Raw genomic sequence first — 288,358 nt, 5'->3', positions numbered from 1 at the left:
TTAGCGAGAGTTTAACGACGGTCCCTGGGATTCCCCAAGGCAGAGGCCAGTCCTTCTTTGTATGAATTACTCTTAGCTCCAGCTGGGGAGGGTGGGGGCGGCGAGGAGGCGGCCCAGCGGGGAAGTATAGAATCTTCCCTTTACGGTTCCTGGTTTAACTGCAAAGATGCTGTGGAGATTTCGAGTATTCTTCTCCTCGGCCATATCCCTCCAGTTCTTAGCCTAGTCCTCCCGAAGGTCCGGGACAGCCCCTTTGAGCCGCTTCCTCCGCTCGTCGCAGGTCTGTCCCGGGCTGGCTCCTCCCCGGTCCCTGCCTTCAGATCCCCTCCGGGCTAGAGAGAAGTACAAGGCCCCAGCACTCAGGGCCGGGAGGGTCGGAGGACGCAAAGGGCCGCCTTCGCAGCCCGAGAATCCGTTAAGGGCTTCACCTCGGTGGCGGTGACTAGGACGAATATGATCTTGGGCTGGCCTCTTGGCTTTTTCCATTTAAAGCCCGCTGCTTTTATCGAAGCCCGTATCACACGTTCACCCCATATGGTACTCCAGACGTCTGGTTTTTCAGTTTAGAATAGATTTCAATCCCACACTTTGCCTTTTAACTCTAGTTTTATTACGCTATAAAAAGACCCTGTGTGTTTCTACTCTCGTGGTACATTTTCTTTCCAGTGTACACTCATTTGATTGCTAGAATGAGAAACCTAAAAAGAATTTTTCAGATTCAGTCTTTCCACATGATCTCATGTAGAAACTAAGATCTACAGCATCAGAAAGCTTATCCACCCAATTAACTATTCCAAACACTTGCTGTGAAATCACTCCTAAAAAGTAGCCTATCCCATTTAAATAAATGAATTCATTTTCTGTCGTCCTATTGATTCTAAGTAAATTTTAGCATAAATCGAGGATAAAACCAGCTGAGTCCTTTTTGGTTGACAATCAGGGCAGACGGAGAAATACTCCTTTCAAGAAAGAACTTTTAGGGGCGCCTGGGTGGCTCAGTGGCTTAAGCCTCTGCCTTCGGCTCGGGTGCTGGGATCGAGTCCAGCATCGAGCTCTCCGCTCTGTCTCTCTGCCTGCCTCTCTGCCTACCTGTGATCTCTCTCTGATAAATAAATAAATAAATAAATAAATAAATAAATGAATGAATGAATGAAAGAACTTTTATTTTCAATGAGCTAGTTACTATATCAGTATGTCTCTTCCATGTGTGGAACATCACTGCAACTCCTCCAGCCAATCTATTAACAATTGCTTGAAACCTACTATGTGTCCAGGGCTAAGGGAAGTTCTGTGGCATGTGCAAAAGAAAGACTTCCTTTTGGGGAGGAACCCACAATCAATTTGGAAGAGGAAAACTAATATAAAAAACAACTGGGAAGCAGTTAAAGGCAAACTTGATGGTGCTTACTTACTTTCTATTTCATTGTAGAATAGCTTTCAGTTACTTCTCACCACCCAAATCCTTTTTTTTCTTTGTAAATAAAATAAGTCTTTCAGAATAACCTTGCTATATATTTTTGTTTTACCACTCTTTGTAGATATAAATTTCTAAAAATAAGTTTTCTTTATTCATTAGCAGGTATCTAGCTTTCTCTTTTTAACTTTGAGTTTTCATGAAAGAAACTAGGTCATATTTAAGGTAACTTAGAAATTCACATAACTAATCTTTTTCCAGCAAAAAGCATTTTCTATGTCTATATTTCTAGCTTCTTTCCTTTCATAAATTCTTTTTTAACATTGCATTTTCCTAGTGCCCTTACCCAGTCATATACATGTGAAATAAAATCATCTTGGTATGCTAGTCAATGTTTGTAATATAATAAAAATGTAAGAAATACCAATTAAAATCAGTCACTACCAATAGAACAATGCAAATACCTCTGCTCTTATTTCCTTGGAAATATTAATGACTATTCTCTTTGAAACTGAATTCCCACAATTGGTCATATTTGTACATCATAGTAATATGAAATGTACCCTGTGTTATTCAGATTAAGACTAGGATGCCACACTAGATTTATTTTCTTTTTTGTTTTTTTTTTAATTTTTTTAAAGATTTTATTTATTTGACAGAGAGAGCACAAGCAGGGTTAGCGGGAGAGGGGGAAGCAGGTTCCCCACTGAGCAGGGAACCCAATGCAGGACTGGATTCCAGGACCCTGAGATCATGACCTGAGCTGAAAGCAGTCACTTTAACTGACTGAGTCACCCAGGCATCCCTAGATTTATTATTTTCCATGCCTTCTTAAGCAAACCTCGAATGGGTTAGGTTTGAACATTATTAGAGGGATGCCTGGGTGGCTCAGTTGGTTAAGCCGCTGCCTTCGGCTCAGGTCATGATCCCAGGGTCCTGGGATCGAGTCCTACATCGGGCTCCTTGTTCAGTGGGGAGCCTGCTTCCCTCTCTGCCTCTGCCTGCCTCTCTGCCTGCTTGTGTTCTCCCTCCCTCTCTCTCTGACAAATAAAATCTTAAAAAAAAAAAAATGAACATTATTGGAGATAATACTAGGTCATATAAATATTTTAACAGGAATAGCAAATTTTGGAAAAGTAAACAAAGGGTTAGTGACATGAGGGAAGGGAACAAACACCAAAGAAGACTAAAAGTTGAGTACTTGAAAGCTTTACATGGAATCCAAAACTGTAATCAACCTCTAATCTAAGAAAAGTCAAAATGAAAGTGGATGCTGGTAAGAGGGGAAGTATCAAAGATGATTTTCATTTAATAAAATAAAAGTGAGAAAAGTGACCTCTGAAATCTGCACAATTCAATAAAATGTGACATTGCAAACAAGTATGTTTATACAATCCTAAAATTGTAATAATTGGAGATATGTGTACTTTCAGTTGAATTATTGTTTGAAAATAGGGACTTACTATAATTCTAACAGTATTTCTTTAAAGATTTTATTTATATATTGGAGAGAGAGTGAGCAAGAGAGAGAGAAGGAGCAGGTGGAGGGGCAGAGGGAGGAGAAGCAGACTTCCTACTGTGAGCTGGGAGCCTGATGTGGGGACTTGATCCCAGGACTCTGGGATCACAAGGGGGGCCAAAGGCAGTTGCTTAACCGACTGAGCCACCCATGTGCCCCTAACAGTAATTTTTATAGATATGTGTGTGTATTCAGCACTATGCTGGACACTGGAATTCTTTAACGGATGCACACAAACATTTCCACGGGAGCTTGTAAAAACTACCAACTCCTGACTCACCTTTTAATTTTGCTAGTACTTCCTCCTTATAGCTCTTTAGGATGGTGGAAAAAAAAAAATAATCCAGTATTGCAAATAAAGTAACAAAATGGTCTAAGAATGTTCCAAGAGCAAATAAAGACAGCCGAACTTGGCATTATTATGCCTAGGAGAGAAAGGAAAATTAAAGAAATATGACTCCAAAGCCATCCCAGATTGTAGGCAAGTTTTCTCCAAGGTTCTGTGATTGCAGGTAAGTATATAAAGTATATAAGGTACTTATAAATACCTTATAGAGGATCCTTTTTAAAATACAATCTAAGGAAAAGCAAGATGATACATAATTCCTTAATTTCTATCTAAGTAACCTACTGGGCACCACTGACTTGTTGCTCTTATTCATGTCGCGATAATGGTCCAGACTTTTGAAGGGTGGGGGCATCTCGAGCTATATTGAGAATTAGATTTAGATAGTAGCCGCAGGCCTTTTCTCGGAGGGCAGAGGTCCCGGACCTTCTCACCTTGGTCCGGGCCAGAGCGCAACGAGAACGCGAGTCTCCGGGAGTCACGCGCAGCTCCGGGCGCACCCAGATTCAGAGGAAGGGGGTCTGGGCGGCGCCGGTAGTACGCCGCGGTTCCCGGCGGCGAGGAGGACACCGGGCCGCCTTTCCCTGGCGCCCGCTCGCCCGCTCCCGGGGCCGAGCGACCCGCGCTGGCTGTGTGCTGGGACACCTGTAGGCGACCCGGGACCCGCCGGTTCGGGTCCCGGCAGCACAGAGGCTACCCCGGCCCGCCCCCGGACACGCCCCCCACTTTGAGGTCACTTTCTTGGATCCTCTGACTGCGGAAGAAAGCGCGCAGGAGGAGACAGAAAACCCCACGTGGCTCAGGGTGGGGGTCGGTTCTCGTTACCTTGGCGTGGCCACTGAGGCAAATATTCTGTATTTTGAAAAGCCGTTTTCCCTAGCCCCCGTGTTTTGAGCATGATCCCAGTGCAGTTTCTCTCCCCACGACTTTATAGCAGATACGGTATGCCCTTTACTAACTTGAAGTTAAAAAGGTAACAGTAACATTGTTGAGATTGGTAAATAATAGTTTGGGGTTGTAATCTAAGATCGCATTTTGTTTAAGATTTTCCTTAAAGTTGTTCATACCATTTACAGTAGCAAACTGTTAAAATACATTGTAGTAAACATCTGCATGACCCCTCTTAGGGGGAAAAAAAGGATTTTAATTATTAACTTAGTAAAGGGGTGAACTGCAATAGTTCTTTGATATCTATAATTGTGGTTCACCAAACATCTTTCAGTATTGGCTAATCACTCTGCTATTGGGCCTAATTTAAAACAGCTTTAAGTAATTACATTTTGCTGTGGCTTGACGCTTTTTCATCTTGCCTGTGCCAGGTGAAAATGATCTTTAAAGGGGTATTTTAGAATATGATTAAGCTAAGGAATTATTTGGATTGAGAATCCAAGTAAAATGATACTTCCGTGTGCCAGGCACTGTTCTAATATTTGCAATATTTAGTGAAATCCCATCACCAACATTTTACAGATGGGGAACTTATAGGCAACTGATAGTGTATAGATAATAAGCAAATGCAGACATATATATATATATATATATATTTTTTTTAAAGATTTATTTATTTATTTGACACAGAGAGATACAGCAAGAGAGGGAACACAAGCAGGGGTAGTGGGAGAGGGAGAAGAAGCAAGTTCCTGGCGGAGCAGGGAACCCAAGGGAGCCCAATGCCAGCTGGATCCCGGGACCCGGGGATGATTACCTGAGCCAAAGGCAGATGCTTAACAGCTGGCCACCCAGGTACACCAACATATATTCTTTTTAAAAATTTCACTTTTGGGGGGCTCCTGGGTGGCTCAGTGGGTTGAAGCCTCTGCCTTCGGCTCAGGTCATGATCCCAGGGTTCTGGGATCGAGCCCCGCGTCGGGCTCTCTGCTTGGCAGGGAGCCTGCTTCCCCCTCTCTCTCTCTCTGCCTGCCTCTCTGCCTACTTGTGATCTCTGTCTGTCAAATAAATAAATAAAATCTTTAAAAAAAAATTCTCACTTTTTTGCACAAAATGTTAAAATACAATATATCATGTTGCTTCCTTTGCTTAATACATCTTGCAGATCTTATGAGTGCTTTAGGGCCCGGCAAAGAACATCGGAAACCCAGTAATCTGCCCAGAGTGCTATCTGTAACTTTTACAAGCAGGTCTAGGCAGCCTAGAAAATGAAAATAGCAGTGGCGTTGGAGTCAGAAAATCAGGGATTCAGTGTTTGATCTGCTACTTACAGATGTGTGGTAGCCAGCAGTTCTTGGTTTCTCAGTGCATCTGTATTATGAGTCTGTTTGTCATTTATATTTAGTGCTTACCTCACAATTCTAATATGCAATGACATGAAAAGATAAGGGGGCATTCAATTATCTAGGAAAGATGGTGTTTCTAGAAGCTTTTTGGAGAACACCTGCCCTCAATTGTTAGTGTTATGACACTAACCTGACTCAGTAAAGAACATGAACTTATTAGAACCTTTTTGTTTGTAAAATTTTGAGATAGCTAATACATGTACATGGTGAAACATTGTACAGATGTTATACAGTGAAATGTTACTCTCTTTTTTTTTTTTTGTTACTCTCTTTTTTAAAAAATCAGTTTAAAAAGTCTGAAGACTATGCCAAGAAAATTAACTAAAGCTATTTCTACAACTGTTCTCATGATTCTAAGAGCAGTGCCCACCGGAATAAATGCTCTCTCATTCAGTATGAAAAAATAATATTCCCTCACTCACTATTTTGTGAATCTGCATTTTTTTTTAAAGATTTTATTTATTTATTTGACAGACAGAGATCACAAGTAGGCAGAGAGGCAGGCAGAGAGAGAGGCGGAAGCAGGCTCCCTGCCGAGCAGAGAGCCCGATGCGGGGCTTGATCCCAGGTCCCTGGGATCATGACCTGAGCTGAAGGCAGAGGTTTTAACCCACTGAGCCACCCAGGCGCCCCTCTAGTCCCACTTATTGACAAGACTGTCTTTCCCACTGAATTTCAGTGGTGCCCTTGTTTTCCAATCAATTTCTACAAAAAATAATCTTCCTGGGATTTTGATTGGGATTGCAGTTAAGCATGTGTTCCATTTACTTACCCCCATAATCTCAGCAATATGAGACTTCCAATTCTATAACATGGTATATTACTTGATTGATATATATATCTTTAATTTCTCTTCTTGAATATATATATATATATATATATATTTTTTTTTTTTTTAATTTTATTTATTTATTTGACAGACAGAGATCACAAGTAGGCAGAGAGGCAGGCAGAGAGAGAGGAAGGGAAGCAGGCTCCCTGCTGAGCAGAGAGCCCAACGCGGGACTCGATCCCAGGACCCTGAGATCATGACCCGAGCCGAAGGCAGCGGCCCAACCCACTGAGCCACCCAGGCGCCCCTGAATCTGCATTTTTTAAGCAATATATGCACTTTCAATATTTCTATGTCTTCATAGGTAACATAGTGGAAAGAACACTGGACTAAAGAGCTGGAGTCTATTCCTAGCAATTTTATTTACTAGTTGTATGATCTTGAATACATCATCCTTGAGCTCATCATGCTATCATATAATATCTAATATTACCTATTCACAGAACTGATCATAAGAGGGGCACCTGGATGGCTCAACGGTTAACTGGCTTCCTTTGGCTCAGGTCCTGATCCCAGATTAATCCCTGCATCAGGCTCCCTTCTCAGCGGGGAGTCTGCTTTTCCCAATCCCTCTGCCCTTCCCCCACCCATGCTTGTGCACTCTCTCTCCCTCTCAAATAAATAAATTAAATATTTTTAAAAGAACTGATCATAAGGATTAAATGAGATAATGTATCTAAAGATGCAGACTATTTTTATAAATGTTAATGCTCATTTTAATTAGAAAATAATCATTAACTCTTTCAAAAAAGCAAGAAAAATCTGTTCAAAATATAGAGGCAATATACCCATGTCATTATTCATCCTAATGACTACTCTTTGGTCCATTTCATTTAAATATTAGAACCATATAGATTCACCAATACGTATGACATACACTGTGTGTGTTCTCTAAGTGGCAGGGACTTTTGAATTATGGCATTCATTATATGTTGGTAATTGTAGAGGACTTCAGAGGTTAGTTTTTATTCATCCAACTATCAAACATTCACTGAGCCTAAAGTGTGTGCCAGGCACTTAGCTAGACACAGTGCCAGACGCTGAAGAGAGAAAACGGTCACTGTTCGTGTGTGCAGCAGAGCCCTGGACAGGGAGAGAGGGGACACTAACAGAGTTGCCTCCAGGGGAATGTGAAGCACCCACAGTGCTTTTGAGCACTCACGAGGGACTCAGACCGGGAGAGGGGAAGAGGACAGCAGCAGGGAAATCTTCTCAGAGTCCAGTCTTACCTTGGCTGGTTAGGAACTGTGGGAATCAGCCAGCGAAGGACCCCACGGAGGGGGTGATATTTTGGGTGACTGCCTTAGAAAAGAAGGTGGGATGAAGAGTTTGCTCCTCTGCAGATAGGAGCAGAGAGTGAGATAAAACTGTTTGGTATTCACTGAGGCCCCCAAGGAATGTGTGTAGAATAGTGGGGCTTCAAAGACAGACAGATGTGGGTGCCGTCTGGCATCCATCACTTACTGGCTCTGGGCAAGGTATTCGGTTTCTTTAAGCTTCGGCTCTCTCATCTGTAGAAAAGAAGCCAATAATACCTACCTCATAAGACTGCTATGAATATTAGATAAGAAAATGGTTTTTTCACCGAGTTAGAGCAGTAATTGTCAGGGAGTTGTTTGTTTTTACCCATTGTCTATAATGTATAGCGCTTTCAGAGTGAGGCAGCTCTGAAGTCAGAAAGCCTCCACTCAAATCCCTGTGGGCTCTCCCACTGCTAGTGAGGGGATGTTTGGCAAGTGATCTAACGTCTTTAAGCTCAGATTTCATATCTATAAAGTGCAGACAATAATAAATAACATCTGCCCCAGAGGATTGTGGTGAAGATCAAATAACTCAATCAACGTAAACTACTTAACCCAGTGCCTTGGCACCTGGTAAACATTCAATAAATCTTAATTGTTGCTTGTTATTTTATTTTTTCTTATTTGGGAGTCCTCATTAACTGGAATCTTGTCATAGATTGAAGTTTCCTTTCCAAGAAAATGCCACAATTGCCTTGCTCTCAGCTCTGTGTTTAGCATCCCTACATTTTAAGTTTGCTTATTAATTTTTCTCATAGTCCCGTTTCTGGAATCTTAAAGATGCCATGTTTTAAATAATTGTAAAGTTAGAAATGTTAAAGAAAACAGTTTTTCTTTGACTTCGATTTCTTAGAATTAAAGGTAGCATAAACCATCACTCCTAATTCTAAAGCCCTGTCACATCCTTGTACTTTCTAAGATTAAATGTCCTGCATCTTTAAAAAAAGAATTAGTGTAGTATCTTCGAAATTATTCTTATGCTATCTCTGTTTTTCTAGTATATCTGCTTTTTGTAGTTGGTGTTGTTGCTTTAAAAACATTTTTTTAGGGTGCTTGGGTGGCTCAGTTGATTAAGAGTCTGACTCTTGGTTTTGGCTCAGGTCGTGATCTCAGGGCTGTGAAATTGAGCCCCACAATGAACTCTTCACTCAGCGGGGAGTCTGCTAGAGATTCTGTCTCTTCTCCTCCCTCTGCCCCTTCCCCCACCCCTCCAATAAATAAATTAATAAATAAATCTTGTGGAAAAAAAAAGCAAAACAAACAAATGAACAAATTGAAAGTGCTCAGAGAAAGATAGGGGAACACATATATGGAAGCAACAGCTGAAATGACTCTGAACATCTCATCAAAAGGATGGAGGCAAGGAGGTAGAGGAACCTTATCTTAAAGTTCTGAAAGGAAAAAATGATCACACCAGTCAACTGCAAATTCTATATCTAGCGAAAATATCCTTTATGAATGAAGGTGATAAAATCATAATGAGATTCTACTACACACCCACCAAAATGGCTAAAATTTAAAAGACTGAAAATACCAACTTTTGGCAGACATTTGGGACCCTCACACAGCTGGTGAGCATGTGAAATGGTACATTCTCTTAGAAAAACAGTTTGGCAACTGTTTTTAACTCCTAACAAATTAAACATGCATTTATCATGTGACCATCCTTTGCACTACTAGGTGTTTATCCAAGAGAAATGAAAGCACATGTCCATACACAGATGTGGGGCCAAACACTCATAGCAGCTTTATTTGTAATCACCAAAAACTGAAAAAAAGCCAATTGCCCACCAACAATTTGGATAAACAAATGATGGTATATCCATACAATAGAAAACTACTCAGCAGTAAAGAAGAATGAACTATAGATACATGTAACACCATGAATAATATTCAAAATAATTGTGCTGATTGAAGCAGCAATCCCAAAAAAAGAATATATTCTGAATCATTCTTCCTTGATATAAAATTCTAGAACATACAAATTAATCTGTGGTAACAGAAAGCACATTAATGGTTGCTAGGGGATGGGGAAGGGGAAAAGGAGGATAGAGAAGAAGGATTACAAAGAGAAACAAGGAAGCTTTGGGGGATGATGAATATATTTGTGTTCTTGATTGTGATGATGGTTTCATGGGTGAAAACTTATCAAATTGTATACTTTATATGCAATATCAGATGACAATCATACCTCAATAAAATTAAGAAAAATAGAGAAAAAACTCCCAACAAACAAGAAAGGAAACAAAATAGATAAGTTTTTAGATATATATGTGTATGTATATATATCCTAATTTTTATATATATATCCTAATATGTACAAAAACTAAGAGAATTTGTTGCCAGCAGATTTGCATTATGAGAAATGCTATAGGATATTCTTTGAGCTGAAGAGAAATAATACCAAATGGAAAGTCAAATCTTCAGAAAGAAATAAAATGGAAATGATAAATATCATTTAATATAAAATGGTTAATATAGGTTAATATAAAAGACTGTCTTTCCTCCTAATATCTTTAAAATACATAAAACTACTTAAAGCACAAATTTTGGGATGCCTGGGCAGCTCAGTTAGTTAAGCAGCTGCCTTCAGCTCAGGTCATGATCCCAGGGTCCCAGGATGGAATCCCAAGTCAGATTCCTTCCTCAGTGGGGAGCCTGCTTCTCCCTCTGCCTCTTTCTGCCTGCTGTTCCCCCTGCTTGTGCACTCTCTCTCTCTCTTGCTCTCTCTCTGACAAATAAATAAAATCTTAAAAAAAAAAAAAGCAAAAAATTTAACATTACCTTACAGGGTTCATAATATATGTAGATTGAGTGCATGTAGCAATTACAGCGTAAAGGACAGGTTTGGAGGTGAATGGGCCTATGGTGTCGCAAACCTTTTAAACTGTACAAAAAGCAGATATTAACTCTGTGTGGATTGTGAAAAGTTAAGTATGTCTACTATAACCCCTAGGGCAAATACTAAAAACATAACACAAGGAGATAATGCTAAAAAGCCATTAGATAAAGTGAAATTCTTAAAGAATTTTTAAACAATCTAAAAGAAGAGGAGCAAAAAGCAGATGGGACAAAGAATACAAATAGTAAAATGATAGGCATAAATCCAACTTTTTTTATAATCACAATAAATGTTAATGGACTAAACACTCCAATCATAAGCAGAGTTTGTTGGAATGGATGAAAAAAATAGCAAGACCCAAGTATATGCTATTTACAAGAGACACATTTTATTTATTTATTTTTAAAGATTTTATTTATTTATTTGACAGAGGGATAGAGATCACAAGTAGGCAGAGAGGCAGGCAGAGGGAGAGGGAGAGGGAGAAGCAGGCTCCCTGCTGAGCAAGGAGCCCAATGTGGGGCTCAATCCCAGGACCCTGGGATCATGACCTGAGCCGAAGGCAGAGGCTTAACATGTTGAGCCACCCAGGCATCCCAAGACACATTTTAAATATTAAAAAACTGTTAACTTATTATGTGAATAGAATTCATGTATTTTAGCAAACTGGAAATTACTTTTAAACTTTCCCTATCTCAATCACTGTACCAATAAGACAGGAAATAATTATACCGTCCAAGATTGTAGTGGTTAAAAATAATTAACTGGTGGGAACCTGGGTGGCTCAGTTGGTTAGGTGTCTGCCTTCAGCTCAGGTCATGATCTCTGGGGGCCTGGGATGGAGTCCCATAGCAGGCTCCCTGCTCAGTGGGGAGCCTGCTTCTCCCTCTCCCTCTGCTGCTTCCCAGGCTTGTTCTCTCTCTCTGTCAAATAAATAAAATCTTTTAAAAAATAATTAAATGGTTATAATGGACTTTGCAAATACTGTATAGTGACATTAACATTTCCTTATAATAATAATTACTCAATATATATTATTTTACCCTAGTCATTCCATTGTTCCACTCTGAACAAACTCAACAATGTTTAATGTAAACTGTAAGGGCCTGCTTAGCCAGAGCCAGCCATTTTGTTGTTTATGCAGTAAACTTAGATTGACCCTGCCCCCACAGAGGAACTTACTTAGAAACAAGTCTGGGAAACCAGAAAAATATGACTGACCAGCCCCTGATAACAGAGCTCATATACCAGGACATGTCAGGTCAGGGTGAGGTAACAGAGCCCAGAATACAAGGATGAGCCAAGCCAGGTGGAGACATCCAATCAGGAAAGCACCTCCCTAACCACCCAAGAATGTGGGCCCTGCCTTTTGGGCACCAATTCTGACCAGAGTGATAGGCTAGTTCAAATAACTACTATAAGGTGAATTGTAATTCAATTGGCCACCTGTGTGTGGCCAGGCTCGACCACATGGCCTTTACTCTATAAAAGTTAGTCTGTGGGGCACCTGGGTGGCTCAGTGGGTTAAAGCCTCTGCCTTCAGCTTAGGTCATGGTCCCAGGGTCCTGGGATTGAGCCCCACATCGGGCTCTCTGCTTGGCGGGGAGCCTGCTTCCCCCTCTCTGTCTGCTTGCCTCTCTGCCTACTTGTGATCTCTGTCTGTCAAATAAATAAATAAATCTTAAAAAAAAAAAAAAAAAAAAAAAGTTACTCTGTGAGGCTGGGGAGGGGTTGCCTCTTTGCAAGAGACAGCCCTGGCCGGACAGTTTGATTCTCGATGCTTGGCGCGAAATAAACTTTGCTTGACCTTCGCTTTGTATCAGCCTCGCTCCTTTGACCGTGGACCCAACATAAACATTTTCTTTTTTTAAAAAAAGATTTTATTTATTAATTTCACAGAGAGAGAGAGAGAAAGCATGAGCAAGGGGAGCAGCAGGCAGAGGGAGAGGGAGAGAAGTGGGCTCCCTGCTGAGCAGGAAACCTGACGTGGGATTTGATCCCAGGATCCTGGGATCATGACCTGAGCTGAAGGCAGACACTTATCTGACTGAGCACCCAAGTGCCTCCGAATTAAGTTGGCTTCCATCAGATTCTTCCTGTGGTTGAAAATATTTTATTCTGACACTGAACTTCAGCAATCAAATGAAGCAGATGAGAGTCAGCCAGCAGAAGGAATGTATTATTATTTTCCTAACCTGAAGCAAAACTTGTCTGCAGAAACCCTCTTTAGATGTCCTCATGTCCACTGTATGAAAGGAGTGTGGAAGAAGATTAAAAAACATGCAGCTACAGAATGGAACCTGGGAGCCTTAAGGGTCAGAATGCTTAATTGGAATTAGAAGACAGGATTCTGTGAAACTGGGAGAAATGCAATTTGTCTTGGTTAATCATAAAATGAAGCAATAGCACAGGAATATTTTGCTCACACAACTTTTTGTATGGCACAAATGGCCACAGGAGTTCATAAGATGAGCAAAGGAGAGGGGCACCTGGGTGGCTTGGTGGGTTAAAGCCTCTGCCTTCGGCTCAGGTCATGATCTTAGGGTTCTGTGATTGAGCCCCGCATCGGGCTCTCTGCTCAGCAGGGAGTCTGCTTTCTCCTCTCTCTCTCTGCCTGCTTCTCTGTCTACTTGTGATCTCCATCTGTCAAATAAATAAATAAAATCTTTAAAAAAAAAAAAAGATGAGCAAAGGAGAGGACTCAAGCACGCTGGCTCACCTCCTCCCTCAGTTGTCATTTCATACACTGCATTCCCAGAGTGATCCTCTCCATCACATCTAAAAAGGTTCCCCCTTATAGCCCCTTCTTTGTTTCCTTCTTAAAACTTATTGCAACATGTAATTATCTTATTCATTTGGCTACAATTTCAGCATTGTCTCCTCTACTAGAATGTAAATTTCATGAGAACAAAAATCTTGTCTGATTTTTTTTTTTCACCATGGTATCTGGTACCTTCTGGTCTGACACATAGTAGATGGTCAGTAAACATTTATTGAATGAATGAACAAAGAGGAAATCTGGGACTGCATTCTACTTCTCCTCAAGTAAATTTTTTCCACTGACACATTTATGCTTGATCCAACTTGAGAATTAACCAACCAATCAACCATAAAAACCTTTCTTTAGTATTACAGATCATTCCAAAATTCTTATGTTTTCCAGTAGCCTTCCTAATGTACCCTGGTCTTTTTCTTGTTTGAACTTGGATTTGGCCGTGATCATATAGTGGTTAGTACTCTGCGTTGTGAACTTGGATTTGCACTATTATTTCTTGTTTGAATTTTTTTTTTTTTTTTTAAATAGGCTCCATGCCTACCCTGGGGCTTGAACCCACAACCCTGAGATCAAGAGTCATATGCTCTACCCATTGAGACAGCCAGGTGCTCCTCTTGTTTAATTTATTTAGATTTGCCTAGGAGTGACAGGTTGCCCCCAGCCCGGAGGACAAGGAACATCCCTAGACATCACTGTTGTGATATCTGCTTAGCAAATAGAGAATGACACTTTCATGTGACCTAAAAAAAAAGGGGGGGGGGAGTTGATTACACCCATAACTGAGATTGGCCTAGAAAGAAGTAGAGGGTAGTAAGGGCTGAGGGAGCTTAATGAGAACAAAGACATGCCCCTATTTCTTCATCTATCCCCCCAACCCCTTCATTGATTATCCCTTTATTCAGCAATCATAGCATTTACTAAGCTCAGACCTATACCAGAACTGTTCTGAATGTTTTATGCATGTTAATTAAACTAATCCTTACAGTTACCCTAAGGGTTCGTACTGTTATAATACCCAGTTTATAAATAAGAAAACTGACAACCATTTCTTAAGCATTATTGCTCAGTGGTCTTTGAGAAAGAGCTGACAATCTTTTTAGAGTCACATAGATAATGTTACAAAAATGATGATAATTTTCTAAATCGTTTTTGACATATGTCATCATGATGAAACAGTATTTAAGCAAAATTACATACGCTGTCCTAGAATTAGGGGAAGTGTTGCATATAATACATGTTAGGACAAAGTCAGTGCTAAGCAGGAGAAATGAGCCAAGTGCTGCACTGCAGGGAGGAAGCCAGAGGAGTGGTAAGAGCATGGTATTGGGGCTGGAGAGATCTGGGATGGAATCAGGTCTCTTAGGCAGGGTACATAAGCATCAGTTTTTATACCTGTGAAATGAAAGTTAACAAAGCCTCTAGCAGTCTTCCCTGAATTCCCCACACTGGGCTGAGTGCCCCCTGCTGTGCCTCTCCATCACATTTTGCAATGCTTGCATATCATTTGCCACATTGAAAGTACTTTGGATAGAACCATCTCTTCCTTAGATTATAAATTCCTCAGGGCAACAGTGTCTGAGGGTGTTCTCTGCTCCCCAAAAGCAGAGTGAACACCCCGCTTCTAGTTAAATCTGACTGGCACCTCTCGCTCTCTCTAAAAAAGCAAAAACATTACTTCCCCCCACAAACTCCCACAAGTCTTTGCATATTTAGCTGTTCCTAAATTATTTTTTGCCGTTATCTAAGTAAGCATGGAATTGAACCCCTGAGGTTAAGAGCAGGGGGTTCCTTTTAGAAGTGAAAAGATAGATTACTGAGTCGAAAAATAACCAGAATATACATAATAGTAGTGGAGAAAAGGTACAGAAAGTCAAGCTGAAAATTGCAAACAAGATACAAAAGTAGGGTCTCATACTGTGATCACATCACTTTGAGGTCCTAATGGGCAGGATTAGAGATTGTAAAACACGACAATTATAGTCACTAATTTCTACGCCAAGGCAATTTTTGCTTTAATTTGTTGAAAAAAATTTTTGAAGTCCAAGGTTAAACTCTTAAAGCCACAGAGAGTTTCTTCTATAATGTCCAACTAGAAATAAGGGGAAACATTTCCATCAGATAGAATGCTCAGTTGATTGGTAGAGAATCAGAACATGGTTTTATCACAGTACGATGTAAAGCACAGATTACTGAAATGCAAATGTCTGCATGAAATAACTGATCTCAACATAAATGGGTTGCTTTGTTCTGGTTTATGGTTATTCCCATGTTGTCTTTTTGGGATTTATCAGTGACCCCTGAGTACTGCTTAAAGATTTCAGTGAGAGCAAATGAAAGCACTTGGCACATATTGAAACAATACCCCCCCCCCCACCAAACAATACTTTTCTTACAGAAGGCTGCTTTAAGCAAATCGACACAGGATGATAATCTACAGACGTGAAGAAGGTAGAGCCTCCAGGGACTAGATGAGTCCTCACACCATCCTCAGGGACACGAGTTTCTTTTACTCTACACATACCATAATTAGTTATATAGGTGGCTATTTTTAGAAGCAGGCTCTCTTTTTACAAAAGGATTTTCTTTATTATGAATGCCTTTCCCTCCTTGGCTCTCTTACCCAGCATTAACAAACAGGCCCAGGAAGGACAGTCGTGTCCTACAACACAGGCTTTGCAAATTTGGACTCCCTACTGGATCACATTAAGATTCACACATAGTTCATCATGATATATGCATCATCTTCGATTGGTGATGTGACCATGATTACTTTTAAGGACTTTTTTTTTTTTTTTTTTTGAGCAGTTGTTGTTACTGTTGTCTTAGGTTCACAGTAAAATTGAGAGGAAGGTACAGAGATTTCTGGTATATGGTCCCCTCTCACACACAGCTTCCCCCAGTATCTGCATCCCCCACCAGAGTGGTACATTTGTGGGTTTTTAAAAATTTTTTATTAAAAAATATGTTTTTATATACTTTTAATATTTTATTTTTTATTTGACAGAAAGAGAGCATGCTGGAGAGAGCACAAGAGGGAGAAACAGGGGATGCCTGGGTGGCTCAATTGGTTAAGCCACTGCCTTCGGCTCAGGTCATGATCCCAGGATTCTGGGATCAAGTCCCACAACAGTCTCCTTGCTCAGCAGGGAGCCTGCTTCTCTCTCTGCCTCTGCTTGCTTGTGCTCTCTCTCTCTCTCTCTCTCTCTCTGACAAATATATGAATAAATAAAATCCTTTAAAAATTAAAAAAAAAAAAGAAGAAGGAGAAACAGGCTCCCCACTGAGCAGGGAACTCGATGAGGGACTTAATCCCAGGACCCTGAGATCATGACCTTAACCGACTGAGCCAAACAGGGGTCACTGGAGTGGTACATTTGTTACAATTGATGAACCTACATTGACGCGTCATTATCACCCAAAGTCCATACTTAAATCAGGGTTCCTTCTTGGTGTTACACGTTCCATGGGTTTGGACAAATGTTTAATGACATATATCTACCATGATGGTATCCTACAGAATAGTTTCCCTGCCCTAAAAGTCCTCTCTGCTTTGTCGATTCATACCTTTGCCCTCAATCCCTGGCAAGCTCTGTTTTTTTTTTTTTTTACAGCCTCCATAGTTTTGCCTTTCCCAGAATGTCATGGTTAAAATCATACAGTATGTAGCACTTTCAGATTGGCTTCTTTCACTTAATAATGTGAATTTAAGTTTCTTCTATGTTCTTTCATGGTTTGATAACTCATTTCTTTTTAGGGAAATTATATTTCATTGTCTGGATGTACCACAGTTTATTTATCAATTCACTGTCTGAAGGACATCTTAGTTGCTTCCAAGTTTTGGTGGACCATGTTTTTTGTACTAAAAAATAAGTAATTCAAGTAAGCAACATTAGAGATTTAAAAAATATATGTATTTTGGGTCTCTGAAACAAAAAATAAAAGTTAATACCAGTGGATTTGAAAAGATATTCTGCCAAACTCAGGAAAATTTTGAGACTCTTTCAAAATAGATATTTATATCTAGAAACAACACTTGGTTAAGCACAAGTAAGCCAAATTTCAGTAATTTTGTCCTAGTTTGAGTGCATTTAAGCACAAAGATTAGTATTATGTTCCTAGACTGTTTTGATAATGCTTAATAAACAAAGGGAAACTACACTGGTAGATTGTTACTTTACTCTAAATTTGTTGAATATAAAAGAAATACCAAAAAAAAGAAAGAAAGAAAGAAAGAAGAATAAAGAAGTACTAATGGGCAAGGGAAAAAGAAAGAAAGAAGATTAAAGAAGTACTAATGGGCAAGGGAAAAAAAAAGAAAGAAAGAAGTACTAATGGGCAAGGAAATTTATTAAATGAGTGAGAATATATGGTAAGGGAGAGAATATGGGAAAGTAGGGACTCATATACTTTTGGTGGGGCTGAGAATCAATGCAGTCTTTTTTTTTTTAAGGCAATTTGGAAAACTTTGCTAAAATTTTAAGTAGCATACCCTTTGATGAAGTTTCTACAGATTTGTCCTATGTAAGATACACAAGCGCTATATGTAAAGATGCTGACAACATATCAAATGAAGAAAACAATTTGCAATAATAGCAGTGATCCCTTTAAATACAGACTTGTATAAAACCAGAATATCTCAAAGGGTTTCTCCAAAATGTGTTAAGTGATCACCTCCTCAAAGTGGGATTGGGGTTTTACTAGTTTTCTATTACTGTATGACAAATTACCAAACTCAGGGACAGAAACTAACACCTAGTGCATTATTTTATAGTTTCTAGAGGTTAGAAGTCAGGCTGGGGTGCCTTGGTTTTCTGTGCAGAGAATCACAGGCTGAAATCTAATTGTCAGCCAGGTGGAGTTCTCATGTGGAACCACTTCCAAACTCATTCAAGCTGGCTGCGATGCTGTGATTTAGAGTAAGAAATATGTATTTGGTCTCCATTGAATCTCTATCACAGAGCTCCTAAAAACCCTTGGAATTTCCTATGTGATGAGAGCAGTAAGGATGCCTTTTGTTATGTTAATAAGGTCATTCTTGGACCTTGCCTCTGGGTGGGGGCTGGTTGCCAGGAGACAAATCCTGCGCTTAGAGGGTTGGAACTTTTAGTCCCACCCCCTGACCTTCAGAGAAGGGCTAGGGCTGGAGGTTGAATCAATCACCAAGGGCCAAGGATTAAATCTGTTATGTGATGAGTCCTCCATAAAAACGTAGAAGGACGGGTTTCGGAGTTTCCCAGTGCAGGTAAGTTTGGGGAGAGTGTTGCACTTGGAGGGGGTATGGAAGCTTCCCATCCCTTTCTTATACTTTGCCTTGGGCATCTCTTCCATCTAGCTCTTCCTGAGTTATATCCTTTTATAATAAACTGGTAATCTTTTAATACGTTTCTCCGAGTTTTATGAGCCACTCCAGCAAATTAATTGAACCCAAAGTTAGGTGGTGGGGGTTGTTGGAACCTCCAATTTATAACCATGGGTCTGAAGCAGAGGTGGTAATCTGGGCTTGCGACTAGCATCTCAAGTTGGGGGGTACAGTCTCGTAGGAATGAGCCCCTAACCTGTGGGATCTGATGCTACTCCAGGGTATAGTATATACACAATATATATATTCTTCCGGAATTGAGTTGAGGGGTGCCTGGCTTGCTCAGTCTGTAGAGTGTAAGTCACTTGGTCTCTGGGTTGTAAACTCAAGCTCTGCATTGGGCAAAGAGCTAACTTTTTCAAAAAGTGGGTGGGGCGCCTCCCTGGCTGAGTCAGTGAAACACATGACTCTTTTTTTTTTTTTTTTTTTGAGGGGGAGAGGGGGAGTGAGTCAGAGGGAGAGATGATCTGAAGCGGAGTCCTCACTGAGCACAGGGCCAGGTGCAGGGCTCCATCTTAACAACCTTTGGGATCATTACCTGAACTAAGACCAAAAGTCAGGTGCTTAACCAACTGAGCCATCCAGGCACGCACCACAGCATGTAACTCTTGATGTCAGGGTTATGTATTCAAGCCCCATGTTGGGTGTAGAGATTACTTAAAACTACAACAACAACAGCTTAAAGAAAAAAAAAAAAAAAGAATTGTAGGATAGAACTCCAGCTGGTGTCTGAGAATTGCTTGGTGGTGTGGGGAAAGTACACTCCGCCCCCCTCCCGCCGCCCCCCCCCCAGCCATGGGACTTGGCAACCAGACTCTTTACAGGTAGAATTCCGTTTACTTGTAAAACTGAGGTTCCATTTTCTTGCTGCCGGTCAGTGAGGGCTGCTTGCTCTTAACTCCCAGAAGCTGTCCGAGTTCTGTGTCAGGTGGTCCCTTCCATCAGGTGTGTCTAATCCTCATCTTGTAAACTTACCATTTCCTCTTCCATCAGCCGGAGAAAACTTTGATTTTAAAGGGCTCATGTGATTAGGTCCAGCTCATACAGTCTATGCTGTTAACTACCATGAGTAAAATCCCTCTTCTTTAATGTTCCTGGATGTCAAGGACATGCACACCAAGGAGACAGGAAATCTTGGGAGCCATCTAAGAATTTTGCCCTCCACAAAGATGGAGGTAAAATGAGGAGAATTTTTATTTTGTGCTTTATACATATTTGTAAGGTTTGCCTTGGGGGGAAAGAATATGCATCACTTTTTGTAATTCACAATGTCTGGAAGGATATACCCTAATATTTTAACAATGGCTAGAAGGAATTAGATTTTTTTTTTTTTTTTTAAGATTTTATTTTAGGGCACCTGGTGCCTCAGTTATTAAGCGTCTGCCTTCTGCTCAGGTCATGATCCCAGGGTCCTGGTATTAAGCTCCGCATCAGGCTCCCTGCACATTGGGAAGCCTGCTTCTCCCTCTCCCACTCCCCCAGCGTGTGTTCCCTCTTACTGTGTCTGTCTCTGTCAAATAAACAAAATCTTAAAAAAAAAAAAAAGATTTTATTTTAAAGTAATATCTATATCCAGTGTGGGGCTCAAACTTAGAACCTTGAGATCAAGAGTTGCGTGTTCCGCTGACTGACCCAGCCAGGCATCCTCTAAAGTTTTTATTATTTTTTAATTTAAATTTTTTAAAAGTAGGCTCTATGCCCAGCGTGGGGCTTGAATGCACGACCCTGAAATTAAGAGTCACATGTTCTACCAGCTGAGTCAGCCAGGCATCCCAGGAATAAGATTTTTTTTTTAATATAACCATATGGTAACCAACTTTTTAATCATGTAACTATAAGAATATAAAGTTATTTCCATTTTAAAATTTAAAAAAATTCATGCTGGTCATAGACCAAAAAAGCTAACAGTTTGTACTGGTGCCATTTTGGCTAATGATAGCTCTTTGCTGTGGTTGTAAATATACATCTTGATAATGTGTCATGGCCAAGATATGAAACTATGAATGCATTTAAGAAGAGTGTGGATACATTCCTGAATGATACACACACAGGTTGTCAGAAGCACTGCAAGTAGGTAGCGTCAAGGGAGGAAACTCACCTGAAGATTTAGGTTACAGCGTCCTTGGACCTGCTGGAAGCAGGTCTCACACATTTCCTATAGCTCTTGCCTCTCGTCTGTCAAATGAGGGCATTAGACCAGATGAACCCTCGGATCCATGTGTTTTGCTCAGTCCTTTTGAGATTGGTGCCATGGTTTCTAACAAAATTCTCCTAGTGTTAGCCATCCTAAATAAACACAAGCTGGGAGGATTATTAGCCTGATGCTGAGAAGTGGGTTTCATGTGTTTTTGAATGATCAGCATGTTCCAGAAAGGAAGGATTGACACTGGATTAATCTAGGAAAATAAAGTACAAATACAAAATTTGGGGGCACCTGGGTGGCTCAGTCGGTTAAGCGTCTGCATTTGGCTCGGGTCATGATGCCAAAGTCCTGGGATCGAGCCCTGTGTATGGCTACGTGCTCAGCGGAGACTCTGCTTCGCCCTCTGCCCCTCCCTGTGCTTACGCTCTCTCTGTCTCTCTTTCTCTCTCTCAAATAAATAAATAAATAAATAAAACCTCAAAATAAAAAAACAGGTAAAAACAAAAACAAAAAAAAAAATTTGACTGAAAACCAGAACAAGCAGGTCAGACACCAAGAATCACAGGACTTTGGAAGGTGACAAGGGAAGGAGTCTCTCATAGGAGCCCTTACAATTTAAAGGTCTGAAGAATACAAATTTTTAAAAAATTTTTATTTATTTATTTTGTTTCAGAGAGAGAGAGAGAGAAAGAACACAAGGGGGAGTGACAGGCAGGAGAGAAGCAGGCTCCCTGCTGAGCAGGGAGTGGGATGTAGGACTCAATTCCAGGACCCTGAGATCATGACCTGTGCTGAAGGCACTTAACAGACATCCAGGCATCCCTGAAGAACACAGATATTTTTCATCCCATTCAAAGAAAACAGGCTTCTTCTCAGTCAATAGCGAGTAACCCACTCTTGCTCAGGAAGAGAGAATGGGGGGGTGGGGGAAGAGAGCATGTGTTCGGGTCATTTCATATTTTTTATATGTAGGTCAGGAAGCAAAATCCCTAAGTTCAGGGTAACACACAGCAAAAACAAACTGCTAAACTAGATTGATTTTGTATTTTCTGTTCTTCTCCAGCAGGTCTTTGTTTCCTGAAAGGAAGGGCTGATGCTGATTAATTGACAAAAACACATTTGGAACGATAAAGTACTTCCCACACATTCCTGGCCATCCAGGCACTTAGCAGTTGACATTCTTCTCTCTCCTACACCCACCTCCCTCCTCAATAAGGTCCGAAGCCCTCATTAGGACACAACAAAATCCTTATCCTTGCTGGGGTCAGGAGTCACGTTTTAATAAATAAAACATCTTAATCTAATGAAAAGAGCTGGGGCCTGGGAGTCAGTGATTCCAGACTCTCCCGTTAACTATTTCACTCCTTCATTTGCCAAATGTATTACTGAGCACTTACTGTGTGCCTCGGTAGGCTGTTCTAGGTACCAGGCATGCAGAAGGGAATCAAGCCAAGTCCCTGTCCTCCTGGAGATTTTTTTCTAGTGGAGGGGAGGTTGACAGTAAAGAAGTCAAGGTAGAGTTTGGCAGATGGAGATGAGCGCTATGGAGGAGATTGGGGAGTGTGGCAATGGGGGCGAGGTAAGGGGTTCTCAGAGGTGACTTATATCAGAATCACCTAGGAGTAAGACTCTTGTTAAAATACAGACTGATTAGGGGCGCCGGGGTGGCTCAGTGGGTTAAAGCCTCTGCCAGGGTCCTAGGATAGAGCCCCAAAATGGACTCTCTGCTCAGCAGGGAGCCTGCTCCCCCCCCCCCTGCCTGCCTCTCTGACTACTTGTGATCTCTGTCAAATAAGTGAATAAAATCTTAAATACAGACTGATCGAAAACAAGACAATTTGGTGTACACTCCCCCAGAGTTTCCGATTCAGTAGGTCTCAGGTGGGGGCTTGAAAATCTGCATTTCTGTCAAGTTCCCAGGTGATGCTTATGCTGTGGGTCCAGGGACACTTAACCAACTGGGTCACCCCGGCACCTCTGTACCTCATATTCTGTGAGGCATAGTAAGCCCTCAATTGTTTTTTAGAAAGATGAATGAATGAGGGGCACCTGGGTGGTTCAGTTGGTTAAGCGTTTGCCTTTGGCTCAGGTCATGATCCCAAGCTCCTGGGATTGAGCCCCACATTGGGCTCCTTGCTCAGTGGGGCGTCTGCTTCTCTCTGTTTACCCTGCTCATTCTCTCTTCCTATCTCTCTCTCTCAATTAAATAAAATCTTAAAAAAAAAATGAATGAATGAATGAAATATTTGTTTTTACATAGAACTGTACAACATCAGCAACGAAACCACATTTGTATGAAGTTTCTTTTGCCCATTTTCTTATTTGATTCTCTGAATATTCCTGTTTGTTAAGATCAATTATTCTCTCTTTTTGTTGTTGTTGTTGTTGGAGTATAGTTGACACGCAGTGCTACATTGATTTCAGGTATACAATTTAGTGATTTGACAAATTTACACATTATGCTAGGTCTGCCACAAGCAGAGCTACCATCTATCCCGGAACATTGCTATTACAATATCATTGACTATATTCCTTACTCTGTGCCTTTTATCCCCAAGACTTTTCATTCTCTTTTTCAAAGGGGGACAAAAAGGCCCTAAGAGGTGAAGTAGTGTGACGATGCTGTATGGCTTGTAAGGGGCTGAGGTGGGTCTTCAGCCAGTCCCGACATCAAGAGCCCAGAGTCTTTGCACTATATCATGCTCCTCCATTACTGAGCTTATGTGAAGGATAGTCTTTACAAGTTATTAAAATGAAATTGTCTCTGACAGAAATGCTCTGAAGTTGAATTATGATGAAGGCTGTGCAATTCAGTAAATGAACTAAAGTCATTGAAACCTGTACTTAAAATGAGTGAACTTTGTGATTATATAAATTATTTCTCAATAAAATTATTTTATTTAATTAATTTTTTAAAAGATTTTATTTATTCATTTGAGAGAGAGAGAGCAGGAGCAGGGGGAGGGGCAAAGGGAGAGGGAGAAGCAGAAGCAGAGCAGGGAGCCAGATGCAGGGCTCGATCCCCGGACCCTGGGATCACAACCTGAGCTGAAGGTAGACACTCAACCAACTCAGCCACCCAGGTGCCCCAATAAAATTGTTTTAAAAAATAAAATTATCTCAACTACTCATCCCTCTTCCCAAATCATTGTAATTCTTTTGGCAAGATGCCATTAAAATCTCAAATTCCTTTCTAAAGCCCTCAAGTCACTAAGTCACCATGTTTTTATATGGATTAAGATGATCTCCTTGACCAAATTCTAGCCACACTCACCTGGGCCCTCTACTCAACTAGACCTCAACCTTGGTCTATAAAGGCTTGAACAAAATACTAACTTAATTCCTTTCTCTTTTTTTTTTTAAGATTTTATTTATTTATTTGAGAGAGAGCATGTGTGAGGGGAGGAGCAGAGAGGGAGGGAGAAGGACAAGCAGACTCTGTGTTAAGCATAGAGGCATGCATGGGCTCCATCCCAGGACCCCAAGATCATGACTGAAGCTGAAATCAAGAATCAGACACTCAACCCACTGAGCCATCCAGGCTCCCCAATACTAAATATGTTTCTAACAGCTCAGGGTCACATCCTTAGGATGACCTTGCCTCCCCCTTAAAGTGCCTGACTGAGAAAACTCAAGTCTGCTAAGAGAGTTTACTATTTGTTGCAGCCAACACCTGAAGATAATTCCCCTGTCTCCTGGCCTCTGTGGATGGATAGGAGCCTAGCTTCCATAAGAGCCAGTTAATAAAGCCAGAGGGGTTTCACATGGACCAGCCCCCCTTTCCTACATTTTGTAATTTTTCACTTCTCTGACTCTACTGAATCTTCATTCATATCCCTCCCTATTCCTTTATTCTCCGTTTAAAATGTCCAGTCACCTCTGTATAAGTTCAAGTTTAATTCAGTTCACACTGAGCTCTTTCTGATTACAATGGTATATCACTGATTAAAATGTCCTCACCATTTTAATCAGTGTCCAGCTTTGTTCATCTTTGACAATATGTGCACAAAATATACATTGTCTCACATATACAGTTAATTTGATTTACGCATTGGGCATCCCGTCATGTTTAGTGACATTTTAAGTCATGACTGTGTTGCTAGAAATCACATGATTAGTTTTGAGTTCCCAAAGCTGAAATAACCTTTTTCTAAGAAACAATAGTGAAAAAGAAGTTCTTAGGGCACCTGGGTGGCTCAATTGGTTGAGCAGCTGCCTTCGGCTCAGGTCATGATCTCCAGGTCCTAGGATCTAGTCCCACATCAGGCTCCCTGCTTAGCAGGGAGTCTGCTTCTCCCTCTGACCCTCCTCCCTCTCATGCTCGCTCGCTCTCATTCTTTCGCTCTCAAATAAACAAAGTTAAAAAAAAAAAAAAAGTCCTTAGACTCCAGCAGGGAGAAGAGGATATCATTCACATTGCTCTGACCACTATTTTGCTTCTCCAAGTTCCTGATTTATTTATCGTGTACTTTTTGGGGGGTTTGTTTTTTGGTCTTGGTATTTGTTTTGTAGTTTGGGTTCTAAAGTTTGAGTTTGAGAATTGAAGAGTAATTGATTACTACCTCAAAAAGGATAAAAATAGCCACAAAGAATGAGCTTGAAGAGGTTAAGTATCTCGTCTCCTTTTTGTGCTGTACAGAAAGCATAGGGTCTTGTACTTTCCTCATTGAAAATAATTAAATTTTTGAAATAACCCAGAGAGAACTTTTTAAGGGGTAGGAGAGTAAGGTTTATTGTGGTTAACTAAATATAACATGATATTTTCATTTTAACATTTCCTAAGTATACAATTCAGTGGCATTGAATACATCCACAATGTTGGGTAACCATCCACTATCTATACCTAGAAGTTTTTTGTCATCCCCCAGCAAAAACTCTGTACCCATTAAACAACAATTCTCCCCTGGGGCTAATAAAAAAAAAAAAAAACAATAACAATTCTCCCACCTGCTTCTCTCCCTAGGTCCTGGTAACCTCTATTCTTTCTACAGAGATAGCATTTTAAATACAAGATTCTTATTTTATTTTCAATTTGTTTGTTTGTTTTAGCAATCTCTACACCCAATGTAACGCTTGAACTTACAACCCCGAAATCAAGAATCGTGTGCTCTTCTGACTGAGCCAGCCAGGCACTCTTTAAAGACTAGGTTCTTATAATTTAAGTTTTGAAACAGTTCAGGAAAGCATTTTTATGTACCTTATCCTTAGGGGTGAGTCTGACACTTACCAAGCCTTTTATACACTATATTCTGATGTCAGAGCTGGCAAAACGGCTGTGCATGAGATATGTATCATGGTTGGCCTTTGGTCTTCAACTCTGGTTCCTGACACAGCTCCTAAGCTCTTTGGGATTTCCTGGGTGGAATGATGTTTTCTGTCTGTTTTCTGCTCTTATGGGGCAATACCTGGTGGGCTCCTGGAGAGCTTCAGCACAAGGGCTGGTTACCAGAAAGACCAAACCACAATTAGAAGGTGGCACTTTCGGCCCCACCCCCATCTGGGAATGGGAGAGGGGCTGGAGATTGAGTTAATGATTGATCATCGATTGTTGTGATGAAACCTTCATAAAAATCTAAGAAGTTTTGAGAGCTTCTGGGCTGCTGAGCACTTGGAGGTGGTGCTGGGAGGATGGCCCATCTGGAGAGGATATGGAAGCTTCTCTCCCTTTTTCCAGACCTTGCTCTATGAATCTCTTTAACTGGCTATTCATCTGTATTTTTTACCGTAGCCTTTATAATAAGCCAGTAAACTAGGGTGCCTGGATGGCTCGGTCATTTGGGCATCTGCTTTTGGCTCAGGTCATGATCTCAGGATCCTGGGATCAAGCCCCGTGTCTGGCTCCCTGCTTGTTTGGGAGTCTGCTTCTCCCTCTGCCCCACTCCCCAACTCGTGTTCTTTCTCTTGCTTGCTCTGCTCTCTCTCTGAATTAAATTTTTAAAAAAAATTTAAATAAATAAATAAAAATAAACGAGTCAATTTAAGTAAGTGTTCCCCTGAGTCCTGTGAGCCATTTTAAGAAATTATCAAACCCCTCAAAGGTTTATGGGAACCCATCTGGCTGGTTGGCGTCTGAAGCTGGAGGCAGTCTTGTGAGACTGAGCACTTAATCATGGGATCCGATGCTGAGTCCAGATAGATAGTGTCTGGGTTGAACTGAATGGAATGGGAGGGCGTTCAGCTGGCCTCAGGAAAACCCACACATCTGGTGTTAGGGTGAAGAAAATGCAGTGTAAGAGTGAAGGAAAATGGGGCGCCTGGGTGGCCCAGTCGTTGGGCATCTGCCTTTGGCTCAGGTCATGGTCCCAGGGTCCTGGGATGGGGCCCCACATTGGACTCCCTGCTAAGTGGGAACCTGCTTCTCCCTCTCCCACTCCCCCTGCTTGTGTCCCTTCTCTCACTGTGTCTCTGTCAAATAAATAAATAAAATCTTTTTTAAAAAAAGGTGAAGGAAAATGGGAATTTGTTCTCAGACATCAAATAACATGAAAACGACAACAACGTATTATTTGGAAGCCTTTTTTCCCCCTATATCATTTACTGTGGGCTGTTCAAGGCCAAAGAACATACTGATTTCTATCATTGGCTTCTATTCACATCCTCTTGGCCAGTTCTTCATTTCTTCCTCTAACATGTTGAGTGCCACACAGAAGGCCATGAGAATGTTTGACTACCGCAGCGGAGGACTGAACCTTCATCGGCGGCCACCTGCATGCTTGTGCTATGCGGTCGTGCTCCTAGTGGTTTTTTTCTCAGCCATTCCCCAAAGAGAAGTTTTCAGAAAACATTTATCATGACAACTTTTATATGTCTTTAAAACTCAGTAGCTCAGTGGATTAAAGCCTCTGCCTTTGGCTCGGGCTTTAACGAGCCAAAGGCAGAGGTGCTGGGATCGAGCCCTGCATCGGGCTCTCTGCTCAGCGGGGAGCCTGCTTCCTTCTCTCTCTCTCTGCCTGCCTCTCTGATCTCTGTCTGTCAAACAAATAAATAAAATCTTTAAAAAAAACAAAACAAAACAAAACTCACAGGCTCAATTGCACCTCCAAGAGTCCCGGGGTGGACCACAGGCCCCTCCCTTCCTTGGCGCCATGTGGAAAAAAAAGCAGAATCTTACCTGATTCCATGAAATTCAATAGTGAATATTAACAATGTATTAAGAATAATATATTTTACGTTAAGTCGTTTATTGAGCTCAGTGTATACCTCTTTCGTAACCTCTACCAAGGGTTGGCAAAGGACCTGAGAGGAAGTGTTTTTGGCTTTGCCGGCCCTGCGGTCTCTGTTATACCTAAGTAACTAAGTCACTGTAGTTGCCTAGCAGCCATAGATGATACAGGAATGATGAGTGTGGCTGCGTCCCAAAGGACACTGAAAGTAAAATTTCATATAATTTTCATGTCACAAAAAGTTATTCTTTTGATTCATTTTCAACTCTTTAAAAATGCTAAAACCTCTCTTAGCTCTCAGGCTCAACCACACTGAGCAGTTGGATTTGGCCTGTGGGCTCCAGTAGTTTCCCCACCTCTGTCCTCTACTAATATATTGTTTGCACTGAGGTCTTGATAGCTTATTCAGACCCAGTGAGTTTCACAGTTGATGAAATCCTAACATTTCATTACGATGTCATGTTCCACTCATGTTTGAACAGTGAAAGTTCTGATCAAAAAACAAGATCTTACTCAAGTTCTTGTTCTTTAAGATAGGACTATAAAATGCACTTGAAGGAACAGCCTTGCTCATTATTCTTTTCCAATAACTCCTTTTTTGAAGTTACTCACACCGTGGGTCCCCCAGTAGGCGTGATCTCATTCTCTGTACCCTCCAAATCCATTCACACTTTGACCCACTTAATCGCTTTTCAACTTTATCTTCATCAGTGTTGAACTACCCCAGTACAGGAAAAGTAGTTTTGTAATAACCTCATTAAATAGCTAGGGTTTTTGTTGGTGGTGTTTTCTTTCTAAGCAGAAACATTACTCAATTTGTGTGGCTTATGTTGCAACAGGGAGAGTTTGGTGAGTCAATATGACCTCATGAGTAGCTTTCATTAAAATTCAAACCAGTTGGTAATTTGGAGAATGAGAATACAATACTATAGGCAATCGGAGTTTAGTGCCTATTGAGTGCTTTGCTAGGTTCCGTGGAGACCGAAAAGAACCGTATCTATAAGGAGCTTACAGTTCAGTGGGAAGGATAAGATGGAATGTACAAGAAACCACAATGAATTCATTATTAATTCATTGAGAACTCCCATTTGCCACAACTAACTGCATTACATATCATATCATTTGGTCCTAACGTAGAGCAGGGATAATTTCTTCTTCCTACTACCCTCTTAGGCTCTCAGGCTTGAGCCCTGTAAATTAGACTGACAAAAGGTGGACTGACAGGAGGAAAGCCTGCAGGTTTTATATAACTCCATTTGTGTGTGACATGGAAGCCTCATAAGGAAATGAAGACCTGAAGAAACAAAGCTAGGCGTTTTTATACTAGGTTTGATAAAGAGTAGAAAGTTGGAGGAAAATGCCATAGGACAAAGAGTATGAGTTTAGCTGAGTGGAGGAACGTGGCAAGGCCTGTTCAGATTCCTCTCTACATTCCTCTGCCTTTGAAGATAAAGATAGTCCTTTCCTTCCATTTCAGGGAGGGTGCCTCTCGCTAGAGGGTCTTATGACCTGCTTCAGGGAAGAAGGTGTTGGTCAGAAAGTCTTTATACCGGCTGCTTCTGGAACTCCTTCAGTTTGAAATATTCAGTAATGCAAAGGGGCCACATTTGGGGGTAGTATGTTCTGAACCCTGTCATTTGCAACTATTAAATGAGTTATTGTAACCATTTCACAGGTAAGGACACTGAGGCAATGAGAAAATTTTTTCAAAAGATTTTATTTATTTGAGAGAGAGAGAGAGAGAGAAAACATGAGCAGGGGGAGGGGCAGAGGGAGAAGCAAGCTCCCTGTTGAGCAGGGAGCCCCATGTGGGGCTCTATCCCAGGACCCTGAGATCATAACCCTGGTTGTGGGGGGACCCAGCTGTTTAACTGACTGAGCCACCCATGTGTCCTGGCAATGAGAAATTTTTTTTTTATACAGATTTTATGTATTTATTTGAGAGAGAGTGCTAAAGTGAGAGAGATCAGAGGGAGAAAGAGAAGCAGATTCACTGGTGAACAGAGAGCCCGATACGGGGCTTGATCCCAGGACCCTGAGATCGTGACCTGACCCAAAGGCAGAGGGTCAACTGACTGAGCCACTCACGTGCCCCAGCAATGAGAAATTTTAAAAAATCACTCAAAGTGACAACTCACAAGTGACTGCTTGACTCCAAAGCAAATTCTTTTGCCCCTTTACCACTCATATTATCTAGTTTAATTTCCTGATTAACATGGAGTTAACATGGAAAAAAAAAACTCTATTAACATAGAGTTAACATGGAAAAAATAACTTATTTATTTCCTAATTCAGTGACCTATGAATAGCTATTGCTAAATTCACCTTACTGAGAATAATATGTTTAGGCAAAAAGATCATGCTGATATAAGTTCATACCAGACAATCTGACCTACAGGAATATGTTTTGTATGGGGCTAAACACTGTAAAGAAAACACATTTACGTTAAAATTAGAAACATTTTATCTGGTGGTGCCTGGCTGGTTGGCTCAGTAGGAAGAGTAGGCAACTCTTGATGTTGGGGTTGTGAGTTCAAGCCCCACATTAGGTGTAGAAATTACTTCAATAAATAAAAATAAACTTAAGAATTTTTAAATCTAAATTTAATTACAATTTTAAAATAAAACTACAGTGCTAGAATCCATGAAGGAAGGTAGACATGTGATTTAATGCCTGCATGTTTGCAGAGATCATTTAAGTCAGTCCCCAGAAGACATGACAAGAGGCCTCTGAGTTTTGTTTATTGGTGAATGGAAAGAAACCAGAATGTCTCCTACTTAGATTTTTTAAAGTCTTGGCTCCTTTTATTGAGGTCTGGAAAGACCAGCTGGTCAGTACTGATAGCATCATCTATAGGTCAAGGCCAAGCTGCCACCAAGATATTCAACCAGCCTGCTTAGTACTATGCTACATACCCGAACTCCTAGGAATTAGAATGAAGGGCTCAGAGGATGACAATCCCATGAAGAGCTTTGTCCAGAGAAATAGTGAGGTTAGGAAATACTACTTTAGGCACAGAAAGGACAAAGAGGAAGAGAACCGGGCCTAGGGGAGGCCAGCAAAACTCATCAAGATTATGTTACCACATGGTGTGATTCACAGGTAACAAAGTACTTAGGTTATTTTTCCTTTAAGTTTATTTATTTGTTTATTTTGATAATCTCTATACCCAATGTGGGGCTTGAATTCATGACCCTGAGATCAAGTATTGCATGCTCTTCTGACTGAGCCAGCCAGGTGCCCCTGTACTTAGGTTATTTATTTTAAAGATTTTGTCAGAGAGAGAAAGAGAGCACAAGCAGGGGGAGCAACAGGCAGAGGGAGAGGGAGAAGCAGGCTCCCCGCTGAGCAAGGAGCCTGATGGAGGGTACTTGATCTCGAGGACCTCGGGATCATGACTTGAGCTGAAGGCAGAGGCTTAACTGACTGAGCCACCCAGGTGTCCCATTAGGTTATTTTTTAAAACAGATCTTCTGGGGTACCTGGGTGGCTCAGTTGGTTAAGCTTCTACTTCTGCTCAGATTATGAGCCCCGGGATCCTGGGATGGAGTCCTACTTTGACCTCCAACCTTGGCTCCTTGCTCAGCGGGGACTCTGCTCCTCCTTCTGCCTCTGGCTCTCCCCCTCCCCTATGGAAACCCCCCCCCCCCCACACACATTCTCTCTCTCTCTCTCTCTCTCTCAAATAAATAAATAAAAGCTTTAAAAAATAAAATAAAATAAATCTTCTACTGAGTGAGAGGATATGGGAATTCTCAGTACTATCTTGGCAAATTTTCTGTGAATCTAAAATTATTCCAAAATACAATTAAAAAAAATCTTTTAATGAGATCTTCACTATTTCTCACTTCCTTTGGTGGGGAGGTGCGAAGCAACTCCCTTCACTAACAATGGTTTCTATAAGCTCCAGGAAACCCTACCAGGCATTTACCATTAGAAGTAAAACCGTGGGAAAGTACCCCAACAAGTAAGCCATCCTATGTGTAAACATTAATCAGTATCTGTTCCCACTTGGGAATGAATTTTAGTTTTCTGTTTTTTGTTGTTTTTTTTTTAAAGATTTTGTTTATTTATTTGACACAGAGAGAAGTCACAATTAGGCAGAAAAGCAGGCGGGGGTGGGGGGGTGAGGGGTGGGGGGAAGCAGTCTCCCTGCCAAGCAGAGAGCCAGATGCGGGCCTCGATCCCAGGACTCTGAGATCATGACCTGAGCCGAAAGCAGAGGTTTAACCCAGGCGCCCAAATTTTAGTTTTAATTTTATTTGTATTGTTAGTGTAATGAACTTTTTCTAGCTCATCTGTAAAACATAGACTATTAAAGATTCCATTATTTACATTTTTAAACAATTTAAGCCTTATGATAACAAGGAAAGGGAAAGGGTTATAACAGACACATTCTAATGACTTACATACGTAAAACCCAAGTATTTCCTTGAGATCCAAACCTAACAGAAGTAAGAGCTTAATTACCAAAGTGAAGTCTTTACAGAGTTTCCAACTCTTTCCAGTAAATGATTTACAAAGAAATAAACCTTTGTTAAGGGCAAATGAACATTTATTTACTGAGGCCCAAGTGTTTTACAAATACTGTCTCATTTCATTTTCAGAAAAGGGCCTGACGGTGTGATAGCTATTTTCCAGTTTGCTGAGAGGGAACAAAGATTCAAGGGACATTAACCCTTTATAGATCTGCAGCTAATAACAGGCTTGGATCCTCAGTCTGACATATTCCAAAGCCTTTTGCCACCCCCCCAGAAGGTTTAACAAGAAATGTAACACTACCCTTCTGATCTAAAATGACATTCTTCCTCCGGTGTCTACACTGGGAGTCCCATATATTGGTATCACTTTTTGGATACATTAGAGAATGGTGTATTTATGGAAACAAACTAAAGCGAAAATTCTTGATTCATCCTCCATTTTATGACTGAAGTATCCAAGAAGAAAAACAAAACAAAACAAAAACAAAAACCCAGCAGGTACACAAGACAGAAAACAGAAAGTAAGTAATTCTCAAATAAACTGGTAATGCTAAGTATGTCCCACAGAAAATTAATGCAAAATGTTCCTTGGGGGAGAAAAAAGCCCTTTTTGGTGAAATAAGTTTGAGAAATTTGGCATACAATCTCTACTGGGATATTAGCATTGGACATTAGCTTAGTAAAGGCTCTGAAAAGTCCTGTAATCAAAAATCTGTTGGGGGCGCCTGGGTGGCTCAGTTGTTAAGCATCTGCCCTTGGCTCAGGTCATGATCCCAGAGCCCTGGGAAATCCCGCATCTGGCTCCCTGCTCTGCGGGAAGCCTGCTTCTCTCTCTCCCACTCCCCCTGCTTGTGTTCCCTCTCTTGCTGTCTTTCTCTGTCAAATAAATAAGTAAAATCTTAAAAAAAAAAAAAATCTTCTTCCCACTGTTGTACCCAAGTTTTCGCGTCTGAGAGACCACCAAGGAGCCAAGCACTGATGCAATCACATGAGGGTTTATTCGACAAGCTTAAGCTTGGGCCCAAGTATACCCGACACAGCGTAGTAGGGACTTAGACCCTGAGCTTAGTTTAAGGCAAGGGTATTTATGGGTTCCTGTTACTAAAGCAGGGTTGGGGGTCTCCGGAACCAAAGCAGGGTGGGGCTTCCTGGAACTAAAGTAGGGTGGGGCTTCCTGGAACTAAAGTAAAGTAAGGAAAGTTCAGCCCTTGGGCACAGGGGTCTGAGATGGCTGTACTTATGCTAAGGCTAAACCTTAGGTGGGATGGCCTTAATTTTTCTGGGCCTCCACACCACTTAAGTGATTGCTAAATTTTAGTGCCATGCAGTGTTTCTTCTTCTTCTTCTTCTTTTTTTTCCCCATGCAGAGTTTCTTAAACTGAGGTCAATGACTGATATACATTAATATTACCCAGGATATAGGCTTACACTGCAAATTTTGGGGCCCTGCCCAACCTCAGATCCATTGGGTAACAGTCTCTGGGGAGGGGCCTGGAAATCTGCCCATTTAACCAGCTTCCCCAAGTAATTCTATATACTTTCTAGCATGAAAAAAACAGTTGGTATTTTTCAATTCTCTATCCACACTTCTAAACTCATGCTCTCCCACCTCTGTTGCTAAGAACTCTCACCATTGATCACTTCACTTTGGTGGAACTTTGTGGGCAGCCTTGAACTCCAGGTTGCTAGGGAAGCGAGAGTTTCCAGTTTAGAAATGCAAATAATATCAGTCACCGGAGTTAGGAATTACAGATCACTCTTAAATGCAAACCGGCACAATTCCTTAGCTTTTACCTTTCATTGTTTCAGTTGGCTCCTGGGATAGATGAATGTACTTGGCCTTCTTAGATAGTCGAGAAGCTTTCAACACTTACTAATGCTATCTATGATATAAATGTTTTCCACCTCTCCTTCCCCTTTCATCTGTTTTCATTTTTCTTCCTCTTTAGGGTCCCTTTTTCCTCTCCAGAAGTCCTAGAAAGTGATACACTGAAATGTTAACATTGGTTGTCTCTAGTTAATCGGGCTGCGAACAGGGGATTTTCTTTTTCTTTCGCCCTACTTTCTACTTTCAGGTTTGTCAATGTTAAGTCAATCAGTAAATTTAAAAACACGTGTATGACGGGGCGCCTGAGTGGCTCAGTTGGTTAAGTGTCTGACTCTTGGTTTTGGCTCAGGTCACCTTCTCAGGGTTGTAAGACTGAGCCCCATATTGGGCTCAGAGCTCAATATGGAGTCCATTTGTCCCTCTCCCTCTGATCTTCCCACCCTCCTCCCAGCCCGCATGTGAGCGTGCTCGCTCTCTCTCTCTCTCTCTCTCTCTCGGATCAATAAAATCTTAACAAAACACACGTGTATGAGAATGGAGCTATCTATGGAAGGAACCCCCCAAACCACCGGCCACTTAAAAGGAGGGGGAGCAATTACTTTGTATCTTTGTGTTTCTTCACCTGTTAAGTGTATTTTTTGAAAATAGCAAAGGAAAATTATAACTGTTTCTTTAGTTGTTTTTTTTTTCCTCTTTCTCTCTTTCTTCTTCTTCTTCTTTTGCCCTCTTTCCCTCTTTCTCTTGGTGGTCCCATCTTCTCCCCCCAGCTGTGAATTCTGTTAGGGAAGCAGCTGGATGGCACTTGCTGGAATGAAAGACTCACTGTCTGGTCTCGCTCTGTAAGTATAGACCACACTGCATTTATGTATAGCCTCTTTCTCCTGGAGGATTGAGATTCCTCTTTATTATTCCACTGCTATTTTTAACATCCCTACAGGGGATGGAGAAAGCCAGTCCCTGCATCTTTGAGCCTGTCCTAAATCTCCAGTTTCCCTTGGATCCTATAACACAGATCATCTGCAGGTGGTTTAAAGAAAGTGGTCTTAGAAAATCATTTCATTTCTTCCTTCCTTTCTTTCTTTCTTTTTTTTTTTCTTTTAAGATTTTCTTTATTTGTTTGAGAGAGACAGAACACATGTTGGGGGAAAGGGACAGAGGGAGAAGCACACTCCCCACTGCACAAGGAGCCCCATGAGGGGCTCAATCCCAGAACTCTGGGAATGCAGTTGCTTAAAGACTGAGCCACCCAGGTGTCCCAATATCCATCTTATACTAAAGGAGCCAGACCTCTTTGTTAGGAAAGGCCTTGGGGAAAGCAGGAAAATAGGTGTATATTGATTTGTTTGGGGGGAAAGGTCTTATCCTCATCTTCATCCTCTAGGCATGAATGAAGAAAGCCCCAGAGCGTGACCAGCGCAGGACCTCCCGGCAGAGGCGGAAAACTCCTGCAGGATCGGATGCTCCAGTCTCTCAAGCCCCGGGCCAAGTGGCCTTGATAATTTCCCTCATTGCTCTAGAGACTGTTAATTTTTCAGTCAGTACTTGAAACCATGCTCTAATTGTACACTGAGCGCAGAGGGAGAAGCTCAATCAGCCCCAGGAGAAGGCGCCGCGGGGCGCGGCCTGGTTGGCCTCGACTGTCGCCAAGAGGGCTGCGGCTGCCCTTGAGCTGTTCTTGAGAGCGGAAAATGAACAGCCCAGAAGCGAAACCGCTGCAGCAGCCTTGCTGTGCCTTTCTCTGTAATAGGGAAATTAACGTGGACTCTAAAGGCAGTGCTCATTTTTAGGTATATGGGTATTATTGTAGCTCTCTCAAGTTGAGGCTTTTCCTAGAAGTGTGAAAACCTCATTGAGGTATTTTAAACTGGTATTAACAGCAGAAGTCCCTTGAGTCTTCAGAAAAATGGGAAAATCGTTTTAGGCCTTTTCACTCTGATCTGTAGCTATGGGGGTACATTTATATTATAGTTGTTCCTCGTTTCTAAAGGGCTCCCCCTCTATCAAGCTACTAAGGGTAGAGACTTCAACCACACTTGCCCTCAACTTTCTCTTGATTTGGGATTACTCTTTTACATTAGAGGCTAGTGGGAGAGAGTTCAGTGACACACAGAAAATAAGTTTTATTTTTATTTATTTATTTTTAAGATTTCATTTATTTGAGAGAGAGACAGTGAGAGCACAAGATGGGAGACGGTCAGAGGGAGAGGCAGACTCCTGGTGGAACTAGGAGCCCAATGCGGGACTCAATCCTGCAACTCTGGGATCATGCCCTGAGCCAAAGACAGTTGCTTAACAAACTGAGCCACCCAGGCACCCAGAAAGTTAGTTTTAATCTGGGTTTTAGGTTGATAGGAATAATTGCAACTTGAATTGCCCAGTATGCTTATAAACCGAAAGTAGAGAGATTGGAAACCTCACTGTCTGCTACATTTATATGTAAGAGAAAAACCTAAGTGAGACCAGATCTCTAATCAATAGTAACTTGTATGCAGACTTGTTCCTGTTAAAAGAACTAAAAAACTAGCCGAGTAAACTCTCCGGTGTTCCAATTCTTAAAAAGAAATCCATAGGCCCCAAATGGAATCACCAAACTGGGGCTTAATACCTCATCTAATCGCAGTTTCAACCTTCCTCAGAAATGTAGTCTTAACTAGTCAGTCAAGAATTTTCTGATCAGGGGCGCCTGGGTGGCTCAGTGGGTTGAAGCCTCTGCCTTTGGCTCAGGTCATGATCCCAGGGTCCTGGGATCGAGCTCCGCGTTGGGCTCTCTGCTCAGCGGGGAGCCTGCTTCCTCCTCTCTCTCTGCCTCTCTGCCTACTTGTGATCTCTGTCTGTCAAGTGGATGAATAAAATCTTTTAAAAAAAAAAAAAAGAGTTTTCTGATCAGTGCCAATGAGGTAATCTGTTACTGGGGCCTTCAGCATCCCTCAGTGGAGGAAAAATTCCCCCCAAAAAAGGCCCCCCCCCCCCCCCCGCCCCCGCCCCATCCCTGCCCTTTCCCCTAAGGGAAAGTGACCTTGCCTGGAACAATTCTTTCTTTTCTTTCACTAATAATAGTCTTGTCCCACCCTCCTTCCTATAAAAACCTTCCATTTTGTACTACTCCTCCCAGCCGCCCCCTCTACTTGCTGGGTGAGATGCTGACCAATTCTTGAGTTAAGAAAGCCAATTAGATCTTCAAATTTACTCAGTTGAATTTTTTCTTTTCTTTTCTTTTCTTTTTTTTTTTTTTTTTTGAATTTTTTCTTTTTTAACACAAAGAATGGCTACGGGTGTCCTCCGCCCGCCTTAATCCACCCAATATGTCCGCAGTGTCCTTAGCATTCGTGATTCGGAAACACAAAGACCAGGGCCTTCGTGGGCATGGGTTGATGGCACCGAAGGAGACAAGGGTGAACGTGAAGTGGTAAGTATTCTAGTATGGTATTAACGGGCTCGCTACATCTTCCTTTCTCAAAATAGGTGATTTCTGGTCACCTCAAGGACAAGATGACATGCAGTGTATAGGACTGAGCTGAGCAAGCTGTCTTGCTCTGCCCAGCAGAGCTGCCATGTGCTGGGAGAAAAGCCACAGTCCCCTGGGCAGGGGTGGGAGGGGGCGTGGGGTGGGGGGATGGGGAGGCAGAGCAGCCCTGGGGGCCGCGGGAAGCATTTTACCTCCACAGAAGACAAAGGCTGATTTATTCTGTATTTTTTTTCTTCACTGATTTTGACCTCTGCTGTCACTGTTCTCCTCTTTTTCCATCCTCCTTCCCCACTCAACCGCTTCCTATCTCCTCACTAAACAAAAACAATAAATGTACCATGCTTGTTAAGTCCTAGACTGGGCTGCGCACTAGGGGATGGGCTTGGTTTGTAAGGTGCTAGAATCTAGTGTTCCACTTGGTCTTATTTCCTTCTGGACAGAAGACTACAAGGCAAGCCTCCCACTTTCTATCCTTATCTCTCTCTTTCCTTTTCTAAATTCTAGTCTGAATGGTAACTGACTTGACCTAGAACCTGATTTTTCTCCATGTTGACTCATTAACGAAATGAACACAAACGTAACGCTCCATTGATCTAGGATCCATGGCATCGTCACAGAAACCAGGAAAAGACCCCAAGAAGTATTGGAACTTTGAAGGTTTTTTAAAAAAACATTACGTGGTCGTAGGCCTAAAATATTCTGTGAGGGAAATACTCTTGTTGGTCATTTTAAATACCAGGGAAATTAAGATGTGAGGATTGAGGTGATTGTCTAAGTTTTCCACCACACAAAGTACCAGAACGAAGAGTCGATGCCGGTCCTTGACTATTGACTATTAGTCCTGGACTCTTCCCACACCACCATCACCGCTAGGTTTTTGAACAGACAGTACACATGACAAAATATCATGTTTCCTTTTCTTTTTAAATCACTTAACCTTAGGATTAACCAATCTCCTGCCCTCTTTTGCTTTGTGTTTTTATACCATCCTGTCCTCCAGAGGGAGAATGCTTATATTCTTTGAGTAACCTCTGTACCTAAGCACCCAAATGCTATGTTTAGGGGCAGATACTTTTAAGAAGAAAACTCAGTGGCTATTTCAGGTGAAAAAGTGTGCTTTGTCCGCAGATAGAAATGGAGAGAATCAGGCACCCAAAGGTGAAATAAGAGAGTGAGCAGCTGGGGTGCCTGGGTGGCTCAGTCGGTTGAGCGTCTGCCTTCCACTGGGTTCATGATTCCAGAGTCCTGCATTGGGATCCCTGCATGGCCGGGAGTTTGCTTCTCCCTTTGTGCACAATCCCACTTGTGCTCTCTCTCTCTTTCTCTCAAACAAATAAAACCTTAAAAAAAAAAAAGAGAACGAGCAGTTTCTAGAATTTTCTACTTCTCTCCTTCAAGAACTGCTAATTATCTTTGCTTAGAACCATAATAGAAATTAGAGATATTCCTTAAAAAAAAAAAAAGCAACACCTAAAAAACACTTGCCTTTACTCTTCAAAGTCTCTTAAATCCAGCTTCACCCAATTTCTAACCCTATTTCTGTCATTGGGATGGGCAGAGGCAAATTTTATATATGATAATTATAGTTCTATAATTTTCTGTGCAAAATTAAAAATGGCTTATGGTAAAGTCATTCAAATAGCTAAAGATCAAAATCTCAGGAAATGCCCTAATCCCGCCTCTCCTTTACCTTTGTCTTCCTGATACTTGTCTGTTGCATTTCAGAGGGAACAACTAAGTGTTGGTGCTAACAGCTCAAGTTTCATCTCTAAAGTTTAGATTTTCTAAATTATGGAAGCCTTTAACATTTTAACCATTGACCCCAGACATTTGACAAATGTCTCTTTGTAACTGGAAATTTATCATGGCTACTTAGAAAATAATCATGTCCGCAATATTGTTCACCTGCCACTGAAAATTTTCAGAGGGATTGAGTTTATCTAATAGTTTATGAGTACCTAGTATACCCAGGAAACAATCTGGGTGTCCTTAAGAACACTCTTAAGGACAATAACCTCAGTGATCTTATCAGAAGGTGGATGGGTGGGGGGCTCTTGGGTGGCTCAGTCAGTTGGGCATCGGCCTTTGGCTCCATTCATGATCATGGTGTTGGATTGAGCCCAGCGTCAGGCTTCCTGCTCAACTGCTTCTCTCTCTCCCTCTGCTTCTCTCCCTGCTTGTGTTCTCTCTCTCTTAAATAACTAAATTAAATTAAAAAAAAAATACTGCATTTCCCTTCTGTGACTTATTTGTCAATCAGGAAAATACAAAGACCGTATGTATCTGAAATTTGGTGATGTATTTGAGAGGGTGGAAAGGAATGATAATTATCATGGTGAAGAATAGTTACATCTGTTGTAAAAATCTTCAAAATACTGAATCAATGTTCTTGAAAAAATGGGATGGATTCCTCCAAGAGGGAATGAATTTCCTGTTAATGGAGGCATTCTAAAACATTCTAAAACAAGATAGACAATCAGTTGGCCAGGATGTTGGTGAATAGTATTAAAAATTCACCAGGTCGGTGAATAGTATTAAAAAAGAAACAACAGATCCAAAATGGAGTCACTTGTGGTAAGACCCACACCAACAAACCAACACTTAATACCTAACTTAATTACAGTTTCAGCCTCTCCCCCAGAATGTGACCTTTAACTAGTCAATCTGGAATTAACTGATTAGCACTAGTGAAGTAATCAACCCCCCCCTCCCATGAGGGGCTCGATCCTATGACCCTGAGATTATAACCTGAGCCAAAGGCAGACACTTAACTGACTGAGCACCCAGGTGCCCCCTGCAGTATGAGTCACTGAGTTCATCAGGGACAAGTAATCACTACTTTAAAAAAAAAAAAAAATGTGGGGGCACCTGGGTGGCTCAGTGGGTTAAAGCCTCTGCCTTAGGCTCAGGTCATGATCTTAGGGTCCTGGGATTGAGCCCCGCATCGGGCTCTTTGCTCAGCAGGGAGTCTGCTTCCTCCTCTCTCTCTGCCTGCCTCTCTGACTACTTGTGATCTCTGTCTCTGTCAAGTAAATAAAATCTTAAAAAAAGTGCCTGTAATCTATCCCTTTTAATAATCCATTATAAATCTTCTCAAGATTCATAGTCAAACTCACTGATGTCAATGATTATTTGAGTTTGGTAAGCGTAGAAAAGAGGGTGCTCTCCTGAAGTTAGAAAATGGGAATGGGTCTTACCAAAATTAGGCTTACAGAGGGGTGCCTGGCTGGATCAGTGGGTAGAACATGCAACTCTTGACTGTTGATCTCTAGTTCATGAATTCAAGCCCCACGTTGGGCCTAGCGCTTATGTGTAAAAAATGAAAAAAAAATTAGGCCTAAAGAAAAGTGCCACCAGACATTTGGAATTCGTGATTCAGACCCTGGGTTTTAATCAATGATTACAGGTAAAACCATCTTTTTCTCCTCCTACAAAAGGGGAAAAATATCTCTCAGTGTTTCTTACTCTGTGACCTATCCAAATATCCAAATGGTTTAGGTTAACATATGCTCCAAGAACTAATCAAGATCTCTGGGATGGGACCCAAATCTGCATTTCAATCGAATACCCAGGAAGTTTTGATACCAAGATTTGAGAAAACTACATCTAATCAGTAAATAAAATGTATTTGACATTAGTTCTGCTTTGTCAAAAACTATCAGTTTTTAAATTATTTAAGTGATTTTCGACAAAGAAATTGCTTTGAAATTTGTCACATAATAACCTTTGTATCCTGGGGCATCTGGGTGGTTCAGTCAGTTAAGCACCTGTCTTCCGCTTAGGTCATGATCCCAGGGTCCTAGGATGGAGTCCCACATGGGGTTCCTTGCTCAGTGGGTGGCCTGCTGCTTGTCTCCCTCTGTCTGCCACTCCCCCTGCTTGTATGCACTCTCTAACAAATAAATAAATCTTAAAAAACAAAACAAACGTTTGTATCCTGAGAGCCTAGTGTAGTGTTTGATTTTTGTTAGTGTGTGCAAAAAGGTGATTTTGTTAAAGCACAGGGACAGGACCCGCGGGCAGAAAGAACTGCCTAAAATAGTGTTGGATTCTTAACAGATGCTCTTAAATAACAAATAGATATTTGTTAAATGAATGTAGAATAGATATTTGTTGAATAAATGAATGAATGGTCTTACGGATGATCTTCTAGGAAATAAAGTTGATTCCCAAATTACAATGGACAAATATGACTAACAGTTATCTTGTAGGTCTTCTAAAAAGTACCAACATTGACATATTTTGCTGCCTTGACCAGGCAAATACTATTTAAATAATTATTAGCCAAATTCATAAGATACAGTATGGGAGCCTGTGTGCAGGAAATGGACTATGGAAAACAATCATAATCCTAAAGTCAGTTTTTTGGAGGAGACAGAACTGAACTGAGTTCTAGATGCTTAGTTTATAATAAGCAAAGTGGAGAAGCAAAACTTTCAGGGAGGGTGTCACCTTAGGCCAGAAACAGTGGGAAAGTTGCTTGATTAAGCTGAGAGTGGGAAGTCTCAGGGAGTAAAATGGGGAAGGGAGTGAGCTCAAGATCATGGAGAGCCGTGAAGATCACACAGAAGTATAAACTTGACCCAGTAGCAAATAAGGAGCTGCTGAGGGTTTTATAAGGTGAATAACCTGAGGAAAATAATGTATAAGTAAGTTAGCCGGGAAATGCCAATAATAAAATTGGTTTCCTGCTTATTGGGGGCCTGATGTGTGCCAGGCACCAGGCCTGCCCAACAGTCCTAAGAGAAAAAGAGTTATTGTTCTGACTTAACAGTATTATAAAATGAGACTCTGAGAGATCAGGTGCCTGGTTGAGCGAAAGAGTTAGTAAAAGGCTAAGCAGGTATCCACACGTGGGTCTGTGTCCCCCAAATTTTCTCTTTAGAACAGGTATTGAAGTATGGTGCACCAGCCAAATCCAGCCCACTGCCTATTTTTATACAGCCCTCATGGTAAGAATGGCGTTTACATTTTTAGAGGGGAAGGGAGGAGTGCCTGGGTGGCTCAGTTGATTAATCGTCTGACTTCGTCTCAGGCCATGATCTTGTGGTCCTGGGATTGAGCCCCACAGTGGGCTCCCTGCTCAGCGGGGAGACTGCTTCTCCCTCTCCCTCTGCTGCTCCCCTGCTTGTGCGATCTCTGCCTCTGTCAAATGAATAAATAAAATTTTAAGAAGTGGGGCGTGTGGGTGGCTCAGTTGGTTAAGCAACTGCCTTCAGCTCAGGTCGTGATCCTGGAGTCCTGGGATCAAGTCCCACATTAGGTTCCCTGCTCAGGGGAGAGTCTGCTTCTCCCTCTGACTTCTCCCCTCTCGTGTTCTCTCTCTCTCAAATAAATACATAAAATCTCAAAAAAAAAAAAAAAATCTCTAAGAAGTGATTAAATAAAAAGGGGGAAAAATCAAAAAAAAAATTCCCTAACATGAAATATTCTATGATGTTCACATTTCAGTGCCTAAATAAAGTTTTATTGGAACATAGCCACACCCATGAAGTTACCTGTTAGTCTGATTTCATGCTACAATGGCAGAATCAAATAGTTGGACAGAGACTATTGCCTCCAGAGCCTGAAATTTTACTATCAGGTCCCTTACAGGAAGTCTATAGACTCTTGCCGTAGAGCTTTGCTACTCTAAGTACGGTCTCTAGAGCAGGAGCAAGGAGTGTCATCTGGGAGTTTGTTAAAAGGGCCATCTCAGGCTCCACCCCAAACCTGCTGAATCCAACTTTGCGTTTTAGCAAGATACGAATGATTTGCATGCACAGTCAAGTATAAGCACTGTGATAACGAGAGTGCTGTGGGTGAGTCTAGCAACGAGGACAGTGGGTGGTTTAAGATTAGAAGACAGAGGGGAAAGGGGCAGGGTTGACAGACATTTGAAGAATGTTTGCCATTTAACTGTGCACAGGCAGCCACACATTACTGCCCGAGGCCTTTGGGATTCCTGCATATAAATATGTGGAGAATAGAAAGCCATATACAAGTTAACATACAAATCTGCACCACTTCTTGTAATTAAAGTGTGCATTGACGTGGCATTTTGAAGAAAGCTGAACAGGAGAATAATTGAATTAGCTGGTATGCAACTTCCCATCTCCAGTCTCCATTTGTGATTTGCAGACAGAGAAAGGGCTTTCTGACACCAGCAGGAGTGCCCGTTGCACTAGAAATTGGTCTGAAGCATTGCTGTAGGGTTGTTTAAGAGATGGTCGAATATTTTTGCTAAAGCATTTTTGCAAATGCTAGAATAGTGAAGAAGTTGGTGTTACCTGCAATCTTCCCTCAAACATACTCTACAAGGGAAAGTAGAACTCTCCACTTTCTAATTGGCTTTTTAACGATGAAATTCAAAGAAGAGTTTAATGCCCTCTAATTTGAAACCACACTGAAGTTTAGAGCAATACCCTGTTATTACATGCCATTCAACATCACAATATTTCCATTCTCTGAGACTATAGTCCCAGTTTACTTCTAGAAATTAACAAACTATCTAGGACAATTTTGCATTTGTTCAATTAGTGAGGAATGTGTGGCGTCCCAAGATGTACAGATAAATAAGACAGAACAAAAGTGTTTGAATTCAAGAAGTTGACAGTCTCAAGGGAAGATAGGCATGTCGAATAACAACAGAACAACATTTTGGACCAGCACAGAGAATGGAACAAATGTCTGAATGGAAATGCTGAGAAAGATACAGAAAATTTATTTGAGAAACTTTTTTATTTTAAAGCATCTATCTATACTTTTAACTTTTTTCTTTTTAAAGATTTTATATATTTATCAGAGAGAGAGCATGAGCGAGCGCACAAGCAGGGGAAGTAGGAGGCAGAGGAAGTAGGCTCCCCGCTGAGCAAGGAGCCATCCCAGAATCCTGGGATCATGACCTCAGCTGAAGGCAGATGCTTACCCAAAGGAGCCACCCAGGGGTCCCTACTCTTAACTTTTTATTATGGAAAAGTTCAAACCTGCAAAAGTAGAAGGAATGGGAGAATAATTCTTCCCCCATCCCCTATTTTCTTAGCATGCATCCATCAGATGAAACTATTTTCTTTTTACTTAAAAGATAGTTTATATATATGTAAACTCATGCTCTCTCATTCTCAAATAAATAATATATATATTATATATGTGTGTATACACACACACACACACACACACACACACACACACACACACACACGGGTACAAGCAGAGAGAGCGGCAGAGGGAGAGGGAGAAGCAGGCTCCAGGGTGAGCAGGGCTCCTGATGCGGGCTTTTTCACAGAACCCTGGGATCATGACCCGAGCTGAAGTCAGATGCTTAACTGATGGAGCCACCCCAGGCACCCCTATACCTAAAATTTTAATTCCAGTGTAGGTAACATACAGTGTTTCATTATCATCAGATTCAACGATTAAGAATGCATGTAAGTCTTCTTTCATCTTACTCCTTCTCACCCCTCTCTACTGAAGTATTTTGAAGCACATGTCAGACATTATAACATTTTGAGGGAAAGTGATGTGTCTTTGAGATCGATTTCGAAGGATGCTTATGAGCCCAGCACCCTGAGACAGAGGCTAGGGGGCCTCCAAGTGGAACACCGCCAGGAGGGCAGGAGACAGGAAATCACAGTCCAGATCCGTCTGGCTCGAGGGAGGAATTTTACAGATATTCGTGGGAAATAAGGTTGAAAGGAGAGGTAAGCTAGAATGTGTAGGCTCTGTGAGGGCAAGAACTGTGGTTATCTTCTTTGTCCCTGTACACGTTGAGTCCCCACAGTGCTCGGACACGGAGTGGTGCTCAAAGGCTGTGGAAAGAATACGTCCTCGAAAATGAAGGCAGATTAGGGTGGTTTTAGAAAGCTAGGGTGTTGCCCGTTATTCTGGAGCCATTGAATTCGTTTAATTAATTGGGGAGTGGGTTAACGTGATTAAATGGTGTTTCTGGAAGATGAATTCAAACAGAAGCAAATATATTTGTAAGTAGGCCGACTTCCACCTGAGGACTGGTGCTGTGGGGCCTTAGCAACCACCGGACTCCAAGCAGCTCTCAGCTGAGTCTGCAGAAATCATTAACTTCACGGAAACTTTTTCTTTTTTTTTAACTTTTAAAACAATGATACTTTTCTGATTTTTAAAAACCAGTTTCAGGGGCTCTTGGGTGGCTCAGTCGTTAAGTGTCTGCCTTCTGCTGCCTTCTGCTCAAGTCATGATCCCAGCATCCTGGGATTGAGTCCCACATCCAGCACCCTGCTCAGTGGGGGCCTGCTTCTCCCTCTCTCACTCCCCCTGCTTGTGTTCCCTCTCTCACTGTGTCTCTGTCAAATAAATGAATAAAATCTTAAGATAAACCAAAACCCGGTTTCATAGCATTAACCTCAGGATAAGGTAGTAAAAGAAAGCATGAAAAAAAAAGCATGAAAAATATTTTTAAAGTCCTCTATAGTGGTAGCAAACAGCAATATTTCCACAAAATATTTAAAAATACAAGCTGTGGTGGTTTTTTATAATGTGATATCCTCCTCCCTTGAGGGAAGCAGGATAACTGCAGTGATTCCTGGGAGAGCCACCTCCTGAGGGTGTCCCTGGCCTGGTCTTGGTTCCCAGGGGAAAATCAGGTTTCCTGGGCTCAGCCAGCTTTGTGGCAACTTGAGTTTGTGCAAGAGAGCAGGGTACAAAGAGCACATGTACTGCTTCAGTTTGCATTCATATGGTCTGTTAACACATTCCTGGAAAAATTGCTTAGAGGTTGGTGATGTGTGGGTAAGTTGAAAGTTGAGTGAGAAGAAGCCAAGCAGAGGGGACCAGCGGTGGGACGCATAGCATTTGGACTGTCAAGGGTGGTGCATTGAGGTAGAAAGTGGATTCTTGCAACAGGCCATTTGGGGATGCCTGGTTCCAAAGGATAAAAGTCTTTATCCTGGAGCTCCTGCTGGGGCTTCCAGCATCTTAAGCAAGCCTTACTCCCACTGCGGGTCTCGAACTCAACAACACTGAGATCAAGAATTGCTTCCTCTACCAACTGAGCCATTCAGGCGCCCTTTCCCAGCACTTCAGTGTGGAGGTTTTCATACCTTAGGAGGCATCCACATCACCTAGAGTCCAGGTCAAAACACAGATTGCGGGGCCCCAGAGTTTCTGATTCTGTAGGTCTCAGTGGGGCTTGATAATCCGCATTTTTATGAGTTTCCAAGTGATTTTGATTCTATTGGCCCCTTTGAATATGATGACTTTCTCTTTTTTTTTGAAGTTTTACTTATTTAAGTAATCTACACCCAACGTAGGGCTCGAACTCACAACCCTGAGATCAAGAGTCAGAGTGTCAAATGCTCTTCCAACTGAGCCAGCCAGGTGCCCCCCTTCTTTCTTTTTTTAGATTTTTTTTTTTTTTTTTTTTTTAGTGATCTCTACACCCAACATGGAACTTGAACTCACAACCCCAAGATCAAGAGTCACATGCTCCACCAACTGAGCCAGTCAGACACCCCGAATATGATGACTTTCTTAACAAATCATCTGTCTTAGAGATCAGACCTAGAAACCTAGTAGCTTGCCAATAGTCACAAATCATGTTCAGGGCCAGTTCTGCATTCTCCCAAACCTCTCCCTGCCCTGAATCCTGCCAGGTTTAAAACATTGAGAAGAGGTTATTTCCTAGTCATTTTGCACTATTATGTCTCTCAGTTTATGTTCATGTTTAATGGCAATAGTTGAATGAGTATGTTTTTAGATATAAGAATGTCCTTATAAGCCAAGAATACCACTACATAGATTGTAGGATAATTTCAAGGAATGCATAGTTATAAAGTGGAATATTAGACGGTTCTCATAATAGGACTACTGTCTGAGAGCAGGTTGAATCCTGTGGGCTCCAGGAGAATTCCAGTTATAGTTAATCTTGCCATACCTCCTCATTACGTAACTTGCCATTTTCTCTGGCTCCCTGGGTGTTGCTGTTTTCCCCTCTGCTCAGCTTAATATACACACTGGCTTTCAATATCTGGAAAGCTTATGGGAACAGGGCAATTTGGGAACAGAATGTCAGGATTCAAACAAGGCATGGTAAGCAAGCAGGCTTTCAATCAAAGTGTTCCATCGTAAAATTACTACCTCTGTATTGAGCTTGCTCTAAGCTCCAAAAACCAGGGACTCAGCAGGGCCAAGGGCCCCAGCATGTTGGCCCACCTCTGTTGGGCAGACATAACCAGCAGTCTCCCTGTTGAACTTAATGGGTGCTTGGTTAGATGATTCTTCTTTGGGTGTCTGCATTTTACTTCTCCATTTGGCTATAAGTTCCTAGTGTCACATAAGCAATGATTTAAAGTACAGCTTTGTTGTGTCATGTACGTTCATTGCATCATTCATTTGTTCAGTCTCAGCTACTCCTTTGCTAAACATAGATTCAGTGTCAAGGTGCCACACTCTGCGTTAGAACTACAAAGATGAGTACATTATAGTTTTAGACTGCTAGGGGCTTTCAGGGTCCTAGAGGAGACAAGATAGGGAAGCAGCTAATTCCAAAGATATGAAGGTTTTGTTTGTTTGTTTTCTAGAGAGGGAGAGAGGTGGAGAGGGAGAGAGGTGGGGAGGAGCAGAGGGAAAGGGGGAGAGAGAGAGAGAGAGAATCTGAAGCAGACTCCACACCCAGCGTGGAGCTTGATCTCACAACCCTGAGTTGAAATCAAGAGTCAGGCGCTTGGGGCGCCTGGGTGGCTCAGTGGGTTAAGCCGCTGCCTTCGGCTCAGGTCATGATCTCAGGTTCCTGGGATCGAGTCCCGCATCGGGCTCTCTGCTCAGCAGGGAGCCTGCTTCCCTCTCTCTCTGCCTGCCTCTCTGCCTACTTGTGAATTCTGTCTGTCAAATAAATAAATAAAATCTTTAAAAAAAAAAAAAAAAAGAGTCAGGCGCTTAATGGACTGAGCCACCCAGGTGCTCCCAAAGATGTGAATATTGAAATGGAAGTATGTACAATAACCAATGGAGTAAGGAGTGCTCAGAGAAATTCCCCAGAGGAGTTGACAATGGACCTGAGTCTTGGCAGATGAGTGGAGACATTCTAATCTAGACCAAAGGAACAATACATGTAAAGGCAAGATTAGAAAGAGAATGAGTTACTCAGCATGGCTACCTTGCAGGGTGTGGCTAGGGAGTGGGAGCAAATGGGACCAGAAAGACAAGTAAGGACATCAAATAAAACCATTGCACCCATAACCAGATATACCAGCTTTTGTCCTGGATATTATAAGTTGGAATAGATTGGTTAAATAAAATTAGGGAAATTTGGGGCACCTGGGTGGCTCAGTGGATTAGGTTAAGCCTCTGCCTTCGGCTCAGGTCATGATCTCAGGGTCCTGGGATCGAGCCCCACATCGGGCTCTCTGCTCAGCAGGGAGCCTGCTTCCCTGCACTCCCTCTCTGTCTGCCTCCCTGCATACTTGTGATCCCTGTCTGTCAAATAAATAAATAAATAAAATCTTAAAAAAAAAAAGGAAAATTTCAGGAAGTGTGAGAGAAGTAGCTGTGTAAATTTTAATTTTAACCTTAAAGACAATTTGCCATTGTTCATAAGAAAACTGAGAACAAGTATTCAGCTAAATGTGTATTAGGAAGGGCAGTCTTAGTGATCAAAAAAGCTCAGTACTCTGTAGACAGACTCAACTATCTTATTTCAGCCATACTTTTTGGATATTATAACCATAATAAGGTTCTTAGCAAAAGGAGTTTGTTCTCATGGACCAAACAGTATAAATCTTCGAGTCTATAGACCTTTGTTCTCTCAGCACAGGAACCATGCCATGGGACTGATTTGTTGGAATATCGGTATTAAAAAGTTCCATATTTTTCAAGGCTTCTTTTTTTTTTTTTTATTTGACAGACAGATCACAAGCAGGCAGGGAGGCAGGCAGAGAGAGAGAGGAGGAGGAGGCAGGCTCCCTGCGGAACAGAGAGCCCGACGCGGGACTTGATCCCAGGACCCTGGGATCATGACCCGAGCCGAAGGCAGAGGCTTTAACCACTGAGCCACCCAGGTGCCCCAAAAAGTTCCCATATTTTTCAAAGTTGTATTTACAGTCTTGAATATCTAGAGAATGTTTGCCTTTTCTTTTTGCATTTTTAGTATATGTGTCTTAGTCTACTTGAGCTGCTATAGATGATGGAATACCATAGACTGGATGGCTTATGAACATTTCTTTTGTGCAATTCTGGAGGTTGAGAAGTCCAAGATCAAGATGCTGACAGCTTTGGTGTCTGGTGAGAGCCCTCTTCCTGGTTCATGTCATGTTGCTGTGTCTTCACATGGCCAAAGGGGCAGAGGAGTTCTCTGGGATCTCTTTTATAAGGGCATTAATAGCATTCATGGGCTCTTCCTTCATGAAGCCTAATAGCCTCCCAAAGGCCCACCTCTAAATGTCATCGCGTTGAGATGAAGTTCCAAGATAGGTATTTTGGGGGAACCACAACCATGCAGTCTATAGCAATATGTAGCAAAGCACGGCTCTTCTCTGATCTGTGGCTATCAGATTTTTCTTATACACGTAGAATTACAACATTCAGAGAAAGTTATGTCTAGCCCCAAAGAGAAAGAGTGATAAGAACCAGTCTTGGAGTGGAGAGGAGGTTCTGGTTGTTGGTGAAGGCTTAGAGAGAAACCAGAATCTTCCATTCATATGAATTTACTCAGTAGTTAACATTTACAAAACATTATTAAGTCCCACAATAAGCCAGGCGTGAGGCTTGATGAGGAGGCAGAGATAAGGGCCTGGCTCCTGCCCTCAGAGAGCTCAAAACCTAGGGTAACGAGAAGTTACAATGAAATGCAATAAGTAATTTAGCAGAAGTCACCCCAGAGTGTCCCAGAGATACAGGGAAATAGGTCTAACCCAATGTTGGGGATGGAGTGTATGAAGAGTTTAGAGGCATAAATATGTATCCACGAGATACTGATACTTGACTTAAGTCTTTTCAAAAATTATCATTTAAAAAGATGTTGTTTTATGAAATGTTTCCAACATTGAAAAGTATAGAAAATAATGACAAACATATGACCATCACCCAGATTTAACAGTTGGTAATATGGGTATCAGCTAATTATCTGCACTTTTCAGTATTTGAAATGTTTCACAAAATAGGAGTTAGATCCTGCACTCTGGCAAGCTCTTTGCAATTAGATGCTATAAATGTTTTTTTGGGGGGGGGGTGACACCCTGACTATAAACTTTACATCTTAGTAAACCTTTTGGATCTGCAACTTCATTTGGCCTTCACTCCAGTCCCCAGCAGCATGCAGGACAAGTATTTGAGGCGTCATTTTGTAAATCAGGAACCAGAGGCACAGAGAGAAAGAGTAAGTGCTATAAGGAGGCCTGGGTGGCTCCATCAGTTAAGCATCTGCATTTGACTCAGGTCATAATCTCAAGGTCTTGGGATGGAGTGCTGCCTCAGGTTCCCTGCTCATCGGGGAGTCTGCTTCTCCCTCTCTGTCTGCCTGTTGCTCCCCTGCTTGTGCTTTCTCAAATAAATAAATAAATAAATAAAATCTTAAAAAAAATTGCTGTAAGAACATACAACTTCTTAAAAATGCTTGTATTTGTCATTTATTCTTCAGACAGCGTTCCTGAGTATGTAGTAGCTTCTGGGTATGAGAAGTTAATGGGGGGGGGGCTGGGTGGCTCAGTGGGTTACACGTCTGTCTTCAGCTCAGGTCATCATCTCAGGGTCCTGGGATCGAGTCTGGCATCCGACTCCTTGCTCTGTGGGGAGTCTGCTCCTCCCCCTGTTTGTGTTCTCTCTCTCTGACAAAATAAAAGCTTTAAAAAAAATTACCGGAGCTTTTCTTTGGTAAAAAAAAAAAAAAAAAAAAAAAATCCTAACAGTGAATATTTATAGCACTTAATAGCTTACAATTGGTTTCACACGCGCTGTAGAAGGGAAGCCTTACAAAGCTGTGAGACGGATGGCAAAGGCTCCTTTCAGAGAGGAGAGGAAACTGAGGCTCAGAGAGGAGAGGAAACTGAGGCTCAGAGAGGCCTCACGCTCTGCTTCCTGGTGCGCAGCACTGAGTGGCCTATCTCCAGTCCCGGAGCTCCACTCTCCCCTCCACACCGCAGTGTTGTTAGTTTTCCGCCCACGGTGAGCTCCGTATACCCTCCAAGGCAGAGGGGAGGGAAGCTAGCTTCCGTGGAGCTCTGCCTTCCCTTCAGGTTTTGGGGCTGTAGGACCCGTGCACCGTGCGCGAACTGTGAAGTCGGCCGGGAGCGGGTTCATTCACACCCGGTGGCCGCGTACAAGCCGCACACGGAGATCCGAGTTCATGAACGTTTTCCTCTCCCGCGTGGCATTTTTTCGTCCATTTTCCCCGTTGGTGCTCTTCGGTTTATGGCCCTGTGGTTGGTCGTGCTCCTGTCAGTCTTTCTGACCCTTCCTCCACATTCCTCACACCAGCCCTTGCCCTGGGACACCCGATCCTATCTTCAGCAGCCTGCCAGGAAACCGAAAGCATGGCTCCCCAGAGCTGCCTTTTGACAAAGGGCTCTCGCCTGTCCAGCTTTGGACCAGACCCAGGGTCTGTGGGGTCCAGGAGAGGTGATGAAGGGCTGTGACAAATGCCTGGCCTGGCAGATGGGGCAAACGCTGGCGGGCTGGGGAGTGCCGGACAGCTGTAGCTGCCCGGAGAAGGGACATCTGTGCCACAGATGAGGCCTGTCGCTGAGCCGATCTACCTGGTGCGTTGAGGCCTGCACAAACACCACCATTTTTGGGGATCTTTACCTCGAATCCACTGGCAGTGCCCACCCTCCTACGGTGCCTGGAAGAGATATTCAGAAGAATTAGCTAAATATCTTTCTTGAGGGGCATCTTGGTAATGAGGCCTGGGCCTAGAGAGCCTGCAGACCTGGATTCAAGGCTTGGCTCTGATGTTGGGGTGTTCTGGGTGCTGCAGAAAACTGACCCGGGGGCACCTGGGTGGCTCAGTTGATTAAGCGACTGCCTTCGGCTCAGATCATGATCCTAGAGTCCCAGGATCCGGTCCCGCATCGGGAATCCCTGCTCAGCAGGGAGTCTGCTGCTTCCCCTGACCCTCTCCCTTCTCATGCTCTCTCTCTCTCACTTCTCTCAAGTAAATAAATAAAATCTTAAAAAAAAAAAAAAAGAAAACTGACTCGGTCTGGCTTACACCAAAGGGAAATTTATTATTTTTCCTAAGCAGAAGTAGGCTGAGATTGGGGCTCTCTGATCCGAGGCTCACTGATGTCATTAAGGACACACGGTTTTTTTTTCTGTCTGCCCACTCCTACCATCCTCGATGTTGGTGTCATCCTAACACCAGTCCGGCCACTCCCCTTTCATGGTGCCCACACGACTGCCCTGAAGGCTGCCAGGCAGTCCGAGCTACTGTCTTCCCCGATCACTACCAGCAGGCAGACGATCCTCCTGGACAGAGACTGTAAATCTGCATCAGTGTGATGGGCACAGTTGAGGTCTCCAGCCTACACACTCCTGGACCCATATGATTGCCATGAGAATGACATGTCGATGGGCTCAAACCTGCCTTGTCTGGTAAGGAAGCTACTGACAATGTGTGGATACTGGGCACTTGAAATGTGTCCGATTTGCATTAAGATATGCTCTAACTGTAAAATATTCATGAAGTTCCAAACACTTCTGTCTCTGTCTCCCTTTCAGAAGTAAAATACCTCTTTAGGTTTTTATATTGATCACACAGTGAAATGACATTTGGGGTATATTTGGTTTAAACATTTATTAAAATTAACTCTACCTGTTTATTTACTTATCTATTTAATTTTTTAAATGCAGGACCACATTGACTAAATTTTTTAAAAAAATTTTAATTCCAGTCTAGTTAACATAAAGTGTTAGATTAGTTTCAGGTGTACAGTATAGTACACAAACAAGTCTATATCCACCTGTTTAGTTTTACTTTTTAAATTTGGCTACTGGAAAATTTAAAATGACACATGCCACTTGTCTTCAGTTTCTCTTGGGTAGCACTGGCTCAGATCAGGGTCTACTTCTAGAACTAGAGAGGGACAGATAATCTGAGTAAAATCATGGTTTTTTTAGAAGGAAGAAGTCTTTCCTTCTTGAAATAACACATGATTTTTCTTTGCAGATATTTAACAGGATGGGCAAACAATGCGGGGCTATACATTCACTGAGAACTATTTATGTGAAAATGTGCTGTGCTAAGTGTTGTGGGGGAAAGAAATTGCTGACTGAGTAGGGCAGATAAGATATGTAGGCATGTGAGTGGTGCAGATAATAAAGGCTGTAGGATTTCAGGCTTTGGAGAGAGAGTTTCTGTCTTGTGGTAAAATGGAATGTCAGTTTGATCTGAGCCTTGAAGGAGGTGGGGGTTAATAAGAGAAGTCAAGTGGTGAGAGTTGGCTTGGGAGGCATTCTAGGTAAAGGGAAAAGCACAGAGAAAATGCTGAGGCAGGGAAGTATAAACTAGGGTTTTTTAGTTTAGCTGAAGCCGAAGGTTAGGGAAAAAGAAGACAAAGTCACACTGCTTAAAGTCTACACCACTGGGGTGAATCCTAGTAGCAGCTTTATTCTGGGATGCCTGATACGAACATTTATTAAAGAGGTATGGGCAACAGTAAAACAGATCCTTTTTTAATTTTTTTTTTTAAGATTTTATTTGTTTATTTGTCAGAGAGAGAGAGTACGCACAAGCAGGCAGAGTGGCAGGCAGAGGCAGAGAGAGAAGCAGGCTCCCTGCCGAGCAAGGAACCTGTTGCAGGACATGATCCCAGGACCCTGAGATCATGACCTAAGCCAAAGGCAGCGGTTAACTGACTGAGCCACCCAGGTGTCCCAGTAAAACACATCCTTAAGTCACTTAGCAAATGAGCTAAATTAACCCAGGCCACATCTCTCCCAGTGCCCGTATGAAAACTTCACGGGTCAGATCAGTATAGTTTAGTGCTTGGGTGCATTGACGCTGGCCTGGGATTTAATACTGGGTCCCTATCCCATCTGTGCAATTTATTAGAGGTGATATTTTGGGCAATTTACTTAACCTTTCTGCCTCAGGTCCTCCATCTGTAAGATAGGAATGATAACAATATACTTCATAGTATATATTATATATATATATATATATAGTAAGTATATGTTATACATAAATATGTATATATATATAATACATTAAGTGTATAATATATATAAAGTTCTTAGAACAATGGTGCATGCACAAAGTATGAGCTCTAAAAGTCTGTTAAGAAAAGATACTCCTGGGTGGCTCAGTGGTTAAGCGTCTGCCTTCAGCTCAGTTCATGATCCCAGGGTCCTCGGATTGAGTCCCACAACTGGCTCCTTGCTCCCCGGGATTGCCTGCATCTCCTTCTGCCTGGTGTTCCCCTTCTTGTGCTCTCTCTAATAAATAAAATCCTTAAAAACTATTTATGAAAGTTTGTTGTAAAAAATTGGTTTGGCTATTGCCAAGTACACCACGCAAGACAGAAGAATGCCACTGCTAGAAAAAAAATCTGTTTCCAAAATCTGCATATATGTAAGTAATAACTCTAACTATATAGGTGTCTATCAAGATATAAACTATACACATATGTACATAAAGGTAATGCACAGAGAGAATCCCATGGGAAGAAATCGCATTGCTAGGTCAGTCTGGCAGAGTGAGGCTGGTTCCACATTCCCTGCAACATTTGCCTACTCTGCTTTGCTGATGTCCACAGAAATTGTTGCAGCGTTTACAAATAAATTTTCAAGTATTGAACAAAAGCGGTGCAAAATACACCAAGCGAGGTCCGAGTGTTCTTAACAAAATAGGGTATTTTTCTTTTCTTTCTTCTTTTTTGTTAATAGGGTATTTTTCAAAATGCAGTGCTGAATTGGGCTTTATTTCCTTTTAAAATTGCACCTCCACGGGGTGCCTGGGTGGCTCAGTGGGCTGGGCCTCTGCCTTCAGCTCGGGTCATGATCTCAGGGTCCTGGGATCGAGCCCCGCATGGGGGGCTCTCTGCTCGGTGGGGAGCCTGCTTCCCCCGTCTCTCTCTGCCTGCCTCTCTTCCTACTTGTGATCTCTCTCTCTCTCTGTCAAATAAATAAATAAAATATTAAAAAAAATTTGCACCTCCACGTGCTTCACTCTCTCTCCCCTTCCCTTTCACTAGGAGAGTATAAGAGGTGCAGAATGTTTTCTGAATTTGGAGAAATTAAGACAAATTGCTCAAATTCCTCCAAGGTGACCCTGTATGCCTACTGGTATCCTGGTTTGCCTCAGACGTTTTTGTTGTTGTTGTTGTTGCTGTTTGTTTTTTGTTTTTTCCTGTTGTCTGGGTGCAATCACTCTTTTCCTCTCAGAAGTCTTGTTTTGGCTGGTAAACGGCAGGGTCCTCTCATCTATAGGAAAGGGAAAACATTGCATGTATTAGTGTATCTGGGTTTAAGAGTATTAGTGTATGGGGGTTAGGGTGTACTCAGAGGTCCAGAGGGAGGTTTAGGGGGTAACTTTTGAGTTTGATCCTGGGCTTCTAAGCTGACAGGAATCTCTCCTGGGCAGGCTGCAGGGTCACCTGGACATCCTGAGTCAGGGCATGGCCAATGGGTTGGATGCCTACGCCATGACTCCTTCCTCCAGCAGGTCCTTATGGGCCTTCCCGACACTCCAGTCCACACTGGGAGCTGGCACAACCCTCAGGGATTGCGTGGGCTGCCCCAGGGTGCGCTGGAGATGCCAGGACAGCTTAGCTCTGGCTTGTCTTGGGGGTACCTGCAGAACTTTGCGGAGATGTTCACATCCCTTTACATCCCACGCACCGATAAACATGTCCACAGTAAAAACCCGGCCATTTAAAGCATTCAATTGATTTTCTAATCTTGGCTGGAGCTGCTATTATATTCCTCGAGAGTAACTGAGTCTGGGACAAGAAATCCCAAACTAACACATCCTGTGGTAGCAGAAATGATCTCCTAACCAACAGGCCTAGGGCCAGCTTCATCCAGGAGACCCTGTTCCCTGCTGCAAGGACAAATTCGTGTCTCGTGAGATCCACGCGGGCCTCCCCCAAATTGAGCGTTCGCTCAATATTCTGTCCTGGTCTGGAAGCAAAGGTTTGCTATGAGGGGCCCTAGTATCCTTTTTCAGGTTAGTTTTCGGACGAGTTAAGGAAACGTGTGCAGGGTTCTGCCTACTGGCCTGGCTGGAAGTGGGGGGGACGGTGGTTGCTCGCGGGGAAGGGTCTCCTAGTGTCTGTGGTTTGCGACTGCGGTGACCTCGCCTTGGAAAATTAAGCCGAAAAGCTCTTGTTTTCAGGTCCCATAACTTGTGTGGATTTTACAAAATCATCATCGTTATACTGTAATCTTAAGAGCTAGTTCTGCATTTTAGGCTAAAAAGCAAGAAAAGAGGGTTAAGTAATCACTTTTCTTTTTTAAATTATTACTGTTTTTTTGTTTTGTTTTGTTTTGTTTTAGCGTCCCCGCTGCCGCGAGCTCCAGGCAGCCCCGCGGGTGTAGACACCGCCTGCGGACCGGTGGAGGGGCCCTGATGTGACTTTCCATTGTTCGGGAGGCCCGCGCCAGCCGCGCGGCCGGGGCTGAGTCATTGTAAATTCTTCTCTTTGTGTTTTCTCTCCGTGAGCGCGCAGAGATGGTTGCTCGAATTGTCATCTTTCCTCGGACGGAAGAAATCTAGTCTCTGAGAATTCTGATTCACGAGTCAGCGAAAACCTGAGTCAAAGCCAAGTTTCCGGAGCGCTCGGAATATGGGCTCCACCCTATGGGAAGGGCCCACGGCGCGGGTTTGGCCGCCAAGTGGCTGCGAGGGGGAGGATGTCTCCGGTGTCCGCGGCGAGAGGATCCGCGCGCCGGGCGTGGGCGGGGAGACCGCGGCGCATGCCAGGCTTTTGAAGAAGGAGTATGAATGTGTGTATATGCACTTCAAGCCTCAGTTCTTTGAAACAGGATTTCTTAGAAATATAAAATCCTTACGATGAAAATGGTAGACCTTATCCTGGAGGGAGGGAGTGGAGAGCACTGCAGAACTCAGTGGCGTCGTCCACAGCGTCTCGTTTTCTGGCAAGTAAATATGGGTCATTTGGCATGGCCTGTGGCCTGACGTGAATATCAACAAGGGCCACTTTGTAGGCCACGGAAATCACTTTATGCCCAGGCTGAGGTGTGAAGTTCGAAGGGTGATGAAGCCGGGGACAGGGTACTCCAGCCAGTGCCGGAGACCGCGGGTTTCGTGTTGAAAAGCCAGGGGAACCGGCATTTCCGGCTGACCCCTGAGCGGTTTTTTGTTTAGCTCTTCTTCTTCTTTTTTTTAATAATTTTTTTTCTCATTGAAAAAAATAGAACTTTTCTTTTCAAAAACTTAAATAAAAAAGCTCAAAAGAGAAAAGAAATTTAAGTTGCTTATTATCCCACTCTCCAGAAATAATTACTGTTATCATTGTGGTGCATGTGTTCAGGTCTTTTTTTCTTTCTTTGCATATTTTATTTAAACAAAAATGGAATCACTATATTCAGGAAAGTTGAAAACACATGCCCACACAAAAACACCTATATGTGAATGCTCATAGAAGCATTATTCCTAACTGCCAAAAAAACAGAAACAATCCAAAATATGTTCATCAACTGGTGAATGAATAGACAAGAAGTGGTATATCCATTTAAGGGAATATTATTTGGGAATAAAAAGAATAAAGTGCTGATACACACTACAACAGAGATGAACTTTGAAAACATTATGCTAAGAAAGAAGCCAGACACACAGACCACATGTTATGTGATTCCATTTATACGAAATGTCCAGAATAGTCATATTTATAGAGACTGAGAGTAGATCAGTGGTTGGCAGGGGCTGGAAGGTGGGGGGAAATGGGGAATGACAGCTAATGTATACTGAGCTAATGTATACTGAGGCGATGCAATATTCTGGAGTTGGATATGGGACAGTGGCACGACTCTGCGAATACACTAAAAACTACTGAATTGTACACTTCTTTAAAAAAAATTTCTATTTATTCATTTGAGAGAGAGAGTGACAGAGAGCACAAGTGGGGGAGGAGCAGAGAGGGAGGGAGAGGCAGACTCTCTGCTGAGCGGGGAGCCCCATGCAGGCTCCATCCCAGGGAGATCATGACCTGAGCTGAAGGCAGATGCTTAACCATCTGAGCCACCCATGTGCCCCGAATTGTACACTTTTATTTATTTATTTTTATAATTTCTTTTGGCACAACACCATTTTTTTAAAAAAAGATTTTTATTTATTTTTCAGAGAAAGAGAAGAAGCAGGGGGAGCAACAGGCAGAGCAGGCAGAGGGAGAAGCAGACACCCAGGCAGACAACTGACTGAGCCACACAGGCGCCCCTGTGCTTTTTTTTTTTAAAGATTTCATCTATTTATTTGAGAGACAGACAGAGATCATGAGAGGGAAGAGATCAGAGGGAGAAGCAGACTCCCCGCCCAGCAGGGAGCCTGATGTGGGACTTGATGTGGGACTGGATCCTGGGACTTTAGGATCATGACCCAAGCTGAAGGCAGTTGCTTAACCAACTGAGCCACCCAGGTACCCCTACCCCTGTACACTTTTAAAAAGATGGATTTCTGTAAAAAAAAAAAAAAAAGCTGTCATGAAAAATTAACCTAGGGACGCCTGGGTGGCTCGGTGATTAAGCATCTGCCTTCGGCTCAGTTCATGATCCCAGAGTCCTGGGATCAAGTCCCACATCCGTCTCCTTCCTCCGCGGGGAGCCTGCTTCTCCCTCTGCCTGTTTTGCTTGCAGCTCTCTGTGCTTCTGCTCTCTCTCTGACAAATAAATAAAATAAAATCTAAAAAAAAAATTAACCTAAAATGTAATTGTGCTGTACCTGGTAATATATTATCAATATTTCTCTAACATTCCCAGTAACTGCCCTTCTGTGATTTTTGTTTGTTTTTGTTTTTAGTAATCTCTATACCCAATGTGGGACTCACACTCAAAATCCCAAGATCAAGAGTTGCATGCCCTTCTGAATGAGCCCGCCAGGTGCCCCTGACACTTTTAGTTACCAAAGTGATGCACATTCATTGTTAAAAAAAAAAAAAAAAAAATTGAATAATGAAGAAGAGTGACAATTAGTGAAGTATTTCTTCCTCTGCCCATCATTGACATTTTTAGAGTACTGTTTAAAAATTGCTTTTATGATGGGTGCCTGGGTGATTCAGTTGGTTAAGCGACTGCCTTCAGCTCAGGTCATGATCTTGGAGTCCCAGATCAAGTCCTGCATCAGGCTCCCTGCTTAGCAGGGAGTCTGTTTCTCCCTTTGACCCCCCCCCCAACTCATGCTCGCTCTCTCTGCCTCTCAAATAAATAAAATCTTTAAAAAATACTACTTTTATCTTATTCTCTCCTGTTCATAGATGTTTATCTTCAGGACAAGCCCACTTTCTTGTTTTAATTTTCCCCTTCCCCTCATCTCTACTCTCATGCTCCTTCCCTGCACTGCCAACCACTCTAATGTGTATACTGTATGTTCTCTCTCTCTCTCTCTCTCTCTCTCTCTTTTTAAGATTTTATTCATTTATTTGACAGAGAGACAGCGAGAGAGAGAGAGAGAGAGAGAGAACAAGCAAGGGGAGTGGGCGAGGGAGAAGCAGGCCTTCTGCCAAGCTGGGAGCCTGACTTGGGGCTCAATCAATCCCAGGACCCTGGGATCATGACCTGAGCCAAAGGCAAACGCTTAATGACTGAGCCACCCAGGTGCCCCATACTGTGTGTTCTTAATTATGCAAGTATCCTTGCACAATATCACATTTTTTGTATAGGTTTTTAACTTTTGGAAGTCGTGTAGTGCTGTAAGTCTTCTTACTCAACACTTTTCGAGGTCTCAGCATGTTCACGAGTGCTCTTATGTCATGGTAGATACCCACCACATTTAACTTAGGTTTCCCTACTGAGGGACATCTACGTTGCCTCCAACTCCATCACAATAAACAGTGGCATATTTGCTCCCTTAAATATGAGCAAGAATCATTCTTCGACATATACCCAGGTGTGGGGCATTGCACGGGCTCAAAGGACATACTCTCATGCAAGTACAAACATTTCTCTTTCTGGAACAGTTATGCCAGTTTATATTCTCTCTGCTCTCCTTATGGACAAGAATTTTCATCTCCCCACACCCTTTGCTAACAGCTGGTAGCATCAAACTTTCTAATTTTTGCCAATCTGGTGGTTCTAAAGTAGTCTCTCATTATAGTTTTTGTTTACATTTCTGTTTGTTTCTATTAATTACTAGGGTGTTTGATCATCTCTCCGTGTACTTGTTTGATATCTAGTCCTCTGTTAAGTGAATCGTCTATTCGTTATTTGCTCATTTTTCTCTTGGGTTTTCTGACTTTTTCTTGTTGACCTGCAGGAGCTTTTTGAATATTCTAGATAGTAATCTCTTGTACTGACAAGATGTTGCAATCTCTCCTCTGGTCTGTCATCCATTTACTTTGGTTTCTTCTGCTGAACACAGGTACTTAGTATTGTGAAATCCACCTAATTTTGGCGCTATTTCTAGTCTCTATAGATATTTTCTAATTTTTTTTTCTATTTAGCTCCTAATTTTACATTGCTACTATTAACAAACCTTTTCTGTGTATTTATCAACACATACATAATTTGGCAACAAAAATAGGATAAAACAATGTATATAGTTAGGTAACTCCTTTTCATCCCCCAATAAAACGTATGGACTGTCTTCTATCTTTCCTTTAAGATTTTATTTATTTATTTGACAGAGAGAAAGAGGGAGAGAACACAAGCAGGGGGAGCAGCAGACAGAGGGAGAGGGAGAAGCAGGCTTCCCCGCTGAGCAGGGCTCAATCCCAGGATCCTGGGACCACGACCTAAGCCCAAGGCAGACGCTCAACTGACTGAGCCACCCAGGCGTCCCTCTTCTATATTTCCATTCAGATTTTTCTCACTTTTTAATGTCTGCATAGTATTCTCTTCTATGAATATACCATTACTTATTTAAGGATGTTCTTATCGATGGAAAATTGACAGTATTAGAAAAAGTGCTTAGTGCTTGTTCAAGTATTTTTTAGGCTAGATAACCCTAAGTAGAATTGCCAGTTCAATGAATATATTTAATTTTGACTTACAAATTACATTACAAAAATGTTGTAAGGCTTTTTACGCCCAGCAACAGTGTTCAAACATGATTTCTAATGGCGAGAGCATAGCATAGGATAAAAAGAGAGTCTGCTGTAACATCAGAGAAACCTGGTTTGAATCTTATCTCTGCCACTCAGCTGTGTGACTTTCTTGGTCTCCTCATCTGTAAATGGTGGCTCTGATGCATTCCCGGTAGGGCTGAGGGGAGAGTTCAGTCAACGTCAAATGTAGAGCCCTCATACAGTATCAGACACTAATTCTCTACTCTGGGAAACTTATAAATATTGTTATTTATAATATTATGACATGAAATGCTTCTATACCCAGTTTTGAACATGTCTTCACTTTTTCCTCAGGTAATTTAGTTTTTATTCAGTTGGCAGTCTCAGTCGTGCTTCAATCCATTCCACCCTCTTCTTCTTTCCAGTCTCCTCAGACTCAACGAAAGGAAACGAAAGGGAACTCAGAAGATTTAGTAGAGTGCACCTCCTGCCTGTCCACTCCGCTGGCCAGTCTAAACCCGGTGAGAGAAAATCACCATTGTTCTTCATCAGCCTCGTTAAGTTCCGTTTTATCGTGTTGGTCAAAACGCAAGGGCAGAAAAAAGAGCTGGTGTCTGAGAGACTCTCCCAAAAAGAACAGAGGCCTGGGGCAGGGGCAATGACTCTGCAGCTACCATTCTTGCCAACAGCAAAGACTAAAAATGGGTGATGGTTAGAGCCGTCCCTGAGAGGGAGCCTGTCACAGAAGGAGGAAGTGAGGATGGTGTGGAAGGGACGTGTAGAAAATACAGGTAGGTTTTGGGACTTATTTCTCTCTCCTGTATTCTGAACTTTCACTTCCCAATGGGAACAGAGATCCCCCCGCCCCCCCCGCCCCCCAGTTCTAGCTTCCCGTCCTGTAATTGGAAACAGCAAGGTTTATGGAACCAAGACTGGAGTATCAACAGCTCTTCTGGAGGGAACCTCCTCCTCAGTAACAGCCCAGGATGGGAGTGCTGGTCTGTTGCACTACACCAGTGTCCTAGTCATTGCAAACTTCAAACTAGCATGTCAGTAGAAATCATGAATTCAGTGTTTTCACAGAAGCAACTGGATTGGGTCCTGGCACAATTATAGGAAACATTGAGAAAATTCATAGAACAAACTTAGAATAATGAAATATTACCAAATATCATCCATGGAATGAAGATAATGATACAACATGTTCCCAGCTGGAGTCTTGCTGAGCCAGGGCTAATTTTACAACTAGGAGAAGGTAAAAATCTTAAGTGTGCCTTTATGCACAAGGCTTCTTAGAGGATCTTTTCAATTAATAAGAGACAACTTTGGGGGTGCCTGGGTGGCTCAGTCGGTTAGGTGTTCAACTCTTGATTTCCGTTCAGGTCATGATCTCAGGGTTGTGAGATGGAACCCCATGTCGGGCTCTGTGTTGGGCTTGGTGCCTGCTTGAGATTCTCTCTCTCCGTCTGCTCCTCTCCACTTGTGCTCTCTCTCTCTCTCTAAAAAAAAAGAAAAGAAAAGAAAAAAAACAGTTTTGTCTTTCAAATAATAATTTGATTCCGTGCTAGAAACAGATATTAAGGATTTTTTTTTTGGCCTACTGTAATGATTAAAGCCAGTGAGCTGGGGCAGCTGAGTGGCTCAGTCATTGAGCTTCTGCCTTCGGCTCAGGTCATGATCTGGGGGTCCTGGGATCGAGCCCCATATCTGGATCCCTGCTCAGCGGGAAGCCTGCTTCTCCCTCTACCATTCCCCCTGCTTGTGTCCCCTCTCTTGCTGTCTCTCTTTCTCTCTCTCTCTCAAATACATACATACATAAAATCTTAAATAAATAAATAAAGCCAGTGGGCTTATTTGGTTTTAGTTGGCATTGGGAGGCTGAGTCCCTCGGGGCCAAAGATCTCTCCTTTAACAGTCAGAGAATGTGTCTCTGATCCCAGCTTTAAACAGGTCTTGTCCCTGCCTTTGCCAGTTGGTTGTATGAAGTGAGGGGAGCTGTGTGCCAGCGCTGTACAAACGCTCTTGCCCCTCTGTGGCGCTCTGTATTGGGTAAGGATCACAAAGACAACCCTGTGAATGTCCCGGGATCAACTTCCTGCCGCGGACGGCAGAATGATTCAAAGCACTGCAGACATCTGAAAGAGCTTCTTGGTGTTAAAAAAAAGAAAAGAAAAGAAAAGAAAAGGGCATTATAGCAGATACTGTGTAGGTAATTTATCCAATATGCACACTAGACTTTCCGGTCACCACATCCCCGATCCTTCAACCAGAACGGTTCTTGAGTGTGAAAAAGACCAGACTGTTCCATCCAGATCACCTTCAATCTCAAGTTCCAGACTGTGGCGTGAGTGTGAAGTCGTTACAATGCTCATAACCGGGGCTGTTGGTGGTGAGAAATGCAGGGCCACACAGGAAGACGGGGGTCAGTATGCACCCTTGATGCTGGGAGGCCATAACTTTTTTGAAATGCTTGCTTCTGCCCCAAAGAGCACTTCAAGAAAAGCTTTAATGCGACGTGTGGGAGAGTAGGGCTCCCCCTGCCTGCCGCAGAGCGGCCTCTCCTGGCTTGAAGGCCTGTGAGGGGAAGCAGGGTTGTGCAAGAATGGCTTCTCGCTCTACCGGCACCGACCGCCAGTGACGTGGAGCTTCTGAGTTTCCTCCTCCTCCAACATCAAGATAAAGTGAAAGTAAACAGGCGCTTGGAAAATTACTAGTGTTTTTCCTCATCAGAGCACACGAAAAAGGGTGGCAGAGAATTTGTTACATGCCATTTGTTTTTAGCATGGGTGTCCTCACAGCTTTCCAGAGTAGGAGCTTCTAGAAAGTGCTTTCTGTATTACTCAATCTTTAGAGCACAAACTTCTACATTTGGCTTTTCTGCTTCTGGTTGCTATAAAAGGCAGAGGCGTCTGAAAGGGCTTTGTGATCCATCTTCATTTACATTTCTATGAGAGAGATAATATATTCTTTCACTGATATTAGACATTTATCCCAGTCTATTCATCTGAGGCAGTAACCGGTGCTTTTCCAGAGGGGAACCAGGCCACTTCCTCTGGCGCTCTTCCTGCCTTCTCGATACCCTTATCGATATTTTCCTGTTCAGGGAATTTTATTTAGGACAGTGATAATCTGCCCTTAGGAGATTCCTGACTTTGCACCAGAGTCTAAATTAAAACATCTCCATTTCTGATATCTTGAAAATGAAACACAGGCTGCAGCAAGAGGGACCTGACAATGCTTAGTACAGACCTGTGGGCTTCCGTCTTTGTCTCCATTTCTTTCCTAACTCTGATTCTCAAGGTTGGCTGGCTCACTCATTCACGCTGGATTTGATTGTTGGGTGGATAATGACGTTTTTACATGGAAGGTGTCAAAGGCTGGAACCTATGAAGAAAAATGTTTGATAAATTAGAACATGAGCTTGATGAGGGAAGGGATTTGCTTTTCTTTACTGTTGTACCTCAGGTGCAAAGAACAGAGCCTGGCTCATAATGAATGCTCAATAAATATTTGTTGTGCATTAACTGGGTAAGTATTTTGCTTATCTAGAACTAAGCTATTCTCAAATACTTACAAAACCATTTACCAATGACTGCCAGTTATACATACTTTGAGGCTAGCACATCATTTTTTCATTAAAAGCTGTTGCTGTTGGCACATGCATTTAATTTTTTTTTTTTTTGAGAAAAGAACAACACAGGAGATGAAAATTCAATGTGTAGTCCGTTTAACCAAAGGGTGATTTACTAAATATTTTTTAAGCAAGTAAAATATTGAAACAAAGTATATATTGTTATGAGGGAGACCATGCTGAGATGAATCAAATGTACCTCGCCCTCAAGATACTTTCGATGGGGGCGCCTGGGTGGCTCAGTGGGTTAAAGCCTCTGCCTTCGGCTCAGTTCATGGTCCCGGGGTCCTGGGATGGAGCCCCACATCCGGCTCTCTCAGGGAGAGAGGGAGCAGGGAGCCTGCTTCCTCCTCTCTCTCTGCCTGCCTCTCTGCCTACTTGTGATCTCTGTCTGTCAAATAAATAAATAAAATCTTAAAAAAAAAAGATACTTTCGATGAATGTAATAGGGAGATTAACCACAAACACATTCATACATATTATAAAGAAAAGGCCATGGAGAAGAAAGCAGTCCAGGGAATCTGCCAGAGCTCCAGGAAGGCCGGCAGGGAAGGAAAGGACTGTGTCAAATGCATATCTGTATCCTTATTGCCTAGCAAAGAGTAGATATTCTTGTCGAATGAATGAATGAATGATCTTTTCCTGAGATTAAAATAAAAAAAAAAACTGAAGATAAATAATATGTTTCAGTGGATCAGAGGAAGAGCCCACATCTAGATCAGGGAGATTGGAGGAAGTCAAGGGTCATGAAGGAGGTGGGGATGAAGAGTGAATTTCCAGGTCCAAGGAATGGATTTGGTAAAGGTATGGAGGGGAGGGACAATGTATAGCGCGTCGGGGAAGAGTTTAGTAGCCAGATGTACCTTCAACAAAGTGTGGGGCATGAGGGTGGAGTAGGTGGAGGGAGGAGGGCAGGTTGCTGGGTAGGCAATGGGAAGCCAGGGGATTCAGCTTGGGGGAGCATCCTGATCAGGGCAATGAGGTGTGTTGAGACCAATAACCCAGCACAAGTGGGAAATTGGACAGAAGATCAGACTCCAGGCAGTGAGACCATTAACTGTTCTATTCTAGGTGGAAACAAAAGTCACAGAGTTCTTATTTAGAAGATGGGAGAGTGATTAAAAAAAAAAAAATTCTAGAGACTTGAAAAACTGGAATGGAAAATACTAGTGGTTAATTCTACATGATGTTGGGGGTGGGGTGGAGGCGGACGGAGGAGGAGGAATGAAAAATGAGTCCAGGCCCAAGCCGAAGTGATTGGGGAAACGGAGCTCCTAGCAAGAGTGAGAAAAGTGGCGGGAACAGCGGGTTTTATTAGGGGTGGAGGTGGAGGTGAGGGAGAGAGGTTGGATTTAAAGTCCCAAGTGTGAAGAAGATAACCAGATGGGGATGTCCAGTGGGCAGCTGAAAATCTGGTGGTGATTACGCAGTAGCTTGAGCAACAGGTGTTTTGTTTATTTAAATGATGCTTTAATTTAAACAGTCATACTGCCACATGTGGTAAGGTGAAAATTAATTCTCCTTCCTACCCCTGGTTGCCTATTTTTCTCTCTCCAGGCCACCACTCTTTCGGTTTCTTGAATATCATGGTAGAGATACTCTGTATGTATTTGTGGTTTTATGTCCCCAGAAGAATTTCATACTTTTGTTTTTAAAGGTTAGAAAAGACTTGAGTGTCTTCGAGACAGATGGAAAAGAACGAGAAGAGAGGTGGAGATTGAAGAAGCAAATTACAGAGGAATTACTAAATGAAGAGCTTAGAGCGGTAGGAGAGGGTACTGTCTGTGGTGTAGGCATATGCTTCAGGGAGAAGAGCGGGCCCTCTGCAGAGCTAGGAAGGGCAGGATGATGGCAATAGAGATTCCTCATGCTATCTCCCTTAGATGGCCCGAGTCTCCTTGGCCTGGTGGTGGCACAGGAAGGGGCCCGGGGAGGTAGCCTGGTGGCTTGAGGAGGACGGCAGAGATGTCACATAGCCACTCAAGATACTAGAGAATACCATAGGACTGTCAGATCCAAAAACCAATCCAAAAATGTTTATTGTGATGATTTACAAAAGAAATATCACCATAGCAATGTAAAGCTATTTACAGATTTAAAAATAAATTTACAGAAATGTATCCACATCATATTACATGAATCAGTTTTACTTAAAATGTTACAGGTAGTGTTGAACAAACATAGCAAAACATAAATCAAGTTCTAAACCACATAAATGCCCTCCAAGCATGCTCAAGAGCCACTGGAAGGTGGTTCGGAGGAAAAACTGGAAAATAGGACTTTAGCAACCGGAAGTAAGGATGATTCCACTACTGGTTGTAGGTGATGGGGCCAAATAAAAGTCACTTCAATTTTCAACTGAAACCAGAAGCTTACATGTAGACAAATGGAAAAAAAAATGTGAGTTTTAAGAAAATTTTTTTACTTATTCTGGCGAAGCCCAGAGAACACAGAGAGTTGGAAATTTATGTTCTAATCCTCGTGAAAGTAGTTTTAATCAAGGATGATTTTATTCGTGGCTAATTGGGCATCGCACCATTCTCTTGAAGGTTTACATGCCAATCAATGTTCCAGTGTGTGGGGGGGGGCGGGGAAGGGAAAGTGTGAGGATTTGTATGGAGACTGTGGAGGTGCCTCTTGCTGCCCTGGGGCCTGCTCGCATCTTTCTCGACACATTAACAACGCCCAGGGGAAGAACACCATCTGAAGACCTGGCGCTGACCTTGGCCTTGGATGCCGCCTCTGATAAATGCTGGGCAGCGTCCCTGCCGTCAGGGAGGGAATGCTTGGCTGCTGCCCGGGCATGCTTCCCGTGTGGTTGCCAGGCCAGATTGTACCGTGGCTGGCAGCTCTGTGGAGATGCTACCGTTTGAGACCTAAGTGTCAGGGGCTGTGGTCAACAAATAATTCATATGAGGAAAGTAGTAAAAAACAAGGGTTTACCAAGACCTGAGAATTATTATGTAGTTGAATTAAGCAAAGGTATAGAGGGGTCCATTCAACTCATTCCTTCAAGAATGCCCCTTAAAAATCAATAGAACTCCCCTACTTTATGTTGCCTGATTTACAGCCAGATATATGACCCTCAAGTCTAAGTTACAGGATACATGTTATTAATGATTAAAAATAGCGAATTTTACTAATCTGGCAACTTGTGACATTTCATGATTACAAGCCTTAAAAATTTCATCCATTTTTTTCTTATATAGACTGCATACACATTTAAAATATCAAAGGCACTTTTAGGTTACATGATAAACAAAAATACTTCAATAGAGACAGGATTATTTATTGGTTCCTTCAGTTTCTGTGCCCATGTCGATCATCGAGAGCCCAGTTTTGCACTTCACCTTTGGCAAATAGCGAGAAGAAAATGGCACCAAACACATTGATAGCAGCAGCGATGTAGAAAACTGTTTGCCATTCTCTAATAGTGTTCTACAGGGAGAAAGAGAAACATGCACATGAAAAAAAATTTTGTTTATAGTCAGCTTTATAGAAAAGGTGGGATCACAAGACTGTTACAACAAGCCTCATGATGAAAACAACCCAAGCTCCCTCAACAGTGAAACTGTGATATATTTGCTCAGTGGAATACTATACAGCAACTAAAATGAATGAGCTACAAGGTAGATGCATCTCACTAACGAAATATTAAACAGAAGCCAGACACAAAAGAGTACGTATTAAATGACTGCATTTTTATCAAACTCGATTATATAAAAGCTCAAAATTACACAAAACTAATCCATAGTGTTAAAAGTAGGAATAGGGGGGCGCCTGGGTGGCTCAGTGGGTTAAAGCCTCTGCCTTCGGCTCAGGTCATGATCTCAGGGTCCTGGGATCAAGCCCCACATCGGGCTCTCTGCTCAGCGGGGAGCCTGCTTCCTCCTCCCTCTCTGCCTGCCTCTCTGCCTACTTGTGATCTGTCTCTGTCAAAGAAAGAAATAAAATCTTCAAAAAAAAAAAAAGTAGGAATAGGGGCTCCTCTTGGTAGGGTGAAAGGGGAATGGCAACCAGGAGCACCCAGAGGCTTTGCGAGAGAGGTAACGTCTCGTTTCTCGACGGGTGTTGGTTACATGAGTGTGTGAACATTCATCCAGCTGTATACTTAGGATCTGTGTATTTCTACACCAACATTTACTCAAAGTTTACTCAAAATAAAACATGGCATGGCTTTCAGTCATGTGGTACTAGGAAAGCAATATGCTTGCCCATCATCTCCCTAGTTCTTAGGTGGGAGATATAAGCCAGATCAAGAAAGGATGAGTTAAAATGGGTTTTGAATTTCAAGTTTGAGGCCCAGCACAGAGAACTCCTGATTGACGAGCAAAACAGGACATGGATGGGATCTGCCAGTTAAGCGATCAACAAAACACAATTGTTTAGCGTATAATACAGTGGTATAAAAACATCAGGCAGTTAGCTAATTTCTGGGTCATGTGACTAACTTAAACAACCATTTTTTGGATTTTGCAATGTCAGTCTAACCAGAATGCTACATCTGCAGCATGGAGAAAAGAAAAAGCAAGCAGGGGAATTGGCAATGAGGAAGAAAAAGGAAAGGCGCTAGGAAGTTAGTATGAGGTCATTCTTTTAGGAAAAAAGGAAAATCATGAGGAAAGACAGCACTCTGTTATGCTGATCAGAGATTCATGTATTTTGGTAAAAAAAACCCTTAGAAATCTGTCTTAAGTTTTAGTAACTATTTAGATATGCTAACAATATGTTACTTATTTGTACTTGGCTCATTCTGCAAAGTTTCTGAGGCAGTGCAGTAATTTTCAATTGTGAGCAATTACAATTGTAAAGGCAAGTATGTGTTTCTCCTTTTTTTTTTTTAAGATTTTATTTATTTTGAGAGAGAAAGAGAGTGCGTGCATGCATACATGCAGAGGGAGGGGCAGAGGGAGTGAGAGAATCCCAAGCAGACCCCACACTGAGCACAGAGCCGGATGCAGGGCTCTATCCCACCACCCCGAGGATCATGACTTGAACTGAAATCAAGAGTCTGATGCTTGGGGCACCTGGGTGGCTCAGTCGTTAGGCATCTGCCTTCAGCTCAGGTAATGATGTCAAGATCCTGAGATCAAGCCCTGCATCAAGCCCTGCATAGAGCTCTGCATTGAGCCCCTCATCGAGCCCGGCATCGGGCTCCCTGCTCAGTGGGAAGCCTGCTTCTCCCTCTCCCACTCCCCCTGCTTGTGTTCCTTCTCTTGCTGTGTCTCTCTCTGTCAAAAAATAAATAAAAAAAAATATTTAAAAAAAAGTCTGATGCTCAACTGACTCAGCCACTCAGGGATCCCTGTGTTCTCCTTTACAAAAATAATATCCATTTAATAACATTAAACAAATGCTATGATAGCCTATCCAAATCCAGTTCAGTTCCCACTTTACAAACATTCAAGACTTTAACTGAGGAATCCAGGTATTCTTAGCAGAAATACTACGATTATCCATAATAAATGAAATTAATACATGGTAGTACGTTGACTTAGGTTCCTGTGTTGCCACAGTGCTCCGCAGAGATAAGGTTAAACATTTCTGACATGTCCATATCGAGACACAGAATTCTAGGGGGGAAAAAAAATCACAACTTTCCCAATATCCGTTTCTATTAAGTGAGAGAACATAGTAACAAGGAGGCTTGGATTCATTTAAGTAAGGAATCAGAAATGGTGGGAGCAGGGGTGCCTGGGTGGCTCAGTCTGCCAAGCGACCGACTTTTGATTTTGGCTCAGGTCATGATCTCAGGGTCCTGGGATAAACCCTCACGTGAGGCTCCCCGCTCAACGGGGAGTCTGCTTGTCTCCTTCTGCCCTTCCCCCTCCCCCTGCACGAAGGAACGAACTCTCTTAAATGAATAAATCTTGAAGAGAATGAATGAATGAATGAATGAATGAATGGTGGGAGCAGAGAAGAAATAGGAACACTCATTGTGGTGAACACATACACATCTGAGATCAGTATATTTAGTAATAAGAAAGTTTGTAAGCATATTCTGAAATTCTAAGGATTAGGTGGTGTTAATCTGATCACAGAGACAAAGAAAAAATTAAGTCTCTTTTAGAGCTTTAAGTCAGCCACTTGAAAAATATATTTCAACAGGCTTTAGATTTTTTTAAACAGAAATTTTGAGTCAGAGGTCATTTATTTTTCTTTCTTACACACTGTGAGCCACTGGTACAGTGCTGAGTCTCTGCTGACTGATGTGGCACCACACTGCCTCCCCGCTGGAGGTGGGACCACCCCAGGGCCCACTGCATTTCGGAGGCTCAGTGCCCTTCCCACACCTGGCTCACTCCTCCAGGTCTCCTTCCCCACAAATTGCGTGCTCTCTCCCCTGTGCCCACAGCACCCTGCACAGTTTTTTTTTTCCCCTGCAGCATTCATCACTGTACTTTAGCTATTCGATTATGTGCCATCCCTAAATGAGGAGTTTCACAAGTGCAGAAGCTTGTCGTTTTGCCTTTGGATCCTCAGGACCTGGTATATTAATAGTCACTCATGAAATGCCTGTAGAACCCGTGTTTGACTCTTTCAGGGCTTGCTAACTCATAAGGCAGCCCTTTCCACAGAGTAGACAGCTTTTAACAGAATTTTCCTATTGTGTCCTCATTACTTCTCTTCACCTGTCTTTGTGGAACTGCCAAGAATACGTCACCATCTCTCGTGTGGTCGTCCTTCAAGATGTGAAGACACATGCCATGTCTTCGCAAGTCTTCTGCTCCTCTCAGTGGTGATTGCTTCCCCAGTTCCTTATTCATTCCCACATGACTTCCTGATACCTCACCTTTGTGGATCCACTTCTTGAATAACTTTCCATTGCCAGTTTTCCTTTGTTCGAACCAAAGACACAAGGTACTTACCTTGTAAAATATCACCACTTTTAAGTACTTGTGTGGTGTGAGCTACAACAGCTTCGTTGAACTTAATTCTGTTGTTTTGTCTAAAAACCAAGGGGTGTTCTTGGAAAATATATTTTCCTGTCCAGTATGGCACTTAGCTTTGCTGATGTAAAGAATTGCATAAGAATAAACATTCAGAATTTTACTCTTAATTAAAATATACTCAATTTTGACACAGATGTGCAGGCTCAAGTGAATTGTGTAGACGTTTGCATAAATAAGCAAATTATCTACTTACATCAGGGGTCAGACTTTTAGCAATGACAGGCCCAACCATTCCTGGAATAGTGGCAAATGTATTTGTGATGCCCAGCAGGATACCAGCATACCTGCAGAATACATTTTCATAGAGATTTATTACTGTGTTACACATTGAAGTAGCTTCTTTCAACAGATAGCTGTACTACTTTCAGAACACTCTATATTTTTGTGAAATTTCATGTTTAAATGAAATGTCTTACTAAGCTGGACTGAATATATTTAGCTGGTGAAAAACTTGCATTTCAATAGTTAATAAGCATTCTAATATTACATAGGGGAACGCCACCACTGAAATGAAAATCCTCTCTCTTTTTTTTTTTTTAAGATTTTATTTATTTATTTGAGAGAGAGACAGTGAGATAGAGCATGAGCAAGGAGAAGGTCAGAGGGAGAAGCAGACTCCACATGGAGCTGGGAGCCCGATGCAGGACTCGATCCCGGGACTCCGGGATCATGACCTGAGCCGAAGGCAGTCATCCAACCAACTGAGCCACCCAGGCGCCCCACAAAAAATGCATTTTTAATAACTCAGGGAAAGTTGATTTATTTTAAGAGTAAAGCTTAGAAGAGTTGAATATTCTTAGTTATGTTTAGATGCAAATCTTTAAAGAAAGAGTTCCTGCTTGTATTTGGAAAGTGCTAATGGTCTGATTTCTCCAACATATAAGGAATGTATATAAACTAAGGAAGGCTGAATGAAATGCTTACTTTCCATAAAGAAGTCATATTGAACTGCTAGTCAGGAGACCTAAAGATCTGTGACTTCTGGTTCTACCACTGACCATCTATGTGACCTTGGCCAGTCAGTGATAGATTATTTCCCTTATCACTCATGGGTTCATAGATGTTCACATGTAATCTACCTGCTGCGCCCATGTGAGTCCCCCCAGGACCCACCAAGTACACTAAAACATTATTTTTGAGTATAACATACATATGGAAATGAACACAAACCCTAAGTGCACAGCGTGATGAATTTCTATAAAGTGAACAGAACCATGTCACTAGCACCCTCAAAAAACAGAATCTACTGGAATAAACATTTTTAAGGATATTTTACACATGGCTGAACTGCCTCTCAGACTGTATAAGCTTTAATTTGAATAATCATAATTTTGTGAGGTCATTCCTACTCTAAACTTACAAGGATGGCTTAATGCTTGCCCTTAAGGAGATTATAATCATTTGCCTGATTTGCAATGGCCTCGCCCTCCCTGGTCCATCTACATGGTCTTACTACCCAGTGCTGCGGACTGCGTCACTTCGGATTCTGACAGCTCCCATCCAGCTGCTCCCATCTGCTATGCTCATTCCTGTTATCCTCCCTCATACTCCACTCGCTGTCTGAAATCCATATTCCTTCTGTCCAGACCACTTGCTCAGCACCTCTTCCGCGAAGCTTCCTTTGTCTAGTTCAGCTCACACTGAGCCCTGTCTTCCTAGAACTTTATTAAGTCCTTAAAGCCAGTGCTATGGGTTCTAGAAGGTAATTGTTCTCAAAGTCAAGTTTGCTAATTCTGATTCCATAGTCTCACTGCAGAGTCATGCTTTATTTCCCTTTATTATTTGCAGGGCCAGCACGTATATGCTCGTTCAGTACATGCTGACCAGAGAAGTGGCACATGACCCTCAGTTGTTCTAGGCCCTGACCATGGAACCCCAGGGCACTGGCTGTGCTGGCTGCTGGTGCTTTGTCTCATAGACGCAAATACCTCTCTTGGGTACCGGCTCCAAAGCGTGCTGATTCCTGATCCAAATGGAACCACACAGTATGCAACCTTTTGGATTACATGTGGGGTTTGCTAAACATCCCAGGGACGCCTGGGTGGCTCAGTGGGTTCGGCATCTGCCTTCGGACTCAGGTCATGATCCCAGAATCCTGGGATCGAGTCCCGCATCGGGATCCTTGCTCAGAGGGGAGCCTGCGTCTCCCTCTGCTTGCAGCTCTCCCTGTTCGTGCTTTCTCTCTGACAAATAAATAAATAAAATCTCTAAAAAAATAAACAAATAAACATAATCCCAAGTTGTTGTGTGTATCAATAGTTTATTCGTTTTTTATTGGTCGCTCTCTTTTTAACTGAAGAAGCTGGGATTTTGTCCTATAGACAGTCCTGCATTCTGTTTTGTGTAGATTGCCTCCCTGAGATATCATATAACATAATCTTATGTTCCCTGTATTTCCTGTACACTGATAGTATCTAGACCACAGATCTCAGAGCATGGGTTAGAGCTAGCTTTGATATTTTTAGCAAGAAAATTTAAAGATGATGGTGGAGTTAAAAATTGATGAACTAAGTAAATGGCATTTATAATTTATTTTTCATAAAAGTCATCTAGGTATATACAAAGCCCAATTAGAACTTTTTTTTTTGAGGGGCGCCTGGGTGGCTCAGTGGGTTAAAGCCTCTGCCTTCAGCTCAGGTCATGATCCCAGTGTCCTGCGATTGAGCCCTGCTCTCTGCTCAGCGGGGAGCCTGCTTCCTCCTCTCTCTCTGCCTGCCTCTCTGCCTACTTGTGATCTCTGTCTGTCAAATAAATAAAATCTTAAAAAAAAAAACTTTTTTTTTTGAAAGTGAGAGAGAGAGCAAGAGCAAGCAGGGGTTGGAGGAGTAGCAGAGGGAGAGGGACAAGTGGACCCCATGATGAACACACAGAGTCTGTCATGGGACTCCGTCTCAGGACCCTGAGATTACGACCTGAGCCAGAATCAAGAGTTGAAGGCAGAACCAACTGAGCCACCCAGCTTCCCCAAGAACTTTTAATTTTCATGAAATAATCAGTGTTATCATAAAATAAAATATAATTCTGCTCCAAATTAAAGAAGATCGGTATTTATTAGTCCATCCGGTCTTATTGTGGGGTACTATTATTTCTAGTAGTATTTAGGATCCAATGTCTTGGCTGCAGATGACTAATCTGCAATTTCTTTCACCATTTTCCTTGTGGACAAGTGCCTGATATGGACTGAACTGTGTCCTTTCAAAATTCATATGTTGAAGTCCTAACCCCCACTGTGACTTCTTTGGAGCTACAACTTTCAGGAGGTAATGAAGGTTAAGTAAGTGTAGGGTCTTAACCCAATTGGATTGGTGGCCTTGCAAGAGGTGGAAGAGAGAGAACTCACTCTATCTCTGTGAGGACTGACCAAGCAAAGGCTATGTGAGGACACAGGGAGAAGGGGGCCATCTGTAAGCAAGGAAAAGAGCTCTCACCAGAACTTGACTATGCTGAGACCCTGATCTCCAACTTTGAGCTTCCAGAACTTTGAGAAAATGAACTTCTACTTTTTTAAGCTCTGTGGTCTGTGGCATTCTGAACGGCAGTTGACTAATACGTGCCTAAATAAAACATCCTGCTGAAACCAAGTCAATGATCTACAACCATCACACATTTTTATGTTCAAAACTCGTTCATACTGGATACAGTAACAAAGGCGTACAGCACAGGTCTTTTTTTGGCTTATGCCCTTTAGGGAGTGTATCTTAAATTAACCAAGCTTGGCAGAACCTGTCTTTTTTTATTTTTAGTTAAACCATTAACACCTTGGCAGTAGGAGGAACCAACTGCAACGTTGCCAGGCCTTTTCAGTTGACAGATATTAAGTGCAGACGAACGCTGTGAAATCCTAAATGTCAGCACCAAGAAACTCAATCAAGTGTTTATATTACACTTGGCCAGGCAGGGCCATGAAAGATGGATGACTGCTGGGGAAAAAACATGTTGTACAGACCCAGTCTGTATTCTGTGCTGGTGCAGTACTAGCGTGCTGTGGGATTAATCGTTAAAAGTCTCTCCAATTCCTGTGTATCTGGGGAACAAAATTATCCACAGAAAATCTATTTTAATCTAGAGAGGAAAAGGCTTGGAAAATACCACAAACACATCTTTATGTTAATAGGATTACTGATTGTGTATTGAAAAACCTTATGTCAGGGGTGGCTCTAAGTATTTTACACATATCCCATTTTAATAGTAAAATCCACTCCATGAGGTAGGGATTCCTATCTCCATACTACAGATGAAGATAGACTATAAAATGTTACCCAATTTGTCTGACTCCAAATCAGTACTTAGTAATACAAGGTTATAATCTGTATGCTGCCTGCTGAATAATGCTGCCATAGTCATCACTGAGTTCAATCTATAGGAATTACCAGTTTTCTTGAGCTTAATTTTTCACCATAAGCTCTAGTGCTAAATGCTTAACAGTCTGTGGCCCTCAAATATTCTTGTTCTAATTACCAGAGCCTTATCTAGTGCATGGGCACTCAGTTGTTACCAAAGAAAAAGCAACTAAGCAACAACATGGTCAAAAGATAGGTGATCCCCCAGTTAACCAAGACACGGAGAACTAGAAACAACCTAGCATCCTTTGAAGGAAGAAATTCTAGTTGGAAAATAAAAACTGCAAGCTCTTCTGAAGGGCTGAATCAAAATATAAGGGAGGGAAATCATTTTGACTTTGATGAGATGACCTTAATTTGTACGGCGATAATATTTTTAGAAGTTACATGTGCTGTTCACATATATACATATGTTGATTACAAGCACATATCTGGAGGTAAGTACATGGTGCATACGTGTACTTACCAACTTCTACAACTACTTGTTGGCATCATTTATGTTACTAAACTGTTTGGTTTCGGGGCGCCTGGGTGGCTCAGTGGGTTAAGCTGCTGCCTTTGGCTCAGGTCATGATCTCAGGGTCCTGGGATCGAGCCCCGCATCGGGCTCTCTGCTCAGCAGGGAGCCTGCTTCCTCCTCTCTCTCTGCCTGCCTCTCTGCCTGCTTGTGATCTCTCTCTGTCAAATAAATAAATAAAATCTTAAAAAAAAAATAAACTGTTTGGTTTCATACTATATCTAGATAAATGTCTTTTTTGACTTATGACTCACAGAATGCCAGGGCTAGAACAGGGTCTTCAAGATATGAAGTTCAACCATTCAGCTGATGCCCGAAGCCCAGTTCCAGGATCCTGCTTGGCCATCATCCAGTATATGCTTCAGGATGTGACCTTACCATCCTCCCAAACTACCATAAGCTTCTACAGATGCAAATAAGGACCATATTACCTTCATGTTTGTGTCTTCAACATTTGGTAGAGTGCCTGGGTACAGTGTTTGTTAAATGACTAGGTCCTTTAATCCACATGCCATGACACTGAAATTTAGTAATTACACACCCACCTAATTGTACATCCAATTCATCTTTTTCCAACTTATCCAAAAGGTTATCATGGGAGATCTACTTGAAATCCTGATGTGCCATATATATCGTGTTCCCTCTATGTATGAGGCTAAAAATGTTGAGAAATTAGACCATTTTGCTCTTTTGGCTGTTAATGATCCAATGGTTACTCCTCAGTAATCAGCCTTTTCTTTTCCAAGAGCTCACCAATCAGCCCTTTATTATTTTACTTGGATTGATTTGTGACCCTGGTCATGGGACCTGACTCAAAGTTTCCCAGAAAATAATAGTCTATTGTGTTATGTGCAAATGCACTTACTATAATGAGCTAAGTGTATAAGCAGGTGTATATGTGTTCTATAATCTTATAAGGTAGGTACGATGTGTGTATGTATATATATAGATATAAATATATATACACATATATATCCCCGCCCCCACTTTCCCAGAAGTTCTTGCCAGATTCCAGAGCTCCTGAAGGACTGAAGGTACCTGATAAATCCTGAATTACATTTCAGCTCCATGAAATGGAGTGGGTGGCTCACTACCGTTTTTCTGGCTAGCTGGCTAGTGAGCCAATTTTATGTTCCTTACAATTTTTACTTCTCATATTTATTTACTTAGTTTTAAAATAAACTCTCATAAACTGAGGCAACCAGAGTAGGTATCTGTTCTTGGCAATGAGTTCTTTTCCCTGAGTTTTCAAAATAACTACTAAACGATGACCAGTTTTTAAGATCTTCAAGAGACAATCTGATGTAGCAGAAAGATCCTTGAATCATGTTGCTGAGACCTGGATTCAAATCTCAGGTCTGCCATTTCCTAGGGGTGACTTTGGAAGCCACCCAACTCCTTTGGACCTGAATTTCTTCATCTTCAAAATGAGTTCTTCCTGCTCACATCTCCATGTGTTAGAGTGGACATTACCAGTGGCCTCCTCAGCATCCATTCCCATGAGATTTGGGGGATACTGACTCCTTCACCTCTAACTTTAGGGTGGGTGCTAATTGTCCTAAAGTCAGATGGTATTCTCTTGGCTGTAGGGATTGGTTCAGGGGTGGTTATGTAACTTGCTTTGGTTCAATCAAAATGAAGCCCAGGACTTACTATCATGGTACAGAGAGAAAAAGATTCTTTTCTTCCTTGACCGATGTGAGTAAAGAAGCATGCAATTCTGGTAGTTACTGGCAATCATTTCATTGTGTGATTTAAGAAGCACACCCAGTCTCAGGGTAAAACTAATATTATGAAAGCTAGAGAGTGGAAAAGAAACGAATCTTTGGTAATATTAGTGGACAGCTGATGTCAACTCTTGCCTGAAGCCAACTGTCACTGGATTTTACACTAAAGTGAATCAATAGACTATGCTGTTTAGCCAGCTTGAATTAACATTTCTATTACTTCAACTAAAAGCATCTGAGAGATAACACAGCCTAGATATCTCGTGCCCAGACCCTCAATTCCCATATCCCATATTCATCAACCCTCAGCTTGTTAAAATCTCAAGCCTAAATCAATCCTACAGCACATTTTCAGTCCTACACTTGGGCTGCTGAACACCACTGAAAGAACAACTCTGTAAAATAGAGAAGTATAAAATTCATCTCCAATTGCCCCTGATCCTTGTCAATGCCAAAAATCCCTTCAATGAGTTTTACTGACAATTTTCCCCAGTAGCTAGTTTGAACTTTTATGATTCTCAAATCTTTTTTCTTCACCTATCTTCTTTCTTAGTCTCAGCAATGAACTTGAGTCCCATGTCACAAAGAAATCAAAGACTGACAGTTAAGATTTTTCAATTAGTTATCTACTGCTACACTATAAATTACTTCAAATCTTGCAGCTGAGGACAATATATATTTATCCTCTCACAGGTTCTGTGGGTCAGGAATGTAGAAGTGGTTTAGCTGGATGGTTCTGCATCAGATTTTCTCATGAAGTTTCAGTTGTGTTGGCTGGAGCTACATTACCCTCTTCTAAGCTCACTCATGTGGCTGCTAGCAATGGCCTTGGTTCTCCCCAAGTTGGCCTTGCCGCAGGGCTCCTAAGTGTCCTCCCTACGTGACAGATGAGTCATCTGAGAGAGACAGAGAGCAAGGAAGCTGTTTTGAGAACTTTTATGACCTAGTCAGATATCACTACTTTTGCCACATTCACTAGAAATAAGTCACTAAATCCAGCCCACACCCAAGAGAAGGGGAAATAGGCTCCATCTTCCAAAGGGAGATGTGTTGAAGAACCTGTGGACATATTTCGAGTCACTACAATTCCCATGTTCTCATCTCACTCACCTCAGAACTTTTCTTTAACTGAACCCACCTTACTACGTTCCATTTCTTCTTATTTGGAAGGTAATCCCTCTACTTGGACTCTGAGTTTCATCCCTTCCTGACATCTACCAACCACTAGTTGTCACTTCTTCCTTTCAGCTTTAACCTTTCCTTGTTTATTGGACTTCTTTTCCCACTGCATTTACAACCTGGGTCTGTTTCACCTTAAAAAAAAAAAAACCAACCCAGTCAATCTTCCATCAATATGTGTCTCTCTTTAGTTTTTTCTCCTTCCCTTCATAGTTTATAGTTTTGAGACAGTTGTTTATTGGCAGTGGTTCTCAAATTTTTAAAGTCCATGAAAACCACGGGGAGGAGCGACAAAACGCAGATAGATTCTTTCCCTAGCCCTGTGATCCATGATTCTGCTTTATTTTTATTTATTTATTTATTTATTTTTTTCTTTTCAGAAAGAGAGAGAGAGAGAGCTCACAGGTAGGCAGAGAGGCAGGCAGAGAGAGGGGGAAGCAGGCTCCCAGCTGAGCAGAGAGCCCGACATGGGGCTCGATCCCAGAACCCTGAGATCATGACCCAGGCCGAAGGCAGAGGCTTAACCCACTGAGCCACCCAGGTGCCCTGATTCTGCTTTATTTTTAAGAAGCACTCCTGATGATTTTGATGTGGACGGGCTAAGGATCACACTTTTGAGATCACTGTTTTACGGGGATGGTCTTCACTTCCTTATCTTTCCATTCATTCCTTAAGTCACTGCAGCCTAGTGTCCTTCTCCTTGTTCTACAGAAGCCTTTTCACCAATATGTTTAATGAACTTTTCCATCTGGAGAGGAACACTTTCATTCTTGCTTTACTTGGCTTCTCTGTGGCATCTGACACTGTTAATCAAGCCCTCCCTTTGGGAATTCCATTCTCTACTTATTTTCCTTCTCTTTCTCTTGTTCCTTCTTTTCAGTTACTCTTGTGTCAGGTTCTTTCTCTTGATGAATTCCCAAGATTTTCATCATTTCCTGAGTATTTTTATCCAATTCCATGGCTTTATCTATAACTCATATGTTGTAGATCTAAATCTTTTATTAGATTTACATCTGAATCCTTAGATGTTGTAGATCTAAATCTTTATCTCTTATCCAGAGCCCTTTCTTGAAGATTGGATGATCTTGGCTTTCTTTCTTTCTTCCTTCCTTCCTTTCTTTCTTTCTTTCTTTTTTTTTTAAAGATTTATTTATTTATTTGACAGACAGAGATCACAAGTAGGCAGAGAGGCAGGCAGAGAGAGAGGAGGAAGCAGGCTCCCCGCTGAGCAGAGAGCCCCATGTGGGGCTCGATCCCAGGACCCTGAGATCATGACCTGAGCTGAAGGCAGAGGCTTTAACCCACTGAGCCACCCAGGCACCCCGATCTTGGCTTTCTTGACAACACATTCTTGATTTTTCTTCTATCTTCCCTGTTGCTCCTTTTTGATTTCCTTTTCTAGTTATTTCCCTCTTTCTGGGTGCTAAGTGTTTGCCAAGATCCAGTCCTGGGATCACTTGTCACTCTCTCCCAAGGCAATTTTTGTCTTTCAATGCTTTAAAATGTGTACTATTATTCCTTAATTTTCATTTCCAATCCAAATGCTCTGAGTTCCAGATCCATAAATCCTACTGCCTTTAACTACTACTTTCTAGATGTTTTCACAAATATCTAAAATTTAACATGTCTGAAATTTTTATTTTCCTCCAAGACTCTTCCTCCTTCAGGTATCCCAGTTCCAGTAAGTGGCACATCCATCCATCCAGCTGCAGATACAGAATGCCTGGAAATCATCGCGTTTGGTCTCTCCTTACTCTTCACATCTAATCTATTGTCAAGTCCCATCTATTGTATGGGTGCCCTTATAGAAAGAATGAGAGACACTGGAGCTCTTTCTCTCTCTGCACACATGCGAGCATGCCTTCAGACACACGAGGGAAGTGCCATGGGCGCATATAGCAAAAAGCAGCCCATCTGCAAACCAGATAGTTCTGACAAGAAACTAAACATGCTGGCACCTTGATCTTGGACGTTGAACTGTGAGAAAATAAATTTCTGTTGTTTAAGCCACTTAATCTATGGTATTTTGTTCTGGCAGCCCGAGTAGACTAAGACACACACTGATTTCTTTTCCTACTCATAGAAATTCTTCTCTCAGGAACACTATTCCCTTTTTGCCTGGCTAACTTATTATTTTTAAAATAATTTTTAAAAAGATTTTATTTATTTATTTGAGAGAAAGAGAATGAGAGAGAGAGAGCACAAGACGGGGGAGGGTCAGAAGGAGAAGCAGACTACTGTTGGGAGGGGAGCCCGATGCGTTACTTGATCCTGGGAATCCAGGATTATGACCTGAGCCAAAGGCAGTCGCTTAACCAACTGAGTCACCCAGGCGCCCGTGCCTGGCAAACTTTTTTTTTTAATTAATTATTTTTATTAACATATATTATTTGCCTGAGGGGTGGCTAACTTAACTCATTCCTTAGACTTTAGCTTAAATGTCATTTTCTCAGACAGACCTTCCTTTACTCCTTCATCCAAATTATATCTCTCTCGTATTCTCTCATTTTTTCTTCAGAAAGTTTTTTTTTTTTTTAATCTGTGTGAGCCTTTCGTTTCTACCATCCTAGACTAAAAGCTTCACAGGCCAGGGCTGTGTCTGTTATGGCTGGTAATTGGCAGGTATTTGATAAATATTTGTCGGAAGACTGACTTATCATAATATATTACAGTTATTTATTTTTTTACTGCTTATTTCCTGAACTAGACTGATCTCGTTGCACACAGGAGCTGGGTGTTATTTTTTGTAGTGTCATGGAGAGCGAGCTCAACAGACATGTCTGTTGTAGGAGGGACAGGACTTGACTAGGCCAGGGCCTTGTAGCTGAAGATGCCCAAGAATCACTTGAGGACCTTAACATGCAGATTCCAGTTCAGCAAGGCTGGGGTCAGGCCTGAGATTCTGCACTTTGTACAAGCTCCTGACGTAACGCTGATGCTCCTGGGCTGTGGGCCGCACTTGGAGTAGCAAGGAATGAGTTACTGTAAATCCGTCCTAGTTCTCACTCTCTATGATTCTATAAACTACATAATGGAACAGTGTCATTTTGTTTAACTCACTTCAAGAGAAATCCCTTCCAGATTCCTTCTCTAATTAGTAGCATTAAAGAACTATTTCAGTTCTTTAATTATTCGCTATTTCTTTGAATCCTTTCTTGGGTAATCAGTCTTTGTTCTTACTTTGTAAATCTCACATACATGCCTCACGTCACTGTGCAGCAATCTGGTTGGGCTCCTATTCTCTGTCCCTCAGAAATGACATCTCATGTCTTTATTCTTTCAGCTTCAAGGGGCTCTTATTTCTGTTCTGTTTGTATCGGATTTTTTTTTTTTTTTTTTTTTTTTTTTTATTCATGAGAGACAGAGAGAGAGACTGGGAGGGAGAGGGAGAGGGAGGGAGAATCAGAATTCTTGTGGAGCAGGGAACCCGACATAGGACTCGATCCCAGGACCCTGGGATCATGACCTGAGCTGAAGGCAGAGGCTTAACCGACTGAGCCACCCAGGCGCCCCTGTTGTGTTTGTATCAGATTCAGATTTTTTTTCCTTTCCCTTCCTTTTTTTTTTTTTAAAGATTTTAAGCACTTGAGAGAGAGTATGTGCAAGCACAAGTGGGTAGGGGCAGAGGGAGAAGCAGGCTCCCCGCTGAGCACAGAGCCCTACATAGGGATCCCATGACCCTGGGATCATGACCCGAGCCAAAGGCAGATACTTGACACTGAGCCACCCAGGCGCCCCTGTATCAGATCTTTCTAATTATCACTAAATTGAACAAAGTTTTCTTGAAGTTAATTTGCTTTTCAAATTCTTCCTTTCTGTCATCATTATGTTAAACTACTTTTTTTTTTTTTTTAAGATTTCATTTATTTACTTGAAAGAGAGTGAGAGAGAGTGAGCAAGAACAGGAGCTGGGGGAGGTACAGAGGGAGAAACAGATCCCCTGCTGAGCAGAAAGCCCTATGGGGCTCCATCCCAGGACCCTGCAATCATGACCTGAGCTGAAGGCAGACGGTTAACCGACTGAGCTACTCAGATGGCCCTAAACTTTTTTACTTCTTAACTCACCAATAAGTATACTCAATAAGCATTTCCTAGCTTGTAAGTTACAGAAAAATTCTTCCCTCTGTTTTGATTTTTTTTTTTGACGAAAGACTTCAGTATATTATAAACAATTCAACATTAGACATTTGGTCTTGTGATAAAACCAGAGATTATTCCTTCAACAAATGTTTACTGAGCACACTCTATGTGACAGGCATTGTAATAAAACTTTCATGCACAGGGGTGCATGGGTGGCTCAGTAGGTTAAAGCCTCTGCCTTTGGCTCAGGTCATGATCCCAGGGTCCTGAGATGGAGCCCAGCATCTGGCTCTCTGCTCAGCAGGGAGCCTGCTTCCCCCTCTCTCTCTCTGCCGGCCTCTCTGCCTACTTGTGATATCTCTGTCAAATAAAAAAAATTAAAGAAAAAAAAAAAAACAACTTTCATGCATGATCAATTTTGGGATGTGAAATATTACATTCCTAAATAGGATAAGACATATTTAGAGATTTCTTTTTTTTAATCACAATAGACTTTTTACATACAGTGAAATATTTTTACTATTCTGATTATCAGATCCTTATACTTTAAAAAATGTAATTCAGCATTACATTAAAAAGATGGAACATTTTATATTTAAGTGGGATTAATGTAATCTTCTAGTTTAAAGATAAAAATCACATGAAACTATACAAGAGATATTTGAACTTCAGAATTTAAACACTGCCAAGACTGTAACTAATGGGTTTAATAATTAATCACATCTATTTCTGGTTCTGAAAGTTTAAATTGATTTTAATTATATGAAATACTATGACAATAATTAACTCAAGAAGGTACCACTTTCTCTGTAAAATAGGTGGCTATGTAGTCAGTATATAACCAATTATTGTTCTTACAAATTTCTTTTCTTTTTTTTTTTTTTTAAAGATTTTATTTATTTGACAGACAGAGAACACAAGTAGGCAGAGAGACAGGCAGAGAGAGGAAGGGAAGCAGACTCCCTGCCGCGCGAGCAGAGAGCCCGATGCGGGGCTCGATCCCAGGACCCTGGGATCATGACCTGAGCCGAAGGCAGAGGCTTAACCCACTGAGCCACCCAGGTGCCCCTGTTCTTACAAATTTCTAATTACCAACAAAAATATTACTGTCTAAGGCAAGTAGTTACCATTGTTAGTTAAATAAACAACTGCCAGATCCAAACCATATAAAAGAATGACAGGCTCCATAGGCTTATGCAGTTTAACTTTTGTTAGAATTCTAAATTTTGAGGGTCCTTCTATCCCAGGTCTGTGATTAGATTAGCAAGGTATACATCAGTGAGATAAAGTAATATGCAGTCACATATCGTTAATGTAGTTAATTCCATGAAAGAATTATGTGAAAGTAAATACATATATATAAAATAAATAAATAACATAATATCCATAAAGTATGGCTAAATATTAAAATATGTCTATTTAAATTATTTTGGTTATGAAGTAGAGAAGTTGAGAGGACATAATATCTTAATAAGTAAAATCTCATTTAGATATACTATTTCCTTCTATTCCTAATCTCAGAAAATATTGTATTTCTAACCTCAATCTCAATATTATTGTCAATATAAATTTACATAGTACCCTGTGGAATTCACTATTATGCAGATACTTTTAATATTTATTTATTTATTTATTAATTTATGTAAGCTCTATGCCCTATGTGGTGCTTGAACTCATGACCCCAAGAACAAGAATTGAATGCTCTACTGACTAAGCCAGCCAGGTACCCCATTTCTAAATTTTTTTAAAGTAAGCTCTACACCCATCAAGGAGCTTGAACTTACCACCATGAGATCAAGAGTCACATGCTCTACTGAGCCAGCCAGAGGCCCCTGCAGATACTTTTAAGAGCTATTTAAATACATATAATGTAGCTGATATGTGAACTCAGCTTTAACCCATACATTGCTCTAATTAACAGTTATGATTATGGAAATAAGGAGATAACTAAACAACTAAACTAGAATTAAGAAATAATAACATCATAATAAAAGTAGTGTACATTTAAAGCTGTCATCTTTTGCTACTTTGTGGAGGAAGGCATCCCTACAATTCACTCTAGAGAGACTTACAAGTCTCTGCTGGTACCTTGATAATTCTATGAAGGATTGAAGGATCACTTCAACATCCCAAAGATAAGAAAATAAAAAACAAGGCTTACTATGTGCTATTCAGCATATAAAAGATGTAAAAGAAATAATTTGATAAAATTGCAGACTTTTGTGTTCTATTTTTTTTTTAAGATTATCTAAAGATTTTTTTTTTTAAAGATTATTTATTTATTTGACAGAGATCACAAGTGGCAGAGAGGCAGGCAGAGAGAGAAAGAAGGAAGCAGGCTCCCCACTGAGCAGAGAGCTAATTCAGGGCTCAATCCCAGGACCCTTGAGCCGAAGCAGAGGCTTTAACCCACTGAGCCACCCAGGCGCCCCTTTTGTGTTCTATTTGTAAATAAACCTTTGACAGCAGTCAATGCTTCGAGTGATTTCTAAGTAGTAACTAACACCTGCTTAGGAGAGGCAATCTAACTTAGTAATAAAGGCATATGATCTCTTGCCAGGGCCTTGGTTTCTAAACACCACTCTTCACTGAAAGGATCCAGGATTCCTTGGAGAAATCGCTGATCCCAAGGTATTTCTTTCTTTCTTTTTTTTTTTTTTTAAAGATTTTATCTATTTATTTGACAGACAGAGATCACCAAGTAGGCAGAGAGGCAGGCAGAGAGAGGAGGAAGCAGGCTCCCCGCTGAGCAGAGAGCCCTGTGCGGGGCTTGATCCCAGGACCCTGGGATCATGACCTGAGCCGAAGGCAGAGGCTTTAACCCACTGAGCCACCCAGGTGCCCCGATCCCAAGGTATTTCAAGGCAGGGAAGATACAAGATGAATCTGGAACATCTAGTTGTTTCATCAATAAAGACGTGGTCAAAGAAGAAGCAGGGTGCGGGATGGTGAAGGGGTGTGGGGAATGTCGATAGGCTAAAGGACCCAGCTCGGAGGGGCACCTATGGCTAAATCTGAGATAATGTGAGAATAAAAACAGATACGGACAATAATGGATTATAACTCATCAAATAAATTAGGAGTCTCTGAGTCCACGCTGATGATAGATAAAAAAGTGGAGGAGTGGGGCACCTGGGTGGCTCAGTGGGTTAAAGCCTCTGCCTTCGGCTCAGGTCATGATCCCGGGGTCCTGGGATCCAGCCCCGCAGTCGCGTAGGGCTCTCTGCTCAGCAGGGAGCCTGCTTCCCTTCCTCTCTCTGCCTGCCTCTCTGTCTACCTGTGATCTCTGTCTGTCAAATAAATAAAATCTTAAAAAAAAAAAAAAAGTGGAGGAGGAGGGAAGATCTTCCTTACAAAAGAACGCCAACTGATTAAATGTGGAGGGAAAGATAGAGTGGAAATACCACGTTTTTGAAGCCACATGGTAAAACTGGTTTGGTGTGGATCAACAATGGGTACTAAATCTAAGCTGGCGAGGAGGGTGATGAGAAGGATATTTGTATGATCTCCAGGCATCTTTCCAGAGATGCCTTGTTGAAGGGGGAAAAAGTAAGTAGTTATTAGAGAACTACAACATCTTGACTGGGTGATCAAAATCAATATTACCAGGGGCTTCTGGATGTGATTCCCTGAGGTCACAGGCCAGTGAATCTGGTCAGGGATACATTATCTGAATCTAATCACTACAAGACATGAGAAAAGTCCAGAGTGTGGGCATTCCATGTATATAGACAGGCATGAGCATAGGGCCAAAGGTGGAAAAGAACGTGTGTGTGTGATGTGTGTGTGTCTCTTAGGGGATATTTTTTGAGAATAAAGAGTAGTTTAGTTCACCTGGGGCGAAGTACAAATTAGATGAGGCAGGGGAGAGGGAAATAAAATTATACAGGTAAATTGGGACCATAATGTGGAGGATTTTCCACGTTGGTTGTGGATTCTGTATTTAAATTTAATAGAGAGTATAAAAATTGATTTTATTATATAATACTAAAGAAAGAGCATTAAAGAAAAGTGTTGACATACAATGAAATCAATACCCAAATATTTTTGAAGAGTTTTAACATGGTGCTAAATGTGAAAGGCTGTGTTCATTCTTGCATTCATGCCCTTGATTGAGCACTGACCAAGACCCAGCACAGGGCCAGGTTCTGGTATGGCTGGGCTCAATAAGGTGGACTTGCCCCTGTGCTCTCTGCGCTTATAGTTCCAGAGCTTTTGCTTAGGTTACTTTTTATATCAAATGGTTTCTTGGTCCAGTGCCTAAGTGTTGCTGATTTTCTTCCTTGGATCCCCATTGTTAAAGGTGTATGTAGCACTGAAGTTCCTACTTCCTTGGTATGGTTATATAAATCAACCACTCAACAAGTATGGACTGGGTGTGCTTCTCCTTGTGCAGAAGCTGTGATATGAATGTATAGCCTATCTCAGTCTGATGAGTTTATATCCAAACGGGGAGATAAGAAAGGTAAGAGTTGCATTTAAAATAATTACAAATCAAGGTAAGGCAGTGAATATAAATGCATCTAGCATTAAATTATAACTGGAATGCACTAAGAAGAGGAAGAGAAGAAAATAGGCATTAATGGTCTGGAAAGGCCTAATGAAGAGCTAGGGTGTGAACTGAGAAGGGTGCAGAGGGATGGAAACAGCGCTGACACAGGGGCTGAGAATGAACCTTTAGTGGAAGGCACTGCAAAGTGGCAGACAGGATTCAGCAGGGAGCTGGGCACACTTACAGTCTGATCTATGGAAACTTCTCTGACTTCTTTTTTTTTTTTTAAAGATTTTATTTATTTATTTGACACACAGATATCACAAGTAGGCAGAGAGGCAGGCAGAGAGAGAGGAGGAAGCAGGCTCCCCGCTGAGCAGAGAGCCCCATGTGGGGCTCGATCCCAGGACCCTGAGATCATGACCTGAGCTGAAGGCAGAGGCTTTAACCCACTGAGCTATCCAGGTGCCCCAACTTCTCTGACTTCTTACTTAAGGTACTTATTGAAGGGATGGGAGACTGAGGATTAGTAAGAATCAGAAAATTCTGTGGTAGCCAATTTGGGAAAAGAATTTGAGAAAGGGTAAATATGGTACTGGACCACCAATGTTTTCTCCAAAAATAAATTCATATCCATTAAAAATTAAGCATATCAAATCTTCTGGGCTAAAATATTTACATAGGCCCCTCCTCTACCTAGTCGACTGGCACAAATAAATCCTAGAAGTATGTGGCCCAAAGAATATTTCTGAGAAGGAGCTGTAAAAAGAATTCTGGGCTTAAAGGTAAGAGGTTTAGGTTCAAGTTTGGGCTCTATCATTTGTTAGCTATGTGATGTAAGAAAATCACTTAATTGCTCTGAATCTTTAGTTATAAAATGAGTTAAGAGTATCTATCTCATTAGGAATGCTTTAAGGATAAAATGAGGTAATGTTTGTGAAAGTGATTTATAAGCTATCAAGTGCTAGACAAATATATTTGCACATAGGTAAGATAATAATTGGACAAATAACTTGGTCTGGTCTTGGTCATTCATCCATCCAACTAAATGCCCACCATGTGCCAAGCCCATGGGGATGGTAAGACAGCATCTGCCTTGCGAGTTCCCACTCTAGCTGGGGAGACAGACACAAGTTATCATGTGTTATATGTAATGTTTTTGTTGGAAACTGTGTACAGAGGTGATGACAGTTAAAATTTTTAATTTAAAAATAATTTCATGTGTTATGTAAACTGAAATCTTGTTTAAAAATTTGTTTTTATTCTTTTTTAAGCTATTTTATTTATTTGAGAGAGAATGAGAATGGAGTGGGGAGCAGGAGATGGGGAAGAAGAGACTCTTAAGCCAACTCTGTGCTGAGTGTGGAACTGATGTGGGGCTCGATCCCATGACCCTGAGATCACCCTGAGCCGAAACTGAGTGGATGCTCCACTGATTTTGCCACCCAGATGCCTCTTGTTTAAGAATTTAAAGTCATTCCTGGGGCGCCTGGGTGGCTCAGTGGGTTAAGCCGCTGCCTTTGGCTCAGGTCATGATCCCAGGTCCTGGGTTCAAGCCCCACATCGGGCTTTCTGCTCAGCAGGGAGCCTGCTTCCTCCTCTCTCTCTGCCTGCCTCTCTGCCTACTTGTGATTTCTCTCTGTCAAATAAATAAATAAAATCTTTAAAAAAAAAAAAGAATTTAAAGTCATTCCTAGAGTAGTTAAATTTAAAGAGGAAGAAAGTAGAATGGAGGTTGCCAGGGATGGTGGGGAGGTTAGGAATGGGGAGTTACTGTTTAATGGGAACAGTTTCAGCTTGGGAAGATGACAAAGTTCTAGAGATGGATGGTGGTGATAGCTGCATACCATCTTCACACCTGAATCTGTAGTTAACGCCATAGAACTGTACACTTAAAAATGGTTAAAATGGTGTATTTCATGTAATATATACTTAACCACAATTAAAAAAAAATTTAAAGTCAATCATAGCCAATTTTTATATTAGTACTCACGAAGGAGCAATATCCAGATGGTTGATGCTAAATCCAGAAGAGCAAAAGCCTCCCAGTGTTGTCGATATGGTTAAGAATGCAACGGCCAATGAATAATCACAACCTATAAATCCAGCGGCTACAAGGAATACTGCAGGTCCAATCATTCCTGGAGTTAAAAAGTTATAAACAGAAAAAGAAGCCCCGGTTTTAATATTTGCTTGGGTTACCTTAATATAGTATAAATCTGAGATTTGACACTACTGCCACCTACTGTAGAAATGCTGTACTGCATAGAAGACTGAACAGTTTTCATGACAAAACGAAAACTGCTGAAAAACACATAGACATAATGCAACTAATGTGAAAGTAATGTAAAAGAAAATATCACAATGCAACATTATTAAATCTTCCTTGCCAAGACTCAGCTATAGTTCTACAAAGAGCAAGAAGAGAATGAAAAATATAGTTCTAGAGAGAAGCTATACGTGGTACAGAATGAGATTTAAAGTTCATATAACCAAAGAAGATAAACTAGATAAATTCTGTTGAATAAAGTTATAAGAGCACTCCATCTAGGTTTTAGCATTGATAGCAATATACATATTTTATTATAGGCAGTTAAGCACAAAATATGAGTAACAGGAAGGGACTTAATGAATGGGTTGCCACTTTTTCTCTGTTCTACAGCAGCACCTATCCAATAACTCTCTGTGATGATGAAAATGTTGTATTTGTATGCACTGCAGTGAAGGAACTTATTTTAAAGTTTCAATTAAATGTAAATAGCCATATATGGATAGTGGCTACCATATTGGACAGAGCAGGTGAACAGAAGCCAAAAAAGAGAAAATTGGATTGAATCTAATGGGATCTATTTCATTTGCAGGTGAGGAAAAATTCTTGGGAGTTGAATAAGTAAGCAATAGAACAGGACAGCACCTTCCAGCAGTAGCTGCTCAGAAGGGATTTTCAGAATTATCCTGAATAGCGTCCTTTTATAAGGTAATTTCTGAAGTATAGCCATCAGAGACTTCCAGGGTCTCCACTTACCGAAGATCTTAAAAAAAGAAAATAAAGCAATTGTCATAGAAAGTTTTAAAATCTGTCTTTATGAAATCAGTCTGAAACATATGATTATTGAATGTTCCTTTGAGTTCTTTGATTCATAGCTCCTCATTTAATGTAATGATGTCAGTAAATGTTTTTGAAGTTGAAAATGTGTTCATTTAGAAAAGGGATGGAGGCTTAAATAATTATTTTCACTGCAAACTTAGAGCTGAAAACACTGTGGTTTATAAAATTCTGGAAATGATATTCAGCAAAGCAAGCCATTTTTTATAGTTATAAGACTATGGTGGAGGTAATAGGATATTATCAATATTAACCCTCAAGATGCATGGTTCAGAAAGAACTAACCATCTTGTACAGAAATGCACTACATGCATTAAAACATAGTATTTTAATATGTGGACAAAATAAATGTCCAATACCATTTTTATTTTGCCTTGCACTATAAACACAGTAAATAATGGTAAACTGAAATAAACCTTGATTCAACTCACTTACCTATCAGGCTAAAAACTCTTCGGACACATATTGTTGAAAAATTCCATTTTGCCCTTAAATTGTCAGCAGCTTGACCAGACAGGATCATACATAACCAACAGCCAAAATAAGGCAGTGCAGAAAGTAGCCCATTCTGGAAGGAATAAGAAGATTTAGAATTAATTATGTGGCGGTGGTGGGGTAGTGGAGGGGAGGAAGAACCAAAACAACACACACATACACACACCCACCAGCACTCAAAAAGGAGATTCATAGCAATATCCTGTTGCTATTTAAACAGTCCAGTCTGCTCAAGGTAATCTTGCATGTTATTTTGGGACCTGGGGTACAGCTTCAGTAAGAGAGGACAAATCTATTAGCTATAGATTCTCCCTATTGACTAGTTTTTGGTCATTTTTCACTTATTTGTTTATATTTACATATAATTTCACTTATTTGTTTATATTTACATATAAGTATATTATAATATACTTTATTTATATATAAGTATATTATAATACTTACATATTATATATTATATATGTATTATATATTTATATTTAAAATTATTATATGTAATTACTCATTTATAGTTTAAAATTTATATTTCTATTTTAAGTGATATAATTTATATTTTATATAAATATAAAGATAGAAAATGTTAAAAATATATTTATAAATTACATAAAATTGTTATATGGTATATATAATTATACGTATTTATATTTGTATTTATACAAATTTTTTTTAAGATTTTTTTTTTAAGATTTTATTTATTTATTTGACAGACAGAGATTACAAGTAGACAGAGAGGTAGGCAGAGAGAGGAAGGGAAGCAGGCTCCCTGCTGAGCAGAGAGCCCAATGTGGGGCTCGATCCCAGCACCCTGGGATCATGACCTGAGCCTATGAAGCCACTGAGCCACCCAGGCACCCCTATACAAATATTTTTATTACAAAGTAACATGCAGATACAGAAAACTACATAACTCCAATGTATTGCTTAATGAATTATTCTAGAATGCACACCATCTAAGTCAAGTGTCCAGTGCACTACCACATGCTTTGGGCAGAGGACACAGGTAGTGAGGTGACAGACCTCTATTTTTCCCTCTTCTTTTCCTTTAAGTTCCCACCTAAAAAAAAATAAAAGTACCAGGACATATGAAACAATTTAACATGGAAATGTGCTATTTGCTTTGTAGGAAATGATCTGACAGTCAGCTTTTTAGGAAATCACAACTTCTGTAAAATGAATCAGATCATTGTAAAATGAAAAACACATACTTGGAAAAAAAGAAGACACTTCCTTCTTCTATTCATTTTTTTCCCAGCATAAACCTGGGGTGCCAATAATAAATGGTCTAATTTTGATAAGAACAAATGTTTTTATAGTCTGAGAAAGATGGATACACATTTTAATATTTTATAACTAAGGTCATGTTTTACAAAAAAGGTAGAAAGATATTTTATCGGTGGTATTTAAATCTGGTAATAATTCCATTTAAGCATCATGAATGGCTGGGGCGCCTGGGTGGCTCAGTGGGTTAAGTCACTGCCTTCGGCTCAGGTCATGATCTCAGGGTCCTGGGATCAAGCCCCACATCGGGCTCTCTCCTCAGCGGGGAGCCTGCTTCCCTTCCTCCCTGTCTCTGCCTGCCTCTCTGCCTACTTGTGATCTCTGTCTGTCAAATAAATGAATAAAATCTTTAAAAAAAAAAAAAGCATCATGAATGGTACAAACCAAAAAAATCTGTTGATATTTTAAATTTAAGAATTTAAGTGTGCCTGGGGCGCCTGGGTGGTTCAGTGAGTTAAGCCTCTGCCTCCGGCTCAGGTCATGGTCCCAGGGTCCTGGGATCAAGTGGGCTCTCTGCTCCACAGGGAGCCTGCTTCCTCCCCTCTCTTTCTGCCTGCCTCTCTGCCTACTTGTGATCTCTCTTTCTGTCAAATAAATAAATAAAATCTTAAAAAAAAAAAAAGAATTTAAGTGTGCTTAAGATTCAGTTCTTTTCATCAGTTTGTGGTCCTCTATATTTAGGTGCTGTATGCTTCTAGTTCTACTTCTATAGCTAAGATTTTTGTTTCTTTCTTGTACTGAGATGAGTAATTTCCTCTTAGAAATTTTTTAAAAAAGATTTTATTTGACAGAGAGAGAGAGAGAGAGAAACAGCGAGAGGGGGAACACAAGCACAGGCAGAGGGAGAGGGAGAAGCAGACTTCCCCAGAGCAGGGAGCTGGATGCGGGGGCTCAATCCCAGGACCCTATGATCATAACCTAAGCCAAAGGCAGATGCTTAATGACTGAGCCACCCAGGCGCCCCTCCTCTTTAAATTTTATTCTATTTAGATTTCTGCAGAGTAGGATCACATCTATCATTATTTGTGGCAGAATCCTACACATGAATAAACTGAAGCAAATAGAGAAGTGAATTTTCTGATCTTGGTCTTGTTCTCTTGTGGGATAAGACTGATAATTCATCAGAGTTACTGAAATTTTCCACTTAAGGTTCAAATGTTAAAAACTCTGCTAACAACCTACAACTACTTTCTGCAAACTACTATAAATCTTCAAAATTGGGTGCCTGGATGGCTCAGTCGGTTAAGAGTCTGTCTTCAGCTCAGGTCATGATCCCAGGGCCTTGGGATTGAGTCCCACATCAGGCTCCCTCTTCAGTGAGGAGTCGGCTTCTCCTTCCACCCCTCCCTGCCCCCACTCTTGCTTGCTCTCTCTCACAAAAATAAATAAACTCTTAAAAAAAAAATCTTAAAAAAAAATAGGGACATTAGAATTAGGAAAAATTAGGAAAAAAGAAAAGTGAGGATAACTAATGAAGCTAAACTTCTATGAAAAAGAAAATTTATAACACAGGATCAAGAGCTTTAAAAATTTTAAATTAATGAGATTATAATTTTAAATATAACGCTTTTCCAAGCAGGCTTTATTTTGAACAAAGGTTAAAAAGGAATTCATTTTATTTTATTTTAATTTTTAAAAAAGATTTTATTTATTTATTTGACAGAGAGAGAGAGAAATCACAAATAGGCAGAGAGGCAGGCAGGGTGGGGGGGGAAGCTGGCTCCCCGCTGATCAGAGAGCCCAATTCGGGGCTCGATCCCAGGACCCTGAGATCATGACCTGAGCGGAAGGCACAGGCTTAACCCACTGAGCCACCCAGGCGCCCCAAAAAGGAATTCATTTTAAAAAGGGGCTTTTATTCAACTAGAGAATTATTTTAAACTTTTTTTTTTTAAGATTTTATTTATTTATTTGACAAAGAGAGATCGCAAGTAGGCATAGAGGCAGGCAGAGAGAGAGGAGGAAGCAGGCTCCCCGTGGAGCAGAGATCCCCATGCGGGGCTCGATCCCAGGACCCAGAGATCATGACCTGAGCCGAAGGCAGAGGCTTTAACCCACTGAGCCACCCAGGCGTCCCAAGAATTATTTTAAACTTCATTCACATTTCTTTGAATTTTGAAAGAAAATATCTTTTTGTATAAAAATGGAAGATAAATGATTTTGATTTACAAATATTTTCTCCTATTTAGTGGATTTTCATTCTTGTGTATGTGTGTATGTGTGTGTGTATTTTCATTCTTGATAGCGTCCTCTGAGGCACAAAAGTTTTTAATTTTGATGAAATCTAATTTATATATTTTTTCTTTGGTCACGTATGCTTTTGGTTTTATATATAAGAAACTGTTGTGAAGGTCACAAAGAAGTATACCTTCTAAGAGTTTTATCGTTTTAGCTGTCACATTTAGGTCTTTGATCTGTCTTTTATTTTGAAGGCAAAACACCACCAACTTTCCTTACAAACTGCTTCTTTCTCTTTAGGTTTTTCCTCAATCTCTTAAAAGACAAAACCCATCAGCCCAGAGATTATGATAGAAACTGCAATTCTTTTTTTTTTTTTTTTTTTTTTTGAAACTGCCTCAATTCTATGGGTTCAAAAGAACTGGCAGTTTCAGGAGGTTTTTCTTTAAGATTTTTTTTTTTTAAAGATTTTATTTATTTATTTGACAGAGATCACAAGTAGGCAGAGAGGCAGGCAGAGATGCGGTGGGGGGGGGGAAGCAGGCTCCCCGCTGAGCAGAAGCCTGATGCAGGGTTCTATCCCAGGACCCTGGGATCATGACCTGAGCTGAAGGCAGAGGCTTTAACCCACTGAACCACCCAGGCGCCCCCTTTTAAAAAGATTTTATTTATTTATTTGAGACAGAGAGTGGGGGGGCACACAAGCGGGGAGGAGGGTCAGGGGCAGAGGGGGAAGCCGACTCCCCACTGAGCAGGGAACCCAATGCAGGACTTGATCCGAGGACCCTGGGGTCATGACCTGAGCTGAAGGCAGACCCCTAACAGAGTGAGCCACCCAGGCATCCTAGGAAGGCCCTTCTTACACAGCTTTGCAGTTACAGCCTGCCAGTGCATGGATAATGCCTCAGAGCAACCTCTGCTCAGGAAACTCATGGCTTCCAAGTTCTCTCAGCTGCCAGCAGAGCGCCCCCACCAGCCCTTGGAGAAGTGATGATGGGTATGCTTGAATTTGTCATCTGATATCCTAAGACCTTTATGGTTAAGGGGGATACCTACTAGGGACTACTAAGACCTTTATGGTTAAGGGGGATACCTGCCAAAAGATGCCTTGAATCAAGAACACACACTGAACAAAGAAGGTACAACTGTGAAGCAAAAAGAGCAGTCTCTAGATTCAGTAGGTGAGTGTAAAATGGAAGATACAAAATAACTGACTTTTATATGGGTAAAAACAAATTCTGTGTGCAGTTTAAAAATGTATTTTTGGGGCGCCTGGGTGGCTCAATGGTTAAACGTCTGCCTTAGGCTCAGGTCATGATCCTGGAGTCCCGGGATTGAGCCCCACATCAGGCTCTGGGCTCGGCGAGGGGTCTGCTTCTCCCTCTCCCACTCCCCCTGCTTGTATTCCCTCTCTCGCTTTCTCTGTCAAATAAATAAATAAAATCTTAAAAAAAGAGTATACTTTATATCAGAAAGAGATCATTACTTTTTCTTACCTCTTGAACATTGAACCTTAGGATCTCCTTCATGTAAGTAGGCAATAACGTCAATAAAGTATAAAAGGTCCAGTTGTAAGAAAAATGTGCAACTACAATAGCCCAAAGAGGCGATGATCTTAGCATGGGTGTCCATGGCACTGACTTCTGTGAAGAAAGCTGAAAAAAATAACAGGCACTATTAGTATATGTTATGTTTATATCCATACTTTATCAGCCAAAATTCCGTCTGGAACACATTACCAGCCTTGATTAGTAAGTTCCAGAAGCTTTTTTTTGCAGGGGGTAAAGATTTATTTATTTTAGAGAGAGAGAGCACAAGAAGAAGGGGGAGAGATTGGGACAGAGAAGCAGACATCCAGCCTGATGCGGGGAAGATCTTACAACCCTGAGATCATGACCTGAGCTGAAATTAAGACTTGGGACACTTAACTGACTGAGTAACCCAAGTGCCCCAGTAAATTCCAGAGTTTTAAACCACCTCTTTCAAAATATTAAACAGCAAAAGAGTTGTCCATGATTCAGGTTGAAATAAAAAACAGGAATGTAATCTTATAACTCCTTATGAATGTCAGAATTCACTTGCAGTATTAATTTCTCCATCTATAAAATAGAGAATAGTTTCATAATAAAATTCAGAGGTTGACATAACGGCAAAGGAATGAGACTGCAAGTCCTATTAGAATTCCTATTTCACTATCCAATCTTTACTCAATTCCAATGACTTATAAGAAGGTCGCAACAGAACGTTTGTTTGCGCGGCATCTGGAGAAATGGTCTTCGAAGTAGGGTATAAGCACCCGAGAGTGATGTAAGATGACCCCTCGCTGTATGGAAGAACATTTTAGAACTTTTTTTTTAAAGATTTTATTTATTTGTCAGAGAGAGAGACAGCACAACAGCAGGCAGAGAGAGAAGAGGTTCCCCGCTGAGCAAGGAACCCGACGGGGCACTAGATCCCAGGATCCTAGGATCATGACCTGAGCTGAAGGCATCCCCATTTTAGAACATCTATCTATACTCACTTTTATCCTAAAGAAAGAAACTAAACACCATTAATATTTAATAACTAGGTTGGCCCTGGAGTATGTCACACAATCATATACTGTATCATCTCCCCGGTTTGAAGGGGTTGATAGTGTCCTCACTTGTCAGCTTGCCCTCACAACTACAACACAGTACAGTTTACCCCCACCTTTTTAAGTGGGTTTGTGGATTTTTTTAAACCAGTTTTAATGAAAACAAATCTACAAAACTGACACTGTCTTCAAAAGATTCTAACAGAAAGTCATGGAAGAGAATTCTAATAACACAGGCTCACAGGAACACTAAGACAACAGTGGAACTGACACTTGTCCTCATCAGTCCTTTGTCAGCTGCCGCACCCAGCAAAGTCACGGTAGGCTCATCAGATACAACACAGTCAACACTGCTCCCATTAAACATTATTATTACCAATTTTTAAGTAACAAAAAGTTTTTCCCATTGAAATTCCAAATTCATGTATACACTGTTTATTTCATTTTATTCACTCTTCAAAAAGTCTATTTTTAGACATGTTTTATAATACATGTAAGTACAGTACCTGTAGATAACCGTGAATAAATATACGTATATTGAGTGTTAACCCCCACCTTTTAAGTGATGCATGATTAAGAAACATGAATCCACTGGCCTGGAGTATCAGATTATTACATTTCCTATACACTGAAGCTCTGTGGTTTCCTTCTCAAAAGCTAATACAGCCATTTATGTTTCTGCCTCCAGGGTTCACGATTATTTTAAAGAGAGGAAGAACTATTATTAATCTTCTTGTGCCTTTTTTTCCCTAGGGACTTTTTATCTGACTTGGTAGATACACTTTTGTGTTTTTCACTCTGTATCAAAGATGTAGGTGATTTGGGGGAAGAGGAGGAGAGGGAACTTTTATTTTGATACAGCAGCATATATCATATTGAAATTATGTGCACACATGTCTGTCTCTCTCTGGAGATCACAGGTACCCCAGGAACCATGTCTTGTTCATTTTCTTTCTTTCTTTCTTTTTTTTTTTTAAGATTTTATTTATTTATTTGATAGAGAGAGAGACACACACAGCCAGAGGGAACACAAGCAGGGGGAGTGGGAGAGGGGGAAGCAGGCTTCCCACAGAGCAGGGAACCGGACATGGGGCTCAATCCCAGGACTATGGGATCATGACCAGAGTTAAAGGCAGACATTTAACGACTGAGCCACTCAGGCACCCCTCATTTTCTTTTTTGTATTAATTTTTAAGTGCTCAGTGCCTGACAAAGAACCTAGGACACGGTAATTCTCAAAAAAAATGTTTAAAGAATGAATGAAGTTCAGCGGATGCTGCACATTTCTTAGATTTTAGATTCTTAAGATTTCAAGATTTAGAGGTGGAGCTTCATGTAACACATCATTATTTTATGACTTTTTTTTTTTTTTTAAAGTAAATTCTCTGCCCTATGTGGGCTCAAACTCACAGCCCTGAGATCAAGAGTCTCATACTCTACCAACTGAGCCAGCCAGGCACCTTTATCTTATGACATTTTTAATCACAACATCATCTGGCTTAAGAATGCAGTTTGGAATTCTATGAAACATAATCCTAACTTGTCTAGCTTCTGAGTATTCCATTTTCTGAAGTATATGGAAAAACAAATTAACCTTAAGTTTGGATAAGGGACAGCTTTAGACACATATCGACGTAGAGAAAGCAAGCTTTTTAAAAAATCTAAATAAACTGGGGCATCTGGGTGGCTCAGTGGGTTAAAGCCTCTGCCTTCGGCTCAGGTCATGATCCCGGGGTCCTGGGATCAAGCCCCGCATCGGGTTCTCTGCTCAGTGGGGAGCCTGCTTCCCCCCTCCTCTCTCTCTGCTTGCCTCTCTGCCTACTTGTGATCTCTGTCTGTCAAATAAATTAAAAAATAAAAAAAAAATCTAAAGAAACTAAAAGTTTTCATAAGTCCATAAAAATAGTGATAGAAATGAAGTAATGAAATAAATAAGCTGTTACCATCAATGCTGAGAAAATGTGACAAGACATATCAAGTTTCATATGGCAAGATCTCACAATGCATTACATTATTTTTATCTCTCCCTTAGGGGTAAAGTGGGTTACTCATTTGATCAACATCACAGAGGATACCAAGTGAATAAAGCAACTTTATACTATATTGTGACTTATTTTCTGAGTTTTTGCCAACCTGAAGACCAAGAGGCGCCATATTCCTTAAAGTTCAGCAGCTTGTAGAGACATTTGTAGCAAAGTTTAAAAACTTAAAAAGAAAGGTGAATAAGTCAATATTTAATTGCTGCCCGGTTACACTATATATAAAAACTGAAAATATCAATAATAACAACTTAATGGATAAGAAAAGTTTTTTTTTTTTTTTTTTTTTTTTTAAGATTTTACTTATTTATTTGATGGAGAGAGAGAGATCACAAGTAGGCAGAGAGGCAGGCAAAGAGAGGGGGAAGCATGTTCCCTGCAGAGCAGAGAGCCCGATGCGGGGCTCAATCCCTGGACCCCGAGATCATGACCTGAGCCAAAGGCAGAGCCTTAACCCACTGAGCCACCCAGGTGCTCCAAGAAAAAAGTTTTAATATAAAATATTTTGTTCTTAAATGAATAAAGTCACAATGAAGGCATTAAAATGCTAAAGAAGACTGAATACATTTTAATTTTTCCTGATTTTTTATGTTCTTTTATTCTCTCCAAAAGACAAATATTTTATTTCCATGACTTGAAGATTTACACTATTAAATTATGACAGATTTTTATTTCTGACATGCTATTGTGCTTGATTAAGTGATAAAAATCTAGCTTTAATAACATAATTCTTTTCCAAGGATCTACTCTAGAGGAGCAAACAGGTAAGTATATAGCATACTATAAGTCATAACAAATGTGCTGTTTTCCTTATTATATCACACTCATTTAAAATATAGATAAGGGGTTGGGAGAGGGGAGAAAAGAAAAGAGAAAAATAAATAAATAAATAAAATGCAGATAAAAACACTGGTTTTCTAACAACTAACATTTTATTTTCTATTAATTAAGAAGACAAACTTAAGACGCATCGATAATCATTATTCTAGAAGGTTTAGAGCAACTTATGGTGCGCCTGGCAGGCTCAGTTGGTAGAGCATGCAATATGAAAGTAATTTTTCATGAACTTAATCTTAAAAGATTGGAATTTCTCAGATAAAACAAACCAATACTTCATCTATTTCATTTGCCTGGTCTCTACTTTGCCCAGAACATGCACAATAGAAATATCTGTTTAAAAAATTGGTACCTCACTTCTGAAGAAAAAAAAGTTCTGAAATTGTTTTAAAATGTGCCAAAATAGGACACCTGGGTGGCTCAGCTGGTTAAGTGTCTGTCTTCGGCTCAGGTCATGATCCCGGAGTCCTGCATTGGGTTCCCTCCTCTGCAGGGAGTCTGCTTCTCTCTCTGCCTCTCACCCAGCTTATGCTCTCTCTCTGTCTCCCAAATAAATAAATAAAACAAAAAAAAAATGTGCCAGAGTCCATACCTGATTTTTTAATGATGAAAGAATATATTCTTTTTCATGGTGGGAGATTGTCTTGTGAGTTTCTGGCGTTTCGCTAACGAAAAAGATCCATAAAATAAACCAAACGATGCCAACTATACCTGAAAACGGAAAATAAGTTAAATAATATCAGAATGCACCAACATCAATTTTTACATGTCTTGAAAAAATTATGTAATCATTAATTATCAAAGTAAAACTGGTTTCAGCTTGGTGTTGATTTCAAATTCTACTCATAATTTCCTAATGGGATACTTGCTATTTGTATTATTTCCTCTAAGTTTTGAATAGAACAACTTTAAGCTTATGACTCTGCTTATCAGAGTCTACCAAACATTTTGAAAAATAAATTTTCATAATCTATTATTTCCACAGATATCTGTTTTCACTCATTGATTTGTTTTTTGTTTAGAATGCAGATGTATTTTCTGCATGAAATGTCTACATGGCAATCTAATTTATTAAAAACATGTATCATCCTGCTAATGAGATTGAGAAATGAAAGGCCCTGAGACTGAATAAAAAGAGAAAAAATTAAAGCTGTCAAGTGAGGGCATCCTACTTTGCTTGAGAAAAAATCTTTTCAAAGGGGCGCCTGGGTGGCTCAGTGGGTTAAGCCGCTGCCTTCAGCTCAGGTCATGATCCCAGGTCCTGGGTTCAAGCCCCACATCGGGCTTTCTGCTCAGCAGGGAGCCTGCTTCCTCCTCTCTCTCTGCCTGCCTCTCTGCCTACTTGTGATTTCTGTCAAAAAAATAAATAAAATCTTTAAAAAAAAAAAAATCTTTTCAAAATATAAATTTTTATAATAACCAACACTGTAGTTTTTGGTAGTGAGTATAGCATTAAAGTCTTGGATTCAACAGCAGTTTCTATTGAGAAATATTCCAAAAAGAGTATCACATCATAAGTCAACTAGATCATTTTAAGCAAGTAAAGTTAAAAAACAGATTTTCATTAAGTATTTTAGAACTTTGTGGTTTAGGAGTTGGTAACTTAGTGAGTTGGAATATATATTTTTAACCAGTTATTAGACTATTAATACATTTTGGATTTGTTACATTATGATTTAAGTTAAATTTTTGAGTAAACTTACCAAAAAGGTAGAAGACATAAGTCCAATTCATATAGAAACAAATTATTCCAGAAAGAGGAAGAGAAATTACTGTCCCAAGCTGTGCTCCTAGAACAACAATAAAGACTAGGTAAACTTTGTAGAGAGATGAACGAGGGGACTGGTCTACTGCTTAAGGAAGATGGGTAACAGATTTTCTCAAGGAATCATTTACTAGAAAACCCACAATATGTAAGACATACACATTAATTTGTAATTACATTAGTTACAACTATGTAGCTATTGATTAATTAGAATGCATCAATCAGTATAGGACCTATTATAACATGAGCTAGTCAATGCCACATTACTAGTAAATGAAATGAAATGCAAGTGTTTGGGGAAAGGTTCAAAGATGGTCTCTAAGGCTGATAAACATAATGTACTGCAGTACAACTGAGGAAATAAGAATGAAGCTTTTAGTAATCTAAGTTGCCCAAAATATATTACAAAGAATTGTTTCAGATAAATAAATAATGAAATTCATTTTAATCACCAAATAGAAGACAGCTTAGTAGAGAGAGTGGCAGTTAAAATAATGAGATGTTTTTTCTGATGTCAAGTTTTAGAGGAGAGAAAAATAAACAAGTAATTATTATGGGTTAGAAAGAGTTAAGTGTCACAGAACAGTGTGGAAGTTCCAATATGGGACAGATGACCTTTGACTCCTAGAGGTCAGGAAAAGATATAAGAGGCAGCAATAGACTTTGAAAGATGGGTAAGATTTTTGTCCCATAGAAACAAGGTTAGGAAGAAGACAGAGAGGCAGATACAACAGGATGAGTAAAGGAGTGAAGCAGGGAAACAGAGAGTGGGTTTGGGAACTTTGCTTGGGTGAAGGAAAGGAAGAGAGGATAAAGGCTGGAAAACTATGTTGGATAGTAACTGAATATCTACTCCACTTCAGGCACTGTGTGCTAGGGATTAGGCTAGCTGCAACGAAGTAGTGAAGACTAAAGAATCTTGACCCCCAGTTGGAGCGTAGAACTCACTCAATACGAAAGGAGGAAGCATAGGTAGTACCTGCTCATGAACTTATATTGGATTTCTCATGTTGATCTTTACATAGCTGTAAGAACCACCTTCTTAAAATGTAAATTGGATCCTGTCTCTCTTTTGATTAGACACCTCTGATGTCTCCCCATTGTATTTTGGAGAAAAAAACCACAACAACTAAATTTCTTCCCCTGGCCTGTAAAGCCTGATATAATCTGGCTCTTGTCTATTTCTCCAACCTCATCTTATTCCATTCTCCCCTTTATTCATTAAGTTCTAGCCACCCACCGTGGTTTTTCATTTCTTTGAACTCTTATGTTATTTCCTGCCTGAGAGCCCTTGTACATGCTGTTCTGGTTGGCTGGAATGCTCCTCCTGCTCTTTGCATGGCTGGTTCTTAGCCTGCAGATTTTAGCTTAAAGGTGACTCCAGAGAGGTCTTTGTCAACCACTGTATTTAAAAGCAGACAGGTCCAAAAGTTTTCATTCAGTGTGTGATCTAGTAAAATTATAATTCACATATAAAGCTCACGCTATCTCATCCACTGATTAAAATGATAGCAAATAAATGCACAGAAAAAAGACGTATGAAGAGGGGCTGAGAGTTATGATATGCTCATTAGACAATCAGATTAGAAATCACAATTTAAGGACTAAAGGGTTTAACTTTCCAGCTATTGGAACTTAAAAAAAAAAAAAAGAAAGAAAACCATAGCATTCTTTATATAAACATCTGAACAAGCAACATGTTTTGAAATAAATGATGGCAGATGGAGAAAATGACATTAGTCAACGAAGCCACATTGCTATATGTTGTTGGGCCAAAGAGAAAAATTAATAATAAAATTATACCTCCAAAATTTTATTTTTCACTGAAAGGAGTATTCTGACATCATTTGGGTATGAACACATCTCTTTTTTTATCCAAGGCTGATATATACATAACAGATTATAGCAAAGTTTTTACAAGAATAGTTATCTCACCTGCATATGAAATGCTAAGAAGTTTGCTTCTCTCAAGAGGGGGAGCCCAAGAAGACCACATGGCATGCATAGCTGGAAATGTAACACCCTGAGGAGGGGAAAAAGATATTTCCACTGAAATACAAGGTAGTTTTGTTAATGTTTTAAATCCAGTTGAGTCTTTTGTTGTGAGAGAGATTTCTGCATAAGAACCACACTAGAATTGGGTTCCACGAGGTGAGATGTTTCCACAGTGTTGAGTGAAAGTACCTTATAGTGAAGTACTTCGAAAATCTGGACAAAGATTTGTGGATTCTGTCAAGTGGCTTGAGGACTACAATGTAAGGATTTATAATAAATCTAAAAGAATACACTGCATGATGACGTAAAGGAATCCCTCTCAAGGCCAATTTTACTCATTCACTTTATTACTGGCCTGAATGAAATGGGAATATTACTACCAATATATAACTTTAAAAAAATGCTGAGCTAATACTTTGGGATACTGGAAGAAAATTCAAATTGACCTTAATCAGTAAGAAAAATTGTCCTATAAAAAACCCCGATGAATTCAATTAGAGTGTATATAGTCTTTTTTTTTTCTTTTCTTCTTGGTGATAACTAGCTTAGTAAATGCCAGTTACTGATATGAAGTGGCAGTGGAATGGTGGAGGCAGGAGGGTCACAGAGACTTGGGAGAGGAGGAGCTGTTGGAGGAGAGGTGGAAAGGAAGAGATTTTGGTGGATTCAAAGCTGTGGATTCACAGCTGTCTTTGGTCACTCACTAACTGTGCAGTCTAACACAGATTAGTTAACCTCCTTGAACTTCAGTTTCTTTATCTGTAAAGCAAAGATAATACTCCCTATCTCACATGATTGTTGTAAAGCTAAAGGGTAGCTAGTGCTATTATTATTAACAGAGACAAGAATAAAAGCTTTAACACTTTGTACTTTCTGCTGATTCCTTTAAAAACAAAACAAAACAAAACAAAACAAAACAGAAGAATGAAAGACAGAAATACCAGTGGAAGGCAAAAATGATTTAGGCAGGGGCACCTGGGTGGCTCAGTCAGTTAAGCGTCTGACTCTTCATTTTGGCTCAGGTCACAATCTCAGGGTCATGAGACGGAGCCCTGCACTGGACTCTACACTCAGTGGGGAGTTGACTAGAGATTCTCTCTCTCTCTCTCTGCCCCTCCTGCTTGTGCTCTCTCTCTCTCTCTCTCAAATAAATAAATAAATTAAATCTTAAAAAAATGATTTAGGCAGCATTGCAAGTTGATACGAATCTGTATCACAGGAGAATAGAGATCACTACAGAAGAGAGATGAAGGTGTGGCGAAACGTCCACAGAAGTTATGTTGTGAAAAACTTTATTATAAAACCTTAGGGGCCCTGTGGGTATAATTATGGCGAGTCAGATGCTAGAGATGAAAGATGCTGACCTAAGTTTATGGATGAGGTAATGTACATGTGATAATACTGGTGGAACAGATAAAGACAAAAGAAGAATAAACACAATTTAAGTTCTATTCAGAAGTAACACAGTTACTTGAGATAACAGTAGTAATACAATCAATATACTATAATGCTAAATTAGTGACATAAACAGACAAGAAGCTAACATATGGGAATACATTTATTTTTATTTTTATTTTTTTAAAGATTTTATTTATTTATTTGATAGACAGAGATCACAAGTAGGCAGAGAGGCAGGCAGAGAGGGAGGGGGGCAGGCTCCCTGCTGAGCAGAGAGCCCAATGCGGGGCTCGATCCCAGGACCCTGGGATCATGACCCGAGCCGAAGGCAGAGGCTTTAACCCACTGAGCCACCCAGGTGCCCCATCATATGGGAATACATTCAACAAGGAGATTCAATATTGGGATCAGAGAAAATACACTATAGTTAAGTATATTTTATTTATGTAAGAAGAAGAACCTGGTAATAAGGGAGTCATTTTTATTTTGCAGTCACAGGAGTTTGTTTAATACAACTCTATTTGATAAGGACAAAATAAGAATGCTCAGATGAGTGATCAAAGCTTAAAAATAACAGTACTTGGCAATTTCCAAAATATTCTAGCAATCATTATCACATCTGAGCTGTGACTGAGGAGGGGGCAGGTATTTTAGTTCCAGTTTGAAAAATGATGGAACTGAGGTCTAGAGATGAAGGCTTGCATCAGGTTTCACTATTAGATGCAGTGGAGTTAACTATTCAAACTCTGATCTTATGACTCCAGTCAGTGTTTTTCCAGCACAGCACGATACACTGCTACCTAACATAAGCTTCATGCTACACACTAAACCCAGAGGTCACTATTTCGGTTGGGTCAAGGTATGTTAAGAGCAAAATAAACCTATGTCTCAGTTTCACAGGTAGAAGCCCAAAGTCAGGGGCACCTGGGTGGCTCAGTGGGTTAAGCCACTGCCTTCAGCTTAGGTCATGATCTCAGAGTCCTGGGATCGAGCCCCACATCGGGCTCTCTGCTCAGCGGGGAGCCTGCTTCCTCCTCTCTCTCTGCCTGCCTCTCTGCCTGCTTGTGATCTCTCTCTGTCAAGTAAATAAATAAAATCTTAAAAAAAAAAAAAAAAAGAAGCTCAAAGTCAGAAACAAAAAGAGACCATTATTTAAAGATTGAGGTACCGGGGCACCTGGGAGGCACAGTCAGTTGAATGTCTGTAACTCCTGAATCTGAATCAGGTCATGATCTCAGGGTTGTGGGCTTGAGACCCGTATTGGGCTCTGTGCTGGACATGGAACCTGCGTAAGATTCTCTCTCTCCCTATCACTCTGTCCCTCCTTCTTGCCTCTCTTTCTTTCCCTCTCTAAAACAAACAAACAAACAAACAGATACATACTATGAAATGCAAAAGAGAAGTGGAAAGGAAAAGAAAGATAAGAATTAAAATTTCCAAGTGATAAAAATCTTAGGAGGAAAGGAAAAAAAAGATAAAAATTGATAATTCTCAAAGCAGCAGAAAGTTCATAAGAATCACAAAACTAAAGAAAGATAGTTATATAAAATGATAAATTATTTGTCTCTAAGCTAGGGAATCAGAAAAAAAGAACAAAGAGGAAGCTCTATGAAAAACAAGCAGGGAGCCCAATGTGGGGCTCGATCCCAGGACCCCGAGATCATGACCTGAGCAAAGGCAGATGCTTAACCAATTAAGCCACCCAGTTGTCCCTAGTTAATCACCTTTCTAATTAAAAAATAAATCCCCGGGCGCCTGGGTGGCTCAGTGGGTTAAGCCGCTGCCTTCGGCTCAGGTCATGATCTCAGGGTCCTGGGATCGAGTCCCGCGTCGGGTTCTCTGCTCGGCAGAGATCCTGCTTCCCTCTCTCTCTCTCTCTCTGCCTGCCTCTCCATCTACTTGTGATCTCTCTCTGTCAAATAAATAAAATCTTTAAGAAAAAAAAAAAAAAAAAAAAAAATCCCCATTATCTTCTAATGTTAATTTTTGGTTTATATTCATACCAAAGAATGATATCTTTAAGAAGACGGGAAAGTGGTACAGGGTAACAGGGAAAAAAAAAAGAGAGAAAAAAATTACCTCTCCCAATCCTTCTAGTGCCCTGAGTACAATGAGGGCTCCAACTCCCAAATCTGCAGCAATGGGAGTGAACAGGGTAAAGACAGCAGTGCCAAGGATCCCAAATCCTAGCAGCAGTTTTCCCCCCACTTTGCTGGCAATATATCCTCCAGGAATCTGGGTGATGATGTAGCCATAAAAAAATGAACCGAGAATCCATCCTTGAGTTTCCGCATCCCACTGGTACTTTTTACCCTATAAAGAGTAGGAGGAAAAGAAACAACATTTTAAGACCTTGACTAAAGAGCTCTTTGTCTAACTGGCATGTTAGTATATATAAATATAATTTTGAACCACTGTTTTAGACTGAAGAACTTGCAAACTTTCTACCAGGTAGGTGAGCCACCACAGCACTGGCATGCAATTTCTAGAAGTGAACGGAAAGTAAGTGAAAGCCATAAACTTCAAGAAGGCCTATTATTTTATGAAACTAGACTATAGGATGAGTTGTAGAGGCTTTGTAATGACCATAACCAAGAAAGCTCAAAAAAGAGGCACAGATTCAATCCAGAAATTCTACCAAAAAGAATATTGTAGTGGCTGAGCTGGGCTTTGGAGCCATGGCTGGGTTCAAGACTAGCTCTATTACTTACTGGATTTGTGATGTGGGAATATTATTAAATGAAAAAGGCCTGACACACACTTAACTGTTCACTTAATGTTGGTTATTAGTATGCACAAATATAGTTCATTAATATCTCCCTAATTCAGAACAAGTACTTGAACAAGCATACAGAACAAGACAAAAGAGCAAGTATTTAAATCAAGCCATAGACTTCATGTGAGTAGATGTCTTTTAATTAGGAGCAGCACATTGTAAGGTCATAATGAAGATTTAGTGACTCATCTGACATCTTTAATTCACATAGTTGTATCACTGAGTCAATGTGTCAAGAACCATGTCAGGATCTCAGGATTTCTTTTTACTGGTCATATAAGGCAGATGAAGATAACTAGCTAGATCAACAAAAGCATTTGCTAAATGAAAGATACAAAGCACCCCTCTAATTATCCTTACTTGAAGTACCAATTTGTGGTTTATCTATAGGATTCTTGGACTTCATGAAACGTCCGTCCAGCAATTATAAGTCACAGGCTGAAGCAGGGAAAGTGTGTGATGTGTACTCAAACACGTATTCAGCAACATTATTAAAGTCAAATAAAATTTTTTTTTTTGGTAAGTCACTTTTCTGTATGTTTGCTTGTTTGGGCAGAAACCCTCTCCTGAGCTTGGATGCTCTTATGTATAAACGGCAGAGGACACTAACCCAAGTGCTATCTGGCTCCTCTGTGAGCACTGAAAATGGGTGATGATATACTCATAAAAAAGGACACTAGCCTTTTCTCCTTTTCTATCTCCCTGTGTTAGCAAAATAAAATACTTAAAGTATGCAAAACTCAATTCTGAACAAATGATGAACACACAATTATCAATTCCACTGTAACGTGAAGCAAGCAAAGTGCCTTAAGCAGCTTAGGTTAGGCATGTGTAAACTTTGGAAAAGAATGTCCTAAGAAATTGACCTGTTCTTATTCTTCCGCTGCAGATGACCTAAGCTTTCTTGCAACCATAATCTTTTAAGTAAAATAGCTAATGCAGAAGAGTCCCATAAAAACTATTCAGCAACATCAAAAATAATCAAATTTTCTAGTACGCTAAACAGGTTTTTCCAAGTTATCTTCAAGGATGGTTGGTATGTTTATAGAGGAAACCGAGAAACTACTTTTAGAACAGATCAAAGTATATTACACCAAGCAGCAGTAGCTGTAGTTATATTACTGTTCAACCAGTTGCTGAAAAAAGCACAAGAGAAAAAGATTCAGAGCTTCTGAAAATAAAGTGTTTGTGGTTTCTACAGGATTAAGAAAGACCTTTCAATACTTTTACTCTGACGTATTTTAGGATTAAGATTGCTTGTTTAAAAAGTAGCACTTACCGTTTGATTATGATGAACTTTTATGGGAGCAGAATGCTCTGCACACTCCTTAGAGGTTCTGTTATCTGCTAAAGTTGTATTTGAATCAACCATATCCACTAAGGCAACACTCAGATTGACACGTAATGCATAGAGAACGAAGAAACCAAAAAAAGCCAAAAGTGCTAAGTTGTAGCGAGCAGAGCAGCACACTGGAGCTGAAATAAACATTGGGAGACAACTTTCACTAGAAGAATAATTTAGATGATATTGTCTAAATTACTAAAAAGGGTACTTTTTAGAAGTACACAAATTAATAAACCATGAATATTCTTCTGGGGCTATTTTCAGATTAAGCATAACTAAAAACATTTATCAAAGAGAGTTTGTTTTCGGTAGCTGTAATTTTGATAAGCATTTACACATGAGAGCCTGAACTATAAGACAGTTTCTTAAAACATGAAGGCAACAGCTTTATCAACTTTGCTCAGAAAAATCTCCATTACATAGGTGCCTGAGTGGCTCAGTGGGTTAAGCATCTGCCTCTTGATTTTGGCTCAGGTCATGATCTCAGGATTGTGAGACTGAGCCCCCAGTGCTAAGCCTGCTTGAGATTCTCTCTCTCTCTCCCTCTCCCTCTGCCCCTCCCCCTCCCCTTGTTCCCCTCCCCCCGCATGTATGCACATGTGTTCCTGCACTCTCTCTAAACGAAAAGAAAAGAAAACTCCATTACAGAGTCAAAACTGAATCCCTAATCCCTGCTGGTTGACAAAGATTCAAGAAAAATAGTTAAGGGGTTTAATAGCATCATTATTTCTGAAAAACCATCTAAAACATGGCCAGTCAGTATAGAGTACTCATTACAGCAAAGCACTGATAGTGGGGACTATGGGTGAGTAGCCATCTCACTGTAATTGAAGCCCAGCACAAAAAGTTTCTTGCCAAGGCTCACATGAAACCCCTCTTGATAAATTTCTTACCTTGAAAAGTATCCTCGGAGGCTGGGTTTGAATCAGAAGCCATGATTAGTATTTAAGACCCTCCTAATCTAAATGTATTTAAGAATCCAGAAGCAAACTTGCAGAATCTATGACAGTTGCAGCATCTGTGACAGTTGCTCAGTTGAACATGCTTAAAGGGCCCACATTAAAAAAGGAAGTAAGTGAACGAAACACAAAGATTAAAAAAAAAAAAAGAGGAAGGCGGAATTGGTTGAAGGAACCAATGAAAGAAAGATCATGCAAGAGGAGGAGTTTTGATCTATTTTTTTTTTTTTACCTTAATTAGGGGCGTATGCACATTAGTTTGTCTTTTTCTTCCTTTGCTGAGGTGTAGCATTGGAGAGGGGACAGGAATTTAGGAAGTTAAGGTTGAGTGATCCCTTAGTGACAGAGAGAGAGCGGCTAATCCAAGGTTTTACACCAGTGCAGGGCAAACACTGAGTGTCTGATAAACAGCTGTCAAAAGATACAAACGTCTATTTTACTTGGTAATGACAACCTGGAGTTAAATACATATACATGAATATATGTATGCTCTTGTTTAGTAATGACCTACTAACACTCCATATGTTTATGTTTTTTCTCCTACTCAGGAATCCTGGTGTTGCACTGACCCAACCTCAAGCAACAGGACATTTTTCCGAGTACAGAGATCTTAGTACTGATTCAGACTGAAGTTTAATGAATATGGCACAACTCTACTAAGGGATATATTAATGTATTATGATCCACTTCACTTTTCTAGAAGCCCTCACACACTTTTTTTAAAAAATAATTTTATAAAAAAAATTTTTATTTACCACAAATAGGGTACCATAATTTATGACAAAGAGAGCAAGAGAGCACAAGCAGGGGGAGCAGTAGAAAGAGAGGGAGATGCAGGCTCCTGGCCTAGCAGGGAGCCTGACGAGGGGCTCGATCCCAGGACCTTGGGATCATAATCTGAGCCGAAGGCAGATGCTTAACCATCTGAGCCACCCAGGCGCCCCTAGAAGCCCTCACACATTTAACAACTGCAGTCAGTTTTTCCTCTGTGTAGGAATTACATCATTTATCAGAGAATTTTTCATTTGGCATTCTCAACTCCTTTTGGAGGAGTACAGCTATTAGAATTATGGCACCACTGCCAAAGTGAGATCTTGACCTATGAGAACTGTATTTCTTTTATTTTTAATTTTTTAAAACTTTAAAAAAAAAGATTTATTTATTTATTTGACAAAGAGAGCACAAGCAGGGGGAACAGGGGAGGGAGAAGCAGACTCCTCACCAAGCAGGGAGCCCAATGTGGGACTCCATCCCAGGACCAAGGGATCATGACCTGAGCCAAAGGCAGACACTTAACCGACGGAGCCACCCAGGTGTCCAGAGAACTATATTTCTAAGGCTCCATTTATGCTGTCTCTGTTACCTGAATCTAGATACATTTGCTCTCTGCTCTAACCAAATGGGCCGCTGTCTAGGTAAAAGACTTTTGGATAGTGTAAGGCACATTTTCTTTATCATCTGCTCTGTGTGGGACAGTAATACTTAGAAGTCTGGCGGACTCATAATCTTGCCAAATTAGGCCACCATAGTGTTATTTGGAGTAACTTGGAACAAGATCATTCCAGATATATATACTGTCTGCTTTGCCAAGGTACTATTGACAAAGTTCATTATGTCTTTCAGCAGAGAACAACAGTTGGTAATTTACAGTTTCAAGAGCTTCTCGGGGTTGCCAGTGTGAAGATTACAAAGGGGGAGGAGTGCGAATGGTGGTGGAAGAAATAGATTCAGAAAGATCATTTATGAGACTGTTGTTTTCCTGGGAAGAGATGAAGGTGGTTGAAAGTAGGATAAAGCAGAGGCAATAAGCAGAATGGGCAGATTCATTTTTTAAGATTTGTTTTTTTTCCTTGAGAGAGAGAAAGAGAGAGCATGCGAGCAGGTGTGTTGGGGGAGGAGCAGAGAGGGAAAGAGAAATCCTCAAGCAGACTCTCTGCTGAGCGAGGAGGAGCCCTGGGGCTCAGTCCAGACCCCATGAGATCATGATATGAGCTGAAATCAAGTGTCAGGTGCTTAACTGACTGAGCCATCCAGGCACCCCAGAAATGGGCAGATATGAGATAAATTTAAAAACAGAATTGACAGGCCTTGCCTACATATTAGATGTGGGAGTAAGTGAAAGGGAGGGATGAAGTTACTAGTACCTCAATTCACTAATTAGTCTAGACAACATTATTTTATGCCATTCTGATGTAATGTTATTACTGCTCTCTATCCTATTTGCAGTTACCTTATTTTACTGTTTTCAGCTTCTCCCCATGTGATGCTTGATTTGGGCCATGAGTGCATACCCTATGAAGATGTGGGGCAAGCGGCCTGATATTACTTGATAAACTGACCTACAAGTTATGGATCAGGCAACTATGACTTTCTGGGGCAGAATCAATAATCAGAAAATAAAAAGCCAACATAGATGTCACAAAGCTATGAGGTTGTAAGAAATATTACAAATATTTGGTCACTACTTTATACAAATGGCTGTTACTTACGTATCAGTCAGAAAAATTTTTTTCAAGAAAGCATGGTGATAAGACAAAATGTGCCTGTGAATCTGGATAATGTTTGAAATTGGTCCAACAAAAGAATGCTTGCATTATGAAGAGAGAAAACATCCTCAAGCATCCGTCACACTGAAGTCTGGTTGAAAGCAAAATCATGCTTGCGAAACGAACAGAGCACCCATCAAAACAAACATCAGTTTCTAAACGATGGTTTAAATTGAGGAATGTGGAGTGGGTGTAGTTGAAAGAACACAGGCTAATTTAGAGAGAAGCAGACCTGGGGATGAATCTCAGTCCTGAATCTCACCGGTCGTGTGTCTTTGGGGGAAGTTACTTAATCGTTTTCATTCTCAGGGCACCTGGGTGGCTCAGTGGTTGATCTTCCGTCCTGCTCTTGGTTTCGGCTCAGGTCATGATCTCGGGGTCCTGGGATGGAGCCCTTCGCTGGGCTCCCTGCTCAGCACAAAATCTGCTTTTCCCTCTCCCTCTGCTCTTCCCCCCACTCACATCTTCTCTTTCTCCCTCAAATAAATATATAAATAAAATCTTAAAAAAATAGTTTTCATTCTCAGGTTTCTTGGCTCTAGAATGAGGCAAACAATAACCACCTTACTCGGTTGTGTGTAGATTAAATGAAATACTTTCAGGCAGTTATGGCAAGCACTCAGCACAAGTGAATTCCTTTCCTGTTCACCCTGGAGAAAGTTATACCAGTAAGATAAAGTGCTATAATATATGTGTGTAACAAGGGGCAAAAGAGTCACATTAAACTGTCCGTGTGTATGTGTGGGGGTGGGGGAGGGGCTCGGGCTCAGGCTCAGGGAAGGCCTCTTGGAGAAAGAACATTTATACTGAGTCTTCATCCATGAGTAGGAAGTCACCAGGCTTTGAGAATGGAGGGGTAATTGTCTGGAAGCATCATCCATGTGGAATAAGGAAGAGTCAATCTCATCAATTAGCACATGAAAAGAGAAAATAATAACCCCTTGAGGCAACAGTGAGGAGTGAGAATGATATGCCCAGAAGACCAGGTTTCTGTTGAAGCAGGGATGTGGGTGGAGGGAAGGCTGGAAAAAAACCCTAGAATTCTGGGCATTTTTACTCATTGTGGAAGGCTTTGGCAGTGAGGAGAAGGAAAGAGTACCGAATAATGAGAGGATGAGACTGGAAATCCATGGTTAGGAGCTCTGACCCACACAGATGGGTGATTTTTCCTAGAGGAGGGTGGGCACTGGACATAGTGAGCCACACCCCAGCCCAGGAATTGCATTAAAAAAGATTTCCTATTGGGGCGCCTGGCTGGCTGAGTTGGTATAGCATGTGACTCCTGATCTTGGGGTTGTGAGTTCGAGCCCCATGTTGGCATAGAGATTACTTAAAAAAAAAAAAAAAAACTTAAAAAAGAAAAAAGATTTCCTATCTAACATGAATACAATATGCTTTGTGTTTAAAATGGTAATATTCAACTGTCTTACTCTTCCTTATGGGTCATTAATTCCTGATAAATCCTTATGTATTCTTAGCTCCCAAATTAATACCTGTTTATGTGAAAACACCAAATTCCATTAAAATGGATCCAGTTACTACTGGTTATCATAACATGACCCAATGATCCAATGATCTAAGGCCATTAGCGTTTGTTCTGTAATATAGTTGCTCTCTACCAGCACTCCATATCTTATATTTAAGACTATATTCACACAAGAAGTATATTTGTGAAACTCAATGTTCATATAACTAAATCCTGAATGTAACCCCCAACAGAATAGTAGAGGCAAAACCCAAAACAAACTAAACACCTCTCCCCCATCAATGAAAAGAAAGCACAGAATGACCTATATTACAAGCTAGAAATCACAAGTTCCAACACAGTGAGACCATGAAGAATGGGGACAACATTTTGCTGTGTCCAGCTTCTCCGAGGAATGCAAAATCCAAATGGTCTTCGTTGATATTAGTGATAATAATAATAGTAATAGTAACTAACATTTACTATATGCCAAACTCTTCTAAGCACTTCCTATTACCTCATTTAACCCTCACAATAACCCTGTAAGTTAGGTATATTATTTTCCCTGATTTATTGATAAAGAAACCATAGAGAGCTTAGGTAATTGCTAAAGCTCACACACCTAGTTAGTAGAGGTGGGTTTGGCAGTAAAGGACTCTGGCTCCAAATCTATGCTTTGTCTTTAAACACAAAGAAATATTTTAGAAGCCTAAAACTGAATTTTTCCTAACACAAATGAGCACATTCTTGGAGCAACAGTATTTTGAAAATACACTTGATCAAATACAAGACGCATGTCATTCATACAAAAGTAAATGTTCACCTGGTACAAAGTATAAGGAATGAAGAATTTTTATGCATGGGTGGGGACGCTTTGCTCTTCCTTGCTTAGTTCCCTCCCTTCTTCCTACCTAAATTAGGTATACACTTATAGATATATATATAGATATATATCTGTATTTTATATAGATATATATCTATATTTTATATAGATATAGAAATATCTATACACTTCCTATTGTTCATCAGTGTTGAGCCTCCCTTCCCCCATCATTTTGGTGCGCATGTCTGAAACCCACCAGGCTGAGTAAAAGCACATTCTCGAGGGGCAAACCATAGTTGGGTTACTGAAAATTCCATCATATTATGTCAGCCTGAGGGGCATTAATTCTTAACACTAAGGAAACATCTTAATTTTAGCTCTCTTAGTAAAGAAACACTATGTATAATTTAAAACCATATCCTCGTATGCATGGTGCAATGGGGAACTCTCAAATTTGTAACAGATCAAGTAAAAACGATTAAGTGCTTTTCAAACAGGAATTTCTCAACTATAACACAAATGTGGCCACATACAAACTCGGGGATGTAACCTCTGCGGCCCCTGGTTGTCTATGTATAAAATGATGCACCACCAGATGGTGGTTAGTTTCTAAGGTCTTTTTACTACTGGAAAATATTACGACCAACATTTTATCAGCCTTTCCTTCCTGAAAATCAAAACTATACACTTAGGCGTAGATAAGGTACAGCTATATGTATTTTCTCAACTGCAACAGAATATAGTAGTCCCCAGGGAATATTTTGATTATGGCATTTTTTTTTTTTTGTATTTCCATACTAGATTATTTTACAGAAGAAGATTTTAGAAATCTAACTGTATGCCACAGAAAAAAGCTCAGTTTATGGAACTAAGTCCAACTTCCAGGTGGAACGTATTTACAGTATTTACACTGCGCGTCCTCTAAAATAAGTTCCCAGGCTGCCGGATGGAGAACTTACGTTGTCCCATCTACTGCCACCATCTGGTAATGTGAAAAACAAATAAAAAAAGATACCACAGGACGATCCTGTTCTTGGGTAAGGAAAAGTCAAATTTCTAATTCAACTCTGTTTCTCATGCAGACGGATTTGTTCTTTAGTTTTAATTACTTTTAAAGAAGTTCCAGGGCGCCTGGGTGGCTCAGTGGGTTAAGCTGCTGCCTTCGGCTCAGGTCATGATCTCAGGTCCCTGGGATCGAGTCCCCCATCGGGCTCTCTGCTCAGCAGGGAGCCTGCTTCCCTCTCTCTCTCTCTCTGCCTGCCTCTCCGTCTACTTGTGATCTCTCTCTGTCAAGTAAATAAAGAAAATCTTTAAAAAAAATAAAGAAGTTCCATTTGTTAAAGTACTAAATGGAAATATATCTTAATTTCTCCAAATTCGGGGAAGATACGTTGTGAAGTACTTCCTTTTCTATTTGTGGCAAGACCTCTGGCAAATCATCTTAAAGCTTTATAGCTATTCTATCTTGAAGATAACTGTTTTCTGACTTGAATCGTAGACTGCTACGACGTCACCGTAGACTACCATATGGAAAATAATTCAGGATACTCGCTGCCTTATGCAATAGTTTTCCTTCACAGACGCACAAATGTTGACCTCCGTCCTCTTCGGTTTCAGCTCTCGCCCAAGGGGCTACCAGATTTCCAGCCTGCGGACGGCAGCTGCGGAAACTGGCGGCGGTGACAGGGAGAAAGAGCTACCAGCTCCGTCCAGCCCTTTGCCCACCGATCTGCAGGTTTCTCTCCCAGTCTGCTCTTACTCCGGGTCTTCCGCCCGGCCCTTTAGCCATTGATTTACAGGTTCTACTGCAATACATTCTTGCACGGGGTCCTCCGCTCGATATTATCGAGAATTGCCGGGAGCCCAGCGCCCGCGGCGCCCAGCATCTCCCTCCCAGACCCCGCGGAGCTGCACCTGCCGAGGCCCCACCTGAGCCTCCAGTCCGGCCCGGCCTCCCGGTCCCCTCCCGACCCCAGAGCGGCGTTTGGGTACCGGGGCAGGCGGGGGCTAAGCGGGGCGCTGAACGGACTCCCCCTCCTCGAGTTCCCTTCCTCAAGACCCCTCACGCTTAAGCAGCCCTGGTCCCATTGGCAAACCGCGGGTATCCTGGCCACCCCCGCCCTGGGACAGCTCCGAGGCTCACCGGCTTCCACCCGCAGAGTGCTCTGCAAGAGGGGCGTCCTATCTGAACCTTCCTCGCCATCGCTCGAGGCCAGGCCCCGAATCGGGGACCTCATGACGCCTCCGGGAAGCAGGAGCGCGACACCGGCAGAAAGGAGAGCCGGGGCCCGACAGCCAAAGGCCGGGGCCGCGCTGGCGGGGCGGGCTGGCGGCGCTTGCACCGCCTCTCCGCTGCGTTCTGTCCCCGCGGTCCCGCCCAGAGGCGGCCGCAGCGACTCCGCCCCCGCCGCCATCTTAGGTTCGGGCAACTGTGGAGGGGGTGGGCGGGGGAAGGCAGAATTCCGGGCGTTGCGGCCTGGTGGGGCGTGGTGGGAGTTGACTTACCTCGCCCCTTGGGTTCTGGGCATGCTAGATCGCCGTCGTTCTGAGGAGCAACGCTCTCCCCTCTTGTGCTCCCTTGTAAAGCGTAGGGGCTGCCCCTCCGGGATGAGTGGGACCGTGGAGGCGGCTGCGAGGACTTGAATCCCGTAGAATTAAGGGGAGGGCTCGAGTCGAAATTGGGAAGTAGATGGTGTGTATTTTACGTTAATTTATCAATGGTAAACTGTCGTGGATATTAGCAATCCTGGTATTATCTAACCGTGACAGCATATTGTTCACGTAGTTTTTGCGAAGGAAAAACACTAAATGGAAACATACTGTTCAGTCCTAGGAAATGGCTTATTTTGTGGGTCAAAAAAGAAAGCCAGTACTGTCACTTTCATATGCTTCAACCTACAGAGTCCTCTAATTTGTGTGTGTAATGTCCCCCTAGGTCTGGTTCGAATAATAACTTCTGGCATATGCTGACTGAGAAAGGAAAATGGGCCAGTCTGTCTTGGCGGGGGGAGGGTTGGGGAATGGGGCGGTGGGAATGGGACAGATGCGGGCCTGCAGTCCTGACCGCAGGCTTCAGTTTGGCTTTATCGTGAGTAATGGCGACCTGGAGATAGGAAAAATAAGATGTGGTAGGTGCCCTTGGGGAGCTCACTGCAGTCAGGAAGACTCACGGGACAGTAATAAAAAAAAAAAAAAAAAAAAAGGTCAGAAGCTTGGTGAGGTCCACATGGGAACAAATGGGTGGGTTACTGTCACCCAGCACAGAGGGTGGGGATTTCTGAAGGCATCCCTTGCTTCCCTGAATCAATAAATGCTAGGAGAGTTATCAAGTTAAAATAACAACAAATCAAGCCATGTTTCTGAGTTAGTGAATTTACCATGAATATTTACAGTTCTTTAAGGGGGTGGGGGGAATTCTGGCCCTTTAGAAGTATTCTACAGCAATGCCACTTAAACTTGAAAATGGGTGAAATCACCCGGCAGATCTTTTTAAAATGCAGATTCGGATTTATCAGGTCTGGGGGGACAGTTAGTTTTACATGTCAACCTGGAGGGTGTGTTTGGATGAGATTAACATTTAAACTGGTGAACTCTTCCATAGCATGGGTTGAGTTTACTCAATCTAAGGCTTGAATAGAACAAAAGACCTCCTTCCCAACTAAGGGGGAGTTGTCCAGAGGACTGCCTTTAGCCTTCATTTGCAGCCATGTGCTCTCCTGAGTCTCTGGGCTACTCCATCACACTGCAGATTTGACTTTCCAGCCATCATAATTGTATGAGCAATTCCTTATATAACTTTATATATACACACACACTCTCTCTCTCTCTCTCTGTCTCTCTCTCATTCTTTTGGTTCTGTTTCTTTGGAGAACTCTAATACATCTGGGATGGGCCTGAGATTCTGTATTGCTAAGAAACTCACAGGTGACCACATTATGAATAGCAAATTTATAGAAGACTTGGACCAGGGAATAAAGATTCTAACAGATTTGAAAAGATTTCAAACTGGAAGAGATCCTTTTTTTCTTTTAATACACTTTTTGTTTTAAGAGTTTTAGATTTATGTGAAAGTTGCTGAGATAGTACAGTGAGTTCTCCCTACCCTTTACCTGATTTAACCTGTTAAGATCTTACAATAGTATGATACATTGGTCACAAATGATTAGCTAGTATTGATAGGTTATTATTATTATTATTATTATTTTTTAAATATTTTATTTATTTGTCAGAGAGAGTGAGCACAGGCAGACAGAGTGGCAGGCAGAGGCAGAGGGAGAAGAAGGCTCCCCGCTGAGCAAGGAGCCAGATGTGGGACTCGATCCCAGGACTCTGGGATCATGACCTGAGCCGAAGGCAGCAGCTTAACCAACTGAGCCACCCAGGTGTCCCTTGATAGGTTATTATTAACTGAAGTTCATACTTTATTTAGATTTCTTTAGTTTTTACCTAATGTTCTTTTTGTGTCCTAAGATCCCATTCAGGATGACACAGTACATATAGTCTTTGTGTCTTCTTAGGCTCCAGTAGACTGACAGTTTCTCAGACTTTCCTTGTTTTTGCTGACCTTGGCAATTCTGTAGAGTATTGGTAGGTTTTGTAGAAGGTCTCTCAATTTGGGTTTGTTTGATGTTTTTCTTATAATTGAATTGGGGTCATGGTTTTTTGGGGAGAAAGACTGCAGAGGCAAAGTGCCATGCTCATATAATTTCAAGGGAATGTGCTGTCGATATTACTTATCTCTAATGATTATCACTGGTGATGTTAAGCTTCACCACATACCTGAGATAGTATTTTCACGTTTTTCACCCTATAAAGTCACTCTTTTTTCTCCCCTCTTTTTCTATACTTTTCTCTTTGGATGAAGTCAGTAGCGCAGCTTACACTTAAGGGGTAGGGGAGTTACTCTCCCAGGTATTTGAGGGACAGAATCCTTTGTATGGGAGGTTTTTCTGTTCTCCATTATTTACTGATTCATTCAAGTATTTGTTTATATTATTATGGGCCCATGGTTATTTTGTGCTTGGGTTATAATCCAACACTATATTGTTTATTTTGTTGCTCAAATTGTTCCAGCTTGGTGATTAGAAAATCTTTCAGTTGGTTCCTGTGTCCCTTTTACATGCCTCTCTTGCTGTGTTTTTTTGAGCTCTACCTTACTTTCTGATATAATAAGATGTTCTAGGCTCAGCCCATATAGCCTCTGCTCCTGCCATTTCTCCAGAATGCATGATGTTAGAAACCAGGATGGTGCTGGATATATTTCTTGCTACTGCATTGTCATTGATTCTACACCCAGAGAAAGTACTTTTGTTTTGTTTTGTAATATTACAAAGAGGATTTTTTAATAAAAGATTTATTTATTTATTTATTTGAGAGAGAATGAGCAAGAGCACATGAGTGCAGCAGGGAGGGGCAGAGGGAGAGAGAGAATCCCAAGCAGGCTCCACACCCAGTGCAGGGCCTGATCCCAGGACTCTGAGATCACCACTGGAGCCAAAATCAAGAGTCGGATATAGAGTCAGATTCTCCACTGACTGCGCACCCAGGATTAAAAAATGGACAAAGGACTTGAGTAGACATTTTACCAGAGAAGACATGTAAATTGCCAACAGGTACATGAAAAGATGCCCAACATCACTGATCATTGAAGAAATGTAAATCAAAACCACAATAAGATACCACCTCACATTGACTAGAATGGCTATCACCAAGAAGACAAGAGATAGTGTTGGTGAGGATTGGAGATAAAAGGAACCCTCAAGCACCGTTGGTGGTGGGAATGCAAACTGGTACAGCCAGTTTGTGGAAAACAGTATGGAGATTCCTTAAAAAATTAAAAACAAAGCTACCATATGATCCAGAAATCTCACTTCTAGGTATATATCTCAAGAAAGTGAAAACACTATCTCAAAGAGATATCTACATCCCCATGTTCATTACAGCTTTTTGTTTTGTTTTGTTTTGCAGCATTATTCACAATAACCAAGATCTAGAAATAATCTAAGGGTTTATCAACGGATGACTGGATAAAGAAAATGTGAGAGATATCCATCTATCACATATATATATATATATTTATATATGGGATATGGAAATGAATATGGAATATGAATATGGAAGAATATGGAATATTATTTAGCCATAAAAGAAGGAAATTTTGCCTTTTCTTACAACGTGGATAGACCTTGAGGGCATTATACTAAATGAAATAAGTTAAGCAGAGAAAGAAAAATACTATATCATATATGTTCAGGATCTAAAAAAAATTGAACTCCTAGAAATAGAATGATGGTTGCTAGGGACTGGGGCAGTAAGGAAAATAGAGGAGATGTCAAAGGGTACAAACTCCCAGTTATAGGATGAATAAATTCTGGGGATCTAGTGTATAGTATGGTGACTCTAAGTAACAACAGTGTGTTATACAATTAAAAATTGTTAATAGTAGATCTTAAATGTTATCACTACACACACACACACACACACACACACACACACAAAGGTAGTTATGTAAGGGGATAGAACTGTTAACTACCTGTACTAAATACATGTATCAGATCATCAAAAATTGAGCACCTTAACCTTAATATAAGTCAGTATCTCAATAAAGCTGAAAAAATTTCTCCTTTTCCCTGTATCATCTATATGTACCTCAGTGTTGTCTCCCTAAAATGCAGATCTGATACTATTACCTTAAAAAAAAAAACAAAACCCTTCAATGGCAGCTTATTGCCTAGGTCTTCACATTTTTTTTTAAAGATTTTATTTATTTATTTGACAGAGAGAAATCACAAGTAGGCAGAGAAGCAGGCAGAGAGAGAGGAGGAAGCAGGCTCCCTGCTGAGCAGAAAGCCCGATGTGGGGCTCGAACCCAGGACCTGGGATCATGACCTGAGCCGAAGGCAGCGGCTTAACCCACTGAGCCACCCAGGCGCCCCGGTCTTCACATTTTTTGATTGTGTATTCCATCAATAAAAATTGTTAATATGCATGCAACATATGTATTTTTCATTTTTTAAAAGATTTTATTTATTTATTTGAGAGAGGATGAGCTGGCGGGGAGGGCAGAGGAAGAGGGAGAAGCAGAGCCACTGCTGAGCAGGGAGCCCATTGCAGGGTTCAATCCCAGGACCCTGAAATTATGACCTGAGCCCAAATCAGATGCTTAACCAACTGAGCCACCTAGGAGCCCCTGTATTTTTTTTTTTTTTAAATCACACATGGACACACAGACACATGCACACACACACACACACTGCACCCATCAAACACTCAAAATGTAAAAGGATGAGAAAAGGTAAATATAAATAGATGTTCTGATTTTTCATAGAAAAATTTTGCTAATGCTCTTGGGGGAGTGGGGTCACTTTGGAGACCATTTGTCTCTAGGATAAAATCTTAAATTCTTTGGAATAGAACATGAGATCCTTGCAAACTGGCCTGTTGCCAGTCTCATTTTCAACCACTTCCTGCCATCTGCTCTGTGCTTTACACATCGGACTACTCACTGAGCCTTATACATACAATGTTTTCCTTGTGTTGTTCCCTCTACCTGTTTGCTTCTTTTGTGTTTAATGAGTTCTTATTTGTCTGTAGACAAAAATTTCATCTTTTCTTTAAAGATCTCTTGACAATCTCTCCCTTTTCCATTTTTTGTTATAGCAAACTGTACTAGAGTTATCTAAGACAGTCTAATAGTGTGTGTCATTCCATGAAAACAAGAACCTTAACTGACTTACTTTTCATTCCCAGTCCTTAGCAGAGAAAATAGTCTAAAAAATATATATGAAAAAAATTTATGGAGCTTCATATTATGTGAGAGGCCCTGTTCTGGTTGTTAAAGGGGTATACAAGATGTATAAACATGGTTTCTGCCTTCAAGGAGTTTATAAGTAAAATGTACCTTGAAGGAAATATTTCTTAATTATCATCCAAGAGAAGTATAAATATATCTCTAACAATTATGAAAGCTAGAGGACATAGCTTTTATTTATATCTTCTAGAGAGCAAGTGGTATATGATAAATATATTCCAGAGGAAGAGGAATAGTATTTTTAGGAAGGAATTTAAAAAATGGATAGTCTGGACATACTTTCCCATATCCTGTTAACTTTAGGCAGCTGTACTGTTAGATATCCTTGGATAGTGATCAAGATATAAACAAAATAAGATAGGTAAATGTGCAGCTTTCTGTCACGTTTATATGCTAGCATGCACTCAGTTGTTTTCACAGCAGAGTTAAAATTCCTCAGTGCTTTATAACCTAACAACTGGGTAATTCTTGGAACATATCCACAGGGACGTGGGTGTTATTATAACCACTTGTAAAGGGGGAACTAGCGGATGGCAATTGAATGAAGTGATTTGTTCAAGATCAGTGAAAGCCACTATTACATTCCGATTTATTCCCTTTTCCGGTATTCAAATCCTAGGATATTGTATCTCCATAATTTCCTTAATTTTCTACACCTTGTATGTTAACTTTGTATCTTAAAACTTTCGAGTACAGTTTCACTTAGCTGTAGAAGTCATTTCAATGATAAGTATATAATGTGTGAAGTTGTCAACTGCTGATTACAAGTTATATGACATTTTCTTTCTCAATCTTTCATTTACTTGCTATAGGGGAGCTGAAAAAGCAGCCTTCTTTAAAAAAAGAAGATATAAGTAATGTGGCCTCTGTAAAAAGCCTGGAAAAGACCAACAGATATAACTTATATACATGCAAAGAAGATATGTCATAGTTTTGTCTCTTTAACTTCAGGGAAATTAGACCAAATTTTGCAAATGTCACTGGAATACCAGTGAAGCAGATAGTAAATCAGCTGGCTAAACACACAAGAAGCACAAGAAATAGAATGACCTTCAGAAATGAGCTAAAAGTGCATGCAAAGCAACTTAAAACTGAATGACTCAGGCGGATTAGAAGATTAAGGTTCAAATCTGTTCTTCTAAGTAAGATGTCTAGCCACAGCTCTGTTGAGTCAGCCCTTCCTGGTCACCCTTTTGGTCAGAATTCTGTCCACACATACATTCGTATTTTCTAAGGAAAGATATGCTGGCTTAGAAAATAACTTGTTTCATAACAGAAAAGAAAATCTGAGATCAATGCCTCATCACAGTAGAAAGTGCTAGGGCATCATGATAACCTACTAATTAATACGGCAATACATTATTTTTACAATGGATGTGTTTCTAAAGTTTTATACGAAGTCAGCCATATTTAAGATGATACATGAGAGTTTGCTATTTTTAGAGAAACCATGATTAATCCTTTTGTTGAGGGATAGCTGAATTTCCATTTTTTTATGTACTCTATTTTTTTTTAAATTTTTTTTAAAGATTTTATTTATTTATTTGACAGACAGAGATCACGAGTAGGCAGAGAGGCAGGCAGAGAGAGAGGAGGAAGCAGGCTCCCTGCTGAGCAGAGAGCCCGATGCGGGGCTCGGTTCCAGCACCCTGGGATTGTGACCTGAGCAGAAGGCAGAGGCTTTAACCCACTGAACCACCCAGGCACCCCTATGTACTCTATTAATAGGGAACCCTTACACTAGTTTTTCTCTTCCAGAAACTTAAGGAGGGAAAATAGCAGTTATGTTTAGATTATCTTTTTATTTGAGTTCCTCAGGAGTAAAAATTGCCATCAGAAAATCAGTTGTAATGCTAATAAATCAGAATATTAAAATTCAATCCTTCCTATTTAAAAAAGTTCCAAAAAAACTGGTTACTTCATGTTGGTGAGATGATTCTAATTCCACCAGTAGTCCCCTTTTCATGCAAACAAACAACAAATAGCAAAGAATAGAAATCCAAGGACCAAAAAAAAAACACCCACTCCTCTGTGGAATGTGATTGATTTACTTCCCCAACCCCAAATAAAAGCCCACAGTAAGATGCATAATTAATGAGCTGTGTAGAGCCATCCTTACACATAAAACAAAGCACCTAAACCAGGTCTCAGTTTAACTTACAAGATGTGGCTATAAAATAATGAGATTGTATGAAAGAGAAAGATTAAGACTGGGCTCTTAAGATAAGAATACTTAAGAATAAGAATAAGAATTCACAAAAGTTCTGAAACTATTTTGAGGGATTGAGAAACTGGAGAAAAGGTTTTTAATCTGTGAAATTTTATCTTTCCTTTTCGATTAATGTGTGTTTATTTGAAACAAAAAAACCCAATAGTCTCTTGCATTATTGTCACATATTGCCTTTCATGTAGCCAAGATGTCAGCTTAGCTACAGTGAGGTCAAGAGAGGCAGACCCCATATAACACTTTTGATGGAGAAAGACACCAATGAATTGATAAGGAAAAAAATATCTTTCGTGGAGACTACAAGTTGGGGCTGTGGGGAGCACTTTGACCTGAAAGAGAAGAGATGATCAGAGTAAAGCCAGAAACTAAGGTTATTAATTTCTTTTTAGATGAAATTAAATAAAATTAGATTTTATTTTATTTTTAAGTAAGCTCTACGTCCAACGTGGGGCTCGAACTCACGACCCTGAGATCAAGAGTCACATGCCCTACTGAGCCAGCCAGGTACCCCAGGGTTATTCATTTTTTAAAATAACTCTGCCAACAGTGCCTGCAAGCTTGAACTTGTGGTAAAAACACACCCACCCTCACTTCCGTCCAGTGTGATAAGAAATAGAAGAAATTAACATTCAGTACCTGTTATGTGTCAGACACCACGGTAACACATATTATTTAATTATCACGGTATTTGTAGGTCTTAGTATTAATTTTCTCATTTTATAGCTAAGGAAACCTGAGCTCCTTAGAGGGTAACTTTTTTTTTTTAATATTTTATTTTTTTTATTTATTTGACAGACAGAGATCACAAGTAGGCAGAGAGGCAGGCAGAGAGAGGAGGAAGCAGGCTCCCCGCGGAGCAGAAAGTCCGATGCGGGGCTCGATCCCAGGACCCTGAGATCATGACCTGAGCCGAAGGAAGTGGCTTAACCCACTGAGCCACCCAGGCGCCCCGAGGGTAACTTTTTTAAGCACAAGGATTAGAACATGTGTTCGTCTTACCCCGGATCCCCCATGCTGTCTTCCTGTGGATCCTCTGTGTAACTCCTTATCTGCAGGGTGCTAAAATTTGCCTGGCTTAGCTGTTAGTCAAGGCTCAGCGTCTGAACCCATCAACAGTGGAAGGCGCTGAGGATGGGGTTAACTATCATGCTAGAGAGGCCTCTCAGCCTTAGAACTAAGGAGACCAAACTCTACCAAGCCAAAGGGTTGGAAATGGGAACCCCCGAGGGTTAGAAGGTTGATAGACACAAATATGAAAAAAACAAGGATAAAAGAACTTTTGAAGACAACTTTCTCCTAAAAAGATCCAAGTGGCCTGTAAAGGATATTTTTTTCTTTTTTAAAAGATTTTATTTATTTATTTGACAGAGACTGAGACAGCGAGAGAGGGAATACAAGCAGGGGGAGTGGGAGAGGGAGAAGCAGGCTTTCTGCTGAGCAGGGAGCCCAATGTGGGGCTCGATCCCAGGACCCTGGGATCATGACCGGAGCTGAAGGCCGATGCTTAAAGACTGAGCCACCCAGGCACTCCCTGTAAAGGATATTTTTGAAAACAAAACTCAGTCTCAGTCCGTACAGAGGGGTATCCAAAAGCGGTGCAGATTTGGACTGGGGTAGGGTGACTGTCTGCTGACCTCATTACTTCTGATGGCTTTAGTTGTATCTCAGAGGCATTGTTCTTACTATAGACATTTTCTGATTACTTAAGGCACAGGAATGAATAAATTGAATGCTATGATGCAGGTTTAAGGAAATTAACACTATCATAACTTTGTAAATCTTGGAAGGAACTCTTAGTGATAGGTTCAGCTGTGTCTCAGAGTCACTGTTTACATTGGGGTTCATAGTTTACCTTGGGGTTCACTTTTTGTGTTGTACAGTTTTTGTGTTGTACGTTTTGCCAAATGCATAATGTCAACATGTATCCACCATTATAATATCATAGAGAATATAATTCGGTATCATGCAGTGTCTCTGCCCTAAAAACCCCCCATGTTCCAGATATCTATTCTCACTCCCCCTCTTCCTCAACCCCTGGCAACCAACGATCTTTTTACCATAGGTTTGCATTTTTCTGGATGTCATATAGTTGGAGTCACATAGTAGCCTTTTCATGCAGGCTTCATTCACTCAGCAGTAAGCATTTAAGATTCCTTCGCAACTTTTCTTGGCTTGATAACTCATTCCTTTTTATTGTTGAATACTAATCCATTGTTTTGGTTGTAACACAATGTGTTTATTCAACTATCGAAGGACATCTTGGTTGCTTCCAAGTTTTGGCAGTCATGAATAAAGCTGATTATATACATACAGTATTGATGAGGGATAGATGCAGAACAATTTTCACCTTTAGCCCAGAAGGCTGACTCCGCATGGTCTGGATAAGGATCAATAGGAGCGTGCTGCTACATTCTTAAAGGGTCTCATGACTGCCTGTACATCTTGCCGGGAGTTAATATTGAGCTGAATGATAAGCACCGAAGAAATCTTGCAAAAGTGGTTTTACGAGTAGAAATTCGAAGAACAATTTAAGATCTAATACTCCCTGCACATCCCCTCCTCCCTGAGCACTAAGCATATAACCACCAGCTTCATACAGCAAAAGGGCAGCTGTCCATGGGTCTTGTCCTGTGCTACTTAAATCAGCTTACAAGGTTGTAGTATAAAACGTCTCAAGAAATCTTTCTTGACTATTCATTCCCAATCCCACACTACCAGCGGGTTTTTGTGTGGACATAAGTTTTCAGCTCATTTGGGTGAATCTCTGGGAGCATGTTGTTGGATCCCATGGTAAGAGTATGTTTAGTTTTGTGCCAGCATTTGGCGGTCATTGTTTTGTAGTGTGGCCATTCTAATAGGTCTATAGCGGTGTCTCTTTTTTTTTTTTTAAAGATTTTATTTATTTATTTGGCATAGAGAGAGAGAGATCACAAATAGGCAGAGAGGCAGGCAGAGAGAGAGGGAGAAACAGGCTCCCTGCTAAGCAGAGAGCCCGACATGGGGCTCGATCCCAGGACCCTGAGACCATGACCTGAGCCGAAGGAAGAGGCTTAACCCACTGAGCCACTCAGGCATCCCTGGTGTCTCATTAAAAAAAAAAAAAATTTGCAATCCCCTAAGGGGATTATAATGTTGAGCCTTCTAGGTCTTCCTCCCCCACCCCATAATAATTTTGTATCTTTCTTCTCTTGTCATGCCATTTATTTGCTAAAGAAACTAGACATTTATTTTGTAGAATTTCCCAGTTTGACAGAATCATGACTGTAAAGTATATATATATATTTTTTTTTTGAAGATTTTATTTATTTATTTGACAGACAGAGATCACAAGTAGGCAGAGAGACAGGCAGTGTGTGGGGGGGAAGCAGGCTCCCTGCTAAGTAGAGAGCCTGACGTGGGGCTCAATCCCAGGACCCTGAGACCATGACTTGAGCCGAAGGCAGAGGCTCTAACCCACTGAGCCACCCAGGCCCCCCAAGGTATATGACAGAGGTTTTTTTTTGATAGAGGTTTTTTGATAGAGGTTTAGTATTATCATCTTCTTGTTTGCAAGAGAACACACACAGAAGAGCGTACTGGATGGAAAGACCTTAAGATTGTACTGTATTTTATATCTTAACATTTAAAATTTAATATTTTAAAATATTTTGCCTACATAGAATAGACAGGCATAATATCCTTTGGAATCTCTCACACGTTTCAGATGGTGGGTTTCTTATTATATAATTTGTCTGATTTTATGTTCACTAGTAGGATAAAAAAACAATCCCTGGCCAATGCGGAGTTAATGCTTTTCAATTCTACTCAATGCTATTTCCAGGATTTTGAAAATATAATTTTCTAAAATTGTTTCAGGCTGAGTATATGTTCTGGAGAAGCCGTGTCCTAGCTCTTTTCAAGGATATTTGGAACTCAAGGGAAATATCTGATTAAGAATAGACTCAAGGCTGTTCTCTTAGAGTGTTTTACTTATTGGTTTATAGTTCGTGTCCTGGCCATGATGCTTCTGTCCCTTGAGGCAATAATTTCTCTTGATCAATGCAATTTTTATTTTTATTTATTTTTAAAGATTTTATTTATTTTTTTGACAGAGATCACAAGTAGGCAGAGAGGCAGGCAGAGAGAGAGGGGGGCAGGCAGGCTCCCTGCTGAGCAGAGAGCCCGATGTGGGATTCCATCCCAGGATCCTGGGATCGTGACCTCAGCCGAAGGCAGAGACTTTAACCCACTAAGCCACCCAGGCGCCCCAATCAATGCATTAAAAAAAAAAAAATGTATCTACTACTCCTCTATGGCTTTTTTTCTTTTCATTTCCTTTCCTTTTTTTTTTTTTTTTTTTAAAGATTTTATTTATTTATTTGACACACAGAGAGAGATCACAAGTAGGCAGAGAGGCAGGCAGAGAGAGAGGAAGAAGCAGGCTGCCTGCTGAGCAGAGAGCCCGATGCGGGGCTCGATCCCAGGACCCTGGGATCATGACCTGAGCCGAAGGCAGAGGCTTTAACCCACTGAGCCACCCAGGCGCCCCCTTTTAATTCCCATGTTTTAAATGGCAACGTGGAAAGAACTGTCAGTATAGTTGTGATCTATGGACTGATGCAGGTGATAGACTGAAAATTGAATTATCAAGAAGCAAACTTTCTGTTTTAAATAGGACACAGTTTATTTGATTGCAAGCAACAAATTACTTTATTTTAAAAAATATTTCATTTAATGATAACCATAAAATCGAATGCATATTTTTATCACCAAACTTCCCATGTCATATGTATTTTTGGGGATTGACAAAGTTTTATCAAGATGCCTCATATTTCTATTGAATCTGTCCCTTAGTCTAGGCAAACTTTCTAGAGCTGCTCAGATCAATTACTATACATAAGGAGTCTTTTAAGTTCTTTACCCCATTGCTAGTGATAGCTTGTTCATTCTATCTCTTGACCAGGGTTGGTGTATATCAATTAATTTATTAACAGTGTAATAATTGGGCCTGTATAAGTTCAAAAGGGATACAAGGGCAGTACCAAAGCATCTCACAGAAACATACTTGGGACTTCATGGGACTTCAGTGTTGCTTAAGGAAACCTTGCTTTCCTGTAATTGGATCCTTGGGAATGAATGGAATTGCTGGAGGTATTTAGAGAGAATTTAGCTATCTTCAGGAAACAAAATTGCACTAGCAATTATTTCCTTAAAGTTTAGGAATCTTTAAAACTTTCTGACAGGAGCTGGGGAAAAGCAGAGAAAAGATAAATCTTTTCCTTTCTGATAGTTCGTTCTAAGCCCAGTATGTGTAAAACAAAAAAACCTGAGTCTCCTGAAAGTAGGTTTTAGGAATGTTGGCTCAGTTGGAAGAGCATGTGACTCTTGATCTTGGGGTCACAAGTTCAAGCCCCACCTTGGGTGTAGAGATTATTTAAAAAAATAAATCTATATAAAAAGAAAGAAATGTACTAGCACTTCTTTTTATTTTCTGTAGTAATCAATGGAGTGTTAGCTGTTATGGTTCCTAGAAAATGGCTCTAGTTGTAGATTTTTGATATTCTTTTTTTTTAAGTTGCAGTGAGTTTAAAACAATTTAGAACTGATTATTCTTATCATTTATAGAATGGAATTAATATCTAGCTTCAGTTGAATGATTACTACAGTTTGTTATGTGGTTGTGCTAGGTTCTCATTTAATTTTTATGGCTCTTCCAAGGTATTCGCTCTGTTTTTTTTTTTTTTTTTTTTTATTCATTTGACAGATAGAGATCACAAGCAGGCAGAGAGACAGGCAGAGAAAGAGGAGGAAGCAGGCTCCCCGCTGAGCAGAGAGCCCGATGCGGGGCTCGATCCCAGGACCCTGGGACCATGACCCGAGCTGAAGGCAGAGGCTTTAACCCACTGAGCCACCCAGGCGCCCCTGGTTGTTTTTTTTTTTTTTAAGATTTTATTTATTTGAGAGGGAGAGAGAGAGAGAGATCGCAAGTAGGCAAAGCAGCAGGCAGAGAGAGAGGGGGGAAGCAGGCTCCCTGCTGAGCAGAGAACCTGATGTGGGGCTCGATCCCAGGACCCTGACATCATGACCTGAGCCGAAGGCAGAGGCTTAACCCACTGAGCCACCCAGGCGCCCATTATGATGCCTTTTGAATGCATATCAACTAGAGGTAGAGCTACGAATGGGCTGTGAATGGTCCCTACCACAGATGGCTTTGTATAAACTGGGCTCCAAACGTATGCTTGGGCCTGAAATTGCTACTCAGCTCTACTCTGGAGTCTGCCTGGTGGCTTGCTGCCCTCCACAGCTGCTATTTCTGGAGATACCTAAAATTGGGAAATCATTCAAGTCCACCCTGAGAGCCCTTGTGTTGGTTCAGAGTAACCTCTTTTCACAGCAAAGGTCTAAATACAATGGAAACTATTTTAGAATAAGCAACCTAGTCCTACTTTTAGGTCCTGGAGAAACTCTTCTCCAAGAAGTACAAGTGAAAGGTATTTTTAGGATGGGTGGCATTTGTCCTAAGATCGAGCTTGGCATTAAGTTGAGGTTATTTTCAATTTTTATTGAGGGAAATCGAAATTCTTTTGTCCACGTGGTGTCTGCAGTGATGAAGAATACAAGACTATTCAACATCAGGGTGGCAATCTGGAAACTCCAAATTCTATAACAAGTGTAAGAATTACATTTCTTTATTATTGGAAATTCTTTTCATAATAATTTTATTACCAACTGCATTATCTTGTCACGTTGTAACAGGAGTGTCTACTTCCCTCTCTCCCTTGGTTTGACCCAGTAAGCGCGGGTTCAGCGGCCCAGAAAAGGATGAGGCGGTGTATATGGATCATGCGAGGACTCCAGAAACATGTTGCATCAACTGCTCTGACCACTAGGTGGCAGGCTGAGGCAGAATAGCTGGACCCTGGATAACTGGACATTGTTAAAAGTCTCGCGACTTCCCTGGCCACAGGCATGATGCTGATGACCATTCGTAGCAGGTTTCCTAGATGCAGAATGCAAGTTCAGTGAATTCAGGCGTCTGTCACTTTATGGACCTATGATTCCTTCTGATTTCTGCTTTTAGACCTTTAAGGGTTTTATTCCAGATAACAGAGCTATTTCTTTCTTTCTTTCTTTCTTTCTTTCTTTCTTTCTTTCTTTCTTTCTTTCTTTCTTTCTTTCTTTCTTTCTTCCTTCCTTCCTTCCTTCCTTCCTTCCTTTCTTTCTTTCTTTTTTTAAGATTTTATTTATTTATTTATTTGACAGAGAGAGACAGTGAGAGAGGGAACACAAGCAGGGGGAGTGGGAGAGGGAGAAGCAGCCCCCCCACTGAGTGGGGAGGCCCAGGTGGGGTTCTATCCCAGGACCCTGGGATTATGACCTGAGCCAAAGGCAGACGCTGAAGGACTGAGTCACCTAGGCACCCTGAGCTATTTCCTATTTTAATGTGATTTCAGGGTCCCTTAGATAGACATCTAGAACTGACACAGGTCGCAGTTCTAACATTCTGAACCTTTTATTAAAACTCATATAACTCTGTAATGGAAATGTAAAACCATCACAGAATTCAGAAGTGGTGATGAGAATTGTAAGGAAGGGTTTATTAACTGCAATCACTGGAGAGACACTGCAGCCCTGACAAAATTGCCTTTCATTTCAGTGTTTATGAGAAGTCAAAAGGTTTCAGTCTAAGGTGGCTTCCAGTGGTCCATCCCTGCTTGGGATCCAGTTCTTCTCTCTTTCACCATACTCCTTCCTGTATCGCGATATTTACTCCAGTAGTGGCATTCAGTGTCTCAATGAAGACAAAGCAACTTTTTTTTTTTTTTAAAGATTGTATTTATTTGTCTGACAGACAGAGATCACAAGCAGGCAGAACAGCAGGCAGAGGTCAGGGTGGTGGGGGGGAAGCAGGCTCCCCGCTGAGCAGAGAGCCCAATGCAGGGCTTGATCCCGGGACCTGGGACCATGACCTGAGCCAAAGGCAGAGGTTTTAACCCACTGAGCCACCCAGGCCCCCCTAAGACAAAGCAACTTTTGCTCCCATGTTTCTTCAGATTGGACAAAGTCTGTTTTTGGCCCAACTTGATCTGCCTTAAATGATCTCCATAGCAGTAATATTTGGTTCAGTGACTGACTGCCTCTGGTGCTTCAATCTTCCCAGACTCTACTCTCCTCTCCCTCAGCTCCAGTGTTTCACGGTCCTACCTCTGGTTCCAGTGCTAGCAGATCCCCTGAAGTGTGCTAGCTTCTATCCTTGCTCAGAATGCCAACTCTGCCTTTTTGGTCCTGTCACCATGTTACGGGTAGTCTGTACCGCTAGCACCCAAACTTCTTGCCTATGCTACTCTTCTGTTTCAAGACTCTTCGTGCTGTCACCTTTGTGTCAATTCCACTCAAAATTTTCCATGTCCCTGTGGTTGCCTGATGGAAGATAATTAGTAGGAAATGCAAGAGACTCTGTAGACAAACTTTTAGAACAAGTAAGAGTTCAGCAGGGTTACTGAATATAATCAACATACAAAAATTAATGGTATCTTTTATTAGTAACCCATTAAGCAATGCAATAAAAAAACCCTTTATGATAACATCAAGGACTATAAGTCTGACAAAGGATAGGTGAAACTTTATGCAGAAAAAGTGAAAAATGTTATTGTAAGATATAAAAACATAAATATAGAACTATACGATGGCCATGTATGGGAACATTCAATTTCATAAAGGTGCTGATACTCCTTAAATAATCTTTAAGTTAAAGGAAATTCAAATAAAAATGCCATCACACTTTCCCCTATGGAACTAGACAGATCCTAGAGTTAATGTGGAGGAGCGATAGTCAAAGAACTGCCAAAAGCAATTCGGAAAAGGAACTAGGAGAGGTGATTTATGTATTAGACATCAAAACTTATTATTAAATTATATTAATTAAGGCACATGATATGTGGTCCAATGATGGATATATAGATCAATACAAGAGAAACAAGAACTTAGAGATAGATTGAAGCATTTATGGCAAATAGATATAAGTATATTAAGATTTCTTTCTGTGAGTGATAGAACACTCAGTATGACAAACAGGATAGATGTGTATTTCTTTCTCACCTAATAATGCAGAGCAAGTCAGGGACCTACACTTTTTGTTTTTTTAGAGAGAGTGAGCGAGAGAGAGAGAGCACACATGAGTGGGGGAAGGGCAGAGGGAAAGGGAGAAGGCAAGAGAGAATCCCAAGCAGGCTCCATGCTCTGTTTGGAGCTCCACACCGAGCTTGATCTCAAGACCCTGAGATCATGACCTGAGCCAAAATCAAGAGTAGGATGCCAAACCAACTGAGCCACCCAGGTTCCCCCTTCTAAATTTTATTCCATTGCTCATGGCCAACTTCTCTAAAGTCAACTAATGACTAAGGATGGCTTCTTTAGCTCCAACCAAGTTGTCTGTATTGTGCCAGAAAGAAAGAGGTTTAGGAAGGAAAAAGGTAAGACTTCTCCCTTTGGGGACATTTCCTGAAAGTTGCATACACTACTTCCTCTAACAACCCATCAGCTAGAACATGGTGATATTCTGTTGCAAGTAAGGCTGGAAAAATGTAGATAATTCTGAGTGCCCTGGCTTCCAGTTAAAATTTTTGTTACTAGAGAAAGAAATGGAGAAACAATATTGAAGAACTAGAAGATTCTGCTCAGGCGGCAGTATGAATAAGTTGAAGAAGGAATCACTAACACATTTATTGGGACAGTGGATTTATATGGAAAAGTCAAATCAGATACCTTGCTTACACTGTACATAAAGAAAAATTTACGTGGATTAAAAATCTAAATGTGAAAAAACTTTAAGACAACTTGAAGAAAATATAGAACATCTTTTTGACTTTGCAGTAGGAAGAGATGATTTTTTTTTAACAGAGAGCACAACCCATTAAATAAAAGTCTGACGAATTTGTCCATACTATGATTACCACAAAAGAGAAAATAAACAAAAACTAGAGACTGAGGAAGATATTTGTAACTTATATATTAGAATAACATTTTAGAATCTGGAATATATAAATTTCCAACAAATCGGTGAGAAAAGACAACCTAATACAAACTGGGCAAAAGATCTCATGAGGCAAGTTATAGAAGGTGAAACCAGGATGGCAATTAATATGTGAAAATGTACTCAACCTTGCTAGTACAAGTATTGAGTAGAAGGATGTATTCTTTTTTTTTTTTTTAAAGATTTTATTTATTTATTTGACAGAGAAAGATCACAAGTAGGCAGAGAGGGAGGCAGAGAGAGAGGGGAAGCAGGCTCCCTGCCGAGCAGAGAGCCCGATGTGGATGTGGGGCTTGATCCCAGGACCCTGAGATCATGACCTGAGCGGAAGGCAGAGGCTTAACCTGGTGAGCTACCAGGCACCCCAGAAGGATGTATTCTAAATGATAATGATGGTTGCTTCTGGACAGGCAATGCAAATATCCAGAGAGGGAGAGGAAGAGAATGGAGGAAAGAATGAAGAGGTCTTGGACTTGTTTGGAGTTGTCACATAATTCCTAGTCTTTAAGTTAAAAAAAGAAGAAAGGAACGAAGATGAATCACAAAGCCCCCTCTCTTTTTATTTTAAAGATTTTATTTGTTTATTTGACAGAGAGAGATTACAAGTAGGCAGAGAGGCAGGCAGAGAGAGAGGAAGGGAAGCAGGCTCCCTGCTGAGCAGAGAGCCCGATGCAGGACTCGATCCCAGGACCCTGAGATCATGATCTGAGCCGAAGGCAGAGGCTTAACCCACTGAGCCACCCAGGTGCCCCACAAAGCCCTCTCAGTTGGGTTTTTCTTAACTTCATTTGCCTGCTCTTGGATAGGAAGCATTGAGGTCTGCTTATCCATTAGTCCCTGTGTACATGAAAAGTGTAGAGGGGACCGTTCTCCCTGAATTTGTCTTGGTTCTGGTCCCTTACAAGGCCATGGCTGAGGAGGGTAGCCCATTATTTGTGCAAAATTCTGTGGCTCTAGCTCTCTTTGTTGCCATATCTCTATGAAGGGAAATGCAGGAATCCTATCTTGACTTTTGAAGAAGATCCCTGCTCATTCCTTAATATTGCAAAAGGAACATGTGCCATTTTCCTTGTCATCTTCAATAAGCTTCTACTAAGTACTGACTCTTGGGGGCATTTAGGATACCTAAGTCAATTTGTTTTCTCTCTTGGCACGCTGTTCTCCCAGCTAAAGCCCAAGTATCCAGGGTATCCGAAGTATCCGATGGTCCTGATCTGTGGGTCGTGCCTGGCTAATTTAAAAAGAAAGGGAAAAATTAAAAGAAAAAAAGGCAGTATGCAATAATAAGTTATTTCAGTAACAGAAAGATGCATCTGAAATGAAGTCCTCTTTAATACCTGATTGTTAACATATTGAAAATGAAAACATCATCTTTCTCTGAGAGGCCACATGCAAGACTAGTTTGGTGGTTGGGGGGTGACAGGCCCTATAGGAACCGAAGTGTATATTTGGTGCCCGTGAAAGCAAGGAACTGAGAAAAGCAACTGTGCGTGGCTCTGGCGTGAGCTGACCGTGGGAAGGGGAGAGAAGCCCAAATGAGCTACATACACATGAATGCACACAGGCTCAGGGTGAGTCTGGAGGCCAGCAAATCAGGCCATGATGGATGAATTGTGTCTAAGGTCTGGAGGCAAGTCAGCAAAGAGAGTAAAACTGGGCACCACAAACCCAAAGATACGGGTGGATTCATGATTCATTTCTGTTTTATTTGTTTCCATTTGGAGTCATTTTTATTTTTGTACATTGAATACTTGGTTTATATTCTAAACATATTAGAAATAGATTTATGTAGTACTATTTATACAATTTCTCTTTCTGTTATCCAATTCCTTTTTTTTTTCTTTTAAGATTTTATTTATTTATTTGACAAACAGAGATCTCAAGTAGGCAGGAAAGCAGGCAGGGTGGGGGGAAGTGGGCTCTCTGCTGAGTAGACAGCCCGATGTGGGGCTCAATCCCAGGACCCTGGGATCATGACCTGAGCTGAAGGCAGAGGCTTTAACCCACTGAGCCATCCAGGCACCCTGTTATCCAATTCCTTTTTGCAAAAATCTGTGATGGAAGGTCAGCAAGGAGATACATTCTAGCACACGGAGTAAATATACTCTTAGAGCAGCCCCTGAAGCTTGATTGGATAAGACTTATGATAAAAATGTGATGGCGAACGGTGTGCCATAGTCAAATGAAAAAATATTAGAGAATGGGTGGAGAACTTGTCTTCTGTTCCAAGAAGGCTTAAACTTGTTGAGAATCATTGACTCCAAGGGTATGTTGGCGTTGTGGGGGCAGGACAGGATGGGAAAGATCACCTTTCATGTTCCGGAAAGGCAACAAGAGGGAAGGGGCAGTGGAGAGCTTTGAGGTAACAGTAGGGTCGCCATACAGCTTGCCAAGTGCCAAGAGTCCCCTTGGCAGCCTGGCAATAACTCAGGAGTTCCCTCCACAGGGAGATGAACTGATGGGGAGGGGGGGCATTTGGAGCCCTCCAGGTGCTTACTAGTGCTCTCCAAGATCCAGGGACCATCCACCTTTCTTTCCTTCTGGTCTTCTCAGGTGGCTTTCATCCCCTGAGTTGCAAGGTCTGATGCCTGTGTTCTGGGCAGGATGGAAGCAGACGAGCCAAGGGCCTGTTCTCTTGAGGCATTGCTTTTTTATTCAGGGAGAGAATGCATTCTCTGTAGTCTTCTTTTTACGTATCATCACGCAGAATTATGTCACGTGGCCACATCCAGCTGGAGTGAACCTAGAGAGGAATACGTCAGCTTTGCAACTGCTCAAAGGAATACATGGCAGAGGGAGGTAATTGGATCCCTTTTGTTTTTGTTTATTTATTTATATATTTTTAAAAGATTCTATTTATTTATTTGAGAAAAAGAGAGAAAGAGCACAAGTGGGGAGGGGAGAGAGAGGAACAGAGGGAGAGGGGGGAAGCAGACTCCTCACTGAGCAGGGAGCCCAATGTGGGGCTCGATCCCAGGACCCAAGATCATGACCCGAGCCAAAGGCAGTCGCTTAACCGGCTGAACCACCCAGGTGCCCCTGGATTGCTTTTTGGTAGCCAGTCTACAGTGTTCATTCTAAGGTTACATGGGAGGTGTCCAAAAACCAAAAGTGAACAATGACAATGAAAAGCAAGGAGAAGCCAAGAAGTTAACGGAACAAAGCAGATGTATTAAGTTGATGTGACAATTAACCTTTGATGTGTATATAGTGTTGGCGAGGTCTAAGAATCTCACACAGTGTTAAAACAATTTCATATGTGCATAGTTTATTTATTTATTTTTTTAAAAGATTTTACTTATTTATTTGACAGAGAGAGATCACAAGTAGGCAGAGAGGCAGGCAGAAAGAGAGGGTGAAGCAAGCTCCCTGCTGAGCAGAGAACCCGATGTGGGGCTTGATCCAAGGACCCCAGGATCATGACCCAAGCTAAAAGCAGAGGCTTAACCCACTGAGCCACCCAGGCACCCCTCTTATGCACATAGTTTAAAGGCTCAAATACCTCTGACTTAGTAGAAAAACAAAAAACCAGCAATCCTCTTCTCCTACAACTGTCTATTTCCAGAGGAAGTAATCTTTAAATCGAGAATTTTCTTTCTTTGCATTTCTTGCTCGAGTCTCATCTTTCCATTGGCTCTCCGTCTCTTCAGTGAAGACTTATGTAAGTATCTTCCTTAGGCTGTGGTAATTGGGGACACAATTTTTGGTCATAATCTTCATTTCCTCTGTGATAATATTTTTCTGATGAGTTTTATTAGCTAGTTTTCTGTTTTAGTTTTTTTCTTTTAAACTGATTTTTTTGTTTCCTTGTATAAATATTGTTTTGGTACAAAATTTTTTTTTTTTTAAGATTTTATTTATCTATTTGTCAGAGAGAGAGAGAAAAATAGAGAGCAAGCACAAAGCAGGGGGAGTGGCAGGCAGGGGGAGAAACAGGTTCTCTGCTGAGTAGGAGCCGAGTGCGGGATCCTGGGATTATGACCTGAGCAGAAGGCAGATGCTTAACAGACTGAGCCTCCCAGACATTCCCCCAAAATGTTTTCATTATGATAAATTTCAAACATACACAGAAGTAGAGAGAAGAGTATAATGAATCCCTATGTACCCATCATCCAACTGCAACAGTCATCAGCTCAAGCCATATAATTCTATCTTTGCCCCACCTGCTTGGCCCTTCCTGTATTAGCATTTTTCATAGAAAAACACACATAACATAAAGTTAACCATTTTAATCATTTTTAAGTGTAAAGTTCTTTGTCATTAAGTACATTCACATTGTTGTGCAACCAAGCACCACCATCCAACTCCAAAACCTTTCATCTTCCCACACTGAATCTCCCTACTCACAATAACTCTCCATTCCCCCCTCTCCTCAGCCCTTGGCAATCACCAGTGGAGTGTATTTTCTATCTCTATAAGCCTGACTGTTCTAGGTACTTCATATAAATGGAATCATGCAACATTTATCCTTTCATGACTTATTTCCCTGAGTTAGCATGATGTTTTCAAGGTCCCAACATGTAGCGCGAATTTCCTTCCTTTTTAAGGCTGCATTCTAACCAATTGTAAGGATACACCACATTTTATTATCCATCCATTCGTCAGTGGACACTTGGCTTGCTTTCACCTTTTGGCTATTGTGAAAAATTCTTCTGTGAACAGGGGTGTAGAAGTTTCCTGTTTGAGTCCCTGCTTTCAACTCTTTTGGGCATATACTCAGAAATGGATTGTTAGATCATATGGTAATTTTGTATTTATTTTATTTTTTTTAGGAACTGCCATACTGTGTTCCACAGTGGCTGCACCATTTAATGTTCCTACCATCAATGCACAAAGGTTTCAACAGAGGTTTCTACACCCCTCTCTAATATTTGTTATTTTCTGCTTTGTTTTGTTTTTGTTTTTATAATTGCCATCCTAATGGGTCTGAATTGGTTCCTGTATGATTTTTGAAGCAAATCAGACCCAGATGTAGTATTTCATCCACAAATATTTCAGTCCATCTTTCCAAAAGATGAAGACCCTTTCAGAAAATAGAACTCCAATGTAAACGATTAATAAAAATTCTTTATTTTTTAAAAAGATTTATTTATTAACTTGAGAGAGGAAAGGGAGGGGAGGGAGAGGAAGAGAGAGAGAATTTAAAGGAGGCTCCATGCCCAGCGCAGAGCCCAACTCAGGAATCCATCTCCTGACCCTGGGATCATGACCAGAGCTGAAGGCAGACGCTTAACCAACTGAGCCACCTAGGCACGCTCCTTTAATTGTCTTTTCTGTTCCTTTAAATGCATAGTTTCTTTCCATTCTTTTATTTTCCTTGCAATTTATTTGTTGAAGAAATTACATTGTTTGGTTATTTCCTGTGGTCTGGATTTTGTTAATACATCTGTGTGGTGCTTAATATGTTCCCTATATTTCTTTGCAAATTGGTAGTTGAATCTAGAAGCTTAATCTGATTCATGTTCAGTTTTTTTGGCAAGACCACTTCTTAGGTGGTAGGGGTTCTTCTACTGGGAGACACAGTATCTGGATGTCTCCTTTTGTGATGCTAGCGGTCATTTATGATGAGTATTTAGGTCTGCACGATCCATTGTGGTGGCTATTAGTCACAGGTCACTATTGACATTTAAACTGATTCAAATTAAATCAAATTAAAAATTCAGTTTCTCAAGTTGCACTGGCCACATGTGAACAATGCTCATAGTCTCTTGTTGCTCGTGGCTTTAGGGCAGATATAAAGCGTTTCTATCATCACAGAAAGTTCTCCTGGGCAGCACTGGTCTAGATCTGTTGATTCATTAAGGGCTATAATATGGTGTTATTCTAATTCTAACATTCATTTTTACATGTATTAGCTGGAAAACTTCCATGAGGATTAATTTCTTCATATCTACTCTTTGGTCACCCAGTGGTACAGTTCATACAGGAAAAGCAGAATGAAGCTTAATTCTTTCCCTTTAATGAGTTTGATTTTCTAAGTTATAAATCAATAAGCCATTCCTACATTGACATAATTAGGTAATTACTGTTTACTGCAGAGCCAACTGGTGAGTTATGGCTATATTTCCTTTTTTTTATTCAGCATTCTTTCCCCCTGAGTATCTAATTCCCCTTCCCTTTTATTGCACTACTTTACATTATTATAGTCTTCATCCTCTCCCCCCACCACCCAGTTTTCCATCATGTTTATCCACTCTATTAAGATCCATTTTTTCCCCTTGAGGGCTTATTCTTGGAATTCTTCTTCCTGTTGAAACTTCTTTCTTCATTGCTCTCTGAGGTTTTATATATATTTTCCTGATTCTTACATCTTTTGTCTTAGCTCTTTTTCACTGGTTTGCTAAGTATGTCCTCCTAAAGTGACTTCCTGAAAAGAATTTGTGAAAGGCAAAGTTCCTGAGCCATTCCATTTCTGAAAATATTTTTATTCTATGTTCACTCTTGTTTGATAGTTTGCTTGGATGTAGAGCTCTAATTTTAAATTCTGGACTATCATACAGAAAGTTAAGGATAAGTCTCATTATTATTATTCTAAGGAATATTATTATTCGTTGTTAATTTCCATATCATTCCTTGTTATCCAGTGGACAGGGAATTTCTCCTTCTGTTCTTGGGTTAAAAAGGATTCTCAGGGAATATTCTGGTGTTCTGTGCAGGAGTCTATCAAAATATTTCTCAAATAGATGATGAATGTAAGTTGATACTAATTTCATATATAATATCTCTGAAAAATTACAAATTTGTGTAAAAATCAAATAATAAACTCTAGGATGTGGTATATGCTCTAAATAAAAAAATTTGATGTTTCTCCCAAAGGAAGCTTCACTGGTCTGAGAATAAAGGAGTGGAATAAGAGTGGTTCCTCTATTATCTCTAGTGACCCACTACTGAAATTTTTGCTTACCTTTCAAGAGCAGCACTGAACTCTGCTGGTGCAGAGGTCTTGGTTTCCAAGACAGCAATGCTTCCAGGAGGGCACACTGCAATATTTCCATTCAACTGGCAGTTGAGATTGCCACCCGGCCACTTGGAGCTCCTCATGCCAGTGGATCAATAGCCAAAGAAGAGGTTACTCTATTGGCAGGAGTGAGTAATGATCCTGATTGTCAAGGAGTTGCCACTACACAGCAAAAATAAGAAGTATTTCTGGAATGCAGAAGATATACTAGGACATTTCTTAGTTCTTTCCCCAGGTTCTATGATTAAAGTCAATGGAAAACAACAATACAATACAGGGAGAACTGCTAATGGCCCACATCCTTCAAAATGAAGGTCTGGGTCACCTCACCATACAAAGAACAATGCAAAGAACTGAGGGCAGAGAAATAGGTAGTGGAAGAAGGTAGTTATAAATACTGTCTACCTCCATGTGACTGGTAGCAGAAACGAGGACTGTACTAGTTATTTGCATTTCCTTCTTGTTTTGATATAAATACATTTGTGTACATTATTAACCAATATTTTTTTCTCCCTGTCATTCTTCTACCCTATGTGTTAATAGTAGTTAACCTTATACCTTGGTATTGAAGTTATAGGATCTCAAAGGGAGAATGTGATTCAGCTAGAAAAGGCATGAACAAAGTCCAAAGACAGTTAGAGGAACTTTGTAGCCCCTTTTGGAGAGAGGGTTAGGTTGTGTTTGGTTGTATGAGGGAAAGTTGCATCATGCTAGGTGAAAGCATGATTTGTCTATTTTTTTTCATTTTTTAAGTTAAATATGGTTTAAAAGGGTATATACAATGTCAATTTGATGAGGCACAAGTTTTGGTTGTTTTGTACTATGGCAACATATCTAAGATGGAGCTAAATGTCTCAGAATTTCCCTCTCTGTATGGTTCTGAGTTAGTGTTGGCCGCAAGAGACATTTTGTGTGAACTTGGAGGAGAGCAGTGAAGCAGAAGCCGTATTGCTTACTCTCTGAAGGTCAGTGCAAGATGCCAGACAGGTGAGCCACTGGCCCTCATTGTTATTGATCTGCTAGCTCACTTTGTGGGTATGGCATGGCAATGAGGCCTGTGCCCCTCCAGTTCTTAGAAGATTTCCTCTTTGACTTTTCTGAATTCTGGGCGATGTCCGTATGCAGCTCCTGGTGAAAGATACCAGCTTCTCTTGCAGATTACCCGAGACGTCAAAGTTGGAGGTGGTAAGAGAGAGAAGGGTTCCAGTTCTCACTCATGTTTCCTTTTTCTTGTCCACATTTAGCTGACCTTGGGAGACTTCAGGTTCTACACTAGACGCAGAGGCCATGACTGGGTAGGATCAGTCTCATACTGGTTCTGCTTTCTCATTGAACCACACCCTAAAGACAGGGCAGGAGGGACATGGGAACTGTGGAGTTCTTATGCCAAAGGTCATTCAGTTTTCACGGGAGGAACACACATAATATTTTTAGTTTTAAAATTCATGAATTTTATGTAAAAGAGTTTCCAAGATGCTACCTTAAAGACCTCTTAATAAAATAGTACCGTTTCATTGTTTTCTTCATAAATGAAAATGGTAATTTATATTCATTATAAAAAACTTGGTAGATATAGGTAATCACCAGAATAGAGACAACATTTTGGTGAGCATCCTTCAACTCTTTCTTCAATGCATATATCTACAATGTATATGTATACATAAATATACTTCATTTTTATAAAAAGAGAATCATATTTAGGGGTTCCTGGGTGGCTCAGATGGTTAAGCGTCTGCCTTTGGCTCATGTCATGACCCAGGCAGGGTCCAGGGATCCAGCCCCATGTAGGGCTCCCTGCTCAGCGTGTAGTCTGCTTCTCCCTCTCCCTCTGCTCATGCTCTCTCTCTGTATCTTTCTGTCTCAAATGAATGAAAAAAAAAATTAAAAAAAAGGAAACATTTAAATTATGTTTTAGAAAACAGATTCTCTACCCTCCCAATAGCATATCATGAATATTTATTTCTAAATAATTAATCTCCAATTCAAGAACATGATTATTATTTTTTTTAAAGATTTTATTTATTCATTTGACAGACAAAGATCACAGTAGGCAGAGAGGTAGGCAGAGAAGCAGGCTCCCTGCTGAGCAGAGAGCCAGATGCGGGGCTCGATCCCAGGACCCTGGGATCATGACCTGAGCCGAAGGCAGAGGCTTTAACCCACTGAGCCACCCAGGCGCCCCAAGAACATGATTATTAATTACTTCACAGTATTCTATTGCATGGATATACCATAATTTATTTAACCCAATCTCTTATTGTCAATCTCAGACTATTTTCAATTTTTCTTTTTTTTTTTTAATGGTCTGTTTTCTTTCTTTTCTTTTCTTTTCTTCTTCTTCTTCTTCTTCTTTTTTTTTAAAGATTTTATTTATTTATTTGTCAGAGAGAAAGAAAGCACAAGCAGGAGGAGCAGCACGCAGAGGGTGAAGTAGGCTCCCCACCGAGCAAGGGGTCTGATGTGGGACTTGATCCAAGAATCCTGGGATCATGACCCCAGCCAAAGGCAGACACTTAACCGACTGAGCCACCCAGGTGTCCCATATTTTCAATTTCTCTTAATTAAAAAAAGACTGAGGGGCACTTGGCTGGCTCAGTTGGTAGAGCATCCAACTCTTAATCTCAGGGTTGTGAGTTTGAGCCTCATGTTGGGTATGGAGATCACTTAAGGAAAAAAAAAATTAAAAAAACCCTCTGAGATGAACATTTTTACTAAGCCTTTTAACACATTTTTATTGAGTACTGTATAGCAGGCATGTAGTAGCTTCATCTCTATGCAAATCTACCCGGCTAAATTTCTATATGGTTAAGTTTTTCAGCAAGTGTGTATTGTGAGAAGGAAGAAATAAACAGAGAGATACATCCAATTTAAGATCTGCACAGATTTAATTTTATAAAATAACTAGGTCCTTCTAAACTGTTCTATAGGTCTTCTTGGAATGCAACATTCAGGGTCCCTCTTACGTTTGCTTGCCTCTAGAATAAACCTAACGTTATTGCTGTGTCTCTGTGAAGCTTGAAAAGAATTTTCTCCATGATCTCAACTTCCCTTTTAAATCAAAGTACCCCCAAATTGCCTGTACTTGAAGACCTTCTATGATCCCCTGTATACTGAAGTAATGTACAATCTTAGTCCCCATCCCAAAAATGGTGTTTGCATTCCAACGTGATTATCATACATGTTAGAGTTTGAGAAGCACTGGTTTAGACCTCCAGGCTTGGTTCACACTTGACCCTGTTCCTCGGCTCTGAACAACAGAGGTAAGGAGACTAGATCAGCAGTGACAGCCGTGTCAGGGATAGGATCTGTACTCAAGGATCCACTCAGACACTTTTCACTCTCCTCAAACCCTGCCTGCACAGGAAGCCAGGCACTAAAGATAGGCTGCCTGTAAGAGCCATAAGGACATAAGGGACCTCTGCAAGCCGTTCAGCAGGGTGAAAAAGGGTGGAACAGGAAAGGGAGGAAAGCAAGTTCCTGGATTCCAAAAACCACAGTTTGTCTAGGTGCTACTTTCTCCCTTATTTAGCACATAGCTTTGTCATGTGACATCCCTTCGCTGACCTCTTTTCCTTGTGCATTTTGCCCAACATGAAAAAGTCACCATCTAAAATTTTTCTCCACGAATTAGAAACTTTAAGTTGTCAGGGACTGAATGTGCCTGTTCTCCAACAGTTTCTGGCAGTTCTCTGCTTTTATGGTGTAGTCATGGTGAAACCTGAGTCATCTGAAGATGGTGCCAGTGCCAAAGAACTGGAGAAGGAGCTGTTGACAAGCCAGGGTGGTGGTGAGCTGGGGAAGATCGGTAACTGCTGCACAGCGGCTCCCGTCCTGCTGGGACAGGAGAGCCACCTCAGTCCTAATTGTTTTTCTACAAATTGCTCCCAGCTTTACAGTCCTAATGAATACCGTCCGGAGGAAATGTGTTTAGAGACAGCCCAAATTATAAAGCATCACCCTAGATAATTGTTCTTCCCAGTTCCAAGTAGCAACACCTAACTGTTGAGTGTGCCAGAATTCCTTTCTTGCTTTTTTTTTTTTCAACTGAGAAACCACAACATTTTCCTGGAGAGGCAAACGAAATACCTTAATCTGCGTTTTAAGTAAAAACAGTTTTTCTCCTGTCTTTTCATATACATTAAACGACTCACCAGAAAATACCTTGGTTTGGCCTCTGTGTGTATGCATGTGTGTGTGTTTGCCATTTCTCTAAAATTACGACTCATAGTCTGGGGGACAATGATTGATTTTTTCCCCACTTCACATAGCTGCTCTGAATTTCTCCTCACAAGGATGGGCCTGTTTATTCACTCCGGGCATCGCTGGTAGAACGCTAGTGTAAACAGCCCGGCAACCCGGTGAGCTGGGGAAGTGGGCGCCCTGTGTTCTCCGCGGGGAGCAGGGATGCCGGGGCCGGGCCGGGCTCGACCGCATTTAGAGACCGCTCTCTGACCCCCCCCCGCCCCCCCGTCACCGGGATTTTCGATGCCGGCGGGAGCCGCGAGAAGCGCCATTGTGATGCCGGTGGGAGGGGTGGAGCCACCAAGCCCTGTCTCAATTTAGACTTCTCACTCGGCTTTTAGGCGCGCCCATTTCAGATTGCTAAACTCCAGAGTCAGGGGGAAAAAAAGCGGGGAGGAGGTGGAAAGCCACACCCCGCAGCGCCCGCGAATTTCCCCAGGAGCCGACGGTGGCCCAGGCAGACGCGGCCGAGATGCGGGGCTGGGGGCTCCTGACCGTCGCCCACCTCGTGTGCGTGTGGACCTCGGTGCTGGCCGCGGCCCCCGGGTAGGAACGCGGGCGCGGGTGCGGGTGCGGTGCGGGCGGCCGGGCGGGCGGAGGGGGCGGCGGCGGGTGGGAAGCTGCCCCGGGGCGGCACAGCGCAGCGGGGCACCGGCCGGGAGGGTAGACCGACTGTCGCTGCAGCTGGGTTCTCCGCGGGACAGTGACTTTCTCCACCCGTGCAAGTTGTTGCAGCGTCTTTCTGGCCGTAGCGACTTTCTAGAGAGTCGTTTTAGTTGTAGTACACGTTGCCTCTGCCTTTCCCTCAACATTTCCCCTCCACTCCCAAAGAGCGTGCGTTCTTTCCCCCACGGCTTGTGATGTTTTTCCTAACCGAGGTCTCTCAGCGGCGGCATTGGCAAGGTGTGGCTGAGGAGAAGTGGTTCGGGTGCAGACACCGTAGGAAGATAACTAATGAGACACCCACATTAATGGAAAGTGCCCCACTCCTACGGGTTTTTGCAGCTGAGCCTTTTTTAACCCTCGGCTTGGGCAGAGAAAGTGCTGTTTTTACTGACTTTATGCACTGCTACACCTGGACGTTTTACCACTGGTCGTTTAATTTCTGATGGTATATTTCAATCAGTGGTATTTGTTAGGTGATGTTTTCTGGGGCAGATGCCCATGAATGAAGGTTTGAATAAAAACTGCAAAATTGTGTGTGTGTGTGTTTAAGCCAAGAAAAAAAATCACGCTGGGATGAGGTTGTCTGTAAAGGAGAAGTTTAGAAGCTTGTACGTTGCCAATAACTTCTGCCTGCCTCAGCGTAAGCCATTCACACAGGCTCATCCTTCGCTGTCTGTGGTTTATAAAATGGAAATAATAACACATGCTCTCCTCTAGTGGTGCAGGAATTACTGTATTAAGGTTGACTTATGGGAATTCTTGTTTCAGAAGGGTTTCAGTGCAGTTGCTAAATGGAGAAGTGGGGCCATATTGGAATAATTGGAACAATTGCAGTTGGCGCAGTATGAGGTCTATTTCACTGTGAAATTTGAGCATCGGAAAAGAATGGAGATGTAAAGATAAGAAACTGTGTTTTTCTCTTCTTGGGAACTATTTAGGCCTAGGTTTCTGGTGACGGCCCCAGGGATTGTCAGGCCTGGAGGAAATGTAACCATTGGGGTGGATCTTCTGGAACACAGCCCCCCCCAGGTCACTGTGAAGGCAGAGTTGGTCAAGATGGCAGCCAACCTCATGGTCTCTGTCCTGGAAGCCGAAGGAGTTTTTGAAAAAGGTGAGATAAACAGCATGAAGTCTTACCCTTCTGTAGTAGTAACTGGAGTATATTAATAAAGCCATGTGTTAGGTAGGGTAACAGAGAAACCCCAGAGTCGCAGTGTTTCATGTAGTACGCTTTTAATTTTTGCTCATGGAGAGTCCAAAATGGTGTTCCCAGATACTCTCCCAACTGGAGATGCACAGACCCAGGTTCCTTCCACTTTGTGGCTCCCTCATCATCAACACGTGGCTTCCAAGTTTGCAGGGGAAGAGCATGGAGTTCTCATGTGGGAGGTTTTTATAGGATAGGCCTAGAGGAGGCTCATATCACTTCTGTTCCTCTTATGATGGCCACATTTAGCTGCAAAGGAGGCTGGGAAATGTAGGCCAGTGACAGCCCAGAGGGGGAAATGGGTAAGGTCAACAGGCTGAGGCAAAATCATATTTATATATAGTTTACATAAACCATATGTAACCATGTTTTTCTATATTTATTGAGTGCTAAGGATTTTATTAAGTAGGCCTGTGGAAAGGAAAAGAGCTACACAGTGTTAAAAGTTCAGTTTTATGGAATATTTCTTAATTTTTAAAGTACAGGAAAAAATGATGTAAATGTGAAAGTCATTGTAAAAGAACCTACTTCTCTTAAATTTGGATTCAAATCTGGTTTAGGATTAAATTGAGTCAATGAATGTCTTCTTTTTTAATATGGAGGGAAAAATAATTTTGGGGGTAAATACTTCAGCCTTTTTCCATTAAAATGAACATTTATTGTATTTTTTTCTCTAATTGAAAGAGTAGTATATACTTGGTGATTACATCCTGGAAGTAAAGGAAATAAACCAAAATCACCCATAATCCTACTTCCTACCTATAAACACAGTTAACTAGAAGCATGTTTAGATGTTTCATCAGAGGGCAGAGATTGTGGCATAAATACCTACAGTGTTAAGAGTTATCTTAAAAAATTAATGTAAGAGCACATAATGAAGGGTGGAAGGGATTCCACAATAGTTCATCTTCTAAATGTTTATCCTCTACTAACATACAGAAATTAACACCATCGTGAAAAAAGGTAAAATCAAAGTTTATCTGTATCTGTGTTTTTTTGTTGTTGTTTGTTTGTTTGTTTGTTTTTTGTTTTTTGTTTTTCTTCCCACTGGAGTTCGACTGACTAAGGGAGTAAGTTTGGGATGGAAGTTAAGAAGAGTTCATGTGTATGGGAGCCAAGCCTCTTTGTCTTTCCTAGGAATTATGTCAGGAAAGTTAGAGGCCTGTTTCCCTGAAGAGGAAATGTAGCTTAGTGCTTAAGATCTGAGATTGTCTTAGCACCGGTTGTATGATCTTGTGCAGTTACCTGACTGTTCTGAGCCTCAATTTTCTCACCTGTAAAGTGGGGATAACAAAACTTACATTCCAGAGCAGGTATAAAGTGAAAGTTAGTATCCAGTGCCTGTGCGGAATTCAACACCTGCTGTTAGTATTTTCCATAGTCATACTGAAGAAGAACATGCAGGATGTATTATTTCCTTTTATATGAGAGTAGACTTCTGCTTTCGGTATTGAACTATTATTTCTGAAAATGAATGAATGAATCCTGGTCTTACAATGATGGCTAAAGAAAATACTGAAATACTAAGTTCGAGCGGACATTACTTAATGTAGTTGCACAGTCATTATTTATCCACCGAGAGTTGTCATTTTGGCTCTACTAGTGCAGTAGTTTTACTGCATTGCAGAGGTCCAGAATAACATGGATGGTTTTGATAAATATTTGGGCTTTGCTCCGATGTTTGTATACTCTTATTTTAGAATTTCTACTGCATTATCTTTCTGTAATCTCCTTTATCAGTCTCTTCTGTTTTCTGCAAATAGTACCAACACTGTTGAGGGGGATGTGGGGACTCTGGCTCATTCTAAAACTTTTTTTCTTAGATTTTTCTTTTGAGAAGAGAGTTGGTCCCATGTCTCTAGGAAGTCTAAAATGCTCAAGACTGGGTCAGACGACACTATCCTAAGGGCAGCATGAATCTTTGAAAAAGAGAGAGAGAAAATGGGTTTCTTCTAGAGGCTGTTTTCTGACTCTGTTGACATAGAATTTCATTGAAAATACCATTTCTGGGAGCACTCTCTCCCTTTCAAAGGAGAATGTTACTCCGTTATCAGAGGCTGTGAGTCATTGTTCTCAAAGCAGATGCTTCCTGTAATGTTAGGACTCAAGGACCAAGACACTTTTTTTTTTTTTTTTTAAATCTAACTTCTCCAGTGGCAGCAATATGTAGACAAATGAGCATTTTAAATCAATGTCAATGGGTCTTCTAAATCCAGAGATCCTCCTAGGATCCATTTTTTTTTTCCTCCCTTGCCACATAAACACAAATAAATACATTTTAGGTCTGATTATGTCATTACTTTTTTATGAGGGCCTCCAAGAAAAGGTTGCTTCTAATAAAAGGTCGTCATCCAGTAGAGCTGGGTAAAGAGAGGTATTATTTCTGAGTGGCTGTTTCTAACAGTCTGTTTTAGAAATTCCTGGGGGCAGAGCAGTGTTTCACCATAACCAGAATGCATTGGTAGCTTAGTTTGTGTCAGAAATGGTAATAGCTAAAGGATTCAAATTGCAAAATATACTTTAAAAAAGGAATGGGTGAAATTGGTGAAGGGGATTAAGAGTGCACTTATCTTGATGAGCACAGAGTAATATATGGAAATGTTGAGTCATTATATTGTACACCTGAAACTAGTATAACACTGTGTGTTAATTACACTGGAATTAAAATAAAAAATGAAAAAATATAAATGAATTAAAAAAAGAAAGAAGACAGAAAAGTTTGGCTTGTCCTCAAGGAAGAGTTCATTTATTTATTTGACAGATGTAAGGAAGATTTTATTTACATTTCCATCCGTGAGGCTAGCAGCACTGATTACATTATAGTTTATTAATTTTATTATTTATTTATTTATTTATTTTAAATTTTTTATTTTTAAATTAACATATAATGTATTATTTGCCCCAGGGGAGTTTATTCATTTTTAAATATGTTTCTCCATTTATTGGGGATCAATTATGAGTTTTCTTGGGTGAACGGCAGCCCTTTAGAAAAGTGTTTCTACTAGACTTTGTGGCATTCTGTAAAGGTATATTAATGCCTCTTCAGTGGAGAGATTCAGATACAGAAGTGTGCTTGCCATTATCACCACCAAAACTGTCACCCTCATCGCCACCATCACCACCAGCACCTTTATACTGAACGGAGCTAGGTTCAGAGTCTTCTGTCACATAAAATAGTTAAGTGGACCCAATTAACAAAACATGGTAAAAGTTCAGCAGGTAGTAATTACTAGAGGAAAGACGATGGAGTCACTTTTGAAATCAAATCAGATTTGAAATCAAATCAGACTGCATGTTGGGTGGAGAGTGAGTCTGTCCCTTTATGTCTTTCCTTCTTGGTTTTTATTTTTTCCATTAGTGAGAGGTTGCCCTGGAGTTCCATGCCAGATCAAGAAAAAAAGTTGAAGAACGTTTGAATTCATGGGTCATAAATGGGAACTATCTTCTCATCTGTGAAGCCATATGGAATGATTGAATTATTTTTAATGTCCTTGAAATTGTTATTTCTGCCTTATCCCCTCCTCTTTCTACAATCTGAAATGTTCCTGTGTAAACTTTCAGTGTTTCTCTTGAGTGAGAATATGAACTCACCCTTTCCCCTCATTAATGAATTCATTGTTGGTGGTTCACATAAACCTGATTTAAGAAAAAACCCTAAACAAAATGTCAGCGGAAGCCGTGGGTGCTCTGCAAGGCATCTTGTGGTGAGTGCCTGCTGGTTGGGATGCATTGTTTAATTATTTATTGGGCCAAGCCTACTTCCATCTTCCCACTGAGGCATTGGCATGAGATGTACTCTATGAGGGAGTGTGTCTATATCCTTTAGTAATTGCTTTTTCTTTTGTTCTAAAATCTTGGAGAATCAATGTGGTGTTTACTCCCTACTTTTTAAGAGTTAAAAATTCTTCTTTGTCCTTTATTGTCTTTCTTTCCCACATTGACAAGGGGGTATTTTATTTTCCATCTTGGTCCAGTAAGGGTGGGAAATCAATGCTTCTTAAGTTTGAGCTATTATCTGAAAGACTTAAAAAAATCATCCAGTTCACTTCGGATGGCTTTCTGGTGGAAACAAAGCTCCGGAACATACGTTTCATGGCTTGTAGATCAAAATCAGTCCCGTGGTTTTTACGAGAGTAGATTAATTAGTGTAGTGTGTGGGCAGATCTCCCAGGACAGGTTTTCACAGGCAGCTTTGCCAGGAGAGCTGAGTCTGAACTTGTAGGTACGTGAGAATTATTTTTAAAGGGTGTGGACTCTTCATTCACATGTCTTTGGTATTGTGATATCTCTCTCTCTCTCTCTCTCTCTCTCTAGAGAGAGATATCCGAAAGATAAAGGATAAAGATAAAGGACCACAGTGTAGTCATGAAGCCAGGCTACCTGATAGTCCTTCCATTAGTGGTTGTATGGTTGTGGGCAGTCATGATCTCACCGGGCTTCAGTTTTATTATCTGGAGAATAGTGGTTCCTGCCTTATGCAATTACAAGGCTATTGTACGGATTGAGTGAGGTAACATGTTGAAAGCACTTAACACATAGGAATTATTCAAGAAGAGGATAGCTGTTGTTATTAGAAAAGAATAGCAACAATCATGACAGAGGCAGTTATTAATCATCAGTTGGGGTGATCTTGAACTGGGAACCCTGTAAAAGGCACATCACTAGGAGGGGCTGGGAAGGGGATTTAACATATTAAATATTGAATTTCCTTATAGTGCCAGGGACTTAATGCACAATACTTAACGTCAATAAGCTTGTGAGGAAGGCACTATTATCTTCATTTTAGAGATGAAGAAACTGAGGCTAAGAGAGAAAAAAAATAATTTTCCAGAGTTAACAAGCTAAATAGTGAAGACTGCATTTGAAGTTGGTTCTGTTGGTTCTGAATTTGAAGGTTGAGATCGGATGGAAGAATATGACATAGTTTTTGTTTGTCTTACTTTGGGATATTGATACAATGTTCTATCAGTCATCTTCCTATAAAATTATCATCGCATTTGCTTATGGTGATTTAGTCCTGGATCTAACGAAATCCAATCTGGATCTGAAGAATCACAATGCAGTGCTAGCTCTCTACCCACTTTACTTGGAGCTTTATAGAATTCTGGATCTGGACGGGACCTCAGAGATAAGCCAATTCAATCACCTAATTTATGGCCAAGGAGACTGAGGCCTGGTGTTTGATGATTTGCCTAAGGTGAAATCACTTATTGGTAGCAGAGCTGAAGACCTCACACATCCCTAAGTTTGCAGGCCAGTGCTATTTCCATTATATTCTAGGAAACTTTCCTAACATATGGAGAACTGTGTGTAAGACCTTAGGATATATTTGCAAATGTTGATTTTTCTGATATGGAAGAAAATAAGGCTAACTAAGGAGTTTTAAAATGCTTACCCTGCATATTCGTGCAAGTTTCTTATTTCAGCTCAAGGTGGAGTTGCTCTTTATGGACTAATGATTCTGCATGGGGCGGGGGCTGGGCGAGGAGCCTCATGGATCTTTCTAACACTAAGTCCTGTTTCTGGGTTTTTCACTGTGTGAGTTGTGCTTATTAACAGCACAGACTCAGGGTGCCTGGCTGGCTCAGTTGGGGAGCATGCACCTCTTGATCTCGGGGTTGTGGGTTCGAGCCCTTCATTGGGTGTAGAATTGGCTAAAAGTAAAATCTTAAAAAAAAAATGCCAGGGCCACCCCTTTAAGACATGGGTAAGGTCTAGGAATCTACATTTTGTTTCAAGCAGTCATCACAAGTGATTCTTAGCCACATTAAAATGAAAATGACTACTTTTTACTATCTCATGAATGGCTCCTGACCAAGTGTTGGAAAGCCTGAGAATGAGAGGCATGACTTTGCAAGTCTGTGATGATTCAGGGCAGCTGAGCCAAGTCCCCTCCCAGACTTCTGTATTTGCTTTCAAGCAGCCCCCAACTCTAAGCATGGGTGTTCGTTTTAAGCAATGGAGAATCCTATTTTGGGGTTTGATTATGAATCAGTGATTGAAGCTGAAAGGGAACTTACTGATTCTGTAAACTCCAAGTTAAACATGTGCTGCTCCTTTTCTAACACAAAATGAGTCACTGTCCCAGTGACTCACTGAGGGGTTGTGGTGGAAATAGAAATGAGATCCTGTAAGAATTCGGGCTGGGTTACTGTTTGATCCTTTATGTTGCTAAGAGGGCTTTACAATGCTACAACTAGTTGTTTGCCCAATGACATTTTCCCCCACTAATTTATTATTTCCTGATTATTTGTTGTATGTGATTGTGGATGAATGGGGGCAGGTGGGGAATAAGAGAAAGGAAGGATTAGAAAAGTTTCAGAGGTTCTAGAAGGATAATATATATTTAAAGTGCAGAAGGCCTGAGTTTTTATTTCTTGTTTTTATATAAAGAATTCAGTGTGGTTTGTAAATAGTGCTTCTTGTGTATGACCTTGTGCTTGGTGGTGTTACCTTTTACATCCAGAGCTATACAACTGTCCATTCATACGTGTTCCACTCTTGCTGATATATTTGGCATTTAGTGGGAACAGTCATTTCACATACTAGGGGAGGGAAGGGTGTGCCGGGAGGAAAGCGCTGACGGCTGGGAGTGGCAGCCATGGGGGGGATAGAGGTTTGTGCGTCTGTGGCAGCCATGGGGGGGATAGAGGTTTGTGTGTCTGTTTTCTGAAAAGATGCTACATTCTGCTTTAGATATAAATTTGGGGAGACATCCAGGTGGAGATGTACAGCAGATAGTTTTGAAATTGTAGCTAGGGAGAGAGTCTAAAGCATTGTTTTCATGGAGGCAGACAATACTCGAAATCTTGGTGGGAATGCGTAAGATGTGCAAGAGAGACAAAACTTATGGAACAAGACTGGTGACAGAAGCTTGAAGAAGGAAAAGAAATCAGTGAAATGGATGAATGATGAGCGGCCAGAGACAGGGATAGATTGAAGATGGTGAGATGTTTCAGAAGCCGAGGGAAGAAAGTTATAAGACGGAAAGTTTTGATAGAGCTGGGTGTCCCAGAGGGTCAGAGAAGAGAAGACGAAGACAGAGAAAAGGACATTGGTATCCTTAAGTGAATGGTTTTAAGCTGAACGTTGGGAGCAAAAGCCAAGTTTAGGTAATAAATGGGTAATGAGAAAATTTAAGAGTGTAGACTACTCTTTACCGAAATTTGACAGTTGAAAGGAGAGAAGTAGATGTTCTCTTAAAATGCCCAGTAGAGAGGTAAAAGTCATTGATGCAAAAGGAGGGGGTGGATAATTCATGGATAAGAAGTCGTGGGATCAGGATTAGGAGCACAGGTAAGTGGATTAATCCTTAAAACAAACAAACTTGTACTTTTTGTTTTGATGCAAGAAAGAGATTGAAGAGAGTGAATAAAGAAAGAAATATTTTGAGGTATGAACTTGCAATGAGGAATAAAATTGGAATACAGTTTCAGGAAAAGTTTGCAGTAGTTATTTACCTGCCTCTAAATTATACACATTTGGTCATCTCTTCATAGGGAGTGGGGATATACATAATAAGTAGTAGCCCACTGGAAAGAGAAACAGAATGGAGATACTCCCTTGTGGTATCCAAATGGATCCCTGCTCGTTTGTGGGATGTTGGAATGCAAGCGTGGATACTTGTATTGGTATCAAGGAAAGGAACACAAGAGAATAGAGAAGAGGAAGGGGCATTGATGGTGGTAGTATGCTTCCACTTGAAGCTTGAAAGGATCGGGTAGTTATTTTATTATTGCCATGGGATTTGACAATCCTATGAGTGGGAAGTGGAATTATAATTTATTATCTCTTGGCCTGGGCTAAGGTGATCATCAGATCAAAGGTGCAATGACAAAACTTGAGGAGAAGGAAATTATAGTGGGTTCTGGTCTTACTCTGTCTTTTCTACTCTTCATTTCTCTTAGGAAAACTCCATGACTTGACTTTCTTCCTTTGCAAGGGTGAGGGTGAAATTGGCCAAAGAAAATTTGGTGGAGAGAGTTGAGTGGGGAGTAGTGAGGAGGTCCTTGGGTCTTTAGTTTTGAAGAAATGACTCATGAAGTAATCTAAAAACCAAAATGGTAAAGAGCTTAGAAATAAACAGGGAGTTACATTCTCTTAGGAGTACTTGGTAGCTTCCTTTTGGCAGGGCAATGCTGGGAATTTACATTTATGGAAATGTAGGTGGCAGAAATGATTTAGTATTATAAATGTAAATTTTGCTGAAATCTTGTTAAATCTTCTCAGAAATGTAGTTGAGACAGGGCATTACTATTTTGAGAATTCCAAATATTTATTAGGCATCAAATTATATATGGCACAATATTGGGTGGCATAAATATTGGGCTCTTCACGGGGATGCAAAGTAGGTTTCTTTTCATGTGCCATCTCAAGTTGATGGTAGAGGCTGCTAGGAGTGCTCTGTTGATGGTGTCAAGGTCAAGTCCGGGTTTACCAGAACAGAGAGTAGATGGATTAGCTGTGTCTGCCATGGGCATGGGGCTGGGGAGTATTTTATGAATGCTGTAAAGAAGGCTGTTGGGTTGAAGAGGGATGGACTTCTACAGGGCTACATGGGGCTTGAGGTAATCACAACATGGATGAGAGAGAAAAGGTAGAAGAATGGGTGTGTTCAAATACTACTGTGAGAGTGCACTAAGTACAGAGGAGGGGCAGGGAGGAAGCATGAGATTTTGTTGGGACCAGTATTTTGGAAGTAATATCCAGGTCTGTTCTGTATAGTTTGGGAGGCATAGTGAGTTGGACTCAGGGCTCTAGAACCACACTGGAACCGAACCCTTAGCACTACCTCTTATTACCTAAGTGGCCTTGGGCAGGTCGCTTCATTTCATCTAATCTCAGTTTCTTCATCTGTATGATGGCAATAATAATAGTACCCACGTTAGAGCATTGATGTGAGTATTAAATGAGATAGTACTTCAGACCTGTGCTGAGCAATATGGTAGCCACTAGCCACCTGCGGATTTTGAGTGCTTAAAATACGGCTTGTACAGGTTGAGATGGGCTGCAAGTAAAAAATACACACTGGACTTTGAATACTTAATACCAAAAAAATGCGTCAAAACTGAATTTTTTTTAAACTGATAAGTTTTTAATATTAATTATACCTTCAGGGGTAATATTTTGGGTCTATTGGGTTAAATGAAATATATTATTAAAATTAATTTTATCCATGTCTTTTTCTTAAGTGTATTGCCTTAGAACATATATCATATTGTCTGGCACATGGTAAACATTGGAGAATGTCAGCTGTGTTGTACCTAGCATTTCCTAGTATCACATGTTATTATTGATGCCGTGCAGCTGTGGCATCGGACGAGGTCTCTGTTGATGGCAGTTTGATTGTGACTCAGCTGGGCCTTCAACCTTACTCCTTATCCCTTGAGAAAGGAGATCTCTCCAAAAAGAGCACCATCCCACAGGGGACAGTAAACTTTTCCAAAAAAGGCCAGATGGTAAACATGGTAGGTTCTGCTGCCTTATGGTTTTTGGTGTTTGTCCTTGTAGGTGCAGAGTAGCTATAGAGACAGTGCATAGTAAATGAGTGTGCTCATGGAACTTTATGGACCCCGAATTTGGAAAACTGCCAACCCTGCTATCGTAAATGCCCGGACATTCAGTAGCCCAGAGCCTTGTTTGACTCTTGGTTTTTCATCTGTTTTGAACCCAACGTTTAGTTTATACTGTAACATTGTATTTATTTTACTTTTAGTGGGTTTTGTTTGACCTGTTGATGCTCAGTGGTCTAACTGGAACAACACATCATTTATGAAACTCCTGTTTATTGGGATGTTTGTAAATAAGGAGAGGCAGGAGAGAAAAAAAAATTAAAGGAATGTGTAAGAGGCCAAAGGAGATATTTTTGCTTTGTTTTACTCGAAATGCTTGTCTTTTCTGTATAGATTGGATGCACTGAAGAGTTACTTAGCTTTACAGTGACAGTAAACTGTGAAGCAGAAGCATGTTTTAATGTTTTGTCTTCCACGGATTTGTAGGGGGAAACCCCATTTCTCGCTTTGTCTCCCTGTGATCAAAGAAAATGCTGAATAATGAGAGAGTATTTAATAACTTGGTAAGGAGGTCCAAGTTTTCAGCCAGGATAGTGATATACTTTAGTTTATATTACTGAATAGCAGAGAACTACCAAAAATAATTAAGCAGTAAATATTAAGTCAGACATATAAATGTATATGTATGTATATATTTGCATATGTATTCATATACATACGTACATATACGCATATATATTTATATGCATTTAGTGGAAAAGCTGTTTTTTGACCCATAGGGACTGTTTCTGGATCTATTGGATTTCCCATTACACATCACCCCTTTCCTTCAGCAGCTCTCCCCAGAGCTATTTGGTGAGCACAGATGTCAGAAGAGGCAGCATATGGTATTATAGAGTGTGTTTAAAAAGCTAAGGGAAGGTTCGTTTTTGTGTATGCTTATTATACAACTTAAAAATAGCTTGACTCTATTTGTAAATCAAGCGGCCAGCTCTCAGGCTTGTGCCAAGTGTGAAGCCTTAAAACAAGGTTTCTTTTGAGTGGCTTCGGCAGCATTGGGAAGGAGAAAGCATCTGAAAGGGTTCTAAGATTGACTTTCTGTAGTTACACACAAGAATGACCTGAGTCCTACCAGACTTATCTACAATAATGTTGAGAAGGACTTTTCGTCACAGAGCGGATCTTTTGTCTGCGATTTAAAGGAACGCAAGTTAGTGTTTCTGGAGGTGGTGCCTGTTTCCCGTGTCTGAGTGGAACCTTGCTCAGAGGGAGCAGAAATCGTCACAACAATTTGCAAATGCTGTCTATTTAATCTTCAACCTAGCAACAGCTCAGAAAGAGATTACTGTTGGGCATCTACATTCCCACCCGTTCGCTCCCAGCTTTAGGTTTTGGTTGTGTAAATTATTGCTAGAATGTTAGGATTTTCACATGAGGCTGAGTAAGTGCCTAGGACATTCCAAGCTGCGTTTATAAATTTGGAGAAAACACAAGTTGAAAAAAATGTCAAGTACTTAAAGTTGACCTTTTAATAATGACACATGAGACCAGTGAGTGGGCTTTAAACTGGATCTCTCTACACATCCTTTGAGCCACTCCCTGAATCTAGCAAGAATTGGGGGTGGGTGGGACATCTCTGCCCTGACACTCTGGCTTTTGGGAGCAGCTTCTGTTTCTGGCCTTGTTTTTCCTGGGTCTGTGAACAGACACTGTCATGTGTCAAAGTAGTGAGAGCCAGGCGTGCGGTCAACCTCCTCTTCCAGTTTTTCTCTAATGAGAAAGCCCCTCGAAGGTTTGACCCAAAAGATCTACATTAAAAAAAAAAAAAAGTTCTATGAACTGGGGTTTCCTGCACTTCGAATCTGGGTAGCTGGTCCTGAGTTGCTGAAATGCTTGCCCTCTGATTAATCAACCTATTGGATTTATTTGGACCGTAGATTCTCAGCTGTTTTTTTGTTTGTTTGTTTTGTTTCGTTTTGTTATTTCCTTTCTCCTTGTTTAGTGTCTCTTAGATAAGAATAAATACCCCCAGCCCCTGCCCCAAAATACACACACACACACACACACAGTCTTTGTAAATCTGCCAGTGATGGGAGGTAGACTGCGTGTCAGGCCATGATGGAGAGGAAGCACATTGTTTCCTCCAAGTCACAGGCCTGACAAAATGGCCAACCCCGATGATTTATCCTAAAGTGATGAAAAATAAATACCTCTCCGTAATCGAGGGTACTGGTTTGTTGGGGCTCCGCTTTCTGCAGTCTAATTTTGTCCATTTTCTCCCAGTGTGGGATATCGTGGTGGATCTGTGCTGTGGCACCCAGGTAGAGCCTTTCGGAGAAGGACTGGTTCCCTCCAGCTCCTGGGAGCGCTGTGGCATTCTGCCCTCAAAGCCAGCCCACTTTGGGGATTGCATCTGCTAAGAGAATCGCCTTGCTCAAGGGGCACCGCTCCTTGGGTGAAGGTCCAGCCGCATCCCCCTGGCTCAGGATAGTTCTCAAGGGTCTTGGCTGTTTCTGAGAGTGCGAGTCTTGTGAACACACCTCTACAGCTCTGCACCACCCCCTCCACCAAGTCCTATCTCCTCCCTTTACCAGGTACTGAATTCAGCAGCACTTCCCACAAAACCCCTGGCTTCCCTGGGGTCCCAGCTATAGACATATGTGGTTATTTTTAACTTTCCTTTGAAGAGGGATTTTTCAGATCTTGAAATGAACTTCAAATGTATCAGAGCTGTAGTATGAGGAAGTGATATGAGAGTTGGGAAATTTTCTAGTTTTTGTATATTTTTCAGAAGTTTTTGTATCTTTTTCAGAAGTTTTTGTATAATGTGAATTATTTTAAAATTAGTTCTGCTATCGCAGTATTTATAGCTGAACTCAAAAGGTTGGGAGCAACATGGATAAAGAAGAATCCCTAGGTCCTTTGATGACTAGCATAGAGCTGAGGAGAAGAGTCCTGAGATAATAGAGGTTTTGAACCTCTGTGACGGAGGGGTGAGAATGTGCACAAAGAGGCTCTCTAGGCTGGGGAACTTTTACAGTAATCAAGGGTATGTAGAATAAAAGCACAGAGGTAGGTTGCCTGCGTGGCTCAGTTGGTTAAGTGACTGCCTTCTGATCAGGTCTTGATCCCCTCTGGGGTGGAGTCCCATATCAAGCTCCCAGCTTCAGGAAGTCCTGCTTCTCCCTCTCACTTCTCTGCTTCTCCTTCTTCCCTCTCATGCGCTCTCTCTCTCTCAAATAAATAAATAAAATCTTAAAAAAAAGGGCACAAAGGTTCAGCTGGTTGTTCTGTGCTGAGAGGGAGCCCAGAATGATGATTTATGGCTCAGACCCAAGAGCCAGGCTGCTTGGATTAGAATCTTGGCTCTGTTACTTCTTTTCTGTGGGTGACCTTGGGCGAGTCACTTAATGTCTCTATGACTCAGGGTTCTCATTTGTAAAAGAAGGAAAATAATACCTAATGGGATTATGATGTGGATTAGATCAGTTAATATATGTCATGCTTTTATAACACTATAAATAGTATCTATTATTATTTATATATTATTATTTTACTCACCATATTTAAAAATTGCAGGCAATCAGATCTAGCTGGTTGTTTTATTGCTTCTAAGCAGAAATGTGAGTCTTCCATCCTCCAGACTAACATTGTCCAATAGAAGTATGATTCTACCATGTATGTAATACAACATTTTATAATAACCAAACTAAAAAAGTAAAAAGTAGGGGCACCTGGGTCACTCAGTTAGTTAAACATCCAATTCTTGGTTTGGCTCAGGTCACCATGTTCTCAGGGTTGTGAGGTCAAGCCCTGTGATGGGCTCTGTGCTCAGCATGGAATCCGTTTGTCCCTCTCCCTCTGCATCGCACCCCCTCTCTTTGCTCGCTTGTAAACACAGACTCTCTCTCTGGAATAAATAAATGAAATCTTTGAAAAAAAATGGTAAAAAATAGGGGTTCCTGGCTGGTTCAGTCAGTGGAGCATGTGACTTTTGATCTTGGGGTTGTGGGTTTGAGCCCCATGTTGGGTGTGGAGATTACTTAAAAATAAAATCTTTAAAAAAACGGTAAAGAAAATCCAGATAAAATTAATTTTAATAATGTACTTTAATTTAACCCAATAATTCATAAATATAATCAGTTCAGCATGTACTCACTATGAAATTATTACTGAGATCATTTACATTCTTTTTGCTTCTTTAAGTGTTAGAAATATAGGGTGTATTTTGCATTTGTAGCCCATTTCAGTTGCTCATTTCAGTAGCCACTGTGGATGGAGGCTGTTGTGCTGCTCTGTGCACCTTTTGGGTTTGCTAGTTAATCTTTTTATTTCAAGAGTGTTCCAGTCATCCATTTCTGTGAGTGATCCACCCAAAACTTAGCAGTTTGAAACAACAATACTTCATTATTTCTCACGAATCTCACTCACCCAGCTTGTACGCACAAGATTGATGATTGTTGCTTGAATCAATTATTACCATGATAGCTGTGAAATTTCCCAATTCCATGATTCCTTCCATATTTACTTGTTGGAATTCTACAGTAAAGAAGAACTTTTTCTTCTCCATCATTTAGTCATGTGTTTAATTGTAGAGCAGCATGAGCTCATGGACTCTTCCTTTATTCAGTAGGTTATAATCCATAATTAATTTGAATGTTCAAGTTGCCTGGACCATTCCATGATGTATATTATTATATATAATCTTTTATTTATATTATTTATATATATATTTATATAATTTATACAAATATATAGGAGTGATCAAATGATTTGAACAAATAAAGGCTTTTTTTTTCTTTTTCCAAATTTTCTATATTATCCCTGTCCCCACACATGCACAGCCTTCCCCATTATCAAGATCACTAAACCAGATGGTACTTTTTTTTTTTTTTTTTTTAGCAGAAATGAAACTACACTGACACATCATAAACAATGGAAGTCCATCGTTTTCACTAGGGTTCACTCTTGGTGTTGTATATTCTGTGGATTTTGGCAAATGTATAATGACATATAACCATTATTATAATACTATACAGAGTATTTTGACTACCTTGAAACCCCTCTGTGCTCTGCCTATTCATCTCTCTGTACCACTTCCCAGCAACCTGATCTTTTTATCGTATTCATAGTTTTGTTTTTTTCCAGAATGCCATTTATTTGGAATCATGCAGTATGTAGCCTTTTCAGACCTGGCTTCTTTCACTTCACCATATACATTTAAGGTTTCTTTCTTTCTTTCTTTCTTTCTTTTTTTTAAAGATTTTATTTATTTGTCTCAGAGAGAGAGAGAGCAAACGCACAGGCAGGCAGAGGTAGAGGAAGAAGCAGGCTTCCAGCCGAGCAAGGAGCAGGGCTCGATCCCAGGACCCATGACCTGAGCTGAAAGCAGATGCTTAACCGACTGAGCCACCCAGGCGTCCCACATTTAAGGTTTCTCTATATGTCTTTTCATGGCTTGATAGCTCATTTCTTTTTAGAGCTGAATAATATTCCATTGTCTAGATATACCACAGTTTATTTCTTCATTCACTGACTGAAGGAAACTTGGTTGCTTCCAAGCCTTGGCAGTTATGAATAAAAGTGCTGTAAATACCTGTGTGCAGATTTTGTGTGTGGTCATAAGTGTTTAGCTCTTTTAAGTAAATACCAAGGAATGGAATTGCTGGATTGTATGGTAAGAGCATGTTTAATTTTTTAAGAGATTGCTTAACTGTCTTCCCAAGTGGCTGTACCTTTTTGCATTGTAAACCAGCCGTATGGGAGAGTTCCTCTTGCTCCATATCCTGGCCAGCATTTGACATTGTCAGTGACTGATAGAAGTGTCCTGGTATCTTATTGTTTAATCTGCATTTCCCTATGATGTGGGGCATCTTTTATTATGCTTCTTTGCCATCTGTGTATCTTCTTTGCCGAGTTGTCTATTAATGACTTTGGCCCATTTTTTAGTCTGTTATTTGCTTCCTATTGTTGAGTTTTAAGAGTTCTTTGTAGATTTTGGACTGTAGTCCTTGACTTTTGCAAATATTTTTTCCCAGTCTGCAGCTTTTCTTCTCATTCTCTTGAGATTGTTTTTTGCATAGCAGAACTTTTTAATTTTGATGAAGTTCAGCTTACGAGTTCTTTTTAAAAAAGATTTTATTTATTTGAGAGAGAGAAAGAGAGAACACGAGTGGGGGGCAGCAAGGAAGAAGCAGCCCCCCCCAGCCCACCTTCTGCTGAGCAGGGACCCCAACATGGCCCTCAGTCCCAGGACCCTGTGATCACAACCTGAGATGAAGGTGGATGCTTAACTGACTGAGCCACCTATGCGCCCCTGAATTGTTTCTTTAATGGATTGTATCTTTGGTCTTATATCTAAAAAGACCAAGGTCATCTAGGTTTTCTCCTGTGTTATACTCTAGGAGTTTTATAGTTTTGCATTGTATATTTAAGTCTGTGATCCATTTGGAGTCAGTTTTTCTGAAGGGGGTAAATGCTATGTCTAGGTTCACATTTTTTTTACATGTGGATGTCTGTTCCAAGATTATTTGTTGAAGAGACTGTCTTTGCTCCATTCCTTTGTGTTTGCTCATTTGCCAAAGATCATTCGACCATATTAGTAGGGATCCATTTCTGGGCTCTTTCTTCTGTTCCATTGATCAGTTTGTCTATTTCTTTTTTTAAGTTTTTATTTATTTATTTGACAGACAGAGATCACAAGTAGGCAGAGAGGAAGGCAGAGAAACAGGAGGAAGCAGGCTCCCCCCGAGTAGAGAGCCCGATGCGGGGCTCGGTCCCAGGACACTGGGATCATGACCTGAGCCGAAGGCAGAGGCTTTAACCCACTGAGCCACCCAGGCGCCCCAGTTTGTCTATTCTTTTGACAATGCTACACTGCCTTGATTACTGTAGCTTTGCAGTAAGTCTTGGAGTTCTTAGTACCGGTCCTCCAGCTTTTGTTGTCCTTCAGTATTGTGATGGTTATTCTGGGTCTTAGAATCAGTTTGTTGATATTCATAAAATAACTTTCTGGGATTTTGATTAGGATTGCATTGATCAAGTTGGGAAGAACTGATGTCTTGACAATGTTGAGTCTTTCTATCCATGAACATTGAATATATCTTCATTTATTTAATCCTTTCTTGATTTCATTTATCATAGTTTTGTAGTTTCTCTTCATATAGATCTTGCACACGTTTCATTTGATTTATACCTAAGTATTCTTTTTTGGGGGATGCTAGGGTAAATGGTATTATTTTTAGTTTCAAATTGCATTTGTTCATTGTTGGTATATTTTTTATTGAGAACACACTCTCTTCGTCTGCTGAGGTATGTGTTAAGATCAGAGCAAATTCTGCTCTATGGAGGATGTTCTCAATTCCATCTATTCCTGCATATTTGAACTATTTAAATGTTTCAGTCCAAATATTTTACAGGGTTTGTCTTTTTGCCTGGAGAGTACTATGATTCCCTTCAACAAATATTTTTACAACACAAAACTTGTCGAGTAAATTGTCTGTATTTGTGGTTCTTTTGACTGTTTGACCAAGTTCAGTGGCTGCAATATCATAGGGCTTCTCAAATCTTACTTCAGTTCAGTATAGAATATGGCTGTCCCATTAAAAAGAAGAACTTAATGAGGAGAAGTTTCTTCCCACAAGTTGAGATAATACCAAAGCATGATTACAATATTTCAAAGTTAAGTCTTGTGCAAATTAAACCCATCTCTTATCAATATTTCACTAAACCAAAACGATTCAGGACAATTGCTGCATCAGGATGCTGGGATAGTGGCATAACTTGGGATAGTGGCATAACTTGGGATATTTAATACCAGCCAGGACTCACTCTGTGCAAAAGGCCTTTCAGGATCTCGTCCAGCCTCATCTCTCTAGTCCTCTCCCTGCCAGTTCATTTCTTCTGTAGACTCATGCTGAGCTCCGCTCTTTTGCATTTGCTGCTGCTCTGCCTGGAAACTATTCCCTTCCTTTCTCATCTGGCTAATTTTTCCTTATCCTACAATCTTAGACTTCTGGCATCGTTTTCTCTGGGAGCCTTCTCCTGGTCCCTGTGGGGTGGGCTCTGTCCTCTCCTTATTGCAGCCCTCTCGTGTTGTGCTGTATCTGTTCAGTTGTTTCTCTTTGTCACCTTTTCAAGACACTTTTTGTCCAGTGTCCTGTTATTTAAGAGTCCTGCTCTTTGCTTCCTATGGTGACAGTCATTGGATAAACTGGTCTGTGCTAGGTGGTAAGTGATTTTGATGAATTGCTTATCTGCTTCTAAAAACATATTTGTATTTCACGCAGGCCCATTGGGGCAGTGGTCCTCAGGTGGGTGTGCACACATTGGGGATTGTGCAAGACCATTTATAAGGGTGTAGGCAGAAAACGTGCTAACTTTTTCTTCTTTTATTTTATTGAGCAAAACTAAGAAACTAAGGTTTTCTAATATTTAGTATTTTGGGTGAGAAAGTGCATGTATGTATATGACTTGATAATCTAACTTGACGTTGGTGATGTGTACTGATCGACTGAGTGCTCCATTATGAAAATGGGAAGACCCTGCTACAGAGGCACGCTGACATCCACAGAGGAGATCTCTTCCAAGTTTTCTGGCACTACAGTGACTTACATTTATCAAGTGTTTCCTCCGTTCCAGACACTGTTCTATACACTTTCTAGATATCAACATACTTATTCTTCACAACCACTTTATGAGATTGGTCCTATTATTAACATGCTCATTTTATGGGTGAAGAAATTGAACCCAGATAATCAGGTAACTCTTTCAAGGATGGGGCTAGTACATGGTTGATGAGTATAGAATTGGTGGAGTCTAATTCCAGAGGCCACTTGCTTAACCCTTGCTGTGTACTGTGCTCTGCTCTGGTATTTGTCTGTTTCTATAGGATAGACACATGTGGTTTCCAGGAGGACAGGGACCATGTCTGTCTTGTTCATGGTGGTAAATACTTCTTAAATATTCACAAGTATTTCTTAAATGAAGGAACTGTGAGGGTCCATCATCACCTCTGAATTCATGTCACTTAAATAGGACCTTTGGATAAGTACTCTTTTATTTTTAACTTGAAACATTTTTTCCCTTGAAGTAATTAGATCTGATGAGAAATTGGCATGAGTTAAATTAACAGCCCTATGTTTAGAAACTGTACATGAAAAGAAGTCTGCATCACTCTAATACCAGTGACTCAGTGATGAGTCCCAGCCCACCCCTGAATGTGACTAATGCCTTCCTTTTCTTCCTTTATCATGAGGGTCTGAGAACATAAATAAACCTCAGTTTCTTTCTCGACACAGATTCAAATGTCCCTCCAATATGCAGAACCTTAAAGCAGCAACATGAACAGCAGCAACAATGACAACAAAAATGATAATGGAAAAGAAAAGAAGAACTTAAGCTAGTTTTGGGGGGTGGGATTCACCCACTGATGGCTTTTTAAGTCTGGCTTAGCTTTCCTTAATTCTTTGGCACGAAGTTCTGTGGTAATCTCTCAGGTATTCTGGGCTTTCACATAATTGTTTTGTTTTGATCAAATAAGTTTACGATTCTGTAAGCTTATGATTCCTTCTCCATCTGAAAGAGTATTAGGAAAGTCTTCGGAGTTGTGTAGTATATCATCGTATTCAAATTATGACTCTCTTTTCTTCCCTGTTTTGCTTTTAGGCTCTTTCAAGACACTTACTCTTCCATCAGTAAGTATCCATTTAAAAAATTTGGTTTCAGGGGGCGCCTGGGTGGCTCGGTGGGTTAAGCCGCTGCCTTCGGCTCAGGTCATGGTCTCAGAGTCCTGGGATCGAGCCCCGCATCGGGCTCTCTGCTCAGCAGGGAGCCTGCTTCCTCCTCTCTCTGCCTGCCTCTCTGCCTGCTTGTGATCTCTCTGTCAAATAAATAAATAAAATCTTTAAAAAGAAAAAAAAAAATTTGGTTTCAGAAATATACATTGCTTTGACCAATGAAACAAAAAAATTAATATTTTGTTGGCCTTTATATCAATTTGCACCCCTTGTGAATTTGGCTTGAGTTCAGATTCACCTTTAGACTCAGAATACTGTTACTGCAAGGAGATTGGTTATCAGCCTCTTCAAACCCATAGCAGAAATTTTCCTCATGTAAAACAGGGAACTTCACTGAGGGAAACTGGCCTGGACTATTGCCACAAACACAGGCACCTGCCTTAAAAAACCTTACAGTTTTGAGGGTGTAATGATCACTCTGTCCTTCAGTTTCTCTGTCCTGGAAAAGTGGAGTGCCACGCTGAGCTCTACTGAAGGCTGAGGCATTGATGATACTGATCCTGTCTTTATTGAAATTTTTTTGTTGTTGTTGTTCATAATTTAGTTTTTTGCATTATTTCTACTTTAAAATATTTTAAATATTAAAAATTTATTTATCTTGGTTGCTGAATTTTTTTTGTCTCCTCTTTAAGTTTTGCACCTGGGACAAGGGCCTCACCCACCTCACCCTTGTCCCAGCCCTGGAAAAGGGGATAAAGAAACTGCCTCCTGTTTCATAGGGGATACCCTAGAGATGAAGTAAGATGTGAAAGTGCTGTAAAATTTCCTATAGAAGTGGAAAGGGGTTATTATTTTGTTGAGAAAGCCATAAAACCTGATGATTACATGCTGTTTGTGAACTGATCCTACTTGTCATAGCTTTGATTTGGAAGTTTGTGCTTTTATGACTATGTTTTGTTTTGGAGCTTCACACTTTGAATGTACAATAGAGAATGGAGACCACAGCATCCAACAAGAGATGCCATTTAGTATACTTTTCTGAGAATAGATGACTGGTGACTTTGTTAAAAAAACAAAACTCAGCCTAGTAAATTTGAAGATCTAATTGGCCTTAATAAGCCATTGGACAGGATCCCATCTAGCAAGTAGAGGGGGAGCTCCAGAGTTGTACCATGTGGAAGATTTTTTGTAGGAAGGAGGGTGGGGCAAGGAAGTTGTTAGCAAAAGAAAAGAAAGGATTGTTCCAGACAAGGTCACCTTCCTTTAGGGGGAAGGGCCTGGGGTCTTATCCTGTAGATTACCTCATCTTCCTTTGGGGGGGGTGGGGATGGAGAGGGCTCATGTGACAGATTACCTCATGGGTGCTTATCAGAAAGTTCCAGATTGATTGTCCTAAAAGTCCACTCCTGGAGAAGTTGAAACTGCCATTAAATCTTAGTTTGCTCGTCTGGGAGCAAGCTGGTTCACCTTGGACCGGTGGTTTTCTTTTGAACAACTTTCTACTTAATGTAGACCGGTGGTTTTCTTTTGAACAACTTTCTACTTAATGTAGAATCAGCATTACCTGATGAGCCAGGTTCCCCCATTTCCTCCATTACTTCCTGAAGGTTACTGATGAAACATATTCAGGAATCACACTCATTTTTCTGCTGGGGGTGGAGTGGGGTTGTTCTTAGAGAATACAGTGCAGCCAAACAGTGCTTTATAAAAATTACTTATATTCCATGGCTATTATTTCTTACCTATTATGTTTGTGCTTTCCTTACTAAGAAATAAAACTGCTTTTCTACTGTTAAATAGAAAGTAGGGAAAAAGAGGCAAAGCAGGTGGAAGGGAGGAAACCCAATCTAAGTGATAATGAAACATCGCATTGTGTTCTTGTACCCTAAAACATTAGAAGCTGGCCATATGCTGTTGAAAGAATTTTCTAATAAGTGGTTAAAGTAAATCCTATGTAATACAATAGTCCTACAGCAGAAGGTGGTGGGATTTAAGTCCATGAACCACAGTTAATTTTTTTATTTTTAAAAAACATTTAATTTGGCGCGCCTGGGTGGCTCAGTGGGTTGAGCCTCTGCCTTTGGCTCAGGTCATGATCTCAGGGTCCTGGGATTGAGCCCCATGTCCGGCTCTCTGCTCAGCGGGGAGCCTGCTTCCCCCTCTCTCTCTGCCTGCCTCTCTGCCTACTTGTGTTCTCTCTCTCTCTCTATGTCCAATAAATAAAATCTTTAAAACAAAACAAAACAAAAAACATTTAATTTATTTATCTGAGAGAGAGAGAGAGAGAGCCTGAGGGTCAGGGGAGGAGCAGAGGAAGAGGCACACTACCTGCTGAGCAGGGAGCCATGGGTGAGGCTCCATCCCAGGACCCTGAGATCAGGACCGGAGCCCAAGGCAGATGCTTAAGTGACTGAGCCTCCCCGGCACCCCCAGGAACCACAGTTTAAAGTACAACTGTCTCGTTTCTTCAGAGAAGCCTGCAGGTGCACAGGCTGAAAGTGTAGAAGGGCTGGGTGAGCAGGGAAGGCATCAGGCGGGATGAGGGCCCCTGGGCCTGTTCCAGTAATGTCAGTTTATTATAAACTGTACCTGGCCAAACTATCATTAAGCTGGAATTTGGCTGCTCTGACTCTTTTAAGTCTTAACTGTGTGAAATACAAACTCCAACATCCTGTATTTGTCTTTAATATTAATGCCTTTTCTATTGTTGTAGATATAGCAGTTATCTATTGAAAGCTTTACTGGAGATTATATTTAGGACTATATCCCTTTTCTAGTAAAACAGAAGTTTAAAGACCTAGTCATAAAGTGTCTGGGAAAATGTGATCATTCTTGGCAAAAATAGAAAGTTCTGTATTGTTACGAGTTTTCAGTTAAAATAGACCCAACTTTCAGAGTGTGCTCTTGCAATCTCATGTTTGTAAATGTAACATTTTGAATTGTTTTTTAAGGTTCTCTCGAATTTTTGCTGTAAAATATAAGTATTTTGACTGCATTGAAACAAATGTGTTTTTAATATCCGAATAGCCTATTGTTTCTACTTTTGATACACTACAGTCAGCTTTTAATAAGAAGTAAATTAAAAAACAATTGATGCTTAATACCAATATTACTTTTTGCAGAGAATGTGCTAGGAGAAATTTCTTTTATTCTCTCTGTAAAGAAGTCCAACTTAAAATGAAGGAGTGGCTTTTAAAGTTGGAAATGTTTGTAAAGTTTATTTTATGTATAATTAATATTTAAAAAATATATGTATATTTAAAGATTTTATTTATTTATTTGACAGAGAGATTGAGATCACAAGTAGGCAGAGAGGTAGGTATAGAGAGAGGGGGAAGCAGGCTCCCCGCCGAGCAGAGAGCCTGATGCGGGGCTCGATCCCAGGACCCTGAGATCATGACCCGAGCCAAAGGCAGAGGCCTTAACCCACTGAGCCACCCAGGCGCCCCTAAAAATATTTTTTAATAGAAACCTCCTCTTAAATTCCCCAACTTTATTTTGAAAGTTATTTGAAATCTCCACTACTCTTAGTAACTAGCATTATTAATGAAGTAGAGTAGGATAAATGCTATTGTGTTGTCTCAGTTTCCCTGACAACTGATCTTTTAGAGAGGACAAGATGGTTTTTGTCAACCCAGATTAGTTCCTTGCCCACCAAGGGACCTTTTTAAAAATTGTTATTTATTTTTATTTTATTTTTAAGCAAACTCTCTGCCCAATGTGGGGCTCGAACTCACGACCCTGAGATCAAGCATCACATGCTCCACTGACTGAGCCAGCCAGGTGCCCGTCCAACAAGGACTTTTTGAGCATACCTTCCTTCCATATCTTGGGCAAAGAGCAATCATTTCCTCAGAAAATTTGCATTTATGTATACATAGAATAGACTTAGCCTAATGAGAATCTTGCATGCCCAACTCAGATGCTGATCGATACTTTGCTGATCAAAGCCCCTTGATGTTGTGCACTCCCTGACTCTTGTCCTGCTGCTAGACAGTGTCGTCTGTGGGCATTGTATCTTTCTCCAGCCATCTGTTCTTGGCTCAACATACAGGGGTCCCAAATCTCTGTGGGCGAATAATTGGTACTTGTATAAGAGATATGGAAATCTCTGATGAGGGAGCCTCTTTATTACCAATCCTGGGAGCTTTTTCAGTAATTGTGACCCCAAGAAGGCAGAAGGCAGTTGATCAGCGAAGATTCAGGAGCTAATACCTTCTTGTGTCCTCTCCACTGTGGGGAGCAGGTTACAACCCATCCTAGGTCTGGTACAGAGAGAAACTTCCGTAGAGATTGCTTAAAATCCATGGTGTTTTCTTCAGTCTCCTCATTCTGCCCTTGTACTGTTAACAATGGAAAACTAAGGTCTCTACCATGGCTTAGGATTTCTGGAGCCATGCAAAGTCTGTGGGGACACCCCAAGGCATATAGTGATGCCCTGTGGCTTGTAGAGTCACCACTGCTCTGCTGATACACTAGGTTCACTTGTCATCTCTGACTTTCCAGCCCTGGGATTAACACTGAGGTTTTGAGCATCTTGAATTATGTAAATCTTACGTATGCAGGAGAGGGAGGTGAGATTTCTAACAGGGAAGTTGAGAAAACAAATCGGTGTGGTGGGGGAAGGGTTGTGGGGGGCGAGGTGTAGCTGAGAGGAGCAGAAAGATAGTACTGTCTCCTCCTGAGGCAGTGCAAGCGCTCCCTGAAGGAGGATGGATAGGAGAGAAGGTTTTTGGACACATTGTGTGTTACTTCTGTTTCTTTAACTCTTCGATGTTCTAGTGGTTAATGGGCCTCTTTAGTTTTGGCCACTGCATCATGGATTTGCCATAAATCTTCAATCCGCTATCTGTTTTGGGGCCTAAAAATGATCAAACTGTCTTCAGATCATGAAAATCAATCCTATCAAATATCGTATTTTATTTTTTTTTATTTTTATTTTTTTCAAAGATTTTATTTATTTATTTATTTGACAGAGAGAGAGATCACAAGTAGACGGAGAGGCAGGCAGAGAGAGAGAGAGAGAGAGGGAAGCAGGTTCCCCGCTGAGCAGAGAACCCGATGCGGGACTCGATCCCAGGACCCTGAGATCATGACCTGAGCCGAAGGCAGCGGCTTAACCCACTGAGCCACCCAGGCGCCCCTCAAATATCGTTATTTTAAACACGAAGTATTTATGAATCTTTGCCATGTGTAAGTCTTTGATAGGCTGGCATAGACTGTGTCCTGCTTTTAGTATTAAAATACCTATTTAAAAGAATCTGGGAGCTGAAATATCATTTGAGAAAATGGAATATAAGAATGCAGGTTCCAAGCTAGACTCCCAGCCCTATGAGGGTGACCGTCTTTGGTTCATGTCGTATCCCAAAGACTCAGAACAACCTGGAGACAGAAGATGCTCAATAAATATTTATTGAAGAAAAGCAGAAATTGGCACTGGAAGTTATTTGAGTGTGATGCTACTAATTGTTTTTTTCTAACTTTTTATTAAGAAATTTGCAAATATACACAAAACTTGAAGGAATTCATAGTGAACCCTTTTATACCCACCACTCTGATTCTCCCATTAACATTTTACCATACTTGCTCTATAACAAGTCTCTCTGTCTCTCTGTCCATTAATTCATCTTATTTTTTAAATGTATCTCCAGGTAAATTGTGGACATCAGTACTTCTCTCCCTAAATATTTTTTGCTGACCATTTTATTGGTGCTTTGTGACATTTCCTCTGTATTCTTAGCCATCTTGCTAGCTTCCAGGTAGCTACTATGACTGGAAGGTCTCCGAGCTTTCTGTGGACAAAACTTATTTGCAAGAATGGATCAGAATTTAGTTTTAGAATCGCAGGTTTATTAACACGAAAACCAACTGAGAGTCAAGGATGCTAAGTCGTCTGTTGTGAACCGATTATCCCAAAGCTTTGGCATTAAAACAGCAATAAACTTTTATGGCTTCTCACAATTTCTGTGGGCCAGGAATAGGGGAACCGCGGAGCTGTGCTGTTCTGATTTGGAATACTGCAAGATGTCGGTTAGACTTGCAGTCACCTGAAGGATTCCCCAGGGCTGGGGATCCTCTGTACGGGAGCTCATTCATAAGGCTATCAAGCTGGTGCTGAGGGAGGCCTCAGTTTCTCCCTGCAGGCATCTCAAGTGTCTTCATCACGTGGCAGCTGGATTCCTCCAGAGTGAAGAATCCGAGAGAGAGAGAGAGGGAGAGAGAGAGAACCAGGCAGATGCTATCCTTTCTATGACACTTCATTCTCTTCTTGAGAAGCAAGTCCCTAACTCTGGAGAAGGAGACTCCACCTTTGGAAGGGCAGAGGGGCAAGAGTCAGGGAATGGTCGGACATGTTTCAGAGCCAGCCATTGGAGGCTTTTAGCAGAGTAGCATAGCTCATTGTGGGTTTGCATCTTTGCTCCTGACCTGGAGCAACTTCCCAAACTCCTCCAAGCCCCACTTTCCTTGCTTATAAAACAGGTGTTAGTAGGAGCACCCACCTGGAGGATTGTCGTCAGGTGCCACAGGTCACGCAAACTGTTGAGTAAGGCTTCTGGTCTGTTCACGCTGGAAGGTAGGAATTCTGTCAGTGAGGGCCTTAGGAGAGCAGCAGTAGTGTCCCTATCCTTTCCAAGACCGCGACTCGTGCTGTGCGGGTGCAGGAAGCGTGTCCACGGTAGGAAAGAACTCGAGAGAGTACAGCAAGGAAAGAAGTCTTGTGCAAATGTGCTTTTAACCAGTGGACTGCCTCAACTAGGGAGACATGGAAAAAATGTTGAAAGATATTAGATATCCCAACCCACAGCGACCATGAGGAAGAATTTGCTCTGGGAATAGGAAATGACACGGTCACTGCTGTTGAGCCCTCCTTTCCAGGAACCCTCCGATTTAGCTGGGGAGGAAACTGCAGGATGTTAGGAGGGAATACAAATTGTTTAATGTCGGTGCCTAGGAGGGATGAGTTTTTCAACGTGGCAATTGCTGTTAATAATACTATGGATTTAGATGTTCTAGACTGACTTACAATTAAAAACACTTTTGAGGCAAAATGAGAATGTCATTTGTCTGATCTCTTTATTTTCCCCAGCTACCTCTGAACAGTGCGGATGGGATCTATGAGCTGCGTGTAACTGGATGGGCCCAGGATGAGATTTTATTCTCTAATAGTACACGCTTATCATTTGAGACCAAGAGAATGACTGTCTTCATCCAAACAGACAAGTCTCTATACAAGCCAAAGCAGGAAGTGAAGTTTCGTATTGTTACACTCTTCTCAGATTTTAAACCTTATAAAACTTCTTTAAACATTCTCATTAAGGTAAGTGCCAGACAGAAATAAAGTAAGTTCAAGTTATCTCACTAAAGCTCTCTTTGAAGTCCTGTTCATGTTATTTTAGAATTCACCATGGGTAAGCTTCCTTCCCAACATGAGAGTGCTCTCTCTCGGAGGGGAGATGGTAGAACAATGGGTTCAGAGCTTAGGCTCTGGAGTTGGGGCAACTCAGGCTCCAGTCCTTGCTTTTTCATGGATTAATTCATTGGTCAAACATTTATTGAGCTTCTGTGTTCAGGGCCCTGGGATGGGTCAGTGAACAAAACAGATTAAGTCTCCTGCTCACATTAAGCGTGTATTGCAGTGAATAGTGCGGAGACAGACACTGAACAAACACATAAATATGTGTATGAAGTGGGACGCCTGGGGTTTGGGTGCCTCAGTTGGTTGAACAGGTTGATCTTATGGTTTTGAGTTTGAGCCCTGCATTGGGCTCTGCGCTGGGCAAGAGCCTACTTTAAAATAAAAGAAGGTGTAGGGGTGCTCGGGTGGCTCAGTTGGCTAAGCGTCTGCCTTCGGCTCAGGTCATGATCCCACAGTGCTGGGATCGAGGCCCGCAGTGGGCTTTTTGATCAGCAGGGAGCCTGCTTTTTCCTCTATGTCTGCCTGCTCTGTACCCTGCTTATGCTCTCTCTGTCAAGTGAATAAAAAAAATCTTTAAAAAATGTATATAAAAGAGTGTGTGTGAGTGTGTGTGTGTGTGTGTGTGTGTTAAGAGAGAGAGAAAGCGTGTTTGTGTTTGCTGTTTTCTCTAGGGTTGTTAGGGAAGTCCTATTTGAGCAGAAACCTAAAGGAAGTAAAAGAATGAGCCCCTAGAGAGGGAACAGCTTGTATAAAGGCCCTGAGGTGGGAACTTGTTAGGTGCACTGGGGGAAAAGAGTCCGATAGTGTCACAGAGAGTGAGGGGACAACTAATAGGAGATGAGGTAAGATATAGGTAGGTGGGTTAGAGGAGGGATCGTGCAGGATCTTCTTATGGGTCATGATATGGACCTTGGATTTTACTCTGAGTGAAATGAGAATTCACTGGAGAATTCTGAGGACAGGCATGGTGTGATTTGGCTTATAAAAGGATCACTGTCTGCTCTAAGAATAATAGTTGCTAGTTGTGTGACCTGGAGAAAATGCACCTCTCTGAGCCCCAGTTTCTTTATTTCTAAAATGAGTAATAATGATAATACCTCACAAAGGTTTTTGTGAGATAATCCAAGCAAAGCATTTAGAATTATGCCTGCCACATAGTACATGTTCGCTAAACCTTAGCTCTTATGTTTATGGGAATCCCCTATGGCAGGAAGTCATTTGGTCTCTGCTTCTCCAACACTCTGATGCCCCAGAGGCAACATAGTTAGACTGAGTGCTTTCCTGTGAGAACCAAGATGAGGACAATTGAGATCCGGCTGGACCTGCTTTTCTACACTTAACGCTGAGGAGAATATGAGACATTGGATCACTACATGGAAACAGGGTGGTGACCAACCCATCCCTGTTTTCCTGGGACTCTCTTTTGATAATACACCTGAAAGTCCCTGGTCCCAGGATCCCTCTTGGTTACCCTAAATGTTCTGATGAATGCCATAGGGTGGAAGGCAAGTTCAGGCTTTTTTAGTTCAGTATCTTCCTATTCTTTTTAACTTTTTTGTCATTCTAAATTAAACTAAAAAGCAAACAAAAATCAAGCAGACATGTATACGTGTAACTTCAAGCCAGTCTGTGTTTGTAGTAAACACAACGTTGGTCGGCATGGTGCTCGATGCATGTTCTTGAATTTCCAAGAATTGTAGTTCTGTGAATTTCTGCCTTTGCTGTGTGTTGGAATGTTTATAAAGGAGGTTGACATAGTGAATAGCATTTCTTTCTTTTTTTTTTTCAGAGATTTTATTTTACTCTATTTTTTATTTGAGAGAGAGAGAGAGAGAGAGAGAGCGAGAGCGCAGGCTATGAGGAGGAGCTGAAGCAGAGGAAGAGGGAGAAGCAGACGCTCCACTGAGCAGAGTGCCTGTCTCGGGGCTTGAATCCGGGACCCTGAGATCATGACCTGAGCCAAAGGCAGACGCTTAACTGACTTAGCCACACAGGTGCCCCAGAGAATAGCATTTCTAAATTCAGATAGCTCTCTAAGCAGGGTTTTATGGACTGCATTCATACCATCTTTCAAGTCAACATCTGCCTATTTCTGGCTGTTTCTATCCAATCTGCCTTGTTCTACCTGTGGCAATAAAAGGCAGCACTGGATAAATTGCCTGTTCTAGGCATTAATCTAGAACTACTGGATTAATGCTGATGCTGGCCAAACACTTCCCAGGAGTTTTTGTGAGGATTGAGTGAGATAATTTAAGTAAAGCATTTAGAGTGGTGCCGGTCTGTGCATTTATTATTTTGTTTCTCTACACTGCTTTAGGATCGCCTTTGAAACCTTCAGTTTGTACTCTTGGGCTCTTCTCTCCAGTTTTTTTTTTTTTTTTTTTAAGATTTTATTTATTTATTTGACAGAGAGAGATCACAAGTAGACAGAGAGGCAGGCAGAGAGAGGGAGGGAAGCAGGCTCCCCTGCTGAGCAGAGAGCCCGATGCGGGATTCGATCCCAGGACCCTGAGATCATGACCTGAGCTGAAGGCAGCGGCTTAACCCACTGAGCCACCCAGGCGCCCTCTTCTCTCCAATTCTGAGCTTAGCTTGCCACATCTGACTTTCTCAGATGTGCTCAGAGAAATCTCTGGTCCTAGTTGCGTGGCCAAGATGTGGCCCTCTTGGCCAGGGACGGGGGTTTAGACATGTTAGAATTCCACCTGGAACCCAGAGTGTTTGGGCACAGGTGCCTGGGCAGGAAGCCATCCTCTGCTCTGTGCACGCAGGCAGTGCAGCTGGGGTACGAACTCAGGTCCAGCGGCCTCCTTCCCTCTAACTTGTGGAAGCCAGATCAGAGCATTGATGCCCACACTACTGTCCTCCTTCGTCTGACAGCAGTCATTTGGGCCAGACTGATGTTTTCTCCATCTTTCAGTGTGCGATAGTCGGTTTCTTGGCAAAACTTCCCAGAAAAAAAGTAGAACTTGCTGAAACAAAAGAGCCTCGGACTTGAATCCTTGGGTACGCCCTAGGACAGCACCACCTGCAGGCTACGGTGGAGAAGTGCATCTGATGGCTGAGAGGCCGACTTCTCAGGACCCATCTTGCCGGGTCAAGAAGACAGTCAGTGACTGGGGAGAAAATCAGAGGGGGAGACAAACCATGAGAGAGTATGGACTACAGGAAACAAACGGGGTTTCAGAGGGGAAGGGAGTGGGGGGTTGGGTGAGCCTGGTGATGGGTATTAAGGAGGGCACGTATTGCATGGAGCGCTGGGTGTTATACACAAACAATGAAGCATGGAACACTACATCAGAAACTAATGTTGTACTGTATGGTGACTAACATAACACAATAAAAAAACAAAACAAAACAAAAAAGACAGTCAGTGATACTGTCATAGCAATGTAACGGGACCGACAGTACACTTGTGAACACAGCATAGTGTATAAACTGGTCAAATTACTAAGTTGTAAAAGAAAAAGAATGGCTGTAGGATGTAGCTAAAATATTGATTGTCACAGCATGTTCGGGGTGATCAGTGTCTTTTTTTTTTTTTTTTTTTGTCACTGGATATTATTCATTTTGCTGCTTCAGTAGCTGACCTTCTCAGGATGAGAGGGCCTTCAGAGCCCTTTCAGCACTGGTAAAAACTTGCCCTAATTCCGGCTTCCTCCAGCTAATCTGGGCTCACACTTTGGAAATAAGTGCCTTCGACACTGGCCTGGCAGCTGGCTCGGGGCTTCTGCCCTGACTTCCTTCTTGAAGAAGGTGTTGCTCCTTGTCCAGGTGAATGACCTTGCCTGGGGAGGGGTGTTGTTGGGGTTCTATCTTGTGATTGTGCCCTGGCCCCGCAGCCTGGAGCAGCTGGGGCAAAACCACGACCTCATCCCTGGTGACGGGAAGGGCCACCTTGTTTAAGTGACTTGACTTCTTCAGTTCTCCACTCCAGACAGACCCTGGGTGCATCATCCAGGACTCTAACGAGTGGCCAAAATTCTCCTTGGGGATGCATTCTGCAGCCAGGGAGCTTGTGGCTGGAGACAGTCTGGCCCAGGCAGCAGAGACTGTGCTGAGCTGAGACACCTGACAGAGATCCTGGGCCATCTAAAGGTGACTCTGAGGGCACAAGGGGCCACTTTCCCAGCATGTCCAGCTGTGGTGGCTGTCGCGGCTGTGCCAGGAAAACGGTTCACATGGTACCTGGCAGTCTTGCTTGCGACCTCGCAGGAAATGATGACGTGCAAATGCGGGGTTCTGCTCTGATGCCCTGTTCACATCCCAATGTGTGAAAACTTCTGGTGTTTCTACGCTCTCTGTGTTTTTGGTGACAGGCCCAGGTCTAAGACAGGCTTGAGCAACTGGGGAATTATCTCGTTCACTCCCAACCCTCCAGATCCTCTAATCAAAGACTTCACTTAGGACATCCTTTGCTTGTGAGGCTGTGGCCCCACCCCAGAAAAATGTGTACCCTCAAATGTATACCAAAATAATGCACCAGCAGAGTATGAACATTCCTTTCCACAGAGTTTAAATGACACTGGGAATTACTGTTATTTTTTTATTTTTGTCAGATGGACAGAAGAAAAATGGTATTTTTTTTCATTTTCACTTGCATTCCCTTTATTATTAGACAGCATATATTTATTCACTGTTTGTGTTTTTTTCCTTGGGTTTTGAGTGTTTAGACTTTGTGGGCCTCGCATGCATCAGGCTGTGGCAGGCACAGGAGAGCCGACTGCTGCTTAGAGTGACTGTCCCAGGAGTTGGCCAAGGGTGGTGATCTGCTCAGTCTCAACTTGCTTTTGGTTTTTGGTTTTAACAGTGAGTTTCCGGCTTACTAGACTGTGCCATACTCAGTTCTTGGCATTGTACTTAATCTATGACTTTCACGTTCTCCCCCACTCAGGAAGAGGGGTTTCTTCTGGCTTCTAGTAACTGGGCTAACCCACTACCTCTGGTCAAAGGACAGAGCATAGGAATAAGGGAAAATATTTGATCCTGCTCTCAGGAGCTCACAGTCTGTGTGGGAACAAAAACCCCCATGTATTAACCACGAGTACCTTACATAGTAATATGTTCTCAAAAGGGGTAAACTCCAGATATTGTAGGGCTCTCCAGGAAGTGGCCATTTCATCTGCTGGTGGCGTGGATAAGAGGCACGATACCGGAGCTTATCGCACCGACTGGACGGGAAGGGAGGGCATCCTGGGCAGCAGTGGTAGAGACCTAGATGCAAAGGCTTTTGGGGGTGAATTGCAAACAGATCTGTGTGTTTGGAGGAAGATGAGCTTAGGAACGTAGATGGAGTCAGACTCCTAAGTTCTGTACGCCGTGTGGAGGGGTGTAGACCTCATTCTGTAGGCAGACAAAAGCCAGCATCACCTCGTGGTCCAGCATGACAATCACAGCTGGTGTGTCTTCACTGCTTGTTGTGTCAGCAACGGGACCAAGCATGTTGACCACTTTGTCTCAGTCTGAGATTTATGTTTCAGATGGATAGCACTGTCGGCGATGGGGAGGATGTCTTGGAGGGGCGACACTGGAGGAGGGAGATTAGTGGTGATGGTTAGAAAACAGGCTGTGCTGGCTGGATGTGAGGATGGAAAGGAGGAGAAAGATGAGAGAGAGGTTAAAGAGCTGGAGCTGACAGGGCTGGGAATGGGAGAGGGATCCGGGATGGTTGCTGGATTGGCTTGGATGAATTCTGCGTGAAGGGATTGTTCCCTTCCCCTGTTGTCTGGGAGAGTCTAGGACGGAAGGGTTTTTCACGTATCCCCTTGGGTGAGCATCTTTATCATACATTTTTTGGATTTAAAGGCACATGGGTTTGAATCCTGAATTCACCTATTACTTACAGTTGAGTGCTTACCTAAGCTCTCTAGGAATCCGTTTTCTACTATAATGGGAGGACAGTCCTTCCCTGGAGGAGAATTACAGATTTTAAAAAATTTTTATTAAAGATTTTGTTTACTTATTTGACAGAGAGCATGCACAAGTAGGCAGAGCAGGAGGCAGAGGGGAAGAGAGAGGCAGGCTCCCCACTGAGCAGAGATCCTGATGTGGGGCTCCATCCCAGGACCCTGAGATCATGACCCGAGCTGAAGGCAGACGCTCAACCCACTGAGCCACCCAGGCGCCTGATTGGGTGATGTGTGATTGTAATGATTGAGTGATGTGTGATTGTAATGATAAAACACAGTGCCGGACACACGGTGACCCTTGAATACACGAGGCCTGTGATCTCTACGGTTAATAGTAACAACTCAGGTTTGGTGGTGTACATGCCATTGTGTTCCATGTCGAAGGAAATGTAGTTCCGAGAATTAAAAGGTAGAGCAGAATAAAGATGGGGAGTATGAGAAAGGAAGAATTTTGGTTGTCTCCTGTCTCGTAATATATAGCCAACATTTTCCAAAACCTCTCTCTTTGGCCATATTTTGGATGTGCCTGGGAGTGTTTCAGGGCATCATTCATAACCAGATAGGGTACACATGTACACGGAAGTCTATACAGCTAACATGTACGGTTTTCATTGTAGGACCCCAAGTCAAATTTGATCCAACAGTGGTTGTCAGAACGAAGTGATCTCGGCGTGGTTTCCAAAACTTTTCAATTATCTTCCCACCCAATACTTGGTGACTGGTCCATTCAAGTTCAAGTGAATGTGAGTATAAACGTATTTTTTTTTTTAAAGATTTTATTTATTTATTTGTCAGAGAGAGAGAGGGAGAGAGAGCAAGCACAGGCAGACAGAATGGCAGGCAGAGGCAGAGGGAGAAGCAGACTCCCTGCTGAGCAAGGAGCCTGATGTGGGACTCGATCCCAGGATGCTGGGATCATGACCTGAGCTGAAGGCAGCTGCTTAACCAACTGAGCCACCCAGGCGTCCCTATAAACGTATTTTTAAGGGGAATGCTAAAATGATTTGAATAGGTTAGGTGGGGAAAGAGCTCCAAAGTCATTTATTCAGTGAGTAGAAAAATGTTAATCTGAACACCTGGACAATTTAGGTGGTTTATTTTTAATTTACTGTGTTTTTCAATGGGTTAGCTTTCATGGTAACATATTAGAGTTCTAGTCATTACTGCTTTTTTCTGTAACATAATGTTTGAAAGTTAAAACATTGCATTTTAGTGTAAAATGGATTAAATAATGTTTATTTTATTTATTAAGTGTACACATTGAGTATTTTAAAACTAAACAATGAATACATAGTTATTATTTGGCAGATTTTATGTCTCTGAGTGATGAGATTGGATTAACCTACTTCATCTTTGTTTTAAAAAACAGTGATTTTGGGAGGAAGGTGGGGGGTGGGGTAACTGGGTGATGGGCATTAAGGAGGGCACTTGAAATAATGAGCACTGGGTGTTATGTGCAGCTGATGAATCACTAAATTCTACCTCTATGGCTAATAATACAGAATGTATAAACTAAATTGAATTTAAATAAAAAATTAAAAATGAAAACCACAGTAATTTTAAACAACCACAGCAATTTTATGTTCCCTAGTCCTCTTTCTCTCCAGCTTTTCCACATGCTTCCTTTGTTCACTGCCAACTTTTGTAGCTCTGAGACCCAAAAGGGCAGGCGCACGGCAACATCCTCATCTCTCTGCCTTAGGTTTCCTCTTGCACATCACTGTGTGATGTTTGAAGACTCATTGAATATTTTTCCCATTTTCTTCGATATTTATTAAAAAATGTACAGATATGCATTTTGAGCTCATATGAATATGAGCTTTAAAAAATAGTTCTATTGAAATAGCTTCTCACTGTTGACATTTTGGCGACAGCGCTTTTCTGCAGGCCTTATCAGGTGCGCTGGAAGATGTTTAGCATTATCTTTGGCCTTAGCCCACTAGACGCCAGGAGCAGTTTTCCCTTCCCTCCAAGTGTGACAACGTCTACACATACAGTCAGGGTCCCCAGGGGAAAATACGCTCTCTCTCCACCCCTGAGAACCACTTTATTAGAAGGAATAATCATTCATTAACATCAGACCTTTAGTGGGATAAAAGTACCAAGTACTTCATCAATAAAAATTAAAAAAAAGTTTCCCCTTTTGGTTAACGTGTTTTGGGGTGATATCTTAAAGGCAGAACTCGTCCCTCCTCGCCAGCACGTGTTTTGAGCACCCACGGAAAGATGAAGAGCGCCGTCGGCCTGCGGAGAGGTTGTGCTGTGTAGGGAAACACGTGGGCAACAAGAAAATGTAGAGGGGTGCTTGGGGTTTAGTGGGTGATGCGTCCTGGGGGGACCAGACGTTTGCGCTTACAGAGAAGGAGGAGCGTGGATGTTTGGGAAACTTCAGAGAGAGAAAGCTGTGTGTAGAGGCAGGGAAAATGCAAGAGAGCCTCACGGGTCTGGGGGTGTGGGAGAAGTTTGGTGTTCCTCGAACGTGTGGAGAGGGATGGGAGTTGAAGGTGAGGACATACACATGAGTTCGAAGGAGTTCAGGGCTTATTCTCAGTTTCACCTTTGATTTCACCTTAAACTCTCTGGGATCAACTGCTTATTTATCCATCCATCTGCCCTAATTTCCTTCTGTCCCTCTATTGAGTATGTGGTGAGGGCTTACAGGGCAGTGGTGGATACAAGGAAGTGAACACGCGGAATCTGTGTCCTTGAGGACCGTCGTTGTGCTGACATGAAGAGTAGGGTAAAAGCTGACTAACACAAGCGTGACAAAACCAAGGCAGTGCAGCAGCGGGAAACCTCCAGGTGCTGGGTCAGCGAGCTCTGAGGTCTGTCAGGCGCTTCTAAAGAGGGTTTATTGTAAGGATGAGCGCTGATGCTTTTGGGGACAGAGCTCTCTCTGTCTCGTGTGGCCTGTGTCATTCTCCTCTCGCTCTTCTGTCAACCTTTAAATCCGAACCGGTCGCAGTGGCTCTGCTAAATAGCCATCATCTCAGAGCCTGACGAGCCAGTCTTCACCCGTGGCTGGCAAGTGGTGGACGGGCTTCCCTTGGGTCAGGTGTCCACTGTTGGCCCATCCAGGGACAGCTTTGCACACTGGCCAGGTGGGGTTGTGGCCTCCAAGGGGTAATTTATTCAGTGAGTGGTGACCAGAATATGTACCAGAAGACAGGGCGATAGAACAGTGGAAAAGATTTTGGAAGATGTGAGGTCGTAGGTTGGAAGATTTTCAGGATTTCTCATGCCGTGCTTTGTGGACTCAACCCATCATGTTGCTTTGGTAGGAAAAAACCACAAGGAAATTCAAATAGTTGACATGATTTGGCCTTTACCGACCTCTAAAGCCTTGTTAAGTGCTACCCTTATCCTTGAACCCTGTGCTTTAGACATTTTATGTCCTTTAAGTTTCTTAAACTCACAGTTCTGCCTGATCCCAGAGCCTTCCCATGCTGTTCCCTCTGCCTGTAATTCTAGAGGCTTGCTGTAATTCTAGATGCTTGCTTTTGCCCTTCGGGCATTATCTAAAATGGCCGGATCCCTCTAGACATTCCCAGAGCACTCTGCTTCTCTTGCTTCATTCATGTCACTTTTAACGGGTGGTACCTACTAGACTGTGGTCTTTTGGGGTCTGATCATGTCTGTATCTCCGTGACCTAGTGCACATTTTGCACTTGGGTATTAGTCAATATTTATTAGGTGAGTGTATTAAAGCTATATGATAATCATTTGTATTGAACTAAACGTAATTTCCCCTTTTCCACATTCTATAATGCATCTTCATCTTTTAGAAGACAAGCATATTGATCAGGTACTTATTGTTGGTGATATGTTTTTTCCCCCCAATTTTATTGAGGTACATTTGACAAATAAAATGATAGGATATTTAAAGTGGACAGTGTGATTATTTGATAGACATATACTTTATGAAAGTATTCCGTCCAGGTGATATAATGTTAAGGCACACACTAAAGGAAAATAAGCACTTTAATTACAAAAAAAAAAAAAAAAAAAAGTCTTTTAAAGGCCGCCAGGGGTCAGTATAATCAAAGAAATGTTTTGGGACGCAACCCAGACTGAGTATTTGTCTCTGGTTTTTATCTTTCCTTGACTCCTGCATAGCACTCAAAGACTGTTTATTGCTTATTATTAAACTCTTTTTTTCCCAGCAGTGAATAATGACTCTGGTGAAAATGTATTTATTATTTATTTTATTTTATTTTATTTTTTTAAAGATTTTATTTATTTATTTGACAGACAAAGATCACAAGTAGGCAGAGAGGCAGGCAGAGAGACAGGAGGAAGCAGGCTCCCTGCCAAGCAGAGAGCCCGATGTGGGGGCTCGATCCCAGGACTCTGGGATCATGACCTGAGCCAAAGGCAGAGGCTTTAACCCACTGAGCCACCCAGGCGCCCCAAAATGTATTTATTATTTAAATAGTCCACCACGGTAAACTATATTTTTGTTTTTCTAAGGCAGTGACCATTCTCAGTATAAATCTCAGGGAGGAGAAAGTATTTATTTCAGAAGAATGTTTGAAATTCCATTTGTCTCTAGAAAAAATATGGAATGATACTAGTATTAGACTTATCAGAGCTTTGATTTGTAGTGACTGTGCAGATAATCAGTGTGGCATTCTTAAATCACACTTTCGGCTAGGTCAGGGAAAGGATCCTATGGGTGAAGCACACTTGGTGGGTTCCTTGGCATTTCTACAGCTATAAAATGTACCATTATGTGAATGAGTCATTTACTATATGCTAGCCTACCTGGATTACTTACATTGCTTTTGACCTTCAAGTAGTGCATTTTACTTTCAGGATTTTAATAATGAGTAATTATTTTGATTTAGTTGAATTTCTAGGTTTTTATTATTGTTATCTATCATACAGTATATAATGGTAGAGCATATGAAGTTCCCTATATATTCATAGACCTGCATTTTTTACAATGCCAATTTAGTTAAATTGCAAAGCTACTCATGATGATGATAACTTTTTTAAAAAAAATTTATTTATTTATTTGAGAGAGAGAGAAACAGAGAGTGAGAGAGATAGCAGAAGAGAGAGCCCAAGCCGGGAGGAGAGGGAAAAGCAGTCTCCCGCTGAGCAAGGAGCCCGACATGGGGCTCGATTCCAGAACCGTGGGATCATGACCCGAACCAAAGGCAGATGCTTAACTGACTGAGCCACCCAGGCGCCCCGATGATGATAACTTTTAAGCTCTTTTAAAGTTAGTAAAATTTAGTAAAAGCACTGATTTTTTAATAAGATTTTATTTATTTATTTGAAAGAGTGAGAGTGAGAGAGAAAGAGAGAGAGAGGGAGCACAAGCAGGGGGAGTAGCAGGCAGAGGGAGAAACAGGCTCCCCGCTCAAGCAGGGAGCCCGATGCCGCACTCGACCCCAGGACCCTGGGATCATGACCCGTGTCTGAAGGCAAAGGCTTAACCGACTGAGCCACCCAGGTTCCCAAGAGCACTGATATTTTATGTGTGCTACTTCTGCATGTACTTAATTTCTATACCTGCTTGGAATGTGGACAGTTCTTTGCTGCGATGGGGACTGTGCTTCTTTTGAAGAGAATCACCACCCTTTCTACTTCTTTCAGCTCCCTGCCCCCAACATCCTTTCTCCCTTAACTTCAGGGACACTGTGACCTCCCCTTAGAAGGAAGAAGTTAATTTTAGCTGTAATACCTCTTTACAGAAGTGTGTGTTACAGAGTTGCTATATTTCAGGTACATTCCAGGGCAAGTGGGGAAATGTGCTCCGATTTAATAATCATCCTACAAATATCCCTTGGTCAGTTAACTTGTGAGAGTTAGACATTGCTTGTATTTTCATTTTTTTTTTTTTTAGTACTTCTCTAGGTGTCTTATCTCTCTAGGGATCTATCTCTTGACTCGGATCCTTGGCTGTCCCAAAGAGTTACACATTTTTTTCTCATTTTTAAAAACTTTGGTAAAATAGATGCAGAATTTACTCTCTTAACTATTTAGGGTACAGGGCAGTGGTATGAAACAAACGTTGTTATGCCTCCTTCACTGGGCTCCATCTCCTGAACTTTTATCCTCTTGCAGAACTGAAACTCTGTAACTAAACACGAACTCCTCATTCTTCCTCTCCCCCAGTGGGAGGCAACCATCGCTCTCCTTTCTGTCTGTGTGAATTTGACTATTCTAAGCACCTTATACAAGTGGAGTCATACCGTATTTGTCTTTTTGTGACTGACTTATTTCACTTAGCATGATATCCTCAAGGTTCATGGAGATGGTTGCACATGTCAGAATTTGCTTCCTTTTTAAGGCTGAAAAATATTTCGTTGTATGTGTATGCCAGGATTCATTACAAATGGTCTTGCATCTCTGATTTAAAAAATTGTATTCTAGGTTACTAGAATACAAAAAATTGTATTCCTGGCTTAGAGGTTCTTTCAAAGAACCGCTAACGGTGTGTGAACAGCAGGCTCCTGGAGTGGGGAGGGATCTGGCCACCCCAGCCCTTTCCCCAGAGGCACCCACAGCCTCTGGGTGACCCAATGGGTGCTTATGTTCCTCTGAGATCCGGAAGGGAGAGGGAGTCACAGAGAGAATCCTGCCCAGTTGATAATCATAGCCCTTGCCCTTCTCCGTGATGTGGTCAGTGGAAGCCTGTCTTCCCTTCCAGAGGAGTTCCCGCAGTTCAGCTGACCACCTGAGGTTACGCTTGCTAGAATCTTCCAGTGGTTCTCAAACAGCAGTGTGCCTGAGAACCAGTGGACTGGCGAGTTTATTTAAGATGCCCAGTTCGCTAGAGGGTATCATGCTTAGCGAAATAAGTCAATCGGAGAAAGACAACTATCATATGATCTCCCTGATATGAGGAAGAGGAGATGCAACATGGGGGGTTAAGGGGGTAGGAGAAGAGTAAATGAAACAAGATGGAATGGGAGGGAGACAAACCATAAGTGACTCTTAATCTCACAAACAAACTGAGGGTTGATGGGGGGAGGGGGGTTGGGGGGGGTGGGATTATGGACATTGGGGAGGGTATGTGCTGTAGTGAGTGCTGTGAAGTGTATAAACCTGGCGATTCACAAACCTGTACCCCTGGGGATAAAAATATATTATATGTTTATAAAAAATAAAATTTAAAAAAAAAAAAAAAGATGCCCAGTTCGGGCCCCACCCCCAGATCACAAGTCAGTATTGCTGGCGTGGGGCCGAAGAATTTGCATTTTAAATAAGCACTCTGGGAAATTCCATTTGTCTTCTGGACCACATCTTGAGAAGTGCTGATTAGTGTCCTCGGCCAGGCAGCCTTCCTTTCCGTCCATTCTGCTGAGAGGCAGAGTTGGGTGATGTAAGAGGCGCAGAACGGGAGACGGACCCGCGACGCAGTCTTTCATTCTCTACCGGGGAGACTCTGAGCTATGGACTTTGCCTCTAGGTAACGAGGTGACCCAAGCATGGGTGCTCATGTTCCTCTGAGAACCTGAAGGGAGAGCAAGTCACAGAGAGAATCCTGCCCCGCTGATAATGGGAATTCAGAAGCAGCCCGCCTTGAATTGCTCCTTTCTTCATAGCGCTTGCGTCTGTTCTTGCGAGTTAGTTGTTGTGGCAGGGCTAGGAAGGGTTGCTAGGGGCACCAGCTTCCCACAGCCTTGCAGCGTGCTCCTTATCTTTCCTGCCTTGCTGCCTAGCTGCTGCCTGGCTGGGTTGGCTTCCGCGGGAGCCCTTTGTCCTTTGCAAAGGAGCGGGTCTTTGTTTGGACAGTTCCTGTCCTTGAAGCTCTCTGGAGTAGCATCTGGTGACCCCGCTCCTGGCTTGTGCTGACAGCTTAACAGAAAGCATGGAGCGATCTGTGACAGCTCAGAAAACAGTGGCATCCTCTGGAATGTGGATGGGGCTTCCAAAATACTTTCACTAGCCTCCCCTTGAAGGAAGACTGCTTTTTTTGGGAAAAGCTTCAAGTCCTTCCATGTGCAGTGAGAAAGGCAGGGAGCGGAGTCGGTTTGAGGATTTTGATTTCTTACAGCAGCAATGGGCAGAGGTGAGCACCTCGTTCTCCATTCTTCTCTGGGCCCTGATACACATCTCTACTACAGCACTTGCCAGTCAGAGTAGCTGTTTCCTTGTTTTATTGTGGCAAAATATAAATAACATAAAATTTACCTTTGTAGCCATTTTAAAAAATTTATTTTTTTTATTTAAAAAATTTTTTATAAACATATAATGTATTATTAGCCTCAGGGGTACAGGTCTGTGAATCTCCAGGTTTACACACTTCACAGCACTCACCATAGCACATACCCTCACCAATGTCCATAACCCCACCACCCTCTCCCTACCTTTGTAGCCATTTTTAAGTGTATCATGTTCAGTGGCATCGAGTGCATTTATATCCATCACCACCGCCAATTTCCAGAATTTGTTTCATCTTTGCAAACTGTGATCAGTGTAGTTTTTAAAAATATGACTGCCTTGTTTATTAGACTGTGAGTTCCTTGAAGATAGGAGTTCTGTTTTATTAATTTTCATATTTATTCTGTCTAATGGAGTATCTGACCTTTTGTGTGAACTCGTTCATACCTGAGGGATGAAAAAAATGAATGAACAGTTTCTCCTAGGCTATTGCCATTGGTTATTATCCTTTGCTTTTTTTTTTTTTTTAAGATTTTATTTACTTATTTGAAAGAGAGAGAGAGGGAGAGTGTGCACAAGCAGGAGGGAGAGGGAGAGGGAGAAGCCGGCTTCCCCCTGAGCAGAGAGCCCGATGTGGAGCTCGATCCCAGGACCTGGGATCATGACCTGAGCCAAAGGCAGACAATTAACTGACTGAGCCACCCAGATCCCAGTGGTGTGCATTTTAATTTCTGGATCCCAACTTAAGTTTTGTGAGGAGTTCCTTGTCATGTTCTTCCTCTCCTAAAGCTACCCTAGGACTGCCCTTCCTTTCAAGTGTGTCTTACCTATAGCTCTCTTCAGGTACCTCTTTTTGGCATCAGGTGGAAACTCTGAGATCAGACGTTAGCATGTCCTGATCCTCAGTGAAATGGAGGATCTTGGGAGGCTGTCAGCCTGTAGCAAGTTTCCCCAGATCCATCTCTTCATTTTATGGAGGAGGAATTGGAGAGAAGGGATGTGACCTGGTGGTTAGGCTTACACGGTATTGTGGTAGCATCAGGGCTCAAAGCCAGATCTCCTGACACCTTCATCTGTAGAACATTAAACTATCTAGTATGTGTAGCAATTGCTCTTTAAAGGTGGTCACCTTTTTGGTTGAGTTAACAGAGCTTGTTGTACGCATTGGCGGAGAAGATGCCTACATCTGTGACGTGATTCGCGGGTGCCATACAATCACTCCTTCATACATTGGCTTGTTTTTTTTTTTTTTTTTGCTTCTTTTCTGGCTTTTTAAGTTTTTATTTTAATTCCAGTTAGTTAACATACAGTGTAATATTAGTCTCAGATGTACAATATGGTGATTTAACACTTCCGTACATCACCCGTGCTCATCATGACAAGTGCCCTCCTTAATCTCCATCAGCTATTTCCCTCATCCTCCCACCGCCCTCCCCTCTGGTAACCATCAGTGTGTTCTCTGTAGTTAAGAGTCTGTTTCTTGACTTTTCTCTCTCTTTTTTCCTTTGCTCATTTGTTTTGTTCTTAAATTCCACAAATTCATAAGTGAAATCTTATGGTATTTGTCTTTCTTTGACTGATTTATTTTGCTTTAGCATTATATACTCTAACTATCCATGTTGTTGCGAATGGCAAGATTTCATCCTTTTTTATGGCTTAATAATATTCCACTATATATGTGCATGTGTATATATGCCATACATATTTGCCACATCATCTTTATCCATTCATCCATTAGTGGACACTTAGTTTGCTTCCATAGTGTGGCTATTGTAAATAATACTGCTGTAAACATTGGGTGCATGTATCCTTTTGAATTAGTATTTTTGTGTCCTTTGGGTAATTACCCAGTAGCATGATTGCTGGATCACAGGGTAGCTCTATTTTTAACTTTTTGAGGAACCTCCACACTGTCTTCCACAATGACTGCACCAGTTTGCATTCCCACTGACAGTGCCCGAGTTTTCCTTTTTCTCCATATCCTTGCCAACATGTGTTGTTGATTTTAGCTCTTCTGACAGGTATGAAGTGATATCTCATTGTATCTTTGATTTGCATTTCCCTGACAGTAAGTGATGATGAAGATCTTTTCATGTGTCTGTTGTCCATCTATACGTCTTCTTGGGAGAAGTGTCTGTTCGTGTCTTCTGCCCATTTTAAAATCAGATTACTTATTTTTTGAGTGTTGAGTTTTATCAGTTCTTTATATATTTTGGATTCTAACCCTTTATTGGATATGTCATTTGCAAATCTTTTCTCCCATTCAGTAGGTTGCCTTTTAATTTTATTGATTCTTTCCTTAATTGTGCAGAAGCTTTTTATTTTGATGTAGTCCCAATAGTTTATTTTTGCTTTTGTTTCCCTTGCCTCAGGAGACCTATTTAAAAAGAAGTTTCTATGGCTGGTGTCAAAGGGGTTACTGTCAATGTTCTCATCAAAGATTTATTTATTTGAGAGAGAGAGGGAGAGAGAGAGAGAGTGAAAGAGTGTGTGGGAGGAGGGGCAAAGGAAGCAGGAGAGAGAGAATTTCAGTAGACTCTCCACTGATCACAGAGCCCTCTGTGGACCTTGATCCTGTGATCCTGAGATCATGACCTGAGACAAAATCAAGAGTCTTGATGCTTAACCACCTGAACCACCCAGGCACCCCTGCCTATGTTCTCTTCTAGGGTTTTTATGGTTTCAGGTCTCATATTTAGGTCTTTCATCCATTTTGAATTTTTTGTGTGTGTGTGTGGTATAAGAAAGTGGTTGAGTTTCATTCTTTTGCATGTAGCTGTCCAGTTTTCCCAGCACCATTTGTGGAATAGATTGTCTTTTTTCCATTGGATATTCTTTCCTGCTTTGTCAAAGATTAGTTGTGGGTTTATTTCTGGGTTTTCTGTTCTGTTCTATTGATCTATGTGTCTGTTTTTGTTCCAGTATGCAGTGTATTAAATAGTTATATCTTAATGTTATTATAGTTCAATATCAAAACAATAAACTTACATTGATAGGATATGTGTGTATAGTTCTGTAAGATGCTTAGTTTTCTTTTTTTTTTTTTTTAAAGATTTTATTTATTTATTTGACCGAGAGATCACAAGCAGGCAGAGAGGCAGGCAGAGAGAGGAGGAAGCAGGCTCCCTGCTGAGCAGAGAGTCCGATGTGGGACTCGATCCCAGGACCCTGAGATCATGACCTGAGCCGAAGGCAGCGGCTTAACCCACTGAGCCACCCAGGTGCCCCAGATGCTTAGTTTTCAATGGCAGAGGGAGTTTTGGAAGATTACAACTCATTGGACTCTGCTAGTGGCAGTCCTGGGTACCAGGGTAGGTCACTAAAATGAGTACTATGTCGGGTAGAGTGAGAAAAGGAGAAATGAGCAAGAAATGGAATTATTTTGCTTCAAGGGTAACTTTGCCATTCAATACAAAGTTGTAGCTACATTTCTGCTTTTTCATCTTGTTTGAGATAGGTGCCCAAGAAAGGGGATCATGGGGCACATCTTTAAAAACTTTTATTTTTTTCAATTTTCAGGAGAAACAAGGTTAAGTGGATGGTTTTTGTTTGTTTGCTTGCTTGTTTTAAAAAGAGTGTGCTTCTAGTTAGCACTTTTCTGCTATGGAAACCAGTTTGTTTCTTGTACAACATAAATTTGTACTGCAGATGGAGAAACCTTTTAGAACTTTGCATGTACTTGTGGTATTGGGTGTCTGGACCACCATGGAGTCTTACATGGTCTATGTCTTTGTTATTGGTTAGATCCATTTTCCCCAAGTCCCGTTACTATGAGTAACTATTAGGTATAGACTAGTTTAGTTCCAGTCTTGATGAGTATCAGAATATTGTCATTCTTTATAATGAGAGAAGGGATTCAGGAAAATGCTGTCTCATGGGAGAGATTCTGCCCCACCCCCTCACTCTCAGTAGGTAATCTTTCTTTTTACTTCATAAACAAAGCAGAACTTGTTAGATAGGAATTTTTTAAATTCCTCTGCCAGATCTATGTGTCTACCTGTGTGTGCGCCCATCTCAGGGTCATCCTCTTTCCAGAAGAGATGTAATTCTTCATATCTAAGACCAAAACCTCAACCTCTTCCTTGGCTTCTCCCTTCTACTTTTTCAGAAATCTTAACAGTATTTATGATCTCTTCTTTCTCCATCTTCTACCTGGATCTCTCTGTCTTTGTCTCCAGGATCTTTCCACAAAGTCTAGTCTGTTCAAATCTCTTACATGATTAAGGGAAAGGGAGAGAGAGAGTGAGAGAAAGAGTGAGAGTGGAACAGAGAGAGATTGGGAAGGGTCACTGAACTCTGCCCCTAGTTTCCTTTCTAGTAACTTCACTTTCTTTATCTTTCCCATTCTAGCCAATCCACCAAAAAAAGGGTTGTCTTAATCTCTTCCTCAGTTGTTTGGGACTTAGGTTTCTTTCTACAGGTTTGCTAGTCTGAATTCTTCTCCTTATCTTGTTTTGTCATTTATTCTTTCTTACATATGGGCATATCGTAAGGTTTGGCCTTAAGTTTCTTTCATTTCTCACTCTAGACCATGTCATCCATAGATATGGTTGTATTTTCCATCTATACACCAATGACTTTCAGATTTGTCTGAGAGAACCCAGACCTCTGTGTTCCAGACCTTTATAACAATCAACCTATTTAACATCTCTACTTGGATGTTTTAAAGTCTTCCTAATCTCCTCACGTCTGATATTTCATTCTCATAATCTACCCTCACCACATCTGGCTCTTCTCCAGCATTCTCTAGCTTATTGAATTACTCTACCATCTATCCAGTTGTGCAAGCTGGTAACCTTGGAGTTACTTGGAGTTCTCCCGTCATCTCATGCTCTGTCACCATCCTAATTACCCCGACCTTCACTGATTCCCATAGATAGTATCCTTAAATATATTCCAAATCCATCTACTTCTACTTCTCTTTATTTCCACCTCTACCTTTTTTGTCCAAGCCTCCCTCATATTTTCCTAGATATTTGCGATGTCTCTTAATTTATCTCCCTAAATTTGCTCTTTTCCCCTTGCAACCAGTTCCCTGCCCAGCAGTGAAAGTAATGTAAACATTAAATTGGATCATGTTCTTCCTCAGCTTAAAACTCTCCACAGGCTTTCCATTGTCCATTCATATATTTCACCATAGTCTACATAAGGCCCTGCTATGAACTACTTTTCCAGCCTCATCTTCAGAGGTCATAATTCCCTATAAATTTGATTCACAGATTTTATCATTGTCTATAATTATATATTCATGTGTGTGATTATTTGATTAATATCTTCTTTCTACCAGATTAGAAGCCTCATCCTGGGCAAGTGTATCTCTGTCACTGAGCACAATGCTAAGCGTACTTAGGTGCATTACTTCTCTGTTGTAGGGTGGATGAATGAATACATTTGCTCTGTTTGGGCTGCAGTTCTCTTCTCTGATTCAGCAGCTCTGGGGTGGGAATGGGGCATCTCTGCTTCTTGAATTTACCACAGTTGATCCTGATGCCTGGGCTGAAAACCCCGGGAGGAATATGTTGCAACTACAGTGTGACCACAGATGTTTAGACTCTAAACAGGAAAGGCGAGGATCATGTTGATGTTAACCAACATTTCTGTTCTTTCACACATCTATCATTTCTCCAAGTAGGTCAATATCCACTGACACTTTTATGGATGGTATTTTCACTGTGATTTCTTGATAGTTTTTAAGTTCTTTGCTAATTTTGTGGTCGAAATGAAAGAGGGAAAAAGATGAGATCCTACACAATTACTGTTCTGTAAGTATTACGGTAAAGCATAGGAAAATTAATAAGCATCTGCATAAAACTAAAAATAAGGAATTTTCCTATTGTGTGTTTGGTGGGAAGAAACACCAGTCAGTAAACATCTAAAGACGATAAGACACAGGCCCCACTATGAAGGAGCTTAGAGTCAGGGAAGTCTTCATGTATAAATGCAGAGCATTAGATTGGGAGTTACGGGACATGGGGCCTTATGCTGTAGTCGAGGGATTGTGGACAGGTGGTGTCAGCCATGGATCTGTTTCCTCAGCTGAAAATAAGTCCTGTAAAAAAAAAAAAGTCCTCTTGGGGCAGAGGACTTGTAAGCCTCTTCATGCCTTTAAAATTCCGTGCTTCAACTAGATGGAGGTGGATGACACTCCAGAAGTCAGATGGGGACCATGGCAGTAGAGGTGGCATGAGGCTTGGAGCTGGGTGAGTTGGGAGCAGACACTTGCCTGGAGTGGAGGTCCTGCAGAGGACTGTGAGAAGAGTGTGTGGGTCGAGGTGTGGAATATATTGGATATCAGGCTCATGTTTTAGATTTCATTTTGTGCACGGGAGGAGGGGAGCTCTAAAAACTTGATTTTACTTTGAATGTTAATGTTATGAATTTCATGTAAGACTTCTGAGGACAAAGAAAGCAAAAATTATGTGTGAATGAGTCTCTTATTATAAAAGATACAAAAATTACACTTACTATTTTCCTCTGATTATACAAGTAATGCATGCTCAATATAAAAACACCGAAATATGGGGCACCTGGGTGGCTCAGTGGGTTAAAGCTTCTGCCTTCGGCTCAGGTCTTGATCCCGGGGTCCTGGGATCAAGCCCCGCAACGGGTTATCTGCTCAGCAGGGAGCCTGCTTCCTCCTCTCTCTCTGCCTGCCTCTCTGCCTACTTGTGATCTCTGCCTGTCAAATAAATAAATAAAATCTTTAAACAAACAAACAAACAAACAAAAAACAAACACCGAAATATTATGCAGTGGACAGAATGACGTGCTTATGAGAAACCCCTGGACGAGAAATATATGTCATCATTATTTGTTGTCTTGTTGACTTCTGTAGTATGACATGATTGCAGTAGTATTTTAGGAAGATTGCAGCACGTGGAGGTGATTAAAAGGAGAGGAGCCGAAGGCAGGGAGAGGGCCAGGGGCTTAGTATCATTGCTTTGCAAATACAGCCTATACAGCCTACCTTCTGTGTTAGGTGATAGTAGTCTAGTCTGAAGGTAACAGAGGGTTGCTTTAGGGGAGCAGCATGAACTCAAGAAGAATGGGTGAATTCAAGAGACACTTTAAAGGATGATTCATCAGGTTTAGGTACTGATTGGATCGTGATTGTGAAAGGGAGAAAAAGGAGTAAAAGGTGTTAAGTTAACTAAAGAAGCCATTAGACGGATGTGGTTCTGTTCCCATGGCGGACTACTTAAGCAAACTAGAATCTAAGTCTGCAAATCCCTCAAGGTTATGAAATCAAAATGCTAGGGATAACAAGTCACAAACAGTCAAAGAGACTTCAAGTTACAGCCAGTCAATACTTTCCTTATTTTGCTTCCATCTTTTCTCTGTGAAAGTTTCTCCCTGAGCTCCTGTTGGTAGAGGATGCCTGACCCCTTGCGGTTCAGGACTGCCCACTGCCAATCAATTTTTGTTCACATAAACTCTTTAAAATCTTTAATGTGCCCCAGCTTACCTTTTGATGAGTTGACTCTGGAATTTCAAGGGTGATCTCTGGGAGAATCATCTGTTACAAGGGAAGTTAGGGCCAGAAGCTTGGTTTAGCGGAGAGAGGGGGCAGGCTGATCAGAGGGAAATCACTACATTTACCAGCTAAACAGAGGAGCCACCCAGAGCACAGGAACGAACAGCCAGGTTTGGAATGAGAAAACCCAGAGTGCAGGCACAGAGCAGAGGAGACGGGATTCAGAGAGGGTGGCCCACACAGTTAGGTGCTGCACAGGCCTCCAGGAGAACCTGGCCTGAGAGAGAGGCCACGGGCAATTAGCAGAGGCAAGCAGCCATCACTTAGTGAGCACCCTTCCAGACCAGTGACATGGAAGAGGCAGAGTCCAGGTGACAATAAAGAGTATAGACAGCTCATTTAAAACTTTTGTTTCTAAGGAGAGAATTAATATAGTATACTGTGGGCACAACAACAAAAACACCATGTGATTTTGTTCATATTATGGTAAAGTAGACATTTGTGGAAGAGTCGAGAAATCTAACCATAAGGTTCTAGTGGGAAACTAGGAGTCAGAATTGTTGATACCTTCTGCAACCCCAGCCTTTCTTAACATGAACAGCTGGCCAGTTTGGGATGCCCAGTTATTTGTGTGGGACTCTGACATTGAACATGTATAACTGAAAGGTACAGTATGAAAACCACAGCATTATTCTTTTGCCATTTAGTCTTGTTCTTTGGGAACAATTCTTTCCTATTACTTGGTTGAAATGTAAGCCAAATCCCACCATTTCCCTGGCTATTTTTTTGTAATAAAAGTTCTGTCATTTTTGGTTATATTTACACACAAAGAAGAGTCTATGTTCAACAACTAATATGTCCAGTCCAATAAAGTCAAGTGCTGTCTTCTCCCAGTTTGGGTCTTCTCTGGTCTGGCTATCTCTCTCTGGCTCATTACACTGTGTTTGATAACTCCAGGATTGAACAGGGTGGAGGGAAGAGAGGCAAGGGGTTAAAAAATCCTTACTTGAGACTTCAAGCTCTATTACAAAGCTGTAATCATCAAAACAGTATGGTACACCTACACTGTTGGTGGGAATGCAAGCTGGTGCAGCCACTCTGGAAAACAGCATGGAGGTTCCTCAGAAAGTTGAAAACAGAGCTACGTTACAACCCGGCAATTGTATTACTGGGTATTTACCATAAAGATGCAAATGTTGTGATCTGAAGGGGCACCTGCCCCCGAATGTTTATAGGAGCAATGTCCACAGTGGCCAAACTATGGAAAGAGCCTAAATGTCCATCGACAGATGAATGGATAAAGAAGATGTGGTGTATATGTACAATGAAATACTATGCAGCCATCAAAAGAAATGAAATCTTGCCATTTGCAATGACGTGGATAGAACTAGAGGGTATTATGCTGAGTGAAATAAGTCAATCAGAGAAAGACAATTATCATATGATCTCCCTGATATGAGGAATTTGAGAGGCAGAGTGGAGGGTTTGGGGGGTAGGGAAGGAAAAAAATGAAACAGATGAGATCGGGAGTGAGACAAACCATAAGAGACTCTTACTCTCATAAAACAAACTGAAGGTTGCTGGGGGGTGGGAGGGTAGGGAGAGGGTGATTGGGTTATGGACACTGGGGAGGGTATGTGCTATGGTGAGTGCTGTGAAATGTGTAAGCCTGATGATTCACAGACCTGTACCCCTGGGGCAAATAATACTTTACATGTTAATAAAAATAATTTTTAAAAATCCTTACTTGATTTTTGATCAATTTGCCAATATATCTCCTACAGTTTAATATGGTTCAATGTCAATTATGAAAGAAATTGAAGAGGATACAAAGACAGGCTCATGGATTGGAAGAAAAAACATTGTTAAATGTCTATACTACCAAAGAAATCTACATAATCAGTGGAATCTTGACCAAAATAGCACCAGCATTTTTTACAGAGCTGGAACAAACAATCCTGAAATGTCTCTGGAACCACAAAAGACCCCAAATAACCAAAGCATTCCTAAAAAAGAGAAACAAAACTGGAGGTATCATGATTCTGGACTTTGAGCTATATTACAAAGCTGTAGTAATCAAGATAGTAGGTGCTTACACAAAGACAAACACATAGATCAAACAGATCAGAATAGAAAACCCAGAAATGGACCCACACTATATGGTCAACTAGTTTGAGACAAAGCAAGAAAGAATACCCAGTGGAAAAAGGGCAGTCTCTTCAACAAATGGTGTTGGGAAAACTGGACAGCTACATGCCGATAAATGAAACTGGACCACTTTCTTATACCACACACAAAAATAAATTCAGAATAGATGAAAGACCTAAATGTGATACAGAAAACCATCAAAATCCTGGAGGAGCATAGGCAGCAACCTCTTTGACCTAGGCCGCAGCAACTTATTAGACACGCTGCCAGAGGCAAGGGAAACAAAAGCAAAAATCAACTGTTGGGTCTTCATCAGATAAAAAGCTTCACAGAGAAGGAAACAGTCAGCAAAATTAAAAGGCAATCTACAGAATGGGAAAAGATATTTGGAAATGACATATCTGATAAAGGGTTAGTATCCAAAATCTATAAAGAACTTACCAACTCAAAACCCAAAAAACAAATAACGCAGTCAGGAAATGGGCAGAAGACATGAATAGACATTTTTCCAAAGAAGACACCCAGATGGCCAACAGACGCATGAAAAGATGCTTAAAATCACTCACCATCAGGAAATACAAATCAAAGCCACGATAAGATACCACCACATAACAGTGAGAATGGCTAAAATTAACAACATAGGAAAAAACAGATGTTGGTGAGGATGTAGATAAAGGGGAACACTCATACTGTTGGTGGGAATGCAAACTGATGCAGGCACTCTGGAAAACAGTATGGAGGTTCCTCAAAAAGTTAAAAATAGAATGACCCTGTGATCCAGCAATTGCACTACAAGGTTATTTACCCAAAGATACAAAAATACAGATTCAAGGGATACATGCACCCCAATATTTATAGCAGCATTGTTAACAGTAGGTAAACTGGGGAAAGAGCACAAAATATCCATCTGTTGATCAATGGATACAGAAGATGTGGTTATTTATATACCTATACGTGTGTGTGTGTGTGTGTGTGTGTGTGTGTGTATTACTCAGCCATCATAAAGAATGAAATCTTTTGATTTGCAACGATGTGGATAGAGCTAGAGGGTATTATGCTAAGTGAGATAAGTGAGTCAGAGAAAGACAAATACCAGATGAATTTAAGAAACAAAACAGCTGAACATATGGGAAGAAGGGGGAAGAGAAAGAGGGAAACAAACCATGAGAGAATCTTAATGATACACAACAAATTGAGGGTTGATGGAGGGCGTGGGTGGGGGATGGGCTAAATGGGTGATGGACATTAAGGAGGGCACTTGGGATGAGCACTGGGTGTTGTATATAAGTGGTGAGTCACTAAATTCTACTCCCGAGACCAATATTACACTGTATGTTAACTAACTAGAATTTAAATTAAAAAAGTAGAAAAAAATATGGTTCCATGTCATACCATGGACTGTTGTCATCTGGCATTAGTGTTCTCAGGGCTTGGCAGGCATTAAAAACTAACACTTTCCTTCATCAGACTCTTCTGTGGGCTCTTTGGAGCTCCCCTACCATTGCTGGGAGGCTTCGCATTCAGTGTCTTTGGTGGTTTTGAACCCGTCTCCTCCTCTGGTAGCTCTTAACTTTGTCTTCAGCACCTGGACATCTATAGGATACCTCCAGCTTCCCCCTCCAGAGGTGCTCCCCATCTGGAAGGTGTTTTTTTTTTGTTTTTTTTAAAGATTTTATTTATTTATTTGTCAGAGAGAGAGAGGGAGAGAGAGCAAGCACAGGCAGACAGAATGGCAGGCAGAGGCCGAGGGAGAAGCAGGCTCCCTGATGAGCAAGGAGCCCGATGTGGGACTCGATCCCAGGACGCTGGGATCATGACCTGAGCCGAAGGCAGCTGCTTAACCAACTGAGCCACCCAGGCGTCCCTGGAAGGTGTTTTTGATCAGGATAGAAGACAGCCCCATGCTGACTCTTTTTTTGCATTTCTAGTTGAGGGAAATTGCTTATCCTTTCTTAGCCTCTTGCAAGTCCGTAGGCACAGGCCACTCCCAGTGCAGCACTGCGTCTTGGCTTAGCTGTCCATACAGCTGGCCAATACCAGTATTTTGCTCTTAGATTGTCCAGGCATGTCAAGTGCCTGCCTACAGCCACTGATGTGTGAAAGCACATCAAAAGCTTTCTCCCAAAGTTCCTTTCTAGTTTATTTCCATCTTGACCTTTTTGGTTAGGAGTTGCAAAACGAGCTTTTGGAAACCTCCTTTGTAAGCCCTGTGGGCTAGCTTACACTTGGCTTGGGAATGTGGATGTAGTTGGCATCTGTGGTCTTGGGGGACAGAGCCAAAACTGAGTTTGAAATAATTCTGTATTTGTTATGTGTGGATTTAAAAAAGCTCAGTGTCTTTCTTAATCTTTAAATACAAATTAAATCCAGACACTGGAGATCGGTGCTGAAGCAGACTTTTGGGAAATTGAAACGATCATGAATGAACATAAATGTGCAAGTAAAAATCCACTCAGCACCTTTAGTTCTGTTTCTGGCATTTCTTTTTATTCCAGAAGCAAGAGTTAAAAGTTGCTGACCTGCATTTTACCATATATATATTTTAAAAGGTCAGGTAGCATGTCATATTCCTTCAAGTTTATTAAAAATAGGAATTCTCTCAAGAGTTGCATGGCTTTGTGGCTAGAGAAGAGAAAGTCTGTAACTGGAATAGATGTTTTTAGCAATTCACGTGTCTTTAGTCTGCATCCAGTCATAGCATATTTTTTAGGAACTAGTAAAAGTAGTGTATTTTCTCTTTTCTCTTTTATTTGACCGATGTTTTGAACATATACCGTCCCAATGAACTATTGGTTTAGGGATAAGGGGAATAAAGAAATTGCAGAGATTACTGAGAATACCTCCTGGTTTGTCTTCTCCGTTTCTCCTTTAGAGTTTGTTTTGAAAGTCTAGTTGAGGGGCGCCTGGATGGCTCAGTGGGTTAAGCCACTGCCTTCGGCTCAGGTCATGATCTCAGGGTCCTGGGATCGAGTCCCACATCGGGCTCTCTGCTCAGCAGGGACCCTGCTTCCCTCTCTCTCTCTGCCTGCCTCTCTGCTACTTGTGATCTCTCTCTGTCATATAAATAAGTGAAATCTTAAAAAAAAAAGTCTAGTTGAGACAGGCTTCCATCTCATACGAATCAAGGGGGAATGTATGTGGTAAGAGCAGGCTTTGTGAGGGAGTGCTTTCCCCATGGAAGAGTGACCACCTGGGACAAGCAGAACTGAGAGGATGTTGATGAGTCATGTATTCTTGCCCCTGGAAAGGGGTTGGCCTGCAAGACACGCTGCTCAAGTATTTACTCTTTCAGGTCAGCCTTCCTTTCCTGTTGCTGGCAGAGTGAATGAGCACAAACCATATTTGATGAGCTGGAATAAACATGAAAACTCATGTTGAGGCAGATTGTTTCTGTGGAACTGAAGGAAGATTGTTTAGCCAATGAAATCGTGCTTCCTACAAAAGCGCTGTATTTTTTTTTTCCTTTTTCTTTCTTCTCCATTGTTCTAGCTAAGATTAGTCAGTTTAGTTCAGCTAGAGTTGACGTAGAACAGTTTGGAAATACATTTTATTTTTTAGATCAGGGTTAAGCAAGCTGTGGCCTAATGGCCAAATCCAGCCCAACAGCTACATCTGTTTTTGTAAATAAAGTTTTATTGGAACACACTCAGTCTCATTTACCTCTTGTCTCAAAGCAGAGTGGAGTGGTTGCAGCAGGAACCATATGGGCTTGCAAAGCCTAAAATATTTGCTATCTGGCTCTTTATGGGAAAACTTCATAAATACCTGTTTAGGCTTATGGAAGTATTCAGTATCAGTATTTTTATGGTTATATATGACAAATTGCTATTAATTCTCTGATTTATTATTAGTTTCAAGTATTTCAATATCTTATATCAGTCCTGATGATAGGTTTTATAAATATATTTAATAAAAATCACTAAACTCATTGTGGGAATTGGTATGACCCGATTGCCTAATGGATAATATGTTGGAAATTACAAAGCTCATTTCTGCTTTTGAAACCCCTTGGAAAGTAAAAGAATTTATTTCTTGATTTGCATTTCACCACTTATAAACACCCTGGGAAAACCTCATCCAGGACAAAGCACCCTGTCAGCACTCAGTTACAAAATGATTTCGTGATTTACTGGAACAATTTAAACTGACAGTGAAAAGAAGCACTTCTTTGCTGCCCATTAGTGTTGCATGCAGTTAGCATCTTCTATGCTTTGACATTTATATTCCTTCCAAGAACAGGGCAGAGAATTAAGGTTCCTCTGTGGGCCATTTGCCAAATGGCCATGTCTCTTCAGGGTTGTCTGATTCTTCTCATGAGAAGGTTGTTTCAATTTCTGGTAAGAGATGCTGTATGATAATTGAGGCCAAGCTGAGGAGCCCTGTAAGAACCAGCCTGTGGACAAGAATCCATTTGTTCATTCGTTTATACATACATTCATTCAACAAACATTGAAGGCATGCTGCATTAGGTGCTGGGTCCCCAGTGATTTCATAGTCTGTTCTAGGATATGGATACAAAGCAGATAATTATAATATATTGTGTTAAGTACAACAATTGAGTTACACACGAGTTATTATGGGAGGGAATGGTATCTAACTCAGTAGGGGGAAAGGCACATAAGAAAAGGTCCCTGGGCGAGGCTAAGTCCTGTTAAAGAAGTCCAACACATTCTGTGGGACATTCAGGTGGAGATGTACAGAAAATGGACTTGAGTCTGCATCTCTGGGCTGAGGTATGCATCAGAGATAAAGATTTAGGAGACTTGAGTATAGAGGTGGCAGTTAAAACGAGGAGAGTTGATGAGCTCACTTAAGGGTCTGAAGAATGGGAAGAGCCTCAGGCTCCAGGTCGGTAGGGCCCACATTTCGGGAGCAGAAAGAGAGGACCACTAAAGAAACAAGAAAGTAGTCAGAAAGATACTTAGGAGTACCAAGAGAACAAAAGAGCTGAAAATGTTTTTAGACCGAATGAAAGAGGAGATAGTAAACAGAGAGATGGAAAATCAGGAGTTATCAGGGATGATGAATAATGCAGGAAGCATGAAAGGAGAATTCATTTCAAATGTAATTCACATAACTACATATCTGTTAAATAATTGCCTAAAACTTGGTTTCAAGGCTGTTGTTTAACGTAGGCCCAAACAAATTAGTTGATTTCCTACATTTGTCAAATCTACTACTATTTACCTAACACATATTGATTGAGCACTTTTTTGGTATTAGACACTCTTAGGCTGGCAGCTCAAGGGATAAATTATGAGGGGTAAAAAAAACCAAGCAAGGACCTGGCCCTCAAAGAACTTGTGGCAAGATAAACTACATCCCTAAATATTTATGATACACTTTTTACAGGGTGCAAAGGGACAGAAGGAAGAACTAAAGAGCATGGAGGCTCAGAGTGCTGAGATTGCTCTTAAATTGGGGTTTCGGGGAAGCAGTAATGTTTGAGCTAAGTCTCGGAAGATGAATAGGGATGGAAGTAATGTGTAGGTCAAGCTTAGGGGAGAGTAGGAGCCAAGGCACAGTGCATGAAACTGGAAACAAATTAGAATTTATAAAGGAGCCTAATATAGGTAATTTGTAACATTCCTATATAGGACATGAAAACAATTTAAGATAGAAGCCACAAATGTAGATTCTTATGACTTTGATCAACACAATTTTTTTGGGATCTACTTTAAATGACATCATCAAGATCAAGTTTTAGACAATTATTTTGTTGGCATATAAGCGGTTACATTTGTTTCATACTTTGATTGCACTCTATCCTTTTAGGATTAAAAATAACTTGTTCAGTTGGGACGCCTGGGTGGCTCAGTTGGTTAAGCGGCTGCCTTCGGCTCGGGTCGTGATCCCAGCGTCCTGGGATCGAGTCCCACATCGGGCTCCCTGCTCAGCAGGGAGCCTGCTTCTCCCTCTGCCTCTGCCTGCCACTCTCTCTGCCTGTGCTCACTCTCTCTGACAAATAAATAAAATCTTTAAAAAAAAATAACTTGTTCAGTTGATTTAGATTAACAAAGATGATTTAAAAAACTAATATTCTGTAGTTAGATCTATGTAGTTGCTTTGATAAACATAGGGAATCAGATTTAGAATATGAATTTTATTGGTGGAACTACTTAGTGATATCAAAGAAGTTCTAGTTAATATGTTACTTATGGACTTAGGGTGGACAGAAATATGGGAAACTAGTAAAAATGATAGAATAAGAGGCCACATATTTTCTCGTTGATCTTGGAAAAGGAAATAGTTAACAATATTTGTTAAAATAGGGTAGAATATATTGTATTGCTTTAAGGTTTGCACAAGAAAATGAAAGGTAGAAGATGTTGGTCCAAGATGACTTTGTATTTTTGATTATGTATAAATACTTAAAATATGTGTAACTTTATTTTCTTTATTGGTTTTTTTGAGAGTGATATTCAAAACAAATTTGAAGTCATAGTTTGGCATGTAGTATTCTTGCTTCATAAATTTCTAAAGCATCTAATTTAATTTAGTTTTCATTTCACAAATGATGGAAGTCAAATTAAACAGTTTGTTCACATGACCTGCAGTGAAATATAGAGACAGGTCACCTTTTTATGTTAGTGAATTGACAAGAAACACTAAATGAAATCCCATAGGCTTCATGTCACGGATGACTAAGAGTAAACTTCCACAAGTTAAAATTAACTGTTTTGCTCATTAAATCATTATAAATACAATTAAAAATAATTACCTACATCTTTCTATGTAAGTAAGCAAGCAAAATAATTTAATAAGAACTCATGTTTTCTTGTCTTTTTTTTCCTCCCAATAGGACCAGACATATTATCAATCATTTCAGGTTTCAGAATATGGTAAGAGTTCTTCAATTTATTCTGAAAGAAAAAAATATTTGTTACTTTCCACAGAGATAAGAGAAATTTCCAAGAGATATGTTATTTAAAGTACAAATGCTAGTGAGGGTAAATTCCTGGTGTTTCTTACAGACCTACCTAAACATATTTTTTCCTTTGTAAAAGATATAGAAGGTTATTATAATGAAAAATATACAGAACAGATCACCTGGAGTCCCATTATGTGGTCTCTCTTACGCATACTTTTTTTGTTTTTCTACTTTATTGTGATCTTAACATATTTTAGTTTTTGCAGTAGGCAGAGAGGCAGGCAGAGAGAGAGAGGGCAGCAGGCTCCCGCTGAGCAGAGAGCCTGATGTGGGGCTCGATCCCGCTACCCTGGGATCATGACCTGAGCCGAAGGCAAGAGGCATTAACCCACTGAGCCACCCAGGTGCCCCGTAAATGTTTTTTGACACAACAGTTATTTCCCCTATTTTTCATTTGGTTGGCTTTGGTAAAGATGGTCTGTTTGACTTGGGCAAATCCTTTTCTTGCAGGTGACACATTTATATAACAGTTAGACATGCATAGATAAAAACAGCATGGCCCAACTAGTTTGTTGGTGGATGGAGAGGAAGGAAAGATAAGACTAGGATCTCATCTGTTAGTATAGGATCTGACTGTTAGTTATAATTTGGATGGCTGTTTTGAGGTTACACATGAGATTTTTCATTTGATTTGTGTTACTTTTGACACTGTATCTCATTCAGGCAATAGAAATTCTGGAAAGTGGTTTGGTCACACCTTAGTGGCTCGGAGTCCACATATCTCATACAGCACTGGTCACTCCTAAGTCTCATAATCCACGAGAACAGGGATCAGCAAATTTTAGGCTCTGTGGTCCTTATGTCTTTGTCATAACTACTCAATGTTGCTACGGTCATAGGAAGTAGCCATCGACAATATGTAAGTGAATGTGGCTGTGACCCAATGAAATTTTATTTAGAGACACGGAAATGAAAGTTTCCTATAATTTTTACATGTCATAAAATATTCTTTTGATTCCCCCCCAATGAATTAAAAATTTATGAACTCTTCTTAGCTCATGCTGGTTGTTGTTTACTGACCCCTGATCTGGAACCGTGTTTTTCAAATTGGGGGTCACTTACCACATGTGGCTATTGAGTGCTTGAAGAATGACTAGTCCAAGTGGAAATGTGCTCTAAATGGGTTAATGATCAGATTTTGAAAACTTAGTTAAAAAAAAAAGAAAGGAAAATAGCTCATTAGTAGTAATTTTTTGTATTGAGTACATGTTGAAATGATAATATTTTAGGTATATGGCATCAAATAAAATACTACAAAAATTAATTTCACATGCTTCCTTTTACTTTTTAAATGTGGCTACTAGAAATTTAAAATTATACATGTGGCTCACATTTTATTTCTTTTGGATCACCCTGACCTAGAAGAAGAAATTGGAGGTGGCCAATGTTTATCTAGGCTATTTTCATTTCACATAGAGGTGGTGCTGGGTGGTTATATGTTGTTGAATTGGATATGGTGGAGGTGGGGAACTGATTGCCAACCTATGATGTTTGAGGAATGGACATTTGAATTCTTTGTTCTAAGGAAATTCCACCTCTGAGTGGATCATAATGGCTTTCTTGGCCCGCCAGTCCTAGATTTGTCTAAGACTATTTTGACGTACTAATGGCCTTTGGCCTGGTCTGGAGCTGGAGGTTTGATCTATGCTGTTGACCCATTGGCCTTCTTGACACTTCTCGTGTTAATTGAATGGTGAGGTGGTTTGTAATGAGACTGATCTATTTGTTGAGCTAGTGAAGTTTGAGAAAAAAATTTCTATAGACTGGAAGGATACAATATTTTTTTACTCTGGTGGCATGCTTTATATCAAATAGTGTCCATATTTATAAAATATTTCACATCCTAATTATATAAATCTGACCAAAGTAGGGATTTTTTACTTTGAGATTGACCTCAGAAATCACTGTCATGCAAGAAAAGCATCATTACTTTGTAGTCATATCTTAGTGATTAACTCAGAAATCCTACTACACAACTTTCCCTTCATTGCATTCCATGACATTTAACTGTCTCCAGATTCATCTTTGATTGTCTCAAAGAATAAGGATTCTGTACGACTGCATACATGGTACCATGCAGAGGGGGAGTCTTAGGGCCCTAGGATGTGCTTTTAGTAACCACACTGGAGAATGGTCCTAGGGAAAGGGCTGCTCTAGACGCAACTATTTAACACCTGGCGTGGGAGTATTTTAACAAGCAGTAAGGGAGCACTAATGGGAGATGCCTGGTCTCCCACCATCCGGATGCCTTAGCATCTAGGATTCTGGCTACAATACAGGTTCTACTGTTGAGAAACTTCCAGTGACACAAGTGTCCAGAGCAACTGGCCCCCACTGTCACTGTCTAGTCATCAGCCTCATAAGGTTTCTCATTTTGGCTGAAATGAAGTGCTTTTCATCTATCTGTGTGTTAATGTGTCTTTGGAGTCTAAGGAGTCTAAGTTCAAATAGTACCAATTGTTGACTTCTTTGGAACAACTTAGTCTTTATTTTGTTAAGTTAAAAATGATAGTAAAATAGATTCATTGAGATACTTACGCTTGATTCTCTTTTTCAGTACTACCCAAATTTGAAGTTACTTTGCAGACACCATTATATTGTTCTTTGAATTCTAGGAGCTTAAATGGTACTGTCACAGCAAAGTAAGTATCATTTTTTTAAATGATTTTTTTTTACCATTTACATTTACCAAAAAAAGTACCATTTTTTTAAAATGGCTATATACTGTTATAAAACTGACCAAGAGCTCATTATATACTCCATAATATTAGCACCATGTTCTGTTTATTTATCTATTACTCCAATGAGCAGGGAACAAATATCTGTAATAACTAATTAAGCACGGAACTTGTCTGTACAGGTCTTTGTATCCACCTGCCTGCTTCCACGCTGATCCAATCCTGAAGTATTTCCCACAGACGAGGATCTTTCTGAGACTAGTCAGGGGATTTACATTATAGATTGTTCCAGATTAAAAAAGAAATTGTATCTTTATCCCTCATTCAGCTGACATGGATCGAGGCTACTTAGATCTTCTTTGATCTTAATTTTTTTCTGTCAGTAATGGAGGTTGAATCTTGAGGGAGGAATTTGGTTGTCTTAATGCAATTAGCAAATGAGTAAGAAGTTCTCCCTCCTCATTGTTTCAGTGGACGTACACAGAGAGACTCCAGCCCACCTGTATATAGGTGTATCATGGCTCTCATTATTTTGATCCTCTGGCTCGAACAGCAGAGGGTTTCATTTTGGGGCGGCAGAAAGCATCCCGAGAGTCCCAACCTACCAGAGTTATTCCAGAACAGATCTTATGTAGCTTTCATTTTTTAAAAAAAGTTTTTATTTATTTATTTGACAGACAGAGATCACAAGTAGGCAGAGAGACAGGCAGAGAGAGAGAGAGGAGGAAGCAGGCTCCCTGCTGAGCAGAGAGCCCGATGTGGGGCTCGATCCCAGGACCCTGGGATCATGACCTGAGCTGAAGGCAGAGGCTTTAACCCACTGAGCCATCCAGGCGCCCTGTAGCTTTCATTTTTGATGTGTGACTAGCTGTGCTTTGGTTCCTGAAATTTATTTAGTTTCAGAATTTATTTGTAATGGCTGATAAATACTGGACTCCCTCTCACTGCTTTCTCATAGCCATATTCTTCTCTTGGTGAGGGTTGTGGCAGTGGCAAGTGACGGGCAGTCAGTCTCCTGGTGGAAGAAACCCACAGACAAAACGTTCTGAGGACTCCTACTTCAGATTTTATTTGGAAAAACAAAAACAAAACAAAACACAAAAACCAACCCACGTGAAAATCCTGTGACACAAAAGCAAAAATGTGTCTACAATTTATATACCAACTTAGTGTTCTGCCTGTGTTCAACTAAGAGGTGGCTTCTAATATGAATTTGGGTACTGTGGATGGATTTATGGTTTAGAAAACAAGTAAATGCCTGCGTTTTACAAAATTATTATCATGTCCTTGATCTTAGCTGAAGGCTAAGGATTCTGAGTTTTATTTTGAGTTCTTTGACTAGAGTTTTTAGAACTGTGAGTGCAAATCCACACAAACCATCATCGTCCTCGTGGATTAGGTTGAGTGTGGAAACCTTCTTCGCTTCTGGTTTTTGGTTTTCAGGGCTATGCCAGGGATTCAGTACAATCACTTAGAACTGTGATTCTTGAGCTCTGGTAACTCTTCAGAAAGTTTTATATACAACTTTGGGGAGGGGGATGTGAGGATCCCCTGATACCCTCCTCCCTGCTAGCCCGGTAAGAATTCTTATAGGAGCATCTCTTTAGGTGCTAGAAGGGATGCTGCCGGTTCAGGAGTTGCTTAGTTGCCAATTAGGTTAAAAAAAAAAGAAAAAAGAACTCTTCTAGTTTCATCTGGATTCTCATTTGTTGAGCCTCTTTGAAATACCACTGTCTGAGAACAACATGGCCATTGTGATGGCCCCTGGTTTTCTTTTTTTTAGCATTCACCACATCCTACTCACATCCTTTTCCTTAGGAGGCCTGCAGTCAAGGTTCCGCAGAAGTAGAGCCAGAAGGAGATACATATTAAGAGATTGTTGTGAGGAACGGGCTTACATGATTGTGGGGGGGCCGGCTTACATTCACACTGAGGATATACTTTACATCTTTGCAACAGATTAAGGAAATCTTTTGACCAGCAGAGTATTTTATCAGTCTATAAAAATTGGTGTAGACCTATTCTATAAATACTGTGTCCCGCAGAAAATGGAGATGTGTTGATGAGGATGATGATCCTATGAGTGGTTAATAAACAGTTTGGGCTTTTTTTTTGGTCATAGCCATCTGTCCATCAAGGCATGGTTAAGGTGAGGAACATTGCTGGGAATTTCCCAGAGAAGAAGGCTAACAGTCTCTTTTTGGTTTAGAAATCTTTTTTATTTTTATTTTTTTTAATTTTTAAAAGATTTTTATTTATTTATTTGACAAAGACAGAGATCACAAGTAGGCAGAGAGGCAGGCAGAGAGAGAGGGGGAAGCAGGCTTCCTGCTGAGCAGAGAGCCTGATGCGGGTCTCGATCCCAGGACCCGGAGATCATGACCCAAGCCAAAGGCAGAGGTTTAACCCACTGAGCCACCCAGGAGCCCCTGGCTTAGAAATCTTTAACTGAGTTGAATAAAAATCTGCATTTATTTATTGGGTTTGATGTGAACATCTGCTCACTATTCCCACCTCATTAAAATAAATAGTAGACTCTTCCCCACTGACCACAGAGGGTTCTAGAGGATTGTAAAGAAAATAACGTAGCACGCATCTAGTAATTTCTATATATTCTGCAGACAGTAAAATTGAAAAAAATATTTTTTAGGCTAAGGTTTATTTAAGTGTATTTATTATTTGATAAATTGAGACATGTGTCTTTGAAATGACATGAAAAAAAGGGTGGGAGAAACATGAACTATAACTGGCTGGTTCAATTTTTTAGGTATCATTTTGTAAACCTTTTGTGCTATGGCTATTTAAAAAAAAATCCTTGTTTTGTTAATGGCACTAACCCAGAATATGCTTGATTTGCTTTTTAAAATGTTGTCAAACTATTATTTTCTAAATCATTAGTTTATTCCAAATGCTTCCCGACTTATTTAGGACAATAATTATCAGTATCCTTGTTTCATAATTATTATAATCAGCTTGAGGCAAAGAAGGCTAAATCTGCTTCACATTTAAGCAAAAATAAAAAAATATTTGTGTCTGAGAATACATTAAATGATGTCTGGATTTTCAAGCCCTCGGTACTCTCATGTGATAGAACTCTTTTAAAATATAATGTTTTGGTAACCTTATGCATTTATTTAAACTTTAACAAGTTACAAGAACTGTTAAGTTTTGAGGACTCTCTTTTGAATGAATGAACTTTGTGCTGAAGTTGCTGACCAGGGTTGCAACTGACTTTACTGTTTTCATTTGGAAGGTGGTACGTTTGAAAATGTATTTGTTTCATTCTCCTCAATTTGGAATGTACTGCATTTCACCGTTGGCTTTTGAGTTGAGCTGATCCAGATGAGGAGCCGTTTCTGTGTTCAACTAATGGATTCAGGAAACAGGAGTTTACTGTTAGATTTATAGAGTGCGGAGCAAAACTGACTTCCATATTTGGTTGAGCATTTATTACATAATAGAAATGGAAGGAACCCAGGAAACACATTTAAAAAAGGCTTTCTGGCAGTAAAATGGTTTACCAAAGATTGCCTCTCTTTTTCACATGAAGAGATTTTCCCATCATGAGAGAGGATTAAAATTAATACATAAAATATAAAGCAGCAGAGATGAGATATGACTCCAGAAAATAATTTTGGTACTATGGGTAAAAAATTACTCTTCTTTTATATTTTTCTGCGCAAAGCCAAGTTTTGATAACCATGAGCACATTTGGTGCCACAGTGTGTTTGGTCTAATAAACCCTTCTGGGTAATATTGGAACATGCAACAGTGGGCCTTGGTGATTGCAATTTCAACTACCATTTAAAAATGTTCAAAAGCAGCAAAGTGTCCTGGGCATGCAGTTAATGGGCCAGTCTAGATTTCTAGGAATAAAACGTTTTTGTAACTTAAAAAAAAAAATCTTTGGACAGGAAACTGCACTTGCAATTATAATCAGATTTTTCTCTGCAGTGTCTAAAATGGTTAGAGGTGAAGTATGTGCTATGAACTGTTTTTGAAGTATTGTCATTAAAAGTTTTCTCATTTCAGAGACTTAATTTCAAGGATCACCATTGATTAAGGATATTCCTAGTTGTGATTAGTTTTAAAAATTTGCAGTGAGAGTATTTTTAAAAATATAATTCTTTTAAGTTGGATTGCCAGTGATGCTATTGAAAGTAATATTTTCATTTTTGGAAAGTCATATTTTCATGTGCTGTTTTGATACTATCAAGTTGAAAATGTAAAAAAATTATTATTTTTCAGGTATACGTATGGGAAGCCCGTGAAAGGAGATGTAACACTTACATTTTTACCTTTATCCTTTTGGGGCATGAAGAAAAATATTACAAAAAATTTTAAGGTAACTTTTACAGAGATCTTATGACCTCAAATGGGGAAACACTATACGTATACTTTTACTAGAAATAAGATTTCATACTGAATTAACAAAGATTGAGTGTAAGAAAATCAAAAGTTTTTTAGAATTGGACAGATGAGAATCTACCCATTTATACTCCAGAGCCATCATATTTTGTGACTCAGTTTGAATTTTATTTCTAAAATTTGAATTGCTAAAGTGAAGAATAAAATTGAATTATTTTAAACAAAACAGATAAATGGATCTGCAAACTTCTCTTTTAATGATGAAGAGATGAAAAAAGTAATGGATTTTTCAGAAGGGCTTTCTGAACACATGTATCTGTCTTCCCCTGGGCCGGTAGAAATTTTAGCCACAGTGACAGAATCACTTACAGGTTTGTAGACGTTGAAGTGAAGGTAAAGCTGCTTATGTGGTGCTGCTCTCTCTCCTTTCTTGTTACGACTAGCACATTCATTTGGGAGCCTTTCTAAAGATGCTAACTTAATTCTGAAATTGTCATGTCTGTCACTTGCAGAATGTTTTCATTAGGAAGGAGAATCTTCTTTTCTTTCTTTTCATTTTCATTTTAAATTTTGGGGGGGAATACCTATTTTCTACCAGTCTGTGCTTCAAGCACATGTAATAGGTATTTGTAATTTTCTCCATTTCTCCTTTCTTTTCAACCTGGGAACTACATGGAAAGGCCTGTTTTTTCAGCCGACTAACCACCTTCTGTTTTGTGTTTATGTGTGTGTGTTTTTAATCATTTAACATCTTCTGAGCTCTTGTCTGCTCATGGACAGTTCTTTTTCAATAATAAAATAAAGGTTAAATGCTTGGATCTTTCTGTTGCTATCCACAGCTTTCGCGAGACCTCGAAGGAGCAAAAAATGATTCAGTCTGTGGCCTTAATCTTCAGTGTCCATGTTGCGGTTGGGCACAGCAGTAACAGTGCTTAGAACGGGTCCCTGGAAGCTGTAATAGAACCATATGGTTCTCTTTATGACCAAGCCAGTGTGGGAATGAGGCTTCTGTGCCCCATTAACTTCTTGGGGATGTAGCTTAGATAGAGAAATTGGATGAATAGAAGCTGTTGGTGAACAATAACATTTGGTTTCTAAATGGTGCAATTTCCAAAACAGGTATCTCAAGAAATGCAAGTTCTAATGTATTTTTCAAGCAACATGATTACATCATTGAATTTTTTGATTATGCTACTGTCTTGAAGCCATCTCTCAACTTCACAGCCACTGTAAGTTGGCATGCTTATTAATGACCTAAAGCAGCAAGTTCAGTTTAATGAAACAGAATGGCAGATAATATTTTTGGTGCTTTTCAAAAGAATATTAAACTCAAAGTAGATAGATTACTTTTCCCCCGTAGATATATGAGGTATGTAGAATTGTTCCCAAATGACCTTTGTCTAAGTTTACTTAAAAAAGTAGTCTCTGACAAACGTATTTTCCTCAAAATTTATTTAATAAGGAATTTAAGTTAGATTTGGATTGCTACATTGAAGCTTTTATAAATTACTTGAAAGAATTAAGTGTCAGTCAAAAAATTTCAATTTCAGTTTGATTTTCATAATGATTAATTTTAGTTCTAGCAAAGATCTTGCATTAAAAATTATCAACAATTACTCTTTTTTTAAAATTTAACACTTATTGAGTGAATTTTGACAGTGTGCAAGGCAGGGTGCTGGGTGAGGCTTACAGAGCTAAGAAGAATCCAGTCCCTACCCTGGATTTACAGTTTTTGTGATGGTGACAAGAAACTATACACACAAGTATGATTTAAGGCAGGATAAGGTCAGTGTCATGCATACATTTCTCTAGTGATTTAAAGCAGGGGTTGGCAAACTTTTTCTGCAAAGGACTGGATAGTAAATAATTTTAGCTTTGTGATACATATGGTCCCTGTGACAGCTACCCAACTCTGCCATTATAGCATGAAAGCAGACTTAACTACTTTGTAACAAAGTCTGGGTGGCTGTGTTCCAGTAAAACTTTATTTACAAAAAGCATGGATTCGGCCTTCATGCCTGCCATAGTTGCTGACCTCTGGTTTAAAGAAGGAAGGTATGACTTCTTGTTGAATGGATCAAGAAAAGTTTTAGACAGTTTCTGATTTCAATGATCACATAATTTAGTTTGAACAAGTAAGGAAAAAAAACCTTGAGGCTGCAAATGGTAACTTTCAAACGAGTAGAGTGAGACAATAAGAGTCTGGGAGGAGAAGTTGGCTTGGGATAGGGAGGAGGGTCATTAAAGGATGCTTTATGGAAGGGGAAGATTTAAGCTATTTGCTAAAAGATCAGAAGGGTATTATTTTAGTTTTTCAAAGATTTTATTCATTTATTTATTTTAGAGAGAGAGAGTGAGAGAGTGCAAGTGTGAGCTGGTGGAGGAGCAGAGGGGGATGGAGGGAGAGAGGTAAAGAACCTCAAGCGGACTCCACGCTGAGTGTGAGCCTGACGTGGGGCTCGATCCCATGACCCTGAGATTGTGACCTGAGCCAAAACCAAGAGTCAGACACTAACCAGCTGAGCCACTCAGGCGCCCAATATTAGTAAATGTTTGATGTGGGGGTGAAAGGTGGGGAACAAGATGAGCTGAGACAAGTAAAGACCCCTTTTTGCCAAGTTCAGGTGCATTCACCTAGATGGGTACAGTTGTAGCAGGGAGTTGTGTCCGGGGTTGGTGAGACAGAAAACAGGAAGCAAAGTGTGGGAAGTTGTCAAGAATCCTAAATGGCACATGCATGTTTTTGAACTTTATGCTCTAGGCAGTGAAGAGCCTAGGAGCCTTACGAATGTGGGAAGGGTATGGCGAAAGCCGTATTCCAGGGAGATGGATGGGGCTGTGTGTAGGAGGATGGCTGCAGCTCAGGTGGGAGGTGGTGAGGAAGCTTGAGGGGAGATGTGCTAATGGAGAGGATGCAAGACAGAAGTATGAGACTTGGTGTATATTTGTTCTGGGAGGTGGGAAGAGGGAGGGGTAACTGAGAGATGGGAAGTCTGGCAAAATTGTGGTGTTAGCAAAAATAGGAGAGGCAGGATGGTTGCTCAGTGATAGATGCACTGAATTTGAGTTGACAGGGATACTTAAGTAGAAGTTGTCTGCAAGTGGAAATTGGAAGTGTTGAGTATGGAACTCTAGAGCAAGGTGAAGAAAGCAGTAGGAGTGCTGAGACCTTTGAGAAAAAGAGAAGTGCAGGTAACTGATAATTTAGCCTTGACAAGTTTCCACATTTAGGAAGAGGGACGTGGAACCCAAAAGGACACGTGAGGATGCAGAAAGAGGGCTCTGAAATAAAGAAGGTTGTTGTGGAGCCATGGAAGGCAAGAGAAGCCATACTAACAAGAGGGGAATGGTCAGTGGTGTTGGAAGCCTAGGGAGAGACCACTTCATCTGGAAGTTTGGGTACTGCCAACAGTTTTTGAGAATCCATTTTCATCGGAATACCACAGATGGGGACTGGATTCATTTGAACTTAAAAGCTTTGCTTTTCTTGTTACCTGTTTTTTAAAATGTTGTGTTTTGACAATTAGGTGAAGGTAACCCGTGCTGATGGCAATCAACTGACTTTTGAAGAAAGAAGAAATAATGTAGTCATAACAGTGACACAGAAAAATTCTTCTGAGTACTGGAACAGATGGAATAGCAGAAATCAGGAAACAGGAGCTATCCAGATCATAAATTATACCCTCCCCCAAAATGGAATCTTTAAGATTGAATTCCCAATCTTGGATGATTCCAGTGAGCTACAGTTGAAGGTACCATTTAGTTTTCATCGTTATGTTACTATAATATCATTAAAATTGTAATCTCATGGTAGGTACTCAAACCGTTAGAGGTCAAAGTGCACAGGATTAGGAAGTAGACACATGTTTCTATTTTTAAAAATGGAGGAAAACGTTATAAACAATTTAGTAACAGCGGCTTGAGGGATGGACCAAGTACTTCCTTGTAAATTTATTTTAAAGAGCACAGTAAAATATAGCGCTCTGAAGATATGATGAAACTCCTCAGATTCCCAGCCTAGGTTGGTTTTCAATCATTTGAAAGTGTATTTTGGCAGGAGCTGAAATGAAGAGGAAAACATTTTTTTAAACCTATGCTCTTTTGCTGAACTCTTCTCAGAGGGTCTCATTTGGGACACCCCAACCATTCCTGCTATCTTTCTTTTCATTGCTCAGCCCTGCCACAGGTTTTGTCCTTTGAGTTTTACTCTGACTATTGGTAGATACATGAGTTGGTCTGATGTTTTGCTTGTAAATAAACTCTGTGTTGTGGAGAGAAGGAAAGGAATCTTTTCTCATTTTGTTCTCTCTTCTCATTGTGTTTCTAGATAATGTACTTTCATTTCTGAAATAAATTAGGACTATGCTTTTTCCTCTTAGATTATGTTGATGAAGACCCCCTTCTGTGTTTTAAAGCTGTCACTTTCTTTATAAACTATAAAGTGAAGATCCAATGTCTGGAGAACATACTTTTTCTTTCTGCAAGAAAAAAGAGTAAAAGTGAATTTGCCTTTCAGGAATTGTTCAACAGATAGTATCCTTTCTCAGGGTGTTACTGAAGATGAAAATTTATAGCTCCCTTTTCTTCTATTATAGGCTTCTTTTCTTAATAGTGTGAGTAGCATGGCAGTTCATGGTATGTTTAAGTCTCCCAGTCAAACATATATCCAGCTAAAGACAAGAGATGAAAATGTAAAGGTAATGCCTACAGTCACTTATAATTACAATATAATTGTTCTCTTTTGCCATTCATATGTGCTTATTAATTAAGATTTTTTTTTTCTAGGTGGGATCACCTTTTGAGTTGGTGGTTAGTGGCAATAAGCAATTGAAGGAGTTAAGCTACATGGTAATCTCTTATAGAATCTGAATTTATTATCTCTCTTTTTTCTTTTTTTAAAGATTTTATTTATTTATTTGACAGACAGAGATGACAAGTAGGCAGAGAGGCAGGCAGAGAGAGAGGGGGGAAGCAGGCTCCCTGCTGAGCAGAGAGCCCGATGCGGGGCTCGATCCCAGGACCCTGGGATCATGACCCGAGCTGAAGGCAGAGGCTTTAACCCACTGAGCCACCCAGGCGCCCCCTGAATTTATTATCTCTTATAGGATCACCACAAATGATATCTACCTTATGTCTAAACTCATTAATTTTTAAAATTCAGTCTTATATCCTTTAGCCTGACCTTTTCATATTACAGTCAAAATTTCTTTTTTATTCCTTCACCTGTATTTGCATTTCCAACTTAAGATAGATAATTAAATCTTGCATTATGTTTAAAATTTAATTTGTTTGAGATAACCCATCTGAGTTTATTGTAGAAAATTATAAAGTATGAGAAAAACAAAATAAATAAATAAAAATTGCTACACATAGCCTTGAATTTTGCTCATTCTGGTCTCCCCAGTGGTGCTCTATATTCCTCCCACTCAAAAACAGATTCTTGACTGTGAAGCTACTGTTGTCTCAATCAGTATTTCTTTTATCCTTTTCTGTCTCCTAGCTTATCCTCTCTGTGTTGGTCAGGGAAGTTTCTTTGCATTCATAAAGGCTTTGAAGTTGGTTTAAGTAAACGATTTGTGTGTATGGTTAAAATATGATGATTATAGCTGCAGCTAAGATTCTTACCAGCTTTGGCATAAAATGAAACTGTTCTACTCTTCTTTTCAGGTCGTATCCCGGGGACAGTTGGTGGCTGTAGGCAAGCAAAATTCAACAACCTTTTCTTTAACGCCAGAAAATTCTTGGGTTCCAAAAGCCTGCATTATTGTGTATTATATTGAGGATGATGGGGAAATTATAAATGATGTTCTAAAAATCCCTGTTCAGCTTGTTTTTAAAAATAAGGTAAGATTAAAGGTAATGAATGATGTTAGAAGAAAACTTCGTATTAGTGAAGTCTGAGAAATGTTACTATTTCTTTAGAAAAGTATCACTAAAAAAAAAGAGAAAAGTATCACTAAAAAAATTGATTCAAAATTGAATCGATCATTCAATTGATAAATTGAATATTCTTGATATTCATTTCCAGAACTATGGTTGAACCTTTTCATATTGTTACATGTATATTTTCACATGTGGAATTATTGGGTAGTGTAGGTCTTATTTTAAGTTATGATTCTTGGCTCTAAGACTTTGACTGAATTCCATGAGGCTGTTTCAGGATTTCTCTGATGGTGGAGTTGATATTGCTGTGGCATGGAATTCCAGCGGCGATTATAGAATTTGTGTGGTGCTGATATTGTGTTGAGAGTGAAATGAAGAGGTGGGAGGGTGGGAGGCCATCAGCAGTGATATGTGGAAGTGGAGCCCGGATTTGGTTTATCCATTTCATTGGCCTGGAAACTCACCCAGGACAGATCTGCAGTAAGCCTGGCTACCTTGCATGTGGAGATCGGTGTGGAGTTTGTTCTCCAAAAGCACAAGGGATTTTTATAGCTTAAGATGTATAGCTTGTGTAGGAAACCCCCCTTGAGCCCCAACTTTGAAAAGTAACCTGGTTGCAAGAGTGCATTGTGGAATTGAGTCATGTCACGTGTACTAAAATAAGCCATTGTTCTCACTGAAAGTTGCTGCCTTTCCAGTTCATTTTAAACAAAATAACCATTGTTTAGAAATATTGATTTGCAGAGTACCATTCCTTTGATAGCATTTCTGTTTGCTTAAATTGTTAAAATTCTGAAAGGCTGCAAAGTCATCCATGCATTTTGTCAGTGATGGTTAGTTAACAAACTTTGATTGTCAAGATAGAATATAAGCATCTATTTTTCATTTTATGAAGAGTTTTTTCAAAGACAGTGCTATATTCTGTTGTTTTTAGAGCACAGATTTTGACTTCTACCAATTCCATTAATCCCCTGACAAAGATGAGTTTTAAAGCAGGAGTCAGGCTTAACTAAGGAGATGTACATCTTTGATAGTGAGGGCAAGTATTAAAAAAAGTTACAGTGTAAGAGGTCATTGGCTTTGAGGAAGCAGAGTGTATAAATAGCACAATTCCAAGAAATTTCTTAGCTATGAAAGATAAGAAGTATAGCTTTAGCTATATTTGTGAAGATATATCTTTCTCTACATTAAAAAAATATTTTATTTATTTTTCAGAGTGAGAGAGAGAGAGAGAGAGTGAGAGCGTGAGCACAAGAGGTGGGGAACGGCAGGCAGAGGGAGAAGCAGGGTCCCTGCTGAGCAGGAAGCCTGATGTGGGGTTCGATCCCGGGACCCCAGGATCTGAGCTGAAGGCAAACACTTAACCGACTGAGCCACCAAAGCATCTCTCTATTTTTTTTTTTTAAGTAATCTCTACACCCAATGTGGGGCTTGAATTTACAACCCTGAGATCAAGAGTCGCTTGTTCTACTGACTGAGCCAGTCAGGCACCGCTCTTTCTTTACTTTTTATATAATTTTTATTACATTAGTCATGAAGAAACTACAAATTTGAAGAGGATATATTTAAGCAAGAGAAAATTAGTGAGTCTTTTTGAGGTTCAATAATGATTGTGGAATAAATAGATGGGATGTGGAAGGTGAAAGTCTTTATTTAAGACTATTGCAATGGGGGAGAGAAATTGAGCTCAACTTCACTGAAACGGAAGGCAGGAGAGTTTTAAGCAAAGGATGGGCTTGTGGAAAAGTACTGGAGGACACTGAAGGGAGATTGGTCAATGTGATTAGGCCATCTGTGTTTGCTGACTGGCAAGGTATAAGTTAGGCTCCTGTCCTCCACAGAGATAGGAAGATCCATTGGGAACTCTGATTACATTTGTGATTACAATGTGATTACATTTCAAAGGATAGGTCCCCAGGTCCTTGGAAAAGACAGTCCTGGGTTGTAAAACTGTCAAGAGCCTGGGAGAAGACTTACATTTCAAAGGGGCAGAGAAACAATTTACAATCTCAAGTTTTCTAAAGTAAATGCTGTAAGAAAAGGGAGTATCGGGGTCTTTTAGTCAGGAAGGATCCCATCTGGTGTTTCGTCAAGCTGAGGGGAACATGAAGGCCATCTTGGTTAGGAGGTACAGTCACAGCACTATGGCCTACTGAAGTAGAGCTAGACAAGATGAACATTCCCAGTAGGAGGGGGCCTCATGACAAAGACATTCAGTTTCGCCATGGTGAGATGACTGAGACCCTTTAGGAAGTACTGGCTAGGACCATGCTTTGATGAATGCAGTGAACAGAGAAAGTTCAGGCGACCAGGGGGAGACAGAGCACTGGGCCTGACTAGTGTTTGCTCTGATCATCTCCTCACTTGGAAAAAATGTCCCTCCCTGCCCCCAGCCCCTAGCCCAGGCCATTCTTTGAGTCCCAGGGGAGCTCTCCCTTGACTCACTTCTAAGTTCAGGTTACCAGCATGTGAACATCTCTGGTTTCTTTCCTCTTCCCTGTTCCTCCTCCAGGATACTGGCCTTCCTCAGGTGTCCCAGACACTGCTGCTTTCTCTTTAGTATTGGCTGGGGGCTGAGGGTGTGGGATGGAGAAAGGGAAGAGGAGAGGTAGAGAAGGGAAAGATAAAGCAGATTTATGCACTGTGGGAGGTCCTATGACTTGTAAACATCATGAATAAATTTTTAAAAAATTTTCTTTCCCTGCAGAAGGCTGATGTATGGTTTTAGAATTATCCCTGAGTCAAGGCAAATGTAGAATCTTTGCTAGATTTTGAGTTAGTAAGACATGTAAGTATTGATTTTTAAAAAGTCAAATAAATCAGTCCTCTTTTCTCCCTTTCTTAGATAAAGCTATTTTGGAGTAAAACTCAGGCTGAACCATCTGAGAGAGTCTCTCTTAGGATCTCGGTGACACAGCCAGACTCGACAGTTGGGATTGTAGCCGTTGACAAAAGTGTGAATCTGATGAATGTCTCAAATGATATTACAATGGAAAATGTGAGTTTAGCTATTTTTTCCTTACAAAATACATGTTAAAAGAGCAAAAAGGAAACCTATTGCATTAGTTCAAATATCTAAAGGAAATTTCATTAGTTCCTCTTAAGTCAGTAATCAGTAAAGTTTCCAAATAAAAAGGATTTGGATTCTGGTTGTTATGTTGGAAAGAGGCTTCATATGGTGAAGAGTCTTTGCTGTTTTACATGAGAGATGCCATCTGAAGTTTTCCCTTATTTTCATACTGTATTTGAATTTAAGACTCTCGAGAAAGTACTAGGAAATTGACTTGTGTAATTGTGGATGACATTGGAGAAGAGAACTTTAGATAATTTTGAAATACTTTTTCTTTGGGTTATACCTAAGTGTCATATATAAGTATAGTCTTATTGAATCTGGAATTTGTAGTATATTGAGGGAGTGAAATCATGTTAATCTACAGAAAACTTATAAATCAAGAAATATGGGAACATCTAGTGTTACATAAATTAATTCCCTATTCATTAATCACTTCATGTTCATTTGTAAGTTCTTGATATATCCTTTTGTGCCATTGTCAGTTGAAATCTAGATTGTATAACCTATGTCCATTAATTGACTAAGTACATATAGGAGGAAAGATATAAATGTTTAGGCTAACTTGATCATTTTGTTATAAATTAATCCACTTGATAAAAATTATATATAATTTTCAGTCTATAAAAATACTTTTTAAAAATCAATTTTATTTATTTATTTATTTATTTATTTAATTTTTAAAAAATATTTTATTTATTTATTTGACAGAAATAGACACAGCAAGAGAGGGAACACAGCAGGGGGAATGGGAGAGAGAGAAGCAGGCTTCCCATGGAACGGGGAGCCCGATGCGGTGCTCAATCCCAGGACCCTGAGATAATGACATGAGCGAATGACAGATACCTAACTAACTGAGCCAACTAGGCGCCCCTTGCTTTTGTTTTTTAATGTCTGGTAGTCCATGTCTTTTAATAAGCTTATTTAACCCATTTACAAGTGTGGTAATTCTTATTCTAATTAGGATTTATTTCTACTTTATTTCATACTTTTAAATGTGATTACTTTCTTTTTTCCCTTCTCTTTTCATCTTTTCATTTTTCTTCTTTCCATGGGTTAGATAAAATTTTGTTCTTCTGGTTTTGAAGTTTTACATTCTGTTTTTGTTCTTATGATATATGCCCTTAATTCATGAACCATGCATATTTATTTATCATGTTGATTTCTTACAGCTATCAATATTTGTATCTTTATCTAACAGAACAAGCATTTTCGTATCCTCTCATTTTCTTGCATATACCTTTTGTCTTTCACCTGTTACCATCTTCTTCTCCAACCCTGGCCAGACCATGTTGCTTTTGTGAGGGATTGTAATTCTGTGTCATTATTGATTGCCCTTTTGATCTATGGTCTTCCTTCATTTTTAAAAAAAAAATTTTTTTTTATTTATTTGACAGACAGTGAGAGAGGGAACACAAGCAGGGGGAGTGGAGAGGGGGAAGCAGGCATCCCGCTAAGCAGGGAGCCCGATGCGGGGCTCGATCCCAGGACCCTGGGATCATGACCTGAGCCGAAGGCAGAGGCTTAACCACTGAGCTGCCCAGGTGCCCCCTTCCTTCATTTTTTAATTCTGGAAATTTACATCTGTTACTTTTTCATATATTTCCTCTTCTCTATTTAAATTTTTTCTTTTCTTCTGAGACTCTCATTATTCAGAGATTGGCATATCTATTTTCTTTCTCCATATCTCCTAGCTTTCTGTTTTATGTTCTCTATCTCTTTGTCTTTTCTGTGTTTCTTGAGAGAGCCCCTCAAGTGACTCTGCTCACTGGTCATTTTTCAGTTGTATCTATCCTACTTTGATTTCTTATATTGGGTTCTTTATGTCAGCTATTATGTTTTTAATATCTATTATTTTCATTTGGTTCTTATCTTTTGTTCTTGTTTTATATCATCCATATTTTTCCTTATCTCCTTATGTATATTTACCATGTTTATTTTAAATTCTTGAACTGGACTTTTCAGTATTTTGCTTCACATGTTATGTGTTGTCTACTTGGATGTCTGTTATGGAAGTCATACTCTTTGGATGTAGTTGGGTTGGCAGCTACTCTGATAATGTCTTGTTGAGGAAGGCTCAATGCCCCATTCCAATCTGTGTGTTTTGTGAGTTTAAAGAGAGAATGGGGTTAAGCTCCAGGGACTAGAAAACTACTTTTGATCCTCCCTGTGTGATGTTGGGTTTCATTCAGTGTTTCACTTTAAAGCTCTTAGGGAAAAGCATCACCAAGAAGAGACAAATCTCTTGAGATTATGATTCAGCAGCCCTGAGAGTTTGGAGGACAAGAGGAAGAGAATGCTTGAGGCCATGGGTCTGTCCGCTGGTTCTCCTGTTTTTCACACCAGAAGGGCAGAGGAGCTGACTTATCTTCCTGACACCTTGCAACAGGAAGTGTAGGCTGCTGCTGCGGCTACTGATTTGGGCAGTGAAAATGCAGGGAATGATTGTCCTGAGGCTACCCACTGGAAAGAAGTCAGAGCAGAACCTTTTCCCCAGACTGTCTGCCTCTAACACTTTCTGCCACCCAATTCCTCCCAACACACCAATTCAAGATATCCTTCACTCTTCCCAGGGTCTTCTCATCCCACTCATCCGAGTTTCCTACTTGCTTTTATTGTTTGTCCGGAGTTGGCTGTGGGGGAGGGCGTCAGAAGCTTGTAGTGACAGGCCATTTTGGTTTCTTTTGTTCTTGTTAAATTTATAAGTGGTGCTGAGAGACTCTTGAACACCTTGGGAAATTTAAGTGTGCTAGACCTTCCGGAAATAATTTTCAGACACCAGCCTTTGCTGCAGCTTTGGCAATACCTTTTTGTTGAGCCACTGAGAAAAGGAGACTCTCTTTTGGAGGTAGTTGCTTCTTTCTAGATAATTCCACTGAATCATGCCGGTGTGTCAGCAGAAGGTGATCCTGCATGCATTTGTGTTCTGTAGCAGAGTTTTGAGTCATGGGACTAAAACCTTCTCTCTCCATTATGTCTGGTTCTGGGTCCATTGCCTGTTTGCCAACTTCTTGAGATAATCTGACATTTCCTGTTTTCTCATTCACTTGTTTTCTTCTTGGTGCCTCTTCCGGCACCATGTTTGGTTACCATGGATGTAGCAGTGATGGTGCTTAGCATGGCAGAAACACTGGATGCACATGTTTCATTTTAAACGGGTTGTGTTTTTTAAACTTGGACTTAGACTCTTTCATGATTTTTATTCCCGCCTTTGTCTTAAGTTGTCTGGTTAATGCTAATGTAAATGAAGGACATGTATTGGAATAGTTACCAAAAAGGGTATCATATCTTAATTTTTTATTGTGGTGAAATATAGATAACATAAAATTTGCCATTTTAACTGTTTAAAAAAAGGTAATTCAGTTGGTGTGAATTACTTTTATAATGTTGTACAAGCATCATCACTATCTGTTTCCCAAACTTTTTCATCACTCCGGAGAGTCTGTAACCATGGAGTGATAATCCTCCATTTCCCCCTTTCCTCACCCCCGCCAAGCAGCCTCTAATCTACTTCCGTCTTTATGAATTTGCCTAGTCTAGATATTTCATGTAAGTGGAATAATATAAAATTTGTCCTTCTGTGTCTGTCTTCTTTCACTTAGCTTAAGGTTTTCAGGGTTCATCCATGTAGTAGCACCTGTCAGAACTTTATTTCTTTTTATGGCTGCATAATATACAATTGCATGTGTCTACCACATTTTGTGTATCCGTTCTTCTGTTGATAGACGTTAACGTGCTGTCTTTTGGCTATTGTGACTGATGCTGCAATGGACTGTTGACATGTTAGACTCTTTGGGTCCCTATTCTTTTCAGTATATATATGGGAATGGAGTTGCCAGGTTATATTCTAATCTGTGTTTAGCTTATTTATTTATTTATTAAGGATTTTATGTACTTGTTTGACAGAGAGAGAGAGTGAGAGAGGGAACACAAGCAGGGGGAGCGGAAGAAGGAGAAGCAGGCTTCCTGCAGAGCAGAGAGCCTGATGCAGGGCTTCATCCCAGGACCCTGGGATCATGATCCTAGTGAAGGCAGATGCTTAATGACCGAGCCACCCAGGCACCCCTGTGTTTAGCGTTTTTAGAAGCTGCCAACTTTACTCACTCTTTTAACCTATTTTACTCACTCTTGCTAGCAAGGAGTGCTGTTCTTAAAAAAATAGCATTGCTAATGTGATAATGCAAATATCTCGGTATTGAAAAAGCTATCTCATTGATGTTGTAATTTGCATTATTTTGATTATCAATGAGATTGAATATTTTTTCTGCTTATTAATAATTTTTATTTCTTTTTTGTGAATTGCCTCTTTTTGTTATTTTAAAAAATATAGTTAACTGACATTTTGCAGAACTTATATTATCCATGAAATTTAACCCATTTATCTGCCAAAAGTATGCGTTGTTTTCAATGCTGACCCCTATGTGTTGGTTTAGTCAACTGGTGACATTTAAGTTCTTCCTGGGCAAAACTTAAACATACACTTCTTTTTTTTTAAAGGTTTATTTTATTTTATTTTATCTCTTTATTTTAACGAAGATTTAATTTGTTTATTTGAGAAAGAGAACATAAGCAGGGGGCAGCAGCAGAGGGAAAGGAGAAGCAGACACCGCACTTAGCAGGGAGCCAGACCTGGGGCTTGATCTAAGGACTCTGAGATCATGACCTGAGCTGAAGGCAGACACTTAACCGACTGAGCCACCCAGGTGTGCCTATTTATTTATTTATTTGAGAGAGAGAGAGAGAGAGAAAACCAGCAGGAGGAAGGACAGAGGTAGAGGGAGAGAAAGAATCCACAAGCAGATTCCCAGGTAAGTGCAGAGCCTGGTACATGGCTTGATCCCAGGACCATGAGACTGTGACCTGAGCTGAATTCAAGACTCGGCTGCTTGACCAACTGAATGACCTGAGTGCCCCTCAGCATACACCTCTTAGGAACTCTCTATCACTAAACAGAGTAAAAATAAGTTAAGAGAGGAAATGTATTTTTAGCTGACTGAATCATGAACAAGGCATTCAAGTATTCTATATTCCTCCATTTATGTCATTTTCATTTAAGCTTGTAGGCTGTATGTTGTCTAAGCAACATACAAGAAATATGACAGAGGGCAGAACAGGTTGCTGTGATTCAGTTCATTGCATGTATTTTATCTTCTCCTTAGGTGGTCCATGAGCTGGAACTTTATAACACTGGCTATTATTTAGGCATGTTCATGAATTCTTTTGCAGTTTTTCAGGTATGTTTAATTTGTTACAGACTTTGAAAAGATATTAATATCTTTTACTATTGCAAACACTTTCAGAATTAATTATCTGAATTATGAAATGTTAACCTTTTCTTAAATGTGTTGCTGAAGTGGAGTGTTATATAAGTGTAATCTGAAATGGAAAGATAATCATCCTTCCAATTTTAAAAGCAAATGGAAAAAGTGCGTGCGTGTGTGTGTGTGTGTGTTTTCTGTGTACGGAAAGGAAGAGAGAATGCTCATGTACATATGTAAATTCTCAAAAATGAGATAGAGTAAAAAAACCCTTTCACATGTGCATAAAAATGAATGCACAAGAGTGAATTAAGAGTATGGGAGACTGCTGGGACATTTTACAGAGCATTTAAACTTTTATTTTTAAAGAAAATTAAACTTGTTCTTTCTAGGAATGTGGCCTCTGGGTATTGACGGATGCAAAACTTTTGAAGGATTACATTGATGGTGTTTGTAAGTAAAACCTGGCAGTGTGCTTTTAAGTATTTAAGTCTTTCATCCCAGGTATTTAAAATTATTCACATAGGTATGAATACATTCTGGTTGGACATGGATATCATGATTTTCATTTTCTGTTCTCTTACCCTAAAGTCTTTGGCGTTTAATGTTCATCTGAGCCATGACATGGAATGTTTATCTGGGCTTATATCTAGATTTTTGAAATGAATGCTTGCTATTTTCTCTCTGTCGTTCTTTGAGATGGTTATATTTTTGGACATACTGGAAGATCCACTGCTTCCAATTTGTATTGCAAACTGTGCATAAATGAGAATGGTTAACTCTAGAAGTTGTTCTCTTTTCTTTCAGGAAACCTCATGCTAATGTCACAGTTTCTATCCCTGAGTTCCCTATGCCTGTCAGTTGTTCTCAGTTACTCCATACTGACCCCAGGCTGTCCAGCTTTGGGTTGGTTTTCAACACCACTGGATACCTGAGCCTCTGTGTTGAAGCTAAAAAGATAATTTTACAGCTTTAAAATTTTTATGAAGTCATTATGATCTCTGTGTATTAAAGACAATATGGTGCAGTTACTTTCTTCCTATAATCATCCATCCTGGACATCTTCTAAGCAATGTTTTTCCATTCTCTCTTTGCCAGTATCCTCTTTTACTTATCTTTGTTCATCTTATGAAATCCTAATTTCCACTGTAATACTCATTCTGTTGTTAGTTATACTTATTGTATCCTTTACCTTTTCCTGAGAACTTTCTTCTACCTTTCCACCTCCCCCCCAACATAACAGAAGAAACCTGATACTCTTACTAGGATACTGTGTCCTTAGAAACCTACTCAAGTGACTGACATTAATTTTTCTGCTTCTCTTTTGGATCAAGTTTCCTAAGTCCCTAGTGTTCGGTGTTCTCTTGAGTACTTCAGGGTCACTGCTCAGCAACCCTCAGTTAAGAGCCATTTATAATTTGAAGCTCAAAAATTTCCATTATAGTTCCTTCAGTCAACATTTAGGTCCCCTACTTTCCCTTTCCTTCTGTGTACATTGAAGATTCTCACAAGAGATTTAAAGTCTTACTCTTATTGTCATCCTGGGGATTTGACTGTCTGTCTGGTCGATCCATCTAATGTGTACTGTCTTGCAGTCACCACGATGGCTGTCAGTAGTTACTCAAGGCCATTTTATTACTGGAACACTGCTCTACTTTTAGAATTCAAATGCTTATCCTTCTACCTTGTATATTCCTTTGCTCCCTTTAATTTATTGAATATTTTGCATTTTATTTTATTTTCTTAAGATTTTATTTATTTGAGAGAGGGAGAAAGAGAGAGCATGATGAGCAGTGGGGAGGAGCAGAGGGAGAGGGACAAACAGGCTCTCTGCTGAACAGGGAGTCTGATGCGGGGCTCTATCCCATGACCCAGGCATCATGACCTGAGCTGAAGGCAGACGCTTAAATGACTGAGCCACTCAGGTGTCCGTATTTTGCATTTTATTTTGAAATCATTTTAAACTTACAGAAAAGTTGAAAAAAAAATAGAAGTAGGTGATAGAAATAGAAAGAAAGCTTTTGGTGGAATATGGGTCAGGAATCAGTGTTATCGCCTTGTTAGATTACCTTTCCTTGAGAATTTGGGATCTACTGTTTCATGGTTACTTTAACAAAATAGTTATGTAAACAATTTGGAAAATGAAAACTTCCAAAAATGGTTTAGATTATATTGACTTTTCTGGAAATGTGTCAGTTTGCCAGGCAACATGACTTTATTTTTAAGCTAGTAAACTAGATGATTGTAGCATCTTGGGGCTGGTATAACCAATGGTAATGATCACTAGGGAACTAAAAAGAGAAGAGAAAAATTGGAGGGAACTTTAAAAATGTGATTTAACTTGTTTTTTAGCAGCTGTAAGTAGTTTTTCAGGTATTGGTTGTACAGGCAGGGAACATTTTCCTTTTTTTTTTTTTTTTTTTTTTTTTTTAAGTTTTTGAGCTGCTGTAACTGGCCTCAGAGCCCTGGGTAAGTCACTTGACTTCAGTGGGTCTCAGGTGTCTTATCTGTAAAATGAGAAGGTTGAATAAGATGAACTCTAAAGTCCCATTCAGCTGAGAGGTGTTGCGGTCCTGTGGACTAAGTTTATAATCATCTGCTACAGTGACTTTTTTGCCAACAGTTGTCAATATTGATTTTTAGATGACAGTGTTGAATTTCTTGAGAGGTTTGCGGAGGAAACTGAAGGATACTTGGTAGATTTTCATGACTTCTCTTCGGTTAGCAACCCACGTATCAGAAAGCATTTTCCAGAGACGTGGATTTGGCTAGACACCAACATGGGGTAAAGATTTATAATGTCCTTTGCTCATTTTGTTTAGTGTTCATTTTAAATAAATTTTGTGTTCTTTCTAATGTTTAAGTACAAATGTATTGTGATGAACAACTAAATAGACCAAGAGGTTTTTATTTTAGAATCTTTATTATATTTAAATGTATTGTTTAAGAAAGCCACAGGCAAATTGGGGCAGTGGGAGTATCATTAAGAAGATAGACCATCTTCTAATGAAGGGTGTTTTTAACTTCCTTCAAGTTTCATGGTACTTATTTGAGAAAAATGCTGAGAGTATGCTTATTGCCTTAGGGTGGGAAGCACTTGTAATTACTCTCTACCTTGTGGCTCTTTGTCAAACACCCCGATAAGCCACAGGAAGAAGGTGCACAGGTGGTGGGAGGATTCAGCTCAGTTGACCAACCCTGAGCTTTCTGGCCTGATGACTGAGCAGATGAGTCATGAAATCTTCACATATTTTATGGTCAGCCATTTATGGAAACTTGAAATAAGACACAAGTCAAACCTAAAAAAAAAAAAAAAGCACTGACTGAGATACAGAGGGAAACTTCTATGCAAATTGACAAATAAATTGAGTTAAATTAGAAAATAGATATTTATTGTCTATACAACATTTATGAAAATTATGGTCATTCAGAAGGTATAAACATTGTAGAAAGTTCTTAGTGGACTCTGGGTCAGGATGCAATGTTATGGCCTTATTAACTGAACTATTCCTAAGAATTTAGGATCTACTCTTTCATGGTTACTTAAAAAATTTAGATATGTAAATAATTTGGAAAATTAAAACTTCTAAATGTGGTTTAGGTTATGTTGACTTTTTTTTGAAATATGTCAGTCCTTGGTGTTGTGATTTTAATTTATTTATTTAGTTTAGTTTAGTTTTAAAAATTTTATTGACATATAATGTATTATTTGCTTCAGGGGTACAGGTCTGGGAATCCTCAGTCTTACACAAGTGATTTTTATTTTTATCTTGACTTCAGTTCTAGGATTTACCAAGAATTTGAGGTTACTGTGCCTGATTCTATCACTTCTTGGGTGGCCACTGCTTTCGTGATCTCTGAAGATTTAGGTCTTGGACTAACAAGTTCTCCAGTGGAGGTAGTGTATTAAAGACTTACTTGCAAATGTTAAAGCGCCCAAAGCAAAGAAATTGTCAACTCTTCAATGAATTTTCAAAAATGATTCCATATGATGTTGATAGTGTCTAGCGATTCCTTAGCTTTTCCTTTTTGTTTTTCGTTAGTTTTATACTTTAGAATGAGAGCTGTATTAAACTCCTAAATGTGCTACGTCCATATTAAGATTTGGATAAAACTTCATTATTGACTGAACTCAGCTATTTCCAAAGGCCAGAAGAGAGGTAGTTTCTGTGTATTCCCTCTGCAGAGGGTGGGCAGACCTTCTCGAGATGTGCCATAGCACATCTTCCCATTTCTGGTCAAACTGCATCACATGTTACTTCCTAAACCGGTTGCTGGCAAGAAGAATTTTATGAGCATGTCTGGTCTTAGACCAGTAGCTCTTACCTCTGTCATAACTAAAGTCCCCTTTTTATAACAGATACTTTGTTTTCCCCTTCACCATCTGGAGTGAAAGTCATGGGAAATATGGTATACTTATATACTTAGTTAAAAAAATCTATATGATGCCTAAAGTGAAATATTAAGGAAAAATTAAAGGAAAGTAATGTGTAGTAAAAAATATATATATATTACACTATATAAGTGGTCAGACATAGCTGCACTAGAAGCACTAGACATAGCTTCAAATATTTACTCCATGCATATAGAAGCACCCTGTGTGTAACAGCTGCAAGTGAAGTTTGATATGTATGTATTGTTTTAACATCTCAAAAACCTTGTCAGTCTTTGAAGCCATGAACAACTTTTGGTAAAGTCACAAACAAAACGAAGTGCGGTCTTCTGTTGATTTACAACATAGTTGTATTTGCGAAAAATTCAGTGTGTATTGAAAAATGCTTTGGGTTTACATATAAGGTGGAAATAGGTTGTAAGTTCAGATCATTATAAGCAGGTACTTTACGGGAATGTCTGAAGAGATATTCAAGAATCATGAGGGATGGGGGACACTTTTTCATTGTCTGGGACTGTCCTGAGTGTCACAGACTTTCACCCACTACCCTTCAATCATTGTGACAATCTAAGATAGTTCCACAACTGTCTACGTAAACCTCTAGAGGGAATTACTGCTGCCAGTGGCAACCATTGGCCTAAACTAATAAAGATTTATTTTCAGAGGTGGGGTAGCGGTTCAGCTGCTCTATAGGATTTGGCGGCCGACAATCTCAGAATTGGGTCACCAATGAGAAAGTACATGCGCGTGTATATGTCAGAAGGTAGTAAGCAGAACATCATCTAGACTTTCCACATGAGTCTCAAACAGGGATGTTGGATTTGGCAAGTGGCTTTTCAAGCAGGTGGCTGGAGTCATAATAGCATAGTAGGTGAGAAGCTTGGCTTTGGCATCAGACATGCTGGGGTCCTTTTCTGGCTTCTCCATTTACTATTGATGTGACCTTGTACTAGTTACAGAGATTTCTGGACAGATTTCTTTTCTGTAAAGTATGAACATAGAACCTACCTCATTGGAGTTGTAAAGATTAAATGAAATAATTTGTGTAAAGTATCTATAAACTTTAGTGGGACTACATCAAAATAAAAAGTTTGTGAATGGTGATGGAAACAACCAACAAAACTAAAAGGCAACCTACTGAATGGGAGAAGAGATTTGCAAATGACATATCCGATAAAGGGTTAGTATCCAAAATATGTAAAAACTGATAAACTCTGCATCCCCAAACCAAATAATCCAATTAAAAAATGGGCAGAAGACACGAACAGATATTTCCCCAATAGACATCCAGATGGCCAACAGACACATGAAAAGATGCTCGACATCTCTCATTATCACAGAAATGCAAATCAAAACCACAGTGAGATACCACCTCACACCTGTCAGAATGGCTAAAATAAAAAACTCAAGAAACAACAAGTATTGGTGAGGACGAGGAGAAAAAGGAACCCTCTTGCACCATTGGTGGGAATGAAAATTCTTGCAGCCACTGTGGAAAACAGTATGGAGGTTCCTCAAAAGACTAAAAATAGAACTACCTTATGATCCAAGAATCACACTACTGGATATTTACCCCCAAAATACAACAACACTAAATCAGAGGGATACATGCACCTGAGTGTTTATTGCAGTACTATCAATAATAGCCAAACTATGGAAGCAGCCCAAGTGTCCACCAATAGATAAATAGATAAAGGAGAAATAGTATAGAAATAATAAAATATGGAATATTATTCAGCCATTAAAAATGAAATCTTGCCATTTGCAACAGCATGGATAGAGCTAGAGAGTATAACGCTAAGTCAAATAAGTCAGTTAGAGAAAGACAAATACCATATGATCTCATTTATATGTAGAATGTAAGAAACAAAACAAATGAGCAAAGGAAAAAAAGACAACCAAGAAGCAGTTTCTTTTTTTTTCTTTTTTATTTATTATTTTAAAAAAAGATTTTATTTATTTATTTGACAGAGAGATCACAAGTAGGCAGAGAGGCAGGCAGAGATAGAGGAGGAAACAGGCTCCCTGCTGAGCAGAGAGCCCGACATGGGACTTGATCCCAGGACCCTGAGATCATGACCTGAGCAGAAGGCAGAGGCTTCACCCACTGAGCCACCCAAAACACCCCCCAAGAAGTAGTTTCTTTTTTTTTTTTTTTTTTTAAAGATTTTATTTATTTATTTGACAGACAGAAATCACAAGTAGGCAGAGAGGCAGGCAGAGAGAGAGAGGAGGAAGCAGGCTCTCCGTTGAGCAGAGAGCCCGATGCGGGGCTCGATCCCAGGACCCTGGAATCATGACCTGAGCCGAAGGCAGAGGCTTTAACCCACTGAGCCACCCAGGCGCCCCCAAGAAGTAGTTTCTTAACTATAGAACAAACTGGTGGTAACCAGAGGGGAGATGGGTGGGGGGATGGAGGAAATAGGGAATGGGGAGTAAAGAGTATGTTTACCATGATGAAAATAAAATAAAATAAAAAGGTAAAAAAATAAAGTCCCTGGATCCGAGTAGGCACTTCATAAACTAGTTAAATTATGTTAAATAACATAAATCACATTAATTTATCAACATTGACTTGGAATAAGTTGGCTGTTTGTTTTCCATTGATAGGCAAGTGGACATTTCCATGTGGAATTATAGGCTTCACAGGTTTTGTGAGATTTGCTTTTAATTGCATGAAATGTGAAGCATTTTGACTTGAATAAAGTATGTATTTGTTGTGTTCTTTCCAGCTACAAGCCTTCCAACCATTTTTCATATTTTTGAATCTTCCCTACTCTGTAATCAGAGGTGAAGAATTTGCTTTGGAAGTAACCATATTCAATTATTTGAAAGAAGCCACTGAGGTAATATATTTAAGGTTTTGTTAATCATTCACACTTCAGGAAAGAATAGAAAAAACACACAGGGATTGGGTTGTTAATGTTTGGATGTCTGGGAATCTGAGCTTTTTATATATTTCTGAGAGACTGAAAATATACATATTTTTCAGTGATTTCTTCTACTTAATTAATGTCAAAGGAGAGTCTTAGCGTCTACACATTCTCTTTATTTCCAGCACAGGTTTTCTGCTTTAGCTGCATAAGTTCCTCGCGGTCTCTGAGGCAGGTCTTTCTCTTTCCTGCCTCCCTGTACTTTTTCCTCGTCCTCCCTGCATCTTGGAAGGTGTTGTTTCTTCTCACTGCCATTCTGTGCTTCTTGCGGTTGGCAAGAACTTATTCAAGACCTGGCTTGAAGCTAGGATGCCTTTCCTCACCTATTCTGTTATGTGTTGTTCCCATGTTTATACAGTGTATTTGATTCTGAATACTGTGTGTTCAAAACAAAGCTTTGTTTTTTGAGTCATGTGCTTTATGTTTCCTTAGTTAGTCAGTTCCCTGGAAGGCAGGATTAGGCCACTGTTGGTGTTGTGCTCCCTGTAGTACTAACCAAGTGACTGATTACCTCAGAGTAAGTAGGGATTATTAATCTCATTATATGAAAATGCTACAATCTCTTTAAGCACTATGTTTATAAACTGTTACTTTAAAATTGTACTTAAAAATTTTTTGGGGGGGGCTAAGATTTTGTTTATTTATTTGAGAGAGACAGAGCACAAGTGGGGGGAGGGGTGGAGAGAGGGAGAAGGACAAGCACCTTGACCCTGGGATCGTGACCTGAGCCAAAGTCAGACACTTAACCCACTGAGCCATCCAGGGGCCTCTAAATTGTACTTTTCCCACCTAGTCAACAATTGTAACATTGTAAAGAGCAAAAGATCTGGAATCAGAAGGCCAGATTCAATGTCTTGCTCTAACACTTACCAGAAAATAAGTTAATAGTAGTTTCCTCATCTGCAAAATGGGACTAGTAATTATCCCTACAGAAGATATTTTGAGAAACAGATGAGAAAATAAATGGGAAACAATTCATAAAGTGTAAGTCCTAGATAAATACTGTTCTTGGTAAGATTTGCAACTTTGACATACTTTAGTAAATTTTACAACCAACATATGCTTCAGGACTGATGTCTGCGTCATTCTTTCCTTGGAATAATTTTTTTTTTAAAGATTTTATTTATTTATTTGACAGAGAGCGATCACAAGTAGGCAGAGAGGCAGGCAGAGAGAGAGAGAGAGGAGGAAGCAGGCTCCCTGCCAAGCAGAGAGCCTGATGCGGGACTTGATCCCGGGACCCTGAGATCATGACCTGAGCCGAAGGCAGAGGCTCAACCCACTGAGCCACCCAGGCGCCCACCTTGGAATAATTTTAGCAGAGACTCTCAGTGGTTGTAATAACACTTCATCCTGTGTGTCTTAGGTTTTTCTAATGGGACCGAATTCTTAAGATGACACAGTTAAGCCAGGCTGGTGGCAATACCATAACATGAAATAACCTTTCTGGGCCATCCTTCCCCTCAAAGTCTTCGGATAATAGCAGAATTTAATGTTAGTAGGAGTTTAATATTAGAAACGGAACTGAAGGGTGCCCTTTCTCCATATATCTTGAGGTGGAGGAGGAGAGCATAGAGAAATGACGTTTTCCCTGATAACCCTCTTGTTCTGTCCTTGGCTGCATCTGTCTCACTTTCCTCTCATCTTGAGCCTCACAGATTTAATAACCTTTACTGTAGTAATAAAGCAACACTTTCCTGAGGAGCATTTATTATATAAAACTTTGATAATTTTCCTTCCAGGTTAAAGTAATCATTGAGAAAAGTGATGAATTTGATATTCTAATGGCTTCAAATGAAATAAATGCCACAGGACACCAGCAGACCATTCTCGTTCCCAGTGAGGATGGGGCAACTGTTCTTTTTCCGGTCAAACCCACACATCTGGGGGAAATTCCTATCACAGTCACAGCCATTTCACCTGCTGCTTCTGATGCCATCACCCAGAGGATTTTAGTCAAGGTAAATATTTGAAGTCTCAAATAAGTGAGATGGAAATACATAATCGAAAGAGAAACAGAAGATGGTTTTTCTCATGGTTAAATTTGTTGTCAAGATCTAGTAGGTCATGTCCTCCACCCTCCTGGTATTGTGTGATTGTTTTCTCATCTGTATTTAAGGATCTATAATATGTTTTGGAAGTAATTGCCAATTACCTCTTTAGCTTTATGGTATGCCCCTATAGCAAATCTCTTTTGCTGTCAGTTACATTTAGAAACTGTGTTATGTTGGAGTCCTGTTAAATCACCCCAAGTTGATATGTAGATTTCGAATTTTGGAATTCCTTAATACAGTTAGAAGAGATTTCATAAAATTTTTTTTAGCGATTTTATTTATTGAGAGAGAGAGAGACAGACAGAGCATGAGTGGGGCAGGAGGGGCAGACAGAGAGGGAGAAGTAAACTTCCTGCTGAGCAGGGAGCCAATGCAGGACTCATTCCCAGGACCCAAGCCGAAGGCAGCTGCCCAACCAACTGAGACACCTAGGCTCTTGGTAGAATTTTTTTTTCTTTTTTTTTTTTGTTTTTCGAGAAGGCAGAAAAAGACAGCTCAGCCTTGTGGATAAGCACTTGTGTTCTGGGGTGAGACAGCCCTAGGTTCATATCCCAGCTCTGTCAAGTGTGACTTTGGACAAGGTATTTAGTCTCTCTTTGGATAAGAATAGGATTTACTCAGAGGGTTTTTCTCATCACCTTTTCATCTTCTTCTTTGCCATTTCATGAAATGTTTTTTTTACTCTAACCAGAAAGTAAACATTTATTAACAGATTTGAAGCAGGAATAAAAAACAGTAGGTATTTATCTAATTGTACACATACTGTGAACACAGCAGGCAAGATGTTTATCTTATTATTTTCATAAAGTTCTCTGTAGACAGAGGAGTCGAGATGATGTCAATTGATATTAATTGTGTTCCTTTTTTCCTACAGGCTGAAGGAATAGAAAAATCATATTCACAATCCATCTTGTTAGACTTAACTGACAACAAGTTACAAACTCCCCTGAAAACTCTGAGTTTCTCATTTCCTCCCAACACAGTGAGTGGTAGTGAACGAGTTCAGATCACTGCTATTGGTAAGAACACAGTATATCACCATCACTGCTGGTTTATTTGTATGTGACCACATACATATCTATTTTTGGATGCATTTTCTTATCTAGTCCTAATGAGAAGAGGTTGCAAAAATTTTTAGTTGGTACCAACTGATGATTACAATAGAAAGACTAGCAGATACGTGTCCTAGGCCAGTTCTTAATCGCAGTGTGCGTATAAATCGTGGGAATCTCCTCTAAAGGAAGATGCTGGTGTAGTAGGCCTGGGTGGGGCCTTGGGGTATGTATTTCTAACAGGCTCCCAGTTGATGCCGATGCTTCTGGTAGATAGACCACTCTCTGGGTAGTAGGGCCCACTATAATGGGGCTGGAGGGAGGGGTTATTTCTAAGAGCAGAGCTTCTGCCCTCTGTGGCTCTCGACCACTGGTACATAATCAGAATCTTCTATGGAGCTTCATAAAAACACAGGCTCTCCTTGCAACCTACATAATCAGAATTTCTTAGCTATGGCTAGGGTGCGTGTATTTTGAAAAGGTTTCACAAGCGCTTGTGAGGACGGAAGGTTGAGCGCTGTTTGCCGAGAGCAGATCTCTATGCGCAGATAACCTTCAGAGCAGGAAGAGGCCCGCTGACTTCAACCTCTCCTCGTGACCTTCTGGCAACCCGAAAGTACTTTTTCATCAGCTGTTAAACATAGCTTCCACACAAACGCTTTGTTTATATAGCTGCGCTTCACAAATAACTGGAGGAAATGTTTAGATTAATGAAGATTAATGAATCTAAATAGTTCGTTAGGTTTTCAGTCTGTCAGGACCTAAGGCACTTTTTCAGAGATTCTTTTAAATCTCATCTGTAGGTGGAATGCTTTCCAATATAACTCAACCAACCAGTCCCTCTGGAGGGGACTTTTTGGGAGCCTTAGGTGTAATTCTTAAGAAGAATTAAATAAGCCCTCTACTTAGGGGAATAAATTCTCTCATAGTGTTCGGATGCTGGGAGGTGCAGCATACATGGCGGGTGGGGGGGGGGGGGGGGGGGGGGGGATACTGTCCACAGGCACGCGCATACACACACACACACACACACACACACACACACACACAGGGAAGAAGCCTTGAATTTCAAATGTGTACCACCACTCCTTCCTATGTTGGAATGAGTCTGTCTTTGGTTATTGAAATACTCTTGAAGTATTTTTTTTTTTTGAAGATTTTATTTATTTACTTATGTGTGTGTGTGAGAGAGAGCACAAGCAGGAGGAGCAGCAGGCAGAGGGAGAAGCAGACAGCCTGCTGAGCAAGGAGCCGGGTCCTGGACTCGATCCCAGGACCCCGGGATCATGACCTGAGCTGAAGGCAGACGCTTAAGGCAGATGCTTAACCTACTGGCCACCTAGCCCTCCCTCAGAGCGGGGTCAGAATTAGAACTCAGCCTCTGTATTTCTGAAGTTTTACTTATTTCCCCGAGTCATAGTGTTAAAATGTGGGTAGAGGTGTCTTTTAAGCAGACATTTTGTCTAATTTTATGTTACTAACTTTGAAGAATAGTCATAATCCTCTTTGATCCTGAGATTCATTGAAATATCTATATATATAGTTTAAAGATTTTATTTATTTATTTATTTGAGAGAGAGAGAGAGCGCACAGAGGAAGACTGAAGGGAAAGACAGGCACCCCACTGAGCAGGGAGCCTGATGTGGGACTTGATCCCAGGACCCTGGAATCTTGACCTGAGCTGAAGGCAGACGCTTAACCGACTGAGCCACTAGGAGCCCCTCATTGAAATATTTTTGCATGTTAATTCTGCTTTGTTTTTGCTAAAGAGAACACACTGAAAAATACTACAATCAGGCATTTTGCTGATTGCCCTTAAAAAAATTCATTTCTCAAGTGTTTATAGTGTATTAATAAGAAGTCAGAGTGAAATTCTACTTATGTGAAGAATACTACTAATAAAACATTTCTTTCCTATATAAAAATGATGGTTTCCTAATCAGTTCCTGACATTTTTGTTCAAGAATGATTTTTTAGGGACACCTGGGTGGCTCAGTCAGTTAAGCGTCTGCCTTCGGCTCAGGTCACGATTCCAGGGTCCTGGGATCGAGTCCTACTACGGGATCCTTGCTCAGCAGGGAGCCTGCTTCTCCCTCTGTCTGCTCTGCCTGTTCTGCCTGCAGCTCTCTGTGCTTCTGCTCTCTCTCTGACAAATAAATAAATAAAATCTTTAAAAAAAAAAGAGAATGATTTTTAAACTTTTTTTTTTGCCTAGTGTATGCCACATCTTTACCTGCGGTAAACATCTGATTTGTCCTGTAATCTATGTGAGTTCAGTGCCACTGTGTTATCAGTTATTTGACCAGCCTTCCTAAAAGCTTGACGTAGACTTTGTAGTCTGTTCATCACTTCAGTGTTAGCTGCCTTCTGTCCTCTGCGGAAGTCTCCTGGCCACCAGGACTGTTTGCTGAATGTATGGAGTATCTTGTGCTTTCAGGAGATATCCTCGGTTCTTCCATCAATGGCTTAGCCTCACTGATTCGGATGCCTTACGGCTGTGGTGAACAGAACATGATAAATTTTGCTCCCAATATTTATGTTTTGGATTACCTGACTAAAAAGAGACAACTGACAGAAAACTTAAAAGAAAAAGCCCTTTCATTTATGAGGCAAGGTAAGCATTTTAGAAATATAGTTTTAATTATAAATTAATTTCTTCCTCCCTCCCTCACTTCTTCCTTCCTTCCTTCCTTCCTTTCATTCTACCTTGGCAGAGTCCGTATTTCAGTATATTCCAATTTGTCTTTGCTATGTGACTCTACGACTAGATGGTGTTGAAAAGTGCGACAAGTTCAAGCCTTGGGAAGCTGTCACCATTCTTCCTGCAGCTAATTGTCACTAATGGCTGCTAACACTTTAAGGAGTTAGTGTCTCAAGGGGTTTTTATTTTAATAAGGGACCTGACATTTAAAGCTACTTAAAAATCTAGAGGACTGAGTGTTCATTTATTCATCACACCATTCATGGAGTATCTGTTGGTGCCTGCGTCAGCTCTGCTGCTGAGGAAACAGAGGAGGTCAGGGCGTTTCTTCTCAAGGAATTCCCTGTCAGGGAAGACCGTTTGTACATACACACATGGGGTGTAGTGGGGTGGGCACCTTCTCAGTGCATTTGAAGTGTCAGGTAGGTGGGAGTTAGGAGGGCACATTTGCACGGGGAGTCCCTGCTGGTCCCCCCAAATGATGCCACACTGGTGGTTACTGTCCCGACACCTAGAGAGGCTGATACTGTCTGCAGACACCAGATGCTTCGTGCCTTGTAAGTAACAACAGTTGTCATTAGCTGAGAGCTTTTATGTGCCGGGCAGTGTTCTAAGCACTTTATACCTGATGTCTTATTTAATGCTCACAGTGTTAGTATTGTCCTCCTATTTTTACAGATGAAGAAACTGAGACACAGAAAAGTTAATTAACTTGCCCAAGGTCACACAGCAAGTGAGTGGCAGAGCTGGGATTTGAACTCACTCCCTGACCTCAGAGTCCAGAGTGCTCACCATTACACATGGAACCACTCCCTGACCTTAGAGTTCATAAACTTAATGTCCATACTTAGACAAAAACAAAAACTTTTTTTAAAAAAAGATGTTATTTATTTATTTGACAAAGAGAGAAAGATAGTGAGAGAGGGAACACAAGCAGGGAGAATGGGAGAGGGAGAAGCAGGCTTCCAGGAAGCCTGATGTGGGCCCAATCCCAGGACCCTGGGATCGTGACCTGAGCTGAAGGCAGAAGCTTGATGACTGAGCCACCCAGGTGCCCCCAAAACAAAAGCATTTTTAATAATAATAATGTGAATTTGATTTCCTCAAATACTCCAGAAGCCAACCACCCAAAGTTACAGGCTCAGCTTTGCACTTCCACGTTAGGGGACTTGCAGCAAAATCTCTGTGTGGCTGAGTTTATCTGTACACCATTTGGGATACCTGCTGCCCCTCAAACTCATGAATAATAGAATGGTTTGTGTAAAATGCTGAAAAAAGAACCCCTTGTTCAGTGTAATCTAAATATCAAGTCAATACTTCCCAACTCCTAAGTGTTTTATTTATTTATTTATTTGGAAGGAATGGGTTACATGCAAATAGAGGCAAGCTGTTAGTGGTTTTGCTAACTTCTCTACAGTTAAGAATTAGAAAGCTTAAAGACACTATTTTGATGTGAGCTTTTCTTCCAGGTTCCCTCATTGTGTAGGGACTTGTTTATCCTAAACTAAATTTTATGTTATAATGGTAATAACTAACCCTGTTTAAAGGCTTTCCAAATGTTTTCATTTAGTTCTTTTTTTCTCCTTAAGATTACCCATTTATTTATTTATTTGAGACAGACAGCGCACACATGTGCGAGTGCGTGAGTATGTGCATGATCGGGGGAGGGGCAGAGGGCGAGGGAGGTAGAATCTTTTTTTTTTTTTTTTAAAGATTTTATTTATTTATTTGACAGACAGAGATCACAAGTAGGCAGACAGGCAGACAGAGATAGAGAGAGGGGGAAGCAGGTTCCCCGCTGAGCAGAGAGCCCGATGCGGGGCTCAATCCCAGGACCCTGGGACCATGACCTGAGCCGAAGGCAGAGGCTTTAACCCACTGAGCCACCCAGGCGCTCCAGGAGGTAGAATCTTAAGCAGACTCTGAGCTGAGCATGGAGCTCAACGTGGGGCTCAATCTCATAACCCTGAGATCATGACCTGAGCTGAAACCAAGAGTCAGACACTTAACTGACTATGCCACCCAGGTGCCCCATGTTTTCATTTAATTCTTACAAAAACCCTAGGAGATGGGTGTACTGATATTATTTCCATTTCACAGATGAGGAAACTGAGGCACAGGGAGGTTACATAACTTACGCATGACTACTCCCAGGTGATCTGGTTCTGGAATTCATATTCTTCTTCAGATCAATGTGGAATAAGTTTACTTTGCAACATTCTTAGGTTGTTAAAAGCCATAAGCTTAGGATGGAAAATGTCCAGGAATTGGCCAAAGTGATTGAGTATGGCCAGTGTGCAAGAAGTCTTAAAGGGGCTTCTGATAAAATAGTAAGGGAGGAACATGGGCTTGTATCGGGAAGGAGACAGCAGACACCTGAAGTGTCAGGTTAGAGCAGAATGAGCTGTAAGATTTGGGATCCAAGAGGATGAGCTGGTGAGGGTCCAAAGCTCTCCCTGGGGTAGGCTGGCATGAACAAGGGCTGAGAGGGAGGAAGGGGGTTGTGAGTCAGGAACCATGTACCGCATGAGAGGACAAACTGAGGGAGACCAGGGATTGGAATCAGAGCTGAGTAGGAACTGAGTGTTGCTGTGGAGAAGGTGAGAGCGGTATATTTTCCCTCGGGTTCCAGCCAGGCCCCGCAGGCCTGCAATGTGGTTAGGTCTTCAGGAAATTCTTAGAGGAACTTTCCATACATTGGAACTTTCCATACAGAGCTGCCTATTTAAAATTATCCTCCTTCATACATGTATCTGTGGATCAGTCATATTTAAACATATAAATACAAGAGCTACTTTTTTCAAGTTCTATTATAAGGTTTAAGAAGTAGTACCGAGTGTGCCACGCTAAAAAAGAAAACTGAGATTTCACACGTTGCCATAATGGTTATACTTAAGGAGATGAAAAATATTTGGGATTGTAGTAATTCAACTGCACCTTTTTAAAAACAAGATGCTGACTTGTATTCAAGATTTGCTGTGACTGGCTTCAAGTAGGAAGTAGGTAGGAACTAGGCTGTTGCTTTATAATATGATACACATTCTTTGGGATAATTTAATAAAATAAGATAAAATATTTTAGAAAGTGCCCCATAATTCTGTATTTTATATGCTTTATGAATTATAATGTTGTCTAGCCAAGTATCACTGCTTTAAAAAAGACAGAATGAATTTTCTAGTTTGAACCACTTAAGGAATGATAAAATGATAAATCATCCCTTAATTTGAGTTGTGTTCTAGATACTTTGCTCTGGGTTAGCAGAGGTCCTAAAAAATCAATGTTCCAAATCCTTGGTATGGTTTTTTTTTGTTTTTCCCAAAAGGAGCGCTCGTCCCTCAGGCCAGCCCTAGCCAGGCTGAGCGCCAGCCTGCTGTATTTCAAAGCTGTTCTCCTGGGGGCTGCATCTCCTTGATGCTTGGGAGCCTTCCTCACCCTTGCTGGTTGTTTGAGGGTGCAGAGGGCCAGGGGGGCAGAAAAAACATGGTTCTCTGAAGGCCGTGTAGTCTTGCAAGTGCTGTAGGCTTGAAGAACACTACTACTGTGAAGTAGGCAAGCCTCACCTTGGGGGACAGGAGAATCCTGTGGTGACAGTTCCCACTGTGGATCTGGTCACACCGGGGCTCTGAATCCTGCCTCCTGCTTTGGACCGGTTTCCCTGAGCCTTGTTTTCCCACCTACAGGATAGGGGTCATAAAGTACCCACTTCACGGGTATTGTTTTGAAGATGAAATAAGACATTTTAGCACTTTAACCCAACAAATGCCCAGTAACTGTTAGCTGGAGCCTATACAGTCAGTTGCATCTGACGGGGAGTTAGGGTCCGCAGTCAGCAAGTAATCCCTGTCCATCTGCCTCAGAAACAGATGTGAGGTTCTGCTCTTTCCATCCCATGGCGAATCCTTCCACTCACACACCATCATTGCTCAGCTGGACAACTCCAGTGGCTTCTTTTTACAAAGCCTCTCTGCTTCTATGTTCATTCCCCTTCAATATAAGCTCCACATATAATAAAAGGGATTAAAAAAATTTTTTTAAAAAGACTTTATTTATTTGATTGACAGAGATCTCAAGTAGGCAGAGAGAGAGAAAGGAGGAAGCAGGCTCCCCGCCAAGCAGAGAGCCCACTCGGGGTTCGATCCCAGAACTCTGGGATCACAACCCAAGCCAAAGACAGAGGCTTCAACCCACTGAGCCACCCAGGGGCCCCTAAAAGTGATTAAAAAAAATATTTTAATTATTTGTCAGAGAGGGAGAGAGAGAGTGCACAAGCAGGGGAGCAGCAAGCAGGGGGAGAAGCATGTTTCTCGCTGAGCAAGGAGCCCAATGTGGGACTGGATCCCGGCACCTTGGGATCATGACCATGAGCTTAACCGACTGAGCCACCCAGGGGCCCCAATAAAAGGGATCTTTTGAAAATGTTAAAATATGGTCACTTCCTTGCTTAAAATTCTCTAGTGGGTTCTGCAGCGGGTGACCTGGCCTTGGCCTCCATCTCTCATCTCACCGAAGCTGCCCCTTCTTGGCCCCCTCGGCTCCATCCGGAGCACTCCCTGCCTCCATGGTGCTTCAGGGCTCTAAACTTGCTCTTCTTTCTCCTGGGACCCTCCCATGGCTGGCTCCTTCTCATCACTTAAGTGGTGTTTCCCTCGAAGTGGCCTTCCCTTCCCATTTAGGAGCTCTCATTTCCTTTTCTTTCCACACTTAGCATTATGTACAGTGTTCTCGGTTGCCTGTTACCTGTGTGTCTCCTGTACTAGAAGGTAAGCTCCGTGATAGTGCGGGCCGTGTTTAAGCTTCTCATCATCGTATCGCCATATGAGCCCTGCTTTAAATGCAGCCTGGATGAAGGAGTTACTGACAGTATTCACTTCCTGGGGCCTCGGACTCCTCATCCTAATGCAGGAGCTGGGTCCAGAACATCTCTCAGGTACTTGAACAATGCCGTGATTGTTTATAAACACTAAAGGTTCTACCTGGCCTGGGCCTTTTCTTAGGAGCTAGGCACAGGGGCCAGTAGTTTCGGCTCACTTTCCGAGCTGGCGAGGTGGCTGATGGAAGTCGACACAATGGTGTTCCCCCAAATACATCATTTCACCCGCTGAACTCAATTTTTATGTTTCAAAGTTGTGGACAAAAGCTTCTTGGTATAATGATTTTCATTATGAAATCAGTGTCTCATTTCAGAGACTTTGTTTTTTCTTTTGCCATCACATTTGCCAAAGTCCTTTAAATACACTGTAGTTGTTTTTATTTTAAGAAATTAAAGTGGCTTTGGCATGAGTCATGATTATATTATTTAAATGTCATTTATGAACAGCGCATTGTTTTACTTAAATCATGCTTGGCCCAGGAGTCCTGTAACCTAACCCATTGTTTTTTTGGTCAAAACAACAGCTTCATCATTGAACAAAGTCTCTCTTGCTGTCAAAAAGAAAACCTGTAAAATGAAAACTGTTTTTGATAAGGACTGGAAATGCTGTTAATTAGAGATTTAAATCCCTTGTTTTCCTTGAATATTTAAAAATGGAACCTGTGGCTCCATTTTTTTTTTTTAAAGATTTTATTTATTTATTTGAGAGAGAGACAGTGAGAGAGAGCATGAGCGAGGAGAAGGTCAGAGAGAGAAGCAGACTCCCCATGGAGCTGCGAGCCCAATGTGGGACTCCATCCCGGGACTCCGGGATCATGACCTGAGCCAAAGGCAGTCGTCCAACCAACTGAGCCACCCAGGCATCCCTGTGGCTCCATTTTTGAAGTGAGACTCTGACCGAGCCTTGTTGAAAACACATTATATTTATTTTCTGTTGAAATAAAAACAGGAGGGGCGCCTGGGTGGCTAAGTGGGTTAAGCCTCTGCCTTTGGCTCAGGTCTTGATCTCAGGTTTCTGGGATCGAGCCCCGCATTGGGCTCTCTGCTCAAGAGGGAGCCCACTTCCCCTCTCTCTCTGCCTGCCTCTCTGCCTACTTGTGATCTCTGTCTGTCAAATAAATAAATAAATAAAATCTAAAAAAAAAAAAAAAAAAGAAAAACAGGAAAAATAGGTTTCAGAATTTTTTTTTTTTTGAAGATTTTTAAAAATTTATTTGGAGAGTGAACCAGAGAGAGTAGGTGGGGTGGTGGTAGAGGGAGAAGGAGAAGCAGACTCCCATGCTGAGCAACAAGCCTAACACAGGGCTCAGTCCCAGGACCCTGAGATCATGACCTGAGACAAAGGCAGGTGCTTAACTGACTGAGCCACCCAGGTACCCCTAGGTTTCAAATTCTGATGCTGCTCTGGTAGTCACAAGAATGGTTAGAGGTAATAATGAAATTACTGAAAAACTAAAAAACCCGGGGAAGTAAGTTTTCGATCTCCATATTCCATATCATACAGAGTAAGGACGTTGATAATGATTACTTTTCTTTTAGTACAGAAACTATTTTTATCAGCTTTTTATCAGAGAAAGTGAGTGATGGAGTCAAAAGGAGCTGATTTTACTTCTTTTACTTATATGTAATTTTGACACTTGAGGTAAACCAAATCAAATTATGTTAAGGATTTTTTTCTATGTCTTTCTAGTCTTTCTATCAACAGTATTTTCTTTTTTTATATATATCATAATATATATATTATATAAGATTTTATATATTTATTTCACAGACAGAGATCACAAGCAGGAAGAGAGAGAGGAGGTAGCCGGCTTCCTGCCAAGCAGAGAGCCCGATGTGAGGCTCGATCCCAGGACCCTGGGATCATGACCTGAGCCAAAGGCAGAGGCTTTAACCCACTGAGCCACCCAGGCGCCCCTATTGACAGTATTTTCATCTTTATTATGATAAATTGTAAATATTTTACATTCATGGCTACTCCAAAGAAAATTCATGACCCAGGAAGTGTATAGCCTTTTTGGCCTTTTTTTTTTTTTTTTTAAGATTTTATTTATTTATTTGACAGATAGAGATCACAAGTAGGCAGAGAGGCAGGCAGAGAGAGAGAGGAGGAAGCAGGCTCCCTGCTGAGCAGAGAGCCCGATGTGGGGCTCAGATCCTAGGACCCGGGACCATGGCCTAAGCCAAAGGCAGAGGCTTTAACCCACTGAGCCACCCAGGCGCCCCAGCTTTTTTGGCCTTTTATAAACAACAGTTCATGGGTCATTATCCCAACAGTCCCTTGACTTCCTCTGTATTTTAATTTTCAGAAGTGTCTGTTAATTCCTATTATACTATTGCTTTCTAACTCAAGAGCTATTCATGAAACTATGATCTTCAGGCAATACTCTTATTTCCTCAAACTTTTGGAGGAAAGCATCTTAATACCTTTTTCACCTATTATGAAAATTTCCAGCTGAGGTAACTACATTTGAATGTTGAATTGTGTTAACCGTAAACGTCACGAGTCAACAGTGTCTTTTACTGCTTGTGGAGTGGTTGAGTTGCAGGAGAAGCAGCTGAGGGTTAATGATGCTTGGCTGATTTAGGTGAGGAAGGCTGCCTCACAGGATATTCCTACTGGAAGACTCATATAAGTTCCTTTCTCTATGTCCTGATTCTCTCCTTTATTTTGCCATGGGAGCAGAGCTGGAGGTTTGGAGTCTCTGTTTCATTTAAACCAGCTCAAGAAATGCACTCCACAACTGGAGATTGTCTGAGTCCTCCCCCTCCTCAGGGCTGGCTGCCCCTGGTAGAGGAAGGTGTTAGTTGTTGATATTAATGGGGACTGTTGGAGGTCAGCCACCCTGAGGGGTAATTTCCATAAGCAGTGATCTCATCTGCATGATCTCATCTCTCTGGTTTTACAATAACTCATACTTGGAACTGCAGTTGTTGACGTGATTTGTGGGCTTGGAAGCACATGATCCTCTCTTTAGAAGCTGGTCGTCCTTCTCATAGAGACATTTCCTGTAGTGATGGGGGTTCCTGAACGCTTTCTTTCCTTCTTTCTCCTCTCCTTTCCTTTCCTCTCCACCCCTCTCTCTCTTCCCCTTCTCTATCAGATTGAGTTCACAGTTAAATTCTATCTGGTGGATTTAGTCCTGAGCCGGAAACTGAAGGAGAATGTCTTGGACTCTTTCGCTAATTTCCTTTGTAAACACTAGAAAGTTTTTCTGCTTCTCTGTGAACCCTGACTGCCTCTGAAAAAGGAAGAGATTATATACTATTTTTTTTTTTCAGGGTTTATGAAAACTAAAACATGTTGAAATAATCTAGTCTTAGTAATGCCTATCATTTTTTTCTATTCTTGTTTTCTTTTTTGAATATGTAGGACATTAATATGCTTCCCAAAGACCAACTTACTCTTTTTGTGAATAACTTTGTGTGACCAACTTACTCTATTCTGTGAAGGGTTATCTCTCCCTCTTGTACCCCTTCTCCCAACCCCTTGTGGGTAACTTCATTAGTTTCTAGTTTCTTTTCCTCTCTCTCTCTCTGCAGAAATTAACATATGCCTATGTATTTTCTTATTTCCTGTTTTTCTTACACAAAAGGTAGTATACCATACATACTATTTTAGACTGCCTTTTTTACTTAAAAGTGCATGCAGGAAATCATGCTGTATAAGTTTAGAGGGACATCCTCATTTTTTTCACACTTGCATAGACTCCACTGTGTTTACGCACTACAGTTTACTCAACCGGTTTCCAATCTGGGGGCATTTAGGTACTTCCAGTACTTTTGCAATTACAAATAATGCTGCAGTGCATAATCTTATCATCTTCTGCATACATTTTTTTTATATTGTTAGAGATACATCTTCAGGGTAGAATCCTTGAAGTTGGATTATTGGGTCAAAAGACATAGACACTCCCTTACACAGCACTTGTACTGTTCTGAGTTCCATCTAGCTTCGAACGAGGTATTGGTGTTCTTATAGCCTTCCCAACAGAATGGGTGGTCAGACTTGAATCTTTGCTAACAGGTTGGGTGAGAAATGGTATCTCAGTGTAGTTTTAATTTGCATTGCACTTATTATGAAGTTGAACATTTTTCCATATATTGAAGTCCATCTCCCTTTGGTTTCATTTGTGAAATTTTTCTTGTCGTTTGCCCATTTTCTTTCTTATAGGATTTTACTCTCTTTCTCTAAACTTAAAAGGTACTTTATATAAGTATATGTATAGCTATGTAGTAGTAATATATAAATGTATATATATAATTTATATGTTAATATTAGGGACATTAGCCATTTATCTGTGTGTGGCACATATTTTCTTCTAATTCATCATCCTTTAACTTAGTTAATTTGTGTTTTGCCATGGAAAAGTTTAAAATAATTTTTTATGGTCCTATTTATTACATATTTTCTTAAAAATTGGGTGTTAGAAAGCCTTTTCCCATGCCTGTGGTATGGAGTGATATCTCTTTTTACTGAGGGCTTGCCATGTAAAAGGTGCTGTGCTGTGCTGAGGACTTTTTGTACATTAACTGAAGGAGCTCTGTGAGTTAGCGGGAAGCAGCAGCTTTGGAGACCTAGACTTTGGCTATGCCTGGTTATGGAAGTTGACTAGTTTCTGGCTTCAATACCTCCCAACTGCATGACCTTGTACTCGGTGTGTTGTGAGTTCCAGTGTCCTCATCTCTGAAGATGTTATTTCTAAATAGCCTTTACATCCTAGAGTTGTGAGAATTACCTGGGTTCATACATGTGAAAGGGCTTTGAACAGTTCCTGACATATATATAATCAGTGTTGGATCAAGATTGGATATTTAATTATTACCATAATATTTCAATTTTAAATATCAAGATTATAACCCCATTCTTTAAATTAAAGCAAAATTCTGACATCACCTAAATGTTGTTTATATTTCTTTCTTTCTTTCTTTTTTTATATTTCTTTTCCTATAGGTCTTAAAGATCACCATGACACAGTGTCTTGTTTTTTACATGCTTTGTCTTATTGTAGCTTAAATCAGATCTGGAGTTTATGGGGAAGGGCTCAAGGAGAAAAGTTTGGGACGTGGCAAGAGCAGATCAACTGTAATTTTAAACCATCAGTGCTCCTGTTTTGTTAGTTAAATATGAATTAATTACTTATAGTTATTGATGCTTCTAAAATGTGGTATTCATAGAATAAACTTTTTTTGTTCCTAGAGTTTACTAGAGATTGAATTAAACATTTTGTAAATGCTTATGGTTGCCAGGCTCTATGTGACCATGCTGCAAAGTTCATACTGTGTGATGTCACCTGCCTATACTAGAATCTTGTAATTTTCAGGAAGACTTCTTGGTTACCAGAGAATCATTGATAATGCCTTGTGTTGGAAAAACTATTCACTTTTTCTTCTGCTTGCTTTCTAATGATAAATTATTGATATTTCAATTTCATTTTTAGCAGCTTAGTTTGTTGTGGGTTGTTTGGTGAATCTTGTTGTTATCTCAGTCATTGGTCTTTGAGACCTGTGTCCATTGCTTTGCGAATATGAAACACCTGCCTTATTTGCAGCCATTTATTTGCAAATATGAAACATCTGCTTTTATTAAAGCCACTATATGAGCCTTAACCCCTTCTCAATTTACTTCTAAAGTGAGACTTCATTACCATTGCTGGCTTCTTTTTTTTTTTTTTTTTGAGAATTTGGAATTGATGTGGTGGGCAGACAGGTTGGTTCTTTGGTTTACTTCAGTTGGCCATTGCCAAAATATTTTAAAGCTGTTGTCTTAGATTATTTAACAATTTTCCCATTCTGTTGCTGGCCTAAAAATAGCAAGTATTTTTACTTTTTATTTTAGCCCCAAACTTTGATTTTGATACTCTAGATAGTATTTTTCTTAGGTAGCAAACAATTTTAGATGATTAAGCATGGAAACTATTGTAGTCAACACTACAAAGTTAAATAAAACTTGGCCTTTAGTTTGCTTACTTTTAAATATTTTATTTATTTATTTATTATTTATTTAGAGCATGAGTTGGGGGAAGGACATAGGGACAGAGAATCTTTTTTTTAAAAATATATATTTATTTATTTTTGCAAGAGGGAGAGAGAGAGAGAGAGAGAACACGAGCACGAGCAGTGGGGAGGGTCAGAGGGAGAAGCAGACTCCCTGCTGAGCAGGAAGCCCATTGCAGGACTTGATCTCAGGACCCTAAGATCATGGCCTGAGCAGAAGGCAGATGCTTAACCGACTGAGCCACCCAGCCACCCCCCCCCTTTTTTTTGTGGTGCAAAAAGGTGATTTTATTAAAGCACAGTGATAGGACCATGGGTAGAAAGAGCTGCTGCAGGGAGAGAGAATCTTTTTTTTTTTTTTTTTTAAAGATTTTATTTATTTACTTGACAGAGATCAGAAGTAAGCAGACAGGCAGTCAGAGAGAGTGGGGGAAGCAGGCTCCCCTCTGAGCAGAGAACCCAACGCGAGGGACTTGATCCCAGGACCCTGAAATTATGACCTGAGCTGAAGGCAGAGGCTTAACCCACTGAGCCACCCAGGCCCCCTGGGAGAGAGAATCTTAACTCGCTCTCACAACCCTGAGATCATGACCTGAGCCAAAATCAAGAGACAAGTTTGCTTCCTTTTAAGTGGCTAGAATTGTTGTCTCTGTTTTGGTATTTTTCTGAATTTAGTTGGAGCTGTCACAGTTCTTATTTTACACATTCTTCTTGAAAAGTCTTGATAGTTTTACTCTCTCACAGCACTTAATATAGAAAATATTCAGTATTAGTTGCTGATTTGATATCTTCTTTCCCATTCTTTGTTTATGTTTCTGTAATATGAAGTCATGATTAGAAACTTCCATTCATTTCATGTTGTGATGACATCAATCATCTGTGCCCTTTTTGTCTTACAGGTTACCAGAGAGAACTTCTGTATCAGAGGGAAGACGGCTCTTTCAGTGCTTTTGGGAATGATGACCCTTCTGGGAGCACTTGGTGTGTTTTTGTTTTTGTTTAAAGATTTATTTATTTATTTGAGTGAGAGAGTGCCAGTGAGTCGGGGAAGGGCATGGGGGAAATAGAGAGAAACTTTAGTAGACTTCTCGCTAAGCTTGGAGTCTGACTCAGGACTTGATCTCAAGACCCTGAGATCGTGACCTGAGCTGAAACCAAGAGTTGGACATTTATGCAACTGAACCACCCAATGACCCCCACTTGGTAAGTGTTTTTTACTAATAGAACAAATCTTTCATGAGTGGGCTCTTATTCAGGCAAAATGGCCATGAAACTGACAGATGTGTCCCTATGTATATGGGCTTATAGGTTGCTTTTCCTATAGCCTGTCTTTTTTTTTTTTTTTTAAAGATTTTATTTATTTATTTGACAGACAGAGATCACAAGTAAGCAGAGAGGCAGGCAGAGAGAGAGGAAGGAAAGCAGGCTCCCTGCTGAGCAGAGAGCCCAATGCGGGGCTTGATCTCAGAAACCTGAGATCAAGACCTGAGCCAAAGGCAGAGGCTTTAACCCACTGAGCCACCCAGGCGCCCCTCCTATAGCCTGTCTTTAAGGGAGATTTTCCTTTTTAAATATATGGTTTTAAAACACTAACAAGTAAAATGTTTTTATTTAGAAAAGATAAGCTATAAATCCTTTTTTTGTGGGAAAAGTAATAAAAATACTTTATGATGATGGTGCAGTTGACAAGAAAAACTGGTTAGAAATACTGAGTGATTATGACATAGTTTTTTGTTGTTGTTTATTTTATTTTGTATTTTATTTTATTTTATTTTTTTAGAGAGAGCACAAGTGCAGGGGTGGAGGGGCAGAGGGAGAGGGAGGAAAGTGAATCTTAAGCAGGCTCCACGCCCAGTGTGCACGGACATTTAACTCACTGAACCACCCAGGCACCCCGATGTAGTTCTTTTCTTAGTCATACATGATCAATACAAATTTTGTATTAACACAGTCAACATAGGTTTCTTTAAGGTTATTTTTTGTAAAACAGTGATGGAATTAAGTAATAAGCATCCAGATTTCCTCCAGAATGGAATTTCTGTGCGGCTGATTTTGGATGATTATTTTCTCTCCTTGCACTATTGTCAGTTCTTCATTTCACCCAGAGGATTGACTAACTGTAGCAGTCAGGTTGGACAAGGCACATGGTGGTAACAATCCCCTAATCTCAGTAGCTTAACAAGAGCTTCTTTCTTGCTCATGCTGCAAGTCCACTATTGGTCATCAGGGGGCGCTGTAGTCCTTCCTCAGCAGACACCATTTCCCAGGACGCTCCGGGCTTATGTGAGTCTGGGAAGAGAAAGCTGGAGTATCCCTCACTGGTAATTAGGTGCTTCAGCCTGGGTGCAACATTTCTCCTCACTGAATCATTGTCAGAGCTGGTCACATGGCCGTGCTTAACTTCAAAAGGGTGAAAAAGTGAACTTCTCTGCATACTCAAAGTAAAAGAGAATCAGCTGTTACTGAATACTAGTAAATCTATCACACCTCAACAGTTCATAGGATGAGACATACCGGCTTCACTTCAAATTCTCTTTTGGCCTGTGTCAGGATATAGATCCATAAATAGAAAGGTTTCAGTGTTTTATTGCTTGATGATCTTTTCACCTAAATATTTATTGTTCTGTAGCAGGCATTGCCTAACGTTTTCTGTAAAGGCTCTGACAGTAAATATGTTAGGCATTGCAGGCCACATAGAGTCTCTGTTGCATGTTATTTCCCCTCCCTGTCCGTCTGTCTTTCTGTCTTTCTTTCTTCCCTTCCCTCCCCTCCCTTTCCTTTCCTTTTTCTTCTTCTTCCTTTCTCTTTCTTTCCTTCCTTCCTTCCTTCCTTTCTCTCTTCCCTTCCCTTCCCAAACCATTCTCAGGTGGAGGATAGTGGAAGGGACACACGTGTAAACAGACACTGGGCTGGATTTGGCACAAGGACCAGATTTGACCAAGACAGATTTGGTCTGCAAGCTGTAATTTTCTGACTCCTGTCCTGCTGGAGAGAAATTATCCGTTTTTTCTAGTTAAAAGTGCTACAGTTTGACTGTGAACTATATGTACTTCATCCATGGCTTTAGGGCTAAGCCAAGTGTATAATGGGATCTTCCTTGGTAAATACCTAGAACACTCCAAAAATGATAACCTTGGACAATTTAATTCTTTTGGAGTATTGAATTTTCAACTTATAAAATAGTGAGGGGGGAGGCACATGGATTAGATGATTTCTAAATTCCTTTCCAAATCTGATATTTTGGAATTTGACCTGGAATTTCTTGGCCATCCTCAAGTGGGAACCATGTCTATCAGCTCGGCTGAGATGTTTATGTTGCCTCCTTGTTGCCTTTTGTCACTTTGTTCCTTCTTCCGTGATTATCCTTTTTTGAATCTTGTGATAGGGTAGAAATGTTACTGTTGGTGTTTTCTTGCTCAGTGTTATTTAGCGGACTTTATAAAGTGTATTTTATGCAGTTTTTCTCCTTTTTTCACCTAGGTTGTCAGCTTTTGTTTTAAGATGTTTCCTTGAAGCTGATCCTTACATAGATATTGATCAGAATGTGTTACACAGAACATATACGTGGCTCAAAGGACGTCAAAAATCCAATGGTGAATTTTGGGAGCCGGGAAGAGTGATCCACAGTGAGCTTCAAGGTGGCAATAAAAGTCCAGTAACGCTTACAGCTTATATTGTGACTTCTCTCCTGGGATATAAAAAGTATCAGGTATTTAATCTTTAATAAATGATGGATGGGAAATCACAAGGAAGGTACATCTTGATGAGTCAAGAATGTGTCTGGAAACCAAAAGAGTTCTGCAGTTTTACATCACATTTGAAGTCTGAATTTGGGTACCTTTTTGCTTTGCCTTCGTGGCCATATTCTAAAATCTGAGAATGAAGATATGGACCTGCTCTTTCAGAATAACTAAGAATGCTTTCTTGTATAAATGGCATACTTGCTGTTGGTAAGATAAATCAATATGTATTTATCATTGGAAAGATTAGTTTCTTAGGGGACAGAAAATCCTTTAGAATTTGGGAACGTATCCTAGAACATTTAGGTTTTGAAGAATTTTTTTTTTTAATTTCTAAAATATCATGGAGCGATGACAATGTCTGCTAATTTAGTACAAAAGTATACCCACACTCTAAAAATCATGTTAAAGGGGCGTGGATTCTGGATGAGAATGAGTATGCATGGAAATTATGCTAATGAACTTAGTTTTGCTCCAGAGCTGTCTCAGTGATTGATGCCTTTACTGCTTTAATGGCAACAACATTTCACATGATCAAAAACAGCCATTCTTCATAGTAAGCTCCTACTGTTTCCCTAGTCCAGTATTAGACACATGGAAGATAAACTTCCCCTAAGCTTAGAGGTTCAACACATGAGATCAGATATGAATAATATTTTTCTTAAACTATATTTTGTGCTCGCCTCTGAGTTCATGATATTCAGTGGTAGAAGCACTGGCAAATGTTCTTCTTTTTATTTCTTATTCCTTCTAGGAAATGGTGCCTATTTACTCATAAAAACCGAAAAGCAGTGTTTTTTCTTTGTTTTTAAATCTTTCCTTTTAAAATCTTTTCTTTCTTTTTATTTAAATCCCGGGTAGTTAACATACAGTGTGATATTAGTTTCGGGTATACAACATAGTGATTCCACACTTCCATACATCACCCTGTGCTCATGATGACAAGTGCAGTCCTTAATCCCATCACCTGCTTCACCCATCCGCCTGCCCACCTCCCCTCTGGTGACCATCAGTTTGTTCTCTACACTTAAGAGTCTGCTAATGGTTTGCCTCTCTCTTTTTTTCTTCTTCGTTCATTTGTTTTATTTCTTAGATTCCACATATGAGTGAAATCATATGGTATTTGTCTTTCTCTGACTGACTTGCTTCTCTTAGCGTAATACTTTCTGGCTTCATTCATGTCACTGTAAATGGGAAGATTCCATTCTATTTTATGGCTGAGTAATATTCCATTGTGTACACGTATGGATGTGCACAGACACAGACACACACACACACATATCTTCTTTATCCCTTCATCAGTCGATGGACACTTGGGCTGCTTTCATGTCTTGGCTGTTGGAGGCAGTGCTGCTATAAACATCGAGGTGCATGTATTCTTTTAAATTTACTTTTGTATTCTTAGTGCAATTGCTGGATTATACGGTAGGTCTGTTTTTAATATTCTGAGGAACCTGCATACAGCTTTCCATGGCTGTATCAGTTTGCATTTCCACCAACGGTGTGTGAGAGTTCCTCTTTCTCCACATCCTCACCAACACCTGTTGTTTCTTGTGTTGTTGATTTTAGCCATTCTGACAGGTGTGACGTGATAAATCATTGTAGTTTTGATCTGTTTTTCCTTGATAATCAGTGATATTTAGTTCATGTTTGTTGGCCATCTGTATGTCTTCTTTGGAACGAAGTCTATTCACGTCTTCTGCCCATTTTTAAAAAAAGATTTATTTATATGAGGGAGAGAACATGTGAGCAAAGGAACGGTCAGAAAGAGAGGGAAAGAAGCAGACTCCCTGCTGAGCACAGGCCCAAGTACAAGCTTGATCCCCAGACCCCAAGATCATGACATGGGCAGAGATCAAGAGCTGTATGCTCACCCAACCAAGCCATCCAGGCACCCCCCTCTTTTTTTTCTTAAAGACTTTTTATTTTTAAGTAATCTCTACACCTAGGATGGAACTTGAACTCACAATCCTGAGATCAGGAGTGCATGTTCCATGACCAAGCCAGCCAGGTGCCCCTCTTCTGCCCATTTTTAATGGGATTATTTGGTTTTTGGGTGTGGAGTTGAATCAGTTCTTTATATATTTTGGATACTAATTCTTTATCAGGTATGTCATTTGCAAATATCTTCTCCCATTCTGTAGGTTGCCTTTTAGTTTTGTTGATTGTTTCTTTGGTGTGTGGAAGCTTTTTATTTTGATGTAGCTCTAGCAGTTTATTTTTGCTTTTGTTTCACTTGCCTCAGGAAACATATGTAGAAAGAAGTTGCTACGGCCGATGTCAAAGAGATTACTGCCTTTGTTCTCTTCTAGGATTTTTATGGTTTCTGGTCTCACATTTAGGTCTTTAATCAATTTTGAATTTATTTTTGTGTATGGTCCACTTTCATTCTTTTGCATGTGGTTGTCCAGTTTTCCCAACAGCATTTGTCAAAGAGACTGTCTTTTTCTCATTGGATATTCTTTACTGCTTTGTGGAGATTAATTGACCATATTATTATTGCTGGTTTATTTCTGGGATTTGTATTCTGTTCTGTTGATCTAGGTGTCTATTTTTGTACCAGTACCATACTGTTTTTTTTTTTTTTAAGATTTTATTTATTTATTTGACAGAGAGAGAGATCACAAGCAGGCAGAGAGGCAGGCAGAGAGAGAGGAGGAAGCAGCCTCCCTGCTGAGCAGAGAATCTGATGCGGGGCTCCATCCCAGGACCTGAGATCATGACCTGAGCTGAAGGCAGAGGCTTCAACCCACTGAGCCACCCAGGCGCCCCCAGTACCATACTGTTTTGATTACTACAGTTTTGTAATATAACTTGAAGCCTGGAATTGTGATGCCTCCAGCTTTGCTTTTGTTTTTCAAGATTGCTTTAGCTATTTGGGATCTTTTGTGGTTCCATACAAATCTTCGGATTGTTTGTTCTAGCTCTGTGAAAAATGCTGTTGGTAGGGATTGTACTTTTGATAGGGATTGTACTAAATATGTAGATTGCTTTGGGTAGCAAGGACATTTTAACATTATTTGTTCTTTTACTCCATGTGAGCATGGAATGTCTTTCCACTTCTTTGTGTTTTCTTCAGTTTCCTTCATCAGTGTTTTATAGTTTTCAGAGTACATGTCTTTCATCTCTTTGGTTAGGTTTATTCCTAGGTATCTTCTTCTTTTTGGTACAATTATAAATAGGTATGATTCCTTCATTTTTATTTCAAATGCAGTATTATTTTCAAAATGAATAGCAAATCTTTAAATGTCAATGATCATCCTTGATTCCCATTGCCCAGGACAAAGTCAGGTGCTTAAACAGACACTGAAATTATTTTTTGAATGAATGTTTGGAAATACTTTTTGTTTAAATGTGTGGTAATGGGTTACTTTGAATAGTAAAATATATGTTTTTTTTTTCAAGCCTAATATTGATGTGCAAGAGTCTATCAACTTTTTGGAGTCTGAATTTAATAGAGGAATTTCAGACAATTATACTTTAGCTCTTATAACTTATGCACTGTCATCCGTGGGGAGCCCTAAAGCCAAGGAAGCTTTGAATATGCTGACTTGGAGAGCAGAACAAGAAGGTAATGCATGGGGTTGCTTGAGATTGTTAGACTGCTATGCATTATGAAATATACAAAGTATGTGAGAAAGTTTTGTAAGCCAGATAGGAAGTTGATAACATTTACCTCTTCTGAATGGAATGATAAATGAAATGCAGATGAGATCAGATGAGTCTGACATGGCTGCTTCTGCTCTCCCTGTGTTTTCTAGAGAATTTCAGGGCTTGTGTGTTTCCTTGTTTTAGATATGTTCTGCCCTGTGTCAGTTACCTTTTGAGCTCTTTGATACCATTTCTGGTTTGGTGGCCTTGAGTGGTCATTAGGACAAAAAGTTGTAGAGAGACTTGGGTTCAAATTCTAGTGCTACTTGCTTTTCTGAGCTTCAGTTTTCCTAACTATAAAATGGGAATAACAACTAGCAAATGTTCAAAATTGGAACTAAAATGCTATTTAATAGAAATGCAAATGCTGAAAAATGCTGTTAGTGAGTTGGATGACTTTTTTTTTTTTTTTTAAATGGGCTACAACAAGATAAAAAGTACAGGTGTTGCTACTTCCCGGATGACCTCTATGGTTGGGATCCAGGTGTGTGTGTGTCTGTGTGTGTCTGTGTGTCTGTGTGCACGTGTGCGCACACGTGTGAGAGAAACACGGGTAGACAGAGATGGGGATGAGTGGGCAGAAATAAGTAATGTCCACTGATTTGAAGCCTTGTTAATTCAAGAAAGGATAAATGTTGAAAATGCTTAGAGATTTTTTAAGACTGTAAAAAACATTGCATTATTGTTAGCAGTAATTTAGATTGCATTCTTATTATCTTTACTGCCTTTTGCAGTGCTGGGCACTAGATTGTTATCTGGAGACTGTAGGCCTTGACATTTCTTCTCTGCTTGTTTAAGTGATAGTTATTATTCCACCTGAGTGTGATCATCTAAAGAATAATATTTGAGCGGGGGGAGGGGGTGCCCAGTAAGATGTTCCTCTGAGGGTAACAGGAATATTTCTAGGAAGATTGTTGAGTTGGCCAGGGTCCTTCATTTTTTTCTTTTTTCCTTCGGGGCTTGGATTTTGAACTTATAACACCAAATTTCAGATAATGAAAAAAGGGAGAGGTTTCCGGGAACATTAGAGCTGGTTAATGGCAGATTCCCAGAACAGGATTCTTTCTAATGTGTCCTAAAATATTTTTAGGATGGCCTGGTCGGAAAAGTTATGTACGTTATCTTCTGGAGTATAGTATGTTTTTCTTTTATTTATAGCTGTTTAGTTTTGAGCCAAACATGTGGAATTTCCCTTGGGAAATTATTTTTATCAAAATATCCTCAAATACAAGGAAATGGATGAAAATTTATAAGTTTCATTAGTTTAGAAAGTGACCTATAAGTCCATGTTTACATATGTGTCTGTGTTTGTGAATACACATATATTTGTGTGGCATAAATATATTCATATTTGGAAAAAAAAATATATATGTTGTAAAGTAGGACTTGGACCAGTGTAGGAATATTTAATGGTATAAAATAAAATTTTTGCTCCATTGGTCAGACTGTTACTATTTGTCTCTTGCAGGAGGCATGCAATTCTGGGTGTCATCAGAGCCTAAACTTTCTGAATCCTGGCAGCCACGTTCCCTGGATATTGAGGTTGCGGCCTATGCGCTGCTCTCACACTTCCTGCAGTATCAGGTGTCTGAGGGAATCCCAATTATGAGGTGGCTCAGCAGCCAAAGAAATAGCTTGGGAGGTTTTGCATCTACCCAGGTGAGTGATGATAGTTTTTCATTTTTTAAACTAAATATAGTTTAAATATAAATGTAATTTTTTAAAGGAAGTAGGTGGTTGCTTTCTTCGTGACTTCATAAAATTGGCAATTTAAAAATTTAGTACTGTAAGTCAAAGGTCTAAGTTACTAATTTTCATCTTTTTCTCATCATGGATGTAAACATCATCTGTGCTATGTATGTGGGACAAAGTAGTTCCCCATGTATCTGGGCCATCTTTCGTGCGTGGTAACTGATGGAGCAGATTCAGTGTCAGTCAGCAGATACTTTCCAAGCCTCTCCTGTACTGTATGTCAGGGACCTTCAGAAATGAATAAAGGAGAACTCCACTCCCAAGGAGGGTGGCTGACTACATAGCAGGTGTCCTAATTACCCACTTTAAAGACTCTTCGGTGACACTGATATATGCTTGTATGCACACATGTTTTTCTTTCCTCAATAGGACACCGTTGTAGCCTTGAAGGCCCTATCTGAATTTGCAGCCCTAATGAACACAGACAGGACCAACATCCAAGTGACTGTGATGGGGCCCAGTTCACCAAGTCCTATAAAATTTCGGATTGACACACAGAACCGCTTTCTCCTCCAGACGTCAGAGGTGTGGACAAGGGGGTGGTTATTTACAATTATGTGCAGATGATTCCTTATGCTGGAATGTTGTTTTATTTCCATTCTGTTAACTTCAACAGAAACTTGTTCCTAGAACCCTGTAAAGAGACTGGGAGGAAGGAGTGCCCTCCTTTGGTTGAATTTGCTGAGCTGGGGAAGAGGGGAGGGGGGGAATGGGAACTTTGGAAAGATTTGGAAAAGGAGAAAATACGGGCTCTATCATATTGGGAAAGGAGTGAACACCTGCTGAGTTCCTGTGCTCTGCAGGCAGTGTGCCAGATTTCTTCACATGTACTATTGCATTTGCTTCTCAAACCAACACTAAGAAAATATTTCATCTCTACCATGCACATGATAAAACTGAGGCTGAGGGAGGTTAAGTAACTTGCTGAAGATCATATTGCTAGAAATAGCAGGGCTAGGATATGAACCTGTGTTTCAGACTGTGTTCTTTCCAGCTGTACCACATGGCCTCTTAGGGGAATTGATAGAATTAGGACCAAATTCTTACTTTAAAATGGAATAAAGGCTTATTATACACCCACTTTATTCCTGGGGTTAACCTTGTGGGAAGCTGAGAGTAATGGATGAAAGTGATAACTTCAGGGCTGGAAACTGAGGAAGAGGGCTGGTGGCAAAAGAAAAGAGTAGTGTTAAAAAAAAAAAAAAAAAAAAAAGAAAAGAGTAGTGTGACTCCTAGTCCCTGATCATGTGCCTCTGTGTTCATAGGAAGGCCAACAGATTAGTCGGATTAGGCACTAAGGGAGATGGAGGAGTGAGAGGACTTTTGTTTCTTTTTCTTTTCTTTTTTAAAGATTTTATTTGTTTATTTGACAAACAGAAATCACAAGTAGGCAGAGAGGCAGGCAGAGGGAGGGGGAAGCAAGCTCCCTGCTGAGCAGAGAGCCCAATGTGAGACTCAGTCCCAGGACCCTGAGATCATGACCTGAGCCAAAGGCAGAAGCTTTAACCCCCTAAGCCACCCAGGTGCCCCAGACTTTTGTTTCTTGTCTCTCTCGCTTCTGCACCTCTAGGAGGGCAGCCTTATCTCCTCTCTCAAAGGCAGAGGTGAGGGTGCGTGGAGAGTGAGCCCTTCCTCTGCCTTCACTTCTCTTACCTGGTTGGCTTTTGACATGCGAAGCTGTGTGAAATTCATAGAGCCTTTCACAGATGGCTTACACTCCTAGCGAGGGGTGGCACTGATATCCTGTGCTAGCTAGAAAGACGTAGGTATGGAAGATTAGTCTTACTCACTTTTCCCCCATCTTTATTCAGCTTGCTGTGGCTCAGCCAATTGCTGTTAATATTTCCGCAAGTGGTGTTGGATTTGCTATTTGTCAGGTATGTAATGATATTCATTTTTGTTTAGTTCAATAATTCTAAATGTTACAACAGTTCTTTCATTTGGGGTACTGCTAAATCTGTAACAGTGCATAAAATTCTTAAGGATCTCTATCTGTGACTTAGGTAAGATAAATCACTCTCTTTAATAAAAAGTATTAGAGATGTTACTACTAGTCAGTGGACAACAACCAATGGATTGATAATCTTGGGAAAATATTCCTTGTGTATTATATGCTCTTTGAAGTTAGGATTAAATTCTTTCGATATGATCATGTGAGTTGTTGGGAACGCCCATCTTTTTTGTGAAAATACAGCTCAGAAATTGTAATGCTGGTAGAGTTTCTACTATGACTTGATAATTCAATATGTTTTGCCCATAACTTCTTAATATTCATCTAACAATATAAAGGTCAACATGGTATTATAAGGAATAGATTTGAAGATAGGAAATGTGTCCCTTTAATGTAAATTCTTATGTAAGTGTTGGCTAATTGAATTTAAATTAAAAAATAAAGTCTTATATAATAGTAAATAAAACAATGAGAGCATGATATGTCCAATGCTTTGGTATAAGAAAAATCCAAATAAACTTACTTTTAATTGTGCAATAGCATTAGAATAAAATGGAAGTAGTATGTAAAATCCTGAATGGAATAGTTATTATACTTAATACACTGGAAATTATAAGGACTTGACATAATCTTATTGCAAACAAAAATCATATGTTATAGGACCAAAAATGTTTATGTGCTTGGTTAGAATATACAAACCAAACAAAACCTGAAAGATTTATTGAGAAAGTTAAAAAAAAAAAAGGCTGTTATATGGAAAAAGTACTTTTCCAGAAACCAGTACAACTGTTATAGTTAAAAGAATAAGTATACTTGTTAAGTATTGCAGATAGATGGTCAGGTATCATTTCAAAACTTCCAAGTAATTCTAAGATTATTTTGTATAATATTCTAAACATGGTAGTAAATGTTTTTTTAAAAATCAAGGAAAAATAATCACAGTTGAAAGGAACAGTATTCAACAAAAAGAAAAGAAAAAGAAAAGAGTGAGTAATTTCTATTTATCTTTACTAACAAAGGCCACATGAAAATTCTCACTCTCAAGCTGTCTTTCAAAGCAAACAGCAAATCCAAAAGTAAATACACAGGATAGTTTAGATACAACTGAAAAATCACACGTACTTATATCACCAAATTGGTTGGAATTCATTCTCGATTAAACCAAATGTAGACAAATTACTGAAGCCAAGTGAGTTTTACTTGAGCTTTGAAGGACACAGTGTAAATGTGATACGTACTGGTCAGAAGGCTCAGTACTCCAAACGAACCTTTTCTAGAAAACGAAAAGGAGGGACCGATAGGCACTTGTTAGGATGGAGAAAATTGCTAACAAGTTGGACACCTTGGAATGCGTACTGAGATTCTTTTAGTTGATATTTTTGTTAAGTGCTCTAGATAAAGAAAGGAAAGAAATCTATGAGGTTTGCAGTAAATGTTAACCCCGTATTAAGTACTGAAATGCTAAGCTGTTGGAAATAAACTGCAAGACGTCTGAGAGTTCGCTGAATGAGCAGTTGGGCTTTTCGTGGGTCAAACGTTAACCCTAATGCTTTGTTAGAGATGAGTATTAATTATGACCCATAGGACAAATCTAGTGGTTCTTGTTTGTTTCCTGATGACATTGGTCTCTAAAGGACAATTGCATGCAAGGGGATGATGGAAAAAACAGAGACCATCTCTCCAGTTACGTGAAACTATTCTTCACCTCCTCCAAGAATATTCTAAAATTTTAATTGTAGTTTAAGAAAGAGTTGGGGACAACCAGAATGATCAAGGGGACGAAGGGATTATGCAAGCTAGGTATAGCAGAATAAAAAGTTGGAACTCTTAGGTTTGAAAGATGAAGGCTTAGAAAGAAGATTTTGAGTATTATATGCTTTTTGAAGTTAGTATTACATTCTTAAATTATTAAATTTAATAATATTTAATAATATTAAATTATTAAATTCTTTTGATAGGATTAGAAAGAAGATTTTGGTATTATATGCTTTTTGATAGTCCTATCTATCTTTTAGATAATCCTATCTAAAGAATTTAATACTTTAAATTCTTTAGATAGGATTAATGTGAGTTGTTGGGAACTCCCATCTTTTTAAAAATTTTTTATTTATTTTTTAAAAAGATTTTATGTATTTATTTTAGAGATAGAGTGTGTGGGGGGCAGGGAGGAGCAGAGGGAGTGGGATAGGCAGATCCCACACTGAGCACAGCGCCCAAATCAGGTCTTGATCCCCCGGCCCTGAGATCATGACCTGAGCCAAAATCAAGTCAGACCCTTAAATGACTGAGCCACCCAGGCACCCCAGAAAGAAGATTTTTTAGAGTGTGAAAATCTACAGAGGGTACTGGATGCTTAGTTCTGGTGTGTGTGTGTGTGTGTGTGTGTGTGTGTGTGTGTGTGTGATTTAAGTGTAAGAAAATATAACATTATGGGGTGCCTGGGTGGCTCAGTTGGTTGGGCGCCTGCCTTTGGTTCGGGTCGTGATCTCAGGGTCCTGGGATCAAGTCCCACATTGGATTCCTTGCTCGGTGAGGAGTCTGCTTCTCCCTCTGCCTCTGCCTGCCGCTACCCCTCGTTGTGCTCTCTCTGCCTCTGACAAATAAATAAATAAAATCTTAAAAAAAAAGAAAAAAGAAAACACACATTAAATAGCAACAGTAAAGTTTATGAAACTTGGTATCTAAAAAGGCAGAAGAAATAGATTCCAATTCAGCTTGGCATGAGGCAGGCGTAGGAAATTTTGAGTAAATTCCAAGCTTTTGATCCTAGCAACCCTTTGGGGAAAAAAAACAAAAGAACAAAAAAACAACAAAAAACTTCTCCTCACACTTGCCCAGTGTCCCCACAGTACCTTTCACTAGTGGTAGGCACAGAGAATTAGCTGAAAAAGACCCAGTTGTCTTGAAATCCATCATTTATTTTATCATGTTTTGAAAATATTGTACAACCAAAAGAACACTGAGCAGTTGAACAAGTTTCTGTTCAACCAGGGCTTGAAATGAGTTTCTAAGGTTCCAGTTTGTGAAAAACAACATCACTTGGGGAGCAGAGCTTAGAAATTAGTGGATGGTCTCAAGAAAGAAATAAGCAGTAGTTTCATTTTTTCCCTAAAGGGAATGTTTTACATTCTTTGAAAAAAAAAAAAAACCTATGAATATCATGAAGGTCTATACCTGTTCTGGAATATTACATAAAAAATTTTCTCAATTTTAAAAATTATTGCTTATAAACTTTTATAATTTTTGTTAATAATGATAGTTTTTGGCTAGTAAAACTAATTTTTTTCTTGGTCGAAGATTACAAATCTAGTTGCGTTTATCCCAAAGAAAATCAGTACCTAATATTTAGAATATATGGTGTTGGCAATTTATTGCTAATAATTTATGACTAGCTTATTATTTATGCTAATTTATTGTTTACAGTTTAATGTTATTTATAATGTGAAAGATTCGGGTTCCGCAAGAAGACGGAGATCTATTCAAGACCAAGAAGCTTTTGATTTAGACGTTGCTGTAAAAGACAATAAAGATGATACCAATCACTTGAATTTGAATGTGTGCACAAGGTTGGTATTGCTTTAAGTCCTTTCTCTCTCTTTCTTTTAAATAGATTTGAAGATTAATTAATTAACTTAAGAGAGGGAGAGAGAGAGAGAGAGAGCACATGTGATGGGTTGGGGGGCTGGCGAAGGGTCGTGGGAGACTGAGAGAGAGAACCCTAGGCAGGCTGCATGCCGAATTTGGAACCTGAGGCAGGGCTTGATCTCATGACACTGAGATCATGACCTGAGCCGAAATCAAGAGTCAGACGCTTAACTGACTGGGCCATCTATACCCCAGATTTGGAAATTATGTATATGTAGTTATCTAACTATATCGATATAAGGAGTTACAGGGGCACCTGGGTGGCTCTGTTTGTTAAGCTTCTGCCTTTGGCTTGGGTCACAATCCCAGAGTCCCGGGATCAAGTCTCATGTTGGGCTCTCTGCTCAGTGGGGAGCCTGCTTCTCCCTCTGCCTGCTGCTCCCCCTACTTGTGCTCTCTCTGTCTCTCTGTCAAATAAATAAGTAAAATCTTAAAAATACATATATAAAGAGTTACACTTAACAAAGATTTCAGTTATTTAATATACTTCAGATTATAAACTAGAAATACTGCTTAATTATGTTTAAGTACTTCTCAATGTGTTCAAAATTATTTACAAGTTTTTTGTATTTATAATAACTGAATAGAAAAATTTAATAAAATGTAGGTCTTAATTTATGAAAACTTTAACGAATCATGTTTAATACTCTAAAATTCATTATTCCTTGGTTAGTAATTTTCTGTTAAGTAATTATTCCAAGTTTATATTTAACCTTTAGTGTTATGCCTTTAACCCAAGACTTTATAAGAACATGCAAGTTTAATGAAGAGAATAGAGTTTTTAAAGATTTCATTTATTTATTTGAAGACAGAGATCACAAGTAGGCAAAGAGGCAGGCAGAGAGAGAGGAGGAAGCAGGCTCCCTGCTGAGCAGAGAGCCCGATGTGGGGCTTGATCCCAGGACCCTGGGATCATGACTTGAGCCGAAGGCAGAGGCTTTAACCCACTGAGCCACCCAGGCACCCCGAGAATAGAGTTTTAGACACAGTGAGAACATTCTAGTTTAGAAGGTGTTCACCTTAGATAAATAGGCACTTTTAGCTTCTGGGAGTACTTAATAAGGTTTATTCTTATTAATTCCTAAATTTAAGAAATTAAATTTAATTTAAGAAATTAAATAAAATTTAATTCTTCAACTTAAGAATTCTTGAATTTAATTCTTAAATTTAGTCTGTATCCAAAATATCTGAGGATCTTGTTAAGTCAAAAGGAAAAGGGGTGGGGCGCAACAGAGCAACTCCTGTAACAGGTTCTTGAACCAGGAGACTTTACAATTTCTTCCTTGTCAGTCTGACCTCTTAGCTCTACATGATTTGCCGTGAAGTTGGGAGTTACTATGAGGATACACTGCTATTGAGGAGCTCTGTCTGCTCTTCTTAAGTACCCGCTGGTGTTCTGGTTGAACTTGGCTTGTTGTTGGGCTGGGAGCCACTGATGTGGTCCTGAGCGGCCAGATGCTCTTCAAGGTCTTCGCTGGGTGTTTCTCCAGGGGGCCAACCTCCTTAGCCATTGCGTGAATCCAATCTCCTCCATTACTACTACCATCTCTACTACCTTTGGGCCTTCATGTTCATGATTTTGATATAAAATGTCACCTGTATTTGTCCCATTCATTCCCTTCCTGGGCATTTCGGACCCACAGCAGGGGGATAGCAGGATTCCTTCAGTGGCCTCCTTTTTAGCTGAGAAGAAGGTAGGACTCCCACTCTTCTTTATGAAGCTTATGATTGGGTTGTTTTCCAGAATAACAGCATCAAGTTTTTATTATTCCAAGTAATAATAAGCTGTATTTATCACAAACTTACATGCCAGGCATTGTACCAATCACTTTCACATGCATCTCATTTAATTGTTACAATAACTCTATAAAGTAGGTGGCATTATTATCCCTGCTTTTGTCATTCACTCATTCATTCATTCAATATCTGTTGAGTCTCCATTCTGTACCAAGCACAGTGTCAGATGTTGGAATGTCACAGTGATCTAAAAAAGACAGAGGCCCTGTCTTTATGGAGCTTACTGTTTGGAGGGGAGACAGAGAGAAACTAATAAAAATAAATCTTCTAAATAAGTATAAAATTCTGGTTTTGAAATGGGCACAGAAAAAAGTCTTTGGAGCTATGAGAGGGATTTTACCTCTTAGGGAGGTCAATTGAAGAAACAGATGAGGAAAATTAGGTGAAATCAAGATTCCTATCAGGATGGGGCCTCATTACTTACAAGGGCTCATGAAAGGATGTGGGATTCCAACTCTTAACCTATCATCAGGAATCAGATGGGTGACAGATTCTGATAGAGTATATATATATCTTTTTTCCTTTTTTGGGGGGAGAGAAACTAGAGAAGGGAACTGTTTACATGTGAGAGTAGCAGTTGGTAAAAAGGATTTGGATGCTCTACTAGTCTTCTGAGAAAAATCTGATATGAATACAATTAACATTTTTAGTGAAAATTTTCAGTGGAAAAAGAAAAACAATATTTTAGGTGCTTTATTCCCATCCATAGGGTCCAAGCCCTTAATCAACTCAGAGGTTTTCTGTGTGTGGTGTGGACATTTAACAAATTCTGCCCTGGGCTGACAGAAAGACCAGGTCAGCCGAGGCGCTTTTGATGGTGTCCCAAGAAAGTCATTGTATTTAAGCCGATTAGCTTAAAGTTTGCTTTAATGTTTGCTCTGACACAAACACCTCTAACTTTAAGGCACTCGGTTTTCAACGACACCTCTCTTGGCCAAGTGCATCACTCTGCAGATGGTTTCCCTTGTTTGTGATTGCTGAGCCAGCTGTCGTCGGCCCTTGTGCTGTGTGGCTTTTCAATCAGACGGGTTTGGCAGCCCTTGGTTTGCTGCTCTCAGAAGCAAGATTCTCTACCAGCCCTTCTTGCTTTTGCCGGTCTGCAAGGACAACAGGAACTCACATAACAGTGCTGCGATCCTTTCACATTGTAGGCAGACTCCTTTCTATAACCACACTGGGCTCTTAACTGCTCCAAGCAAAAAGCTCTTGCCACCTATTCATTGCAGAAAACCGGTTATTTTAAAGGAGACAAAACACTGTTGGCGCCCAGATCCTTTGATGCTCATGTTGTGTACAACAGGGAGAGAGAACAAGGTGGTGACACAGAATTTTCCAAGGCTTGGCATTCTCGCCAGGTGGCCCAAGAAAACACAAAATGGGCTCTGAGTACATTTTGGAGAACAAAGGGAAGGACCCTCCCTACTGGTCTTCTTTTTCTAAAACCAGATGAGAAGATTGGTAGACTTGGTGGTAGTCTCCTGCTTTAAGTGGTCAAGTTTTCAGTTTCTTTTTTGGGTCCTGGCTTTCAGCTGGAAAGCTCAGAGCTGTCAACTTCTGAGAAAATGAGAAATGTGATTCAGTTTGGAATCACCCCGAGAAGACATCATTGCCCACTGAGAGGACGTCCAGGTTGTACTTGTTACAACTCTGTGGGCACGAGGCTGACACACTGAAGGCATTTCGCATCAAGTGAATGCATTGCTAAATTATTATTCCTCATATGGTTGAAAATTATAAGAATTTCATACCTACCTGTAAGGAAAGGATTACCGGTTTTATAATAATTTTCTATAGAGATTTTTTTACTTCAACTAAACCCCAAGTATTTGGAATAACACTTGGTAGTTTTAATATTTATGCGATGAGAGTTTGCCAACAGCTTGAGGTTTTTCCTAAAGGGTTTTTCCCTTCCATCCTTTCCTCTTTGCTGTAGGTTTCTGGGCCCAGCTAGAAGCGGCATGGCTCTGATGGAAGTGAACCTCCTCAGTGGTTTCACCGTGCCTCCGGACGCGATTCCTCTGAGTGAGACTGTGAGGAAAGTGGAACATGATCATGGAAAAGTCAACCTATATTTAGATTCTGTAAGTAGTAAAACGTAAGTTTCATGTAGGTGACTGGTGACAAGGTGTCATTTATTGTCTTGGAAAGACTGCCTTATGCTAGACCTATTTTCCTTTGTCTTTATTTCAGCTTTTTGTGTTCCCGAATGATCCTAACGTGGCCGATTATATTTATCCCCACTAAAAAGACATCACTATAAAATCAACTTAAAGACAATACTGTTAATGATGAGCCTGATGAAAGTCTTGACAACTAAATTATTATTTCACGCCAGATGTAAACTCTATAGAAACTTGTCACATTGTATTTTCAAAAATTCAGTCCAGGTCTCAGTTTGAGGACCCCTCTGCCTTAGGGAATTGCTAAAATTTTTTTTAAGATTAATTAATTTTTTTTTAAGATTTTTTAAAAAAATTTATTTGACAGATAGAGATCACAAGTAGGCAGAGAGGCAAGCAGAGAGAGAGGAAGGGAAGCAGGCTCCCTGCTGAGCAGAGAGCCCGATGTGGGGCTCGATCCCAGGACCCTGGCATCGTGACCTGAGCTGAAGGCAGAGGCTTTAACCCACTGACCCACCCAGGTGCCCCATAATTATCTTTTTTAAAAAAAATTTATTTGAGAGAGAGAGAGAGAGAGCGCAAGCAGGGGGAGCAGCAGACAGAGGGAGAAGCAGGCAGCCTGCTGAGCAGAGCCTGATGTGGGACTCGATCTGAGAACCCTGGGATCATGACCTGAGCTGAAGGCAGATGCTTGACTGACTGAGCCACTCAGCATCCCTAAAATTATCTCTTTAAATGCTGATGATGAAAGCTTTAATTACAAGTTCTAAAATGCTTTCATAGAAATTTTAATAAGTCCCAAGGGGGTTAATATTCCTGCAATGAATATATTAGGTGCTTAAATCATAGAAGAATATTCTCAGAGGTTTGGTCTTCACACAAATTATTATATAATTTTCATATACTCTTCTCATTGTTATATGAAACTTACTGATCCAAGAATAAGGTGCATAAGAGAGACTTAAGTGAAAATTTGACCGTACTTATGTCTCAAAACTGCTGGCATATAACTTATTCTTTTTTTCAAACATCTATATGAAACTCTTAGGTTGAATTGAAATAGAGTTTTAAGTGTTCTTAGGCTTTCATGTTATGTTGGGGGAATAACCTACATTTTTTATTGCAGTTTTGCCAGGTATGAATCAGAAATATATTGCGTTCGCAATATATGTACTTTAAAAACAACTAGTTCCTGAATGTTCTCATTTGTCTTAAGACGTCAAAAGCCACTCTGGCCAAAACTTTGTTAAAACTTGTCCAAAGTCTCTAGCTTCTTTTTCTTTCTTTTTTTTTTTTTTTTTAAAGATTTTATTTATTTATTTGACAGACAGAGATCACAAGTAGGCAGAGAGGCAGGCAGAGAGAGAGAGAGAGGAGGAAGCAGGCTCCCCGCTAAGCAGAGAGCCCGATGTGGGGCTCGATCCCAGGACCCTGGGATCATGACCTGAGCCGAAGGCAGAGGCTTTAACCCACTGAGCCACCCAGGTGCCCCAACTAGCTTCTTTTTCTGTTCAGGAGTTTTCATGTATTATTACGTACTGCTTGAATACCAAGGGCTTGATTTGGAACTTGAAAAACAAGTTTGAGGGTTTTATCTAATAATGCAATTGGTTTTGGAGTTTGTCCTGTATCTATGATGTACTTGTATGTATGTGTGTATCTATATGTTTTTATTTGATGGTTATCTTAATTTGAGTGTGCAGTATGTTCTGACTGATTAATTTGACTTTTCATTTACTGCTATTGGCACGTAATGGAATATTTGAAGGAATTTATCAATTCTCAGTTTCCTTTAACAATATCGGTTGTCACATTGGCCCCTCCTGGAGGCAAGGAGCTGGGCTTTTGCACCTCATATAAGTTTTTGGCTATGGGGTTACCTCACAGTAACCCATGAGGTTGCTCCTGTGAGCTGAGGGCAGTTCTTCAGAGAAGGGGGCTACCGGGAGCTATCAGCAGTGACGGGGTGGGCATGTTGTGGGAGATGGGGGCTGAGAGAGGCACCTGGGCCCAGGAATGTGTATCCCTGGACTTGCTGCTTCCTTAAACCTTCTGATTCTCAGTATTGCTCTGGTAAAATGGAAGTGAGAACGGTACCTATCTTGTAAGAATTGTTTTACGAGCTCTATGAGATAATTTATATAAAGGGCTTACCACAACACCAGGAATATGGAAATCCTCCCTAAATGTTAGTTTCCATCTGTTTCCTAAAATGATAAGAAAAAGAAATGTCGTTTGGTTTATCATGAACACATTGTCTGTCACCCCCTTAAGTCTTTTGTATTTTTCAAGGTAAATGAAACCCAGATTTGTGTGGATATTCCTGCTGTGAGAAACTTTAAAGTTTCAAATACGCAAGATGCTTTGGTGTCCATCACAGATTACTATGAACCGAGTAAGTGTGTTCTAGAGTTTCTGATATCTTAGAAGTTAAGTCAGGCATTTATTCATTTGTTCATTCATTTATTTGTTTACTGTGGCCATGTATCTTGTGTGTGAGGAGTGTTGTTGGGGAGATCATAGGTGTGGGGAAAGTATAGGAGAGCGTAGGAGGTGAGCTTTTCAATTAAATGAAGACGATTAATAATTTTAAAAAGTCCCATGATAGCACTGAGCAGATGAATACAAAAAGTGATGTTTTTCCTAATAATTTTAGGTTTTTCCTCATGTTTTAGGTTTTTAACTCACACTTACAAAATTTACAAAGAAAAAGTGACCTAACCGTGAGTCTAGTTATATGCAGTTTCCGGGATTTTGCTTCCGTTCCAAGCATCCCTTCCATCTGTTTTCTGTTTTAAAATGGGATTTCTTCAGGAGAGAACATGAGCCTCATTTGCAGTGTGAAAGACTGGGATGGGTTTAGCCGAGTCTGTTGTTTTGCTAAAATTTATACATTATATCAGGTTTTTTTGATTAGCAGATCAAGAAAAATATAGTCTGTCTGGAAAATAACTTGAGCTTCTTTGATTTTACTGGTCACTTCTTTATAAAATGTTAAAAAGTTAGGTTGTGAAAGCAGAGATCTGGTTTGTAGGTCAACCAGGTTAATTAGGACTACTTCTATACTCAGTCACAGAGCGAAGTTCTGTTGAGAGTATCTCTGTAATTGTAATAGATCTCATTCTGAGTGGGTACTTCTGGTGGCTCAGAATCATCAGAATGTGTGAGAATCATTAACGTTTTGATGTACTTAGGAGTTGTAGGTAATTACACTCTAAAGTGAAATGAACTTGTTCATGTGGTCAGTAGTGTTCGATAGAGTATCATAGAAGATGAAGGTTAAGAACACCAGTTCTTTCTCCTTCTGAGTCAACAAGTCAGTTCCTCTCATCTGCCTCTTGGTGGAATTGGGGAAAAGCATTTGCTCAGGTTCTTGTGGGAAGTTTGGGGGGAAACTTCTTTTCTGTGGAAGGGCAGGATACATGGTGGAGACTTAATGGTAGCGCCCAGTTATCCAACTTCGGAATTCAGACTAGTTGCAGAAGTCTCCAATTGATGTTTCTTCCACAAATGGAGAATATTTTAAACATTTGAAAAATAAAAAAGATTCAGTCTGTATACTTTTGTGTGTGTGTGTGTGTGTGTGTGTGTGTGTGTGTGAGGGAAGCAACTTATTTAGGAGGGGGACATTTTTAAATGAAAATATGGGAAAGATCAGAAATAGTAAAAACCTTACCAACCCAGTTTTGAAGATTCTAAAATTAAAAAAAATGATAATAAAAAATATTTAAAAACATAATGTCAAAAAATCATGAAGAAATTTGAAAATAGAATGTGTTTTTAAAAACTGTAAAAATAAAAATCATTTGTGTTGTACGGTAAGTTTACTGTAGTGCTGCAGGTACTTTATGCAGTTTTTAGAAAATATTAGCTTATGCTATAAAATTCACCCCCAAATATTAGCTTGTATTATAAAATTAGATGCTATATGCTCAACGTTTTAAAATGTTGAGACTTGTTACAAAGACAGGCTTCCCTTTGTGTTTTTATATTTTTAAATAAAGCCCACAGTAAATCGCTTTTTGGGAGTTCTAATGAGCTTTGCTTGAACGCAGAGAAAATGACACTAGAAAATAAACTCTCAAGGAGGTTAAACAAGCCTCCATTTCAAGTCTTTCCTGTTCCAGATTGGAGTCGCAGAGTGCAGCTGTGGTCCGTTCCTCCCCCGCCCCCCACCACAGGGCTGACCATCTGCCCGGTGAGGGCCACAGTGCAGGGAAGGCATTGTTTCTCTCTTGGATTTGGTTAGCAGCGTGGGCCCCTCCTGAGCATTTCAGTTGTTTCTTGTAAAGAAAAATAAAACTGTGAAGAATGGAAAACTCTGAGATGTGTATTGAAATGGTGGTAAGGTTTGACGGAGTAAACGTTTCTAAAAAGGGATCCGTGTAAACTGATGTCTGCCTCTGCACAGGGAGACACGCGGTGAGGAGTTACAACTCGGAAGTGAAGCTGTCCTCTTGTGACCTCTGTGGGGACGTTCACGGCTGCGGTCCTTGCGAGAGAGGAGCTGCAGCCTCCCTTTATCCCGCTTTGGTCATCGTGGTGCTCGGGGTCGCGCTGCTGTTCTCTTTGCAGTGTGGGCTGTGATTCATTTTTTAAGGACTCCATGGAACATGGACATTTCCAGAAGTCACACGTCTTGTTTTTGTTATCAAGCATTGCCTCTGTTCATGAAAAACAATTTTTTTTTCCTCTTTGTGGGGTTGTGGGGGATGGTGCGCAACAGGTCCTAGAGGCATAGATGTCGTCACTGACTTCTGTGTGGAACAGAACCTCAGAGTTTTGCAGTCGTGTGTCTTTATTTCCCCCTCTTAAAAATCGTTCAGGAGTGTTTCGTGGAGGTGTTGTTTTCCCCAGAATAAATGCGTTATTTTAGATTATTCTTTTTATTTTCTAGAAGAAATGAGCCTGGGTTCTTAAGCATTCCTAAACAGCGGTGTTGGCTTTAGCATTAAAGACAGATGTCTGGGAACTGGGAGGCAGCAACCAGAGGAGGAGCTTGCTCTGTTCCCTTCCCACATCCACCCACCTCTGCCCTCCCCCATGCCTCACCCTCCGTGGTCTCAGTCTATTCTTCATAAATAATATCCTTCTTCCTTTTTAGTAGGGGGTGAATTTTTTTTTTTTTTAAGCGAAGTGTTTTGTTTTGTTTTGTTTCACTCCAATTGTAATCTCATCCTACAACCTTTACCCTTCTTGTTCTTCTGGAGAGAAGGAGAAAGGGAATGTGTGGTTCAGAGCTGGAGGAGTGTATGAAAAACTGCCCTAAGGAGTCCTGGGTGCCCTGCCTTCCCTCTCACTTCCTCAGCCCCACACATTGGCTCTGGTTCTGGGATGAGAGTCCGAGGCCATGGCAGAATGTGCCTGAGACCAGAAGATGCAGCTTTGTTAGCAATGGGGGACGATTAACCAGGGTACACGATTCTATCGAAGACAGACAGGCTGACTCCCTATGGTCTGGGCAAGAAGCTGGGGCTTGACAGGGACCGAGAGAGGTGAACATGACTGCTGATCTCAAGTACGGTAGGGGGTTACCAGGAGTCCTGTAAAAGCTCTTCTAGGCTCAGGTGTCTGAGCGTCAGACAGCCGGCTGTCTGGCGTGAATGCTTGTGTGAATCTTTAAGATTTCTGAACTTTGAGCACCTGGATAATTGGTTACCCTGTATTCTAAAGGGTAATATTCTTCTATCTGGGAGAAAATTTTAAAGAAAAATTCCTTTCCTTCCATCTTCCTCCTTTTCCTCCTTTCTCTCTTCCTTCTTTCTTACATTCCTCCCTTCTTCCTTTCTTCTTTTCCTACATTGAAATATTTTAGGTATATCAAAAATAAACTAAAGATCTCTTAATAAATCTAGAAATGGTTTAATTTTGCTGCTTAATTCCATGGCATACCTCTCAAGTGAACATGGAAAAAATAATTGCCACAAGCTCCAGAAAGTTTGCATTACAGTATTTCAATTATTTAAAAATAAATCCATCAGAAATAAAGGATGCAAATAATATATTTTAAGAGGGATTTTTAAAACTTTAAAAAAATCTTAGTGAATTTTAAGAAATTGTAGTGAAGTGGATGTTCATATATTGCTTTTGGATATTTTGAATTGAATACCAAGGTAGGAGTTACCAACATTCAGTATTTTAAAACTTGAAACCTAGATGTAGAAAGTAGATCCTCAGAGAGTGGTCTATAGAGACGGGGAAGTTAAATATCAAATAAATAATCTTCTTGTATTTACTTTTGGTGGGTGTAAGTTTGTAGTTCTGTTACAGCTTTGAAAGAATCTTACTGAAAAATAGCATTTGTCATATTTGGGCCTTCAGGTATGGTATTTCCGGCCTTTACATCCTAGGACTTCTTTAAGATGAAAATTATCTTCTGATGAAGTCAGGGGAGGGTGTTGGCACAGGGTGTCCTCCTCGCCTGCTTGCCCAGGGAACCTTCTACTGACCATCGGTACCTTATATTCTTCAGTAAATAATTTATTTTGAACTTCCAGTGTAGGATATTGGGAAACACTAGAATGGAAAGGCCAGTGGAATATAGTTTGTATCATTCTCAGGCCATATTCCCTCATTTAAAAACTAGAACTCTAATACTTTTTTGGGAAGTACTTTAGGTTTTCAGATTAACAAGTCATCTAGTAACTCTTCTTGTAATGCATCTCTTTTTATTATAAATTTATTAAAAGTGGAGGAAGAAGAAGAGGAGAAAGTCAGTCAGCTGTGCTTCTCGGTGCATGGGCTGCATTGTCGTCATCCTCCTTCATATCTTTCTTCGAACACTGGCTTTGCTGCAGGCAGTGGGGTTGCATTAGAAGTGATGAAAAAGCCACAGGCAGAAGGGAATAGGAAGCCGTGTAGGAGTAAAAATTAATAGTATAGACTGCATATGCTATGAATAATTATATTATGAATAATTATATTAAAAACTCCCATTTTACCTTTAAGTTTGCTTGCGCTGAGACTCTTCCATTTAGAATGCCGTCCATCTCATTTCCCGAGTTGGAACTAATCTGACATCTCCCCTTCTCTTTCACCGAGTGGGAACCTTATTTAGACAACAGCACCTCCCATTTGCAGTTTTCACTGACCAGTGGTTCTGGACACTGACCCACACACTAGCGGCCAAACAATTCAAAGATAGAACAACACTTTTATATTCGGTTTACCCATCCTAGCACCTTCAGGTAGAATTCTGAAAAAGAAACGCAGGCAACTAACGATTTGTTTGCTCTATGAGTTCAGAAAAAAAAAATGCCCAGTTACCGAAATGCTTTTTTTGACTATATTACTCTGTTATACTTTATGTTTTTCAAAACACTGTAACAATAGTATCTTTGGTTTAGTATTTTGGGTATAGTATAATCTGAGGAATGTTGTGCTAATATGAAATCCATGTACACATCTATTACCTAACAACTTGTTACTTAAATATGCAATATCATATCCTACACATGGGGATTTTTAGGAGTGTAGATAGCATAATTCTCCCTGCTCCCATCCTTCTGAGCCTGGGCATAGTTTTTGTTTTTTTTTTTTAAATTTATATTGAGCCCTATTTTCTGTTTATGTAAAATATAGTTATAAATAGTCTGGCAATATAATGCCAATTATCTTAGCTATAATTCATTTATTTAATTCAACATTTCTGGCTGTCTGATGACATTTAAAGAAAATTGGAGCTATCATTTCTCTTTGTCATTTTTAGAACAAGGCATTTTATTAACCTTTGGCATATCATCTGGAGTTTTTTGTAAGAGCCTTACATTTTTCTCATTTGCTCCATTGAAGTTTAATACTGATTTCTGTAGAAATACGTTGTAAATACCTACTTGACAAGGTTTCTTAAGATGAAGACAGTACTTAATTTGAGTTTGCCAAGTGGCAAAGTGCATAATTTTCTGGCGCAGTAGAAGTCTGAGACACTTATAGTAACTGAACTTGCTCTTGGGTTAGCTTCAGAACCAATCCTACCCTCGGTGGAGGCTTCTGTTAGACAGAAATGTGTATTTCTCATTTTCCTTTGTTTTCAGACTCCAAGAAAGCATAGCACTTTTAAGAACTTAAAAATTTCCTATCACCTATTCAAATGATATTTATGTTAATAGTAAATATTTTAAGTTTGGGAGACTCTGAGGTGTAATTATTCTTATCACTACTTTGAATAGAGGACTGTTATCCTACTTCCTTCCAGAAACTAAGCAGTAAATATACATTTTTAATGAAGTATGCATTAGGGAGAGTAGGCTTGTTTTGAAACGATTTCTAGCCAGTGTGTTTTCAGCTGCCTCATCCAAACACATTGTATCATTCCATAAAATGCCATTTTCATTTCAGTCTTCACCCAGGAAAATAGATATTTTGTAGATGATTTCTGAGCTTTTCACTTCAAAGGACACTTATACATTGCTATGTGCTTATCTCTGTAGTAGGGATGAATGATATCGATAGACGTGTGGCTTCATATTTAGGAATGATTTTATCTCATGTTGTCATGAGGCTATGATTTACCACTCTTTTGCCCAGTGCATTGAATTTGTGGTAGAGGGTAGTATCATGTTCCATTTGTCGGTCTTTAAGATTTATCTTTGATAGCTTCGGGAGAATGTGGCTCTATTTTTGTTCTTCTTATCTTTCCGTTTTGGATTTTTAGTAGGGTTGTTGGTAGCTGATCTGATAGAGTCAATTTATTTCTACACAGGAAGCTTAATAAAATTTTACTCATGAATCCCCTATTTTAAGAACCTCTTTTGCATATGAGAAGAATACTGTTGAAATAAAACATTATTTTCCCCCAAATTAAAGCATTACATGTTGACCAAAATGATTCTGAAAGTTTAAATTTTAAATGTTAGAATGTTATGTTGTTGTGAATTGTATTCTCTTATATATTCAGTAGGAAATCATGGTTTATCAATAAAAATTAAAATTCCCACCTATTACTATCAGTGTTCTTTTTATTTTAGTTTCAATCATGTCTCTAACACATCCCCTTTACCTACACCTGTTAATTGTGAGAGTGGGTTTATTGTGTTATAGGAGTCTGACATGAGTGAGGTGAAGGGAACAGCCACCCACCTGTTCTGCCTCCCTCCTGGTGCTTTGCTTTGGGGCTGGAGTGGGGTCTGTGGAGAGGTAAGTGACAGACCAATAAAGAATGTGAGGTGAGGACTCACTCAGCTTGTGGAAATGATAGAGAAATATGGAATGCAGAGTTTGCATATACAGGAAAGTAGAGGCATGGATTGTTGTCTCTGGGTGGGTCCCTTTGAGTCTGAGCTACTTTCTGATTCTCATAATAGAGGTGGTCCTTGGCTTGGGGGCTGTTGGATTCTCTTCCTCCCGCTACGGCTTGGGTCATCATTTCTGCTAAGGTGATCTACAAATGGACCTGAATAAGGTTCAAGTAACAATTTATTTGAAGTCACTGATGATAACTCCAGATTAAGGGGCTTCAGAGATGGAGGTATTGTGGCCTTTGATCTAGTCATGCTGCCCAGGCACGTGTGGCATCACCCCCAGACTTTTGCAGCGTCCTCACAAGGGACGCTGTCAGCCGAGGAAGTAGTGGGTGGATTCTCGAAGCTTTCTCTAGGCCCTTGCCCCTTCTCTCCCCATTTTTATCCCTCTTTTTCATCCTGAAGCTCCTGCCTGATCCACTTCTCTCAGAAATCTGCAAGTACTAAGGCTTCCCTCCTGTCTTCAGTTTTCTCTTGGTCTGGTGTGCACGGCCAGCCAGAGCTTTCTGTCCTCTGCCTGTTCTGCCGGTGAGTCAGGTCCCTGGAGTGGAGGAGGGATGAAGACCCTTTGGATGATTCTCCGCTCTGATTGGTAGTTGGCTTTTATTCCCTTTTCTGTTGTCCTGATGATGATCTAAAAGGTCAGGCAACTGCATGAATTCAGGCTGAGGGAGACATTAGATGGCACAATACATGAACAAGACTTGATGGTTAAGCAAAGTATGAGTCAGTGACCAGAAAGTTACTGCCTCCAGTTGCTCAGCAAGGGAGGTATTGGTTCTGTGGTAGCCTGCACGTTTCAGGGTGTTACACCCAATACTAAGGTCACAGTCTAAGAAGGTAAGAGCACCTGGGGTCCACATGGGGCAGAGTGGCTCTAACGGTGTCGGATGAAACCTCACTGGGTTTGGGAATGCTCAGCTGGGTGAAAGAAACAATGCGGACTCAGCATTTTCTTTAAATATGGGAAAGGCTGTCACCTGCAAGCTCACATTGCAGAATTGTTGCAAGTGGGTAGATTTTGGCACAACATTGGGAGGAATTAAACAGAACTTCGTTATTTCAGAAGACAGTGACTACATGGTCACTACACAGGTTTGGCAGAAGCTGATCAGTAATGGCGGACTTTCTAAAATGGTACAGGATCCATTACTTTTTTCTTTTTTTTTGCATTGAGTGTTAAAATTGTTAAGAGTCAAGAGGTTTTCTTGTTGAGCTCCCATTATAGATTGAATTGTGTTTCCCAAAAAAGAATGTTGAAGTCCTAACCCTCAGTACCTCTGAATGTGACCTTATTTGTAATAGGATTGTAGCCGGTGTCATTCAGTAAGATAAGGTCACACTAGAGGAAGGAGAGCTCCTATACTAGATATCTTACAAGATAAGATGGCCAAGGGAAGACAGAAACACACTGGGGGAATGCCATATGATGACAAATGCTAAGGAATGCCCAAGGCTGTCAGCAAACCATTAGAAGCTAGAAAGGGCATGGAATGGTTTCTGGTGGGCCTGGCCCTGCCAACACCTTGATTTCAGACTTCCAGCATCCAGAACTGTGAAACATTACATTTCTGTTGTTTTTAGCCACCCACTTTGTTGTAGCAGTTGTAAACGGATGTGGCTTCCCAATATTACTAAGACCCTGAGATGTTAAGTGACTTACACAGGTTCTACAGCTTCCCCGTCCCCCCACGCCCCAACTTCTCAAGAGCAAAACTGGGACTTCTACCTGGTGAGTATCAGGCACTAAATAAATATTGTGGCATGAATTAACCCACTGCTTTACTTTGAGTTTGGATTCTACTATGGTGATGGCTTTCCTAGCTCCTGCTTTTTGTGGGCTTGGTGCTGGTGGCTAAGCCCCCAGTGTTTACCCTCTACTCTTGGCATTCCTCCCTCCATGCCTTCACTCACAGGTGGGAGGGCTGGAATTGCCATCCATTCTAGGTGTACTTACTGTTTTCTATATAAACCTTTATGGCAAGGCGCCTGGGTGGCTCTGTGGGTGGTTAAGTGTCTGCCTTTGGTTCAGGTCATGGTCCCGGCTCAGTGGGAAGCCTGTTTCTCTCTCTCCTACTCCCCCTGCTTGTGTTTCCTCTCTTACTATCTCTCTCTGTCAAATAGATGAAATCTTAAAAACAAACAAACAACCCTTATGGAAGTCATGGCCAATAGATTTCCTCATGAATACCAGCTGACTTCATTTGGAAATAACTCCCTGGTGGGATTCTACAGGGATTTTGAGGCCACTTCTGAACCTCATGGAAACAAGACCTACACTTAGCTGCTGTGTAGGTAGGAGAAGGCAGGGTACTTGAGCTGGGAATTTGCCATTCCTGATTTAGGGACTGTACTGTACAATGTAGCATTTAATTACATTGTCCTGCACTGTGAGCTGATTGCTTTTCTTGGTACAGATCTTGATCACTTACTACATTGTAAAACTTAATTTTTAGAATTTTCTAAATTTCTAAATTTCCATACCATAGACTGTCTATATATATTTGATGTCTCTATCATCCACCTTTTTCGCCACATTTATGATAAGTGCTTTTTGATGTACTTGGTGCATTCTGTAGGATCTGAACTGTAGATTTATCAAGAACAGAAAGAACAACAAAAATAATAATAAAGTTAAGCAATAAAGGTCCTGGCATTCTAAACAAGTGAAAACAGACAATTTTTTAAAAAAAGATTTTATTTATTTATTTGACAGAGATCACAAGTAGGCAGAGAGGCAGGCGGCAGGGTGGGGTGGGGGGAGGCAGGCTCCCTGCTGAGCAGAAAGCCCGATGTGGGGCTCGATCCCAGGACCCCAGGACTATGACCTGAGCTGAAGGTTTTAGGCTTTAACCCACTGAGCCACCCAGGCACCCCAGAGCATGGACAATTTATTTATTTTTTTAAGACTTTGATTTTCCAGGTTTAGTAGTTTTTCTTTCTTCTCTGCAAGTTGCAGATTTTGTTTTCTTAGGAACTGGTTAACGGATGTTGAAGAACAGGAGGAGTTACTCAGGCAAAGAAGATATGTTGGTAAATTGGCAAGTACAAGCTCATAATTTGAAGGTTTTAGTTTTTCTCATTTATCTTAAAGAAGCATACCAGATTTTTTTCTCAATTCTTGGGAAATTTAAACTAGCTCTGTGTCATTTTTCTCAGTATCTTCAGAAAGTCCTATGCTCACTTCTCATATTGCCCTAATCATTACTCCATGTATCAGAAGCAATGAGAAGCAGGTTCCTCGAAGGGCAGAGATTATGCCTTACTTAGTTTTTAATTTTCACCATTTATACAGTTTGGCAAATGGTAGATACTCAATATGAGAGGCAGCAAAATATTAACTTTTTTTGGAGAACAATGACAATATTACTTATTTTTCAGGCCAATTCATTGCCTGATTTCCTCCAGAACCTCACTGAAGTTGTTTAGATACCAAACGTCCTGGTCACCAGTTCCAGTGTGTGTCAGGGGTTTCTCCACACCACCAAGCAATTCTGGGTCAGTAGCTGGGTGTCTAGAACTCAGTTCTGACAGAAATAGCATCAGACTGGGCGGGTTCCTGCTTCAGTCCCACAAGACGAGCCACTTCAGATGCCAATGGCCAGTCTAAGCCCAGGCTGTTTCCTGTTCTGACAGGCCACAAATTGGAAGCTCCCATAGCCCCCTACTTGGGTTCCATTAATTTGTTAGAAAGGCTCGTCAAACTCAGAAGACCTGTTTACTTACTAGATTACTGGTTTATTAGACAAGGTTTATTATAAAACTCAGAAACAGCCAGATGGAAGACTGGCATAGGGCCAGATACAGGGAAAGCGTGTGGAGCTGCCCAGCCCTCCCAAGGCCTGTCAGTCTTCCAGCACCTGCGTGGGTTCCCTAACCTGGCACCTCTCAAAACCTTGGCCCTTTGCGTTTTTATGGAGGCTTTATATCATAGGCATGACTGATATAAATCTGACCATTGGTGTGGTTGGACTCAATCTCCAGCCCCTCCTCACCTCCCCTAGGTGGGGGGTGAGGGTGAGACTGAAGGTTCCAATTCTCTAACCCCATGTTTGGCTCCACTGGCAACTAGGCCTCATTGCTCTGTGTGCTAAAGGGCACGTTATTAACATAACAGAAGAAACCTTTCTCACTCCACTTAAGAAATTCCAAGGGTTTGGGAACCTGGGAACTAGGAACTATGGAGAAAGATCAAATATGTATTTTTCTTATAAATCACAATATCCCCAAATCACAGTATAATATCATATTTGTGCTTTATCTCACAACATCCAACACTACCTTTGACACTGTAGATACTCTGAAATGTTTAACTGAAAAATAGAATTTGAAGAACCTACAGTTAAGGACTTTCCATGTGAATAAACAGAAGATACAGGCCTAGAGACAGAGGAAGTAAAGAGGGAAAAGGATAGAAAGAAAGAAATGCAGGAGATGGAGAAATAAGGAAATAATTCTAGGCATAATCATTATTTGACTTACTAAATTTCAATTACGGGGATTTGGAGAATTTTGGCAGATTCCCAAACACTATAGATACTGAAGTCGTGTGTTTTAAGTGCTGAGTAAGAAGTTAACCTTCATTTATAAAGTGACGAGTAACTGTGGCTCTCTGTGTTACTGCATTAGCTAATTTCTAGCTATCCTTGTGCAAGCGTGCAAGGGGAAGGTGGATTCTTCTTAATTTTAACTGATTTCAGGAAAGAATGTCATAGTTATGTATCACTGAATATACTGAAAGTACCGAGTGTATTAAAATAAGGTGTATGAAAGAATACTAATCATGCCTCCTTACCAGGAGAATCTTTAAAAATCTTAAGGCTCTCACATTTTAAAAACTCTGTCCTGCCAGCTTTATCTCTTCTCCTGTCCCAGCCAAACTTCTTGAGAGAATACTCTATATTAATTAGTTACACTTTGTAATTTTGTATCCATTCTTCAAACCACTGAAACTCGGTCTTACTCTATAAAATATACTCTGAATAAACTGATCTGCTCTCTTCTCTGCATCTAATGAACATTCTCCTTCCTTCTCTTCTTGACATCTTAGGAGCATCTGACATTCCGACAACTCTCCCTCCTGGGTCTTCTTTGCCCTTTGTCTTATTTGTCTGCACACTTTCCTGATTCTTCTCCTTTGAATTCCCATTTCCCTCTGTATATTTTTAAAATTCAGACTTGAGATATTTTGGAGGTATTATCAGGAAGACTTTGGAATAGATTGGACATAGAGGGTGAGGAAAAGAGGGGTCAGAAAAGTCTAGCCTTAGCAACTAGGTGATGGGGGCTAAGAGGAGGCATTTACTTAGATGAAAAAAAAAGACTGGATAAAGGAAAGTGTGTGCATGTGTGCGTGTGTGTTTCAAAGATTCCATTTTGTGGCATTATACCTCATTCCATTCCCAGCAAAGAGGAACGACATGTATTTATGACCCTTAACGATTTGCTGTTAAAAACAAGACAACAGGGCACCTGGGTGGCTCAATGGGTTAAACCTCTGCTTTCAGCTCAGGTCATGATCTCAGGGTCCTGGGATCAAGGCCCACATCGGGCTCTCTGCTCAACAGGAAGCCTGCTTACTGCTTTCTCTGCCTGTCTCTCTGCCAACTTGTGATCTCTCTCTCTGTCAAATAAATAAATAAAATCTTTAAAAATACAAAAACAAAAACAACAACAAAAAACAAGACAACAGGTTCCAAATGGAGTTGCTTGTGCTAAGCCTCATGTCACCAAACCAAGACTTAATTACAGCATTGACTCTCCAAATGGACTCTTTAAACCAATCTGTCGGGAATTACCTGGTCAATACTAGTTAAGTAATCTTCATGATAGACCCCTTCCAGCTCCTAAAGAAAAATAACCTTGTTGGGGTGCCTGGGTGGCTCAGTGGGTTAAAGCTTCTGCCTTTGGCTTGGGTCATGATCCCAGGGTTCTGAGATCGAGCCCCACATCGGGCTCTCTGCTCCGCGGGGAGCCTACTTCCTCCTCTCTCTGTCTGTGCCTGCCTCTCTGCCTACTTGTGATCTCCATCTGTCAAATAAATAAATAAAATCTTAAGGAAAAAAACCCTTGCAATAACCAACCTACTTTATTGTTTTTTTAAATCAGTATGATTTCTTTGTTCCTGCTCCCTCTTGGCTATAAAATCTTTCATTTTGTACAGCTCTTCTGGTCACCTTTCTATTAGATTAGGTGCTGCCCAATTAGAATCAATTTTTCATACAAATAAACTTAAAATTTAAAAATATGCCTCAGATTTATCTTCTAATATTACCAATGCAAAGAATAACAGCACCATATTAACTAATTATTCCTATAAAATAATCTACTCCCATTTTTTTTTCCTTTGTAATCCAGAGAAATTTAGAAAAATCCAAAAGAATTCATATAGCAAACTCATTGGTATGAACCATAGGATTTGATTTTTAAAAACTTTATTTTGAGATAATTATAGACTCACAAGTTGTAAAATACTGCCCAGAAGGCCTGTATGCCCTTCACCCAGCTTCCCCAGTGGTGACATTAACTATAGTGCACTATCAGAGTAAGGACATTGATCAACACAATACAATTAGCTGGACAACAGACCTTACTTCATTTTTATGATCTTTTTACATGCACTATTTTCTTATGTGTCTTTGTGTATAATCCTAGGACATTTTATAGTGCTATGGTCTGAAAGTGTCTCACCCAAATTCATATGTTGAAACCTAACCCTAAAGGTGATGTTATTAGGAGATGGGGGCCTTTGGGAAGTGATTAGGTCATGAGGGGAGAGCACTTGTGAAGGGATCAGTGCCCTTATCAGAGAGACTCGAGAGATCCCTTACTCTCTTCAGCGATGTGAGGTCAGGGAGGAAAAAAAATAGCCATGTATGGACCAGGAAGCAGGCCATTACCAGCCACCAGATCTGCTGGCACCTCAATCATAGACTTCCCAGCTTCTAAGACTGTGAAAAATAAATGCTTCTTGCGTATATGTTACCCAGTCTATGGTGTTTTGTTAGAGCAGCTTGACTGGACTAAGACTTACAAATTTGAGTAACTGCTATTATGACGAAAACACAGACCCATTTCATCACTCCAAAGGAACTCCCTCTTGTGGCTTTAGAGTCCTACCGTTCCTCTCCTTCCTTAATCCCTGGCAACTGCTTATCTGTTCTCTGTCTCCATAAGTCTCATCTGGAGAATGTTGTATAAGTGGAATCATATAGTATGTAACCTTTTGAGTTCTTTTCCCCTGTTCAGTATCACACTCTTAAGATCATCCAAGGTTCTATGTATCAACGTTCCTTCCCTTTTACTGGTGAGTAGGATAACAAGATTCGATTTTGAGAGCTTGTGGGACTTCTAGGTATGGAGTGTGCATGGCCTTGCCAACCCGATGTAAAATGTTCAAATGAATTCAAGTTGACACAATAGGAATAATAAGTGTGGCAAAGGAAGAGAATCATAAAGAGGGAAATTCTTAGCCATGCTCAGGAGAAAACAGTGGGGTTGGGAACAATGCCTATATACCAACACTTCCCAAATTGTAATTTACAGAATGACAACAGGTCTAATGTGGAAAAAGTGTTTAATGGCAAAGTTCAGGCAATCGCAAAAAAGTGTCACAGTTGTAGGGTTTATCTTCACTATAGTCATGTATATTTTGAATTCTAAAAGGAGGACATGATGTGCTGTGCTTTCCAGACCTTCAAACAAGTACATGAATGTAATTTTTCTCAGAATATTTCTTTCTGAGAGTTTTCCAGGGAAAATACTTTGGGAAAAGCTGTTGTAAGTTACTATACAATACTTAAGTTCCAAAATGATCATGAAGCTTTATCATAAAGTTTTATCACATGGTTAAATGTGTTTATGAAGTTGATTTAAAGGTTTATAATAGGTATAAAAGACAAAGTCGCTTTAATGGCAGAAATCTAACAATCAAATATTCCTAATGGCAAAAAAAAAAAAAAAAAAAAAAATCAAATTTCTAGAACCAGAGAGTGGAATGATGGTTACCAGGGGCTAGTGGTGGGGGAAATGGGGAGATATTAGTTAAAGGGCAACTTTTCAGTTATAAGACGGATAAGTTCTGGGGATCTAACATACAGCATAGTGGTTTTGTTAATAATAGTGCATTGTATACTTGAAATTTGCTAGGAGACTAGATCTTCAGTGCTCTCTCCACACCAAAGAACAAAATGAAACAAAAAACAAAAAAGGCCATTGTATGAGGGAATCGATGTGATAATTAACTTAATTGTGGTAAATATTTCACAATCTCTATATATATCAAATCATCATGTTGTACATCTTAAATATATGCAATTTTTGTCAATTATGCTTCAATGAAGCTGGAAAAGTTACATAAAAATATGCTGCCACTAGGGGGCAGAAGAGGATTAGAACAAAGAAAACCCCCAACTTGCCTAATTTAAAAATTCCTGTTGTGAACTAAAAATGG

At 40.5% G+C, this 288,358-nt stretch overlaps 2 protein-coding genes across 3 annotated transcripts; one reads left to right on the top strand and one right to left on the bottom strand.

Annotated features, from left to right (window-relative positions):
- Nucleotides 1–67,532: 67,532 nt before the first annotated feature.
- LOC111152377 (solute carrier family 17 member 5) lies at nt 67,533–118,709 on the bottom strand. Of its 2 annotated transcripts, none has more exons than XM_022510903.1 (11): nt 118,530–118,709; nt 110,528–110,724; nt 108,552–108,785; nt 105,015–105,102; nt 103,018–103,104; nt 101,907–102,025; nt 97,360–97,518; nt 92,348–92,480; nt 90,800–90,947; nt 72,665–72,755; nt 67,533–68,956 (listed from the first exon to the last, which is right to left on the bottom strand). In XM_022510903.1, exons 1-11 carry the CDS (start codon nt 118,621–118,623, stop codon nt 68,819–68,821), a joined length of 1,488 nt encoding a protein of 495 aa, XP_022366611.1. In that variant the 5' UTR covers nt 118,624–118,709; the 3' UTR covers nt 67,533–68,818. The 2 variants fall into 2 exon arrangements, with proteins under 2 accessions (XP_022366611.1, XP_022366612.1); XM_022510904.1 differs by lacking the exon at nt 118,530–118,709 and adding an exon at nt 111,487–111,535 and having other exon boundaries at nt 67,546–68,956.
- A 29,398-nt stretch (nt 118,710–148,107) lies between these two features.
- LOC111152340 (CD109 molecule) lies at nt 148,108–276,433 on the top strand. The gene is made up of 33 exons (XM_022510840.1): nt 148,108–148,181; nt 149,240–149,412; nt 168,687–168,715; nt 175,845–176,075; nt 182,701–182,826; nt 206,626–206,665; nt 209,312–209,396; nt 213,681–213,777; nt 214,030–214,171; nt 214,920–215,029; nt 217,328–217,552; nt 218,396–218,497; nt 218,586–218,648; nt 219,468–219,644; nt 222,529–222,681; nt 227,913–227,987; nt 228,404–228,464; nt 230,655–230,796; nt 231,792–231,909; nt 235,137–235,250; nt 237,080–237,298; nt 238,266–238,410; nt 240,881–241,057; nt 252,911–252,992; nt 255,492–255,720; nt 259,157–259,322; nt 260,871–261,061; nt 261,524–261,679; nt 262,966–263,031; nt 266,529–266,671; nt 270,481–270,628; nt 272,960–273,062; nt 275,079–276,433. Exons 1-33 carry the CDS (start codon nt 148,108–148,110, stop codon nt 275,252–275,254), a joined length of 4,338 nt encoding a protein of 1,445 aa, XP_022366548.1. The 3' UTR covers nt 275,255–276,433.
- Nucleotides 276,434–288,358: the final 11,925 nt, after the last annotated feature.

The sequence above is a fragment of the Enhydra lutris genome, unplaced genomic scaffold, assembly GCF_002288905.1.
Source record: "Enhydra lutris kenyoni isolate GAN:26980312 unplaced genomic scaffold, ASM228890v2 scaffoldscaffold28, whole genome shotgun sequence".
In the NCBI taxonomy this organism is placed as follows: Eukaryota; Metazoa; Chordata; class Mammalia; order Carnivora; family Mustelidae; genus Enhydra; species Enhydra lutris.
The sequence above is the reverse complement of the archived record's forward strand: the minus strand, read 5'-3'. Positions and strand labels throughout refer to the sequence as shown.

Bases quoted from the DNA above. Each gene is read 5' to 3' on its own strand.
- LOC111152377 (XM_022510903.1), bottom strand. From the start codon at position 118,623: ATGAGGTCCCCGATTCGGGGCCTGGCCTCGAGCGATGGCGAGGAAGGT. The intron at 108,786-110,527 runs GTAAGTGCTACT...TACTCTTTATAG, and splicing joins AAGTTCATCATAATCAAACG to GGTAAAAAGTACCAGTGGGA. The intron at 103,105-105,014 runs GTGAGATAACTA...TTGTTGTTCTAG, and splicing joins TCTTAGCATTTCATATGCAG to GAGCACAGCTTGGGACAGTA.
- LOC111152340 (XM_022510840.1), top strand. From the start codon at position 148,108: ATGCGGGGCTGGGGGCTCCTGACCGTCGCCCACCTCGTGTGCGTGTGG. The intron at 230,797-231,791 runs GTAAAGATTTAT...TCTTGACTTCAG, and splicing joins TGGCTAGACACCAACATGGG to TTCTAGGATTTACCAAGAAT. The intron at 255,721-259,156 runs GTATTTAATCTT...TTTTTTTTCAAG, and splicing joins TGGGATATAAAAAGTATCAG to CCTAATATTGATGTGCAAGA.